The 278,339-nt window shown below is 39.3% G+C and overlaps 15 protein-coding genes and 1 non-coding gene across 22 annotated transcripts; 12 read left to right on the top strand and 4 right to left on the bottom strand.

The window, feature by feature from the left end:
* Positions 1-220: 220 nt before the first annotated feature.
* Positions 221-139,175, bottom strand: prkcaa (protein kinase C, alpha, a). Of its 7 annotated transcripts, none has more exons than XM_069168127.1 (19): positions 138,824-139,175; positions 136,875-136,906; positions 90,593-90,675; positions 64,406-64,517; positions 62,891-63,019; positions 51,651-51,807; positions 51,396-51,530; positions 50,560-50,653; positions 45,655-45,684; positions 43,550-43,693; positions 43,243-43,416; positions 40,820-40,911; positions 40,411-40,473; positions 39,917-40,055; positions 23,067-23,147; positions 20,187-20,294; positions 12,706-12,846; positions 9,134-9,154; positions 221-2,706 (listed from the first exon to the last, which is right to left on the bottom strand). In XM_069168127.1, the coding sequence occupies exons 1-19, from the start codon at positions 138,988-138,990 to the stop codon at positions 2,542-2,544; spliced, it is 2,067 nt and encodes a 688-aa protein (XP_069024228.1). In that variant the 5' UTR covers positions 138,991-139,175; the 3' UTR covers positions 221-2,541. The 7 variants fall into 7 exon arrangements, with proteins under 7 accessions (XP_069024228.1, XP_069024229.1, XP_069024235.1 ...); XM_069168128.1 differs by lacking the exon at positions 45,655-45,684 and adding an exon at positions 46,906-46,932; XM_069168134.1 differs by lacking the exon at positions 9,134-9,154 and adding an exon at positions 46,906-46,932.
* A 2,132-nt stretch (positions 139,176-141,307) lies between these two features.
* On the top strand, positions 141,308-145,176 carry LOC138209589 (beta-2-glycoprotein 1-like). Its single transcript, XM_069168273.1, has 8 exons — positions 141,308-141,424; positions 141,772-141,951; positions 142,614-142,710; positions 142,809-142,885; positions 143,609-143,794; positions 144,021-144,200; positions 144,437-144,634; positions 145,024-145,176. The coding sequence occupies exons 1-8, from the start codon at positions 141,355-141,357 to the stop codon at positions 145,128-145,130; spliced, it is 1,095 nt and encodes a 364-aa protein (XP_069024374.1). The 5' UTR covers positions 141,308-141,354; the 3' UTR covers positions 145,131-145,176.
* A 2,348-nt stretch (positions 145,177-147,524) lies between these two features.
* On the top strand, positions 147,525-153,001 carry LOC138209633 (beta-2-glycoprotein 1-like). Its single transcript, XM_069168331.1, has 8 exons — positions 147,525-147,637; positions 148,485-148,661; positions 149,129-149,225; positions 149,573-149,649; positions 149,951-150,139; positions 150,984-151,163; positions 151,347-151,544; positions 152,835-153,001. Exons 1-8 carry the CDS (start codon positions 147,574-147,576, stop codon positions 152,897-152,899), a joined length of 1,047 nt encoding a protein of 348 aa, XP_069024432.1. The 5' UTR covers positions 147,525-147,573; the 3' UTR covers positions 152,900-153,001.
* An 870-nt stretch (positions 153,002-153,871) lies between these two features.
* nol11 (nucleolar protein 11) lies at positions 153,872-164,582 on the top strand. Its single transcript, XM_069167936.1, has 18 exons — positions 153,872-154,196; positions 155,253-155,366; positions 155,838-155,894; positions 156,182-156,330; positions 156,428-156,485; positions 157,209-157,350; positions 158,261-158,467; positions 159,131-159,207; positions 159,642-159,765; positions 159,984-160,075; positions 160,566-160,631; positions 160,737-160,921; positions 161,693-161,818; positions 162,039-162,278; positions 162,525-162,603; positions 162,711-162,803; positions 163,588-163,695; positions 163,926-164,582. Exons 1-18 carry the CDS (start codon positions 154,050-154,052, stop codon positions 164,037-164,039), a joined length of 2,178 nt encoding a protein of 725 aa, XP_069024037.1. The 5' UTR covers positions 153,872-154,049; the 3' UTR covers positions 164,040-164,582.
* Positions 164,583-166,003: 1,421 nt separating this feature from the next.
* Positions 166,004-176,177, top strand: LOC138208765 (WD40 repeat-containing protein SMU1-like). The gene is made up of 12 exons (XM_069166869.1): positions 166,004-166,276; positions 167,327-167,537; positions 167,641-167,793; positions 167,877-167,993; positions 168,751-168,873; positions 169,356-169,475; positions 169,766-169,882; positions 170,109-170,236; positions 172,209-172,335; positions 172,486-172,647; positions 173,903-174,055; positions 174,342-176,177. Exons 1-12 carry the CDS (start codon positions 166,251-166,253, stop codon positions 174,438-174,440), a joined length of 1,536 nt encoding a protein of 511 aa, XP_069022970.1. The 5' UTR covers positions 166,004-166,250; the 3' UTR covers positions 174,441-176,177.
* A 412-nt stretch (positions 176,178-176,589) lies between these two features.
* Positions 176,590-183,982, bottom strand: dnaja1 (DnaJ heat shock protein family (Hsp40) member A1). The gene is made up of 9 exons (XM_069166870.1): positions 183,895-183,982; positions 181,745-181,896; positions 181,464-181,650; positions 180,654-180,758; positions 180,147-180,374; positions 179,938-180,052; positions 179,433-179,548; positions 178,301-178,401; positions 176,590-178,014 (listed from the first exon to the last, which is right to left on the bottom strand). Exons 2-9 carry the CDS (start codon positions 181,874-181,876, stop codon positions 177,781-177,783), a joined length of 1,218 nt encoding a protein of 405 aa, XP_069022971.1. The 5' UTR covers positions 181,877-181,896; positions 183,895-183,982; the 3' UTR covers positions 176,590-177,780.
* Positions 183,983-184,100: 118 nt separating this feature from the next.
* Positions 184,101-187,547, top strand: aptx (aprataxin). Its single transcript, XM_069168211.1, has 7 exons — positions 184,101-184,284; positions 185,072-185,118; positions 185,301-185,564; positions 185,699-185,758; positions 185,890-186,116; positions 186,807-186,910; positions 187,035-187,547. Exons 1-7 carry the CDS (start codon positions 184,155-184,157, stop codon positions 187,187-187,189), a joined length of 987 nt encoding a protein of 328 aa, XP_069024312.1. The 5' UTR covers positions 184,101-184,154; the 3' UTR covers positions 187,190-187,547.
* A 624-nt stretch (positions 187,548-188,171) lies between these two features.
* On the bottom strand, positions 188,172-188,245 carry trnai-aau (transfer RNA isoleucine (anticodon AAU)). The gene has a single exon. It is a non-coding gene; the product is annotated as a tRNA-Ile (tRNA).
* A 164-nt stretch (positions 188,246-188,409) lies between these two features.
* On the bottom strand, positions 188,410-190,974 carry scpp1 (secretory calcium-binding phosphoprotein 1). Its single transcript, XM_069166739.1, has 8 exons — positions 190,921-190,974; positions 190,396-190,443; positions 189,989-190,042; positions 189,849-189,875; positions 189,696-189,737; positions 189,538-189,579; positions 189,393-189,452; positions 188,410-189,265 (listed from the first exon to the last, which is right to left on the bottom strand). Exons 1-8 carry the CDS (start codon positions 190,972-190,974, stop codon positions 188,807-188,809), a joined length of 786 nt encoding a protein of 261 aa, XP_069022840.1. The 3' UTR covers positions 188,410-188,806.
* Positions 190,975-194,729: 3,755 nt separating this feature from the next.
* sparcl1 (SPARC-like 1) lies at positions 194,730-202,696 on the top strand. The gene is made up of 11 exons (XM_069168120.1): positions 194,730-194,812; positions 195,824-195,879; positions 196,030-196,095; positions 196,191-197,294; positions 198,513-198,621; positions 199,259-199,380; positions 199,474-199,594; positions 199,699-199,835; positions 200,091-200,239; positions 200,806-200,954; positions 202,000-202,696. The coding sequence occupies exons 2-11, from the start codon at positions 195,826-195,828 to the stop codon at positions 202,026-202,028; spliced, it is 2,040 nt and encodes a 679-aa protein (XP_069024221.1). The 5' UTR covers positions 194,730-194,812; positions 195,824-195,825; the 3' UTR covers positions 202,029-202,696.
* A 3,511-nt stretch (positions 202,697-206,207) lies between these two features.
* On the top strand, positions 206,208-207,608 carry scpp9 (secretory calcium-binding phosphoprotein 9). The gene is made up of 6 exons (XM_069166705.1): positions 206,208-206,258; positions 206,345-206,503; positions 206,676-206,750; positions 206,867-206,926; positions 207,225-207,275; positions 207,417-207,608. The coding sequence occupies exons 2-6, from the start codon at positions 206,354-206,356 to the stop codon at positions 207,492-207,494; spliced, it is 414 nt and encodes a 137-aa protein (XP_069022806.1). The 5' UTR covers positions 206,208-206,258; positions 206,345-206,353; the 3' UTR covers positions 207,495-207,608.
* A 2,427-nt stretch (positions 207,609-210,035) lies between these two features.
* On the top strand, positions 210,036-212,385 carry odam (odontogenic, ameloblast associated). The gene is made up of 9 exons (XM_069166889.1): positions 210,036-210,095; positions 210,200-210,235; positions 210,334-210,381; positions 210,539-210,784; positions 210,910-210,966; positions 211,043-211,165; positions 211,956-211,988; positions 212,134-212,196; positions 212,350-212,385. Exons 1-9 carry the CDS (start codon positions 210,036-210,038, stop codon positions 212,383-212,385), a joined length of 702 nt encoding a protein of 233 aa, XP_069022990.1.
* A 36,272-nt stretch (positions 212,386-248,657) lies between these two features.
* Positions 248,658-251,068, top strand: scpp7 (secretory calcium-binding phosphoprotein 7). The gene is made up of 9 exons (XM_069167654.1): positions 248,658-248,708; positions 248,817-248,881; positions 249,229-249,273; positions 249,528-249,575; positions 249,693-249,722; positions 249,919-249,978; positions 250,067-250,198; positions 250,519-250,594; positions 250,759-251,068. Exons 2-8 carry the CDS (start codon positions 248,828-248,830, stop codon positions 250,558-250,560), a joined length of 411 nt encoding a protein of 136 aa, XP_069023755.1. The 5' UTR covers positions 248,658-248,708; positions 248,817-248,827; the 3' UTR covers positions 250,561-250,594; positions 250,759-251,068.
* Positions 251,069-251,951: 883 nt separating this feature from the next.
* Positions 251,952-254,096, top strand: scpp5 (secretory calcium-binding phosphoprotein 5). The gene is made up of 11 exons (XM_069167842.1): positions 251,952-251,999; positions 252,123-252,183; positions 252,287-252,340; positions 252,476-252,541; positions 252,683-252,733; positions 252,852-252,920; positions 253,076-253,105; positions 253,189-253,233; positions 253,330-253,380; positions 253,508-253,591; positions 253,748-254,096. The coding sequence occupies exons 2-11, from the start codon at positions 252,130-252,132 to the stop codon at positions 253,763-253,765; spliced, it is 522 nt and encodes a 173-aa protein (XP_069023943.1). The 5' UTR covers positions 251,952-251,999; positions 252,123-252,129; the 3' UTR covers positions 253,766-254,096.
* A 4,655-nt stretch (positions 254,097-258,751) lies between these two features.
* On the top strand, positions 258,752-261,550 carry enam (enamelin). Its single transcript, XM_069167718.1, has 8 exons — positions 258,752-258,801; positions 258,987-259,051; positions 259,178-259,201; positions 259,379-259,441; positions 259,554-259,595; positions 259,720-259,743; positions 259,825-259,908; positions 260,572-261,550. Exons 2-8 carry the CDS (start codon positions 258,998-259,000, stop codon positions 261,022-261,024), a joined length of 744 nt encoding a protein of 247 aa, XP_069023819.1. The 5' UTR covers positions 258,752-258,801; positions 258,987-258,997; the 3' UTR covers positions 261,025-261,550.
* Positions 261,551-263,187: 1,637 nt separating this feature from the next.
* Positions 263,188-266,915, top strand: cnga1a (cyclic nucleotide gated channel subunit alpha 1a). The gene is made up of 8 exons (XM_069166741.1): positions 263,188-263,282; positions 263,412-263,474; positions 263,618-263,647; positions 263,749-263,985; positions 264,084-264,188; positions 264,508-264,614; positions 265,257-265,867; positions 265,980-266,915. Exons 1-8 carry the CDS (start codon positions 263,188-263,190, stop codon positions 266,913-266,915), a joined length of 2,184 nt encoding a protein of 727 aa, XP_069022842.1.
* The last annotated feature ends 11,424 nt before the right edge of the window (positions 266,916-278,339 follow it).

Below are 278,339 nucleotides of genomic sequence, written 5' to 3' on the forward strand. Positions count from 1 at the left end.
TATTTTTTAAAGACATTAAACAAGCAAAAAGGATGCAAAGAATGATTTAAATAATAATGATTATGTTGACTTCAAATGAAAGAGAGGTTTGATCTCAGGACAACCGAGTTGTGTCAGAAAAGATGCTCCTTTTGATACACAAAGGAAACTGACAAACGTTAGCTCTTTAGGGGATGATACTGCAGGCAGTAAAACATTGCCTGGTTAATATGCAATAATGTCAACTGATACAAATTCTTTTATTTTTTAACAAAATGTCTGCAGTTTCTGTTAAGACATTTATGACTAACAGGAAGCTTTGTAGCCATGGGTGTGGCAGGGGACAAAAAAAAACACGACTAACAATGACTTGTGTTAAAACACGACAAACTGTAAACTGTTGACGTTTGATTTCACCCTGTTCGAATGCCAACAGCTCATTAAGTGGCCGTTAAAAGTTGTCATCGCTCCTATATTTCTGCTCGAGGCCGGGAAAACTGTGCCTACATTGCAACGTCTTGTGGTCGTAGTGATTCTGACAGGCGCAAAGGAGGAAGTTGGTTGATTCCACCTGGCGCCGGTCTGTCACACTGCACGTCGGACGCTTTTTTTGTTTCATCCTCTGCAATGTAGGCTATGTTATTCTATTTTTGTTGTTGTTGTTGTTGTTGTGTGTATTGTTATGTACTATGTTGTGCTGTGGCCTACAGACAAAGTTATTATAGTTTACTGTGTTTTAGTTGTTAAAAAAAGCATTCATTCTTCTTTGTAATTGTTTTGCACACAGTGCCAGTTAGCACGTGGAGAACGCATTTCTTTTCTCACTTCAAAGACGAGGGGTGGAGGTTGATCTCGTGATGCGATACATCGTTGGGCGTTTACGCAGGGTTTCTAATCGCGAAAATTGCTTCTCTGCGATATTCCCGTGTCTTGACTTGCTGCCCGGCTGATCGACTCTTATGTAAATTGATGCGGCTTCTGTCCAGTTTGCTTAAAAAAATAGACTAGAAGCATTTTAAAAAAAAATTTTTTTTTACCAATGCGAGGCAGAGAGACACTACTGGGATGCTGCCGACACGCACTGCAACACATCTGGTGGAAACACGAGCGTTGTCTGGAACAGTAGCGATTAGCTCTGTTGCCTGTCTGAGCTAAAACACACGACAGTACGTTTTGGTGAGATCCAGGCTTTAGTAAAAAAAAAAAAAAAAAAAAAAAAAAAAAAAAAGTAAGAAGGTTGGCGTTGGCAGGACGTCGGGGTCGGTTGGATACCTTCACCCAGGAGACAGCTGTTCGTGTCTTGTATGAAAACAGCAGTCAAGGTTAACTTATTTTTAGCTTTCGTACCCAAGTGAACGTACAGGATGTATTTAAGTTGCGTAACATACGTAAAGTTATTTACGTGACACATTGGGTAAATAACACTTATTTTAAGCCAAACCCTAATATTTTCCTGAAGCTGCCGTGTTACGTTTACTTCGTGTTTATTATTATCAAGAAGATGAAGGTCCGGAACACCTGTCGCTGTAACTCCGTCATGTGTCTTTTGTTAAGTCCTGCTGAGCCGACTCGGGAGCTGGTGATCTTGTTCCCCCTACGGAACATGATGACAACTGATGACGGCGGTTTGATGTGCTGATAACATTCAAAAAAAGCTGTTGATTTCTAGGTAGATTCAAGAATGTTCTGCGACTGCCCTTATACTAAACTGATTTACTGTGTCCACATAGTGTCCACAACATTATTGACAAGGTACGTATACGATCTGCAGCTTACTAAGGGCAAGAAAACAGGTGTGTGAATTATTATTTTCAGAACCAGATCAAATAGTTTTGACAAATTGGAGCTAAAGATGTCATCCCTATGTGTCTCACATATTTAGCTGCATATTCTTTATTACATAACTGTTTATTCTTTAGTTGACTTGCTCCGCACAAGTGGAAGTTGAGACCGACTAAAATCAATTTGTCCTAAAATTTCATCACACACCATCACCATGAAATCAAAGTGTAAGAAAACTGTAAACATGATACAGGAAACATTGAACCACAAGGTGCTGTTTCAACGCCTGCACCACCTGTCCTTATTTGGCTATAGCGTCCACACTGCTTCACATGACTGTTTCTTAAGCCATCTCACAATATCGTTAGTGATGATTATCCATTTAGATAGAAGTTGTCACCCACCAATTAAATCTGTAGACAATAATTTGTAGATTTCTAAGCATATTAATGCATTATCTAAATTGTATATTGTACTGGCATAGAAGAATAAAGCCTGACACCATTCTGTTTTAGCACCTCCAGGTTGGGGCGCCGATCCTCGACTACAATGCATTCAACTGAAGGAAATTATTTATTGTGGTGACCAAGAATCAATCTAATCAATTTAATCTCTAATGTATACTGGACAGAGCAAAAATCCATGCCCCAGAAGTAACACCAATACATTTGGATCTATTGTCAAGTTGTAGTCAGATGTCAGGTTGGCAGTTGGTTTAAGTGGGTGGCAGTGAGCAGGGTGTTTTTTTTTTTTTTTTTACTGAGGGTTTTCCCATCCTTCTCATATGGTGTTGGGGGGCGCTGGGTTTACAAACTGCGGGTTGATGAAGGAGAACCCTGCAAACTCGGCCTGGTCGATGTTGGCAATGACCAGCTCATCTGGCGGTGTGAGCATGGGCTGGGTACGTGTGAAGAACTTGTCAAAGTTCTCTGCTCCTTTGCCACACTGTAGAAAAGTCAGACAGAGAAGGGAGGGAAAAGAATTTCAGACATTATGTACAAATTACTTGAAAAGTGCAAGCAGGCCAACAAATACAGGACGGACAAGAAAATCTGGAGTTTAGGCGGGAGTGCGCACATGGCAATTCTGTGGAGGCGACGGCGAGGAAATTCTGAGAAGGCTGTTGCGTTCAGCAGAATTTGTCTTTTGAATTCTTGGAAATGTTCCACAAATTAGCCCAAAGCACATAACACGCATCACCATAGTCATCATCAAACATCATTAGTCACTATCGTTGTCATATTACTAAGTAAAATCACACTACGCGAGCAACTTGACAATGTGCATGGAATGTACAAGAAGCAACATTTGTGATTTCGCTCACTTCAACCTGTTGATGAATTAAAATGCATATTCATCGCGCCTCCGGCTTACATAAAGATGGACAATATCTCGCACCTGATCCCCCACTTTTCCCTCTGCTATGTGCAGTCGGGATGATAACAACATCAGATTACATGCTCCACATATCATTCACCTGAATCGCAACGCACCCTTCTGAATACTGAACTAACATTGGCACAGCTGTGGAACAGCAATGCAGCTTCAAATAAACAAGGTTGAGAAGTGATTCTATGAGAGGAAATGGTGTCAAGCATGTTTCCACTGACCCTATAACCTATTGTGATGCCGAGTCTTTATGTTGGGCAAATAAGATGTGTACATATTTGACTTTCAAAGATAATTATCTCAGAGAAGACGACAATGATGCCTTGAATAAGAGCAGCAGCAGCGGCGAGTTGCAACAAGGTCACACAAGGGTTAATTAGCGTGTTCATACGTAAGAGGAAACATCAAAAGTGTTTTCATGTTTCTGGAGTGAGAGGATACTCAAATTAAATCAAAGACATGGAAACGGATCATGTCACATGGTGTATGCATTAGGGCTTCAGAGAATTACTCGGGAGAGGAAGGCGTGCGTGTTTGACGATACGAGTGCGCATCCCTTTTATTGCTGCCTGAAAAAAAACCCACACATGACATGTACAAATACAGGTGTCCCTTCTTTGATGTTCTTGTCTCTTTTAAATTAATCTTCTGTTTTCAATGAAAAACTAACAAGAAGAAATGAGAGAGGGTGAATGAGGAAGAGAGAAGGCTACATATCAAATTCTTCTCATTAGCTAGTCCACCTACTCACTGGGCTCTCCTACATACATTCACGTCAAACACAATCAGACACACAAATACACACATGAATATACGCTAGAATCCAGCACACGACTCTTCTGCAGCTGGCTGTGAGTACTGTATAACTGACTGTGAAGCAAAGGTCCACGGGGCTTGAATAAAAAGAAAGGATGACAGCAACCAACGCACTTTTAGCATTGTTGCAATACAAATAAAAATAAATAAAAATTGGTGCCTTAATTTCAAAGGGTTGTAGTGACTGCCGAGGCAATCGAAGTCTCTGGTATATTTAACACACAGCACAGATTACATCGCTGGACGCGTGCTCTCGAAATAAAAGTTTTTCCTTCCCTCTCTCTGAGGTTTTTCTCTTTTAAGCTTACGTAGGAATTGTTGGGTTCCTGTGTATAATGTTAGAAAGGTTTGTCGTAAGGACTTTGCTGTGTTAAGTGCCCCTAAAATAATGTGTGTTGTGATTTGGCGCGATATAAATACAATTGAATTGTTTTTAATTGCATACTCTTCTTTAGTCAAAGGTACAAAAATGCATTTTTTTGGGGGGGTCAAATTAAGTTATATTACCACACAGGAGGTGCCTTGCTACGCTCATGTTTCTGTCCGTGGTATTTTTTTGTTGTACCTGACAGTATTGTCTTCAGATAGGACTGATGGCAGAATATTGAAGCCTGACAAACCTTTTCTGGACAGGACGGATTCATCCCTGACGTTTTCTGAAGTGCCACTGATGAGCAAAGCTCTCTTGGCATCCACTGAGTTCTGCTTCACCCGTCACATTTACTGGACTGTTCTGAAGAAACAGCCCAGCGGACAGTAATCTCCACCATTACAGCATCTGCCCGCTTTCTGGATGATAAGTGCTGTGACTGAACACCAGCAATTGCACATGACCACTCGATCTGTCTGACTGACTCGCATAAATTCGGAACTCGTGTCCCCGGTGGGATTGACAAGAGATCAACGACGACTGATACCAGAAACATTAATACGAAACGTCCACTGGTCTATTGCAAAAGAAAAAAAAAAAGAGACGATTTGTTTTTGAGAGGATGTTCAAAAACAGGAGCCTTTAAAAAATACAACAGCCCTTGGTCGCAAATTACACATCTTCTCTTCTTTGTTTCCAGTCCTTTCCAATTGGCTTTAATTATTAGTATCTGGGCTGTTTGAGGCCACAACCAACAGTGACCGGCCTTTGAAACGCTTGACTAACTCATGACTAACTGGCCTCATCCACTGTTGTCCTACATTCCATTCACAGACAAGACATTTTTGTCTACCAAAGTGTGTGTATTTATATCAACATGAGTGTCAGTGTGTGTATCAGCAATTGTGTGCGTGCATGTGTGTGTGTGTGTGTGTGTGTGTGTGTGAGGCTTTAGACTGTGACTGCTGGCAATGACAGGTGACGTTGGCTCCAAGCCACCATCCTGTTAGAGTGAATAGAAGGCAGGACACACACTTCAGGATGGGAAGCAATTGTGGCTGTACGTGTGTGTTTGTGTGTGTGGCCCCTGAAAGTACACTCTTTCCCGCAGAGCAGACACTTGAAGGGTAATCGCCAGAATCCTTCAACTGCTGTGTCTCTCTGTCCACCCGTCCTCCTCCATCCAACGCCGACCATCAGTCGCTCGATTAAAGTGACACATTTAACTCTGACCTCCACCGACAATCTCCAGCACTAAGGTGTCCCTTTCTAACCACAAAACAGTTGCTCCTTGTGACAGGAGGCCACTGCTCCTAAGTCATACTCCTAGCAGTATGTAGCATATAATACATAATTGGACACACACTTTATTTATTCAGGTACATTTTTTTTTTGGTTACAAAAAGGATGCGAGACTACTACATTTGTATGTTGCAGTCATCAGTAAGTAAATGCTGAACGTTTCAGCTCTTGGTGACATATCGTTACATACAAATAAATTCACTTTTTCCACTGCCAGTACAGGCTTGACTTTCAATTGGGCAATGGATGGTAACTGATACCTTTTTTTGGTATTAATGCAAGCTTAGTTGATACTTAAAGGTGAGGTGAAAAGACTGCAGACCACAGATTTGTCAAGGAAAAAAAACGTGTCATCATTTGGTGACAACCTAGCCTGGCCTACTCAAACCCAAATTCACCACGTGAATATATGGGTCTGGCCATGCTCTACAGGGAATCGTTCCTAGTCGTTCCATCCTAGGGGTAGACCCCGGGTAATTTAAACCAGCCGGCCTGCGCCAAAACTGTCCAACCCTCCGTTGACGCTGCAGCTACCTAAGGCCTGTGTCCATCAAAGCATTTATCCCTGAGCACAGCGTATTTGTAAAAAAAAATGTTGTCATGTAGCGGCGCGTTTATTCAAACGCCAGCAGCGTGACAAGACACTGATTGTTTATTCTGTGCTGAACGTTCGCCGTTGTTTTTCCATCACCAAGAGTTGAAAAGTGTTTGACTTTTGAGTCAAGGTCTGCTCACTTTTTACCCACTCGTCCAATCACAATGAGGGAGGGTCGGGAAAAACACACTTAACCACTGACACTAAAAACTGAAGCTTTGAGTAATAGTCTGTCAGAGCCAGGCGTGCCCAAACCCACCATGAAGAGCTAGCCAAGCTACTGTAGTGGCGGTAAGTTTTTTTTCTAATGCCCTGGACTAAGGCAACACGCAGAACTGCACCGTGTTTAATTGAGGAGGTGTATGGTTGCCAATGAAAGGATTTGGCAAGTGTGTGTTTTTGAAGATGATCTCACAGCAGTTTAATGCAATACTGCATTGAGGTGGGACGATCGAAGCGGCTTTAAGGACTGTGAATAGACTAGAAATTATTTTATAAGAGCTGCTCTCATAAGATTAAAGAATCTCAAAAGATTAGCTCAACAAGAACAAAAGGGGAAAATTAGGTTATGACCAGGGTCTTATGAAAATCTGCTTTACTGCCTTTGTGACGTTTTTAGTGGAATAAACTCGCCCTTTTGGAAAAGCAAAGGGCCGGTCTTACATCTCCTGTTTCTCATTGTGGGATTCAGCCACGTCTTATTGGGTGAAACCAAAGCTATTATGCTGTTGATACATCCTCCCATACACGGTGACATAATGTCCTACATGGATTTTTGACCTACTTTCGCTCATCTTTAATCTCTCTCCCTCTCTCACTGCACATACAGACATGCACGCCTCTGCACTCAAGCATATTAAAAGAAGACTCAGCTACTTAGGATGATAAATGAGTGCCTGCCTCCATTAAGAGTTGTGCCAAAACACTCTCTCTCTCTTTCTGTCTGTTTCTTTGTCTTTTTCTCTGCCTCCCTCTCCCTGAAGCCACTGCCATGGGAAGCTCTTCGTTCTCATCTTCTAGCGAACATTATGCTTTCTTTGGTGAATTATTAGCTTGTCGACATGAGTGAATATGTTACAGAAGAGCATCAATCATATGAACTTGAGATTTTATTTCCTACGGTGGGGACTGTGGAAGTAAGGTTTTATGTATTTCTGGTCTCTGAGAAGCTATCTTATAGACAAATTTACCCACGAATCCATAATGTGACTAAATCACAAAGCGCAGCTGAACGGCATTATTGGTGCAGAAAGACCTTATTTGACCATCACTGCTTTGGGGATGCTCCAAAGAATTCAACTTGTAAAAAAATTATGGTTCGGAACATTTCTGGTCCGGTTATAATAATGAAAGAGTTCATACAGGGAAATAATTTAGAAATAGATTTTTTTTTAAAATTTGTATATTCCACTCATGACTATTAAAACAGCTAAAGAAATACAATGTTTAAACAGTGTGCAATTTCAGATTAGGCTTTAATTACTGACCAACCCCAAAATAACTGACTCTGCATCCATTGAGAAATAAACTACAGATTATATGGAAAAAGTGATTGTTTTTCTTGACCCCAAAATGAATAGATAAAAAAAAAGAGCTTATGAGACATAAAGGGCGATTATGTGCCATAACTGATTTGAAACAGTGTTTGCCTCTCATTTTCTTAGAGCTACAGTGACTCACAGCTAACCCCATATTATCATCATTTCCTGTGTGTGTGTGTGTGTGTGTGTGTGTGTGTGTGTCTGTGTGTGTCTGTGTGTGTCCATGTATCACGAGCCGTGCGCATCCCTCTCTTGGACACTGTTCCCAGACTTCTGTGCAGTGACTAAGTCCTCCCACTCTTTCTTGCCCTTCCTCCCTCCCTTCATTCACTATCAATCAGCCACTCGCTCTTTAACCTACTTTTTCCATCCCGCTACCCTTCGGGACATAAAGACTGCCGGCCATCCACAAGTGAGCGTAAAACATGTGGACATCAAGTGTCTTGTGCTCTCGGCGAATTAGCCTCATTTCAAACCAAATACCAACAGTGTTAGCTGAACGTTGCTTGGCATTTAATGAGGCATTTGTTGTGTTACCTGCTGTAGACAGCTGCACAGTAACAGCATCAAGCATAAATGTGGATCAACACTAACTGAACCTGCCCTGACACTCATTCTACCGCACAGACCGCGTCCTCCAAGCTGTCTGAAGCCCCGGTCCAATAGATACAGATGGTTTGAATCTCTCAGCAGAATGCAGCCGGTGTATTGATTGCAATTCCACTGCTGTCACAGGCGGATGAAGTTAGATTGAGCGGCGAGAGATGCACAAGGAGAAAGGAAAGAGGAGTGGATTAGAGAGGCAGGGATAGATCTGCTGAAGGCTGAGGGGGAGGTGTATATTGGTCACCATTTGGTGGTAATGGGACTCAGAAACAACACTGTATTACATGGCATAGTCAGATGGACATGATGGAGTAGGTTTATCGTGATAACGGGGAGTTCAGCAGTGTTTTGTTTCTCTCTTTCCATCTCTCTCATCTTTGCAAGCTTATCTGCATCCACAACTCGAATCATGCAAGCATGCATAGTGCAAAGGACGTGCACATTTGCATGCATACACCTCGCTGCAACTCCAGCGTGGACATGTTTACAACTTTTTCTCTCAAGTATCGATTACCCCCCCTACACAGCAACAAACTGACTGCAGCAAATAGACACGGAGACGAGGCGTGAGTGCAAGGAAATCTTCCTCCTCTGCTTTTCTCAATCTCTCTTAACCTTCACTTTCTTTAACCCCCCCCCTACACACATACATTAACTCACACATACACACACAAAGCGCACACACAGCATTTCCAGGACACCCTGCACATCCACTCAGCAGGAGGCTACATAGACACAGAGACCAGGATTCACCTTGTCAGAGGAACTGGAGCCCTTGAGGGTTGAAACAGGAGAAAACTACAATATTTAAAATGAATATGAGAGGGTCACATGTGCACACACATCCGCAACACTGACTGACCTGCTTCATCCCTGTTGTTTGTCTTTTCTTAAAGAAATGCAGTCTATATAAACTCTGCACGAGACTTTCCGTGTGTGTACATGAATTAGAATCACAAAAAGGCGTAAGGAGAAATTATGTGTGCTCTGCATGATCATGTGTAAACTCAAGGGATTTCAAAACTATTCCTCACTGTGCCTCAAAATGCGTTGTATGTGGGATACGCAGTCATAACTATGCATGAAGATCAGAGGCTTTGAAAGTACTTATTGCCTATATTACACCATGCCATATGCAGCCTTCATCTTCAGCTGTATTTCGATTATTCAAAAAAGCATCATGTTGAGGCTGTATTATATTTTACATCTTGGATCTCTGGACATCAGCGTGACATCAGTCGATGTTTACTATCATAGTTGTATTAATTGTGCGAAGCTACTGTTCATTTTTTACTGAGAGCACCATAAATATCAACCGAGTCTGATTTTATGGTCATTGTGGAGGGACGTACATTGCTGAAATTAATCACAGAAAATTCTTTAAAAAAAAAAAAAGACTTTTACCTCACTGAGTATAGTAAACCACTGTCCACTCCAGTGGTATGACTTTCTTATGCCCTTGCGTCTTACATTGTTAACATATATTTGTGGCACTGTCAGCCATCCTAAAATGAAATGTTACAAAGGACTGCAGTCATATTACATCAGCTATCGCCTTATACTTGAATATTTCCCGTATAATGCAGTCAGAATCAATTATAATGAGATCTACAGAATAAAAATTCAGATTTATTAATAGCGCGATGGAGCACCAACAACACATCTATTACACTTGCACTTGTGTGTTGTTGATGTGTGAAGCTTACACATGAAACTGTGGAGAGATTTTACACTGCAGCCTCATTTAAACCAATGAGAACAATGTGTGACATCTTGGTAAAATAAAAAAAAGTTTTCCCACTTGCATAGTGTAACTGTGAAGATGGTTTTGATTGAATCTGCGAGGCCTCAGAGACATAATTTGTCCCAGTGACTGCTTTAAAATGCACTTCCAGAATATTCAAACCGTAACGGTAAGACAAATCATTTTTGCTCTTTTGTCTCTGAAGGAGTGAGTCAGATTGGAGTAAGTCAATTTTCGTATTAATAGAGATGTGTTTTTAAAAAGGCCTGGCGGCATTTTGTTGTAGTTCAGTGAGTTAAAGTGTGCGTGCCAAGTACTTACAACATTAGTGTCTGACATATGCTGTCTTAACGTTGTTGCAAGAGCTCTCCAAAGTTTTCCCACTATGATCCCTGTCAACTCCAACAGTGCACTAAAGCTCCACTAGCAGCCACTGCACACTGCCTGTGGGGGTCACAGATGACAAGTTCCTCGAAAACTAAATTCTCTACCAAAGAGAGTTTCAGTTTTCAGGTATATAGGACCAGTTTTTATTTTAGCCTATCAGAGTGAAAACATACTGGTTGGTCCTCGCTTTCTCACACCCCTTCAAAGGGCTGTTTAATGGGCTTGGTTTTAGGGTTAGGGCTAGAATTAGGTTTAGTTTGGGTTCAAGTAAGGATTGGAGTTAGACAGTTAGTTGTGATGGTTAAGGTTAGGGTAAGGGGCTGGGAGAAAGGAGAGTGTCATATAGTTTGAAGTAAAATTACTTTCGCTGCAATAAACTGCCTAAATTAAAACTTCAAATTTCATATTATTATACAATATGAATAAATCCATCTCATGTGACAGCTTTTTCATGTTCTGGTCACATTACCATTTTTATGGAATGTTTTTCAACATTAACAAGCTGGATTTCCTTGAGGGAGTTTGAAGTGCATTAAAAGAGAGTGGAATCTAATAAAGCTCTCATTGGGAAGTGACGATAAGAATTATCTGTGTGTGTGTTTGTGGGTTTGGCGTCCATGGAAACATCTGAGCAGTTCGGATTCATCAATGAGCTTTTTTTTCCCCGCTTTGAGGGTCAAACCAAGGGCTTCAGCTCAGGTAAATTCTGTGTAAATTGAATTTGAAGCACATTATTGAAATTCCAAAAGTTTTGTGTTTCACTTTGTCTGCGTTGTGACATTATGCACCGGGAAATTACTTCATAAATGTATTGGAAAATGCATACTTTACGAATTTGTGTAGCAATTAACTTAATAATAAATTGCTCAAATGCATTTCTGTGTTTGAGTATAGTAACCATAAGAAGTTATAATGGGTAACTTTTCCTTTTTATGTGTGTACGCTGACAAATCTGACTTAAGGCGGAGGTACAAGTTGGTAAAGAAACAGCCAGGAACACATAGTCCCCGAGGGAGCAGAGAACACGGCAGAGGGGGATAAAATGTCTTGCCATAACAGATTTGTGTTGTTAGGATGAGCACATCTGTTCTTTTTAGATGTATGCAGTCCAGAAGGTTGTGTCTGTTTACTTGTCTTGTTGATGTGTATTGTCTTTGTTTTTATTATAAGATATTGCTCTGAGGGATGGTCATATTTGGCAATTTTTCATCAGTCATTACCATCGTTACTGGGATGTAGAACTAGAGTACTAGTAAACAAGCTGCATCCCCAACCACTAAACAGTATTTAACATTGTGTTGAATTTGAGAGAAAACATATTTAATTTATGGCACAAAGTGAGGCAATTAAAAGGCCAAAAAAACCAAGATGGTACTGCTCCTCTGCTACAAGCTTTCGGAAATTTAAAAACCTGGTTTATAGGTAAGTGAGTGAAAAGCCCAAAACAACAAAACATCTCAGTGAAGCCAGAGGAAGAATAAATGCATTTGGATGAATGGTAATGATGCAAAATAAAAGAGGTTCTAAATTGTTTTCAATTAAGGTGCATGGTGGAAGCTGCAGTTGTCTCTGCTGTGTGCTGAGAGTGGTGATGCACTTTAGGTATTTCAGTTCCTTTGACATTACTGGACTGCTAATAGCCGGATTTCTGTCCAATGGAAAAACATATTTTAATGTAATTTTCATGCAAATACTTGGAATTAAGTGCGTAAAAGACCACTAGCAAACCAAAAACCTCTCCAGTGGAGGAGGAGGTTCAGTGGATGTTTAGGTCACATGTTTTATGCATGTCATGATTTATTTGTCTGTTTCCATTGCACTTTGTCATATCTTGTTTTGAACCATACACCAACTTTTACACATTTGCTCAATGGAAAATGCACTTGGTGATACTCCTGTTACTGCCCCTCAGGTTTGCATGGAAAGTCACCAAAATACTGAATAGACACAGGTGAGGTAAAAACATGAATCCAACTGTGCAAAATGCACCTTTAGTGTCTCTTTTCAGCAGTTTGCACCAAGCACCAAAGCCCAAAGTATTAAAATTCCCTCTGTCACAGGAACAGACAAGTGTCAAGGGCCTTATTTTAATGAGGTAATGAAGCTGCCAACCATATTAACCGTGGTTCAGTAATTATACCAGGTACCACATATAGTTAGACTGTGTTCAAGTAAAAATTTAACCGTGACTTACCACTTTAGGCTTAAAGGGTGGTTGTATCTCCCTGTTCTGGAGGCGATCCCAGTCGATGCGTCTGAAGAAGGCGTGTTCTCTGATGTCCCTCTCTCCCTCCGGGCTGCAGCCCAGACGCTTAGATGGGTGTTTGGTCATCAACTGCTCATGGTAAAAAAAATACAGAGGTAGCATGGAGTTAGAACTAAGAGTCAGTAGATAACAACATTTGTTTTAATTCACAGCTTATACACAGATCTAATACTATCTAGTTTTTATAGCAACAGTGTCGATTTTAGTAAGGCCTAAAAATAGATTAATAGGCTTTAAAAGTTAAAAAAAAAAAAAAAAAAAAAAAAAAAAAAATTTCTTCAGCTTCAAAAGTAAACTGGAAATAGTTTTTTAATTGAACAGGGTACAGAATACAGTGTCTATTTAACTTTGCAGAACACGGAAAGCTATGAACATTCGTGTTTCATCTCTCTTTTAAATTGATCAGTGTTAATGCGTGAGGAAAACTCCCACTTTGTTTTTCTCTCACTTCTGTTTTTTCACTGCTGTGTTTTGTAATCTGATACCGCCTCTTTTCTAGGTCAGCAAATGACAGCAAAACAGATGGGTCTAAAAAAGAGTGATATAATTGTTGTTGTTGTTTTTTTCTTTCCCTCTGCTTATTGTGCCTTGAGAGAACTGCTGCCACATCCAATTGCACCACAAACAACACGAGGACAGTTTGCACTTTGTTAAAAAGCAAAACAAGATTCAAGTAACCACAGGAAACGCAGCTATCAACATAAATCTGTCCTCGTTAAATTCTGCAGGAGGAAATCGGTATGAGTTAAATGTTGAAATAATGTGTCAAAAGTTTAAGGCATCTTTGTTGAGCTTTCAGTTGGAGAACCTATACTCTTTTTAAATGCATAAACTGAACACATAGTAGCTCGGAAGACGAAAGAAGCAGGCCTGTCCAAAAATTTTGAATGCATTAAAGCAATGCCTACTCATAATGCAACATTATCGCTGACTGTCCGCTTGTTCATTTCAGTATGTATAACAAATGTTTCCAGTTTTACATAAATGTTTTGCATTAACTCTCCTACCTCGGTGCAGTGATTTGTCATTACTGAATTGCTAAAGAAGAGAAAGTGCTTCTTTGGAGATGGATGGAGAGCCAGTTGGATTTCAGTATTGACAGTCCAAGGACAAAATGACATATCATGTACTGTTTGACTGAGCTGGTTCAAATGCTGGTTGGCTTCCTGGCTCTGGTATTTTGTGCAATGTGTGCTCTCCAAGTGTTACACCCAAGGCGAGAGAGCATGAGAGATAGCACTACCTCCAGTTAAGTCCCTAATCGGCGATGCACGCCTTCACGTGAAGCTCAGTCACCTTGACAGTTTTCCAAGAGTGTATGACATGTTTAGCAATAATGCCTTTAGTGTTTTGTGCTTCTATATACCTGATATGAAAGTATCTTACCAAAGTCTTTGACCAAAGAAAGAAAAACACAGTTTCTCAATAATCTCAACATCTGGCATCATGGACTCCCATTCAACTTGTCTCATCAAATATTAAGTCAATACATTTTTTCCACCAGTCATTTTGGAGTTGTTAGCAAAAGTCACTCCTTCTTATTAGTCTTCTGACGGTCAATCTGAAAATAATCCCACCATAAATTAGAAAGTAGGCCTCTAAAAGCTTTGTTTTTGGGGCGTGTCTGTTTGATTGACAGGCCTGTGGTGCAGTCAGGCTTCCACTATTGCGGGTCGGGACGTTGTATCGTCGGATTTCCAATCAGATCGAGTCAGATCCACCGTTCGCTCCTCCCTAGCTTGTCCAAATATGGCAACTTCTGTCCCCAAAACGCTCCAAACTAGCAAGATAGCGATGGCCAAAGGCCAAACTGAAGGCTTCATAACGGCCGTTCACAAACGAATGGATGATCTAACTGTTGGTTGCCGCTTGCTCAGAACATCTAAATTCATGGTGGACAACCCCGCCAATGTCAAAGGAAGATGAACTGGTTGCGCACCTGTGTTTTGGACAGTGACGGTCCGCCCTTGGAAACGCAAATTTCCCTCAAAACATCTTGCGCATTGCTTTCTGACGCATTTTAAGGGTCTTCTTTGCTTTGATGTTCAGAGTTTCACCAAAAAAAAATGTATGTGCGCCCTCTGGTCATGTCCAAAGAAAAATCCAAAAGCCCAACTGGACCACTGTTCACAAAAGAATGTGTAATTCACTTTTTGATCCACCTTCATATGATGCAGTTTCCTGGCTTTGGTTGGAAATCGTGTCAAAAAAGTCCCAGATTTATTTGTTGTTCAACCTATTGAAGACAAATGTAATTGAAGAAATAAAACATAATTAATGCTAAAAAGGCTAACCTTTGTCAGTATCAAACTTCAATTTGCCAAATTTTTGCAAGCTGGTTTCTTTGCTGCGTCGACATACAGGCTGTAGGCTCTGCTACATCTGAATTAGCAGCTATTGACGAGGAAGGAAAATTCATTTTCAGCTTTCAGTCTGTTCACAGGACTGTCAGTGACAGCGAGAAAGCTCCTTGCTGCAAACACAGAGCTGTCACCATTATCATGACACACATCACACCTTAAAATGTCCTTGAAACTGACTGACTGCTGCCCTGCCAGCGTCAAGCACTTACACTTGCTTTGAAACTGGAAGACTTACAATTTTTTTGCATAGGTGTGAAGTATAATCGGCAGAAAAATCTAGTGCAGAAAGTTATAGAAAACATTGGATCATTCTGCTTGTCAACTGCTGACAGTCAAACTTCTATCCTGACCTGTCTGCTGACGGTTTAATCGCACGTGTTCTGAAAGTCTACGTATCTTTGAGGCCACCCTGCTGTTCCTGCTGAGAGCAGAACAGAAGGTTTATATCAATATGTAAAAACAGACTTAGCCCTTAACACGGTTCATGTTTATAGCTTCAGAAAGAAGTGGAACTGCAACAGATATACAAACAACTGATACACACCAAAACGTATTTGTCCTTTTCATGGTAGCTCTTGTCCTCTGCTATCATTTTTTTCTAGTATCAGCTTTCTGTCCATGTGTTCGTCTATCCAGCGTCACCTCTTCTGCTCCCTACACGTTTTACTCTTATTCATCTCCTCTTACTACACCATCTTTGTCTCTGATAACGACTCTTTTCTCTTTTTTTTTTTTTTCCTCCTCTCTATAGCTTTTTTTTTTTTTGTGTGGGTCAGACTGCTGGCGAGCGCTATGTACCCATTAAGAGAAAGGCCGCAGCCACGGCAAACACGGGTTGGAACAGCGAGTTAGGCCACACACACACACACACACACACACACACACACACACACACACACACACAGACAGACAGACAGACACACACACACACAGACAGACACACACACAGACAGACACACACACAGACAGACAGACAGACATAGCAAAGAAAAATAAAGAAGAAAGGAGCAGCAACTTGAGTTGGGGAAGGGACAGGGAGACAAAGCGCATTAGCGCACAGTACATTGACGTTGCACAGCCTCTGGACAGAAATAAAACTGCCACTTTCACTGCTAAATTCTTTGGTAAACAGAAAAGTACACAACTGTGTGCTTTTTCAGTTTTTTGTAAATCTGGTTTAGATACATGCACATACAAGTTTATGTACAATATGTGTATATGTTATGTCCTTGGTTACCAACAGTCTTGTTTCCAATGGATGAAGAAAAAAAAGCACTGTTGCCAGGATCTGAATGTGAGGTTTCTGTTGCTCTTGAGAAATGTGCACAGTGTTTTTCACATCTCTTTCTGACCAGACAGTCCTGAGTTGAAACTTATGACATCAGTGATTATGACTCCATGAACAGCTGTCAGAAGTAATCCGTATCTACATCAGCTCCACTTAACATCAGGATGAACAGTATTGACATGCCAATATTTCTTTCTGCCTTCTGAGGAGAACATACAAAGTGCCAAATGAATGTCATATAAGCATAAATTAAAGAGCAAATAAGTGTGTGGGCAAATCCTACACATGATCAGCCTTGTTTTTGACACAAAGCTCTTTCATTTCCTTTAAAGCATTCTATTATTAACATAAAATGAGACACAGAGGATTTGCCTGCTTGACTTACACTAATTTTAACATATTAATTTTGTTCACAAATACTGATAATACTGTTGTTTGTTTTTTAAAAGAAAAAACAAACAACAATAGATAACACCCAACTTTCAAGGCGGTCCTATCACATGCTTCTGACAGCCCAATACTTATACCCTCTCTAAGATTCTGCACTTTTAATGTAATCCAGATATTTGGCTAGTTTTGCTTTGGCCATTGTTAACCCTTGCAATCATATTTTCAAAGGAAGCAGTCTCTGTCATGAGCCATTCTGTCTGAAAAACTCTGGCTCATGTGGGCTCTTTCAGTTTTGCAGAAAACGCCTGGCTGCTACAATAAAACATGTTACAGTCAGTCCAAGTTCTGTTCCAGTAATGCCTGGGGGGGGGGGGGGGGGGGACAAGAGATTTATCCCCTAGTGAACACATTTGGGTGGATTCTGGTAAAGCCAGTTAGAGCCATCCTTCCATGTTTTCCAGCACCACCCTCCAGAAAGGCAGAACCATGGGACAGTCACAGCGGGCAAGGAGAAATGTGCCAACTTCCTTCTTACGTTTTCAGCATTTACATTCCGTTACTTAAAATAAATCCATGTCGACTTTTGCTTCGTCACAAACTTGAACCCCAGTTTCCCGTGTGAAAGTCCTGTGTTTGTTCAAACCTCCTCCCTACTCAGACTTTATCAGTGTTTCTACTGCGTTACATGACCTCCTTCTTTGACCTGGTCATGGTGCTGACGCCAGAGGGCACCTTGTGCGTATCTCTGTGACGACAAGGGCTTCGACAAAATGGCAGTATTTGATTTTCTGTGGAAATCCGGTAGCCATATACCAATGGTCCGTTACTAGTCACGATTAGCACATTACACAAGATCAGTTTAATGTAATAAAAAAGAAAATCACCAACAAGGCCAATACCGGACTACCATAACGAATTCCAAACATTTGCATCTTAAATTTGGCCATTTAAATAAGGCAACTACTGTCACCAAGTCTACAGAAATGTTTGCCAGTGACATTATTTTGAGATATGAACATAAACTGCGCAAAAATCAGACTACAGATGGAGAGATGAGAAGTAGCAGGTGTAAAAAAAATAAATCTTTATCCAAAACTGTCTCAGGATTATATAAATTCTGGGAGAACCATATATGTGGAAAACCTTTGTAGGGAAAGTGGTTTGAATTAAGATGAAACGTTAGTATTCATGGCTGGTTTAACTAATAAGAGAACTGTAGAGAACAATATATACCTTTTAGTGTTGCAGTATGAGAGCCTTTCCTGCATGAAAATTAGGATTGTTTGTAAATGGAAAACATAGTCACTCTTTTTCAAAATTTATGAGGCAAAAAGGACCAGTGAATAATTTACATGACAGATGAATTTGCTTGAGAAGGACTTCCTTTTGACCGTCACCTTTTTTTCCTATAGTCATACATATGGGAAAATATTGACATATGTTTCTAAAGTGCAGTTTTCTTCTGTTTGGAATAACAATTTAACTCTAGTGTGAGTGCTGTGGATACAGTATATTGACTATCTTCTGTCATGTGCTCTGGGGGTCATTTGATAGAATAAATTACACATTTGCTTTTACCCAAAGAACATACGAAGATAATATTTACTTTACATACAGCTTTTAAGTTCCAAAGTTTCCTACTTCTATTGAATTAAATATTTGTAATTATAAGGCCTGGGACACACTGGCTGTGTGACGTGCGGAATGTCTTGATCTGTATTTTGGTGCCCACGTCAACAGGTTAGAGCAGCCACACAGCCTGTGAGACACGCGTGTCATGTATCGATTCAGCGGCGCATCATCTAGATCAGAGGTCTTCAACAGGGGGTCCGCGACCCCTAGGGGGTCCGCGGAGGTACTGTGCAATTTTTGGTTGATTAGACAATTTTTCATTTTTCCCCCCACAAATTTAAATGTCGTTAAATACACATGAATCCAACATATTATAGCGAATGGATAAATGGAGGCAGAAGATGTTATCTTTCAGTCAGAAATGCACACATTCAGCGACACAGGAGTTCTCTCAAGCTGGGCACCGGTTCACTCACAGCGTGAGACTAGCCTGGATCTGTCCCTCCAAGCCTCCTGCACTCCTCCAGTTTAATATAAAACACAATTTTATACAATATATATAGTAGGGGGGTCCCTGCTCCATCTCTCTATCAGTTTGGGGGTCCTTGGCCTGAAAAACATTGAAGACCCCTGATTTAGACAATATATGAGACACCTATTTTTCATGCGTGACGCAAGCGTTACCAACAAATACCAGACAGGCAAAAGATCTGTGATCACATAGCTGTATAATCATAGCAAAAACAAAGTGTAGGCTTTAATTATATCATAGCAATAATTTAACAGAAGGGCAGCATTTTTCCAGTGCGCTCTCTCACTGTATCTCTTATCTATACAGTATGTGCCTGTGTCTTGCTCTGAACAAGGGAAACCAAAAATCACGAGCCAGGTTTTGGTTACAGCTCTTGACTTGTTGGACCTAAAACATTTCATTTGATTTCAGATGGCTATGATCAAAGAGAAACTCAATGTAGAAAGATAGGTTAGTGCCACAGCAGACACGCTGCCAGAGTGGACACAAACATGCGAGCGAGCCGCAGCGGTTCAGGCAGTGTGTCCTCAGCCTAAAGCAGCTGAAATGTTTTCAACATATGGAGCTATAAGCTTTGAAAAAAATTGGCTCCAATTCATTGATTGTAAACCTTTAAAGCAGCTGCTATGACAGTCATACTTGTGAGGAGTGTATTGGGTGGCCTAATAGGTTTCCCTCCAGAGATTAAATAATGTATGAGTCAAAAACAAAGGGACTGAGGGGGAAGAGGAAAGGGGACTTCAAGATGAGTTCCCAGACAGTATTTAAAGAAGACCACACTTCATTCTTCCTGCAAATTGAGCTCAACTTCTCAAGTGTTACGTCTAAGACCGGAAAGTTAAGGAAAGGTTTACGATGGTCTGTGATGCAGCCTGTCAGTTCTTTTCTCCCTAAAGTTTGAACCAGCTTGAAGAGCTTGCAGCCCTCTAACATAAGGTTGAATTATTTTGGTTTCAGTGAAGGGTGTGAAAGATACAGAGCTTAAATGCTGATTTACAGGATTTTCAACCCAGGTGGGAAAAGCTTCAGAGAGGAAAGAGTTACAGTTAAACAGGACAGTAGACTAAAGGTTTCATGTTGGATGGATTAAGTGAATTTCTTTGTATTTGTTTAAAGAACAAAAGTAAAATAAATAAAACAAAAAATATGAAACTGCCCACATTAAGAGCAGGTGTAATATTAACTATTTATGAAAACCTGTCTTTATATTCATGGCTTTTGGTTTATTTATGGTTTTCATTGACAAAAGAGAACAACCACTCACCCCTTTGCAGATGGAGACAGCTTCTTTGGACAGGGACTTGGGGTAGGACACATTGTGCTCCATGATGGACTGGAACAACTCATCTTCATCCTCACCATCAAATGGAGGCTGTTGGGTGAAAGTACACAATATTTAGCGTGTTGATGTTTCATCAATTATCACATAGCAAATAAAATACGTCGTTGCTGTTCTTTTTACTGCAAAAAGTACAGTATCACCACTTTGCACCCACAGGATCCAAGCAGCGGTACATTTGCAGCAAAGCGTGTAATACACCCATTAGTCCACTAGAGGATACTGAGTTCCATTTTGCCTCATATAGGCGTAAAAAGTTCTCATATATAACCAGGCTCAAAGAAGGAGTTCAAGTGATGAAGAACAAAGAGTGAAATGCAGAGTTCTTTTAAGTTGTGTACATAATGTAACATATTTAATTTATGTAACGTACTTTGAGTAACTTACATGATATATGTAACATCGATAAGGTAAAACTACCTGTTCTAACCCAAACAATGATCATTTTCTTAGGCTGAAGAAATAAGCTTTATAAACTATTTACACTTATGAACAAAGATAAAGAGAGCAGAAAAAACAGGAATCAAGTTTGACGAAATCAGCCGAAAAGAAGCCAGAAACACAAACTGAGAACAACATGAAACAGGAGTTAAAACGACAGTGGAAAGGACTATCACAGGAAGACCTTGCTGGGCAAATGAAGTGTGGATGACCCAGCTTTTTGTGCCTCCTAGCTGGGTCGTTATCATCAGTAACCATAATGTGGGTGTTTTGACAGTCCATAAAATGAATTATTCGTCATTTCCACTCCACTGGCCCCTTCGACTAGTGGTAGCCTGCCTGCATGCCTGCTTCATTCCCTCTTTGCCTGATTTCACACAAGGCAGGGAGTAACAGAAGGAGGGAACGTCTGAATAGGTAAAACCTTTGTTAATTGTTTAACAACTGACTTGCTCTCTGAGTTTATTTGTGAATGAAAACCATACCCAACCTCCAGTTTTGCTTTGAAGGAGAGAGAGCTGGGATTTGCATGAACTTTTGTATGTGTAAAGAGGGTTCACTGCAAAAATATCTTAATAAGTCATAAATGTCTTAAGCCATTTCATACTGAGTCTAAATGTTTTATTAACACCTGCCAACCCTTCAATGGGATGAGAAATGACATGTTTAAATAATTCTCTTGAACAATATACTGTATATAAACAGAAAATTAAGTTTATTCTATCTTGTAAGAATCTCATTGCATAGGTGGAATATGGCCTTAATCAAAAATATAGAAAAGTCTCCTTCAAGTGTCATCCAAGGCACACTTTGAGGTTTGTGTTCATTTTAAAATTCATTTATTATGTATTTTAAATAGCCAATGCATTGTGACCTACATTAGTCTTCAACACGGCAAATACAGGTGTATTAATCCACACAAACCATACTGCGTGCCCTGGATCGTTTTCAAGTATGCTTGCATTTGACATTTTTACTTGAGGTCATATTCCACCCATGCAATGAGCCCTTCACATAGATGGAATTAGTCAAGACACCTGATGTTCCCAGAGAGCAGGTGACCACAACAAAGACAGAAGCAGCAGTGCTTCTACTGCTTTGTCCTCCCAAACAGAAAATCAAGCTTCCCCAACAAGTCAGTGGTAACAAAAAGAAAAAGAATTAGGTGGCTGTTCAATGCCTAAAAAAATATATAAGATTTTGCTTAGTTTGAGCATAAATGAAAGCAGTAAAAACTATGGAAACTGGGAAAGAAAAAGACTTGGGCAGTTAGTAACTATAGATGCAACACATGTACAGCTTGGTGATCCTTCTCAGGAAGCTGCATGTCGTTTTTCTATTGACTTGGTGTGCAGTTCCAAAAGAGACACCTCTGTACCAGCCAACAGATTATTGATATGTTCACTTGAGCAGCTAAGAATATTGTCTACAATATTGATTTATGTCCTCTGGCAGCACACCATGCTGTATCCAGGAATAAACAAAGAAACGGTGAAAAAGCAGGTTTTAAAGTAGTAAAACAAAAAAGTGAGTAGTTGTTGAATGCGCGAATATGAGCATTTTACTGTGCTCAATTTCTGCACCAATGCAACACAAAACATTGTCTTGAACCAACCTCTCTGGTTAGAGAGCATCATGATGTCTGACAGGAATACCAAGCTTGGGATGTGTTGCAGCCACAGTGGTTGGCATTCAAAGGGAGTTTTCTGTATTCTTGATGCCTTTAAGTGCAACTTTGAGTGCAAACATCTATAGTGCCTACACCACTCCATAACTGGCAAATCAACACTGACATTCTGAAACCTGCATACAACTTTAACAGCCCTGTAAAATTGTAATGCTCAATTAAAACTGAAAACGCTCAAACCCGCACAGTAATGTTAAATCTCTTCAGAAGACAATACATCGACTCATAAATCCTAACCATAACTAATACTTGCCTAATCCGGACCTGAACCTAAACCAACTCTTCACCTGAAAATGTAATGATTTGTGTTGTCGACATTTTATGTCCCCACAAAATGAGTAATACAAGTACACACACAATTAAACTAATGTTAAAATGGAGAGGGTGAAGGGTTAAATCAACTTAGCTACGTCCTGTGAAAGGAGGGCAGAAAGGTTATGCATGTATATGTGTCAATATTCTTCCATTATTAGAGCTGGTGGGAAGTTCGTTACGAAGCACCAGCTGAGTACATTTGGGCAGAACCTTCCTCCATGGTGGAAAAATGTAGGTGTGAACAAGCTGTTAGCAAACATGTTTGTGTAACGTTGTCAGCATAACCTGTAGCAGTCAGTTACATAAGAAGTATCACTTTGTGTCTGAGTGTGTTTGTTTGTGTTTGTTTGTTTACCACTGACCTGTCCTGCCAGCATTTCATAGAGCAGAACTCCATATGCCCACCAGTCTACAGAGCATCCATATGGCTGATATGCAATGATCTGTGGAGGAAGAAAGAGAAAAACACAAGTTCAGCTTAGTTAAACTCATACAACTGATTTTAACTATTCAACTTTGTCCCTGTTTTCTTGTACTTTGTATTTTCTTCTCTGTCCTCCCTTCCCATGTACGTTTCTGCGGGTATCTCTGGCTATGGAGCTACATTATTCCTTATCTGTGGTTATATAGTTTAATATTTCAAGTATTGAAGTTTGTTCCTGCCTTCATATTGTTAGAATATTTGGGTTTCAAGGCAACACAGGAAAAACTGCTGGCTGACAATAAGTAGATAATATAAGCAACGACAAACTGACTCAAAGAAAAAACGTTTGCCATCCAAGTGCTCTTGATCACAGCGTGCTGTACATATGATCCCTTTGGACCTGTATGGATCATTAAATATGCAGCTAGTCAAAGATTCTCTGAATATTTCAGTACATGATTCATCCATCACAAGTTCAACCCTTTATCCTATATTCTGTTACCTCAGTCGCCACTGAAAGTAAATACAGGAGCATAAGATCACAAAGATACATTAAATTATTCAATAAAAAGTGTATACCATGGCTGCTATATCATAGCCTTCACCTTGAACAGGTCTCCAACAAGCGTAAATTATACAAACAAAATGTACATGCCATAATATTGCGGCAGCTATAAAATGTCAAGTGACTCAATGCATTATCTCAATTTGTACACAATTCGTGCTTTTAAAAATATTCTTGGTGAGATGCTGACTGGTAAATGAACAGCCCACTGTAGTTTAAAACGGTGCAGACACATGCACATGAAGTTTGACAGCAGCCTTGAAAACCCTGTCTCATGCACTAAAACCGTACGGACAAGAGGCTGTTTCTTCTCTCACAGTGATTACATTAAGACGAGGTATAAAGTATAAAGCGAGGGTGTGACCACAGCTGGGACCGGGCGTAGAAGCTGGATGATCCCTGATTCACCTACATTTGAAATCACCTGCAACAATCTCATTTATATTTGCCATGGTTGAACAAAGAAGATAGAAAGCTCCACATTTCTGACAGGAAGGGAGCATTTGGTGTGTGGGAAGAGAGTAGATAACAAATTAGAGAAAAGAGTCACCGTATATCATTTAACAAGACACGAGCTCAGAGCTCGAAAAACAGTTCTCTAAGAATGATGTGACCGTGGCTGAAGCCGAAAAAACACAGTTCACACATTTTCCAAACAAAAATGAGTTCAAGATGAGTTCAAGGCAAAACTCGTACATTTCTTGAGATTTACAAGTTTAAAAAAAATGTTGTGCAATGCTGTAAAAACTGACAACATTAACTCTTTCCTGAGATGGACATTCTTATCTGTTGAATGAAATAGTTGTTTCATTTTGAAAGGCTCTTAAAAAGTATTATTAATCCACAGTAGCTTGTAATGTTTTGGACGTATGCATTAATCAAATCAAATATCCTGTTTTTCTAATAACCTTTTGTGTCCGCTGATTAAGTTTAGTTACCACGGCCAAAATAAAAGTCCTAATATCTAAAGTCTAATCAGGAATGTGTATTACAGGGTGAGTCAACATTGTAAAAAAAAAAAAAAAATCATAAATGACTCATAACACTGTCTTCCATTTTCATGATTTGGGGGGGCAAATGTTATAACAGTATTATGTTTTATATCCAAATACAGAAAGAAATAAAACAAATAAAAAAAGGACATTGGAAGCATAAAAAGGCCCAAAAAAACTTGGATGGAAACCTCGCTCAACTGTGACATTTCCTCTGCTGACAGAAAATCTTCCTTTGGGCTACACTGTGTCGTTGTTGATTTTCTTTGAACAGACTGGTCACAGATGAGGTTTGAGTCGAAGATCAATTTATCAGAATTCTTTATTGGACATGAATCATGGGAAGAAATGCACAGTTTTCTGGACTGCAGACTTTCTTCAACTGTGTGAGAGAAACGTAAAGCCTTTATACCCTCCCGTTACATAGAAGTGGGGGTGGGACATACAGTACATGGGTGTCAGCTATATGTCCATACATGGATGTTAGCCAGTTTATACATAGGTCCGAAACTGGAGGTCAGCTATATGTTCTTCCAGGGAGAAGTGCAGAGCACAGGCAAGTCCAGAAATGGAGATGGTCAGAATATAGGCATGCAGGACGTAGGTCCCTATATAGATACGAGCAGACTACACTGGGTTAACCGGATACATCTGTTCAACCAGAGTGCGTCCGGTCACACAGAGTTCATCTGTGACTAACAGTGTGCGTGTAGTCTCACAACAAAGTGGAAATATATACTAATAAGTTGTGTTGAGACTGCTCTTAAGCTGCTCTAATATTACGTACAATGTTATCAATCCTAACATTTATATACAGGAGATATGGAATATCTCCACAACTGACATTGGCCAAGGTTGATGCTTTCACCTGTTCTGTTCACACCACTTTAAAGACTGAAATGTTTACACTTTACAGAAACTTGCACAAAGATAGTGAGCTTATTTTGCGATATAACGGCAGTTGACGCAACCTTGTGCGTACACAGCCCTTCCTCACCCAAAACAAGTTAATACGCCCGATATTTCAGTTTATTGCATATCGTTTTAACATTTCTTTAACCCTTAACAAATATAATAATGTCTTATTTAGATTTTATAATTGTAGTCACTTCTGTATGTTCTGTATGCTAACATCTATGTTTTAATGTGGTATTATTTTAACTTTTAGTATTTTTTTTTCCGCTCGCCGTATGTTCTGGTCTATGTAGTCTGTAATTAGAAAGTGCATTGGGACCATGTTGCTTGGTGATTCTGCACCTTAAATTGATTGGCTGGTATTAATTGATTTATTGATTGCAGTCTTGAGTGGTCATCGTAATTATGACAAGGAACTATGATGTAGGTGGTTAGATGAATCAAACATAGCACTGTTTGTGTCCCATGAGAAACAAGAAGTCAACAATGTTGTTGATGATGTGTTAAGTCGCACGCACGCACGCACATCAGACATACAGGACGATGAGGTGACCAACAAACACAAACAACCTCAGGTGTGTAACATCAGCACTGTCATACACTGCTTTAAGTCCTTTTCTGAGTAATGTCTGACCTCCGCTGCACACATGCAGCCCCGGGACACAAACAAGAATGGACAGTGCACTGTATATTAGAAAAGAAAAACTCACAAGGAGATGACCAGCGTACGCATGCGCGCATGCGAAATATGAATAAAAAGCAATTTGCCCAGGTGTGTGGAAGCAGATATACCTTGTACTACAACCTTCACTGCGTCACACATGACCTCTGCCCTTCCCATAAGAGTCAGACCACAAACACACACAGGTGGACAAACACAGCTCCAGCTCTGAATTGTAATTATGCTGTCCCGAGGGAGGATGGGAGCCAGCTGGACGTGCACTATAGCCACTTGTTTACCCTCATACAAACGACAAGCATGTATACAAGCTTGCATGTACGTATACTGTGTATTTGAAAGCCGCTATAACTATGACATTTACATGAGCATCCATTTAAAATAATGGAATGTTATTTTCCCTGTTTTTTTATTAAAAGAAAAACAAATAGTACATTTAAAGGGCAGTCATGTTACTATATTTTTTCCCCCATTATTTGCCTCTATCCTTGACTCTGGTGGACATGCTTCCTGAACTCAAATGGTCAGCTACATGTAAACAACATACAAACCTTGCTTAACCTTTCACACGGTCACCTAATGCCTAAAACCCCCTCTTGCAAATGCCCCAGTTGTCACAGCTCAACAGAGCACAAAGATGAGGGCTGTTTTACTCACCCTGCTCGGCTGCTGCCTGTCTGAGGATAATGTCCTGGGACAGAGGTTGACTGCTATCACATATACTCAAGATGAGCTGCCCGCTGAAGCAGATAGCTTCCCTCTGCTCGGAGAGATGATAGCTGTTTTGGATGAGCAAAGAAATGAGCTGCGACACACCAAAGAGCAACTGGTGCGACTTCAGAAAGTGCAGGGTACGTGGGGAAAGTGACCGCAGTGTAGATGAAGGCTGCAGCATCTTCTGCATCATCTTCTATTTTGTTTTCTTGGACCACATCGTAAATACATAGTGTTATCATTCACTTTTTTTTTGCCAACATCCATACTGAATTTGTTTGATTTTGTAATTCACTGTACAGGTCAGACATCTGTGCAGACAGTCGTGGACAGCCTGGAAGAACTATGGGGACAGGTGGATGCACTAAAGAAAGGCTACACAGGTACATCTGGAGAGAATGAAATTAACAGCATCATCATATTTACTACATCCTATTATAAATACAAACAACTATTGTTAAATCACCGAACTTTTAGGGAAATATCTGTCACTACCTGTATGTTTGACAATGGCATTATTTTTCCAAAGGCCATGAGGCCAGACTGAGAGTCATTGAGATGCAGGAGGAGGAGGAGCAGAGGAAGCAGGTGCAGCAAGTCGTGCGGCAGTACACGGGTAACATCCACTTACCCACAAAATGGGAACGGTAATCTGGGAACACTTGATACCAGAGAAGCAGAACATTTCAAAAGTATAGCCAACTAACTCCCTGCTGTTTGTCTTTCACAATGGCTACCACCTGTGCAAATATATTTGACTTTCTTTCTTTTTTTTTTTTTCTTCTTCATTTTATTACTCTAATCATCTTTATTCCATCCTCACTGAGCAAAGCTGGAGGTCAGAGTGAATGCCAGTGATTTGGAGGGCCAAAGCAAACGGGTGGAGCAACTTCAGAGGGAAAGTAAAGGTAAAACAGCAAACAAGTCAATTATTAATGGGCCAGTAAATTAAATTTCCCTCTCACCTCATCTCATGATTCATATTAGACAGAATGGTTGAAGTCATGCAGTATTTATTCACCTTTTTTTTTTTTTACAAATAGAGTTGAATGCCAGACTGAAAGAGCTAGGAAATACTTTTTGGGGATACTGATATGGAAGTGAAGGCACTGCGGCTGCTGATAAAGGTAAATTAATTGCAGTCATCCTGCATTTATCAGTTTATGTGCAAAATATTTTTAATTAAATGTGGAATGCATATTTGGATTTTGCTTCTTAAAAAGGTATTAGAGAGGGCTCATCTTTGTTATTAAATATTTCATGTTTGATTCCTCCATGTAATGACAAGATTTGGAGGACAGAATGAAAGCTACTGATACTCGGGCAGAGATGCAGAAAATTCAGTTCACAGAGTTCCAGACTGAAATGCAAGGTAACACAACTTCAATATGGCTAGATAAGAAAATATATCATATTGAGAAAATAATACTTGACTTTCATCATTTTAACTGTCAGAGTTCAAATCCAGACTGAACTCCAGTGAGAGTTTAGATGGGGAACTAAACTCCCGATGGAGGTGGAGGCACTGAAGACACTCGATCAAGGTAAAGAGTGAAAGAAAAATAAATCAAAGGTTCTATCCTAGTTTTCATACTGTTTTGCCTTTTTTAACCCCTTGATCCAACAAAAAGGCAGGGAAATATTTCCTACTTTCAATAAAACAACCAATCGTTCTTAAACAAAATCTGCAACCTGTATTTATAATTCTGCATTTTATTATTCTACATTTTATTTGTACATGTATTTTTTTGTTTTCTTGTTTGTTTATTTTATAATTCTTATTTTTCTCTCATCCTCACTGAGCAGAGCTGGAGGCCAAACTAAACGGCAGTGATTTGGAGGGCCAGAACACTAAGAACATTCAGAAAAACTACAGAAGGAAACAATAAAAGACATCAATTATTAATGCTAGATTAAAACGATTTCCTCTGCTGATCTGATTTCGCTTCACTGATTCATATTTGACTGAATGTAAAATTAGGTACATTCATTTGCTCATTTCTACAGAGATGAACTGAACTGAAAGAGCTGACAGAACTTGGAAATAAGTTTGGAGATGTGGACTCAGACATGAGGGCACTGCAGACTGCTGATCGAGGTCAAATAATGTCATTTTGACCACCGTTGTTTGATCATAAAAACAGATGTGGTTCTGTGGGAGTTATCTGTACAGCTGATGATTTCATGTTTTATTTTTCAATGTAATAACCAGAACTGGAGGCCAGACTGAATGCAACTGATGTCCTGGCAGAGATACAAGGAGCCCAGGTGACACAGTTGCAGATAGAAATTAAGGGTACATTAACACATCTAGAGATGATTGTATTAGTCCAATTACAATACAAATGGGTCACAAGCCCTAGTAAATACAAAATAAAAAATCAAGACCTAGTTGTTGAGATATTTCATTCTCATCGTCATTTTAACTGTCAGAGTTTGAGTCTAGACTGTAGTCCAGTTCCAGTCTACAGAAGGAGCTGGCTGACCGGCTAGGAAACACGAAGGCCAAAGTTGAAGCACTGAAGACTGATGATGAAGGTAAACAGAGATCAACACGAGGTGGATGTTTTTCTTTAACAGCTATATGGAGTATAAGATAATCATATGTAGACTGTTTGCAAGGTTACTCGCTTTGCCACCAATGGAAATTCTTATGAATTTTGCATGAACTTTTCATGATTAATTACACCCTTTACTGGTTTGTTCGCGCTGTTTGTTTGTGATGGGAGGAAAATACCTGTTTTACTCCCGTTCAACTGAACTACCATGTAATTATTTGGAGAGAGATCGCATAATACGTCCTGACTTCCCATCAAAATGAACACAATTTAAAAAATTTCAACATCTGGACAAAGTTTTATCGAGTACCATCTTATCTGACTGAACTCTACTCATCTAAATTTCATTTATTTTTCATCCAAAGGGTTGAGTTCCAGGAAACTTGGAAACTGAAGATGAGCCTTGAAGATACACTAAGACAAGTGCAGGCACTCGATACAGTCAATCAAGGTAAAGAGAATGAAGCAGAGGCTGAGATGCAGTCACTTAAAACAGCTGATCGAGGCAAGCATATCAAATTTATTCTTATTTCTCTTTCCTGTGTACCCATCAATATGTGGCTTTACATCATTGTATTACTCTGTAACCTTTACATATAAAACTGCTTTTTGTTTTGAGTGTGTGACTGAATATTCTGCACTACACTGTCACTTAGTTTATTTGCTTTCATTTATAAAGTCCTGTCTGTTGCCACGCAGCTGACTACAGAGGAATCTTATCCTGCTTAATGTATTTTCATGATAGAGTTGGAGTCTAAACTGGAGGCAAATCAAGCTGCACAAGAGGAGTTAAAAAATGAGGTTGACCAAACCAGCAGTGGAAGAAGTGAAGATAACAATGAGTAAAAGTACCAAAAGAGAGGGCGGAATGCTTAGTTTTTGTTGTGGCTCTATTTTCTCTTCTAAGACGAGATAAAAACTGAATTTAAACATAAAATGTATATAGTTTTATTTTCCTTCGACAGATAACGTGACCTTCTCAGCTGCTTTGGAAGAGAACCAAGTGCACATCGGACCATTTAACAAAGAGACTACTCTTGTGTATAAGAAACTCATTACTGACATTGGTGATAGCTATGATCCCACAACAGGTAATATATAACACTGACATATTTTTCTCATAACTTCTCCTTTATAGGTGGGTTCAATGTCACCTACGTACATTAAGACTTCCTACTTTACTTATTTAATCTGTGAAATTACAGGGCACCTTGATTTTTCTCATTTCTTCCTTTTGTTCTGTAAAAATGAAAAAACACTGCGGACTTTTTGTAAATGTCTTTCTTTTTACTTGTTGGTGGTTTAATTACATGTTATAGCCAATAATACTGTTATATCCTTTTCATTTAGCCAGTCCTATAAAACTACCTTCATGACTTTTGAAATATTCAACACTGTAGGACTGAACTAATACTTCAGAGGGGAGACCAGGTTGATGTGGGCTTGGAAGCCCGGTCCTGGGTCTTGGCCGACAGCGATCTCAACCTCTGCTCTTTTACTGGTATCCTGCTGCACAGCGACATGCCCAAAACCACTCTATCACTTTACTAGTGCAATTTGAATTTGAAAGACTTGCAGTCATCTACTCAAACACAGCAAAGAAAAATATAATTTGTTTCAGGACTGTTTGTTTGCATTCGGAGCAGTTATGTCCATTTTAGCCAATATCTGAAATTCCTACATTACTTCACAGTTCACATGCAATTCATAATCCACAAGGTATCATTTCATATTTAAGATCAGCCCACATATTTTAATAAAAGCTTGTTATAGTGTTTTAATGCTAACACTTAATTTAATTGCTGTCATGCATCAGCGCTTTACTGGAACTCTAAAAAAACCTGAAAGTCACAACTGTGCAGATTTCATAATCTAATGTTTTATTCCCTCAGTGACTGTGTATAAACTCCAGCTATCATATCAACATAAAAAAAGAATAATAATGAATAAAAAAAAGAATAAAAGAATAATAATGAAGATGGAACTCAAAGCAACAGCACGATGTTGAAGTGATGAACACTTACATGAGAAGATGTGTTTAGGCTCCACATCTTCATCATGAAAGGGAACACGTTGCCTTGAGAAGGTGAGACGGGCTAAACTTTAATCCGAGCTTTCTTCAAGAGCTTCAGAAAGCAGGAAGGTGCAGAGGGGGAAAAGACTCTTCCTTTCTTGTATTTAATTAGCTCGATGGTCAAAGACTCCATGGTGAGGGAAACCTACTGAATGAAATCCCTCAGCTTGCCGTTCAAATCCTTCCTCCCGCAGGAATCATGCCGACCTTCAGGCTAACCTGATAACTGACACCACATTCAGCTCTCTGAAGATTTGTTTTCACTTAAGATGTGCTCTAACACTGCTGAAATATTTTAGTGTGTATGTGAAGGGATGAGGCCTTATCCCTTGTAAGATAAAAAACAGCATTAGTGTGAAAACCAAAAAATGTATTTATGATGGATCACTCTCAATTAAAAAAAAACAAAAAAACTAGATCGCAAACAACAGAATATGTTAAAAACGACTTTAAGCGGTTTAGACTTGCCCCATCTTTAATGAAGAGTCAGTTTGTTTACTGCGCTACTGATTTACTGAGTGGAAAACAGTTTTACTAAAATGGGGTGAACTAGTTTAATGCTAGACAGCATGTCATTGAGGACACACTGTGACGTGGCACATTGGTTGCACTGTGTCTCTGAGATTTGACTTCACAGTCTCTCGTGCAAAATTGTGTGCAATAAGGAATTTATGCATGGAAAGCATGTAGACACATCAGGTCAATGTAGCAAGGAGATCTGCAGCCTCATGTCAGCTTGTGTCATGGGAATGAAAACAGAGATTAGCAGAGACAGGGAGAGGGAGGAGGGCAGGAAGTGAGGAAGAGTCAGATGGAATTAAAAAACAATACAATAGGGGACATTTTGTTTTCTAACGGAGACACTAAAACATTGTAAAATTATTACCATGAATTTAAATATATTGTTTCAAATTGTAGCACCAAAAGAGGCCAACCACCTACAAATGCATCTCTGTAAGGATGACATATAGTGAACAGCAGTGGTTCTCAACTGGTCCAGCCTCAGGAGTCACAATTTTCATTAAGTCCTGACCCAAATTTTTGAGTCACTCAAATTTATTTCACAGAGAAATAATTCAGTAATACACCATGCCTTTCATACACTGTTAAAAACAAATGAACCAAAAACTGCAACTAGGGCAAAAAAACAACAACCAATGACATCTAACAAACCAATGTAACAAAATAGACTCACCTTGAAAAAATATCACTTAAGCCTTTTAAATAAGTACAAACTGGTAATGTTCATCAAGTTTCAAGAATCCAAATTCAACTCTATATAATAATAAATCAAAAGGCAGACTTATCTTGATTGAAATTATTTTTTTTGTACGTAAATAAAACAGCAGACTTATCTAATCCTAATTGCTCTTCTTGTCTCTCTTGTCTTAGCCTTTTGTTATTCGGAGTAGGTGAGACAGAAAGAGACTCCTTTGACCAAAATTAAAATATTTCCTCAGATTCCTGAAATTTCAAAATAAATCATATTTTACTGTTTTTGTGTTGTTATAGACATACTGTTCTGTCAGCAGTCACTACTTTGTGTGTAGAAAGTACAGAACGACAGAAGAGGGCAGAGGAGCTGGATTGAGAGTCAAAAAGAAAGAGGGAAAAAAAGCAAAAAGCAGAGGACAATTAGAGTTCAGCAAAAAGAGACCGTGTGGATCAGTTTCAGGCCATCCTGCAGAACGCTGCACTAATGTGGCGCTCCTGTGACTCGTTACCCTTGCCAACCATCGCCTGTCTGCAACAACACCAGCGGACACACACAGTTTCAGGCATGGTGACCTTCGTACTCTGAACCACCACGTTAACTTAAGACATTCGTTTTCCAGTCATTTATTAAGAACACAGATGTTTGTTTACTTTGCTGTTTGATATATTAACCTTCTGCCAGGTTGCCAGTGATGGAAATAGTCAAGCGTGACTTGAGCCTGACATTCTTGGCTCTCATCCTGTTTTATTTTTTACTTGATGGTATGAAAGCCTCTGGCCAGTAGAGCTGATTCACTGAAGTATATGCAAGTCTGTGTGTCTGTCTGTGTGTGTGTGTGTGTGTGTGTGTGTGTGTGTGTGTGTGTGTGTGTGTGTGTGTGTGTGTGTGTGTGTGTGTGTGTGTGTGTGCGCGTGCAAGCGAAAGAGATTTGGTTGTATGTGATTAGTGCTTAGATTTGTTTAGTGTTTATATTTTGAATTTGTTAGCGTATGTATGTGTGTGTATGTGTGTTTATTTATGTACATGTGCTTGTGGCATGAACAGTCTGCATTTTTGTGTGTATTTTGTGTGTTTGTGTGCGTGCATGTGCATGGGCATTGCCGCAGATATCTCTCTACCAGTAGGCCTAATGCTACATGACAGTTCTGGATCAGACTGCTAGCTATTCAAGGCTACTCTCCTCACTGCAGACGCACGCACGCACGCACGCACACACACACACACACACACACATACAAGTACCGACCTATACTCCTATAACCCTTCTTCTCCATACGGAAGCGGTGGTGGTTGAGCATTACAACACACAACACCATGTTTCTGACCAACACTGTTACAGGGTATTCCATAAAGATTTGCTGTGCTGTTGCCATTGGATCCCTCTGAGGGGAGTGTGTGCCATGGAGCAGATCGGCGTGCATCAGGCCACGCTTTACTGGTCTGTTTTTGAAAGCATTTCTCAGTACTGCATGTGCCGGCTCTGGTTGGTTTAATTCACTTATGATGTTAATGAGCAGCCTTGGGGTTTACGTGAGCATCCTACAAGGCAAGATGCACTGCGCCTTTTTTTACATATGATCGAGAAGAATTGTCCTACTGAATTTAGTACTGCACTTCAAAATTACTGGCAGGTACCTGTGAGCAACAGATTATAATAAGTATGGTTATAATCAATATGATGCAGCTGCACATCCCCACTCACCTAAATCCTTTTGAATTCCCCATGGTTCCCATGGTCTGGTTTGCATGAGAGGCTAATACATTGAATTTACATTTATTTGAAAGAGCCAGTGTGTGCCCAATGTCAGTTTCAACATGTCCTCAAACCAACACCCACAATATAGGTATATTTCCACTGACCAACAAAACAACATAGCTATATGAGCCTTTTCAGTGCCCTCTATAGAACCAACACGTCATGATACCTAAACAAGAGAAAAGCTCATTTGCCAAAACGACATACAGTATAAGACCATTAGAGAGTACCGGCGGCAGGTTACAAGACCTACGTTGTCATGGTAATAATAATAAACACATGGTTAATGATGTAAAACAGTCCAGTTTGGTTAAGCATCAAAAGTTTAGGTCTCAGTAAATATCATGATTTGGGTTTAAAAAAGTATCTTCGCTTAAATGTAGGTTACATTACATACGAAAGTTAAAAAAAATAACTCTATGTTGACTGTTTGCTTGTTGACTGTATGTTTTCATACCGGACACAAACAGGTGACATTCCTGTGTTTGATCTGTCCAACCACCCATAACATGGTCCCTTGTGGAGTTTATCACTCTTTATACTCTTCATAATTACTATGATCACTCGAGGTTGCCTGTGTAAACACTGGTCATTTAAATCGTCTTAAACAATCAACCAGTTTTGTTTTAACCCGAGTTTTGCAATTCAGTGCAGTGCACTGTTTTTCTGTTTTTCAGTTTTGAATTGAATGAAATTGTTTTGGTCAAGAAAAATGGACAACTGTCTTTCCTAGATACACCCACACTGATCTAAATACAACAAACTAAAGGTGGAGTAAATTATAGATAAATACTATATATTTTTATATAGGTCAGTAACCTGTATAATATATAAGGTCAATTTACCTCAGCACATTATGTATAATCAATGACACTTTACTATATTTCATTTACATGCATCATGAATCTATTGCCAGTAGCATATGAATACACTGTGAGCTTGTGATGTAGGCCTCATTAATAATAACCCTAAAGGAAAGATGCATTGTAGTACCATGCACATGTCATATAATGTATAAACTAATTGCACCAGAGAAAATAGAGGAGGAGGAGAGGAGAGCAGAGGAGAGGAGAGGAGCAAAAGCATTTCTATAATTACTGATGTTTTTGTTTGGATGTTTGCATATTCATGCTCTCTGCATTTGCCTCCTTTGCTGTCTACTTCTCACTTTCTCTTTTTCACCTTCTTCTTCCCCCCTGACTTTCTCTCACTTCTCAACCACTGATGAAGTGATTTTGTGAGAGTACTAATTGCTCTCATCTGAAAACACTGGTTTGGGTGCTCAGTAATTGGCCAAGAGTTTAAAATTGGAACTGCCATTGCGGGCAGATGACAACCCAATGATGAGTCAGGACTGCTATTCTTAGTCCTCCAACTTTTTGTGGCATAAAATAAAACAGTCACAGTAATTATTCAGCCTAAAAACTTTAACTTCACACATTTGTGCAACTTAAACTATACTCTCCATTAGAAACAGTATAAACATATATTAGTAAATTACCTTTCAAATGTATGTCCCTGTGCTATTAAGTAGTTACATTTTTGTTCAAAAAGAAAATGAGCATATAACAAACAAAATGGAGGTCTTAGACACAAGACTCTTGTGCACATGTGAGGCTTGGGTCATTAGTTCTACTTGCCGATCCAGAATGATCACACATTTAATACACTGCAGAGGGACACTATACCATCCTGACACTACAAACATCCCTGTTTCAACCCACAGAGGAGTGAACGGGGACCCTCGTGCCTTCTAATGCCACGCTGCAGTGGGGACTAACTAGAGCAAAGAGGAACACAGTCCGTGTCTGACAGCTCAATATCCTCAGATGCTCTCCTGAAATGTCACAAAGAGCCATCATGATGCCATTCTACCTCATCTCAAACCGTGCTGTGTTTGACTCTTTCATTGTGTGGCCAGACTTTACCTCACAGTCATTCCCTTACATTTCCTTTGCTGTTTTCTCCGCTCTCTTTCTCCCTTGCTATCTCTTTCCCTCCATGTCAAAGTCACTGAGGTGTAAATTCACATTAGTGTGAGCATTCCCGCCAGACAGCAGCTACCAATGACTGGCTATGTAGGTCAGAGTAAACACAGCCAAAAACCCTGTGTGCATGAGCATGTATGTGTGCGTCTTGTGTGTGGCGGCGAGCAGTGGGGGCACTACTGCGGTGTCACACGTGTGTTATCGACCAGGGACCTACTGCAACACAGAAATGCACTTCCTCACTGAGAGAGCTGTGGGCATGTGAGCAGGTGTGTGTGTGTGTGTGTGTGTGTGTGTGTGTGTGTGTGTGTGTGTGTGTGTGTGTGTGTGTGTGTGTGTGTGTGTGTGTGTGTGTGTGTGCGTGTGTGTGTGAGGAAGACAAGTGTAAAAATATTTCTGCTCTCACTGCTACCTCACACGTCTGAAAAAAAAACCCTATGATTTTCTGACCTTAGTTTTTTTTTAAAATACAAACAAATTTCAGACACACAACATGATATTTAAACAAATTTAGAAACTAATTAACAGCACTATCAATAAAAGAAAGTGGTCATCAAACACCCAGGTGACAATTCTGACCCCTCACAATCGATGAAAGAGTAAAAACTACAATTTACATGGCAGCAGGAACAGTATTTTGTCTTCATTGTAAACCAGGAAAGGTTTCTATTGTTTAAAAAAAACAAAAAAAACAACAAAAAAAAAACGTTTTATAGAGCCGCCTAAAGAGAACTGAGGAGGGAAGTGTCAGTGACGGGACACGAAAAACTTCCAGTAGGGGAAATAGTTGAACTTGTTTGAAAAAGTCAGGTGGAAATTATTGGAAAGATTTCAAGATACAATTCTTTGATTGTGCTGCAAGACCAAAACATATGGATATAAGTAGCTGGAATAAATTGATTTGCACTGATTGCCTGCAGGGAACAGTTTCAACATTTTTTTATTTTCTCCAGGATATTTCGTATTACATTAAACACTGCTGTGTTCAAATAGAAGTTTGGACTACCAAATACTATCTGAAAAAACCTGCCTAGCTCTGTTTCCCAGCTGACTTTTGAAGATGTAAGAGTGGACATTGTTTCTGTACAAGCTTATTATATCGAGTAGAAATTATACTTATATGACAAAAGGTGATTTAATATAAACTCGAGGTCACTTAAAGGTATAGTGGGAAATTGATAACGCTTTTTATGCATAAAACAAAGCAAGTTGGAAACCTATTTTACAGCTTTAATAAAACTTGTGGTAGCTGAGTTTCAGAGATGGACAGATGGATGGCAAAAGCTTTGTAAAATCTTGTTGAAAAGCTTGTGAAGGAGATGACTAGCATCTCTACTTTATGACTTCGGGTTGAATCGACCTGTCAAACCCATACCAGTGTACAATGGATGCTGAGCGTGCCGACATCACAAATCAGCAGACATAGTTTGGAAAAGTTGACAGAATATCTAATAGTTTCTGCTATTTGTATCTATTTAAGAGTCTCCTTAAAGCCGGCTCAACAAAAGCAGCTACTTTAAGAATGTTGAGAAAACTGAAGGTGACTGAATTAATATGGAAAATAGGAGTCAAACCTGTAATGCAAAATTCAGATAATAAGTTTCAAAGTAGTTGATTCATCTGTCACAAACAATTTTAGGAACCTTTCCCCTCAATTATCTATGAAAATGTCACCACTGTGAGCCCTGTTTAAGGTCAGCCTCTACTTAGCTGGAGTGGTTTTGAATGGGCGCACGTGTACGGTTGGGTTTGTGTGTCCTAACGAAAGCCATACAGAAACATACAGATCTGTCACACTGACTATGATAGTCGTGTGTGTGTGTGTGTGTGTGTGTGTGTGTGTGTGTGTGTGTGTGTGTGTGTGTGTGTGTGTGTGTGTGTGTGACATAGCATGAATGGCATTACATAAAAGTTGTGTTTTGGCTCGCTGTGCTATGGAAACAGTAGCTGCTCCAACTGCCTGCTGTGTCATCCCTGGCTGCCACATTAGCATCAGTCTGATGCTGAACCATCACAGCATGTTGTCCTTGCGTCCGTGGGGCGGAATTAACCTCCCGGTTTATCAGAGAGGGTTTTTAAGAGAGAATCAATAACTCAGCCCACCATTAAATAGAGACCAACTAGCAGATAACAGCCAGAGAGTTGGAAACACTAAATACACATGAACTTCTACAATCTGCTGCATCTGTGATTTCCTGGTACGACATTGGCTCAAATTAAGAGACTAATAGATTAAAGCTACAAAAGTTGCATTGAATTGTAGATAATTATGATTTTGTTTGTTAGCCAAACATGCTGGCTTTCACTCAGCGTTAATTGATTTGCATAACGTCTTGTTAAACCACTCACAAAAATTAGGAATGAAAACAAGCTCAACAAAATCATGATAGGATTAAATTAAGGTTTTTTTGTGGTTTTTTTACGTTTGTGGTATTAATTATACAGTATTTTTACAATATATTTTATACACAGGTGAAATAAAGTTGCTTGTCATTGATTAAATTGTTTTCATTTTTTAAGAGAAACGATGTGTTACCATGTTGACATTGTACCGAAAAAGGTCAGCCTGTTTCATTTCGGTATTAGTAGTAAACACATATCATATTGGAAATTATACTGAAATAATTAGACTGCACTGACACTGGACCCAGTCTACCTGATAAACAGCTGATCAGTCAGAGAACTGTCAGAAACAAGTAGCGCTGGAATCGTTAAGAAAAGCAGTGTGTTGGTCTGATATGATTTAGTTCTGCATGATGAACCTTTCGAGCTATATATACACACAGACACATATTCAAAAGGAAAGAAATGCACAGAGGTCTTGTTACAATTTTATAAGAATATTACTGATAAAAAATGAACCAAACCTCGAGGTATCGCAGTACAATTACCACAATTATGATCACAAACTGTAAGGTCAGATTTCCAGGTCAAATAGATTTGTCTCGAATGAAGCAATTATCCCAGAGACAAAAACAATATGTTCTTGCTTCTGAGATAACCCTTTGGGATGCACGGAGACCCCAGCTTGTATGTTTGGATTAAGTTTGGACATGCAAGGGGACACACTGGGTGCCTGTCTGACTGGGACGCTTACGTCACTAGAAAGTGCTTGCGTACGTGTGTGTGTGTGTGTGTGTGTGTGTGTGTGTGTGTGTGTGTGTGTGTGTGTGTGTGTGTGTGTGTGCATGTCTGTCCTGGGGCAGTGACCTTAATATGGAGCACAAGGGTGACACAGGCTTAGACCAGACGGGGACAGAAATGACCTCATGCATCAAAACATGTCCGCGTGCACACACGCACTCACACAGACATGTTCAGCCTGACTTACCTCCGGAGCAATGTAGTCTGGAGTGCCGCAGAAGGTTCGCGTGGTTACTCCTTCTGACATGTTTTCTTTACACATGCCAAAGTCAGCGATCTTAATGTGTCCCTCACAGTCCAGCATCACGTTGTCCAACTTCAGATCCCTGAGGAAGCCGAAGGACATCAAAGATGTAAGATGCTGACCTTTCTTTCAGGACTTCAAAGGCTGCCTCATCTGTGGAGGCTCTTATCTGCCTAATTTTAATACTATTTATTCCAAACAAACTCTGTGTTGCTGCTGAAAAATGTTGTCACACAAGAGCCAACAAAACACAAGGCTTTTGAAAAACTCATAACGGAAGTGCTTTCATGATAGCATCACTCACTGCGGCTTGGTATCGCCAACTAAACATGTATTATATAATAGTTTTTGAGTATGATTTTAAAAGCAGCCGCTGAATTCAATATGTCTATTGAGTACCCAGTTTGTTTTTGCTGTGTAAACTTGTCAATACTTGCCTGTAAATGACTCCTTTACTGTGCAGGAAGAAGAGACCAACAGCGATCTCTGCTGCATAAAACCTGCAACAACACGCACACATTTACAGGTTTACAACACAAGAAAACTTCACCTTCACAGGCAGAATGTAAAAGAAAATAGTAACAGAGTAACAGAAAATAAAACACGTTCCATCACAGAAATGTAACTTGTTACCAAACAGACGTTTTACTGTCGTAGCTAGTGCTTCACTGTTAATAGACATCGTTTGCAAGCTGTAATCGTGCTGTAATAACTTAGCATGCATGAGACTGAGATCATACCAAGTGTGTAAATTGAATTAACATTAACATGCAATGTAATTTTGACTGTAAAAATAGATGTAATATACATCAGAATAATGCGAGCAGATAAACAGCTTTATCTTACACTGCCTGAGGTTCCTTGAACTTGCCCACTTGTTGGATATGGTACATGAGGTCTCCCCCTTTCACGTACTCCATGACAAAGTACAGACGGTCCTGTGGTCATACAGAAAGATGAAAAAAAAGAGAGTTCAGGGACAGGTGAGACGATACGAAAATGTTCTTTTTTTTGGGGGGGGGGGGGGGGGGGGGGGTTTGAACAAGGTTCAATAAAAACTGTGAAATTACACAACAGTTCTACATTTGCATTCACACACAAAGCTCTAAACAGAGAGACAGTTCTGTGTTAAAGCCTCTCCGAACCTTGCTGTCTAGTTGTTTCATCTTTTCTGCAACTTTTTCTTTAATGACAAGGTGACCTAAAAAGCCCACAACAAAGCGCTGCACGGAAAAAGAAAACACTCAAGGCAGACATCTGTCAAGGAATATTCTCTTTGTTTTACAGTGCTGGTCCATCACTGCCCATGACAAGTTTGGCTTGACCCCGGTCTGCATGTGTTTGACGTTCCCTTACTAACAAAACTAAAGGCAGCTACCCCACATAGCAACAGACTCACACCGTCAGCAAAGCACAACCTTCCGCCAGGTCTGACAAAGTGTCGCTGTCCACTGTGAAGCTGATTTCATTCTGGATTTATGTGACCTCTGACCCACAATGTAAAGTGCCTAAAGAAAAATGCACACTATATCTTCTCTGATATTACACTTCTCCTTGTCGGAGGGGTCGGAAAAAAACGGAGAATAATCTCTCAAACATCTTGAAAAACTGAGTCAGACTATCTATTTGACCTTCCCAAACTTCAGCGTTGGTGATGACTGACATTATTTGAAGAAAAACAGTTAAAACAGATAAAGCAATACGCACTTGTCTATGTGCCGAGCATTATTATGTATGATTTAAAAAGGCAATTATGAAACAGTAACTGCTCATTATACAGAAAGCAAATCAGAACTCTGTGACCTGAAAAACCACACTAATAACATTCTGACACGAAAAACAATATGCAAACATACACTCTTAGTTTAGGAGGGTTAATTGAAAAATTATATGAATGCTGACAACTAAGATTATTAGATTTGCTACCATCCACATAAACACAAAAATACCAGTGTACAGGTAAATCTGAGAAGGTTCATCACTCAGAAAAGCCTGCACATACAATGTGAAAATACTCGAGGTTAACTATGTTTTTTGTATTTGTTTTTGTATGTGGGAGAATAAATATGACTGTGTGTGTACTCATGAGTATGCTATGAGTGATGCCAAGCCGTGTCTCTTCCCGTTTTCTTTGCCTGCCTGCGCTCCGGCTCTAATCAGCTGCTCTAGCTTGGCTCGGCCTCTCCGAGATATATCTGACTGGTGGTAAACATTTGTTTACAATTCAGCTCTAACCACTGGCTGGGGAAATTTACCAAGAGATATTCTGATTAGGAAAACTACTGATTTCTTTTCCATTTACATGAAAATATAGTTGTGGAGTCCTGAAGATTCATGTAGTTGCCATTTTGTACATCCATGTTGGGTCTTGGCCTCTGTCAAAGTTTTTCAGTTGAATTACAAACCCTTACAAAACAACATTTTATTTCATCAGACCATGACATTTACTCGCTAAAAGTAACACATTTTTTGTTATGACATCATCATATTTTCCCGAAACATGCTGTTCATATCCTTTTGTCCCTTTATGTCCGTATTCAAACCCCTGAATGGTTGTTAACTTAAATTAATCATCCTATTAAATTATCCGAATTATCCTTCTTACATTTGTATCAAAGCCCCTAAAGGTTGTCACTGCTACCACTACTACAATTACCAGTATGACTACTGCTACAGTGAATCTATTACTACCAACACTGCTACTTCACCTTTTGTTAAAGGAGCACTTCATCATTTTTACACATGCTTCAGTTTAATTTATGAGTACCGAGGACTCAGCCTGTAAAAACACTTGCATGAGTTCTGCGACTCTGGAACTGCTTCAAAATTATTTAAACGTAGAATCCAAGGTTTTAGGAGCTTGAACAAATCTAAATAAGAATATCTCAGTGTTTAGTCATCCGATTTCTGAATAAACTGTTTCTCACAAGTCCCCCAAATTTATGTAAGTAAAATACTAAATCACCAGACCTACTGCCACTGAGCAAGGGTAAAAAGTAAAAGTAAAAAGTGTCTGTATGTCTCTTGTGTGGTCTGACTCACAACACGTACCCACACGCATGTACGGACACAAAGCTTTGTACATGCACACACAAACACACAATGCCTTTGTCTTTTTTGTTAACTGAACTTGTCATACATGCCCTCTACTGCCCTCTACAACACTTTATGACTAAGCTGTTTGGCTAAAAGTGCCTTCCAGAATTAATTTGACTTGACCTGACCTGGAGTGACTTGTCCCCATGTACGTCCAGAAGCATTTTACCTACCACAGTCTGGAAGCACGAGTGGAGATGTGTGAGGAAGGGCGGCTTGTCCTGCTGGGCCAGGACTCTCTTCTCCACCATGGTACATTCAACGTCATCATCCTGGATCACCACGTCCTTCTTCAGGATCTTAATTGCGTACAGCTCTTCAGTGGTCTTCATCTCCGCTAACATGACCTTCGGAGGTACAGAAAAGGACAGAAGAGTTGGAAAAGATAATTTCAATGTAAGATTTACTGTTTTTTGAAGTACCTTTAGAGATCGCCGTCTGTTACCAGAGACTCTAAGAGCTGTATCACCAGCGCCTCACCTTGCCGAAGCTGCCTTTTCCCAGCACAGCGAGGAAGGAGAAGTCGACCAGTTTGACCTGGTCCAGGCTGCAGGACGGCAGCTGGTCGGACTGGCTGTCGTCCGTCTCAGTGATCACCTTCTTCCCTGGGCCTAGCTTGGCTTTCTGCACTCAGGGTACAAAAGAGGAAGTGTCTAAGAGAACAACATCTAAAAACACAAACACGTAACATAACGCTGCAGTGTGCAGACCAGACAAGGTACCTAGTTAGTTCTTGAATTCCTAAAATGTGTTTTAATTTATAAGACCAACGCCCGACTTTGAAGAACTTCTTCATGGTGAATTCCTTCCTCTTGTAGAGATGACAAAACATCCACACATCCAATTCTTCAGTTCACTTTTTTAGATTTCTATTTTTAATTGATAAAATGACATGACATCTTTCAGTGACTTTCTCGTGCATGTGCTCACTTACTCACAGCCACAATACACTGACTGATAACCATTGTTTGATACCATATTAACAATGGGGTGAAATGAGACTGCGGGACCATTGTGAGGCTGATGTAACACAAAAATGGCTCCATACAGATACAGTTCAATTAAGTGCACTGCGCTGTGATACACTGATGTGTCTTTGCAGTTGTTTTCTTATTACATTAATGTCTAGCAAATAGCTGAGGTTATTCAGCTGAAGCTAAATTAAATAACATATTAATTCTGAACCAAATAAATTAAAATGTCACGACTCTGTTCTTGTTGGCTTAAAACAGGAAAGCTGAGAATGCAGCAACAAAATCTTTTTTGCTTTTCATGCTAAAGATTTAGGTCAAACCAAAAAATAGACACATCGGCTACTTAAACATCTGCCAATAAAAACACTTAGAGAAAATGGTTGCATTGCATGTTACATGACTATTCATATTTCATGTTACATGTTGATAGATTTATAAACATCATAATTCCTTGAGGACATTTTAAAAAACAAATATACATAAATTACTTATGTATGTTTGCTGGACACTTTTATCTGTGTCCACCAAAATATGTTAAGTCTTGTAAAAGATCTAACATATTTAGATGCACCTGCAGGCCAGGTGCTACATTAGTTTTAAGTATTACATAACTGTAATCCCTTCTTACACCCTACTAGGTTGAGTCTAAAAGTTCTTATTCACACCAGACCTTCCAACTGCATTGATCATTTTTCACTCGGAGAGACCTACATGGCTGTTGGAGTAACAAAAGGAAAGGATGCCACACTGGGGCTTCACCATGTGCATGCATGTCTACTGAAGACAAGTGTTTCTATTGTCAACCTGTAACAATACATTTACATTCTCTTCTGTGCATCTCCTTCATGCCATGACATGCTCAATCTCCCGGCAGGACAAAATGCTTCAAGAAGCTTACAAGAAAACGACAGTGCACTACGCTGAAAATCACACACTTGTTCGGCAGTATGAAGGTTGAACAACGATCCAATACAGCATAACGTTCCACACCTTCTGTCTCTGCACAAAAACACACCCCACACTTCCATATCCAGGTTTCACTCTCAGCCAAGGCAATACAACCATGCTCTGCCCTGACATCACAGGTAGAATCTACATCTATATGCTACACAAAGAAGGTTGTTTGGCTTCTCTGGGCTCACCGCTCCTTCACCAGAAGTTACGGTAAGCATTCAGTTAAGTGGCTTTTATCCAACATGTTCTATGAGTAAAATCTGTGAATAGGAAGAGGGATTTCAGACCCTTTCGATATCAAAATAAAAATAAATTTCTCAGGAAAGAAGAAAACAAGAAAAACTGGAGTTATCCAACACCAAACTAATATGATAAAATCCCTGCATGTTTCACCCTCAAGAATCACTTTAACATTAATTTTACATTCAATCCGGATTATTAAAATTAAGACATTTAATTTGTGATGAACAACACCGAGCAGCTTTAGTTTTGTTAATGGCAACTTCCATAGTCTCCTCTTAAACTGGGAGAGCAGCAGAGAAACACAAAGCAGAGCAGACCGCACCAGATCACAGCACACCTGTAAGCTTTAGCCAAAGAAACGAGGCTGGCCAGGCCAAGCGAGTAGCAGCCTTACTTCCTTCCTCTCAGACGCACCTGATCAGAGTCTTCCACAACTGCTTGGTCCTGAAACCACAGGGAGAAGGGAGCCAAAAGGGCTGACTCACTTAGTACACTTGTGTGGAAGTGTAAGCCACAACAGCTAGTTGATAGTTGAGGGGCAATGAAAGTGCAGCTCACACACACAGACAAACATAAATAATATGAATAAAGATGCAGTAAGCTTATTGTAACACTAAATATCGTGAGCCTCAGCCTTTGGACCAGTGCACTCAAAAAAGAAAAAAATAGATTTTAGTCTGCAAGTATGAATAGTTTACGTTTACAGTGGTGAAATCACAATGATTTATTCTTTTGTCCAACATCAGTATGACAAAAACATAACAAGAAAACACACATAAAGATAACACAACTAACTGATGTCTATTGCTTTCCTGATCAGGCAAAAACCCCAAATGGGATTTCATGAATCATGTATAAAAAAAACAATAAGTTGGATTTCACCTTAAAAATAAAAATACGTGAAGTAAAAAGATATTCTGCAAATGCCACTGAGTCATTAACGTTAAATTATGGTATAGAAACGAGCGTTTCAAGTATGAAGAAGAAGCACACGGACACACAGCAGGAACATTGCTCATAATTCTGACAAAGTATTTCAGTTCAATGCTGACATCCAGTGGTCACAATTGGTTTTGCTTCTCTATGTAACACTTCTATAAGTTGCAATGGTATGGTTACAGGTAGAAGAAGTACAAACTGACATATATCTTCAGCAACTTCTGAGATGAGAGACATAAATATAGCCACAAACCTCCACGTTACACCTGTATTGGCAATGATGTAAGCAAACAACATGAAGACAGGCAGCGTCATCCACAAAGACAGATACAGAAGACAGAGACTCACATGCAGACAAATGTACAGCTATGAACTGTAAGCGGTACAGTGTCAGGATTTACTAACAATCCTCTGACCAACTCGGAGGAACTGGAAGCCAGGGGAAAACACAAGAGGACCAGCAACTAAGTATCCATTCGGCTTCTCTTTTTTTTTTTTTTTTAATTTCATTTAAGATCATATATAAATTGTTAGTAAACTGGATCAATTTGTAGTAGTTTGAAACCACATACAAATGATCAGACATGATGAGGAGTGAAGGAAGATCTCACCACAACAAAACAAGAGGAGAGGAGAGGAGAGGAGAGGAGAGGAGAGGAGAGGAGAGGAGAGGAGAGGAGAGGAGAGGAGAGGAGAGGAGAGGAGAGGAGAGGAGAGGATGGCTACCTTTAGATTACAGTTAATTTGGCAGTCCTGAGAGCAGGGGCAAGACGTGGAGAAAGGAAAGAGAGAAACTCTTGCATTAAATATGACCATGTGACACAGGATGAAGATGCATTTTTACAGTATTAGTCTCACCAAGCACACAGGAGGGAGCAGGAAGCTAAGGGGGGAAAAGGGAGAGAACCACAGAGGGGTTGATGAGGAGGAAAAAGAAGAACACAGAGAGAAAAGTTCTCCTTAGTCCAAAGACACAGATACAGTCAAGTAGACAATACAAGAGTCCTGGAGAAGCGAAAATGAAGACGCTGCCTTTGTTTAAGGTACATCAAACAGTATCGGCATGGTTGTTACCGAGTAACCGATTCGTCAGTCCGCTGACGTTGCTGCTGAGACACTTAAAGAACAAACTTGAAAACTTTTCATAATAACCTATGTTTTGCAGTGTGCATTTTCAGAGTTAGTACAAGCTTGTGTGTGAAGTCAGGACAAAGTACCAGTTTTTGAACCACAACAAACACAAGATTTTTTTACCACAATACATCATGTATCCCATTTTCCATATGCGCTTTCAGTGTTCACATGGACCTGATGACAGGAGATTGGACTACTTGAAGCCTTTTCTGACCTCCTAAAATTACTTTGTGTACTTTCATTGCTGAAAAAAAACTGTTCTAAAATTACCAAACGAACTGCTACCCTGACAGGTACTACCTCTTCAACAGGAAGACAAATGGCATTTCTTTAAGGATATACCAGAAACAATGTAAACCTTCTGCATTCCATTCATACTTTTAATAAAGCCTCTGTGAGTGGTGCCAGATTTTGAAGGATCCAGACAAAGGCGAGACACCGCAGGCAAAAGTACAGTTTTTTTCAAGCACCAGTCAATTTGGAGATTTCGAGCTTTTATTCATAACAGGTCTTCTTTCAAACCAGTGTAATAAAAACACATGTTTAGATGTATATTTTATTACATTTTGTGCATTTGTGTCAGGAGTTTTCTCTTAAAACATACATAAAATGTTAAATAAATTAGGCTATGGGTGATATGTTAACATACAGCTGGATGGTATTTTAACTGTTTTTATCACAACACTTTCTATCATTATATACATTTTATATATTTGTTTCAGTCTCTTTCTAACAGCCTTCCTATCCATTCTCCCTGCTTCATTATTATTCACACCTCTCCTCGATGTGTAGCAAATATGTCACAGAAAATAACTTTAAAAACTCTTCTTGATAGACCTGTGCTTCCACTGAGGCTGAACAATATGACGAAAACAGGAGTTCCACAAGGGTCCGTTCTTGGTCCACTTCTCTTTAGTTTGTATATAAATGACTTACCACAGTCATGTCTTGGAGCAGGTTTTCAGATGTATGCTGATGACACAGTTATATACTGTATGTATCTGGTAGAACTCCTCTGTCAGTTTTCACATAGCTGTCATGTCATTTACAGTCCATAGCAGCATGGTTTGAAAACTCATGTCTCACACTGAATATTAAGAAAACTGTGTCAGTGTGCTTTTCTTCCAAAGCTCGGTCCTCAAGATAAGCTAATGACTTGAATTTAGAAATTAATGGACACTGCATTGAACAGGTCTCTGAGGTCAAATATCTCGGCCTCATATTAGATTCCAACTTAAAGTTTGTGAATCACATTAAAATGGTAAGCAAGATTGCAAAAGCAAACTTATACATTTAGACTGTCTACCATGTCACGCTGAAAATTGTTTCATGCACTCTATGATTTTTCACATTTAAGTTACTGTGTAACCTCTTGGTCACAAGCAACATCTACAGTAACCAAACCTCTTAAGATGATATACAATCGAGCTATCGAAATCTTGGACAGGAAACCGATAAGATTACAGCATTGCCATATTCTTAAGAAATTAAATTAGTTAAATTTTGATAATTTTATCCAATTTTCTAACCTTAAACTCATCTATAAATATATAAATAATCAGGCTCCCCAGGTTGTCAGTGACCTTGTGGCTCCACTCAGAGCTTCAAGGTCTGTAATGCGTGGAGCATCCAGAGGGAATTGCAAGGGCCCTTTACATAAATCTTCGTTTGGACAAACATTTTTCTCCTTCCGGGGGATTAGCATGTGGAATTCTCTGCCAACTGAACTCAAACCGGATCCTGATTCAGGCCATTTTAAACTCAAACTGAAACAGTTTTTTTTTAAGAGGGAGCAGTAATGTAATCATGAATGATCTGGTGCTCCTTTTATGGTGCGTTTTCATTTAAATTTTCCATATAATGTGTTTTGATTGTATATACCTATTGTTGAGTGTATGATTTGGATTGTCTCCTGTGAATGTGTTTAAAGTTGTTCATTTTCTGTATTTTAAAGTCTAGGGACGGGCATTGCAAATTAGCCTGGGCTATAAATGCTGTGGTGTGTCGCATTGTTTATGCAACATACTTGTCCCTACACAAATAAACATTAAATAAATAAAATGACAATCAGAGGACCACAGGGAGAGCTGCTTCACTCTGAGCAGGCCCGACACACTGAGGCAGCAAACTGGATGAAGGAAAAACAAGCATGCAATTGTGTCTCATCAGTTACCACCATTGAAAATAGTTTTGTACAAAGTCTCGTATGAACATGTGTAATGATGATCATCATTAAACTTAATTTCCATTTGAATGTAAAAATTTCGAAATATTGTTTTAGGAGGAAATGTCACATTAATGGGATGAGAAGAGCTGATCAAGTCATTATTAAAAAAATAATTAATTTGTACCTTTTACAAAGGCAAAAAGTATCATATTGGTGTGGTTAAAATGTCACAAATTAGCTAACTAAATTTCAATATTTACTGTGAAAGCTTGGCCTATAATAAACTGACAGAGTGCTTCTAAGATACAGTTTATTACAACGACATTTCACAACAAGAAGTGGCCTTATGGAAAAAATGAAATGTTCCAGGCAGTAAATTCTTATCTAAGTTAATGCTACATCAGGCCTTTGATATAATAGCCAAGTCTTTGTCAAAAGAAAAGGTCTTTGTAGCTTAAAAAAAACAGCTGCTGGTGCTGGAAGTGTGTATCAAAAGTGTGTTGAGGAAGGGCTGCTCAACTCCAGGCAGGAATTTCTGACCCAAAATGGTCAACAAACACAACAAACAGCTTCTCTGTAGAAGTGAATGCTCGGAGTGAAAAGATATGACAAGCAGGGTAAGTGTTTGAAAGCTGCAGCTGTCACATAGTTGTCTTTAATTTAACAGCTCTGCAGTTCAAGAGATCATGTGACAATTCGATAATTCTGCTGGACACACATGTTTTAATGCTCAGGGTTGCTGGATCAGCCAAGTAAGTGCTCATACACACCTATTAATAGTAGACAGCGTGGAAAGTTGTCTGGATTTATTTTAAATGAGATAAATAAGGGTGGACTAACTTTGGTGAGTTACTATTTACATGTTCCCGAACAGAAAAGACACAGAGAACCATTTGTAGACCAAAAAAACCAAACATTTACAGTTAGGTATAAGAAAAGTATCAAAGCCAATAAACTGTAGACATCCAGACATATCATTTATATATCAACACAGACTAAAGACAAGTCATTAAGTAAAATATTCAGACAGACAAAATGACCAGACTGCACAGTGGTGATTATTTTAGTGCAATCCTTACCTCAAATTTCTGCCTGAGCTCCTCATTACCATCATCCTCTTCTGAGATGGGAACACTGTAGTACTCGCCCTCTTCCTGGCACAATAACTTATACCTGAGGGAGGGAGAAAAAGGATAGTCACGTAAAAAAAAAAGAAGCTACCTTTGTGTTTACCTTCCCTACTTCTATGCTACTACTTGACCTACTTGGCCTGGATATAGCTGATGATAAAGCAACGGTCTCTCTGCCTCCGGTGCACTTGGCAGCACCCTGACTGTTGGCACATTTCATGCCACACATGTCAAAGCAGACAAACAAGTCTGTCAGTTTAATACATGAAAAATTCTGGGACGACCCTACAGTAAAGTCCCCAAACATAGCGCTGTGTTTACTACAGAGGGAGCAGTGTTTGTTAGAAGCTGCGGTGTAAACTGTGATGTGAAGTGTACACTTGATACAAAGACGCAACAGGAGACAGCTTTATAAACTGTAGATCCTGAGCTGGTGACATTTTTGCGTCAACTGCTTTCTGTTGGCGCCTCAGCTGCAAGTATTTATGACAGCAATTTACACACAGTGGCAATGAGTAATATCTTAGTACTTGAAATTCAGGTCTCACTGTGGTGACTCTAAGCTATTATTTCAGCTATTAAAACATCTGTTATTATCAAACAATTATTCAAAATGATGCAAATGCCAGCAGCAAAGAAATATGTTTTGTGTGGGATAAAAAGGTACATGTGTTTTATTTACTGAGCTCCTGAGCTTCAAACTGAAAAACTCCCTCTGTTGACACCCCAGTTTGTTCACATAAAAGTTAACAACAATGATTGACTCTTAAGGAGGTCAGCATTACCAGCCACAGGCGGGAGACTTTATGAGCTCTGACACGCCGAAGGAAAGGGCTCCCATGAAGTCATTCCTGGTGGTCCGATCCCAGTCCCACACTTCTATCGACAGCCTGCGGTCTTTATCCGTCTGTCTCAGCTTGCTGCACAGACAAAAATCATCTGCATTAGCTCATTAGTTCACAGTGTAGTTTTTAATACGGGTACTTCTGACATTGAAATTATATTTCATTATATTCCTCTTGCCATGGTATAGTACTCACAAATTAAACGTCTCGTTCCACCTGGGGTTGAGGTTGGCGCGGACGGTTTTGGTCTTCTGCTTGGTCTCATTTTTGGGGTCTGGTATGAGCTTGAGCTTGACATAAGGATCAGACAGGCCATTGGGATCCATGGGGATGAGGTTTTTCCCTTCAATCACTGAAAAAGATGAATGTGTTTATAGAGACTAAAGTTTTTACATTTACAAACACAATGTTTACAAGGATTCTGGAAAAGAAATGCTGTAATTTTCACAACCGAGTGTCCTTCTATCTACAGAGAGATATTATTTCACATTCAGCTGGGTTTCAGCATTATGATATGCTTTGGGAAGGAAAAAAAACACACGCTTTCCTTCAATCGACAGGTGAACATCAAGAGAATACAGTGTTGGTGTTCAGGATCAGAAACAGTCTATGGAATATTTATCATTCTGAGCCATAAAGAGAGCAAATGCTAAAAGTGTTACGAGAACAGTGATTCAAAATTGCCAACTATGTCATGCTTAAGTAGGCGCACGCTCTCATCTTGCCCTCCTGAATTTAGCTATTCAGTAAACAAGGACACACAAGGGACATTAGCATACCATTAGCCCTGAGCATTGGAGCAGTGCCAGACCTGAGCAACGGCACAGCACACACACACACACATACATACACCCTTCCCTGCACACAGTCAGATGCACACACGGATACACAGTATGCTTATCGACACACAATGCACCCAGCCTCCCCGCAGGGACGGGGAGAATGCCTGCTTGCTTGGTTAAACCTCGAACCCTGGGAGCTGCAGAAGCCTCTCCATGTGACTCCGTCAGTCAGACCACAACAGAGGCCTGAGTGGTGACGACTCCAGCTGACCTTTAACCGGGAGATGAAGGTACTAAGCCGGTATGCACAATGCAAGACATAGCTACTAAACCTCAAGTCTTAACTGTGGATGTGATACAGTAACGAGCGGATTAAGAGGAATAAATGGACAAAATCAATGAGGGATTGTCACTGCAGTTGAGTTAATAAAGCAAAGTTTGATGCTAGAGGCAGATTGAATATATACTGGGACACTCCTAATGACAAGAGGCAAAAAATACTGTATGATTGGGATGACACAAGAGAAGGGAACTTTTTAAAAAGCAATTCATGAGTTTTTTTAAAAATTTTTATCATTACTTGAACTACTGGTAAAAACTTCCGTGTCAAAGTAGCTTTATTTTATTGTCTACATGCGGTTGCACCAATAGGATGGCATGGCTATTTGATAAACCCAGAGCAAATAGCTCCTCATTGTTTGCTTTTATTCTCAGCACCTGTGGTGGAGGATTTGGGTGTTGAGCGATGACAGCGAGGTGTGAAGTCAGATGAGTGATGGAGTGAGCTGCTGTTGAGGACAAGCACACACATACAGTATATATTTATATGGAGAGAGAAGGGGAGAGACATACAGGCAGCACACGTGGTAAGACAGTCAGACGATTACAGAAGCAACTCGAGGTGTGGGAAGATATCGAGCGATCTTGTACTGGCAGCCCTGCGCTTTCTCAGAAGTCCAGTGGAAATGTGTTGAGCCAGTCTCTTCAAATAACTACTGTTCACTGTATTTGCACTTGAGTGCACTTGTGTGCATTCTAATATGGATGCAGAAAAATAGACTTTTTTTTGCTGATTTCTCAGAAAGAGATACATATTTTACCTTGCTTTCCTGCGCTTCATTCCCATGTCTTTTAATTTCATCAAATTAGGTGAGATGGAATAGAAATGAATACATGTGAATTCAATAGAGACTCTGTTTCCCCTTCTTGATGAAATAGCAGATGCTTGTGTGGTGTAGCTGAGTCTTCATATAATCCATTGTATAACAGAAGAAATATTTTTAGAGTCATCTCTGAATGGACTTTGGAATTTACAGTCAGAAGATGCCTATAGAAGAGAAGGAAGAAAGTGGTATCATACCACCACATGCTGGATTTCTGTTTAATAATTCAATTACGTTTTTAAGTCTTGCAGGAATCTACCTGTTATATACAGTATATTACAGTATATTTTATGCTGTAAAGGTCATACTTTGAATATTTCAAATGCTGGCCGGGTGTATGCAAAGTCCCTGCACCCAAATGACATTTATAAAGCATATGAAACAGACATTGTTCTGTGGCTGTTGAATACATGTCAATGTTAATATGGTTTGGATAATATTATTTCAATAATATAATTTTAGTTGTCCAGTAATAATGACTACTTGTTTGTCAAAAGAAGACAAACTAATTATATTTATACAGTTTATGGGCAGAGATCAAACTGCACAAAAATCCAGTGCTGAGAGGATTTTAGTAAAAGATAATGAGAAGTTAAAATCCTGAAATTAACCATGCAGGCGATGTGCAGGTGTGTGAGTGACTTTCAAGTTTGCTCTGACCATCACATCATGGGTTTACTGACTACAGACCATTGATTGAATTATTGCCTATAAACAAAGTAAGCTGCTCTTCCAGTCATGGCCAGTAGGGGGTATTCTAGACTGTATAATTCAGCTGGGCTGGCACAGAGCTTTCCCTTCCAAATAACTTTAGGGCATAAATGAAAACGTGTGTCTGTGTGTTCATGTATTCCTAACTTCTTACTGCTGTAATGCAGAGAGTAAATCTGACAGTCAAAGTTATCTGTGCTGCTAAAAAAACTCGATTAAAGGTTTATTGAAATAATCAATAAAATAATATATTTGAATATGTTTGAGCACAGTTCTGAACATACATCTGTAAATTACCTTTACTGACCTTTTTGAACTTATTATTGCTAATCACCATACACAAGTTAGTCTGCTGACTGCATCTTACATTTAAATCTGCTCTCAGTGACATTTGTGCATCACTGAATTTCAGTTCTACTCCTCGTCTGAGTCACGTGTTTCTTGCTCAGATACATATCTGGCTTTCATGTTGATTTCCTTGGCAATACTGCTGCAAAAGCTGAACTGCTGCACACCATTTAGCATTTAGAAAGCTTGTTATGATGCAAACTGATACTAGACCAGGAAGCTGCAGCAGCGAAGTGTTCCTCTGGCACAATAAGCCTCTCTGGTCTAGATTGTGTCTTTTGCAGGATGTAGCACAGATTATAAACTCACAAAATGAAACAAAAACAAAACTAAAAAAGGAGAAACAAAACAGAAGACGAAAGAAACAAATAAGCGGATGCATATGTTAAAATGGTGAGGAGAGGGTGGATGCAGGACAGTGACAACACACTGGGAATACCAATGACATGACTTCTGGGAGTTTGGTAGCAGAAAGCCTGAAACAACAAAGTTCAGCTGTTCTCTGAGATCCACTGAGACAGTGAAGGAAAGGAGTGTGAAGCCTTTATGTGTTCATATGATATAAACAAGCTGAAAAAGATGGCTCTGAGATACACAGCTTTCAGTGAAATACGGTTTTAATTACTCGTATGTCTCCCTACAGTGTAATTTATCCACAACTTTAATTAAATCTGTTCATGATTGCAACATGTGTAACAGAAACATGAATTTCCAAAGCCTTAAGTCGATTTGCGGTAATGACTAAATATCCAAATATGTAAGTAGAATGCAAACAGAGATAAAACGGTATCAGAAATCCATTTTCAGGTATTTACTTTCATCTTTAGGATGTGTGTCGCTGCACAAGATCATTTACAGGTGAGTCCATGTGTGTGTGGATATGTCAACATCCTTTATGTTATGCTGTGCGGTGCCATTCTTTCAAGTCTTTATCTAGCATGTGAAAACATGTACACAGACTCCACAAAGCTGACACCAGATGACCCGACTCAAGAATGACACCAGCCATGTTTGCTCTTCACCTCCCTGCGTAAACACAGCCTGCACACGTCAAGCTCAGGAGTGTCTCTATCTACACTCTGTGCTCCTTTCACAGCCCACTATTTATGAAGTGCTCTGTAAAACGTTATGTTGACCAGCAGCACTATTTCCTTTATGATGTAATATGACATTACATGACCAGCCTACAGTATCTTCAGTATTTCCCATGTAGGCTACACGTATTTTGATTTCTATGTGCTAGCTGATCACTAGCTGACCAAGGACAGCATATCAGCTAATTGAATCTATTTCTCAAAAAACGGAAGCATAATAAGCGCTGAAAGAACAGCGGGATGATTAACGTCACATGTATCATGTCGTTTTAAACGATAGTATACCTCTCATACTATTCAGATGGCGTATATCAATAGTACAAGCACACTTTCAAAGAGCTCACCACAGAACCTTCAGACAGGAGACACTGCTGTCCCAGTGGCCACCTCCCTGCAGTGGAAATATTCTGGCACCAGTTACACAACAAGTGCTTTCAGCTGCTCCAATTTAATTCTGATTCATGGGGAAAATGTAATAGCAGGATTTTTAAGTAAAGTTTCCCCTGGCAAAAGAAAACAGTTGGCTTCGCTGCAAAATGACACAGACACTACAAAGACATGGAAATCACAGGAAGAAAAGGCTGCAGAATGGAAGTCTTCAGATAATTGGGCACGGATCATCATTTGGCAACCCACAGGCTGCATCCAAACCCTAGACGGAGCATTGAGCCAACCCCACCTCTGCCTCCCAGTGAGTCTTCCTTGGATTCAGAGAGTAACAGTAGGCAGGATACAGTTTTTGTTTTTCAAACAGGCCATAGACAAGCTTCTATATGAAAGTTTTGAATATAGTGTTTTGTACAAGATTGAGGCGATAAAGGGAGAGGCAAGATGACTTAGTGAAAACAACTGAAGATATATTTTGCATGCGACCTATGACCTTTTTCACAAAGATGGAAGCAGTGGTTGAAGAACACTCTGCTACCGTATCCTCTCCTTCACAGCACCCAAATTAACCATGAATGTTTCAGGGTTTTTTGCCAGTGTAGCGGTGCTGCTTATACCTCTTTCTGACCTCTGTCTACATTTGGCCAGTAACTTCAGTAATAAGAAAGGTACAAAAGCAGCATTAAAATAGAGAAAACAGAAGGCGAGGCATCTGCAGCTCCATCAGCTAGAAGATGTTAACAGTGTTTAGGGTGAATTTTGCCTTTTACTGTAAAGTGTCACTACACCTACGTAAGGTTCAAAAGTAAATTCTTGCTTCCCTGATCCACCCACATCTACATCCACTCTGAGCACCAATCTGACCTATACACACCTACAATGTACCTACATTTAAAACGCTTCGACTCCCACAGCAGCATCAGTGCAACAAATAGAGGAACATTTGGACATTGAGGGAAAAGGACGAATCTAATGAACAGGTTAAAGCAAAGAGAACTTGAAATTATGCTTTTTTGCAGAACTGGGTGAGGGAACGAGGAAACAAGACGGAAATGTAATTATTACCACTGTCTTTCCCAAACTCCCAAAGGAGCTGCCGGCAGCGAGGGATACGTGCACATATCCTAATCTACTCACACACAGTTACGAGAATAAGCAAAAATGAGAAACTATTGGGATATTTGCACAGAATCAATGAACAATAGCGCTGCTGAAACAAACAGGAGGCTGGCTTCCTTAGCACCAACACACAGAGGAGAGCTGTGTGCAGAAATAAGAGGCAGAGAAAAAGGTTAGCGTCTGTCCTCCACCACAGAAACAGACTCGTTTTGTCTTCCTCAGCTCCTCCCCGTTTCCAATTCACTTTCAAATGACAAAACACACATTCTCACAACTCATGTTGTGCACAACTGCACAAATATCTCTCGCTGTTTTGGAGTGACTCATTATTTAATTTGTCTATTTCAGTGTGAATTACCCAAAATTCTGTGTGTCTGTCTATGTTGGTTTGGTTGTTGTGGAGAGTTAATGTGTGGGTTCATGTCATGGGTTTAAAGAACAGCTGCTTCCCATGGCATCCATGTGACTTCCTGTTAAACATTTTGGCTCCGGCCAGTTGTTGAATTGCAAAAGAAACTGCAGCCGCTCTCCACTCAAAGCTGAGTGTATGAGAACTGTGGGTTTGGTTGAGTGACTCTCATCATTTTGCTCTCACTTACGAAATCAAGCTTCTTCCTCTGAAGCCTCCTGGCCACATGTTACATTACTTATTTCACACGTTCCAAGCCTATCATCATATACGATATGCGAGAGAATTTTTAGCTGAGCTGCTGATTTTGAGGGCAAATGTTTATGAAAATGTGACACATATTTTGTGCTCATGACACATGAAAAAAAGTACATTTTGTTACCAGTAAAGCAGGCAGAGCTTTTTTTTTTTTTCTTTTTAAACCTCCTGTTGTCCTTGGGTCAAAATGACCTGCAGCTGTGTTCAACCAAGTTCTATTTTATTTTCCTATTTTTTGGGATCATTGGTGACAAGGAGGCTGTGAGGGTTTCTTTAAAGAATGATGACCAATGATCCCAAAAAATATAAAAATATAGAAATAAAATAGAACTTGGTTGAACACAGCTGCGGGTCATTTTGACCCGAGGACAACAGGAGGGTTAACATTTGCTTGTGGGATGGTCTACGCCTTGAACCCTATCTTTCATACTGATAAAAGGGAGAGGTCCAAATATAAGATAATAAGGCAGTTTATTTTTTTAAATATACAGATACAAAAAAACATCAGTCTGAACACAGAATGCAAGGAAACAGAAACACCAACCATGGAAAACTGAAGAAGGACGAAGACTTACTAAAGAACAGAAACAATGAGCTGACAAGAGAAGGGAACACAGGGACAAATTACAAGGGGAGAGGAGGACCATGGGGGACAAATGAAAGATGAACTAATCAGAGTGAAGTAATTCCTCACAAACGCAGAAAACACAACAGCGAGAAGTAAAGTAATGGATTCGAGAAGTGTAACTGAAACTTCCAGATTTCAAAAGGAAACACTTGGGGTAAAAGAAACTTGGGAAACACAAGAAGAAAGATATGGTTCAATAAACAGGGACCGTAATACTTGTGTTTTTGATCAAATGTGCTCTAATAAAACTCATTTGATTGAAGGAATTTGAGGAGAGACAGTGTGTACATAAAGAATCATCAGCCAATAACAACCCTGGGGAATACAAACACGCTGACCACTTTCCAGGGACCAGATCATGTCAGAATGGTATTTTCCTTTTTGAAACCTTATTTGAACCTTCTTCATTTGAATCGGGAAAAGAGAGAAAAATCTTCACTTGAAGCCAAATATAATCATGAGAATCATAACTGGACAAGTTATATGTAGATATACTCATTACTTGTTTCACATTGAAAATAAGTTTGGAGGTATTTATTGACCATCTGCAGCTACCTTAGCCTCGGTATGCTCTTTGTCAACACAGTAGATACGCAGTCAGTGCAAAAACATCCTCATAAAAATATCACGTGTTTGTTGAATGATACATCTGAAATTAAGTCAAGTTTACCCCCACCCCCCCAGCCTCCCAGCCATCCACAACACTTCTTCCTAAACACTTCCTTCTCCATGTGACACAATTCTGTTTGTCAGGCTGTCTCCAAGGCATCTCCATCAGCTAATGTAATCTGCCATGCAATCTGCCTTGAGTGGGCTGCAGGCTGGTGCAGCAGTTCTACACACCCACACACTCACACACATGCGCGTGATAGCACGCATGTGGAGTCTACATCAGGACTTGGCTACCACCAAGGCCCAAGAGTCTGCAGGCGATAATGGTGGTCTCACTTGCCTGATGTACACACATACACATTCATGTGTACTTAGGCATGTGCAAGTGGAAAAATATTCACATATTTTCACACATAGTGTACATACAGTATGTGTGAAAATGTGGGTAAACCCAAACCTTGGATTATCATGAGCTGATAGTTGTGTTGATAGTTTAGCAGTGCATGTTTCAGCAATAACAAAAGAAATAGTGGACTGGATTGATTCTGGAGGAGATTCAGCCAAAAACTCCAGCAGGATATTATTACAGTAGGTGTTGAATTTAGAGACCAGATGAGGCTGAATGTTAAAAAGAGAGGAAGACAGGAAGAAGCATGACAAATCTTTGTTTTTGACATGAGTCTGTTTTACAGTCTTCAGTAAGAATGTAGACTACACCTGAATAAACAAGATTTACCCTGTGTTGATCATGTAAGTGTTAATATGTTCTATAGCATTCATTTGCATCGGAATGACAAATAATAGTGCTGCAATCCCAACCTCTTACCCCAGGAAGGATGAATACATCCAAGAGATAACGAGGGAGTTTAATCTGCTGTATTCAATATTTCACTGTAGATATCGGTAATATACACAGTATTTACTGCAACTAAGTGGGTTTGTGTGATGCAGACATCTAATGAACTGGCTAATAAAACCAAACCTTGTAAAAGGAAAGAGCCATACATTTGCATTGTATTGGATGATATTAGTCATTATCAATCATAATCAGTTATTTATGTACCAACAAGGGTCCATATTTTTCATCTTATATTTTTAGCTGCAGCAGAAGGCAGGTGTGATTACAGTGAAAGCAACATTAGAATGGGCTATATCCATGTGCAAAAATTACAATTAATCACAAGTACAGAGAGCAAACTTGTGCTCACAGACTGCTTCAGTGCTCAGATAATGAGCACGACACAACCGTGAAAGTCCCTTCGCTCATCACTCGCATAAATATTTCCTGACATTTGTGTTGGGTATTATATTGCACCATTTCCCTGCCCACATTCACCCCGTTACTTCTAGTGATCATTTTATGAGTGAGTAAGTCAGTGAGGTTCAGTGCCAGGGTCTTGCGATGTACTGACCCCTGTTAGTCAGCTAATTGAATGATTATGTGTGCCTGCTGGCAGCTCCCTGCCATCACTATTGTTCTAGCAGATGTGCTAATGCACTGTCATTACAGGCGGGGGATTTACAGCATGTCTCGAAATACAAAGCAAAAGGGGCTCCTACACAAAAATACACTGCTGTATTGCATTAGTTCTTCATAATAAACTCATGCGACATAAGAATACAGATAGTTTGGCCAATATTTCACCCTTTTCAAGTCCATCTATAGTATGAGCTACAGATCATTATTTACTTTGCAGCTTTATGTACTCTGTACAGAATACTGTACAAACTGTTTATTTCAGTTCATACATTAGTGGATTATCATCGCAGTTGAAGCTGGTAAAACTTGTCTCTATTTATAAGAGTCTTGTCCAGTGATACAGATCCAAAACTGAAGAATCTGCATTCACAGCAGTATCAAACAAACAGTGTTCCACTTATGTAACACTTTTAGCTGAGGACTCACAAATACATCTGACAAATTATGCATGAAATTATCCCATCCTAACCACAGCAGCTAGGCCAGTCATTATTTGCTCTGAAAAGATTATTCAACACTGTCTGCAGTCAACTATTTTAAACTGAAATAACTTGTGGTCTATAAACTAAAACACTTAAGCCTTCACCTTGCTGAATGCATTGTTTGTGTTTGGAAATCTGATAAGGCATGCAAAAGATTAATATAAACATAAAAAATTGAATACAAAACAATAATGACCAGCAAAAATAATGTAAAACCTGTGTCATTAGGCCAGAAACTTTGTAACTTTTCTTCAACGGTTCAACTGTAAACCGACATTTCTCATACTGATACAACTTGTCATACAGAGACTGACAAGAGAGTAAATTGTGTCGCAGAGACACCAAATGTTATCATATATAACATGATCATACATATTAGATCTGGCGTGCAAATATTATACAACCTGATTCTTTATTTTGATGTTCACACAATGTATTATTTTTGAGTCTGTGGAATATTACATCATCATTAGATTACACTAAACCTGCAGAGCAGAACTTTTGTTGACTCCTTCTGGCAGAGAGAAATTACATCAAAATGTGGCTACATAACCTATGCAAAATATGATACAAATACCAACCAAAGTGTCAAAGAGCAGTAGCACGACATCCTTCAAATACTCCCTTCTTTCAGCGCTCTTCAACAACACCACTGACCAATGCCTATCTGTGTTTGTGCTCCCTGTCAATCACTCACTTTTCAGCTTAATCCTTCCTCTCCACATGGAGGTACTTTTTTTTCAGCAGCATTAACTTCTGAAACTTTTCTTGGATGCTTATTAGGTTTGTCCACCAAACACTTGGCTACTGCTGCAGCCTCCTCCTCTCTAGTGCTCCGGTTGCATCTGTTGCTCCCCCCTACAGCTCTGGCATAATAACTACTGCTGGGTGACTTTAAATACATCACTACCAGTGTGCCAGCAGAGGAATGTCTCATCAGACAGCAGATTTAAAAACTCTGTATAGTGTGAAATACAGAGAGATTTATCTGGTAGTGATAGGCTTAATCGGTATTGCGTGAACTTATTTGGCAAGGCCTTGAGTGTTACAGACTTCCTTTATATGTAAAAGTCCCGCACCCCAGTTTGAAATGCATGCAGTTATTAACATCTCACTACACCCTTTAATGAGCTTGGAAGGTGTTTCTTTGACATCAGAGGCATCAGTAATTAAAATGGCAGGAACAGCCAGTGATGTGATCATGCAGAAAAGCCTTTTAATGAATAAGAGTGAGGCAAATGGTTGGAAAGCCATGACCCTTCTCACAGGCAGAGCGCTCAGATCCTGTCTTTTTACAATTCTGATGAGACATAAATTAATAAATGAGGACGTCAATTTGTTTTCGCAGAGACGATTCAGTTAGATCAGGAATTCCAGCCAACACAGAGCAAGTCGTGACTGTTTAAAAAGAGTAACAACACAGGGCCCACGCAGCAGACCACACACCACTGCAGGACCACATTTGGTTTGGGTTTACCTTCCAAATGTATCATAACTGTGAACTGTTGCTTAAAGGCGGAATGTTTATTAGGAGGAGCTCTATCGATCTGTGCACAGAAAGGGAATAGCCTTCGCAGCATACTGATATCTGATAGTCACAAGGCCGGCAATGCAGTTGGAAGCCAGATTCACTGCATGTCAAGCAGGTGGAATTAAGGCAAAGTTAATGGTGAAGGAGGTTGAGTTAAGGTTAATGGCAGAAAGGGGTAGACGGTGAATGTGTGTGTGGAATTAGACGATTAGGGATTGTCGACAAAAAGGGGGAAGGGCTGAAATTGATCCAGGTTTCCAATTGAAACAGAACAATAGCATCTTCAACCGTCTACACCCTCACCCCAGTGTACGTGGAGTAACGCACACACTCACACACGGCATACATTTAAACCTCAGTCAGTTCTCATACATCATATTAGCATTTTAAACCCATTCATTTCAGAGATGAGGGAGAATTATGAGGCCTACCTGCGACCTGCAGCTTTTCTCCGCTGACCTCACACTTGAGGTAAAGACGCCCCCTCCGTTCAGTGTGATCAGTTCCACACATGCTGGGCACGTTCATAACACACTGATTATGAACGTTCATATCGCAGGCTGATGGGTAAGAGAGAGGAGATAAAAGATATTCAGGAAGAGGACTTTATACAATCTATATGCATTTGATCCAAATCAAACAAACCTGAATGAGGGCTCTCTCGGAAATGACTAGACATTTTGACACCGTTTTAAATTTCCTGGGTATGATGCATTGATTTATTTGTTTATTTTAAAAGATTTTGATTATTTTTGACGACATTTTTACATATTCTTAAATGTAAAATAGTAATGAAGCAGCATCCTTTAAAAGCCATGTGTGCATGCATCCATCTACTAATGGCTTAATGTTCCGATGCAATAAGCTGCTTTGAAATGCCTTCTAGATTTACAGTACTATTCCTTTCATCTATCTCTACTGACATATTTCAATCTAATTTCATGTATCATACATATTTGGCACAATATTAAAGGATTGCTTTGTTCTGAAAGCTGTGCGAGAGATGAGATAACAAAGTTGTGACCCAGATTCATGCCTGTGATGTCATGCATACAGGGCATGCGTGTCAGCCGGCTGAGTCTTCCTGTAACGGATTGGGAACTGTTACCGATGGTTACACTGTCAAGTCACCGGGTCGGTAGGTGAAACACAATGAAAAATGCCTTTGCTGCTACCAAACTCTCCTTGGGAAGAATTTATTTATTCTGTGCCATCCTGGAACAGTCCTGTGACTCACTCGGGCTTAAAATATACTACAGTGCAATCTCATTGTGGTGCGATTAGAGGTGCCGCAATTGATCTGCCAAAATAATTTGCCGCTTCACATCTCTATTAATGTACACCCTGGAGCAATCATTGGGCATAACCGGTGGTCTGCAGTTGGTAGCAGATAATGTATTTAGGAGCTCATTAAGGCATTCTGACTTTAATCCACTAACACAAGATTAAAAGGGAAGAAGAGGGAGGGAGGGATATTACTAAAGACTTAGAGATGCTTTGATAGCAGTCCTGCTATGGAGGTGCAGGGAACATAGCTGCAGACTAATAACAGACAATGTGAGATTTTAATGAGTGAACGTCAAGGAGGACGGGAAAAATATGCCTGTGATATTCAGGGAAGACAAATAACAGGCTTCTTATCAGGACAGTGATGCTGATAAAGTGGCTCTAAAACAGGACATAATCAGTATGCCACTAACACCCTGATTTTTCAGTGCATGCCACACATGTATCATTAACCTCCTCCTTAACTCTTTAAACATCAAGTTTAACCTCTTGTGATTTATAATTAAAACAGCTGCTTTAACAACCACTTACTCTCTAAAACATTGTTTTGCAGATAACATTTTTGAAGATAATTCAAACCAAAAAATGAGAAATTCTTGGGTATAACTACATCCATTCCCCCCAGGGGGGAGGTTCAGAGATTCAACTGAGGAACTCACAGTCACACTTCATGCCCTGGTGGATGAGGCCGTAGAGCAGAGAGCCACAGTGATCGCAGAAGGTGGGGCTCCCATAGGTGTGGATCTTAAACTTATGCTTTGTTCTGGGATCCTGCAGGAAACAAAAGACAAAAACAACAATGTACAACTGTCAGCCAAAAGAACAAATCTTTTTATGAGACTTTACCACTGGATATAGAGTGTGTCGGATTCATCAGAGTGTTGATACAAAACTAGAAAAGCCAACTGCAATGACTCTGTAATTAAATGACAATAATTACTATGAATTGCTGTCTAAAGACTAATGTTGACCACTATGAAATATAGTTTAAAAAATGTTTTTGACAAAATTCAGGTAGTTTTCATGAATCCTGATTTTTTTTTTTAATTCTCTCTGTTCTTGCTTTTCTCTGTTTTCCAGGGGGTTGTAATGTTTATATATATACATATAGAGCTACACAGGCAAGTTTCAATCTCCAAAGAATTACACGCACGGACGCACACGTTAGTGAAGGAAAGATAGAAGTTGAAATCAGCCTGGTACATCAGGCCTCACCCAGGAGACAATTCGTAACTGATGGCCAGCTGACTGCAATCACTAGTTATTTTCTGGTTCAACTTGAAGTAGCAGCCAATCAGCCTGTAAGAACCTTTCATTAAAACTATTGTTCTGAGGTCATCCTTCCATTTTCCTTGACCATATCAGCGAGTGAGAATTTAGCTGTTTGTAGTAGATGGGCTGATATTAAATTCAAGAGCACCAAAGCAACAAATTCAGTTCAGCTCACTCTTGCAATGACATGATTCATTTCCAATAGCATAGCCATTAAAACAGGCACAATATATGGAGGGATTATTACACATCTGAAGACCTACACACCAATAAAAAAGTATTGTGGGGTAAAAAAAAAAAAAAAAACTACACCATTGATATTATCAGTTATTACTGTCAACAATGGTAAAGAACCTGATTCGTGATTTCCATAACACCATAACAAATGTTGTGTGTGCATATTGTGTAAACAGTCATCAAAGCCATTAATGCTTTTCATTCATCATTAGCCTCCTATTAACACTGCTCATTGCTCCAGGCTTTCTACATAAATATTGTGTTGGTCAAAGTGTGAAAAACATTAGGGTGTAATGGAGAGCATGAGACTGCACCAGGGTGGGTAAGACTAGTCATAAAGGGGAATTTTGTTGCAAGAGGCTGAATTACATCTTTGTAAAGATAATACACTCTTTGTTGGCATCTACCACGTTGGACTATTTCCCTACATGTAGGACATACAGTTACATAAGGTCCCCTATTCTGTTAATTAAATGCGCATAGCAGCATAATCTCAGATATTTCAATAACAGGTATAATTCATGAAACCATTCAGCTGTTGTAATATAATGCATTAATCAAACTCAACACTGTCAGTGGAATCTGAGGAAATAACATGAGGAAATTAGAAATGCACAAGTTTACCATTCTCAAACTAGAAGCTCTTGTGTACTCAAGTACTGTATCTCTTTATATTTAGGTGGTCCGAATTCTGCTTAATGTTTTTTTTTACTTTCAGCTTTGTGTCTAAGTTACAGTAAGTCTTTGGGAGGACCAAAGGAATTTGAAAAGCTCATACATTAATGACAGCAAACCAAAAGACAACCACTGGAGCAGCCAAACAAGGATTTTGTCTGAAGTCTAAATCAGATAGGAATATTCCAGCGTGTAAATTACTGCAAGTTATAGGTGATATCCCAAATAAACTGAAGAGTGAGTTGTCTATTATGAATCACTCGCTGAAATGCCTTCCAAAACTATGAGATTTGTTATTGAAGAGAACAATATTTTTTTTATCACCCACAACCCACCAGAGTATTGATCCTGATCTAATGGTGCACAAGTGAGCATTTGACAGACTGGAACTTGGTCTGGCAAAGCGGCAGAATGTACAAGAGTTAATCATGTGACAGAGTCGCAGACAAGCCATACAATTACATCAAGCTATCTCCAATCAATTCTCCTATCTCCACCATAATAACCTTCTTGACCCTCACCAGTCTGGTTTCAAGGCAGGCCAATCAACAGAGACGGCCCTCCTTGCTGTCTCTGAGCAGCTTCACACTGCTAGAGCAGCCTCTCTCTTCTCTGTCCTGATCCTTCTTGACCTTTCTGCTGCATTTAACAGTGAACCACCAGATCCTTCTTTCCTCCCTTCAGGACCTCAGTGTCTGAGGGCTCTGCTCTCTCCCTGTTCTCATCCCACCTCAACGACCTCACCTACCGGGTAACTTGGAGAGGACCTGTGTCTGAACCTTGTCCTCTCACTACTGGTGTCCCTCAAGGCTCCGTCCTGGGTCCCCTCCTCTTCTCTCTGTACACCAACTCTCTCGACTCTGTCATTCACTTGCATGGCTTTTCCTGCCACAGCTATGCTGATGACACCCAACTGATCCTCTCTTTTCCCCGATCTGAAACACAGGTAGCCGCACGAATCTCTGCCTGTCTGACTGACATCTCTCAGTGGATGTCCTCACACCACCTGAAAATCAACCTCGACAAGACCGAACTGCTCTTCCTTCCAGGGAAAGACTCTCCCACCCTCGACCTGACTACTACCTTGGACACAAAAGCCCAGTATTTGCATGGGCAGGTTCCTTGTAACACCCATATTTATTTTTATCACATTCTCATCCACACTCACTGGACCAGCATCCATCAGAAATGAAGATGATTTGGAGATGATTTGGATAATCAAATAAGGAAATACCTAAAAATAAAGAGTAAGATACAGGCAGATTCAGATTGTAGGAAGATAAAGTAGAGTTGCCCCTTGTCCGATATGTAACACAGCTGACAGAAAGCTTAAAGTGATTAAAAAAAAAGAAAAAAAAAATCCCCCTGTTGCAGTGATAACCCTGTATGTAGTGGTGTAATGGACTGAGCAGAACCAAAAGTGTGCCTGTAACTGAGGGTAATATGAGCTACTTGAAAAAAAAAATATATGAGCCGAGTCCACATCACAAGACACCCTATGTCTGCAAAGCATTTACTAATCAAATAAATACAGTATGAACCTAAACAAATGGCAGACAGCTCAAACCCTTCCTTGGGTAAATATCTATAAATGCTAAGCAAAGTGTGAAGTTTTTGTTTTTATTATTTAACCTGTTGAACAAGCAGAACCAGGTACTTCCCTGTTTTATATGTTTGTGCACTGAGCAGTAAATTAAAAGAGAAGATCCCAGTGCAAACATAAAGCATGATGCATCTGGCATGCATATGGCAGACATATATCTACTATTATAAAGTGCAGGGTAGATAATACGGCACGGATCAGTTTGAATGTCCCTGCAGCACTTGCATACAATTTTATGCAGGCCTGGACAATCATTCATTTCACACACTCTGTGCTGGAAGTGAAAACTGGAAGACTGCCACCTTTCCAAGCACACATTCAAAGTGTTCTCCTGCCCATTTTCAAATTGACCTGTACGGTACATTTCAGAGTTAAAATCCCTTTATGCAGATTTGCATTGAGAACATTATACAAGCGAGAGTTTTTCTTATTTTTTTCATTTTCGCTGCATCTATTTGAAAGAACACTTGTCAATGTATTCCCTGGGAACAGGAAAAACTCCCCCTTCACATGGAAGAAAGAGACTTGCGTCAGTGTTGAGAATATCTTTCCTGTTTTTTGTGCATCTTGAAAAACACAGTGTCAAATTTGAAATGCATGAAAAGAGCTTGACCCAGGAGGAATAAATCATCAGTAAAAGGAGCAGCATGTCATAGAGTATCTCGGTGAGCGCTGACAGAACCACGTAGTGAGGCGCCACACTGATCAATGTCATTTCAGTCAGTTTGACACTGGCCTCTGGACCATTTAAACAGAGACTCATTCAGCAGTATGTCAGTCTGCCGAGGCTTTACACCTTTGCTGAACAAAGAGAAATGTTTCCTGTGTGGACCTCGCAGCTGCCCAACCCTGTAAGCGTTAAGTTGGTACTGATCTCAGGAATGAGGTGTTGTAATTACAGGTTAGCTGCCATTGACATATTTTAATATTTAATTTGAATTGTATTAAATTCAGATTTACAGGAAAGGAAACTTTTAAGGGTGAATTCACTTAAGTTTGTTCTTTTGACATTTATCGGACACTGAAACATTGAAACCTCATCAACAAAAAAATGATGCACGTACAAGACAATAAGGTATGAAGAATCATAACTGACTTGAATACAATTTTTATTGTAAAACAAAACATGCTAGTACTTGTACAGCATGCACATCCACCTTAACTTTACTTTGAATTTAAAAAAAAAAGAAAAGGCAGTTATGATGGCCAAAACATACTCACTGTTTCAATTTATTGTTTCAACAATTGTTTCCCTGCAATTACACAAAAACATGAACTACACAGTGAACAAGCCCAGCAGTACGACTTTTAGCTAAGGACACACAAGAAGGAAAAAAAAAAAGAAAGGTCGACAGACATGAGTGGAGAGATAGAAAGAGGCTGCGCCAGCAGCATTTACTCACATCCACCCACACAGCTGATCCTGAAGGATAATCCCCACCACCACCCCTCCCCATGCTTTGTTTCCTCATCTACAGCATGAATGAGTGATGGAAACTAAGCAACACATTCAGCTGCAGCTGCAGATGAATTATGTATTTTTGTATTAACTGTCACATCAGCTTTTGATGGGGGAAACATGGCCTAAATGTTCCCACATAATGGACACAATGATGAAAGGTCACCAGTATCACAGAGATGATTGACACGTGTGCGCCTGCCAGAATCTAAGAAGTGCTCGACCACAGATACAGGTCAAGAACTAGGAAACGGCTAAATGTTAGTATATGTGTAAGAGTGGGCGCTGATGTCACAGCGTGTGCACTTAATGTTATTAACTGACTGAATTTTTTTTTTTTTTTTTATTGCATTACTTCTATTAAAAACCATCATATTTTCAGAGCCTGTGGCCATTCAGTAAAACTGAACTTTGAGCAAATGCTTATGTCCACATGCCACCACGCTCTCATGCAGATGTTCCCTCGGTTAGTCTAGCCTGGTAGCATGCTATCATTTTCTGTTTAGTATTAAAAACAAAGTGCAGCTAAGTCTGAGAGCATTGTCATTACCGCTGTAATGTGCAGAAAATGAAACCTGTAAATGAGTGTATCTGGCTACACATCGCTGGGCACACAAGGCTGTCCATTAACACATCCTCTCAGTGAGCTGTGAGAAGGAAGGGTTTACCCCTGTGGCTTCTGTCCCCTATTACAGTCTAATTGGGTCTTAATGGGAAATTCAAGACAGACTGGGTGGCGCTGCCTTGCCAGAACAGCAGGAGAAGAAGAGTGTAACACTGAAGGCAATGATCAACTCGATCACTACAATCAACACAGGAAGGCCATAATGGCAAATCAAAGCCGGGGGGTTACATGTTGACTGGATGTTGTCGTAATGAGGATGCCCTTTGGTAATATAGGGGCCAAAAGGATTTACCACAAGTCACATGCACAGACATGTTGTACGTATATATATATGTATATATATACATGTATATATATACATGTATATATACATGTATATATATACATATATATATACATATATATACAGTATATACAGTATATGTATATATATATCTATATATATATATATATAGATATATATATATAGATATATATATAAGAGAGAGAGAGAGAGAGAGAGAGAGAGAGAGAGAGAGAGAGAGAGAGAGAGGCTGATGTATGTTAAGCTGATGTATGATTTCCAGTTCAGCAAACAATTAAGGGACATGTCTGCATAGTTTGTAGTGACGTGTGATGCAGCTATTGCGAAAAACAAATATAAACGTAATGAGATTAACAGAAAACATCTCAATAATACAGCATTGTATTAATGTAGACAGTACAAAAACAAAGAGGAACAGACACTTTCAAGCCATTCGTTATCAGCAAGAGTTTGACAACAACGTCATCAGTCTCATTCATTGTTTAAGGAGAAGGGGCTTGAATTTCATGGGCACACTCAGTAGATACATTTTTATCCAATTACTCCAAATTGACAAAGACAGGACCAACAAAAGCTATCAACCGAGAGGCAGAGTTACCAACACAATGAATGAAAAATACTTCATTGGAAGAAAATACTCTGGGGTGTGCAGCCATTTTTTTGTTTTTTTGTTTGCGATATGTGTTATCTGTCAAAATGATCTCTGAGTTATCCTGGCCTGTAATAATCACAGGCAGAGCTCCATATGAAGGCACAGATTTAAAAAAAAAAAAAAAAAAAAAAAGACAAAGGGCAGAGGGCTGATCAAAAGACTCAAGGCAAGTGATAAAAACAGAAGCCCGGGGGGTCAGCGCAGTGATGTCGGCTAATTAGCCAGGCTCTCCAATCCTGCTTAATTAGCAGGCAGCGTGCCAACCGGCTGCTGGTAATGACCAGCTCGGCAGGGTGAAGCTGAGCAGGGGCTTCCCAGTGGAAAGGGGTGGAGTGGGGGGTGGGTGGATAAAGGCAAAGGTGAATGAAGCTAAAGACGAGGGTCATCCTCCTTCCTGCTTACACACTGTCTGAGTCACAATGAAATAAATAATGAAAAAATTTGCCTTTTTCACTAATAGAATAAACATGAATTTAGATATAAAATATTACTGCTTTACAACCTGGTGTGACTCTATGACTTTATAATGAAAGGGTAATAGAAGGGAGAGAAATAGTGATTTGGAGCTGCAGAAAGAGAGTGCAGACCGGAGTTCTTTTGTAAAATAACCCTTCAATCAGAGCTTCTTACGCTATCAACGTGGCCGACTGTTGTTAAAATATTGATAAGTCCAACATCAAACTCCTCTCTGCCGCTTTCTTCAGTTGATCTCTCCGCTCTATGCATCATATAGTTACAGTGTGGTAAACAGAAACTCAAGGTGATCTCAGACTGCAGAGCAAAATATCGAGGCCATGCTAATAACAAACAGAAATGAAAAGAATATCAGAGAAAATTCAGTGCAGTAAAACAAATTGTGTTGTTGAGCCGTTTACCTCCAGCTCACACGGACAATTTGTTTTTACTGCATTGAAGTTTCCTTGTTTACCTACAAGGTGTGCACCACAATTTGTATATGTTATGTATATATGTAAGCGGCAGGACAAAGAAAACAAAGCCACAGCACAAGAAACAAGGCAACTCTAAGAACCCAAGTTACTCAGAAAAAAGAACATGTTTTTTCTGCACTGTAACCTGCTGTAAAAACTGAACATACATGAAGCAGGTAAGTCAACCAATATTTTTGCCCTTCCCCTGACCTCAGTTTGGAAGTATTTGTTACTTTTATTAACAGAAGTAGTATTAAATTACCATGCTTCATTTCAATATCTTATTGAATTTTACAAATACCCAACTGTTGGTGTAAAACAGCTTATTTAACCGATTCATAGGCTACTAGATGTTTGTTTCAGCTTGCACTTAGGTATCTAAAATGCCCATTAGAAACCCAGTTAAGCATGTAATGGCCAAGATTTACACTTTCTTTGGGCAGGAAAAGTCAATCAGTATTCAGCTTTCAAAAATCAGGGTTCTTTTCTGCCAGTTACTTGAGTGCATGTCACCACACTGAGTAAAAGACTGTGACAGCTTCCCAGTCAATTCTCACTTCCAATGCAGCACACACTAACAAGTCAGGACTGCTCTTTCCTCAACATTCAAAAGTTTGAGGCAGTCAAAAAAGAAAAAGAACAGCCACTCATAAACCAAGCAACACTGATGGTTCTATTTTTTTTTAATTTAGTAGCACTGAAATCTCTGGAATGAGGGTAGCGATCATCAAAGAGTCTGAGCAGCTAATGCAGTCCAACTGTATCCCACAGAGTCAAAAGAGATCCTCCTGGGATGATATTTGCAGCCACAGAGAGAGGAGGAGAGCATGGAATGAGCCACACTGATCATAGCTTCATCTCTTTCCTATTTTTCATTCACTTTTCTCTTTACCCATGTGTTCCCGAAGGACAGTGAAGTAAGATTTTACAATGATGTTTCAAGGTGAAAAATTTGTTATATTAATCAGCAGCAGATGATTATTGACCACTCTAAATTCGCTCTCACCTCTTGCTGTTCACTAATCTAACCTCACACTTTCCTCTCTCTTTTTTAGCCCTTATCCCTCACTGGGGGGTGAGGTAACATTTAAATTTGAGGTGCAAGGGTGCTCTTCCCTTTTTCAGTTCTTGAGTCATCCTCTCTTGTGGTGAACCTGTGTTTCCGTCAAATGAGTAACTGTGCAACGTTATAGTTCAGAAACCCAGGGACTAAATATGGCTTTGGGTAGGTATTAATGGAGTTTTTGAGTGTTAATACTAAAACTATCTACAGCAGGGGTCTCCAACCTTTTCTCCTCAGGGGGCTCCTTTGACAAAATGAAAGTGTCTGAGACCTACTCATGTTGAGTAACATTTGCCCAAACCAGCTGAATAAGCTGCTTTTATGTGATCGATAACAAATTGATACTCAACACACACATTTTGTATCACAACATCTTAAATTCAACAACATGTTTGTGTTTTTTTTCTGAATGCTTTTAATTTAGAAAGTCGCAGCATTCAGCTGACCAGCGGTGTAACTTTGATCTCTTACTCACTCAGTGACAGACACTCGCTTTATAGTTCTAGCCCCCTGTTGCGGTCCAGCCAAAAATACTGTATTTATGTTGTTTACCTAATTTATGAGCACCTTTCTTTTTTTCCAGCTCAGTGTGTCGGTCTCTGCTGCATTTTGCAAGTGCATTGCCGGTTGCTCTAGTAGTTTTTGTCCTCTGATCTCTGTGTGTTTCATGTAGAGAGGAGCTTAACTCTGCCTGTCCCCTGTCCGCGACAGTAACATGGTGCAGAGCAGACAAAGGTGAAGGACAGCGAAGACAGATTGTCCACTCGTTAATCAGTCGCGTTGATAGGTCGTTCTCTCGGACAGGTTAAAAAATGGAAATGGTTCACCAAATATACTTGGGTGGCCATCAATATACCTGGGTCTATGTAGCCATAGGAACCCCTGCATCTTGTTGGAACCTTCTGCGATTCACTCAGAACAGGGCAATCAGCTACTGGTAGCTCGTGAGCGATGCATTAGAGACCACTGGTCTACAGCCTACAATTAAATACGTGCTGATTATACTTACATATATGTATTTACATTATGGAAGCAATAGGTTTTGAACTGAGCTATTTTGGGTAATTCGTGAGTCCTGTCAAATTTCACTAATGGCACTCTGCGCAAGCTCCTGTAACCATTGTCATTGTCAAAGCCCATCCACAAGGCCTGAAGGACACAATTAATGGGTTGAATCAGGCAGCGCAGTCTATGTCACTGTGTCACCTAATTCTGTCACTGTTATAACACTGTAGCTCTTCAATTTTTAATTATATTTAACACCATGTTAATCACCTCTCCTCTTATGAAACCCTATTGTATTTGCAAAACTGTGTCATGCAGTCATTACACTCATTTCATCACCACACTTTGCTAATGCATTGTTTCTAGTCAATATCCCTGTCCTGGCCTGCACATATAGAAGTACAAGTCGGTGGTCACGAAGGTGAGGAGAGGTTTTGAAGAGCACAAAATAGAGATGTCATTTATCCAGACATGAGGTGTTAAGGTTGGGCAGGGTTACTATTTTTAGCAGATAAATCACCACCCTGATTCCTCTTGGCCTTTCACTAAGCTGCTGAGTGCTGAGAGGGAGGGCAGGTTGCCGCCACAGCTCACAGGGGGTTTTCCTTGCCATGTGCTATGTGCTTACACATCTGTCTGCTAGTGAAGCTAGAAATTATAGCTGGCTTTTTTAACCAGCGTACGGGCTCGAGTTGCCTGTCTGACAGGTTATAAATGAATGATTCCTTTAGCAGTGCTGTTCTAGTAGTATTGGTCTTTGATGCTGTTGTTCCAACAATTTTTATTGACAAGCCTGACAATATGTAAAGTGATCTGTCACACCCTTCACTCATTCAGGAGCATGTTTATTTAACATTTAAAGTATGCCTGACAGCCTGCTGCAAAAATATGTTTCATTAAATTACAGAGATATTATCCCCTCAAGCAGAATATTCGTTTTTTTCTCTTACAGTGTTTTGATCCAACGCCTATTTTGGATGTCTTCTGTTCATTTAACAGCAAATATCTCTGAGTCTCAGTGAGAAAAAAAAACAACAACTGAGGTGTCTCGTGGCGTACCTCAGAGATCTACCCTGGGATGAGCTCAAATATATAATGCACATTTTTATACAGAATTTTAAGACAACTTTTCAAGGATACAAAAATCATCCACAGCGTCAAGTCTTATGGAGACACAAGCATCAAATATCCATTTTCCTCACTTACTGCCATTAAGAGTCATAGAAGTCTGTACCTGCACACATTTGGCAGTTTTTATTGTTTATTATTAAGTATTAATATTAAAAACAAGTCAACTCAGCACAAACACTTAATACTTAAGTGCAAATTTATTATCTGAAAAAATATACTGCATCTGAAACACTTAATTGTCAAACAATTTTTATTCTACTTCAATTTAATCAGATTCATTCCACTTTAATTAATAATAGTTATCCGTGTACAAGTTGAAGTAACTGTCACCAAAGTAAAATCAGATTTAACCAGAAAAAAAATAGGAGTAAAGCTGAGAACTTTTTACAAAAATGGATTTTAGTTAATTCTTTGGTAGTAGTTACGTGCACTAAATCCTGAATGTCCAGTCACATCTTGCAGCCGAGGTTTTTTTCTTCAAATTACAATTCAAGAAAAATCAGCCACTAAACTATGAATGATTTGACAAGTTAAAAGACAGTTGCTGTAAAAAGTGTTTTGAAAAATGTAAGAAATCTCATTTTTTATAGAAAAACACCAGAGACAGACTGCTTGCAGTTCACAGGTGTGAGGCCTGAGAGCACGTTGAACGAACTCTCTTCCATACCTTTTCACAGCAGGAGGAAACTAAGGTCCCACTCGATGCACCCCCCCCCCCCCCCCCCCCCCACACACACACACACACACACACACACACACATACACACGAATGCTGCAGCGATGTGTTAGTAACTCTGGTTACGTTTAAAGATTAGAAGGGTGATGTGGAGCTCAGGAATTGAAAGTGAGTAAAGAGGCACTACACAGGAATTAACTTTTCATGAACTGTATTAATAACTACAGTACAGATGGTTAAACAACAAATGACAAAATTCCCCCCATTGTCAATCATCTCTGTTGTACAACAAAATAGTTATTTACGCTCAATTTCAGTACTGAATTAATTTAAAAACTCTTATCTTTGAAGTTAATGGTCTTCACAACCAGAAATGACTTTGATGTACGGTTTAAGACAACATTCATTCAAATCCAATATCTTTTCCCACAAAGCACACAGTCATTTCAGCAGTGAATCGCTGAAGTTCCGTGAGGAGAACTCCACAAGTGAATAAAACTAACAAAATAAAAAATTATACAGCTAAGTTTTCTTTAAATCTCTCCTCTTCAGAAATATATGGCTTCATCAAAGAAGAGCGGCTTAACCCTTTCTACGCCAGCTATTGATTTTAAGCATGGGCTACATGGTCATTTGCAGATGCTGGCTCATTAGTACAGCTATGCACACCTTCTTTGTGTGACATCCACAAGGTCAGGGGAGGAAAAGGGACGCTGTCACAGCTGTTACATCGGCTGGAAGATGATTCCACTGTTCACTACCTCCTTATCGATGCCAACCATTTCTCCTGCGTGGTAACAGGTAGAAAAAAAGGAAAAAGAAATATAAGAGGAAGACCTGATGGTTCATTTGGTCATGTTGCAAACGTCAAAAGCCAGAATAAATTGGTTTATCAGACACAGGCCATCTGTCAGGTACTTAATAATTAAAAGAACTTCACAAGATATGTTCCAAAAAGTTATCTAATAACCAAAGTCTTGGCAGAGTCTTTTTTTCACTGTAATGAGCCAGCTGAAAGGGGCAGCAGCTTGGCTGTTCAACTCTGCTTTCTGTGGACTTTGCTCTGTGGTTTGCATCGCAGAAAACTCAATAAAAGTTATCTTTTGTCTGCGACCAATTTAGGGTGTGCAGTTGTGTGTGAGTTTCTTTGTGATTTTGGAGGTTTAATTATGGAGTGCAGAAATAATAAAGTTGGCTTCTTTACACTTTAGCAGTGCACAACATCAGTAGTTCAGCAAACATACGGTGATGGCTATTGTGAAAGAAACTTTGTGTGCAAAGTCAGGTGCTACTAAAACAGGGATCTCTAACCTAATATGGAAATTGTGTGGAAGATGCACACCACATATTTCTGGAAACAAGAGTCACCCTCAGGTTCGGCTGAAAATAAGTTTCTTTCGGGGAATAATTACGATGTAGACAAGGACAGAAATGCTTGAAAGACCTATTTGTAACTGTATTTTAGGGGCAGACATCCAAGTAAATATTTGCTACATATCTGACACATACCTGATATTAAACAGTTATTAGCACTAACAGTTTTATAAAGAAGCAGTGAGTCAGATTTAGAGGCAACTAGGGGTGAAGATACAGGTTGCAACCAACTGAACATCTCTCCTCTCGCTCTTCCCTTCGAAGCATGCAATTTGCAAATAACGTGAAAGGCCCTCTCTAGAACCCGTGTTTGGTTTTTCCATTCTAGACTTGTAAAAAAACGTGGCGGTGGAACATGGCAGGCTGTATGGTGGAGGACCCGCTCCCCATGTAGATATGAGGGTCTCAATCTAAGGTTACAATAATCCAAAGATTTTTAGTTTTAGGTGAGTTTACCCTAATGAAAACTTAATCAGGTAAATATTCTGCAAACAGATCCCCCTAAATCCTAAACACTGAACCTTTAATGATGTAATCAAAAATCAAAGGAGAATCAGTAATCAACAATAAGAATAATGATGATGATGATGATGATGATGATGAATGGTTAGTTAGTGAGTCAGTGTTTCTTCCAATGTTCCTGCTGTCAACATGGGATAAACAAAGCCATGGCTTGAATGGATTATCATCCCCCAAGGAATACTAAACTTAATTCAATAAACTCTAATTAAAACCAACGCTATACAGTTGGATCACTAATGAGGTCAGTGTAAGATGGAAAATGTACCTTGTGTATGTCCAACACTGAATTGCCTCAAATAATTTCAGCAGCTCCCTCGCTTCCACACTGCACAATAGACTGCAAATGCATTGGCTGCACTGCAAAAGATGACATTACAGTAAATATTTGTTTTTTTGTTTTCATGCAATTCATGTACCTGTAGATATTTTCCTGCAATACGTAACATACAAAACTACAGAGAACTCCAAGTCTCTTGAGATGCAGAGGGAGAAGGAGAGAGGCAGCTTGACCTATCTGTAACTTGTATCGTTCTATTTCTGGCGTCGAGCTTCAGACCTACTGCTGGTTCAGGTTTAAGCTTTAACTCATACATGTGAGGTCAAGTTTAGACTTCAGGCCCTCTCTGGCTTCTATTCTGGTTTCGTGTGCGCTTACATGGAGGACAATTATGGCATGCCTGCCTGCTTGACAGGTTCTTAAATAAACCATGCCTTCTGCCTTTATGCCACCACATCAATTTGGCCTCAATGCAGTGATGGTGTCAGGCACATCCCATATATGTTGTTTACTCCACAGTTCTAATTTGTCATATAAACTAACTTAATGTTTAAAAATGATGGAGTATCAATCTCACAATGGTGTGAAGTTCCTGAAAATTGATTTTCATGGCACAGTGAGATTACGCAAAATCATAGAAGATAGGACATAACTGCAAAACCACATGGTATTTTTGGGGAAATATAAATGCAATTGGACATCAATAGACCAAAACATTCAATATCAGTGGAAGCTATAGTTCTAAATATTGATATGAAAGACTTGTGGTGATGTCGGTTTTGTAGTACGCTGGCGGGCAATGGTGAGGATAAACTCCCGTCCGGCAGGAGCTGTAACACTGAGTTGATTTGGGGTCAAGAGCAGTTCCAACTCTCCCATACACTGGTCATTAGTAATGTACTTGGCATGATTGGAGCAAGACTGGATACCAGATACTTGCTGTAAACAAACCTCAGAGGGACTGATGGAATGCATTTGGGTGCGTTTGAGGTCAAAGAGACAGGAATTGGCTGTTTCCCAACAAATTGAACAAATGGGGAACATTCAGCCTGGAGAAGCCCAGTGCGTCCTGAGTGCCTAAAATACACAGTCACTAATATAGAGTGTGGAGATTTGTTGATTAAGTGTTGTATTTTGTGTTTACTCAAGTCAGTTTAATACCTTTTTTATTTGACTTGGGTGCTGTTACTTTCATTTGTACATTACAGGTATACAATAGGTGCAGTGAAAGAAGTCTTCCAGTTAAGAAAACATCAGAGAAGAGAGAACAATCCTGCACCGTGCAGTGTTCGGTTCTTCAAATTATAATTAAACTGTCAAACAAGTCATTGTGTGTCAGTCCCAGTACAATATCCTCTGAATTGTGTTGTGTGCAGTAATCAAACTGATACTCAACTGCAAACATATCCACTGAAGTGCAAGCTCAGAGCAGTGCTTCTGGCTCCTCAGTGGTTGATATTGTCTGAATGTCCTGAGGGCAAAATGGCAACTCTACAAACATTGGCATTGATTCTAAGGAAGCTAGAACTCAAAAATGATACTGACGCAAAGCCAGAAGGTGCTTTTTAAAAAGTCTCTCAGTCACAGACCCAGATTATGGTAACCATACACAGTGCATCCATTTTTTTTGAATGCAAGAGTTAACACAGTTCAATTTTATTGCATATTTATTCAACGTGTCCCTCCAACTCGTTAACTTTTTCATGTCTATTTAGGAAAAGCATAGTAGGGATCCTCTGGGTCACACTTTGCTATCACTGTGTAAAATATGCCCTGAGACACATGAGAGAGGCAGCATTGGGCAGAGATTTAGCAATTCAGGTTTTACATTGTAGTGGAGACTGCTGAGGTTTTAAATGTATTCTTCACTTTGCTGCAAGCCTTGGACAGTGTATTATCCCCCATGAAAAAGATTCATCCACAACAATATACAAAAGCTTGAATGTTACGATGAGCGCAAAGGATCAGACAAGATCTCTTTCATCTTTTCAACAAGGCCTGCAGTTAAACAAGTCTACGGTCTAAGCCAGCCCCTCCAGATAAAGGCTAACACATGGAAATCTCTAAAGTCCAAAAGGTGCAAACAAAAAGTGGATGATGAAAATTTTATTTCAGACACTGGTCAACCCCTTTGACATAACTTTTAGAACTGGCCGTCTTGCGGGGGATAACAAGGCACAGTACACTGTACATGTTTAAATTCCAAGCATTGGTTTGTATGTGGGTGAGAGGAGTTGCGAAGGCTAATTGTATGTCCTTCATGAATAAATGCAATCTTGTGCCTCCTGAATAAGACCCTAAGTCTGGAATAACATTTTGAATTTAAATGATTCTGGCTACTATATTTGAGCTACACTCGGCATCTGAACCAAAAAATTAAATGACTTTAAGAAAAAATGACTTTCTATATCTTCACGTTAGAGGATACCTAAAAATGATTTGCTTTAAAAAATAAAATTTGCCTTAGAATACAGAGAATCTCCTTCTTTAGTCAGAAATAATGAACTCAATTGGTGAACAGTCTTCTAGTATTAAAATCTGAACATACTTTATTCTGCATAGTAAAGATTAAACAGCCAAGAGAAGTACCAAACACATTTTTGAGTGGAGTTTAACCACCCTTCAAACACTCTCTTCCCCCTTATGTTTGCTTTGTAAAAACTGTCTATTTATTTGTTTGACTTATCCCAAACAGTAGCTACATGTTAGATGAAATAGCAGCCTCTTCAATTCACCACTCAGATAAACATACATGAATAAAGTGCCTTCAGAAGCCTTACACAAGTTGCTTTTAATCAGTGAGTCTGTATGTATGAGTGAAAAAAAGTGTAGGTGTGGAGTGTGGGAAATAGAATTTGTATTCACTGTCAACCATGGATCTTTGAAATAGTTCTGCGAAAACTGCTTTGGTGTTAAAAGGTTAAGCCGATTTTATCATAGAAGAATTTCTGAGAAATTCCGTTGAGACCATGAAGGTTCAAGCTGCAACAGCCAATTTATACATCTACAATAGGAAATGTTTCACCAGGAAGTGATGCAGCAGTTACCAGTGCACCCACCCTTCTACTAACTTCCATTATTACCAGTACACACACACACACACACACTGGACTGCATAGCACTTACATCCTTTCTGCATCGCCTCCTCCAAGTAAAGACCCGATCAAACCTCTTTTTAGACAGGCACGTCACAAACCATTAGCAAGAGAGACCCGAGATCTGATTATTAGGATCCCAGAGAGTATTAATATATTAGCAGGGAGCCCACGGGACTCTCAACCATCACATCAACCATCAGTCAACACTGATAATATTGGAATCCATGACATCTTTCTGAGAAAAAGTGACAAACGATCATCATTCAATTTTCATATCCATTTACTATAACCTGTCCCGGTTCATTTCACACACTTCATGGGTTGATAACAAAATGTATAAAAAAATTTAAAAAAAAAAAAACTTTTCAATAAGTGATCATAAAAGAAATATACATCAAACTTCAGTTTCATCTTAACCTTTTAAGACAGAGGAAAGAGGTTTGGCGTGGTTCTCCCTTTAGAGTCAGAGTCGGTGTGAGCATATTCTAGATGATGCCATCTGATCTCATTGACATCATGGCTGCACAGAGCGAATGATTTGGCAAGCATGTCCATCAACATCTTCACTTTGTATTTACACTCCTGCCACATACAGTGTGTTCTCAGAGTGCCACTTTTTGGCTGGACTGCAACAGCAGGGCCCGATTAACACACTGTTACTACTGAATGAGTGAGTGTGTGTGTGTGTGTGTGTGTGTGTGTGTGTGTGTGTGTGTGTGTGTGTGTGTGTGTGTGTGTGTGTGTGTGTAAAGTTACACCGTAATTAGTGCTGTGTGGCTGTCAGATAAGGTCACGTTATTGGTCGACCAAATACTGTGACTTCCTCTGTATGTTTCAAATTAAAAGCTGTTACTTCAAATTAAAAGCCCTCTGGCATTTCACAGACTGTCTAGCCGTATAGGTTTAGATCTATTCTTGTTGTTACAGTGACATAAATCTCTTTATTTATGATACCTATTCACTTCATTTTTTTGTTTACTGGTTTTAATGAACATTAGGACAAAATATACAGTTAAATCCAAAATGTTAATCACAAACGCTGAGAAATACATGATTTAGTGAATTCCGTTAAATTGTTTAGAAAACCTTGCAATGATTTAACACAACAAAATAAATCATACTGTGACAGTAGTGTGTACAAAAAGTACACAATTGCTCATCCAGTGACAGACTTGGTAAATTATTGTAATCTGATGTCACAGATTAACATGTGGAAAAGATCATTCAAGGCACTCAAAAAGGCAAATTACAGTGAGTAGTTTTGATGACTGCAATTGACACCAAAACATGGCATTGTCTCAAGACACGTCATACTATATTAGAAATGTCAGCTAAATGTCAGTTTAAACTCACTTCTCTGGCTTCACACTGAATTTACCTAATTCCAGCTGTGACTGTGTGTCAAAGTTGTACTGCCTCTGGACTCGGAGGCTTTACTATAACTTGCTCAAGACATATAAAAAAAAAATATTGCATGTGCTGGTATATGTAAAAGAAACATGTTCAGTTTTTCTTTTAGACTTGTTTTATGGAGATCAAACTGTAATATATTTGCCCCCCCCCCCTGTCTGCCCCTTTGAATTTTCAATCAAAGCTAAAATAAATCGTTGTTCATGCTGAATAAGATTCAAGCCATTCACTGCATGCACTAATGGGAATATAAGAGGCTTATACCATTTGAGCATTTAGCAAACATCGCTAACAATAATGTTACTTCCATCACACAAATCAGTCTTAGCAGCAGTATCCAGTATCTAGGGAAGCTTTGGCAGAACAGCAGAACAGCAACGCACACACACACACACACACACACACACACACACACACACACACACACACACACACACACACACACACAGACAGTCACATTTGTCACATTACAACAGCTTTTTTTTTATTAAATCTGAAATAGAAGAACTGCACGAAAGCATCATGCTGTGCCAAATAAGCAGGAACCCAACTTTTACAGTGTCTCTATGCAGTGTTTGTGATGCATAATTCTCTAGAGAGAGACCATTCTAGACCTATTAAGGTCCACAGTCTGATTCTGTCAACACTTCCCAGACAGAATAACAACCACTGATATTACTATTGTTTATTGTCATTTGTCTCGGAGCATGGGAACTCAAAGCAACATGCCTGTGTATTCAGTAACAAAATTAACTAGCGATGTGTCGTAAGGACTTATGTGGTAATATTTACACATAATCGAGTGTGGATGAAGTAGATTTTGATAAGGCCTCTGTAAGCCCACATATCTGTTCATATTAGACTGCACCCCCTCACGAGACTCAAGTCCTTCAGGGTCTGAGATGACAAAACTTTATGAGCCTCTGTCTTATCAGATAAATAGTACACTGCAAGGCATAAGCAACAAACATCTAGCTATGATAGATGGTGGTTGTGAACGTACATCAACTACTTTATAAAAAAAAATGTTATCACCAAAAGCAGTTAAATCTCAGCATGAGAAAATTAACATTCTGGGAAAATTATTTCTCATGAATTAGCAATCTTTATCATGTCCATTTTCCTGACAATTTACTATAGCCTTAAGACATTTTTGTTAATAAAACAATAAACCCTGGGCAAAATCAGCCTCAAACAGATAAAGCCCATCTTTATCTTCAAGCAGATGGGGATGCAGCAGTGCATTAAATGAAACAGATCTTAAAATCAAATCCTGCAGTGGCCTCGGCATTTATGTATTGCTTCATGTTGTTCTGCCTGCCTTTTTTGCTGGAAATTATATCTCCTTTCCATTTCCCTCTCCCTCCACTTCTTTTCTTTCCTAAAATCTGCCTGAATTGTTTCTAACCCGAGTTCTCTGGAGAATAGATTGGCTCCAACACATTTCTACCTCCAGTTCTATTCTTTTCCATCAAGCTAGCCAAACCAGAGTTACCGTTGTTCTATTTAAGTATGAAAAGCTACATTATGTGAGCATTGTTCATTAATAGAGCATGGGGGTTTTGGCATGCTAACCGACCTAACAGTCAGTCACAGTATTTCAGCAGCCCTATGCATGTGTAACCCACACGGGGTTAACAGAAGACTCAATATGCTATGGACCAGTGTCTAGATTCATTTGTAAGGAGATAACAGACACAATAATCAACTGGAGCCGTAGGGTTACGTTCAAACTGCAATGTGTAATCAACTTTAACAAACAATAAAACATTCAACTATTTACACTCACATTCTAGGTTTCAACATATGCAACACTTAGTGCATTCAAAGTAACAATAACTGCTTAGCAGCTCGAAAACACAACATTTATGAACTTGTTATCAATATCACAGGTGATGAAAGGAAATGGTCTCTTTAGTGCAAAAAGTTCAGAGTTCTTTGGATCCAAACATTTAAGATGATTCTGTGTTGAGGTCGTAACAGTTTTTTAGTCCGATAGGTCCAGTCAAGTCAGTTTAGTTCAAAAGAGAGCTCTTTGGTTCAACACAAAAAAAATAGTCGAAGAGAGGTAGGGCTTTGACTCGAGCCGCGCTCGTCTGTTAATGCCTTCTTCACTTCTCTGCGCTCAGACTGCTACCTGGAGGGGTGGGACATAACCTCCTCCTCCAATCAGAAACCTGCACTGCCTGATGTAGCCAATGAGAACTACGTCTGAACGAAGTGGCTGATTGACACTGTGTTTAGCAAATAGACAACAACAAAGGAAACGTACTATAACCCGCGCAGTTTTACTACTGGGTTACACATCAGACATACATTTAAATTCTTATTTGTTTCTTTGCTGTATTTTTGTTCCAAATGTTTGTTGTGTAAGAATCACTTCAGAAAACCCTCCTATATTGTTCATATTTCCATGTTGGAACACTTTAAATAATGATTAGAAATAGTGAATGTCTTAACTAGGGCTGCCCCTGAAAGTCGGTAAATCGAGTCATCTGTCAGTCGACTGAGATTCTTCAAGTCGACATGACACTGGACAACCACCTCCCTTCAGATAAAAGATATCAGACATCAGAAGCGACTATCAGTGTGAAGCAGCCGCATCACGCTGAGGATAAGGTTCGGACTGGTGGACCAGGACTGGCCGTCATTGGACAGGGACCCCACCAGCCTCCCAACATCAAGTCCGTCAGTCCCTTAAGCAGGCTGCCGGGATCGTGTCACAGGCAGTTTGAGACATATGGGTTATACGCTAGGGAGTGAAGCGTAGATCAGGGAGTGTTTTGGCTCCTGCTGGCAGCAGCCTCCACCAGGGGAGGTCTGTGGGCGTGGATGGGAGTGACAAGAGGCAGACTTGCACTTCAGAAGACCTGCAAGGCTGCTCGGTTGCCTTGGGTTTTTAGGACCATTTTTCGTTGGTTTTCATTTTAGCATACACAACATCACCAAATCTAGCGTGAAGCAATTTGTTTAATCTGGTGAAACTTCGGAATAAACCACCATACATCGAGTGGAGATGAACTTGCCTCGTGCTTTCTCCAACACTCAGCCAATCCTCACGCTGCCTCTCTCGTTTCGTCCCAAGTCTCCCAGTAAATTTTAATGACACTGCAGCCTTACATTTTTTATGCTTTTTTTGTTCTCTTTTCTAACTGCTCATCTGGAGACTGAACTGCAGGTTTCAGATGAAAAACTTCACACACTGTAAGAAGGAAATAACATCACAGAAGCATTTGTAAACACATCCTGGAGGATGGGCTCATCTATGACAATGAACACAGCTTGGTGAAAGAGGCCAAACTTCATTAGACACACTATCTGAGTAGAATACATTCTGCTATCCCTTGTGGAAGGACCTGAGTTGCTTTTATGTGTCTCCTCACATAACCAGCCAAAGAAATAATCCCATCTGGCTCTTATCACTGTGTGATTTTATGTGCACATCTTATGTGCTTGAGTCGACAATAATCTCATTCTACTACAACAGTATAAGATGACGGGGCTGACAGGACATGTCAGAACTCACACCAAAATAAATTCAGTGCGCTAAGTGCAAATATGCAGCATCAAGTTTCTTTGTGACTACATTTCCTTGGAAGCAGTGTTTGTTTGCCAAGGCTGCCACAGCGGCGTGTGCTAAAAGCATATGCTGGGATTCAGTTCAGTGAGGAGTGGGAAGCTGACTTGTGTGCACACTGACACAGAGGCCATTACATCACACAGTCTATCATGTTTAGACAGGCAAACAGAAGAAACAGAAAAAATAAAGTGGTTATTCATGTAGTTACGTTGATAGTTCAGCAACAGGAAGGTCTCATCCTTATCGCAAGTCTCTACTTCAGTTTGAAGCTTTTCTTTCTTCCTTTGAAAGGTTTCTAAAACAAGAACAATGGCTTTCTACAAGGTTGTCTTCTCAAGGTTTAAACATTCATTTTGTACACATTCTAACTCATATTTGATTTGAAATTACTTTCACTTTGCTCGATAGTTAAACAACAAATTAATGAAGCTTGTCAGTTTCCACTTTAGTTGATTAGCAGATGAGGTTGAGGGCCTTGCTCAAGGGCACTACAGAAGCATTGACAAGGAAGGACAAGAGTTGCTTTTTCACTTTCACAAAGATTCTCAAGACGTTGAAGTCTGAAGCTACCTTCTCTAACCTTTAGGCCACTACTGCCCAGCTCTCAGAAGAGGGGTTTAATCTCCACTGTTCTCACCGCTTTGCACCAGTAACTGGCTGAATGGTGAAATGGCAGCCAGAACAGACATGTCTAACAGAGATGGCCAGGACCCTCGCTCCAAGGAAATGGACTAAAAATACAGATGAAAGGCTCCATTGCCTGTGACAACCCAAGATGCCTGTGGCACAGATGATGTAATTTAGCTCTGCTCCAGCTTAATCTTGTTTTCAATTCCCAAGCAGAATCCTTGTAATGAGACAGTGCGTGTCGCAACCCTTGTACCCAGAACACCTATTTCTCACAGACCTGCTGGAGTCTGCCAAAGCCATCTCCTGTGTGATTTGCCCTTTTTAATATTGGATCACTCCTGCCTGCAGCATTACTCATTACATTTTCAAATTAGGTTACTCTCAGATTAACTTCAGGCTTGGTCGCACCTCATGACTACATTGAGTGAGTGATTGTAAATTTGTGTTTTTGATACCACTACGGTGGTTCATATTGTGGAAAACACTGTAATGGCAAGTTACGAGGAGTAGTAGCTAATAATGAAATATTATTTCTTTGTGTTTCATTGACCAAAACAATAACACATTACCAGTTCTGGTGGAACACATAAATGTATTGTTGGAATTGATAACTGTTCAAACCTCCTTTGGCTACAATAACTTTAACTACAGGTCTGTGGATCAGACCTGCACAAGTGCCAGAAGGAATTTTGAACCTTTCTTCCTCACAGAAATGCTTCAGCTCAGCCTTATTGTGGTGATGTCTGGTGTGAAACAAACCTCTTAAGGTCATTCCACAGCATCTCTACTGGGGTAAGGTCTGGGTTCTGACTGGGCCACACAAAAAACAGACTTTCTTTGTTTGAAGCCATATCGTAACAGACTGATTTAAATGTTTATGTCATTGCCCCGCTGCATCAGCCAACACCTACTGAGTTTTAACTATTGGACAACACCTCTAAAATTATCCTGGAGGACACCATGATACATTTGGGAATTCCTTTTTCTTTTGGCGATGGCAAACTGTCCATTCAGGCCCAGAGGCAGCAAAGCAACCCCAAATCATGATGCTACCGCCACTGTACTTTATCTTTGGCATGATGTATTCATATTTGCATGCAGCATCCTTGACATGTAGTTCGTCTAAATAGATTGTGTGTTCATAATTGTAACTCAGATGAGGATCTGACCATATTTTAAAGCAAACGTTTAAATTGCGACTGTACATTACCTTTCAAATCTGTGTTTCAGCTCTGCCTGGCTGCTGTCACCGTCAAGTCAGTTCTGTCTGTTTACAATCAAACAAGACAGAAAGGGCACTGTGCTGCTGCTTAACTCCGTTGTTCTGTCACAGCTATCTGTGTACTGAACAGCCCTGAGGGGCTCAATATGATTGTGATTGTTTGTGCGTGCGTGTGTGTGGGTTGTGTGCGAGTTGCGTTTGTGTGTGTGTGTGTGTGTGTGTGTGTGTGTGTGTGTGTGTGTGTGTGTGTGTGTGTGTGTGTGTGTGTGTGTGTGTGTGTGTGTGTAAAATGAGGGGAATTCAGTCCAAAAAGACTTGCAGTTTGCCCCAGGTCATAATGTCCTGCACTGGTTAAGTGGACATCAATGATGCAGCAGTCACACACCCACACAAACGCAGGCACATTAGACTTCTCAGTTTCATCTGCTGAGCCCCTGTAGTGAAACCAAGAGCTCCTGCATTATTGACGGTGTTGTCCTGTAAAGCACCGAACTTACTCGAGCTGCTGGTAACATTACACCCAGCAGTCAAACAAAAACATTTTGTTAAACTAAGTGTTTTGATTCAACTTACTGATACTAGCATGGGTAAGTGATACTAATACCTACTAATTGTATACAACTGGAAGTAATTGTGTTGTGGTCTGACCAGCAAACCTTTGACCCAACAGACATCTGCTCCAATCCTTGTAAAACTGGTAGATGGATTGAGTTTTCTAAAAGACAGCGACATTGTCTGTGCGGTGGTAAATTACTTGAATGGCGACACAGAGCAATTGTCCCATGTCGATTATTTTTTTTCCTCTTCAGCCTCCCATGACCCTAAAACAACAGGAAGAGGAAGAATGCTTTCATGGTTATCTTGCCCCATCAAACCAAGGCTAACCGCTCGCAATGATTTTACTGCTGAAATGATCGAGTAGCTCTTGTTGGAGTTATTGTGAATGCTTTGTTACTTCCAGTAGGGGAGTTATAAAACACAGAAGTGAGTCATAAAAATGCCGGTAGCCTAGAAACCGCAGATCTTCAGGATATTTGCTGGCCAAGGGAGTTATTGCCTGGACTGCACACCCGGGAGGCAGCAAGCAATGTAATATGTGTGGTTGCCCATGGCAACAGTAGTGCTACTGTAAGTGCACAGGAAGGTATATTAAAAGGAAGTATACTCAGGCATTTTGGTATGGACATGTGTTCACATAAATTGCATAATTATAGTCATAAAACCCGGCTGAGAGCCTGCATTAACAAAAGGCTCAATAATTTAGTATATATATATATATATATGTATAATTTTGTCAAGTCTCTTTTTGCTGGTTGGGATTTCTATGTATTACTTCCCTTTATCTTAGGCATCAATGTGTGTTTCACATTGTATTTACAGGTGACAATGTCAAGTAGCTTTGAAGGAAAGCCTAACCAAGGTCAAGCAAAACAGCTCAAGTTCACTGGAGGTGAGTTGATAGAGTTCTACAAACCTGAATTAGTATCATAATCATAATTATTGCAATGTGGATACTGTGCAAAGCATGCATCAGCCCAATCTTTAACAGGTGGACAGACTTGTCAGATTCCTATTCGATTAACAGTTTAAGATGAAAATGAATTAATGTGTGCTCATGGGTGGTGCAATACAAAATTAACTGAGGTCACAAAAACACACCGATGTCAAAGGTCATTATAAGCTAGCTGTCCTGCTAATGATGGGTCTGAAGTTCCTTTACTACTCTTGAATAAAACATCCCCCCAGCTCAGACTATTTTATTCTGTTACGGCTTTCGTGTCATAGGTGGAGTGCTCTATTTACAGAGTCTGGATTGATGGTCTTGAATAACACACTGACATATCTCCAGTTACAGAGGCCAGGGCATGCTGCTAGAACACCGAGAGGCTACCAATGCCCAGCAGGTATGTAAATGAAGTTTCACACTCAGCTGACAAGCAGTGGTTGATGGCACAGTCGGTGCTAGAAGCCGATGATGAGACGAACGGGAGACCTCATTCGACGTGTAATACAAGATCAAATCATTTTGATAGTCTAATTAAAGATTGAAACATTATGACCATTAAATAGCAAATAATGTCATTAAAAAAAGGCAGCATTTTAAGTATGCTGAGTAGATCTGCACTACTTTTCTATCTGGAGACTAGTTTCTCTTTTCAGTCACGATCCATTAAGACAGTTGCAGGCGACCAGCTGCTAGCACTGCGAGCATCGCTTGGCCTTGCCAAGACAGATGTAGGTGTGTTGTTTATAGCCCCCACTCCTACATTTCCCATCTGTCTCCGGGCCAAATGAGGTCATCGTTAATGGCAGAGGTATTGCCTGCCAGTCGGCTTCCCTCTGAAGTCAGCGATGCTGCATGAACTGAAATTATACGCGTTATACTGTAAGCTCTGAAAACCCCTCTGAGAATAAAGGTCACTGTCAGTTTGTTAGGAAGTCACAGACTGCTTTTTTTTTTAAGATGTTTTGTTTGCAGGAAAAATACTGACTTTGATTGCGGGAAGCATTATTACGTTTTTCAAGAGGGGTTGGGGACAGTGACTCACTGAGTGGAATACTTCAATCATTTTTATTAAAAGTGACGCCCAGTGACTCGACTGGAACACTGGCAATGAATGAATTGAATTAGCCACCTGCTGCCACTGTGATTCAAGCACGAGCCTACTGAATTTAACATTTGAATAGCCTTCTTTGGATATTTTCTTACAGAATAAAAGGGTAAAGCTCTTATCTTCACATCTGAACAGACACAAAAAGCTTGTACTAAATATATTTTTTACTAAATTGATGTATGTTGTTGTGCTGAGTTTATCACATTAAACCATCTATACATTGATTATGCTAATACTGAAGTAATCGCCACTTTGGAGCGCCTGGTGCCTGAAAGGGATGCTTTTCAGAAGTAGAGAAAGTTTCTGTTTTCCTCTCACCATCTACAGACTGCTGCTTCATATTGTGGCAGCGGTAACAAAAAGCAGGTCTGGTTGGTGCAGCTGCAGACGGGTGCCACGATGTATACACTTCAGTCTAATGACAAGAAAAAGGCAAATCACCACCGACAAACATGTCACAGGCAACAGCTGGGCTTGGGTTACTTACATCTGTGTCGGGCCCCTTATCTGCCCCCGGGCAGCAGAACGTGACTAATTCATGGCACCTCTTGTGGACCACAAAACAGCAAACTGCAGGGGAAGAAAATAGGACGAGAAGACGAGTGGAAAGAGAAAGAGAGATGTGGGGAGAGAGATTCAGAGAGAGAGAAATACATAGACAGATGTTGAAAGACAGACAACAAAGAGAAGAAAAAGAGTGACATGGTTAGAATACAGTGTATTATTGTTGAGTGATATGTAGACAGACAGTTCACTGACTGAATTAGAGATCTGAGGGATTTTTTTTTTTTTTTTAAGTCTGATGTCTGGGCAAGGCTCCTCATCATGTGTCCAGATGGCCAGTCCTGCTGACTGCTCTTATTGCAGAGTACAGTGCCACCTCCTCACTGACATGACAGGAGCTGAGGCAGACACCCCGCAGACACACACACACACACACACACACACACACACACACACACACACACCTATATATGCACATAAAGCACACTCAAATGAAGACAAACAAGTTCACAGACTGACACAATTGCTGTGTATATATCCACATTGTACACATCTTGGCCTACACACTGAATACATCTGCCCAAACACTGTCAGATCCCACTGTGTCATTCTCTTGGTCCAAGTGCCAGGTCACTGAGCACATCGTAGTATGCAGTCGAGTAAGCAGCCAAGACACACCAAGACGAGACAGGGAGTGTGTGTGTGTGTGTGTGTGTGTGTGTGTGTGTGTGTGTGTCTGTGTGTGTGTGTGTGGGCGGGGGAGGGGGGGGGCTAACAGTGAGAGCCTGCCAGCATGAATAGAAAATGTAGATTGGTTCTTTGCATGTTCAGGCTGACACTTGTTCACAACAAATGTGTTTAAATAAATGTGATTTCTGCTCCTCTCTCCTTTTGATATGGCAGAGCGCCCCTCCCTTTCCTCCAAGGACTTAATGTTTTCAAGGCCGGGTACTTGCGGCAGGAGATGAAAGCATCTGCATTGGTGGTTTTCATAGTCTTCACTTAGCACTGAGTATCCCTGAGCAGACTCCATTAGTGATTTGTGCTGATGCATTCCCAAGGAACCTCGCTTGATTTTCGGTTTCAGTTACAGTTTCGTTCACTACAGTTTCAGCTGAGGAGCAAAAACTAACGTGCATCGTCTCTGACTGTTATTCTTATACATCCATCTACAAGTCATCTCTCATCTGTTTTACTGTATACCTTTTAAACAACTCCACCCAAAAGCAAATAACTGAGTACTTAAGATGAGCTGCGATGGCGTCCACAGATGAAGAAACAAAGAAAAGAACATTCACAAAGAAATTCAGACTTTCTCAACAGAAAATCCAAGAAGAAAGCAGTAACATAACCATCCAGTCTGACTGATTGACAGGTGAGATCAAAAACAAAGTGGGAATGACCAGTGAAGGTGCCATCCAAATCAAACACCATCTGAGATAAGTCCGGCATGAGTCAAAGCCTGTGCATCTATCCACGATCTCCTATCACAGAGCTGCCTCCCCTAAAATTTGTATTGTGCACAAGTCATGATACTCAGGAAAAAAAAAATCATGAATTTTTTTTGTGGCACCTGAAAAATGGCCACATTTATGTTACTATTATTTGGTGCACTATTTCTCTTATTTGTTGCGCACATTCTGTCTGCACACCTCAGTAATTTGGCTTGTGTGTTTGCAGCCACATTGCATCATCAAGAAGACTACATTGTTGGCATTGTGGAAAATCCCTCTCCATAAAGCCTGCCATCACATTTTCAAATGGCATTTCTTCAGTATACATTTGTTTGTAATGTGGGTGGCAAACACGTGGGTTAAACAGGGCCACAGAGAGTGCTTGGGTCAATACCAGCTGCTAAATGATGATGAATGATGAAACGCCCTCGCAGAAATTTCAAATTGTACATAATAATCACGACGAACGGAAAACAACGCGCACTTCCTCCACTTCAAGTAGCTAACTGGAGCTGACGACGCCGCAGCCTCTCTTTTCTGTCCTCCCCTGAAATCTCTGTGTCAGTGTCAGCCACGCGGTTGCGCGTTTATCGGTTTCGGGTTTGTATTGTAAATGCAGTCATACTAATACCAAACAATAATACAAAACAAAATCCTAACACAAAAACTCAAACAAAAATAAGAGTCAATAACAAAAAATAAAGGCCGTCTTCTTGAAAACTTTATCCCCCAAAATCCCATGCTATAAACTGCCCAAAATTGAATGCTATAGTATGACTTTTTTTGTAAATAATTTGGACAACGTAGTATGACTTTTCTTTTCATATTTGACATGCTATAGTATGCTATGCTATTCATATTTCGGAAAACATGCTGTAGTATGATTGGTGCAGTTAGCTAGATGGTTAGAGCAGTTGCCTCAGTAACTGGTTTCGATCCCCACTTGAGGCATGAATGTCAGTTCAGAAAAAAGTCATATTCCAAAAAGTGCTAAAAAAATTCATACTGTATGTCATCCGAAATGTAAAAAAAAAAAAAAAAAGTCATACAGTCGTCCAAAAAGTGACCCAAAATTAATTTTTGTATATAGTATAGCCAGGGCGATGCAGCTAAGTTTGATGTTTCGTTGTGACATAAGTTGATGTTTAAGGTCAAACGATGCTCCAAACCTCACGAAACGTGCGTCAGGCATCAACTTTCATGAGTTTTTGAAGATGTTAAAGCCGGCAAAAAAAAGAAAAAAGAATAAGGAACGAGATCGAGAAAAAAATTAAAACTGCAACGGGGAATATGCGGACCCTCGCTTGCTGCACGTCGGGGAGCCGGCGGCACCGACCCGCTGGATCCCCGACGTGCAGCGCGCGAGGGTCCGCATAAACATTTATACTTTTTTTCAATATTCAGCTTTTTTTTAACATGGGAGTCAATGAAATGATTGGTCATTTTTCAGCCTGTTGCTACTTCTACACCGTTTGTGCTACTGAAACCGTTCAAATATCAAAATGTTCAGCTCTTTAAGCACAATTAAGCTATTATTCAACTTTTGTTCTGCTAATTTTACTTTTGTGTACCAGGTTGGAATTAATTTCAGGAGTTTTTCTCTGTAATATGACAAATCACCCACACAATTTAACTCTACCAGCATAATTTATACATCAAATTGTAGGGATTTTGGTTAGCTTTCACCCAGTATGTGAATTATTACAATCGGACTTGAGGTTTTTGAACCATCAGTCTCCACGTGGTAGAAACTCTGCCCAACTCCCCATTGACTGCAATGTTAGAGGTATGAGCATAAGCAGATGTCTCCTTTTTTTTTTTTTCTAACTTGCTCCCTTGTCCTTATCTTTTGGATTTAAAAAAATAAAAAAAAACACATTTCTGCGTTCAGCTCCTTCAGGTGATTCTTAAAATCTAAAAACGGCACTTGTTTGGCACAAGTCAAACCCATTATCTGTGAATGGGAGAGGCTTCTCCCCCAAGTGTGAAGCTGTTTCCATGGTGACTGCCTGTGTGTCTCTTTACACAGCTGGAAACTGATTAAAACTGCTTTGATCTGACATTTGTGTATATACCTGTTTAACTGACACAGAGACACAGTCATGTTCAGATTACGTCAGTGGTTCAGATTAGTTTTTGTCAGTAAACAAACATTTTAGCTGTTTGTTATCAACAATTCCTTCAGCGTTTAACTACCAAGGTTGGATTCTACATAGGGGTTTTATCTGCCTTTTTGCACAGCTTCAGCAACTTCCTTCAGCTTTCAACTTCCTCCAGCTTTCAGCTTCCTCCAGTTTTCAATTTCCTTCAGCTTTCAATTTCCTCCAGCTTTCAACTTTCTTCAGCTTTCAACTTTCTTCAGCTTTCAACTCACAAGGTTCTACTGTTCACTTATATTGCCATTTTGCATTTTTGAGCAACATCCTTTAGCTTTTAGCTCCAAAGTTTGTATTCTGCATTTATGAATTTTGTTCTGCCATATTCAATATTGTTTCATATAAGTGGTTTGGCTTTCAAATTTGGAGGTTCTGCATTTCAACTGTTATTTAAGCCATGTTCAGCATTACTTCAGAAATTATCTTTCAATTTCATAGTTTTGCACCTCTTCTGAATTTCCTCAGACGTTTCAGCAATTTCAGTTCAGCTTCAGAAACTCATTTCAGCTTCAGCATTCACTGCATTTTCTACTGCAAATGCATTTACCAGTTTTGACTATATCTGTATTAAAAGCAAGAAAAGCTATTCCGATATTTTTGTCACACTGCACTAAACAGTAAAAACAGTTATGTTGCAAACATGTCGATATTCACTGGTACTTTAATGATGGTAAATCAATACAGCCCCTGCACACAGACATATCACACCACCATAACTCTGCCACTTCTTCCCCTTCATGCCTCCTAGGAGTTATCAGTCAGTGCAGTCAATAACTGACATGAACCATGACCCATAACTCACAGCACTGCCAACCCACAAGCCAGACATGTCATAGATTTCAGTGATTCAGTACCTCCATAATTCATCCAACAGTAAACAAGTGATAGGAGTGAGTTTCACATTTTCAAGAGCAAAGGGCCTCCGGATGCAACAGTGAGCACTGTAATCCTCTGCTCTTCTGCTGATGAAGCTAGACTTCCTGTATGGAGTGCTGTACCTGTACTTTTCTTTTAGCAGTCTATGCTCATCAGCAGCAAACAATGTTCATTACAACCACCCAGTTTTTTGTTATTTTTTAACAAGAAGAAAGAGACACACTGCTACTCAGTGCGTTTAATGCATTACCTCATCAACAGTAGGGAATTTCTCCTTTAAAATTCCTACTTGGCGCCTCAAACAAGCTTTAAAGCTGTACAAATTGGATACAAGATAGAACACAATGTTGTAGTTTGATCTTATCACCAAAAAGCACCGAAGCAGTTGTTTACCATCCTGATTCGACTACACAGAAAATATAAAACATATGTGGTGAACAGACTCAGCAGATTGCCCCATCTGATCAAGATCAGCCATGAACTTAAATCTGCTCTATTGGCAGTGATGCTTCAAGGGCTGTTTCGATTTTGTTTCTCCTCTTCCTGCATCTTTGCACAAACCTTCTCCTCAAGGGAGGGCAATTATTTTCTGTGACATCCCAATTCTTTCCCACAGAGAGTTATGGAATTGGCTGTGCTTGTTAAGCCAATTGAAAGAGATAGATGAAAATGTGAGCTACAGAAGTGGAGTGAGACAGAAAAGGAGGTAGCAGAGACCGTGCGAAGATGAACGAGGTCAGAATACAGTATCTTCACGGCTCTCATTAGAGCTCAGCTGTTTGTGATCGGTTCTCCCAGTGGTCTTGTGCTAAGGCAACACTTAGAGGTTAACACATACATCATGTCTGACTATCGTCAAGAAAGGACTCCATTAGGAGGCAATAACCCAAGCTTGCTGGATAGTAACTCGTAGCAACTGCATTACTATGAGAGGATAATGTAGATTACATTTTAACAGCAGTGAGTGTTGGTTAATCTTTTCATCGAGCAAAGCTAGTAAAAACACTAGAATAAGAAAGACTCTCACACTAGGTACATCAGGGTCAGGGTGTTCCGTTTCTATTATTACTATCATTACCACCCCACTGTTGTATGCTTCTCCAGGAGAAATTGCAATTTACATCGATATCCATCCAGACTCATAATATATGCAGTGGACACCTTGAACAAATCCTTGTATGTTTTCATATGCTTAGCTAATAAACCTGGTCGACAGTAGACATTGTTTTGATTATGGATGTTGCTGCAAAGATGCTTCAAATTATAAAGCACGGATGCTTCAGACACATTTTCAACTCAACAACAGAGTCGATACAATCGCCACAGTTTTAGGTGCCATAAATCTTGGGTGTTTACCAAAGATCAGTGTCACCAATTTAGTACCAGACCAAATGTGAAACATTGAGGTGTCACAGCAAAGTTACCTTTCGGACAAAATGTCATCACTTCATTACATCTTGTCATAATTGGCTCAAAAGTTCATAAATTATGGCCTCAAGCCTTTCTTGTGACGTCACACTGACTTTCAAACTTTGTCTACCAAAATCTGGTCACTTCATTCTTAAATTCAAGTGAACATTTGAACCAAATTTGAAAAAAAATTCCTTCAGAGCGTTCTTGAAATATTCCGTTCACAATAATGGGACAGACTTTAGGTCGCAATGACCTTTGACCACCACAATCTGAACAGTTCGTCGTCGTGACCAAGTAAACGATTGTGCCAAATTGGAAAAATGTCCCTTGCGGTGTTCTTAAGATTTTGAATTCATGAGAATGGGACGGATGAACGAACAACCCAACAACCCTTTGTGCCAGTGACAGCCTTGACCCGAGACATTATGTTAAATTTGCTATTGAGAGCTACTGAATTAAAACAGGGTCTTTGCAGAATAACAATTTAATATAAAGCAACTTAAGCTCACAAAGTCATGTGAAATAGGGTTGTGTTAGCTAAGACTATTTTTTCAGGGATGTGAGCTTATAGCTGTATGATTACAGCTTGGCCATCTTTGAACAAAGACAACAGCACAGTTGAGGTTTTTTAGTCCTGTTGGTTATGTGAACTGGAGATATTCTTTACCTCTGATTAAACCATTTCCTTATTCTCTGGACAGATTTAATTATACAGCAATGTAACAAGGGTTTCAAATCACTTATTGCCTTCCAGCACAGCACAATCACTTTTTCCCCCCAAAGAAAACATAGCTCAAACCAACTCCTACTCACACTATGGAAAATCAATTTCTTCCAATCTTTTTTAGGTTGCAAGTTCAGAGGAGCAATTTCCTAAAGATTTTTTTTATTATTATTATGAAGACAGGCAGGAAATGAGAAAAAGACAATGATTAAATCCACCGCTTCATAGAGATGTAAATTTAATTCCAAGGTAGCTCGCTAAAACAAAAAAGAGCCGTAGCTTTTAGCTCTAAAGACACCTTGCAGCCCATTGGTGGCCTTAACACAGGCTTCTCTTCCCACTCTGAGAAGCTTTCATTATTTCTCTGGGCTCTTTTCTCCAGTTTAATACGTGACTCCACTTTCACCACTGTCACCAAACAATAACTCCGTTGCCAGGAAAGGTTGAACAAGAAAAATAATTAAACAGGATGAATGCAGACCTGATGGATGGAAATTGGAAATTGATTGGATTAAGATTTGATTTGATGTGTGATACAATTAAACATTCCTATCTTGTATTCTGTTGTCTGGCTGAAACGGGATTGAATGAGGAACAGGCCCCTATACATGCCCCTATTCTGTCAATGTCCATTTTAAAAACTGAATTTAAAACCACTGTAGTCCCAAGAATAAGAAGCAGTCTCAAAGGGAAGGACAGTGTTGGGTATTATGTAAAGGAAGGTAAGGAAGTACAGCTGAACTTGAAGTGCATTGAACTTGAAATGCCTCCCTTGAAATTCTAAATGTCTCTGAATGCACAATACGTCGAACCTTGAAGCAGATGGGCTACAGCAGCAGTGTACCCATCTTCTGATGGCTATTTCCAGCAGGATAATGCGCCATATCACAAAGCTGAAATCATCTCAAACTGGTTTCTTGAACATGACAATGAGTTCACTAGACTCCAATGACAGTCACCAGGGAATATGGACCAAAAATCTCTGAGGAATGTTTCCAGCACCTGGTTGAATCTATGCCACGAAGAATTAAGGCAGTTCTGAAGGCAAAAGGGGGTCCAACCCGATACTAGCAAGGTGTACTTAATAAAGTGGCAGGTGAATGTATATCTACATAACAATTCATGTGTTTCTCAAATGATAGTAATTGGAAAAGCTTAATTAGCACCAGAAAACATTCAAAATCTAGGGAAAGTGGACTCTTTTCCAAAGAAAGAGAAACTAAACACCCAAAGCTGCTGCACTCAAACTGTGCAAAGAAAATATTCATAATTAATGATTGATCCTGTCTTTATTAACATACCAAGTCACATGGTTTACAGTTGCCATTATCTGCAAACTGATGATGTAATCTTTCTTTTGAGTAGATACTGTAAAGTAGGCAGTTAAAACATACAGGAGAGAAAGTGAAATCAGTAGTATTTAAAGAATCCATCTTAACTAGAAAGAAACTTGTAGCAAATCCAAACATGCAGTGATTCATAAGTGCGTCTGTTCTGCAAAATGAGCCTTAAACAACCTTCAGAAATCCCACTGTTAATCTGTGGACATATTCTTCAGTATGAACATTCATTAATGACTCAGTCAGACAGTTGTGGGAAATTTCTGGCAGAGTTGAATGTGTTTGTGAGGTCCAAGTGGCTCAAATCCCTTTCTATTAGGTGCATTTATTCAAGCACAAACCATGTCCGTTTGTATTATTTTCGGTATTTAGAGGCATTTCACTACACTTGACATAAATGTACAAAGTGCATCACGACCCACCGTGTTCACGGGCCATGATTTAGTTAACTTAATCATTTTTCCAAATGTGAAGTACATCTAACCAATGGTAATATTTCATTACTTTGGTGATATGTTTAAGGTGTAAATACGCCCAAACTTAGAAAGGTGCCTTTTGTTTGCAGCTGTTCATCCATCCACTTCCACTGTCTTAACTGGAAACAGTGCATCCATGCAACCTCGTTATGATTTACAATCAGCATTCATAGGCTATAGCATTGTAATGATTAATCATTGATCATTAATGTGGCATTCATCATTAATGGTGATGTGTGTGTGTGTGTGTGTGTGTGTGTGTGTGTGTGTGTGTGTGTGTGTGTGTGTGTGTGTGTGTGTGTGTGTGTGTGTGTGTGTGTGTGTGTGTGTGTGTGTGTGTGTGTGTGTGTGTGTGTGTGTGTGTGTGTGTGTGTGTGTGTGAAATACACTTCTGATGATGCCGCCCTGGTACCTGGCCCTTAATAAATGCCTGACTGACTCCTTTGAGGTAAAGAAAGTCTTTTCACACATGGCTGACTTGTTTTGAGGAGCGACGGTGCTCTGGGCTTTAATATAAATCATTGAATAGCTGCTAATGGCTTCGCCGAGAGGCAAGTCACCAGATAAGGAATATCTCCTTGAAAAACACAAGAACAACAAACATTGTGTTGTTACATAAAAGTCTCAGTGTAACAGATGTGGTTGCTGCTTTCATTCCCTCCAAGATGCAATTACAGCTTGAAGTAAAGTTTGGCAAAGGTTCAGAATGCGCATGACTTCACTGACCTCTGAAATGAAGAGTGAACAATTGAGCCTGAGGACTAAAACTTTAGCACAGAAAATATGTTTGTACACCCAAAGGAGCACCATATGCAGATGAATCTTCAGGGTTGCTGCCTCTATAGTTCTTCAGCACTGTTTTACAAACACATCAAGTTCCTTTTTCTCACTATGACCACTGCCTATGAAAACCGTTGTATAATGTCTCACGTTGCTCTGGGCAAGCCGTCTAAAGTCTGAGAAAATGATTGTAGCTTGGGGAAAGCCTGCATTTAAAACCAGGCATGTATAGTTGGGGGTATTTACAAGGTACAATAGATAAATTCACTGCTCTTGGATTTGGAGCTTGACCCGTACGAGGCGCCAAAAGTCTCTGAGCAGCACAGATCTGCTCCGTAGCGTGAACAGGTTCAAGGCAGCACTTGACAGGGCACAGGCCAACTGAGTGAGAACACTGTTCTACCTTAAGGACAGCTCTGCAAGCCGGAGAGAAATGTAGTCCGTGTGGACGAGGCTGTTCTCTTTTTCAATGATTCAACACTTCCAGTCAAGCACATCAATGGATTAGCCTGGCCTGGTTTAGTGCCAGCACTTACAGTCCAAGTCTGCTCAACCACTCCAGCCTGTGTGGCTATGGACACAGTGTACAGTTTACATCCCGAGGACACCATGCAATGCCACAACTCAGTCGCTTGGAGCCACAATAGAATAGATTAAAAGTAATCCCCGGCTACAAAAAGCTACCATGGTGGAACATCTAAAGGGAGTATCTTTTTACGTAATAAAATGACTTGTTAGGCAAAATACAAACTCCAAAGAACATATAATCTGAGAACTGCAGTCATGATGTACTAGCAATTAGCATAGTGGACCATTTAGTTATGCAAGTTAAAGCAGCTTCTCTCCAAATAAGAGCTGTTTGTTGATCTAAGGTGGATGTGATCAGTACGTTTCGCAGAGAAATCAACTCAAATAGAGGAGTTGTATGTTGTACTTCCACCAGAAATACAGGTAGGGTCAGCAAACTTGTTTTACTTTTTTATTTTTTTAAGTCCTAAAATGTTGCCAGTGTCTTCTCTAATTCAAAATGGGGCTGGGACGAAGAGTCACGCTGGTCGGAAGCTGCAGCATATCCAACATTTCATATCCAGCTTTGCATTCTCAACCTGTCACGACACTTCACCTGCCGTTACTGGCCGTTAAGTTGGAGAAAGATTGGTCTGTCAAAGAAACTACTAAACTCTACCTCACTCTTCATCCTGATCCTGAGCACGACACAGTACCACACAAACAATGGTGATACGGGCCTCTCTGGAGTGACCTCACACACATGCACACACACTTTCTTTTCACTGTTTGTGCAACAAGACTGGTCAGTCAATGCCAGTTTGGAAAAGCAATGCCTTCATTTTTACCCTTATTGTCATCATGCAGAGCCTTACATGTATAGAAGAAGTTCAAATGACTGATATACTGCTCACCCGAACTAAAGGCCCAAAGCAGATGAAAGAATGGCCTTTTAAACAAGAGCTGCTGCAGTTTTTCTCCACAGGAGGATCTTATACCAGCCTCTCCCAGCAGGCACCGAGGGCGGAGTCCTGCTTCCTGTTCCAAGTCCTGTGCTCGCACGAGGGGAGACACATCTGGCTTTTATTTGGACAGCTTTTCCACAGCAGACACATGACCAAGAAGACAGATTATTTTTTTGTTTTGTCCAAAGTCATTGATCATTTGATCTTCAAGCCTCCTGCACTATTCATTCTCAACTACCTACCGCTGCAAGATAAGGATGATGTCATGCTTTAATATCTTGGATACTAACAGTGTCTAATTTGGCTCAATTTAAAAATGTACACACTCCACACGGATCTCAGAAAAACATCTCATCATAATGTCCTTGGTGTTTATGTGCTTGGTAGAAATTATTTGGAGAGATTTAGAACCCATAATTCACTTCTTACACTGAACATGTGTTTACAGATACATATACAGTATATTCAAGCTTGCATTGTGACCATAATTTGTCATCTAATCAATTTTTATCCAGTTGTTGTGCCTTGGACCTCACATATAAGCTGGTTGTGGGTACCTGAGGAAACTGGCTTATATGCCCAGAAACTCTAAACAGAAATTGAAGCAAGTTTAAATGACAAAGAAGAAAAAAGCCATATACAGATGGGTGTACGGTGAAGGCATGAATTCAAATTTGTTACATAGCTTCAACAGCATTATGTTTTTAATTAGATAAAAAATGTGTCAGTTGTTGGTCCTTATTAATTAATCAAAGAATATTTACTGTCAGAATACTACAGAGTACTTACTGCGGTCTGTCTATAATGACTGAAGTCACAAGCAACTTTGGCTGAGATTTGAAGTAATTGATAGGGTACAGACTTAATGGGATTTTGAAAAGACAGAGCTAATCCATAGCAGAGTATGTAAATTCCACACAGGACAAGGAAAACACACCCAAGGGAGGCAACAGCTGACTGCTCTGTTTGCAGTAGAACATTGTGTTTATGAGGCAAAAAACATTTCTGTCTGCAGAGTGAAAACAAACAATAGTTTTGCAACAGTTTAGCAGCCTTAACATGATTTGTTTTGGAAGAGCTAAAACTAACTGTAAAGATTATTAATCATCCATATGTGGCTGAAAGACAAGCTCAGACTGCATCATGCCAGACCCTTTGTGAGAAAGCTCCTATTGTTGTGTACTTCAGAATGCTTCTTAACACTTCAGAAAATAGTATTTACTCTTAATGTTAAGAAGAGTGGGAAAGACTTTCTGAACAAGGACAGGAGCAAACACTTTGTCACAAAGGCTGAGATTCATTCATTAGAATTAAACTAACTTGAAAACTTTTAAACTTTTCAGCCAACTATTAGACTCTTTCAAGAGTTTTACAACATCTATTTGCGCCCTGGGCATGACAGTAGATTATATCAGAGGGAGAACAGCACTATTTCCAACCATTTGCTTTACAGTCTGAGCTCTCAAACCGAGAGGAAGCTTTTGTCAAGACTCTAGAAATGTCAATTTGGCTTTTCAGCCTGACTGCAAGGAACAAAAATACATTCTGTGAGGACACAGTCATTGTATGTTTTTTTTTTCAGCCATCAACTGCTAAATGTGAACATTTTCCTCGTCTTGATGATAAAGGGATACATTTTTATCCCCATCAATAATTCACTGCCGTGCACTGACATTTAAACCCTTCCATAATGGACGACACCTTAACAGAGTGACACAGAGGGACATCTTTGTATCTAGAAGACACATTTTTGTGGAGCAGAGAAAGACAGTTTTAAGGCTGAACTAAATATCACTATGAGATTATTTGTTTCTAAAACACTCAAGGGGGATCAATACCACATTTTTAATGGTGTTTGATTTTGACCTGGTTCATTTTGAGGGCTATTGATTAAAATGTTTTTCTAATTTTTTTTGTGTGCATAATAGTTATCAATATATGGTCTATTTCTGATCATTGCATTTCAGTAGATTCCTGGAACCTTCTGTCTCATTTATATGTAATATACACTATGTATATACAGTATTTATGTCCTTTACCTGTATAATCAATATATTACCCTGCACTCCATTTTTCAAATCCCTTAGAAAAGTGCTCTAGCTTTGAGTGCTGGGTAAAAATGATGGAATTGTTGGCTTTTATTTTTATTTTGTTCTTCGCAGTCTGCTGCCATTCAGAATCATACTCCAATGTGATGTCATGTTCACTTTTAGCACCGACTTACTATTAACAGAGTGCAGGGGGGTGAGAGAGATACAAGAAACAGGACCTCTTATTTATCTGCCGATGTAATTAGTCAGCTCCTGTCTGTTTTGTGTGATTATGGCCCAAGAGCAGCTTCAGTGGGAGAGGTGCAGCAAGAACAGGCAAACACCACATTACTTTTGGATAAATGACAAGGATGAACACAAAAGGAGATAGTGAGGGAATAGAAACAAAGAAATGGAGAAATGGTTTTGATGCTTTCTTTAGTTTTGTTCAATGGTTGATCTAAAAAGCACAAAACACATATAAAATGGTTCATCCTCCAGACAGACAGTCTGGAAATTGGACCTGCAAACCTGCAATTGTGGAGGTCAGACAATAAGAAGTCAGGGGCAGACAATACAGAGCACCTCATCAACTCTCACAGCTCCCCAATTACATGTGACAGGAAGAGGTTCAAATTAAGGGGAACGTTCTTTTAAAAACAGCCACGCAAGAAAGGCTGGAAGTGCTAATTGATCTTTTGTGCAGAGGAGCAAAATCTATGGGATTCAAAGAAGGAAATGCAATGGGAATGACTGAGCTGTGGCCTTTCTTTCTTCTGAAAGTAACAATGGGGCGGCACACTTCACAAAAGCAGGACAAAAAGCAATGTGAGGATCTGATTCATACTGTAGGTACGTACGTCTCTATGTGTCTACGAGACCGATTACAAAATATAGTAAATTGTAATGTCGGGAAAAATGTGGAGTATTATGGTGCGATAAAAATTCAGTGAAGAAAATAGGATAATTTAAAAGAAAATGCGTTACTTCTGTTGTTACCAGTACATTAAACTGTCACAGCTATAGCATTACATCTTTTTATGTTTCACAGCACAGCAGGACTATTAAAGAACAACAACACCAGCAAAGAGGCCCCCTGACTGCCTCTGGGCCTCCGAGCAGCATGCGGGCAGTAACTGCTGCGACTTTTGATTTGAACACCTGAATAATGGATGCACTTCTGAAAAATATGTACATTTCTCACAACCTGGTGGGGCATCCTCAAAGAAACTCTCACCCCACTATTGATTTAATGGCACACCTTTGAGAGCCCGAGATGGGAAGTGAGCACCGAACTGTCTGCCCCCCATCTCCTCTCCATCTTCGCAGGCAGCTCTGCTGATGCTTCCACACAGTAGATCTTTCCCAGTTGAGTTACAGCTCCAGATGGAGCCAAATACATCGATATCTGATAATGTCCCTACAGTTCCTGGTATTGCTGGATGATATCAATTATACACAATGACAGAACAGGCTAATAGATGGAAAACACTGACACCATTTCACAGAAAAAGTGTTGTTTTATTGGCAGCATTGTGGGATTTCATTACTTCCAACAGCCCCAGAATGCCTGAAAACACTTCATTTCTCTGAGCTGAGGCCAAGATGCAAAACAACTCGCAGGCGTGAAAGCGTAGTTTATAGGTTTGCACGTGACGATTACAAATTTAACAGGCCCACTATTTAAAATAGAAAGTAGAAGTACATGTAACAGGCGCTTTAATAAAAGGGAATACTCATCACGTGAATTACTCTCCATAGCAGTTGCCATGAGGAGGTTGCAGACTGTAAGAGGAATGTGCGTGCAGGCGCAGTCTGCCTGTATGCACACGATTAGTATGAGTTCGAGGCATTCCCACCCGTGAGAATGGTGAGCCAGACAACAGCACAGACCAACACTTAACTGCTCGACACAGCAGTCTAGACCATTTCACTAAACAAGCACTAGCATCAGGGGCGGCCGTGGCTCAGATGGTAGAGCGGCTTGTCCACTAATTGTAGAGTTGGTCAGTTCAATCCCTGCTTCTTTCTATCCACATGCCAAAGTATGGCTCAGATAAAACACTAAACGCCATGTTGCTACCAACGGCACCTTGCAAGGCAGCTCTGATGAGTGTGAATGGCTGAATGAGGGGCAAAAATTGTAAAGCCGTTTGTAAACCTTGTCATAAAAAGGTAAAAAGATGTTATATGAATGCAGTCCATAGTATTAGTCATAGGAAGAGTTTAAATTTTACTCTAGGGATCTTCATATTACCGCAGTTGTGGATTTCTTTTCGTGATTTGTAATCTTAATGCGTGTTATTACGGAACCAAGTCATAACCGAAGCAGACTGTAAAAACTCACAACATAACAGCACGCACGCGCACACGCGCACACACACACACACACACACACACACACACACACACACACACACACACAAAGATCCTGAAAAATGGACACTCTGACAGTAAGATCCCTCCAATGAGAAAACACACACTTTGTAACAATGGTTTAAACCTCTCCGTCTTCCCAGGAGGTCTAGCATTGCAGCAGCTATAAATAACCATAGGAGATTGCTGGCTGTGGTGGCAGATATCCAGGTTCATGTCACAACCTTCTGTAAACTGCAGTGGATGAGCATCATCTGCACAAATGAAACCAGTAAAATATTTTCCTTTTTTTTTAAGTCGCTAACAAGCTGTAATAAAAATATAAAAGTTCAGGTCCATGTGAGGTTAAAGAGGAACAGATTCATTTTGTTAAAAATTAATCCACAATATATCATGCCAGGTACAGAATGCGAGTTAATGAGTGTTCTAATTATAGGCTTCTGTCTCAGTAAAAATATCCCCTCGCAGCATTAAATCAAGGGTAACAAATCTTGAGACAAAGTCTTCTGAGCACGTCCCGTTGGCTTATGCAGACTAATTTACTGCTTCACTGCTGGTGTTGTAATTAGAACTAAATAAACAGGAAACATGTGGAGCCCCGGATGTAAATTGTCAAACATGACCTTGGGGACGTGGTAAGATCTGCATCGGTTGCAGAGACACTTAAATGTAGGATGTGGTAATATTTATTATGCAAGTTTTCCTACAAACAAACAAGAACTTGTCGTTGGTTTTGATAAGCAGCCGACATTTACTGCAGATTATGATGTGCACAATTACTGATAAGACACAAAGTCATAAAAACAAGATGCAAAATATGAATTTATAATGTGTAAATAATAGGTTTATTTAAAGCAGAAGAGACTGGATGGGTACTTTTAAATTGCAATGACAAGCTACAGTATTCAGGTGTCACTTAACATCACACTCAGGCAGCCAAACACACATACGCAGAGTGAGAGTGTGTATGTCTGTATGTCTGCAAGTGAAAGTGTCTGTGTGCCCTGACGGCACCAAAAGTCAGCACTATATGTGACAGCTTGCTGTGCAGGAAGCAAAGATAAGCCTAATTAATTAAATTCATTAAAATAACTGCATTACTTAATTCATATTTTCTACCAGTGGTTGGCACTTTGTGATTAACAGTCACACTTGATCATTGGCAGGGTGTTTTGACGAAACACAAAATCAAGTCAATCTAACACACCTGAGGCGACGAATCTTAACACATTTCCCCTTAAAAAAAAAAGACTCATTAAAAATATTTTTCTTATCTTGAGGCCTCAGAGCCAAATATCGAGAGCTGTAGGTAAACTTAAAAAACGGGGACACCGAAATCGAAATTACTTGGTCAGAATCATAAATCACGGCTTTCACAGTATCGACAATATGGGTTGTATTTTATAGTTCTTGGAACCTTAGCGTAGAGAAAGTGACTTGAAACTCTGGCCAAACTGAAGCTAACAGCAGCAATAGCACTTCAGCAACATTAAAAGGAATAGTACGATATATTTGGTAACACACTTAGGGCCTGATTCACTATATTGTACCCGTTTTGCGGGTAATTGCGAGAGTAATTGCGTCATTGACATCAGGTGTAAATCGCTGTATTTAAATGAGGTGTTTGTGTGTGTTAAAGTGATTCCAGCAATGGAAAACAGAGTTACTGCAAAAGGGAAAGGAAATCTGATCCCATTAAAATTAAGAAATATAAATATAACAAGAACAAAACGCTATATAGGAGATTATCAGCAAGAAAAGTCAATACTAAAAAAAAAAAAAAAAGGCTTAATAATAAAACGTCGGTAAATAAAACCAGAGGAACGGTGGATGAGATCCTCTAACAAACACCGATCAGCAGGTCCAGATCTTTCTGTGATGAGCAGGTGACTTTTCATTCAGTGCCTCGCGAGTGCTCGTGAACCTTATGAAGCTACCTGAGAATTCTGCGGGACACATTGAGGACCTGTGACAGCACACCTGAGTAACGGGACTGGGTGGGATATCCAAGCAGCGATACGCCGGAACGACCCAGAGGCAGGAAAACGCTGAGTCGTAAGAAGTTTTGACATTTCTGGTATTTCGTGGCTCCTCCATGTTATTGGCTGTCAATCATCATTCAGTTTATTCAGTAACTCAGAAATGTCATCGCCGGACAAACGATATGTCTGAATAAGTTTTTTTCCCCTGTCAGCTCAAACATTTTTTCCACGTGTGTAAAACCACGTCCTCTACGTATTATTTGTTTTCTCTGCGTCTCCTTCTCACCACAATAAGAGAACTCGTCTCTCCAGATTTGCACAGATGATTAATACGTTGCTTTCAGTCATACTACGCAATCACTTCTCTTGTTTCTACTTTCAGGTTTAGTAAACATCGTTGCGGGTGCTAAATGTATCTATTTGCATGTTCCCTCCCAGTATTTTGCACCTTCAAGCAAAAATGCCCAATATTACATTATACATTGAGGCAACATGCAAAATGGACAACGTGTGTTAAGTTGCACATTTGAAAGACGCAGTCCTCACTGCACGTCGTTGGTTAAATCTCATTTTTTTCGCGGGTAGGGTGGAGTTTTGCACACGATTTTACACACGCAAACGTTTAGTAAATCAGGCCCTTATTCCCTTTAAACCACTCTCACATCTGTATGCTCAATATTATGGTACAGCCAGCAGCCAGTTAAAGCTTATTCAAACACCGCATGGTATAATTCAACGCTATAATAAAAAGAAATAATAAAAAAAATAAATCCAGAGATGTACCTGACACCAAAAGCGAGAAGAGTCGAGCAGGTTACCTTGTGTTAATGTGTTATTTATTGTGGTATGTTAAAGTAAAGGTTGCGTACCCAAATGCACAACACGGTAGGCAGGCAGCTTCAGCAAATACAAGTTACAGCAACAACAAATCAGGGCAGGGCAAACAATCAACAGTGGACAGGAAGTGAAACAAGACAGAAACCAGAGGTTAGTAATTTCAAAATAAAACAGAAAACACAAAAATAAAGACTACAGGACAGAAACAAAGTCCAAACGATGACAAACCGGACATTAATAGTGGAAAGAAAGAAACACCAAACAACACCTTCAAACCTCATTAATTACTACATTATATCTTGCCTGTTAAATTTGTAGAAAAGGTCCATTTATAAAACTATCACATTACAGACTAAATAGATGCCCACAGCATTTCTCTTCGCAACTACATGTTGCATCTTTTTATTATACCAATATTCGATGAAACCACAACATAAGCTCTCACTAATAACACATGATCTATCATGAGCAACATTTCCACAGTCATCTGCAATGTAACTGTCAGTAATGAGATATGAACTTACAAGGTTCATTGACATTTTCAGGCTTGAAAGTCAAAAAGGCAGAGAAATGTCAACAGGTGGTGACACTAGACAAGCTTCCTGGATTGTAAATCAACCGAGAAATTCGAGGTTGTGAGCGGATTATCATAAAGTCTGCCAAACTGACAAAGTGTCAGAAGAAACCTTCATCCTCGTTTATTATGAGCCACTTTGAACTGGCATACAAGAATTAAAAAGAAATAAAGTAGCAAGTAATGGATGGATGGATTAAAGAAGCAGAGATGATGGAACCCTGACTTGGAACAGACAGGGCAGAGTGGGTGCAGGTTAAGTACGGATGAAAAGAAAAGGCTGGCTGGGATGAAAGGAGAATCATGGAGTATATGGGAAGTGAGACAAAGAAGCATATGAAGGGGGGGGGGATGTGAGAAAATCTGACATGACTGATGAGAATCAACATTAAATTTTAATGTCCCCTGCTAAATTGGGTAATGAAAAGAGCCAAGGAAGGAGGAGGTGAAGAAAAATGTAAAACTTGCCATCACAACTTAATTAAAGTAGCCTGTTTTAGCTTATTGTTCATTACTTCACACGGTACTTCCTCTGTTTTTTTCGGCTCCCTAAGCTGCGGTCAGCTGGCCAGAACAACTGCTTATTATGGTTCCTACTGCCGGCAGTCAGACAGGACATTACTCTCCACTGCCTTCCACTGAGTGGGTCTGTGTGGGTGGGTGTGTGTGAATGTGAGGGGAGGTGTACACCAAGAAGCTGGAAATGCTTCAAGATACCACTACAGTATTACTGCCACTTAGGTAACAGAGTTGTTTTTTTTTCTTTTTTAGCCTTTTATTTTCTCTGTTGTTTATTTTTATTTTTTTAATGCTCTCTGTCTTGTTTTCACATTCCCCACCTCCCTTCTCCCACTGACAGTCGGTTTATCTATCTCCAGCAAATCGCCATACTTGTTAACACGAGGACTGAGCAACGCCTGTTGCAAGGGCTTCATACTTCACTGTCACAGCAGCATTCAACAAATGCCACGGCAGCAAGAGCGCTAACAGTTACTCTGTGGTTTTGAGAAAATGCATTAAGCCACAGAGGCTACCTCACAGCGCGCTGCTGAAATCAACCACATCCTTTGTCAACTGTGCAAACAAAAGGCAGAATAAGGAAGGCAGGTATATTGATGCAAATAACCAGGCGATATGACTGGTGCCTATAATGCAAACAAACATGGAATAATGTTTGCTTTACTAGTCCTTCAATACAAGGTGAAAGGTTGGGGTTTTTTTGTAACTAAATACAGTACTTAAAAATAATAAATAAAAATATAGCCTTTAACATCAATCTACAATTTACTCCAACAGCTCTAAGACAGCTCAGTATATACTGTAGTATTATCTATTTAGCACACAGAAATACATCTAACTGACAGGATTCTAGTAGAATCCAATTTTATGCAGATCACTGTTTTTAGGAGGCAGATGGGAAGAAAAGAAAAATGTTGACTTCGAATTTTTTGTCCCCAACAGATTGCATTAAGGTCTGCCAACATGGGCACATTTGAGACATGTCAGTGACGAGCAGATGATGGATGAGCCGAGAATGTATTCGTGTGTGTGTGTGTGTGTGTGTGTGCGTGTGCGTGTGCGTGTGTGTGTGTGTGTGTGTGTGCGTGCGTGCGAGCGCGTGTGCGTGTGTGTGCGTGCGTGTGTGTATGTCCGCATCGTCCCTCTGTCAGCTTGTTCGAATGTTAACCGAGGCTGCTGAAACACACAGTTGCGTCCATCGATATCGAATCCATAACTTCCTGTTATAGAAAATAACAACCACTAATGGGAGAGAGAGCAGGAAGAAGGAAATTGGTGTAGAGGAAGCGGTGACTGATTACATGTCCGGAAATGGGCGTGTTGTAGTTCATTTTCATAAGAGCCAGCTGCCAAAACACTATAATGCCTGGGAAAGTGGTTGACATTAAAGGCTGATTAGTCGCACGATACAGTAGTCTTATATCAAACTGGACAGTCAATGATGTGAAATACAAATGATAGTCACTGAGCCTGGTTTCAAATGTGCTAGTTTTGAAAATGACCAAGTTTTTGCATACATTTGCATTGGACTGCACACAAATAAGATTTAAATAACATGTATTTCCTCCCTCAGACACTAAATATAAAACAGTCAAGAGAGTCAACAGAAGTGTGAACTATGTGACAAGTCAAACTGAGGGAGTGGAGGTAAAAGACCTTCAATGACACTTGCGTCAGAAATTCCTATTGCAGAAGTCGATGAAATCTGACTTCTAAACTTGAACCAGGAAACAAGCCGGTGCAAGTCAGAACAATGGACTGTCTACAAAAATGGACGCAGTCTCTGGGACCGACACGAGGCTGCGAAACAGAAGTTCACAAAGCAATCGGCGGCATCGCAGTGGGTTTCCACTTGCTTCAACTACGGGTTTAAACTAAAATTCAACAAAGGTTTATCTAGAACTAATAAATTGGCTAACTAATAAGGGTACCAATTCACGTGCTGACTGTTGTTTCAAATCCCAGATGACTCATTTAACATATCTATCGTCAAGGCTGTTATTCCTGAAGCTACATGAAATATCTTAGCTTCTTTTATTGTCCTGGGGAAGAAAAAAAAATGAATTCATTGTCATTATCAACAAAGCTACGCAGACACATTTGCACACACTCGGTTTGGACAGATTCTCATGCACACCACAATAGCAGGAGCCATTCATAGAGTGTGTGAGGTGGTTGAGGGGCTCATTCATGCTGATTCGTGTCACAGAGGCACCACCATACATTGTTTTTTCTAAAAACATGACGTAAGCTATTGAGCAGTCTGAGTCACAATGGCCACTTCTAGTCACGAGTTCACACCCCGTGCACACTATAATCGAAGCACGGGCTTTTTCCTCTTTGGCTTTCTCACACACAGACCCAAACACACGCGCGCGCACACGCACGCACACACACACACACACACACACACACACACACACCGCTGTCGAGCGACGGCTGACACAAAGGGAAGCGTGCGGTGGCTGGTGCTAAATGCTGTGACAGAGAGGGCAAGCAGGGAGGAGGAAGATGAGGGTGATGAAGCTAAAATTAGCACTCTAAGAAAGTGACAGATGACCTCACGCCGGTTGTCACCTCGTCTCGCCACAGAAATTAGGTCGTCTGGCAGACCCCTCTGTCCTCTCCTCTCTCACGCTTTTCTTTTCCCCCTTTTTGCAGTTTTTCTCGTCCCGGTGCCTCAGCACCTGCTCAACCGTCCAAAATGTCCTCCCCTCTTGACTTTAAACTGGCCGACGGTTTTGGCTCAAAGAGTGCAACTGTCCACCCGCCATGCTCACTGAAGTGGGAATCCGAACGGAAAATATCAATAAATAGCGAGAATAACTTTCAGTTTAAATGATTCGGCACTAGAAACTCGTTTAAAAAAAAAAAGGTACAAAACTTTCAAAAACAAACACGAATTATCCACAGAATGTGGGAAAAAAATAGCAGCGTTGGCGTTATGTCAAAGACGTCTATGTGTTGTTTTGCAGAGATATCAACTGCAGGTGGCATGCCAACCAGCTAGCCCCGGCCTGTCCCGTCTCATAATACCAGTCTGCACCTCAAGAGGTGATAGTGAGTCACTTTGATATCCAGTAGGGCCTTAGTCCAGCATGAGAAGAAGAAGTGGCATATTCTAACCTCTTGTTATGATGAATGAAATAATGCAACAATGGCTGAATCTCTTGGCAAAATAGAAGCTAATGTCAGTTAATATTGGCGTTGTTTATTGGCCGTTTTCTTGCTTCTACGATCTTCCGGAAAACGAACACGAGCGAGTTGTAATGTAAACTAGAGGCTTCAGTGGTTGCCATGTTTTTAGTCGACCCTCTGCTGGATCCAGAAACAAACTTTGAACTCATCCGTTATAAAACAAAAACAACACTATCTGACGCCAGGGCAATAACGTGTCAAATTTGACCTAATCTCTGAGAGACAGACTGAATGCTTCAAAGATTCACTATCGCCTCTCAATGTTCAAAGTGGTACTAAAAGATTATTTCTTTACAATGCAATAAGGAAGTACATTACTCAACAAACTAGTTCTGTCACTTACTGTACATTGACCTTTTCCTGCCACCGACCCCCCTCACTCCCCCACCCTCACGCCCACCCATCTACACTACACATCGTTATCACCCCACCGCCTCCCCGAGCAAAGTTCATTTCCGAAGGGAGGGGCGCCATAAAAGTCTTACAATGCAGCAGGTATTTGCTAGGGCCAAGATGCCTGGAGAAAAGCCAAAGCTGTGGCAGGATAATGTTATTGCCTTTTTCTGCTCCCATTTCACTGCTCCTTCCTGTATTATGTGCTACTCATCCGTGTCCCTCGAGGCAAAAAAAAAAAAAAAAAAAAAGGGTTCATGCTCTATGTTAGGGTGCAGGACAAAGAGAGTGTAAGCGTAAGAATGCATGCACAGGCAGCAGGTGAACAAAAGAGAGACAGCGGGTTATAGGTTTGTGATTGTGACTTCAGGAGTCATTAGTTGCAGAAGTAGCGGAGATGGGGGGGGGGGGGTGTTCAATGTTTACATGAAGCCTAATCGCAGACAGGGAGACTAAGTGAAGCTGACAGAGTGGATGGATGTGCAGAGGACAGGGAGGAGGGGGTAGAGGGGGGTGCTTAGGAGGGACTGGTGCCCATCTACCGCTTTAGGTTGTTTCAGCAGCCATGAAGAACGATGTGAAAAGTCCATGAGGCAGCATTTTACATGCGCACATGCAGTCCAGCTTTTGATTTTACTTCACTTTCCCTAAGGTACCGATTTACTGCAAACTAAACTCCATCAACTGAACCTCTTTTTTTTTTTTTTCCCCATTCCTTGCTTAAACTGCAATCCATCGCAGTAGCAATTGCAAAGGCAATTTTCCATGTTCAGCCAGAATTTATCTGCCTCCAAATGTGTTGTGCTGATTGCTTAAGAAAGCCTGAGCTTTAGTAGAATTAGTGCCGCGGCTTAAGACAGTGCCTCGAGCGCTTGATCAGCAGCCGATGAAGTGTTTGACAAATATGTTTTATGATAGCAATTGCTTTGTAACGAGCTCAGGGGCAGACAGTGCACAAAATAAGCACAGAAGACACGCTGGATGAATTACAGATTGAGAGGGGTGCTCAGGCTGGGTAAGATTTAACAGATTTATGTGGCATGAAGATTTGGCATCTTCATTGTTATTTTTTGGTAGTATCTCTATCTGTAAGTCTGTCTGTAACTTGCACCCATTATTAGTCTTTTGGATTTATCAGTATCTTTGTATGCTACTGCCTTAAGACAATCTTGCCAAGGACAAGAACTAGTCAGCCTCTATCATCGTAGCATGAATGGAGTGTGCTTGGCATGTCGACCAGCCACACCTCAAAGCAAAATATGATTGTCCTCGGGCAATTCAACCCGTCATTAAACTTTACACAAAATAATAAGAGACAGAAAGAGTTTGAATATATATTTCACTTTACTGGCAGTAACTGATTTATAGCTTCCAACTCTGTAAGTAATGCTGCCAGTGTTTGTCAAATTTAAGACACTCCATTGCTTCCTCTTGCAGCGATCGTGTTGCTACTAATAGCATTTTTCCTGTCCCCTCCCACTGGCAGGCGCCCATGCATTTGTTTGGTGCAACATGCAGGAAGAAGGATAACAGCGTTTGATATCTAACAGCCAAGTTTTCTGATATTGAATGAAAAATAACAAAAGCAACACTATTTTAGTTTTCATTTCCTCATCAATGTGGGAGAAAGTGTGATGAAAAACATTTGTGGAAACAGAATTGTGTAATATGATCCTCACATTTTCAAACAATAACTACGATGTCGATGTAATGCCAACAGAAAGCACCTTGTGGGAAAAGGATTGCTCGCCAAATGAAAAGTTCCTCTGATATGCCGAAAGGGAAAGTTCAGGGTAATTAAATCTCATCTTTTATTGTATTACATTATAGGAATACAGTGTTTTTACTATATAATCAACATACTAGCATAAATTAAAGCAGCGGTAGAGATGGACCCACTAAAGCCCCAGTCTGTTGACCTGCAGTCTGGTACATTAATTCTCATTCAGCTTTGTCAACAATATGAAAAGACATGGCTGCAGATACGATATCTTTTAGTGAAAAGCTGAAGCTTAACTCAGGTTAAGAGGTCAATCCTTTGACTATAGTTAAGCTTGTGATACCTCAAACAAAGCTCCTGGCTTAAATGAAAAGGCACTTCAAAAGAGCGTCAAGCCCCACATGGATAAAGAGGAAGAGGTAAAAGGAAAAGGAGATAGGAAAAATTAAAAAAAATATATCGACAACAAGCCATTCCGTAAAATGCTACTCTTTGTGATGGAGAAATGCAATTAATTTGAAAGAGAAGCTTTAGGTGAGATCATATACACTATGGTTTGGATTGAGAATTGCAGAGAGCTGATTAAATTCAAGCAGCAAAAAAAACAAAAGGTGAAAGCTGAGTATACAAATGTTTGGACTGAGTATTCGTACCTATTGTCTCGGTGCTGAAACAGCAAGTACATGCAAAGACATGACTAACTGAACAGGGTAAATGATAATGTTAAGCCAAAAGTTAGAGGAAAAAGTGATACAAGGTGTAAATGAAGTACATATTATATGAAAGTCCAATCAACTACAGCCAAATGTGGTCAATTTTCAATCTGTATTAGTTAGTTCTCTTCCATGTCTTCACTTTTTCACCTCAAATGATCTTTTCTCATCAGGAGATCAACATAAAAAAAAACATTTGAATTGCCTTAATGAAGAATGCATTAATGCTGAAGGAAGATCTGGGATTTTGTTTTTAAACCAATGGCCCCCAAAAATTTTGATTATGATGGTATTAGGACCCAGCTCTGACCAAAATAAAGCAGCAGAGGTCAGGAACTTTACAAAAAAGAAGTGCTGGAAACTAGTTATATTATCTGACAGGTAACTGAGGCATAAATAAAACCGAATATAAACAAATCAATATAAAGAGATATCTACTTGCAAAACAGTCCTGATCCTTACAGTCTGCTGATTCTTTGATCAGTTTAACGTTGCTTCAATTCACACTCGAGTCCCACAACAGAGCAGAAAAGCTTAAAGATGTCATTTGACCTGTGCCGTGTACTCATGATTGCAAAAACATCGAGAACAGAGGGGGAAAGTCAGGTGTGGATGATTTCCAAGAAATACAACTTGGAATGTTTTGTTTGGCTTGAAAATATGTTCATCCAAAATCGCAGCTAAAGGCAAGACAGAGAAGGAATTCAATTCCAGATATCGTCCTGCACGGTATATTTAGAGAGGCAGTCCTCCTTCACCTCAGAGATTTAGGTAACTGAATACGGGGGAAAAAAAACATCTTATGGAGGCTCACGTGGAAATTATTGGGTTTCTCGTAAAGGTCAAAGCTTTGTCAGATAGCTTAGTATGTGAAACACGAGAAGATTTTTATGACCCCCGTTTGAGTATGTGTCATCTCAGATTACACCCTCAGTCTCAGTCCAAACGGTGTTATCTAACAGAATGCTTGAGCATAAGTAATATGGACTCAAACAAATCTGAGACATAAAGTGGAAAATAAAAATAAGCAAGAGCGAAATGTCAAGATGGAAAGTGGAGTAAAGCATTCATGAAACATTGCGGATGAAAATATTTACAGCGTTCACCAGTTATGTTGTTCCACTCAACCAAGGCTCAGACGTGTCATCCTGACATGACCTCTCGCTCCAACAAGAACTTTGCTGAGGTCGCAACAACAATATTGTGCTTCATCATCTTTAATCCTCCATAGTGGGGATTAAACACAGGGATTATACACTCATACAGACAGTAAACAACAGAGACGTCAAGAAGCTGTGTGCTTAGCAAAAAGACACAAGGCTGTCCACTTTGTGCAGGAACCGTTGAGTGGAGCTCACTCGCACACACATGAACACACACGTCCGCTGTTTTCTAAGCACAGTTATGACAGGAACACCTCTCATGGCTGAATGAACAGCACTAACACTCATTCCTAAAGGCCAAATGCTGACTCACAATGTGGATAACAACAAGTGCTTTCATCTCACTTTATGGAGTCCATTTGCTTTTAAGTGAACCCACAAACAGAAACAAATGCCATGTGCTTCAGGGTCATCCAATGTCCACATGATGTGGAACAGCAACCCATTTACTCCACAACTGACTTGAACAAAAGTAAAAGTGATTGAATTACAGTATTACTGCAAAGTCAATGGTGCAACTTTAATGTTTTATATTCAATTCAAATCAATTATGCTTACAAGAGAGAAAAAGAAAGCGGAAATAATCCACGTCACATACGCAGGATGGATCATTTTCCTCAATAAATAAATGAACCAATTTATTTTGGTCTCATTTGTTTACCTGGGTTCTCTTTGTCTACTTTTAGGAACTTATGTGAAAATCTGATGATGTTTTAGATCATATTTATGCAGAAAGGTAGAGGGTTCACAAACTTTCAAGCACCATTGTATCGCTGAATAGTCACTTAAGGGTAGTAGCAGTTGTTCAATAATAGAGTAAACTGATGTAGGTCGGGCCACGAGTTTGCTTTTAAGATCATAAAGAGAGCCTAATTACATATTTAATGGATTATTTGATCAACTGATATTAATGAAAAATGCTCCATAGTTCAACAGAAACTTTTCTTAACATTATTGGTATAAAAGCCGCTTTGCCTTGAGCAGGATCAATCTAAGTGGATAGCTTGGTAGCTTGCAGCAGTGATGCGCTCTCAGTAAAAGAGGCTACTGTGTAATTTAGTTCTCAGGGTGTGCAAAGTCAGTATGACCATCAGGCCGTTGTAAAAGACCTCAATGATCTGACCTGTTGTCTTATCAAACAAGATTTAAAAACTTTGCTTGGCGCAGGTCCATCATCATCATTATCATCAGTTTTTTCCAAACATCCGAAAGGCTTTAAAGGATGGCAGCTGACAGCCAATGTCCTCTTTGTCAGTCACGTAACAAATCCCAGCCTATTGTGCATTCATAACATTCCAGGTACTGCATGGCATTAACATGAGTTAAAGTTGTAGGATTTGTTGAACCCTCTCACTCCTTTGAAGTACAAGGACAGGAAATTATTAATTTTTTTTTTTTTTTTCCCCGTTCAGCTCTAAAAACCTTTTCTCCACTTTCCCTGAAGTCGGGATAGCATTAGAGATGAGCTGATGTTGATACGGATTTTACAAACGGGTCGGGTTTTGGGGGGGGGAGTTGGTTTGGATAAAGCATTGTTTTTCTAAGTTTACAACATTACATTGGCTTAAAGTCAATTAAGTATTATTTTATCTTTGTGCAAGTGGATTATAAAACACTTTGCAATCTGTAGCAGGATTACCGGGCGTTTAGATGATCTGTTTGAGGAACAGTGGGGACTTTTTAAAAAAGGCTTTTAAAATGCTTTTGTACTGAGAGTTGGAAAGATTTAACTATTTATTCAAAGTCAAAGGCTGCTGGATTTATACAGAACATTTCTGTTCATGATCTGTTAGAAAGCAACGGACAACAGTAAAACAATACAGTATACAATTTAGTATAGTAATATTCTCATGCTGTTTCATGTAATAATTCTAATATTAATGAATCAATTCTTTGATCAGTTTTTCGAGTTTCAGATCAGATCAAAAGCAAAGTTATCAAGCAGCATTAATAATAAATGCACAGTTCAATTATTCACGTGTGTTATAAGTACAGTCCGACTGATATATTGGCTGATTTTATATATATCGCCTTTCTGAATATGAATGCCAATGTTCACCAATATGAAAACTTTTTCTACAGATCATAATGCAGAAAAACATACTTGGGGTAAAATAAAAATTGTTCAATTTGGGTTTTTGTTTTGTTTTTTATAGTTGTTTATTGTTACTAAATCTCAAATGAAATGTATTGTTTCAATGCATTGATGTCACTGAACAATAAACTATAAAATATCCTGTCTTCACTACAGATCTTTGTCACAAGTGTCCAAGTGTGAGGGGTTAATGAAAAAAGAAATGTGTGTTTATATATAATGTATATAGTATAATAAAGAATATTGACTGATATATCGATAACTGTATTTTTTTTACTCCTTAATATCTGTATTGATCCCAAAAATCTAGTGTCAGTCAGGCTGTGATGTTAATCATTTACTGTATCATTCTGTAATATCCATATTCTCCAAATTGTGAAATATTGAATCACAGTGATAGTGTCTGCGTTTTAGCTGCTTGAGAGTCTCACCTTCATGTTAAACTGTACCATGCTGTTGCTCCCATTTAAACTCTGAACTGGAATTCAAATGGGAGTTTATAGAGGATGTCAACAATATTTGTATTGATCGCTCTCTGGATGAATTGAAAAGCGGATCAATCTCAGTGCTTGTGGTAATGATGTGGCTTCTGTAGTTCAGCCACTCTGCAGTTCACAGTAAAGCGTACGTTGCAGTGGGTAAATACCGCTCAACAATCCTGTGACGAAACGTTTATGTCCTCACAGAGAGAGGCTAACTTGCCGTAACAGGCCGACCAGATTTGAGTAGAGCCACCAGATTGTGAGGGCTTAGTGGAGGCTCAGATACATTACTCATTAAAAGAACTGAAAATAAATGCATTATTGTTTGATTCTGACATTCAAATTTGCTGTAATTTCACATGACAAGGGTGCATTTACGTCATAAACCATTTCCTGCAGACACGAGATCCAGTACATTACATTTAATAGGAGACAATGGGTGCAAAGTGCTCCTCTCCTTCCAGATACTGATAATAAAGAGGTTATCACAGACAATGGTGAGCACAAGAAGACAATGCTGGGTACTGAGTTTCGATACTGTTAAGGTACCAACTAAACTGCTTCTGTACAATCTACTGTCGAAAAATCCTCCTCATTGTGTTCCAAATTTTGATACCTAACATACCTCTTGCTACGTTTACGAAGCAATAAATCTCATCAGTGTCAGTGAGCCACAACCAAATCACGCCGTCTCAACTTAGGTAAGTAAATATCGCGTTAGAATGACTTATTTCTCTCTTTTCTAACCAATTTTTGTCCACACCTGCATGAACTGTGTGCACTGCAGTAACTGGAGGCTTCTCTGAGTGCCACAAGTAAGCTAGCATCTACCAACAGCATGGAGCAGCGTATCAGGAAGATTGGAAAATTGTGGCATCTCGTAAGAATTTGCATGCGAGGTGTTTAAGGGACAGGTTTTAATTGTAGCAACAAAAATAACCTTGGTTACACTCGCCTTGCCTAGATACATTAGAACTAATGATTGGTATCGTAATGTAAATTTTAATTTTCTTTTTTCAAAAAATATATTCTTTTCATATTTCGATCAAAAAATGTAGGGGTTCAGGAACCATATAAAAGTCAGAAAATATTTTGCACAACACCCAGCTCAACAAGAAGATGCCATCACCTGAGGTCCAACAAACAGACACAAAGTACCACAAATATTGTCTTTACTTTTTTTCTTCGGGCTGTGTGAACTGATTGATTTTATGTGCAATGTGTCAGGAGGAGCATGTGAGTCTTGACAATAGCTGAAGGCCATGAAAAGTACTGACAATCGGCCTCTTTCAAAACAACAGTGTCTTGCTGTACAATGCAATGCAATTGTACTCCATCAAAAATCCTGTTTTGACATTCTTGACATTTTCACTGTTGAAAAACATCTGAAATGTAACCAAAGGGATCTTTGTGTAACCAGGGTCTCACCAGAGTGCCGGCCTGCATAATCATCCCAAAGTGAGAGTCCCACATCTGTAACAGCAGCTCTGCCCTTTCCACTTGCCTTTCCTTTTGTTCTTCATACAAACCCTTTTAGAGCTCTTCCATTAGATAATGCTATTATCACAACAAAACTCATGGCAATTAAATGCAGATTATGCTGTAATTCAGAGCCTGGTACATTAGTCTGTGCTCCATCATGGAGCTATCTAATACACATCTAATGCATTCAGGCAGTAATATCCCTCTCTAATCCCTGGTAATGTTCAGTACTGCACCTCCCCATGGATTAAAAAAAAAAAAAAAAACTCTCAGTTTTAAAAGCATTCTGATCCGTAACCAAAGTGGCATTCACCTCTGGAAGGTACACCTTTTATCAAGTTGAATCCATGTCAGAGAAGCAGTGTTTTTCCAGTGTGCTTTATTCCCTCTGTAATAGTCTGAAAGGGTAACATCCAGGTCAGCCGCAGTTGAAACAGTTCATTCCTCCATGTGACTGATGTTTGCCATCAGTGTCAGAGGAAATTATTTCCTGTTCAATGCAACCGTTCACATCAATAAAATGAAAGTTAAGTTGATGTGAATAATTAAACTTCACAATTTATATTCACATATCGGCGGTGGCCTTTTACCTCCCACAACCCCCTCCTTCTGCTCAGAAAGAATGAACATCAACACATACACAGACATCAAGTGGAGCTAAGTCCCACAAGCATAGGGAAGGGAAAGCAGAAGTGAGTGTCAGTGGTCTGTGATTCAACACAAAAAAATGAAGGAACACAAAAAGCACATTATATGACTGTTTCTTAAAAAGACAATAAATATGTTTGTATTCATCTGAGCCTGCAGTATGTGTAATCGGAAAGAATAGACATTTTACGTCTTTTTTCAAAGATACTGTACAGACTAAAGGCAGAATTAATGAAGGGCCTGTTTGGATGATGTTGCTGTGGTGTGCCCTTAATGCTCCTGTGAATGTTTAATAGGTAAACATGCAACAAAAGCTGCAGCTACTTACATTTGAAAAAGTCAATAAGAACATTATTCCTTCAAGATTATACAATGTACAGCCTTCACCCACTCAGTTTGACTGAAGAACTTATACGACTGTGCAGTCAGACATTACCATACTTCAAACTATTTTGTAAAATAGCCCTCCAGTGTTAAAAAGGACGGTCAAAAGTTGTATTATTACAACTTCTGTAAGATATGCTACATTGTATAAGCCTGTCACGATTGCATAATTGTATGATCGTATTTATTTGAGCTGATCCTCATTATTTTGCATAATTATTAGCATTATTTTCATTGATCTGTATTAAAACACTCTGGATGAAACAGAAATGTTGTATTTCCAAGTTATTTCCAACCATTTGAGGTTTAACTGGCGCTCTTTTAATGATGTCATCTCACTGCACCCCCTTTTTCTGCTGTGGTTTAAGATAATTAGTTAGTTACTAATTTAATTAGTCAATCCCAGTGAGCATTAACATGTTTATTTTGACTAATGGTACCTGTCATTATCAGTAATTTCCATGTACATTTTAGTAAAAGACTTTAATTAAAGTTGTTATTTATGTCATATCTGCCCTGTACATTTTTTTATTTAGTAAAGCAAACAAAACTGTAATTTGTATTTATATGCTTCAATGTTCAATACCAATAAATGGCTCTTCTTCATAAATGGTATGTTTATTATTTAACTATGAAGAGGCGTTTACATTATTAAATGTATGACCATGAAACATCAACTGAAGTTTCATGATCATGACAGCCCGACTGTGTCGTTGACAGTTAAATTCTGATTAGGACAACTGACTTTGAGTTATCTGGAGCTTTTTATCATTGTATTTTGGATTGCTTTATGAGACAGTATTTATAAGGTAATGATGACTTTTTACTATTTTGTATGGATGTTGTCCCAGAGGTTTTCCAAATTAAATAAAAGCACAGATCTTCAGACTGATAGCTTCTGTTTTATCTGGTGGGCATTTTTTAAATTTCTGGAGATATTTAAAAAAAAAAAAAAAGGCATCCCAGCATACTTTACTGATACATTGAGTAGCATCTGCAACATAAAGACTGGACTGGACAACATCACAAAGGGTATAAAAGAACACATCACAACCATAATGACAATGGTTTCAGAGCCAGAGGAACTTAATCGTCCATTTAGCCGGAAACATTAGCCGAAGCTTTGTTATGATCTTCCCTCTCATGTTACCTCTGAAGCACAAAGCTATACGTATGAACTGCATAAACACAATGACACAGGGATAAACGTACAGACAGAGAAAGTGTCTGCCGGCTGTAAATAAAGGCTTAACAGTCAGTAGCTGTAAGAAAAAAAACAGCAAAGGATGTTCATCATGCAGCAGCACACAGGGTGAAGCCTTGCAAGGCACAGTAAAGGAAGGGAGGGAGGGGGAGAGAGAGAGAGAGAGAGAGAAAGAAAGAAAGAAAGAAAGAAAGAAAGAAAGAAAGAAAGAAAGAAAGAAAGAAAGAAAGAAAGGAAAGAAAGGAAAGAAAGAAAGAAAGAAAGAAAGAAAGAAAGAAAGAAAGAAAGAAAGAAAGAAAGAAAGAAAGAAAGAAAGAAAGAAAGAAAGGAAAGAAAGGAAAGAAAGGAAAGAAAGAAAGAAAGAAAGAAAGAAAGAAAGAAAGACCCTTCTCCTCCAGACAAATATCTTCTCTCTGATCTAAAAACACATCCCTAATTAGATTTCTGTGTGTCGCTGTATGACCTGAACTCACTTGAAACACAACATGTTTTCAGTTCAAATGAAACAGAAAGTTTCTGAAGTCCCAATGATAAGGCAATCAGTCTACTGGCCTAAGTGAAGCACAGAAACTAGTGTTTACATGAAGAGTCACATTTTGCTATATCCAAAGCATAACGGAATGAGCCTGTCTTTCTTGGTTAGCTCTCTGAGGGAAAGTAATCTGAACACTTACAGGCACTCAAATGTCCTGTAGAGTATTGTTTTTAAAGTCTATCCACATGTTTAATTAACCTGGGATTGTAGTTACATGATGATTCATGAATGACTGCCCTAACTTTAATTGTGTCTGCGTATTAAGTCCTATAATATGGCCCATATGTACAACAAAACACATTTGTTGCTGGGTGTTTGCTTCAATAATAAACTGGAATCAAGAATCATTACATGTTATTTTTCAAGAATTGTCCCCCTGTATATATATATAGATATATATATCTATATATATATCTATATATATATCGATAGATATATATATATACACAAGTATAAGATAACAAATCAAGCCATATGCTGTGTGAATGGATTAAGTTGACAACCATCACTCGCCACTTTCAGGCAGCAGATGTTCACCCACTGACCTAATGACTCTTTTAACTTAAACCCAAGTCTGCCTGTGTGTGCATGAGTTAGTGTGTGTCAGCTAGTCATTGCATTTGTGTCTGTAAGACTGGAGCAAACTAATACATGAGAATGGACAACATACTGCGCATTTGGTCGCAGAGGTTTAGCGACTCCAATGCGGCTGTAACTACTGGTGAGATAGAGACCAATGAAATCTATCATCAGGATTATTCAATGCTCCGTAATCCACGAGCGACTTCAATGCGACTGATTGAAGCAATCGGGCAATTTTGCTATGTTGTACAGTAATGTACAGTATGGATGAGGGTGGGGTTTTGGTAAATCTACAAAAGCAGAGAAATCTGTTTAATGAAGAGAAATTACTAATGTATTGGAGAATATATTCAAGTAAACATTTCTCATACACAAATTCCCCCAGGACGTGATAAAAGAAGCTGATGTTCAAAATCTGTTTGGGTAACACACTGATTAAGTCGGTATCCTCCTTATCAATTACAGTAATTCACTGCGACAGAGGCTTTGAAGACATGAGATTACTCTAGTTCTTTTAGAATTGAGATAAGTAACGAAAACACTGACAACAACAAGGTTTCTACAAACTGAGCTGAAAAATTGGAGTGCAACTCCGTGTCTTTGCTGCTGCCAAGATCCAATTTCAAAGACAAGAGAAGCAAGGGGGAAGAAGCTCGGAGTCATGTGGTCCAATTTTACTCCACCGCATTAAGTGGAAAAATATGGGAGGTTGTCACCCCTCCGGTATGCACAACACTTTGTCCATGCACAAACAATTCACCGCTGCACTTAAGAAAAAGCAGGAAATAGTTGTTTATGAATGTTTATGCGTTTCAACCACATGTAAAGACATTCCAACCCCCCATTCCCCATCACATTGCTGACTCAGTTTTCAGGACAGAGGGTACTCTTCATTTAGATTTACTTCATGACCTTTTGTCAAGCCTGCCTTTTAAATCTAATTGGATAAAGCTTTATTAGTTAAAGGTAAATTCTGCTTAACCTGCCGGTATAAGGCCAAAATGATATGAAATAACAGCACTGATCAATAAACTCGAAGACTGCCTAGTCCTAGATGTTGACCTCTGGGGGAACCCTAAAGATCACTAGCCATTTATGTAAAACAGTACACTGAAACTGAGGGTTTTATTTAATGCAGAGGCCACCATGAGGTCTATGTTAAATGGCAAGGCAAGCAAACCAGCCTAGGGGCGCTGCAGTGCGGCCTACTTTACATGCAGACAGATGTGATATTTTTGACTCTTCAACGTTACAGCATCGATTTAGAAGAGCTGGGAAGGATTGTTCCCTGCTGCTGCTCGCATACAGCCCAAAAGTTAATCCCAGTAAGCAGGAACACTTCCTACGAGCAAATGACAGAACAACAGGTGGTCTCATTCACAAAAAAAAACAGAAGGGCTGTCTGAGTGTTTCATTCAAGTAAAAGCAACTGTTAAGCTCCCATTAAGTACCTATGATACAACTCCACCTCTGAACCCATTATCATCAACCATCTGAAAGTAGATCTAACAATGAAACCATAGACGCGGCTTTAATCATCTAAATGGATGATTTTAAAAAGCATTACAGATGCCATCAGAGGTCAGTTTAATGGGTCAAACTAGCCTAACTACTATGAATTGGTGTATTCTGAATTGGTGTATTCTGAAAGGACACAGTGTATCTCAGTCTTTTCCTTATATGGTCTGTGGCACAGCACTATTGCTAAAGTATAAAGGTCACCGCATGAATGTCACATTGTATCTAACAATCACGACAAATAAAAACCACAAAAAAATCTTTGAGAATCACTTTTTCTACATGAATATCTACAAAGTGATGTACTTAAATTATACACGTGTAGTTGTGTTTAATTTACACTCAAAACATTTCCACAAGAAAGTTGAAGGCAACGACATGCTGCAGTGATGAAAATGTCTACAGCAAGAAAGCAAGACTTTCCCAACAAGAGACAGGAAGTCAAAGTTCTTAATGGTTGTGCATAATGATTTGTGGCTTTGTTACTTTATTTTTTTATGGTTAACAGGCAGCTATCAGTGCAGAAATATTGTCAGCCTCTTCTATCATGTGATTTCAAAGCAGTGAGTTAAAAAAAAATATGTCAATTCCATTATAATCCTGGGAACCCTGATGTTTTGCAGGCAATTGTGTCCCATGTTTTATCAATGTTTTGTTGCTGTCACAAGCTACATATTAACGATGCTGGAGCAAAACACTATAAATACTCTCCCATGATAAATATGACAAATTTGTGTTCAAGTATCGTAAAACAATCCAGCCACAATAAATATCCATTACAACCACATTTTAACAAGCCAAAGGGGGAATCAGCAAACAGCTAAGTCTCAGAGTTTGGCTCTTCATGCTGGATCTGCTTGCTCTCAACCTGAGTCCATTATGACCGACCTGCCACTCGCTTCCTCCTGCAGGAGCTCAAGGTCCCGGAGCAAACACAGAGCAGACGCCACAACACAAAGCTGCTGGCAGGACACTCTTTCACTCTACATGGGCATACTGTCCATGCAAATGTCTTCCCCATGCATCAGTGCAGACCAAAACACACTTAGGGCATGGAAAAGTGTGGCTTACTAAAGAGTTTCATACCACATTCAGCCAAATGAATTTGGGACCTGATTTTTTTTTGCTGCCTAAAACAAAAGCTAAATAATGTTAATGCTGTAATAAGAGAGGGGGCAAGCTACATGTTGCTGTTGCATTGTGGTTTGGAAGATTGGTGAAAAATGTACTTGTAAAGCGTGCCGGTAAAACACAAAGCAACTAGTGAGTTAACTCTGGTTTTGTTGAAGTCACTTTAGTTTTCTTTATTTTAATTGTAGGTATAATCGCTACAGACAGAACACTTAAAGGTAAGTATTGGAGACAAACTTTGTCCAATGTGCAACAATAAATAGTAATTATTGCACAAACTTATTCAGCCTACCTTTTAAAAAGACATTCTTATTTGTGAAAAAGCTATTTTATCAATGTTGTTTTTTTTGTTTACACTGTAGAGGCGAACAAAAGAGTACAAATTAAGATCAGATGTTCATCTACAAAGACACATTAAATCAGAGAACCAGAAAAAGAGATAGATAAATACATTGCTGTCGTAAAACAATCTGTAATGCATTTTGTTAAAAAAAATTACAGACACTGCAAATGAACAGTGAATTAAAATCCCGAACCAATCTAATCAAAAAGTATTCCGAGGTAGTATTAATCATATGCAGAGGGCAGTGACGTGCAGATTCAAATCCAGTATCTGAGCTAACGCGCATGATCAATAGTCCAAAGCAACTTTTCCAAATGTAAAAAAAAAAAATAAAAAAAAGCTCTGCCAGGTCTTTGTTATACTGTAGCTTTGTCTTCCAACTGACAATAAAATCGCACCACTCAGATTCCATGTGACATAAGCATGACAGCAGGATAGTGGACGTCATCCCACCTGTGATTGCTCAGTCGGTCCCCTTCCTGCACTCAAATCCCTTTATCAAACTGTGAAACAGATTTGAGCGACGTCACGACAGCATGCAATCAGGAACCGAACAGGGCTCTATTATCATGATGTGCAGGTGTCAGAGGACGTATTTCCCTCCACGCAGGAGCTGTCCTGTGCCAAGGCACTAGCAGATTTGCATCAATGTGTGGTCCAGGTCTCCATGGAAGCCCAGAAGGTAATCTAATCCAGATTCAGCAGCACAGAGAGACAAGCTCTGCACCGAGGCAGCGACAAACATTCAAACACCATCTCAAATATTGACATATTTGACTGAACATTAGTGTTCAGTCAAAAAGCAATATTTATAATAAATCCTCATTCCATCAGCACTGGGATTTACATACTCCAACAGAGTCTCTCTGGGCCGGCAAACATGAAAAACAACATCATTTTTCTCAAGCAAACATTGCCTTAGACGGTGCCAAACACATTTAAAAGGCATGTCACAGCATTTCCCCACAAATGCATAGTGGGAATCAAGGTGATAAATAATGCAGGCCGTCATGATGGAGCAGTCTAATTTGAATGCAGTTGGTCAGGATTGATTGCCGAGAAACAGGAAGAGAGGCAAAAGGCTTTCAGGGAGTTCCCAAATGCCAAAACAGTTCACTTCCAGTGCTGTTTCTGGTCAGAACCACACAGCTAGATAACAAACCAGCTCACCTTCCTGAGTTGCGATCAAAGCTTTATTCAACTGCTGCTTAAAAAGAAATGCATACATACACGTTTTGTTTTTGTTTTTTTGCATTTAGCTTTTCTAATAAATGTGGAGTTTTTAAGATGAAACAGCCTTCATTAGGTATTTATATCTTTTGAGCAAAAACAGACGATGGCTAAGACTGACTGAACAGTTCAAATCTACTACATGGACCACAGACTTCATTCAAGCTGCTCTGAAGGTCTAACACCTTATTAGGACTCTACTTACATGTTTATCAATTCATAATCTACTGTCATTGAGCTTCAATCCACACTCTACTTCCTTGGTGCTTGGGGTGATTTTTTTTTTTTCTAAGGAACCTTGGTATAGGACATGTCCTTTGGCCACCTAACATATTAGCTTTAATGTAATGCTGCCTGCTGCTTCTGTCTGTCTAACAGCTTGGTGTTGTCTCCAGCAAAGAACTGAATGACCGCTGTCGAGGCAGACCCGCATATGAGTAGCAACTAACAAGCTTCTCGAGAGCTGTTGTGGCTCTAAGTGTTTTCATTGCTGCTCATTTTCATCTGACAAACCCCCGGCTCACTCAGAGATCTCCAACTACTTGCAGCTTATTAACCATGCATTGATATCACGACCAGTGAGTTAGTATTATTGAGTCCCAAACACAGCAGCTAGTGACTGTGAGCTATGAGGGCTTCCGCAGTATAGTTGACTTACAACTTAACACTGTGCCTGAACGCATCCTGTGCAAATAGAGATGGAGTAACGGAGCTAGTGCTGTTCAACTCCCATTCATGTTTACAGAAAAGCTTGTTTTCAAGAGGACAATAAAGAAGCTGAAACAAAAACTGCCAGAATTGCCATAGCCTGCACACGCAGAATATCCTCAGTTAAATCACTAAGTTGATAACCATAGCAGAACATGTGTGTTCCCAGATAAAGGCCTTATGTAATCCAACAGTGGCTATCTAAAAAGACAGAACAACAGAACAAGTGTCCTCCTCTAAACAGAACCATCACAATGCAAAGCAGTGTATATCTTCAGGGGAGCACGGAGCAACTCTAAATATAGCTGGAGTTGAACTCTGCCCTCTTCTCTCCTCTTGTCGCATAAACATTCAGACACGCACGCGCGCCATGACGCTTCTTTCCTGCTCTACTCCATTCAAACAATCTCTAAATCTTGTATCTTCATGTCGATCGAACCCTGAAGCTAAAATGGTATCCAGGCTGCAGTTGGAACATCTTACCCCTGAGAGCACAGACCATGAAATGAATGAGAAGGACATCCTGCAGAAACCCAATAACCGATTGCTAATTTTCTTCGTTTACACAAGCAAGAGATAGAAGGATTGGATGTGCGAGTCTGGTTGTACTGTGTAGAAAGAAGGAAAGAAAGCTGCCCGATAGGTGCCAACCCATGGCCTGCCACCCAGGGGAGAGGCAGAGGCCACTAAACAGAGAAACAGGAAAACTGGTGAAAAGACAAGAGATGAAAAGAAAAGAAATGAAACAGAACATAGGTCGTTTATTTGCTACAGAAAATTCAGCAAATAGCATCAAAGCTGTTAGTAATGAATCTGTCTTCTGTTCTAAGTACACCGCTGCTTTAGAACAGAGGAGAAAAAAGAAGAGAGAATGACGGCACAAACAAAAGCACGGCCACTGAGGTGGCAGAGATAAAGCGACAGATGTTGCAGGGTGGTCTGTGGTTTAACGGTGTCTACTGAAGCTGTGGGTTTATGAGAATCCCAGGACCACAGGGGTTTTATGTCTCTGTCACAAACCATTTCTTCTCACAATCCATACTTTGAGATACCAAATGATGGAATTAAATTCATGCGAAAGGCTTTCACAGCTGGATTTGTGCATACAATTTAAAAATCGATGCTCTGTGGTACTTTGGATTGAGGTTTGAATCAATTTTCCATATTTGTATTGGTAAATAAATAAATAAACAAGATAGGGAATTTTTCCCAGAAAGCTGGAGAATAACTGTGGAGCCTACTAATTTTGACATTGAAATATATTTTAGCACGCACAGAATCTAAAGGGGCACTTACGAAAAATGTCCAGCTGGATGAATGCTTCAAAAGGTCTTTCATCAAGTGTTTTAAAGCCTTGCTAGTTTACTACTTGCTGCTTCGACACCACTAAATTCATATATTTGGATTATATTTGATTAAAAAAAAAACTAAGCTGTGGTAAATTAATCAAATTAAATTCATTTTTAGAGATGATTGGATGTTGTGCTGTCAAATGAAAACCCAATTGAAAAGAACTGTTTTACTATTATACTACAGACATGTGCTGTGTTCCACTGAAAAGGCATTACTCACTGGGGAATACATCAGTGTGGTATATTTCAGGCTACCAAAGGTGGAAATTGTAATAAACTCTTGTGTCTCATGAAAAAAATGTTGTCGATAAGCTATGTAACCCCCTGGAGAAGTAAAAGCATGAACTAATGTATCGTTTTATGCATGAGGCACAAACCTGCCACGCAACAGAAACATCTGGCTTAAACGTTGGCTGCCTGCTATTACTGTTTATATTTTTATAATCATGTTGGACAATTTGCCATCATTATCAAACACTTGAATCCTGCAATGTGTATTTTTTCTAAGCCGGTGTTTAGATAAGTTGTGTGAGCACAATCTGCCTTCTCTCTCTGGCTAACAGTGACACTTTATTCCCTTGGGCATTAAAACCAGGCTTTTAATGCAGCTTCAGGATGTAGCACTCAAATGGAGCAGAGAAATGTTGACTAAGGATAATGTGCTGTTTGAACATTTGAAAACAGTAAAGATAACACTAAGAATATTATGTTGACTGCTACTATAATTATTGTTGTTATTTTTGTTAATTTTGGATTGCTTACTTTTGAAAGGTATTGTAAAGCTGAGTGCAATTTTTGTTGTAAGAAACAAAAGAAGAATACGCGCACCAGCCAGCATGAAAAGAGACCACGGACACTCAGGGAGTTTAGCTTTCCATGGCCTGTTAACAAAGGCCTTATTGGGATGAAACTGTGGCGGAATACTGTCCAAACACTGAGCAGCACAAGGTTAACAAAGCCGTTGTGCATCAAAGGGATTGGTGGATCCAGTCAGTATTATGCTGCTCCAGTAGTTTTTAGATTAAACCGAGGTCTACGGCCGTTATGACGCAACAACTGGAAACAATCCTCAGTTGAGCGCGGCTAGACCCATATATTCACACAGTGAATCTGGGTCTGGTAACACCAGCTGTAAACAAGAGAAACTCTCCCTCGGTGTGAGCAGAGTACAACTCCATATCTGTAAATGACCAAGATGATCGGGCCATTGTTCTTGCTTCAGCTTCAATTCCTGGATATTTGATAGCACTGCCACATCTGCTCTTATCGCCACCATTGTTGGAAGTACATTTTGAAACAAACACTTGACTTCAGTTTCATCGCACTTAGCCACCCCCACTGGTGACCGATTGCTCCGCCCTGAACGAGTGGCTGAGCAAACCTTCATGCAAACAGGGTTTCAAGACTATAATCACAGCAAAGACTGAAGCTGTGAGCAGGTTAGAGTGATCAGACACTCTTAATTCTGTTATTTTGACTTCTCTTTACACTCTCAATACATAAAACAAGCCACATGTATGGCTGGACATCATATACTCTTGAGGGGTTGTGTTCCTCCACAACGACAATTTGCATTAGCTTCTATTCTTGTCAGAGAACATTGGAAAGCCTCAGGTGAAATCCAGCTGCACACAATCTGCCAATAAACCATTGAGGGCCTCATAGGTCATCCTGGTGAAATAATTAATGGAGCAAAAATCCATCGACTGCCTCGCCACTCTGGAAATGAATTATATTACAACCGGTGTATAGAGCAGAAAATGAAACTTCCGCAATCACTACATCCCAGGAACACCCTCTCGCCTGGAATAGCCAGAAGAATAAAGTCTTTTTAAGCCTTCTGGCTTTGATTTCATCTCTTTTATTCTATACTTCTCATATCTACTTGTACTTGTAGTCTTTGTTCAAATATTCATTTGAGAAGAAATTACCTCAGACACTTTTATTTTACAGTCAGTTCAAAGACGCAGCTTACGGGACCATTTTTAATTTGATTTTACTTTTACTGCCATTTTTCAAAAAAGCCAACAAGAGCGTCACTTTTTCTAGTGTAACTTTTCGGGGTCTAAGTAACAATGCCCTGATTTATATTTGTCAAAAGAGACAACAGCGGGCATTAGCAGTTAGATGGACTCCAAAAAAGTGTTACAATGACACCAACTGCACCCTCCAAGAAAAGTCCATTTGTGGCAGAGACCCTTAAACAAACAATCTGAGGCAAAGAAATGGATTTAAACGAACACTCCTCTCAGTAAATGTCCACACAGGTGCCCCTGAAGACGGTATTTGACCCCCGAACACTTAAGGGGGTTGCTCGGGGGCCGACAGAATTCTGTGGCTCCTTGTGAATATGTTTAGCTGGTTGAATGAGAAGTAGGTCACAAAATAGGATACACCTTCGCATTAAACCCTGGTTAATTAGAATTTCAAGAAATGAAAACCAAATGAGAAACCCTAACCCTAACCAAAGAGGCCAAGTCCCAAGGTTTCCAGAGGCCATGTGACCTTAACAAGATCTGAATGGTAAATCAGCTGAGTGACACAAGTACAAATTGCCTGGCTGTACTACAATGTCATCTAAATGGTGATTTGAGACACCCTGCTGCACACAGGCAGCAGGCCAGAAGCTCGAAATAAGACCCCACAGGAAAAGAAGCCAGGAGACGACAGATAGATCGTTCACAATGCAGATGCCATCTAGGAAAGGTGCTTACTGATAGGCTTGTTTGTTTCCACAACATTAACTTCGCTGTAGTATTTAATTTCAGGTGTCATGTTGAGTGGTTAAATTTTTTTGTTTCATCTGCGCCCACATGAGTTCATGTTCAACACAATAAACTGCGATCCACTGAATGTGTTACACGGTCGACATGGCGCACATATTCCTGTGCAGGATTATTACTATATTCTCTCATTTCTAAGGCTGCAACCAACATTTATTTTTCTCATCAGTTAATATACCAATTACATTCTGGACTATTTAATTATTTTCTCAATCAAAAGTCAAAAAATAGTGAAAACTGACTGTCATAACTTCCCAAAGGCCAAGTTGCAATATTCAGACTACTTGTTTTGTCCAAACAATAGTTCAAAACCCAAAGATATTATATTTTCTAACAGTAAATATTTATATCCGAGAAAATAAACCAGTCATCTAAACAACTAATATACTAAACAATTCAGCTCTAATCAACAATTTTAAAATGTATTAGTCAGTGTTTAGCTCTGAGACACCATGTAATACAAATATGACATCCCAGCTGGCCAAAACGTATTCATACTTTGTATGCTTTTAATCCTAAAATATTCTTTATAGAAACACAAACATAAACATATTAAATGAGCTTATATATATGACACGCAATTCTGACTCACCATTTCAAGCTCACAACCCGACACACTATACTTGATGATGTGATAAAGTGCAGCACTGCCTATTCTTAGAAAAGGGACATTTGCAAGGCTGAAAATTAAATGTCACTCTTGTTATAGAAATGCCACTCTCCGGTTTATCACTTTGTCAGTGACTGAGAGGTGCTGCTGTCTCTGCTGGAGGACTCGGCCCTCATTTTGTAGAAGTTCAAGTTTAATATTTGATGGCTAAGCAGATGTTATGAAGTGGGGACTTTTTGCTCATCTAATAGCTGCAGTGCAACCATTCTCCTTTGCCTTTATAAGGCAGGTTCAACAGGTCTAGGCATTCGTTTATGATTGGAAACACAAAGAGTGAGTGGTCAGTTTTTGAGAGACAGTCAGTGTTGAATGCAAAAAAGAAAAAGCTCCGGAGCAGCCATTTGCGTTTGTGTTAAGAGTCTCTGACGTCCTTGATTTCACTCAGTTTATCATTATGTCCTGTATTAAAAAGCCGTGACAGGAACAATGAGGCGAGAGGAAAATGACGACTTGCTGTGAGAGCAGAGGAGGGGGTTGGCAGACATACTGACGATAATGTCAGGTTATGCAAAAACATGTTAGGCTATCAACACTCCAACACCTTAGACTGACTCATTGCAGAGCCTGGTTTCACCCATGTAGGAGCAAATACTGCAGGCTTCATCTCACCTCTGTTAGAGGAGATCACATAGACGAGTGGGTGTTGGGGTTGTCGGCAGACATGTCCAAGGGGAGAAGATAGATTTAAGTGTACACGGGCTAATATGCATGTTCCTGTGTGCAAACATTTCCCAGACGTACGCACTTGCAGACACAGGACACTCTGAACCATCTACACTTCTCAGTATGATGAGTAATGATTCAGTAAAGACCTCTCCACGTCTCATCCTCCCTGACACTCTCAACAGAAGAGATTCTGAATCATTGAGATCAAACACCTTGTACGGCAAAGTGTTTATCTTTCAAGCAGATCTATTATGCGTTTTCAGATTTTCTGTCTTGTATGTGTGTGCAGTGCTGCCGGAGTGCACAAGAAATACGTTCTGCCACATTTTTGTGAGGAAATAACATATTCACAAGTCTCTTAAAGCGGTTGAAATTCATTGACATTTTTTCAATGCTTGGAGATCCAATCATCTCTAAAGCGTATGTCATACAATAAAGCCAATCAAAACAAATGGATGGGTCAAAGTCGTCATTACGATATTGAAAAGCTGTATCGATTGATTTACGATGTCAATTCAAAGCCTTAGAATAGCCATCTGCTGATAACGACTATAATATAATTATACATATTATTAGGATAGACCTATAATTTTTAATAATTGCACCAGAAAAAAAAAAATACTTTGGAACATGCAAGAATTACAAATGCAAAATGGCATTCATAAATGTATCGTGCGGACCTTTAGACCACGAGCATGGAGCAATATTTTAGTAAGTGTCTCTCCATTTGCATGTGCATAATGAGTCACATAACCACTCAGTATGTGAGGCAGTTCACATCTGGTTGTTAATTCATGTAAAGCTGGTGGCTGCGACACGCTAGAAATGCAGCACCAAAGCATGAAATGCATGATTGATCTTTTGCAGATATCTCTGGCCCTTGGAGCTGCATGTCTCTGGTCTGTGATTACTGGCCCCACCAACAGTTCATTGTCTCCCTGCTCTCCCCTCACACCCCAACCGGCTGAGGCAGATGGCTGCCTACCTCCGAGTCTGGTTCGGTCTGAGGTTTCTTCCTCTTAAAGGGGAGGTTTTTTTCCCCTCCAGACACTCATATTGGAATTGTGGAATTTAGGGGTTGTTGTGTCATGATTTGGCCTTTTATAAAAAAAATTTTTACAAAAAATGTAAAACAAATTGCATTGAATCAAATCAGCTCTGCAATATTTTGGGAAGGAAATGTGTTCGAGCTCAATAATTCACTGACAAACACTGAATGTAACTATACTTTTTTTGTTTACAAGAAAATTCCACAGAGCACTTTTCATTCAGAGCTTTAAGAATTGAACTGAGAAGATTGCTTTTTGGTCAATTTCTGTACAGAACTTAAAAATCCTATGTGGCACTTTTAAAATTCAATGTTGTATTTAAATGTTTCTGTATTTAAAGTGTCTATATCCAAATAAAACATCTGCTCTGCTACGTGGGCACGAGCAGCCAGACTTATACTTTGGCAAGCTCGAAAGGTTTCCATTTTAGACGATTATTATTATTATCCAGCACACTTCCATTGCTACCTTTTTACCTTTTTCAGCCAGTCTCATTTTTACTTTTTCAAAGCAAACACTACACTTGTTAAGATGCACTTCACTGATAATCAGCTGTTGAATACCACATTAAACTCTGAGAACCACTGTGATTATCCACATTTTAAATCTAAGTAAACATCATGCAACAAGCTCCAAGGCACTGAAGAAATCAAAACCATGAACTCATAATATTACGCCACATAAACAAACAGCAAATCCCTGTCTAGGTCTGAGCAGCCAAATACCTGCTTTACTCTAAAACATCAATTATTTTAGGGTATTTTCCTTCTTGTCAAATGATTTAAAGGCATTACAACCACAATATGAACATTTGGGCACTTTGAGCATGATCGATATGCAGTAAAGTCTGCGGTGGTCAGTCTGTTCATAAATCTATCATCTAGTTCTCGTCAGTTATCCATGATTCTTGTAATAAAAGCGCAGTAGGCAGACATAGGTCAAGAAAAGCTCAGAAAATCAGTTATGTCTTCGTGTCACGTCGGTTGTACAACTTAAATGTAGCTGTAATGGTTCAAGTGATAGATATTACAGCAGCACAGGAGATTGTATGTGCAGACTTATCACATAAAAAGTTTCATTTAAAACACGAGAAAAGGAAAATACTTTGCTTAACATACTCTACATGAAACACACACACACACACACACACACACACACACACACACACACACACAGGTTCAAGATGAATGAGGGAGTTTGGTTTTACCTTGGCACTGGAATCCTTGTTTTCCAAAACCCCTGTGGAAAAAAAAAACCAAGGCTGAATGTTTGTTCACTCAGTTTTATAAACACAATAAATCCATTCATTAATTTATATGTACATTCATTCCAGGGACAGGGTGTTACACATTATATGTCACGACTGAACACGAGCATTGTAGAGGTTTGAATGTCCGTGTCATGCTGGAGGCATTTATTATCTTCCCTGAAATGACAACGAGTAGAAAAGTGAGGTCTGTAGAGAGATATTTTTCTGAGTTTGATGTGGAGACACTTGACAAGATTTCTTTGGATGAACTGAAACGCCAAATGCAACTGCACTAATGCTCTTGTAGCTGAAGCAGAGGAAATCAGCGCAGCCAGGTTTCACCATCTTACCAGAGGAGCGACATTAGACCAAGAGCTGCAAATAAACACCCATAGTTTTGGAAAGAGGGGTGTGGCAAATCACACATAAGTGTAATGCTCAGGTGTCTGCAATAATCGTGTCCATAAAGTGTAGGATGTCAAAGGATTCATATGCATTTAATCACATTGTCAAGACAGAAATCCTCAGCATTAAAACCTGCATGATGAAAAAACTTTGTTCTTTGATTTATAAAGAGAAGCAACAAATGGTTTGCCACTGGCTCATGGTTCTTTGATTTAAGGAGTGGTGTTTGTTTGGCAGGGCATAGGTCATTATGTAAAACTGTCAAGCCACTAGCAATAAAAGGTCGCACGCCCACCTCCAGCAGCAGAGGTCTGTAAATGTAGGAGGAACGCTCAGGCTGTCTGTAAGTTCACTCCTCGCACATTTAAGACATTACTAAACTGTGAAGACTGAAACTAAAGTCTGAAGAGTTACATTTAACAATAAAAAAAAATAGAGACCTGCTGCATAGGCTCCTGCAGTAAGTCTAAATACAGCATTCAGAACCATATCGTTTGTCAGTTTTTTCCAAAAGCATTTCTCCCTATGAAATACTAATACAAAAAAAAAAAAAAAAAAAAAAAAAAAGCAACATACAAGCGACAATCTGTAGCTTTGCAACTCACTGCCTACTTCAAGTGTGTTTATAAAATGTGCATATGCTGAAATAGTTCTCTGTAGTGGAGGTGAAGTGCTTCTCTATATGGGCACACACTGCCAGTAAATTGCACAATTCTTCTATAGAAACCCCCCCCCCACTGTCCAGCTCTGTAGGAGGCTTTCAGCAATTCACACTGGAGCCGTTCTCCAGTTCAAACCAGTAGCTTAAATTGCAAAGGCTCAGTTCAACTATGTGAAAGGAAAAGGAACCAATTACTCATCCAAATAGTTCAACCAGGTCCAGTGTCAGCTGCTGCGTTCACCATGCAAAACTACAAGATGAATGGGCTTCAACAGCAGGAGCGGCTTAGTGCAGTAATGTGTTCATTTGAAATGTATGCACCGCTGAAGTGGCTCTCACAGAGGAGTCCTGGGATTTTCTGGGACCACTTAGTTCAACAATAATGAAAATTCAATTGTATTTATATAGCGTCACAACACAGGTTATTTCATGGCACTTAACACATCAAAAGACAGCTGTAATGTGACTGTTTCTCACTAGAATATGTCCTAATTAGACAGAATAAATGAATTCAACTCCACTCACTGCTCTAGCAGCCCACTTTATAGAATGCATCAGAAACAGTATGAAGAACAACATAACTCCTCCCATATAGGAGTGATTAAGCTGAATCGCGAAAAATTGGGATCCTGGAGTGAAGTTTGTTCAGGGGAGCACTGAGGATATCCTGTGCTGACGCTTTCCAGGTGGTAACGTGTTTCGGGAAGTGCAAAGGAGTGCACGATTAGGAGGGGAAAGTTACTCTGAAGTTGTGTTACATCATCGAGCGGAGTGCGCTCGAGTAAAGTTATCCAGTATGCAACAGGCGGCAGTCGAAGGGGTTTGGAGGCGGGAGACTCACCAGATGAAGTCGGTGCAGTGGCTGCAGAAGGTCGGCTGCTTGAAGAACCGGGCTATGAATTTGTGGTTCTTGATTTCGTGGACGTTTTTTTGCCTCAAAGCACCTTTGCGGGCAAACCTGTTCGCCACGTCCGCGGTGGACGACTCGTTCGAACTTACATCAGCCATGTCCCCCTACAAAAATAAAAACAAATCAATGCAACAGCTTTCGCGTGTCTTGTCTTCAGGCGTGTATCAGTCCGTTTTAGACGCGCAGCCCTCAGTGTGGAGCCAGCAGAGTGCGGAGCGGCGGTGTTGTCTGCAGACACTACACTAACTGTCTGAGGTCTTTCCCCGCCTGTCGATATCACTAGGCTGCTCCACTGACAGCTCCGCACCTTCTCAAGGTAGCCGTAGTAACCGGTGCTGCTTCCGCTTCCAGCCTTCAAAGTAAAAGTCTTTTTTTTGTTTGTTTTTTTAGCTCTTTGTGGAGAAGACACTTTAGAAAGAAATTTTAAATTTACTACTCACCGTTTCTTAGTTTCTTAATCCCACAGTGGGGAAATTTTGGTCGTCACAGCAGCATACAAACACAAAAAAAGGTGCACACAATAATAAAAAAAAAATTTTTTAAAAATCACAAATATGTATACATAAATAAGATTGATAAAAAAAAATATTTTAGAAAAAATAACAGCAATGAATAAATACACACACACTTTACATTCCTCAAATTATTCGTATTATATCATGAATACCAGGACCACGGAGCAACCAATATTCAATTATTTAGAGCTCCGAAATAACAGTCTAAAATGCTCTTCGCCCATCTTATTTTGAAGATCCTATTTCCGATTGTTGTCTGTGCAACTTGGCGCTTCCTCCTTTTCACTCCGGTTGATGTCACGCAAAAGGATCCGCTGTGGGAGGGAGGAGGCCCTTGGTCCCGCCTGAGGAATTCAGGATGGAAGCGTCACCGTGTGGATAAAAAGCGCATTACATGGTTTCATTTGCTCTGCGGAGTGGCTCACATCTACTGGTCTTGCTACAAGCTGTGTTCAACTTTTTGGGGCTTTTTTTTTTAACCATCAAAAAAAAAATTTATGATTATCAGGCAAGATAACTAAGAGTAGCTAACTGTCTTCGTGACAAGGTTTGTGCTTTGTTTATAGCATTAAATAACTACGACCTACACTATATCCTTAATAAACAGATACATATCTTATAATCTCCTAGAACGAAGCATTGTATGTGTCATGATTGGATATCAATGAGCTACCGTTTGCCTGATTGTCAGCTCTTTTTTCTGTGATGTTGTGAAAAACTACAGGGGACAATGTGCAGGACAATGAGATTACTTTACCAAAATAATAGGTCCTATCATTCAAGTTTCAGTGTTGGTGACTTTGTGTGAGCACTGCAAGTTCAGTCAAAGGACGGTGAGCTGATATTTTTCTATATGTGCCAGGGGTTATGATTTCCGAGCAGTAACAGACCTTGTGTTGTTGTTTTTTTTGTTTGTTTGTTTGTTTGTTTTTTTGTTGTTTTTTTGGTGGGGGGGGGGGGGGTTGCATCAGGTCAGAGACAAAAAGCAACTACATTCGAAGAAATGCTCCATTTATTCACGAGCAGATTCATTTCTTACTTGATTAGTAACATTGTTTGTTTGTTTTTTTCATTTCAGCTCTGTGTTTGTCTCTAATAATGTGCTTATTGTTCTTCAAATTGTTATTAAAGATCTGGTATAAAACGTCTCTATGACTCCTGTATGCTTGTGCTAGATCATTTCTTACCATTTCAAACATTTTCTGTGTGGATTCATAAACTATCTTGACTTGCTTGCTACTTTAACTTTTCCGAGTTGCCCCGTTCTCCTGTGGTTCACTGACCTGCAGAGCAGCTTCGCCATCGCAGTCCTTCTTCCAACAAAGTCAATTATTTACATGTGTAAACAAACCAGACCTTCTGTTCTCTAAAATCCTACGACACTGAGCTCAACATCCGACACTTAAAATTAAAAAATAAAAATAAAAATAGAGAGGTCTGTTAACCGTCAGACTGACTGGATGTATGATATTCAAACAATACTGCCCATCTGCAAAGTTGAATCCATCCATGAAGGACGCACGGTATTACTGGTAATCAACAAAATCGTTTGACCCAGTTAAGTTTCAATATTTACTGTACTATCTCCTTTTGTATACTGTTTCAACTGATACCTCCTAAACTTTTATTGACAAAAAAAAAACAACACTTTGTTAAATCAAACCAAGGCACATATGCAGCCAAATCCTTTGTTGTTTAGCATTATTGTTGTAATGTTGTTTACATGCTTCATTTGCACAAACAGCATTTTTATTTATTTTTTTTAATTTTTGTTTAAAGAACAACAGATGGCTTGAGGACAGTAAGTCTGACCTTTGTGCTCAATCAATACTGAAACTAGCATCTGATTGGAGCAGACTGTCACCGTTATATTACTCAGCAGTACATACAGTGGTTACATCGCCACCCAGACGCAGGGGACACTGAGGAGACTTCACCCTCAAGACGATGGCTCCAACTTTGACTTTGTTGCTTCTCAGTCAAGCAGTTTTATACACAACTGTAACATCTAAGACAGGTAAAATGAAGCAGGATAATTGCTTTACTTCTATTTTAGCGTGACGTGTATTTATTGTGCTTTCTGGTAATGTGCTACAGGTCTGTCTGTTTGACTTGCTGTCAGTCACTGTCCTTAATTTGTTTGAATTTTGCAGGGTTGATGATGTCGCACCAAAAATGCGCACAACTTTCACATTTCACAACACTCTAATTTCAACAATGGATTACGGAGTATTTTTTGTTGAATCATCACAACATCTAGTTTTTAATGTAATTGAAAATTTGGCAGCCAAATGTGCACATTATTGCTGTGAATACAGCACTTCATAGGTCTTTGGTCAAATGAAATATCTGGTCTTTAACCAGTCTGTGGCCGACCTCCTGTCACGGATGGGATTGACAGTTCGACCCTGAAACGAGAGTATGAGGTTGGAGAAAGGTTGACCCTCGCATGTGAGCAGGGCTACCTGCCCTCAACAGCGACACCTGGCGGGATAAGCTGCACGGCCACAGGACAATGGACACAGTCCAACCTGGCATGTTCCCGTGAGTGTTCACTGCACTGTATTTCAACCTTTTACTTTCAAAAGAACTACCTTTTTTGGTTCTGCTGACCTTTAAGAAGATCCCATAATGTTTCTCATTGCCCCACAGAAATCAATGCATTATGTTCAAAGGTTGACTTTTACTCCACAATGCCTGTCCTCCTAACCTGTCACATGTTGAAGTGCAAATTCTGTTTCATGAAATTTTACATCATTAATTTAAAAGAGACAGGCTGAAAATAATAGTTTTCAGTGGTTTTATCATAAGTTGTGGATATTAGTTTTCGAAAAAAAAAAAACACTTAGGGTTTGATCTTACAAAACATACCATCATTAAAAATTAGATGTTCTGGTGTTCTTGGAAGAGATTTAACTTTTTTTTTTTTAAATAAAAAATATGATAAATGTGAAGTGAACTGATAGCAGAAAGAATCTTAAATTAGTTTGTTAATGACATAAACCCAGCGCAAAACCACAACTATTGGTTTAGCTGCTCGAGTACAAGATCAAAAGACACTTTTAGCAAGAAAAGGATGTGTAAGCTACTATGTCCTGGTTTGAAAACGTGATTTCTGAGGCCCAGTCACATGATTACTTATGTTCTCTAGCCAACAAGAGAGGTAGAGCCAGTATTGTAGATAGTATAACATTTTTTTCTTTTAGCCAAGATGTGCCCGCTCCCCAAACCTCTGCAGCCATTTGCAATGGGAAGGACAGAAGCTCCATTCAAGAGTGTGCTTAACTTCACATGTGATGATGGGTAAAAGTCAATAATAGTCAAATTCAACTCCAAACAGATCATGTCAAGCTGTGTTTACAGTGATATATTTCAGAATAATGTTAACCTCTGCTCATCAGGTATGTCATGCAAGGAGCCAATGAAAGCAGCTGTTTACATGATGGCACCTGGAGCCAACCACCACCTCGCTGCAAAGGTACTATGAGAACATATATGCAGTGGAAATGATAACAGACTATATCGGTGTTCATTGAAGAGCAAACAAAATAGTCATTACACATGGTACACTGTAAAAAAAAAAAAAAATAGAATTAGACAGTTATGATAAAATTAGGAAGTGGAGTTTGCTTAAATGTGATTTGTTCAGAGCTAACAGCAAAGGAAGGCTTCAGAGCTGATCTGACTTTAGATCTGGTGTGATAATTTCTCTCAACACGTCCTCCAATACTAAGGGTCATTTGTTCCTACCCTCAAATTCAACCCACAGCACTGTTTCCTAAATCAGGGGTCCTGGTTAGGTTTAGGCACAAAAAACACTTGGTTCACTGTTGTATTGAATCATCCACCCAATATGCGTCCACCTCACAAGGAAAAGCTCAACTTTATAGAGGTTATCCGAGCTGCATTACTTCTCCAGGCTCACATTTGTGTGGCTACTACGACAAAAGGTTTCAAACTAAATTTCCATATTGTTGCCATAGTACTGGCACATAGATTTAATCCACTAATCCCCACATATAGAGGTCATCATTTCACATAAGGTCAAAGGTCATTTAATGACAAAACAATTGTCGTTATTTTCATATGAACACAGAGGGTCGCTTAACTTTAACGTGACTGTGGGTCATAAATATGGTCAATGCACTAAAGACCTCTGGAGTCTTTTTTTAAGAGGACAGTCTCGATTTTCTCTTTACAGCTGTGAACTGTCCCCTGCCCAAACCCCTGAGAGATGGTAGGATTGTCCACGATAAGCCAGTGAATGGAGACACCACCATGTATGGACAAGGTTGGACATACGAGTGTAATCCACCAAAAGCACCAAGTTATGAGAGAGGATCCTGCATGGCTGATGGAAGCGCAACTGAACCACCAGTGTGCCGAGGTAACATACAACATTAACAGGTCTCATGTTATCGACAGTGTACACTGTAAATAGGCCAAGAAAAGTAAAAAAAAAATTGCATCACCTTTTGCTGTATTCTTTCTTCACAGAACACATCCTGACAAAGACTATCATTATTTTGTTGCTCCATTGATATAGTTTGTAATGTTCCTTTTGACAGTTTCTTATTGTATCTCAATAAATCCTCTTCCCAATCTGATTCCAGATGTGAGCTGCTCCATCCCAGCAAGCATACCTAATGGCTTCATCACCTTTGCTGTGATAAGACAGCATGGCTATAAAGAAAAGGTTAACTACGCCTGCAATGAGCACTATGTTCTGGACGGCCAGGCTGAGATCCAATGCCAAAACACAGGACAGTGGTCGTCAAAGCCAGTCTGCAGGGGTGAGTCATGGGAAAATAAGACTTCCCTGCAGACGGAATTTCTATATTTCTGTTGCAAAAGATCCTGGGATTCAGTTTCAACAGTCAAATTGCAAACCAAAAGTATCCAGAAATGTGCTGATCGTTTCTCCAGTCCTCTGGCTTGGAATTAGCTTCAAACAATAAAAAAATGTATCTACGACCGGGTGGATTTGCAATGTCTGGTAAAATGCTTTAACTGCTGTTTTTCCACCCAGTTCCCTGCAGAGTTGGCATCAAAAGAGGCCGCATCTTCTACAATGCCAAGAAGCTCTGGATCGCAGACCTGAAGCCAAACAGAGTCCTCCATGGAGAACATGTTGCCTTCTATTGTCTGAACAGAGAGGAGAGGTGTGGATACCCTGTAGCCAGCACCTGTAATGATGGAAGCCTTCCCGTGCCAGAATGCTTTGAGGGTGAGTTCATGTCAGCTATAAATCTGTCAATCTGCAGTAGTCATAACAGATCAATTTACATCTACCAAAGATGAAAGAAACCTTTTAAACAGAGAAGATATTTATATTAAGTCAGGCATCTGAAGTATCCGCACAGCTGCAAAGCTTCTACAATACTTAAAATTGTGTCTATAGGAGACAAGTTTATTAGTATCATTGCACAATTTAATATAGAATGAACATAGGATTATTTACATTCATGAATGAATTTGAGCACAGCATACACCCAAGATCTGCATGCTTTCACTGGTGGTAATAGAGCAATTTCTTCCTGAAAAGATATTGCGTAACAAGTCTGTCTTCAGAAGTGTCCACGGAGTCAGATCTCCCTCTCTTTCCTTTTCTTTCAGAACCAAGCATGGTGGAGTACACCTTAAGGCGTAAACACCTTCCATCAGAAATCACAATGTGTGCCACTTCCCCTCCAGCAAGACCCACAACCTCTGCACGACCATGACTTCTCACAGAATGAATAAAGGGATGATGTGCTGAGGCAAAGGCAACCTTTGTTAATGATCCTTGTTTATTTTGTCATTTTAAGCTGATTAACTCATTAAGTAACAGTGGTAATTAATAATGAAATTGTGACAGTGTGTTTGTTTTACTCTGTAAATACATAAAGATTGATTAGCACACTTAAATAATGGTCAGGTGCCTGAGAGAGCTGAAGTGAACTAAAGAAGCTGTGAATCTCAGTTCATACTGAACATACATGGCCATACCCAGGGCACATATTAAAATCATATACAAAAATGATCCAGTTTTAATACTGAAATATGACACCATTGCTCATTTCAAACGTTTAAACTAAATAACATAGCAGATATTATATAGTAGAGAGTCAAATACAACAACAGTACAACTGACAGATGTCAAAGCCTGGCGCTAAAAATAGGTTACTTACACGAGAGAGGCTCACACACTTTGTAGGGTCAATCTGACATCCTTTCCTGGGAGATTTTACACCAATTCACACTCTAATTTAGTCTGAATATTGTGACCTCAACCTCTCTAATGCGATATATATAGGGTGAAGGTGCAGGGAGTCCTGGGTGCTGCCTTGTTGTCTGTTTGTGAACGATTTCAACAAAGAAGTGGGATGTTTCCAAATGGGAATATTTGCAATTTCCAGCTGCCTGAACATACAGTGAACATATTTGTTAGTGTAACCCACACGGGGTAAACAGAAGACTCAATATGCTATGGACCAGTGTCTAGATTCATTTGTAAGGAGATAACAGACACAATAATCAACTGGAGCCGTAGGGTTACGTTCAAACTGCAATGTGTAATCAACTTTAACAAACAATAAAACATTCAACTGTTTACACTCACATTCTAGGTTTCAACATATGCAACACTTAGTGCATTCAAAGTAACAATAACTGCTTAGCAGCTCGAAAACACAACATTTATGAACTTGTTATCAATATCACAGGTGATGAAAGAAAATTATCCCTTTAGTGCAAAAAGTTCAGAGTTCTTTGGATCCAAACATTTAAGATGATTCCGTGTTGAGGTCGTAACAGGTTTTTTTTTAGTCTGATAGGTCCAGTCAAGTCAGTTTAGTTCAAAAGAGAGCTCTTTGGTTCAACACAAAAATAGTCCGAGAGGTAGGGCTTTGATTGTCCTACCACAGCGGTGCACTCGGAGATCACAACAGGTGATCGTGGTCCAACTCTGCAGGGTTAAATGTGGCTCGCCATCTCCTTCGTCAAGGAGAATCCAAATCCAAAATCTACAGGGTTTTCCAGGTAACTCAAAAACCTAGCCTGTATAAAATCAAGGCTATTACTCTACGTAGGGGGTCTTCAATGTTTTTCAGGCCAAGGACCCCCAAACTGATAGAGCGATGGAGCAGAGACCCCCTACGATATATATTGTATAAAATTATGTTTTACATTAAACTGGGCCTAGTGCCATGTATAAACATACCTTGTTATTGTGCATTCAATACTAAGCTATTCAAATAATACACAGGTTCATATATTCATGTTTTTATTTTAAACAAGTAAATGTCGTTGTTTTTTTGTTTGTTTGTTTTTTACAACGGTATCTTCTTTTCAAATAATATTGCAGAGTGTGTCCTTGTGCCTGGGATCTTAGTCAGCTGGGGACTGAATAGGCTTTCGGCCAATCACGGTGAACCTGACAGAGCCAGCATGTAACATGCGCACTTCTGATTGGCACAGCAGCGATAGGGGCGGGTCCTCCTCTTTGCGTGCAGGAGGGTCGGAGGGACAAGTCCAGGCTAGTCTCACGCTGTGAGTGAACCGGTGCCCAGCTTGAGAGAGCTCCTGTGTGTCGCTGAATGTGTGCATTTCTGACTGAAAGATAACATCTTCTGCCTCCATCTATCCATTCGCTATAGAAATTGGTGGGAAAAAAATATTTAATAAATGTGAAAAATTGTCTAATCTACGAAAAATTTCACGATCCCCTGCAGTACCTCAGCGGACCCCCTAGGGGTCGCGGACGCCCTGTTGAAGACCTCTGCTCTAAGGCCTTACTGAAAATCACATCCAAATTCTCATTGTACTACAGCAATTAAAAGAACTAATCAATTTCATTGTACAGTATTTCTTATGTAATAACATTTCTCTTTTCATCATGAATTATAATTTTCTTTTTAAACATTTACTCTGAAATGAATGTGTTCTTTTCTGTCATTGCAGCAACAAGGTAAAGTCCACTGCTGGAACTTTCTCTCTTCCAGTAAAATGTCACAAGGATGACAATCTGTTATTGGAAAAAGTTTGTGAAAACAAAACAAAGATAGCCAGAGAACAGCTGGTCTTATCTGTTTACTTTTAGAGAAACACAAACAGCAGTGAAAGCGGTGGCAGAGAGTCAGTATTTGAACCAGAGGCCAGAGAAAAGGAACGTCTGGACAGGAAAGGATGGAACACATGCTGACTTTTTTTCTGCTCTTTTTTACCATTGTGACATCCAAACAGGATAATGGTATCATTACTGGCTTTTATTTATATTGCATGGCTTGAATTGCATATATGCATATCTATTTCTGTCACTGTTTTCACGGTTTTAGCATTCCCTTATCTTTGTTCTAAAGAAATTTAGGTTGTACTGGGCATGTTTAGCTTTGGAGAACGGTGATACGGGGCAATTATTCCATTTCATTTGATGTTTGAAATGATTCATTATTATATGTTGTTCCGCCAAAAGAAGTGGACAGAAATATTGTTTTCTTTACCCGAGTATTCTTCACATTAGAGAAAGATTTGGATTTAAATGTTGATTCAAGCTCTTGTTGTTTTGTGAAATGTTGGCAGACCTAAATGTTAAAGATGATCTTTCTGTAATTGGTAAATATTTAGGACTGTTACATCTTCCCGTATAAATCAGCCTTACTGTTTAAATGGTCAATAATGATGTGCTATAGAATTTACATTGTTTCAGCAAAAGTGGTCTGAATACACCTCTAAAGATAGAGCTACTTCTTCAGAAGAATTACTCTTTAGTAAATATTGCTCTGAATTAGCTGCATTTAAATATTTTTGAAGCAGTTGATGTTCATCTATTATCACAATTTTTTTTTAGGGAAAACAATCACATACAATGTACATTCCTTCAGTAGAAAGACTATGTGTTGCATTACATTCACAGTTTGGGTGACTGAATCGTTCCTGTGATAATAACTTACAAGTTCACTTTCTTGTAACGTCATAGTGACAGGGTTGGTATGTTGGAAATTAGTCCAATCTTATGTGATTGTATAATGTGAATCCAAAGCAACATTTCTTTGACAGTCTTCAAACAATTCCTAATAAATACTTTTGTTACTTTGCAGTTTGCTCTAGGCCCAACTTGGGTGGCAACGTTGTGGTGGCCGGGCTCCAGAGGTACTTTAACCCCGGTGACGAGTTAGTGCTGTCCTGTGAACAAGGATACACCCCTTCGTCAGGACCTCGCACGATTGTTTGCACTACCAGCGGACACTGGACAATAAATAGGTTCATGTGCAAACGTGGGTCTCCAATACTCTGGAGTTCAACTCGTGTATAATTTTCCAGAAACATTTTAAAAGAAATTTTAATCTTAACATATAGTTGTATCGTAACTTCATTATAATTGTAATAATTCCTAATATCGTCTATAGTTGTCACAATTTTCTAATATTATATAAACTTACATAGACTAACGTGAAGTAATAAAAAGCATGTCTATTATGTAGTACATTTTTGATGGAATATAAAAATGAGGACCAGCACGTGTTGCTTTTAATAATCTGTAGATTACTTTGTTAATGTGGTATATAGACAAAAATATTGTTTCAAAACGACAAACACTTGTGGAAAGAGTGAGAATTTGCACAGCTGGATCACAATTTGATGAATGACTTCACTACGAAGAGGGTAAACATGTCCTCTACTATTTGCATTATTCAAAACCTTCTATTTACACATGCTCTCTTTGTTATATTCTCTCCTGCAGCAAAGCAGTGTCCCTATCCTGAGCCCCTGTTTAATGGACAAATGTACTATGAGAATACAATGTACCAGAGTACCATCAACTACACATGTGACGAAGGGTAAATCTTATTGTGTGACACATTATGTCATAGCTTTGGACATACATGGCAACAAAAAGCTTAAAGAGAGTCTCTGATATGCTCAAAAAGTAGTTACCTTTGTTTCACCTTCATGTGACCAACACACCAGTGAAATATTTTGGGGTATAAATACAGAGGCACTAATGCGAAATATAATTCTCTGTAATAGAAGTAAAGAAGTGAGTTCAGAAGGTAACATTTGCTCTGATCAACGTTTGGCTTTAAATCCATTTAAGCTGACTTCAGCCAATGTGTTGTTGTTGTTGTTGTTTTTAATTAATTTGTATACTAAACATAAACTGATTGAACAATATGGCACTGCACAGGTATATATTGACTGGATCCAGCTCTGTTCTGTGCCAAGCCGATGGAACATGGAGCACACCTGCACCAGATTGCACACGTATGTCATCTACTATGTCCTTCCAGTAATTAAGGGAAATATTAAAAAGTATATATTTGGTTGGTGTCTAATACAATTTTCTGTGGTCTTTAGAAGAAGACACACAATTGAGAAAATGTATGTTAGATCACTCAAAACAAAAGTTATATCGATACTGACCAATCACTCAATTGGCTCAGCTGTAAATCTGAACAGCAATGCAAAATACCACATAAAATACACACCTACTTATAAATAATTGGACAAATTTACAGTATAATGCTGACACAGGAACTGTCATATTGTGTCTCTTCTGTCGTAGCTGTGAAGTGTGGTGTCGCTCCAGTCCCACAGTTTGGGATGATCATTTATGACCAGAGGGTCGGAGGGAACACCACTGATTACGGCATCGCAGGGACGTACAAATGCCTACCTCCATATGCACTAGTTGGCAGTGCAAGAGCAGAGTGCACCGCCAGTGGCACCTGGACCAAGACACCTGAATGTCGAGGTATGAAGGTCGAGTATTTATAGCAGCATTGCAATAACTGAGCAGTTGACACAGAGACACACACACACACAGACCAGATATAACAACCAAATATAATCACAGATTAATGCACATGTAAAAATGTCATACTGTATGGGATTTCACCCAAGACTTAATTTGTACTTTACAAATGTTTGCTTGTATGAGCTAGTATCAGTAAAACACTATATTTTCAGCCATTTTATACCAAATTAGAACATTGAAAATGAAGCCTTTGCTTACCAAAATATAGTGAAGGCGCTAGTTGTTAGACTTACTTGTTTTAACTTTTATATATGGTCTTACAAAATAAAATAAAAAAATTAAAATAAAGACTATTTAGAACACATCAAAACCACATGGTAAAGTGTCCCGAAGGGGGGAAAAAAACTCAACAATTTGTTTTTCAATTGTATAATTGTAGTGCACTTAATGATCACAAGTGTTCATAGTTTGACAATAATCATACTTTTTATCTTTGTGGCAACAGTATGAATGAGTGCATGTTTTTGTATCGGACAAACTGGTACTCCTATTTTGTCCTGTACTGAGACAAATCAAGACAAAAGAGTCTTCAAAACGGTCTCAGAGCGAATGTAAAGTATGTAATTTGGGCACTGAACTGTTAAAAAGTAAAATATTTTCCTCCAGTTAAAAGGCCACAATTATACAGGGCTTCACCATCTTCAGGGGAAATTCCTCAGTGCACTTGAACATATGATTTTACAAAATTTGTAAAACCATACGTAAACACGTAATGACAGACAACATAAAGTCTTGTTATGTCTTTAGTCTCTGATGAATGTTCTAAATGGTTCCTTCCCAGTGGTGACCTGCCCTCCACCGCAGAACATTAACAGAGGCTACATGTCAAGCAGCGACCAGAGAGACTACGACTACATGGAAACAATCAAATACGGCTGCAATGGAGACTACGTACTGGATGGAGGTCTGGAGATTGTTTGCCAGCAGGATGGGACATGGTCTGAGAAGCCATCCTGCAAGGGTAGGATTGCAGCTATTATTATACTCATTACAGATTTTGAACACAATATTTCCACTTCATTTAGAAGATCTTTTTGACAGGCGAATATAATGCAGCTCACCAATTTCCTGTGTAGTAACACCACAAAATACAGTGCAATGCCAAACCTCTAACTTGTTTTTTTCTTAATTTTGTAATTTACAGGTCCTTGCCATGTCAGCATACAGAGAGGGAGGATATTATACAAAGGAAGAAAAATTTGGATCGAAGACTTCCACCCTAACAGAGTCTTACACAAAGAAATAGTCTCAGTCTACTGCAAGAACAAGGCCAGGAATTGTGGTTATGCCGTATCAATCCAGTGCATCGATGGAAGACTCAAAATCCCTGACTGCTTTGAACGTAAGGCATATTTCACTAAACAAAAAAATGAAAAAAAAAAAATGACTCAAGCAGCACAATGGTCAGAATGCTAAACTATTGTCACTTCTCAGCCTCACAGCGTATAAGGCATCTGCAGAGCACGTTGCAGTGTCAGCTAGGTAAAGATTAAGTCAGTGGAAATAATTAGCAGCTCTTTTCAAACTCAAACGAAGCCTTAATAAATTAAAGGGAGTGTATTTCATAAACATTTTTTTGATTCACAAAATGATAGTAATTAATTTTCCAAAAGTCAAGCAGAGCTTCAGCTGACATGGGCTCGGCTCGATAAACCTACTTTGGAGGCCAAGATGAAGCATTGCTCCACCTTTGACCTCCTTTCATTGTGTACATTATGTTTATGTTTGTTTATAGCTACCGAATTTGGTTCAGTATCAATAATAATGGTCTTAGTAAGTCGGCTTTGACACTGAGACCCTGTACAGCTACTGGCCCTTAAAATGAGCTCATAAAGCAGCAGGACATACCTTAATGCATTCTCATGTAAGTAGATATTGTGCTTTAGCAGTGCAAATTCCCATATTGCCAGAAGAAATTATGGTAAAACACATATTTGATCCTTGGACATCAGAACGTGTTCCTAATACCTGAATTGTAATTAGGCTTAATCACAATAAAAACAAGAAAATTATAAGAAAGTTAAAAACAAGTTGCTACTAAGAATCAGTAACAACTTGTTTTTAACTTTCTTATAACAACCAAAAATAGACAAAGTGGTAGGATCGCCTGACACCTGGCTATTTTAGGATTTATACTATATACTATATGTTTGTTTTCCTATTTTCAGACTTTTCCAACTCGTAATACTTCAAGCAGTAAATCCCTATATAACAAGCAGTCAGTAGCACAGTGTGCAGACGGCAATGACACGTATACCCATTAGACTGTATACTTCAAAAAATGTAAATGTCACAACCAGTGAAATATTTACAACCCCCTACAGATAATCACTAAACTAAGACTTTAAAACTACTTGCCATTTTGTGCTGGTCAAAGCACTCCCCTCCCATCAGACCCACTTTCACTCAACCCTGCAACAAAGAACAAAGCAGGGCAGGATACTTATGGTGTCTGTTTTGTCAAGATGAACAACCAGCTGTTCCTTTTTTTTTTTTTTTCTGTTGCTTGATAGATGACAGATTATAGTTCAGAGTTATTCCCTGCACTCTTCCATTATAAAGCATTATGGAGTTATTGTAACTGTGCCCAGTCTAACTTGTTCTGTATATCTGTGTGTCTGTCTCTTTTCAGGGCCCGGCCATATTAACTATAGGTTAAATTCAGACTCGCTTCCATCAGAAATCGAACAGTGCTGAAACAGCAGCAGATCCAGCCTCTGATGAGTACTGAACCTATGCGACATGAAATAGCTGTCGGTGTGTCCTACTTTTTCAAATTAAAGAACATGGTTTGAACAAGGCTGCCTTTTTTGTACAACTTCAACACATATGTAAAACATACATACATTTCACAGATAGATAAATTGTGACCAATTTCAGCAGAGATCATTTTTGGCCTTCAGTAGATAGAGCAAGTCTAACCATTAAGAGCGGCCATATGCTCAGATCCAGCAGCAGCTCTTAGAGGTTTTTCCAACATCAAACAGACACAGAAGACTTCTGGATTGTAATTCGCATCCTGCTTTTTATAAGAAGAGCAGTCTTGTTGGTTCCTGCTCATACACAGGCTCCTGATATAAACAAGCAGATAAAAAGTAGAAAAGAAAACCCTTAAAGAAAATACCATCACAGTGATAGAGGAAGCTCAGGGGGAGAAAAAAAAGAAGTAATAACAGACATAATTAATGCCAGACAGTAAGAATGGGACATTAAAGGAAGAAATTATTATAATATACAGAAGTTAATAGCTGCCGAGTAATCATTGCACGATTAAAGTTCAATCAGATATGTGAGAGTGGTGTAATATCCTGGAAGATGTAGGCTACATGTTGAGTTAGAGCAAATATGATTGAAAGAGGGAGACATAAGGAACATTAAGACAGAGAGGAGTGGCGTTTAAAATCGATATTGAGCATGTGCAGGACTTCAGTGGAATTAGAGGGGAGTTGGTATATATTATAATAAAGGCAGGAATGTAAAACAGAGTGTGATATGTCCTTTCAGACCAGTTAATATTCAGATATTCTGCCGTGGCGATACACATTCCGAAACAGTAGGGGGCGGTATGTACCTTAGCTGGGTCTCTGCCGGATGTTTGTGTGTGTGTGTCGGGTATCAGCGTTCACCACAGGTTGATGTATAAATAGCAAAACCTCACCGAGATGGGCAATAGCAACATGTTTTAAGCCCAGCCTGGTTTAATACAAGTTACCTTGTTAGCTCCAGGTTACGTTCGTTGCTACGTTTTGGCTCGGCTGCAACAACAAGCAGGCAGTCTCGTGGTTCCGGTCGCCACTCGTTCGTTCTCGCGAGATACTGCGTTGTCCTACTTTCTTCTCGTCCAAGCATGGCAGCGCTGTATGAGGGATACACGTTGTGCGGGCTTGTTCCAGATCAAAATCTGCCGAGTTCAGGGATTCGGGGGATCGAAGAGGAGAGAGACATCGACCATGTCGTCGTCACCGACTCAACCAGATCTGTGACTCTGTACAAGGTAACAGTTAACGTGTGTTTGGTGAAGGTCCTCTCTGTAACCTGAGCCAGCTGATCAGGGCGACCAGTGGAACTCGTGTTAGTATCTTCGACTCTCGTCACTTTCAGTGTCAGAACCAGACAGCCCTCGTATATCTTCTAGCACCTTGACTATTTACCATAAAATTCGACAGTAAAGGCCACGTAGTGAGGAAAAAAAATATATATATATCACGCTGATCCACAAAGACCGGCAAATGTCCGCTAGCGTGTAGCACATCTGGCTAAACAGTGATTCTTAATGGGAAGGTTCAGCGTTTTAATTTTTCCAATCGATATATGAAACTATCCCCAATTCAGCCAGTAGCTCCTTCACGGTAACATGTCAGCTTTCAGAGTTTATTTTTGCTCGCCTATTTCCCCACCTTCTGCCATCTTCTAATAACTGGAGATAGCCATGTGTGTAAAATCAGATCGAAACGTGACTTTATTCAGTGGTTTCTGTGTGGAGGACAAGATTACACTGTTTATATTGCTTCTGCATGTGTTAAATCTCATTTAATGCGGAGACACTTTCATCTGATAGAGATTGAAAAAAATATCTTATCAGAGGAACCAGATTCATTTTGAGGCCACAGTTTACAGTGGTGAACGTAGTGGCTTTAGTCTTGTGTTTTGCACCAGTGTAAGAAATTTTACAAAATTATGTGTGCACTTTTTAAAAAAAAAAAAAAACAGTGATTGGTGCAAAAAAAAAATCTGCTGCTGTTAATGCTGCAGGTTTGCCTGGTTTCTGCCTGATATCAGAGATTTGTACATAAGTAGTGTGAATAGCGGTGCTGTTTGTGTGTGTTAGAGATGGATATCAAATTAAATTAATTAAACTAAAATGAAAGTTTAATGTAGGATTAAAAAAAAATTATAATACATTTTAACCCTTCAATCAGTTTTAGGGTCATTTTGAGATATCTCGGGGCGTTTTTGCTCTCGCTCTTAATTCCCGATGCTGTTTAGCTAAAGGGAAATTGTGTGATCCGCACTCTCTTTAAATTCTTCCATCCTGTCATGGCTGTGACAGGTGTCGGACCAGAAGCCGCTGGGCAGCTGGACGGTGAAACAAGGACAAACTCTGACCTGTGCAGCAGTCTTCAACTGCCGGACCAATGAATATGTGGCCGTTACAGACAAGAAGGTAACCCTCCACAGCCTCTTCTTCTGGTATTGGAGAGACGGTGATTAATACATGCAGGTTCTGGTGCTTGTGTCGGTTGCTGCAGCACCATTTGAATGGAGCCTCACTTAACCAAAAATGAACCAATCAGCTTTCACTTAAAGTTTATAAATGTACACTGGGGTGTTTTTTTGTTGTTGTTTTTTTTGCCTTTTCCATTGAGCATAGTTGCTTTCTCATTAAACACGTGCTATCTGTGTACGCTGCTTTCCTTTGCATGACTTTGTTCTCGTATCCAGACTACCCACCAGGTCTGCCTGACGACAGTGTTTATTGCTGCACTGTTACGGCACGCAATGTTAGCACTTTTTAAAGTTTGAACATCATAATTTTACAGCATAAACAAATCTATATCTTCCTTTAGAGATTAATTTAGTGATCTATCAAACTTTTTGGAACAATCTGTCACATTGTAATGTTCTTGTTTTCAAGGTGATCAGAATTTGGAAGGAAGAGGACATACTATTAGACAAGGCCTTCAAAGCAACTGTAAGTCTGAACGAAGTTATTCAGCTCTTTTCTGTGGGGACAGTTACACCAACCATGCCGGAGATACTTGAAAAGATGTTTTGTCTCTCTCTTCACTGCTGAAATGATTCATTGTAGTCACATGGATGCATTATATGTCATTATGACTTAGCATAGTAGATTGTGGCGCTCCTTTCTGTCAGTATGTCCCAGAGAAACCATTTTGAAATGTCATTTTAAGCGCCTCCATTGATGGAAACACCAAAACACATTCTCTCCTTAGCATCTGACATGATTTTTCTCTGCAGGTGGCATCAGATGTGTGGTCGGTACACTGCGTCAGAGGAGCGGAGCCTGTGGTCTTGTTTCAGAGAGGAGCTGTGAGACTGCTAGACTCTCTGCTTTCTGCTCCCCAGCAGCCCATAGAGGAATCCCTAGCTCTAGAAGAGTCCATCAGGTCAGTATCATGCTGCAAACAATCAAATAACACAGTTGCATTTGCTGTGCTGCCGCAGTCTGTTGAATTTTGCCACATGTTTTATTTTCGCCTCTAGGTGGAGCACCAACATTGTGGCAGAGACACAGCAGTTTGTCGTCTTCACAACTGAACAGGTAACATATTTTAACTGTTTGGCTTTTTTACTTAACACCTCAAGACCCGACAGGTTTCAAATAAATTCGGTTTTCAGTCTTTGTTGCTCTTGTATCACAATACTAAGGTGTAATTGCAGTTAAAGTCCTTCTTTTTTCTACGAACATTTGCATTTACTCGAGATCAGGGGTGTCAAACTCACTTTAGTTAAGGGGCCACATACTGCCCACTTTCATCTCAAGTGGGCCAGACCAGTAAAATCATAGCATAATAACGCATACATAACGACAATATTTCTCTATGTTTAAATCATTGGTGAAGGTTTTTGGATGATAAACCCTATTTTAAAGGTCTTTCTACAATAAACTAGAAACATAAAGAGCAAAAACTCAGACATCAGCCCACTGTTTATCTGCCTGGGCTCTCCTCTGCAGATTTAACGGGTCACAAAGCGAGCAGCAGCTTCTCCCTCCGGAGCAGACGTCGCATTTACGCTGTTTCTGAAGCAATTACTGGATCGATTAAAAAAAAAAAACAATTACAAAACGTTTGTACTCATAACCCTCCATATTCTCATACAAATGCAATGTATGTCTTTCTGTAATTTTCACACTTAACAAAGTCATCCGGCGGGCCGAGCCGGACCCCATGGCGGGCAGGATCCGGCCCGCGGGCCGTATGTTTGACACCCCTGCTCTAGATATTAGTTATTCTAAGTGATGGTTTTCAATTTCTTCCCACAGAAAGGAGATCATTTCCTCTACCTGCAGAGACTGAACCCGAACTCTCTCCAGAGGTACCGGCTGGAGAGAGAGGAACCCGGTCTGTCTCCGCTCAGCTTCTCTGCCTCCTACAGGGAGAAACACATCTGCCTGCTTTATCTGTGTAAGCTGGAATTTCTTGTGAAAATAGTTTCAGTGTCAGTGTTTGACAGCAAAGTTAGTTTGTTTTGTGGACGGTAGATGACATCGATGAAAAACAACATTAAATAGTTCTGATATTGAAAGCCAACTAATCAATCAGATTACTTTGTATTTACGGTTGGAGGTTTGCAGTAATGGGAGACACGTGTTAAAAGCAGTTATGGTTCCCGCACTGCTTAAATTAGACACACTGGCACAACTAATGGTGCTCAGCCATGAGAAATTAATGATCCTGGTTTGGAATGTATTATCTGCATATTTGATGAGTTTGTTCATTACCATATAAAGTATTGTAGTAATAATTCAATCATCCCTTGAGTAATTTAAGTGCCACTTAGAGTTCTGTAAGTAGTCGACTCCTATTGACAAAATTGCTGAATAGAGTAGGGAACTTTCTGACTGTGGCACCTTTTTTTTTTGGAAGGTTAATTATTTAAAATAAACAACCCAAACAATGAATGCCCGTTACCCTCAACAAGAGCCCCATGCCATCTAACTTAGTGTCCGCTTGTTCAGCCAAAACTGTTCTTTTGGGAAAAAGCCCGAATTTTATTTTGAAATCTGACGATTTCCCTGCTGCTGAGCTTTTATTTTGAAGGGCATACATGACGACCAAAGCCAATATCTTTTGTTCAGGTTTTTCCACAGTACATGAAGGCATCGTGTATTTCTTTTGTAAAAACAATTTGAGTGGCTCAAAAATTTTGGTCGAGATTTAATGACGAAGGAAAATTGTGGGCACGAGGCCAGCTAATTTGACACCCGCTGATCAAACATGACACAAGATGTAATGTAAGTGAGATAAGCAGAATTAGTTCCCTGTAATGTTCTCTCCTGCAATAATCTTTTTTTGCTGCCTCATGATTTTTCAGACCCTAACGGTCATGTATACCAGAGCGTGGTGTCCGTGCGGGGTCTGGGATCTGAAGAAGGGGGCCAGGCACTCCCGCTGCCCCGGACCCTGCTGCTGGGTCTTCCTGTTGGCGAGGGCCTGCTGGAGGCAGCATCAGCCATGGTCCTGGATGAGGCCCACGTAGCTGTTGTGGGGGTTCCACACCCCTCTGCTGGAGCTGGTAAAGGTAAATATCAGTTACACCGCCTCAAACACCGACCAAACGTGCTCGACTCGGACGTCTGGCTGGATTTCACTTCTCTAAAAAGTACCGTCTCATGCGTGACGGATGTTATTCAAGACAGTCTGGTGTACACAACAAAGCTTTTGGGTTGCTAGTGAGTCGGCACGCACACAGGAGCTCTCAGCATCCCAACGGTTTCCGTATGTAAAGTTTACACCAGAATACTGATGAAATGTACTTTATCTTACCTTCCTGTCTTTTCTGTCTTAATGTGCACATTGTGAACACAATAATTTAAAGAAACGATGCAGAAAAAACAAATTCCTGCTTGGTCAGTCATAACAAACAGGGGCAGGCAGGTTATAGTGCTCTTTGAGTCAGATGTTTGACAGACTGACCTAAATTCTTTTTTTCCATATACTGCATTTAATGTTATAAAAAAAAAAAAAAAAAAAAAACTTTTTTTTTTTTTTTTTTCTGAAACTAAAATGAATTTATAGCTTAATGTTGTTTAGAAATGAAAACCAAGCTGACATTGTTCAAGTCTTCCACTGCCTAATTTTAAGATGTGAGCCTTGTTTTCAGAATAAGAACATGAGAATAATGACTTGAAGATGTGTATCTGATCTCAGTATCTGATGTGAGTGTCTGTCTCTGCTGTTTCAGACTTTCTCTGCATCTGGAACACCAATTTTCAGACGCTTCAAGCTGGAAAAGAGATGGCGGGTAAAATCTACGGACAGGTGGGAGTGCGTTATGAACTCAATTTAAATAAACCACCGAGCTGATGGTTCTGTATGAAAATGTTTCTAATTTATTATTAGCAGTTGAAAAAAAAAAATAATGCTAATAAACTTTAGCCGTGCTAGCAGCCGGCCCCCAGAGCTCACCAATGTGTACTTGAGCTGTTGTTGCTGTCTTAAGAAGTTGTTATTATCGCTGCAGGCCAAGGTTCCCTGTCCTTCCAGCTGCTGGGTGCTGATGGAGGACTGTATGACTTTGGTAGAACATCGTGTCTGCTCTCCACTGTGATGGGGCTCACTGTCCCTCCTCACAACTTTATAGCAGTTTACAAGCCTATGAGTACACTCATTTGTCGGTCTGTATTGAACTATGTTTACCGAACGTGTACCGTTAATACCGTTTTTGTTTTCATTTTATTTTCTCTCTGGTATAGATGTGGAATTATTCCAACAAGGTATTTATTCCACACGGGAAAACCCTCTCTGTTATTCCATTTGAGTGCCCCAAATCTTCCCTTGCCACGGCTCTGGGAAAACTAAGACAGGCCAAGACTGAAGGTGAGCTAAAACAATTGTCATACTCCCAACTGTTGTAATGACTTTTGTGTTACAGCAAAAAAAAAAAAAAAAAATTCTTTGATTCCCGCATACACTGATTTAGGATAAGTAATTAATAGTGAAATAAGATACTGTATATCAGTGAAGGGGCTTCAGAATAACAATACATATTTGAATTGCATTAACTCAGTACACTGTTGTTTGTCTCCCTGCCACAGAGTCAAAGGCTCCAGCTTGTGTACCATCTTGGAATACCATCCTGCATGGAGAGAAAGCTCAGCCCTCCAGAACAGTGGAGACCAGGAAGACAGTATGTCGGAGAACTGTTTTTAATTTATGCTTCCCTTCAAAATAAGGCAGTTTATACAGCTAGTGTGGCCATATGTTTTGCTGCATGAAACAGTGTGTAAGACATTATTCACTGTACTAACTGCTATTACATCTGTATGTAACTGTGAACTAACTGGTGCAGTAGTCACAAAATGTAAAAAAAAAAAATGATGCAGTATGGCCAGCGGGGACATTTCTGTTGTTATTGTATTTGTAGTTTATCTATATTGGTAAATCATTTAAGTCTAACCTTTGAAAGTAAATATGCACCTACACTTGAGCCATAATAGCTGCTGTTGCTTTTGAAATATAATGAAACCTTTGCAAATCAACAGTTTGTTGCTTTTAGACAGCTTTTAAAGTTTCACTCAGATGAATGCAGCACTGCCTAAAGAGTAAGGGCTCAGTAATTGATCTGTCAGCAGTGTTTTCTGGTAGATCCTTAATTGGATTATTCTTCTTCCACACAGAGAACCACCCGTAGGACCCAATCAACACCTAGTTTAACAACGGACGAAGTGCTGGAGCTCATTAAGGTAAAATGTGATTTATTTATTTGGTCTGTACCAAAATACTAAATCTGACAAAAACGTATAACAAACAGTTCTGAAATAACAAAGTCTTGTGTTTTCCCGGTGCAGACAGCACCATTAGAAGAGGTGCAGAGAGAGGTGGATGGGTTCATCTCCAGGACAGACCTCCAGGACCTGCAGACCTCCGTGGGACAGCTGGCATCAACCCTGGTGTCCCGGAGCCTCGCTGAGCCAGCCTTCTACTCCCCGAGCACCCTGGCACAGCTGGTGCACACTCAGTGCCTCTGCCACAGGTCAGTAAAGGCATGGCAATGGCATAGGGAGGGAGAGAGATGGGTCCCAAACTTTGATACTTTACTGGCAACGATGAGAGCTGATTTAATACCACCTCCTATTCAGAAAAAACAGCCTGTAATTGAATATAAAATTTCATCACCGAGGCCACATCCACACAATATGTTTCACTGCACAATTTATAACTTTTGGTTTTATTTTTGGAAAATCTCACACTCGAATGACTTATTTTACTCTTTTGGACCACATACCTGACTAAAGTCTGTAATCTCTGTACAAGGCTGTCTGGCTAATATCTAAGGACAGCATGAGACGTTAAGGAAAACTCGGTAAATCACAGTGTCAAACGATAACTTGCCTTTGTTACTACAATAAACATCACTGAATTGTAGTAACAAAAAAAAAAAACCTTGATTACACTCTCCCCATATAAACTGCATGAAAACAAAATCTTTTTCTTATCGTAAAACGTATCGTTCAGGAACCGGTATCGAATTCAAGCCATCGGCACCGGTATCAACATTTTTTTTTTTTTTTTTTAGAATACCCAGGCCTAGATGGGGATGGTTTCTTTCTTTTGATTTGAATGTGGCCTCTCATTTAATTGGTCTTCAGTCTGAAAAATGTATATCTGTCTTTTTATAGCCTTACAGATACTGAAACCTGCCGTTGAATTAATATATGTCATAGTCGAGGTTTGTATTGAAATGCAAAAAACACAAGTGTTGTTTCTGTTGAATGTAAATGTTTACCATCATCCCTTTCCACAGTGTGTGTCCTGACCTTTTGCTCCTGGCTCTTGAGAAGAAAGATTACTTTCTTTGTCAGCTCTGCTTGCAGTTCTTCCCTGACATCCCAGAAGCTGTGACCTGCGCCAGCCTCAAGGCCTTCATCAGGTAAACGGTTGTTTTTAAGTGGACATTAATTAGTTTCTCTGAACTGAGGGTCAGTAATACATTATTCAAAATGCAACACAGTGGCTTGAAATAGTTGATTTTCATTTTTACCATGATGTTGTGCATACAGATATGATTTAGTGGTTTAATAATCTGACTATTATCCTGACACAATGCTCTGTATATTGAAAAAATAACTGTATACTCACATTATTTTCAGTATTCCAGACGTCGAGGCAGAAAAGGTGAGCCTGGAGCCCGACAGCGTCTCTTTCATGGAAACCTTCATCTCTAAAGAACACGGCCAGGTTGACCTGCAGAACGGTTTCAGCCCCATTTCCTGCGAGGAGGACACCTCCAACGCCACCGCGGGCCGTCAGACCAGAGAAGAAAAGAAGCAGAAGGCCTCAGCTTCAGCAGAACAGATTTGTCCAGTGGGATTACATAAGGCTGTTCTACTGTATCCTCCTCATGCACAGTCACAGTGACTCAAACACACCTCGTCATTGTCACATTTTGTTGTTCATTAGGATTCAGCTACTTAGATTCAACTGAAACTTTGTCTCCCTGTCAGATAATATTATACCTTGTTTCTCTAGTGTGCCTATCAATGACACGCTTGAGGGGAGAGTTAAACAGCACGAATGTACACTGTTTGAAGTTGGAAAGATAAATATGAAAATATGACTTAACTGAAGCTGCACAGAAATGAGGTCCTGCAGACGGCATACAGCGACACATTCCTCCTCCCACACCTAAAAGATCTCTCCTCTCCGCAAGTTGTTGTGAGTAACCGCCAGTTTTCACTCGTACCTAAAATCAAACGGGCAACACCGAGTTCATGTTCCACAACAGCTGTCACATTTTTTCACTTTCTGTCTCGTCCAATCAGCTTTTCCTCCAGTACCTGCAGTTCCTCTACCTAAAATATTCCCAAGATGCTCTCCCACAGATGCACGGCTTTAGATCACCAAATCTGGCTCAGGTTTGTATTAATGTTTAACTTGGTCGCCTGTGTGACCACACTTGATATGTCAGTGCAGCATCTGTGTGTCGCACCAGGAGGCATTAACGCCGTGTTTCCACGGCTCGTTACCGGCTCAGCTCCACCCTGCTCAATTTACCAAAGTGGGGTTTTTTTTGTAGGTAAAACAAAATTGCGTCCGCCATGGTAGCTAGGCCCTTGGTAAGTGGCGGGTTTGTTTGGGATGCTGATGCCATTTAGAAATTTTCAGTGGTTTTGCATCAAATTGGAACCTCGACAAATGGTACCTATCTAAACTTCAGGCCAATGGAAAACCAAATAAGGCGAGTCGAGCTGAGCCTGACCACGTGGTGGAAAGAAGGGGCCCAAGGCCGGAGGCAAAACAATATTTTGTCCACTTTGAGGACAGAGTCTTAATTGTATTGATGGTATGATGGAGGTCAGACATTTTAACTTGTGTGCGTGCAGTCTGAATGGAGTTCAGTCACAGGGCACACAAGCTGTCGAGTCACGAAATGGATCAAAAGAAATGCATTCAGTGGAGACGCAGAATTTTTGTGCCATGTGTGATCCTGTGTGATCGTGTTTGCCATCAGCATAGTCTCATCTTAATAAAAAATAAAACGCATTTAGATATACAGCAATACAGTAATAATACAAATATTTTGTCAGTTTATGACAAAAATAGCTGTAAAATATGGTGGGAATGGAACAAATCAGGCGATCCAGTTTTTGTAAAGCATTGAACTTCTAACTTCTGTGTTTCTTTGTGTTTCATTGATAGATCATGGATTGGGTGTGTTTGCTGTTGGACGCCCATTTTACAGTGCTAGCGATGACCCCAGAGGCCAAAGGCTTGCTGCTGAACCTCCACACCTTTGTGAAGTCTCAGGTAACAAACTTTTTCCACTGTTTACCCGGCTACATGTTGGTTTAGTACTACCCATTTTGTTGTCTTTTTTTTAATTTTATTTTTTTTATTGAAGTTGTGAGGAGATTTGGTTCCTAATGGCTGGATATTAATCTAGACTGAGCTTTGTGACAACATAATGCACAATACTGCATTTTTTTTTAAACACATTTTTTTTTTTTACATATAAATATGCCCCTCTGTGTCCTCAGGTGAAACTGGTTTCTGAGCTTGGAAAGATCGAGGGAAGCCTGCAAGAGCTCAATAAGATGAAGGTGAAGAAGGACGTTGGACAATACTCCATTGAAGTCATCGAGCTGTTTTAGAATGTGTACAGAATACTTTTATTAAATCATTGAGTATGTTTCCTTCCAACTTTTCACCTGATGTGGTTTCAAGATTATATTTTGTCCCAAAATAACAAGAGGTGCTTGCTATCGTAAGAGTTTACTAGGAAAAGAATTCCTGATGTAACTTAAGCATTGAAAAAGTTGCATATGTCTCTGAATTGTGTTTTAAATTTGTAAAAGCTGATGTAATTTTGACCATTCATAGTGTTTGCATGTTTAGTTTACAGTCTGCTCATATACCAAAATGCTTTACAATGGTTTTATAAAATGCATCAAAAGCCACCTCGTACAACAGTAATAGTACTAATGTGACTCAGCCATTGAAACTTTAACTGTGAGTGATGGACTTTATTTTATGCATCCTAACACATCTGAATACTTGGGAATGTGTCAGTTGTGACTTTGCATTGGGGTTTCCAAAGGGAAGCCTTTTATGTTGACTATAAATATATCTTAATGAAAAGACAGTTGATCACAGGTGACTTTATTTTTATTAAAAGATTCTGTCAGATACCAGGACACTGAATCGATTTTTCTTTTTTGCAAGTACACTATTACGGCTGATGGTGACTAATCCATATTACTTTTATTTTTTTTGTCAGGGCCTTCTACAAAACACACTTGAGCTGGCCTAGTTCAGAAGGCAGGGATTTTGTTAACATGTCGTTGGGCCTGTCACTGAGCTGAGGAGGAACACAAGCAAACTTCCTTGATTTTTTTTTATTTCTAACATTTACCTAAAAAAAAAAAATACACGCTTTAGATAATTATGCCACTGAAATCTACAGTTGGTGAATATTTCTGTTGTTTCCCCTCCATAAATCAAGTAGAGCCATCACACCTCTGCTATGGATACACGTGTAGAATAATGCACTCAAGAGCAAATGGATTTTATTTCTTAGTAGTGGTCATAGGAAGAAATGATAATTTCATTAACAATTAATTGTTTTATTTGTCCTTCATTATTCAGCGAATATGCACAAAAGTGAGCCTACTGTTAGATACAACACCTTTGAGAAGTGCTCCAGGATGAGTGATTTTGATTCAGATATTAACAAAAATGTTGTAGCTGTCGATGAAACCCTTTCTTTGTTTATGGACAATGGTGCTGCTGCAGTGGTCTATGAACAGCTGTGAGCATCTGCTGCATCCTGTAGTTAGTGCTAACAGTAAGTCTTGTCCACATTTGACTTTTTATGAATAATATTGTCAGGTTTGGTGATTTATGTAATTCGTTTAGCTCTGTCTTGCCATGTGTGCATTCTGTTAAAATTGTAAAATTTCAATTCATGGAGCCTTGCAATTAAACATACTATTATCTTACAGTGAGGGCTTTGTCTTTAGTTGTCTCTGATCTATTAACTGGTGGCTCATCTATTTTATTGTACGTGATTTGGTATCGACGCTGGTCTGACAGTCAGGCCCCTGAAGGTGCTCTGCAGAATTAACGACGCATAATAGTGCTAATAATGAGTCTTATTAATGATTAACGAGGCTTGCTTACCAACAGATTCGTTTTGCAGGTGTGGGTCTGCCCGCAGAAGCAGGCCGATTAACGTCTGAGTGAAGTGGCAGTGCCGCAGCTGATTAACACTCACAACCCACTGAAGCGTGAAACCCGCAATGTGTAATTAGAGGAGACGGCAGACATTACTGTTAATCACGATGTGTACAGGGACTTATAACAGAGCACTCAGTGTAAAGATGCTCATCAGGCACAGACGCACCCGGCTCTGCATCTGCATATTGATGAGCAGGACAGAGGTGATTTTCCGTTAGAGGACAGAGGGCGACGTTTTGGCACCGGAACAATGGTTCCTACAGGGGAGAACGCTCTGAGCCACGAGGTTCCGTCTGTGGTGCTGATGCTGCTGCTGCGGCTGGACTGCATCGGCGGGATGTCGGAGCGCAGCTGCGTCTCCCGCACACAACGTGCTCGGGAACATCTTTCTTCCATCTATTGGGTTGCGTCAGGGAGGAGGCGCAGCTCCAAGACTTTGTGTGGCAGCGGCAATCACAGGGTTTGGGACTGCTGCCCGTCGCAATAAATGCGAGACACAAGAGAAGCACGTGTAGTGGGTGGTCCTCAGCAAACGGCTTTCACGTGGCTCTAGCGAGCCCCGAGCTTAGCCGCCACCGCGTCAGTCCGGTGCGGCAGCAGCAGCAGCAGCAGCAGACAACATCAGCATGGCGATGGAGATGGAGCCCAGCGAGTAAGTGCGCTCTGGTTTCATTTGTTTGTATGTAAATGAAAACTTTTAAGTGGTACTTTGGTTAAGAAAGCGGACGAGTAATACCACCTGTTCGACTATGCAAAAAGAAAACATTATGGTTTTCTCAGATAGAAGTGCGTGGATGTATTACGCACTACGCGTCAAGTTGGACTAATGCATCTCCAGATTATGATAGCACAATTATAACTTTGCTGCGATGTTTTCGCCTTCCTGCACGTTTCATTTAGAGAAATGAACTATATAAATGAACGTAAATTCAGCCTTTACATCTGTCTTTTGAAATTACGCTGTTATTCATTGTCTGTGTACATTTTGTGCACCCATGTGGCGTTTATGTTGTGGAACCTCCCATTCAATCACAGGTACGCTTTCATCATAAATAGCTTATGTTTATTGTGTTCAAATGGACAGTTTCTCAGGCGAGGCTGTCCAAATGATTGCATTTCATTTAGTGTTGTTGATTATGCTGAGCAAGAAGTAGCTGTTTCATCAACATGTGTCTGTTGATGAATTTAGCTCTGGGCCCCTGGCACAGATGTGGGTGTGCTTTTTTAAAAAAAAAATTTTTTAATGGTTAGTTATTTTGCCCTCCTGTGGGTAAACGAGGGGATGTACTGCAATAGAAGATCATATATTGGTAGGTTTTTATGGCGGGAGGTTAAACGGCAGTAAATGTCTTACAAAAACATGCTTAGAGCATCAACGGGTGATGTTAATCTTTCAGCGGGTGCTGCTGTCTCTGCATGTGAAAGATCCTAAAACTTAGTGTCCTGCAGGACGATGCTGATAGAGTGACAGCACAGGGGAGGATAGGACACGACAGAATTATGTCCGGTAGATGGCTCTGATATGGGAGTTCAAACAAAGCCAAAGTCAAAGGACGGAAGTCCACATGAGGCAGGATCACTGCAGAGTCACATATAAGCCTTTCTTCTTTTTGTGGCCACATGTGTGACAGCATCCAGACAAAAGTGTTTCTTTGTTTTCAGTCTTGTTTTGTGGCTAACAGTTCCCCCCTCATCTCGGTAGCGTTATCCGCCTGATAATGCAGTACCTGAAGGAGAACAACCTTTACCGAACACTGACCACCTTACAGGAGGAAACCACCGTCTCACTCAACACAGTGGAGAGCATCGACAGCTTTTTAGCAGATATAAACAGAGGCCACTGGGACTCTGTCCTGCTGGCCATCGAGTCCCTCAAGTTGCCCGACAACACACTTATTGACCTTTATGAGCAGGTGAGTCATCTGTTGTTCACCGAATGCATTTCTTGGCTTTTTTTTTTTTTTTTTTTTTTTTTTTTAATGAGCAGCCTCTGATCATCATTGATCTCCACACCAGGTTGTAATGGAGCTCATTGAAATGAGGGAGGTGGGTGCCGCTCGCTCACTCCTCAGACAAACCGACCCGATGATCATGCTGAAGCAGACCCAGCCAGAGAGGTACACCCATTTGGAGAACCTGCTTACATGCTCCTACTTTGACCCTCGGGAGGTAAGGACACTAAAGTTTGTACACTCAAACAAAGTTAATGACAGAGTCCTTCACCAGATAGCGTCCTTACGTTCTTACTGCAGGCGTACCCCAAAGGCAGCAGCAAGGAAAAGCGGCGCAGAGCTATAGCTGAGGCTCTAGCGAGGGAAGTCAGCGTGGTGCCCCCGTCTCGCCTCATGGGGCTCCTGGAGCAAGTTAGCGTGAGTATACGGATCGATACTCTTCTCAATACTCACTCTAATTACATCGCAAGGGAAGCCACTTAGTCCATGCACATAGCACTCTTTGATTGTGACTCAAAGTTACCAAACCGTTTCCATCACTTCTCTCTTTTTCTCTCCTGCTGCTGTCATGTATATAAAACCTTAATTAGTGCCTCTTAAAGACCCTGAAAACACATTTTATAGTCAGCTTCTTTTTAACACAAAGCTTAAGTGGCCAAAATGTTTCCTTGAATTGCTTAAAAACTACGTCCTGCTGTCCTTTTTTTTTGGTTTTGGTATTTAAACAGAGTGGTTACACAAGTGCTGCCACTAAAACTTTTTTAAGGAACTGCAATATTTCCAGTGACCACCATTCTGTTGTCAGTCAAAGCCTTTCTAATCAAGCGTGATATACAAACAAAAATATTGGGAAAATAATTGAGCTGCAAGTCAGAGTTTGGCAAGAAAAAACTTTTACATTTACATTATTAAGTATATTTTAAAGGATTTTATATGTTCTTTATTTTGTGAACGCCACAATTTAAAAAAATGTTTGCCGCCAAAAGTTGTTAATTTTCAATTGCATTTCTTTAGTAAACAGCAACACTACAACGAAAAGTCCATTCAGAAGATACGTTTTGATATAAAAATTGGCACCGCTTTGTATTTTTGTATTTTGGTTTGATTTTGTCGCTGACTCAGGAGCCACGCCCACCTTATGTTTTATCTTGATTGTTTTCCGTCCGCGCTCCAGTCCATGAGACTACAGCAATATCCGGATCATCTCTCCCCTGACATGACCATCGACACTGAAGGCAACAAGGAGAGATACATGGAGAAAGAGAGCTTTCCAACGCAGCTGTACCGCCACATTAAGGTACACAACACGGGCCCTGGCCCTGATATACAATGACATTATGTTTGCATTTTGTAGTTGTAAAGAAGACCTTGTTTTCTGGATGAGTTGACATTCTTTTTGTTTCCTTGGTCAGTGACTCAACACACACACACACACACACACACACACACACACACACACACACACACACACACACACAAACTAATTGCTATCTTTCACCTGAGGGCACTTACTCTCGTCTCTGGCTGTGCCCTCATCTCTCACATCCACATGGAGCTGTCTGAGTTACTCATCCTTGGTTTTGCTCTGTCCAAGGTGATAAGTGACAACGGTCCGCCCACACAGTAGAAGTCCACTGGAGAACTTTGCCTCCCTGAGGTCGCCTGATATTAATTTGTGTTTTGAATTTCTCCTTAACTGAATTGCAAGGCTGCAAATCAAACAGGAAAGCATGCTGTGTGGAAGTGTTAGTAATTTCTATGCGTGTTTTGAATCTGCAGTTTGGACGTCGGTCACATGTGGAATGTGCTCGTTTCTCACCTGATGGAAAGTATTTAGTCACGGGATCAGTGGACGGGTTTATTGAAGTCTGGAACTTCCACACTGGAAAAATTAGTAAGGTAAATACTTTTATATTATGATGCTAAATCTAAGATTTATTTTTACATCTTCTATACCGTTCAAACTTTTTGTTGTGCATTCATGTTGTTTGTATTTATTTGCCAGGTCTCTTTTCAAAATACGATTTTAATCTTAATAAGACTATTTCTGGTTAAATAACTGAAAAAATACGTTATACTGCAAATACATATACATAGATAGTAGATATAAACAGGTCTCTAATTATTGCTTTTATTTGGTTTATTTCATTTATTTCCCTGTTTTGTGTGTGTTTGCATGAATGAATCAGGATTTAAAGTATCAGGCCCAAGACAGCTTCATGATGATGGATGAAGCTGTGCTCTGTATGTGCTTCAGTCAGGACACAGATCTACTGGCCACTGGAGCTCAGAACGGCAAAATAAAGGTTGGATCGGTTGATATTCTTTTGAGTATTTGTGTAATAGGAACACCCAATAACGGTGTCCTCATTTAATGTTGTGACAAAGTAACACTATGGAGATGAAAAGATTATATGTCAAAATATAAAACAAATTGTATCCACATAGTTAATAACGTTTTTTTTTCTTCTCTTCCAAAACGTACGTGTGTGTGTGTGTGTGTGTGTGTGTGTGTGTGTGTTGTTCGTGAAGGTGTGGAAGATCCAGAGTGGCTTGTGCCTGCGCAGGTTTGAGCATGCGCACAACAAAGGTGTGACTTGTCTGACCTTCTCCAAGGACAGCAACCAGGTCCTCAGTGCCTCCTTTGACCAGACCATCAGGTGGGATACGAGGTCGTCATGGTTTCTGCGCGTGTACGAGTGTTTTTGTTGTGGATTTAGACATTGGTATTCATAGTAATGACATAAGTCATAGCTCAGATTTACACTAAATATAAACATATTTGTGCACTTTATGTGGAGGATTTACAGTGCTTCCCAAGTGGTTCAAATTACATTTAAGTGGACAGTAGACATTGGAAAAAAATGAAAGTGAAATATAAAATTATCTGTGATAAACAAGTGAATTAAAAGAGATAAATACGTGATACAGACAATGAAATTTACATTTTTAAAAATGAATTCTACCATTTAATTAAAAATATATATACATGAAGATAGAACAAAAACAAATGGCAGGAGATTTGTTCAATTTCGGGAGCCTTGTTGTGGCAGAAGTTGGCTTATTTACTGTGGGAGGAAAGTGAGAGATCTGACTGACCTCAGACATGATTCATAAAAAGTTTTGAAAGTGCAAATACTGTATGGGCATCAGTTCAGATGAAGTAAGGCAGCGAGCTCTTTTTTCATCCCACTGTGGATTAGCACAATGTGGAAAGGAAGATGGAAAACAAACTGGCAAAAAAAAAATTGCATATAAAAAAAAAAGAAGGATATACAGTATATTGTTGCATTTCTATATTTGACAGCTTATTTCTCTTTTTAGCCATTGAATGGTTTCTCAAAACATCACATTTTAATTGATATTTAAACTGATTGAGCATCTTTTTGTAGGTAATCACATTCTTTTGATATAGTCTGTTTCCAGAGGGTTTACGGAAGAGAAAAATGTAAATAAGTGCCCCACAAAATGTCGGACACTATACATACATATATATACATATTTTTAAAAACATGCTCAACCAAAATTATAAGATGTCAATAAATGGTAAAGGTAGTCATGCAAACACTGACTATTGTCACAAAATGCAAACTTATTGAGTTATAACTAGTGTGAAAATAATGTAATGTAATTCCATTTGTTCAATTCATTTTATCAGTAATCCTTTCAGGACATATTTAGATGTTTTTATTAAAATCTTGTGATAAATTCGGTGAATTTAGTTTGAGGCTGTCCGAAAAAGAGAGTCTCAACTATTTGTTAGGGGTTCTTAAGTATTTTTGATAATGTTTTGTCAGTAGAAATGCAAAATAAATAAATGTACAACAACTGCTTATAAATACAAAAACTGAAAATTTGACTGGGTTCAGCCAGTATTAGTAAACAGATTTAGAATTTTTCTATTTATTAACTTATCAGTCCATATGTCAATATTTTTCTTTTATTTGTTGTAAATTTGTAGTTACTAGAAATTGAACGAGAAAGCTCAAGTTCATACAAATAACACATGCCAGCAGTTTATGCCTGACATCACGTTCGTTCACATACATCGTGTGCCTGAATGTATATACGCAGTGCCTGCAGAGTGTACAAGGATGTCTGTTTTTCCACTTCCTCACACACACACACACACACACACACACACACACACACACACACACACACACACACACACACACACACACACTGAATCCCCTTCACATTTGAGGAGCTGAGTGTTATTTCGGACTCCTCGGGGTGTGGGCTGAGTGTCTTCGCTGTGTTTGAAGCGCATGTGCTGTGTGGGTGTAGCTGAGATACCATGTGTTCAGGCCCAAAGCTGCAACGTGTTCCTCCGCTCGCAGTCCCACAGGCTGGGAGAACTGTTTACAAACGGTAAATCATCCTCTCGGAGACGAAGGGAATCTGTGCATTAGGCGCTTTGTCATGGTTTTAGCTAATCTGCACCCAGTCACTCACCAGGAGCTAAAAATAACACGTCGGCAGAACAGCAGCACATTTTTGCCTGCTCTCAAGAAAAAAAAAACCTCCTCCTAGAGTTAAAGTCAGGGTTGCAATGGTTTGTTTTAATTTTTTATTATTTAGTCTCAGTATCTTTTATGACACCTAATTACTCAATAATGTCATTTTCAGGATCCATGAACTGAAGTCAGGAAGGACACTGAAGGAGTTAAATGGCCATTCGTCTTTTGTAAATGATGCATCTTTCACTCGAGATGGATTTCACATCATCAGTGCCTCATCTGACGGCAGTGTGAAGGTACAATTAGCGCTAACCATGTGGAGCCACATTAAATGATGACAGTAATCGACATTTGTGCAGCATCAGCATTATTATATGGCAGAGAAAGAGTTGTAATATTATGAAATTTGGATTCATTCCTTTTGTGTTTTTTTTTTTTCTTCTTAGATTTGGAGCACAACATCTTGTGAATGCATCCACACTTTCAAATCTCTGTCGAGGACATCTGATGTGCCCGTCAACAGTGTGATTCCTCTGCCCCAGAACCCACAGCACTTTGTGGTGTGCAACCACTCCAATACCGTGGTTGTCATGAACATGCACGGTCAGGTGAGAACTCTCATCCCAAGTCTTTAAATCTGATGGGCAACATTCCGCCGTACTCGTTGGTAAACAAATTCGGGCGACTTTAGAGATTACTTTCACATTTTCATTATCATTGGTTGCATTGTTCACAGAATGTCGGAAAATTGTGAAAAATATCGTTTATAATTTTCCACAGCTCAAGGTCATATATTCAAATGAATTGTTTTTATTTGACCAACGGTAGAAAAACCAAAGGTATTCAGTTTATAATCACGAATCAACACAGAAACCATCCAATCCTTCATTCTGAGAGGTAGAAAACAGCTGTTTGGGTTGTTTTTTTTTCCTAGAAGAATTATGAAATAATAAATAAATGTTTAATAACAATTTGACTGCAGCTTTAATTGAAACATTTGAATATTCCTTTCCTGCTAATACTTAGATAAGAAGATAGCAAATATTCTCACATCTGTATGTCCAAACTGTCCAGTCTATAACATTCAAGCCGTTGCAAAAAAAACAACAAACGAGAGGTCCTACAGTGCTGATTATGTGTGTGGTGAGACATGCCTGTGCCAGCTGGATGAATTCAGGCTCTATTGACAGAGCACGTGCATCAGGGACGTACGCTGGCCGCGCCGGCTTCCTTCCAGCTTCAGCCCTATGCTGACCCGAGTGGGGATCAAATAATGAAATTGTGTGGCTCTCATTGACTTTTCAAATATTATTGGACCTAATAGATCAAATTCTGACAAGCGAAACGTTCAAAACAATTTCGCCACCGTTTTAGAGCTGCGACAGCAGCGGGACCGTAGGCTGTGGTGGAGTTTTTGACATGATGACAGGGTTTTGTAATTTGTCTTACTGGCAGAAGGCGGAGACAAAAGATCTGCACTGCAAGTTGACTAAGATTCTACAGCTTGCAGCTGGTAAATTGAGCTTAACGTAAAGTCTGGAAACAGGGAGCAACAGCCTGCCTGTCTCTGTCGAATGGTGACAAAAGATGCCTAAAGATACCTTTAAACTTTACCAGCGAGGATGATATTTCTTACTTGTTTAAGCTATACACAAAATCAAAGTGTAAAACCAAAAATGTTAAATCTTTATGTTATGCCGTGCTACATGGCTGCTAAACTCAACTTCGTAGTGAACATACAGTAAGGAGAGTGGTATCAATCTTCTCATCTTAACTTTTGTCCCTGAAAGTTATTTAATGTGAATCATTTACCTGCACCAATATACTTGCAGAAGCGTAATGCCCTCTCCTCTTTCTCCTCAGGCTGTAAAGACCTTCAGCTCAGATGCAAAGGAAGGAACTGACTTTGTGTGTTGCACCCTGTCGCCCCGCGGGGAGCTGATCTACTGCGTGGGGGAGAACTTAGTGCTGTACTGCTTCAACTATACGACAGGGAGGCTGGAGAAAACGCTGACTGTAAGCTCCGCTGCTGACGTTCACCGATCATTAAAGTCCGTGAGAGGAGGCTGCATATTAAATTTATTACAAACTAGGGAGAAACGCTTTTTTTTTAATGTAGTTATTTTTCATCCCACTTTATACTCGGACTGTGTTGCTGCTGCTCATCAGCAACTCTACAGGTGTGTGTCTGTGTGTGTGTGTGTGTGTGTGTGTGGGAGGTGGGGGGGGGGGCTAACGAGGAAGCAGGGAGGCTGATGGGTAATGGGAGAATGTGTGCTGACGTGTTCTTCTGCACCCACAGATTCACGAGAAAGACGTAATTGGCATCGCTCACCACCCACATGAGAATCTGATCGCCACGTACAGCGAGGACGGCCTGCTCAGACTATGGAAACCCTGAACTGTCTCCTCTCCTGCGTCGTAATGTGGAAGACTTAAGACAGCCGCTCACCCGATTGTAAGGCAGTTCATTTCATTCTGTTTCACTGTGAAATAAACAAAAGAAAAGTTGACCAAAAAAAAAAACCCCATCAACAAATTACAAGCGACCCCACTGAGAGGTCCATTAAGTAGCTGTTCCTGAGCTCTTGAGCACGTCACACCGTCTTTATGAGCAGATTGGCTCTAAAAGCTTAAACTCAAACCGATTCCATGACAACAGCGACAACTCCGCCTGCAGATGAAGTGTATGTCACGTGACCAAACGCTCCCGTTTCCGAGGTCGTTGAACTTTGAACGTCAAAACATTGATTGGTATTTTTGAATTGAATCATTGTAATTTTCGCCAGTGATTTCAAGGTTGATAGCCACTGCCAGCATCTCTAAGGTCGGATGGTGTATCAGAACGATTTTGCTACAAATGTAAAAAAATATTTATTTTAATCTTTAAACAATGATTTAAAAGGATGAGGCTGTCAATATTCTATATTTTCTTATCGTCAATGTCACAGCCAACTATATTTTTTGAGTTCCTCACCATGTTTTCTTTTTTGTCCTCGTTTATAAACTTGAATCGGGACTAAAAGAATATTTTTAATCAACTTACCAGGCATTATTTATGAATGAAATTAGTTGTATGTATTGACTAATTTGTAAAGTCTTTGCTTTATTAACTTTTGAAGCTCTGTCTAAGTCCTCTGTACTTTACACACTCTTCCTCATGGATGATCCAACTTCACCGGTGCAGTTTGAATCCCCGTTTTCAACTCTTCTGTCTTTGCTAGACATGAAAATGCATGATGGTGAACTGTCGTGAAAAAAAATATTTATAATAGAAACCGCCTCTTGTTTGGGCATAAACAAACAATATCAGGTATATGAATTGTCAACTTTGGTTTATAATAATGTTTTTGTATTTTGTATTCGATGATCATGATTCAAATGTGATTTGTTTTGTTCTGTGTGTTCCCTGCATGCTACCTCACTGCACTGTCTAAACGTGGCTCGACAATACATCTAGCACCTCTTTAAAATATGCATGATGCCTAATGGTAAACCTTAATGGAGCTCCCGTTCTGAATCCTGTGTGTGTGTGTGTGTGTGTAATAAATGCGTCTGATACGGTCACATTATTGTTATTTTGTAGCACTGACTGCAGTTGGTGTTCCTGGACGTACAGTACGACTGCAAGAAACAGCTACTTATTTATTATTTATATTATTATAGTATTTATTTTCTGTACTAACTGGTACTCTCGTCTGTCCTTGCACTGTCAACGCATAAATAATGTTTAGTTGTTGCACTCTATTTTTGGTATTTCCATTATGGTGTGTATATATATATATATACATATATATATATCACTGCCAGACATGAAAAATGACTATCAGTAAACTTTGAAAACTGCCAGTGTTTGTGACGGGGTTTTTTTTTTTTTTTTTTTTTTTTATAAATAACTTACTTATGCATCAGATTTGTTCCCTAAATTAAAGTGTTTTTGGGTATTGCAACAATATCTAAAAAAAAAAAATGTAGTTTAGAAAACCCGAGGTATTCCCCAAATGGTACTATTAGTTGATGACTAATAGTTGAGTCATGATGTCACGACACAAACTGGAGTTTTTTTTTTTTTTAATTTTTTTATTCAGTGTCACAAGTTAATGACAACCATTGCCAATAAAGTGTCAGGAAATAGTTATGTCTTGGTCATGTCTTCAAATTGTTATGATGATACAAACATATCTGATGTACCATCGCAGTCGACCAAAAACCCCGCAAATATTTCTGTTTGAAGGCTCGAGTCAAGTTTCACTCACCGACCTTAACGGTTGATCAGTAATTAAAAACCTCTGACGATTGATTGATCACCGATGAGGTGGCCAAAGAAAGATACGTTTTGCCAATTTCAGAACCGTAGCCGTAAATCTTCATTTAAAATGTCATTTAACTGTAAACTGCAGACTGCTGCGGTAGTTTTGCAGTGTCAGCCTGAAACAACCAGGACTATCCGCCATTTGAAGGAACATCTCTACTCGTATGTTTTATACTGTATGAATTAGTGGTTGTAAAAATGAGTATCAGTCAGGCATTGAAAAACCACAAGTTAGGAAGACCCTCAAACGACATTTAATTAGAAAACATGAGCACAAACGAGTAGATCCTTGGTCCTAAAACGCATCAAGTTAAATTAAGACCTTGACGATACTTATTTGAGTTGAACTTTGCACTGCACTCCCACAACATTATGACGACTCGTAGATTTCCATCTGTTTTCAAGAAGAAATGTTAATGTATTGAAGGAACCCCTCTTCTGGGAGCATAATTGTTTTATGATATCCAAGGCAATAATCATCACTGAGGTTAATGCGTTTCTCTTTTCTGTACTTTTTTCCATTAAGAATTTTGCAACAAAAAAAAAAGACACGTGGTGACCACACACACACACACACACACACACACACACACACACACACACACACACACACACACACACACACACACACACACACACACACACACACCCCGATACATTTGACACGACATGTGTGGCATCACCACAGAAAACTGACTGCAGCTCAGAGGAATTAAAAACTGTTGGAATAATCTACAATTTAGTGGCTTGAGCCGAAATGCTTCCCTGCCGGAATCATAATGACTCCTTCCTCCTAACTCACATCTTCAAGATTGTTTATGACTGTCTTTAAAAAAAAAAAAGTCAAACAGCATTAACTGTTTTAACTCAAGTTTCAATGAACCACCTTCCACCGCCTTCTGAACATTCGGTCCTCGAACACACAACAGATTGAACAAGTCATCAACAAGCGATTCACAACCACTGACTTAGTAACACTATAAAAAAAAAAAGAGGTTATTTTCATGTTAATATTGGCATCTGATTTAGTGTAACTGCATAAAAAGCAGGCAGTCCTTGCTTAGACAAACCAGTGTGTCTTTCCTCTGAAACCTCTGCAATACCTCCCCTCATCTTTAATCACAGTGTGATTGAAAAGAAAAAAAAAAAAAATGAAATAAATAAAATAAAGTCCAAGAGATGACAGGGACTCCCCTTTCAGCTGGATCCAAGTTCATGTGCTGGAACTATAAAACGATAAATCAGGAGTACACTGGGACACAGTTTTATGATTCAGCTTGAAAGAAAATATAACTAAAGCAACTCCATTATTTCAAGAAAACTATCAAAATAAAAAGTGCATGAAAAATTCCAAAAAAAAAAAAAAAAAGGTGCTTTGCATTAGAGATGAGGATTTGGGCTCCTGGAACAGACAGAGGCAGGCTGCTATTTATGACGTCTGGCACTGAACACCACCTGTGTTGGCGTAGTCATCTTCATCCATGCAGTAGTAGTGATGTTTGTATCTTTTCCTGTTCTCATAATCACAGTCCTCCAGGTCGGTGTAGATGTAGAGGTCGTCGTCCATCCTGTCGGGCTGCTCGGCATCCATCTTTTCTGGCAGGTAGCGCTCCAGGTCCTTCAGCTTGTCCTTGGGGAGGAAATTGGCTTGCGGGAACACCACCTAATGGAAACAAACCACAAATGAGTTAATTACACCAGCCGCGCACATGGCAGCGTAGCACGGACCTTTTGCTGGTATATTACGGTATCCACTCACAGGCCACTTTATTAGGTACACTTGTTCAACTGCTTGTTAAAGCAAATATCTAACTAGCCAATCACGTGGCAGAAACTCAAACGCATTTCAGCATGTAGGTGTAGCTTTTTGTGTGGGAAATAAAAAAAAGATAACAGCCAAGTAAAAGTGTAAAAAGATTTTAAAAACGGTATATTAATGAAGTTCCTACCGAAAAGTGAATAATAAGAGGTCCTTTCTCAAATGGTCTGCGGTACGTCGGCATCCCTTCATTCATGACACACTTGGTGTCTCCAGGCTTGATCAATTCCCCTGTGATTAAAGAAAAAAAAAAATAACACGGGCAACCTAAGTCGTGAAAACCAGACGTACTCATCGCTGGATCTTTGTCGGGATATTCAACGTCATTGCGGTGTTTGAGGCATTTGAGGCAACGCACACAGGAGCATGGGCAATCGTTTATTCTCCGTTCATTTTCATTTGAAAGAAATCAACTCAGTAAGAATGAGTTTGTGGTTTAATGGTTTTACAAGGGTTGGGAACCAGAACTTAGTTCAAATTTAGAACCAAAATCCAAAATGCCAAATACTGATTGTCCATTAAAAAAAAAAAAAGAAGAAGAAGAAAAACATCCTTCAGTTTAGCCATATCTAGAGGACTGAATGATGTACATAGAGCTGTCTGCCAGGGCCTGCCGACATGACTTTAATTAAAAAAAAATATATATATTTTAACAATCCGGCAAAGCGGAAGTAGGAAGCTAATTACCTTCAAGTCAGTTTACACATAAATTCGGACCGAATATTAAATGCAGCGCAGCGTCGATCTGAAAGACCGCTTGCGTTGCCGTCTCTCGAGTCATCAGCCAGCACGAGTAGCACCTCGCTGACACCTTCAGCAGAGCCAGAAACAGCTCGCCACCGCAAGGTGTCGAATGCTGCCGCCTCAGTGTAAAATAAATCGCGGCCACTGCGAGCTGCTCCAGGTTCAGGTTCAGTAGGTGCAGTTTAACATTCACTCTCGTGTTTTCCTTGTTGGAGTGGATTTATTTCTGATTACAAATCAATTGTGTTATTTTTTTTTTGTCTATTGGTAATGAATCCCCAATACCGAAGCCAAGAACACAATCATTTGTATCTATTATCAGTACCTTTTTTTTTTCCAAACATAAAAATGAATAAAAAAAAAAGAAGAAATTCATTCAAACAAAATAATTTCAACTGTTCTAGAAAAAAAAGGCATCGCGCACACTGTGTCCTGCCAATGTGAAAACAGACCCCACTCTAGAATGTGTCTAATGTCTCGTACGGACATCTACCCACAAGGCAGTTGTGAAAGATTACCTGGATGTGACGTGATGAGGAGAGTCCTGTTGTCCAGTGTCTGAACCGGCTTCTTGAAACCGCACAAAGCCTCAACCAGCTGTAACTCCATGGACATGATGAGGTCCTCTCCTTTCCTGATGACGACCGGGAGAACAAGTTGAATGAAAAGGACGGGTAATTTAACTGGGTGGACTTTATTTTTTTTTTTTAAATCAAGGTGTGCTCGTACTACTAAATATACATTTGATAAAAAATAAAAAATAAAAAAAAATGTTTCTGTTGTAATTATGATCAAATTCAAAAGGTGCAAAAGGGAAATTGGACTTTAAGTAATAATTTCAATTTTTACACACATCCACTGACTAAAATTGCTGCCTGTACTTGGGTTCATCTCCCACTTTTACATTCAGTAACGATCGATAAATCCCGTAAATGTTCTTCTATTAATGGGAGTTGGGCTTAAAAAAAAAAAAAAAAAAAAAAAAAAACTGCTGACGCAAATGATAACAGAACGGTTTATTACCTGGTGAAAACTGAATGTTCTCGCTGGTCCAGGACAATGATCATATCACCTGGTTCAAGTCCCGGCTCCTGGTCTCCCTCCCCATGGAAAACTATCTTCTGACCATCTCTCATTCCTGTTACAATCAAATCCAACAAGTCATGCATGCACCGCATGTGTTTTTTTTCTCGAGTCAGATGGGTATCCGGTGGCCCTCCTTTTTCTCTCACCTTTGTCAATGTGAACCTCCACGACCTTCTTCAGCCGCAGGATCTTCCGGCCTCCGCATCCTTTGCAGCGGTCCTTGTGGTTGATCCTCTGTCCTTGTCCCTGGCAGCTGTGGCACACCGTGGACACTTGCTGCACCATGCCCGGTACTAATTGGTGCATGCGGACCTGCATTCCTGTGCCGTGGCACAACATGCACATCTGCGCAGCTCCTTTGCGACTCCCACGACCTGACGATCAAAACAAACTGTCAAAACTCCTGGATAACAAAGTTAAGGGGGCTTGATTGGGTTTGATTTATTTACAAGCCACAAACAGAGGCGAACTGGATTTCTTTAACCAGACGGATGTGCTTTGTTGTCGGGGGGAAAAAAAAAAAAAATAGCCCTTTTCAGGCTTGTTTGGGTCTGCCTGTGCTGAATGCCCGTTTGGATTACGCAACAAGTCCAGTAGCAGACACCGATAAACATATGTAACTGTATCGGAAAAAAAACAAAAAAAAAACCTACCTTCACATCTGTCACAAATGGTGTTCTTCTGGACAGCAAGTTTTCTTGTTGCTCCATTATAAAGATCGTCCAGAGTCACTGTGATCTGGTGAACAATATTCTTACCTGCAGTGGAACAAAACGTTCGGTTGTCAGAGACATCACAGATTTGAGCCATATGGGAGTAAGAATAAGAAATGGCTTGAGCCGTATCCATTTTTTCACACGAGTATACATTTTCAGATTCATACCGCGGTGTGTGACACATTATGGCATTTCTAAAATAGTGATGATAATCATTTAAAAAGTAGAAGTCATTGTCACTCAGTCCCGATTACCTGGACACGCCTTGCTGCGATTATGTGCTCTGAACTATATTATGTTGTTGCACCGTCGGTAAATTTAAAGACTGTAACTACAGCAAAGTAGTCAGACGGCAGTTAATTCGTTTTGTGGACATTTTGGCTGAACTTGAGAAAAAAAGGCCAATCGAAATAAAAAAAAATAAAATAAAAACGGCTGAATAATGTAGTCTAATTAAACTCTTAGCTTCAAAGAACAAACCAGGCAGAAAGACATAGATCATTCTACCATTTAGAGCAAGTAAACCCAGCGGACCTAATCAACCAGGTATTTTTTCTACCAGAGACTAGAATAGTGTTTTAATTGCTCCTCTGATTCTTACAGCAAGCTGAATATTCTGGTTTTTTTGTTGTTGCTGTTGCTCAGACAAAACAAGAGATTTGATTATGCCACGCTGTGCTTAAAGACACTTTTATCAACTCTACACATTATTTCAGCTCACTGATTATTTCCCTAACATTTGCGTACCTTTTCGCTCTCTTTGCATACGACTTCCTCCACCAAAAAACAAGTCAAAGATATCCATGGGTGATGCGAAACTCCCACCGCTGCCACCAGTCCCTCCTTCCTTGATAGCTTTTTCACCTCCACGGTCATATATCTCTCTCTTCTGGGCATCTGACAACACCTCATATGCTTGTGATATCTGCTTGAACTTTTGAAAAATAAAAAACAACAACAACACATGGCTCAAATGACATTTGTCGCAAAGCTGTTAATCTTTATGACAGTAACAAAAAGGTACTTACCTTCTCTCCTTCTGTAGGATTTTTGTCAGGATGATATTTTAGAGCTAGTTTGCGGTAGGCTTTTTTCAGTTCATCAGGAGTGGCTGTAGGTTTCACACCCAAAGTGTCATAAAAGCCTGTTTCCTTCACCATGTTTACCTTCAACAGAAATCCTTGGGAAAGTAAAAGCGAGACAAATATAATCAGTATTTAAATGTAAAGTTCCAAGTAGCTCCTGAACGCCTCTAAAACATACCAGAGAAGAACTTGCCGGCCAATCTTTGGTTTTGAATTTAGAGTAACCAGATGTAAGAATGTGGATGAAATTGAATGTGGTGATAAAAAAAAAAACAATTCTGTGACGTCTCTGTTACAAGGAAAAAAAGAGAGTTTTTTAATGAAGCCGAACCAAAATGCATCATCATGTGGCTGAACTGAGAGAGAGGCCTTTATGCTGTTGCTCATGGAAAAGTTAGGCACAGGGTCTTGATTCAATTTAGAGTCGGATTTCAACATTTTGGGCTTCCCCTTAATTATTATTAGAAAATAGGAGCAGAAGTTTTTTGTATCTATTCTGTCTGTGAATAAAACATTATTACCTTTTTTTTTTTTCAATACAATGCAGCTCAATACAACAACACGGCTTTAAAAAAAAGTTGAATCCAAGATGTCTTAAACTCTGTTTTGAAAAGAATGACTGTCATACTTCTAAAAAGTAGGATCTATTACGAGACTATTATATCTATCTACCTGCCTATCTATTACACTAAATGGCTTTATGACCCCGTGTGATAGTCCTGAACAGATTTGTGACATCACAATGTTTCTGTACCTGTCAGCGTTAAGATTGTGCCAGTCACTGTTCATCGCCATCAACATGGCAACGCACAAGGCGGCTTTAAGGTGTATAAACGTATGTGTGGATTTACACTCTACGGCCGGTTTATTAGTTACATATATCTAAAAACTAATGCGCTATAGTGAGTTTACTTTACTGATCCCCCCAAAAGACAAAAGACAGAAACAATAGAACTTAAATAAATGTAACCTTAAAAAAAACAACACGTTACGATGTTCAGCTTTTGCTGAATTTAATGTGGAGAATTGAAAAATACAACTTAAGCTCCTTTTCAAGGCTGAACCATCAGCTTCGGCCACCGAATAACTTGTGTTGTAGCGTTACCTAACATCTACTCTACCAGCTGTGATGTAACGGGACGAGATGTGCTTCTCCTCGTTACACAACACGACGCGATCCAAACGCAACACAAACTGCAGCTTTCGAAATCACGACAAAATGTGCGCCGGGGCCTTTCTTAAAGGACTCGGTGAGCTCAAACCTGCCAACACCGCGTCTGATCTGGGGAATCGAAAGCTAACTTCAGCTGGTGACCTTTCGCTTTCACTTTTTTTTTTTTTTTTTTAAAGGCTAAAATAAAGGGAAACGTATTTTACAGCTCTGACACGTTTTATTCTGCAGTTGTTTTTTTTGTTTTTTTTTACACCACCTAATTCTGTATGTTCTCAAACCCATTTTCCAAATGAGTAAAACCTCTCGTATTTATTTGAATGCACCACATTGAACCTGATCCAGATGTCAGATCAAACCTGGACTAGATTATCGACTGAGGATTCTGGAGAACATGATTTATGATTTATGAATTTTTAATATGAGCTCATTCGTCCGATACGATTTTTTTTTTAAATATATATATATATATAAAGTGAACAATATTAACTTGTTCTGAGAGTGAAGATTTCTTTCACATTTATTTTGAGTCAGAAGTTAAAACAAAACAACGACTTATTGACCATCCGAAAAAAAAAAAATACATGTGTTGAAAACGTGTCGAAAGACCTCTTGAGGGTTTTCTCCGGTTATAAACCTTTTTAATAACCCGATGGTTACCTCCGTCACGCTAACGTGTAATAACCATGTATTTAAATAAGATGCTACAACGTGAGGGCTACAAACAGGGCTAACCGGGGCCCTACGTAGGTTTATTTTTTTTTTTTTTTAGCTACTTAGCCCGGGTAAAGCTAAAACGCTAGCTCGGTTGTTTTATCAACGCTGAACGACAAAATCCACCTGTGACACCGATGTAAACAAAATACATACAGACGGCGGCTATTTTCTAAACGCGTAACGGTACAATGTTGAGATCGCTTACAAGTTGGAGAGAGAGAGAAGACTTGTAGTCTCGGCTATTCTTCCAGAATCTTCCAACCTGCTTCCAACCCGCCTCTAGCATGGGAGGAAAAAAAAAAAAAAGAAAAACAACCCCGGTCGCACCACGTGACGTCACTATTCCTGCGACGAGCCCCAGTCAACCAAAAAAAAAAAAAAAAAAACAAAGCGTGGAAGGAAATGTAAAGCTCGTCGGAAAAAAAAAAAAAAAAAAAAAAAAAAAAAGCTTCATACGATGATAAAATGCCGGTTTGCTGGCTTATCAGCGAGGATGGTAACCACGATCCCGTCAAGCTGCCTCATTTACACACCGTTGTGCTGGGCCGAGGCCCGGAAACAACTATCAAAGACAAGAAATGCTCTCGTCAGCAAGGTAGCGAAACTGCATTTCCAGCTCAATGCACTTGCAAGTAGCTCAACTTGTAAAAGCGAGCTTCAAACATTTCAGGAATTAAGTTAAGGGAAGGAACAATTTAGTATTGGATTATAATTACTTTAGCATGCTCAGACGATGTTTCAAGCTGATAATTGCTTTACGTTCTTCATTTTTGCTTGTTTGAGTTGGTTTTAATTCAGTTAAAAATATTCAGGTACATTTCGGTTGCATTGGTAAAAGACATGCTGTGTTGTTAGAAAGACAAAAATTGTCTAAAAACAGTATTGTTTATCATACAAACGGATTAGGATTGTGTTAGAAAGTATTTACTGACTGTAAAATATAGGAGAAAATAGCTATATATATATACACACACACACACACACACACACACACACACATATATATATATATTAATATATCTTCCCTTATCTTCATGTCTTATGATCAATAGATGTGCTGCTTTTACTATTAGTTAGCGGAAAACGAAGATACATTATACATAAACTGTACAAATGTCTCTATTCTTCAACAAAGTGCAGCGTAATTTTCAATTAAACGAACAAATGTAAAGATTAAAAAGTTATCTTGTACATTTTATTTTAGTAGTATTTTAAGGGGATTATAACAGAAGAGAAAAATGACACGGTTGTTGTTTCTTTAACCTCTGTTCTGAAGCTTTCTTATGGGTGTTTGTAGTTTTGATTGGAAGGAAATAAGAATGCAAGACTCTCAAGCGTTCAAAATAAACTAACACGGGCGAATGTCATCCCTTTCCAACCAGTTCAACTGAGAGCAGAATGCAACAAAGGTTATGTCAAAGTTAAACAGGTAAGACACGTAAAAAAAAAACACGTTGATTTTGTGAGTATGAAATGCAATTTTGAACCGAGTTAAATGTCACGGCGATTTATTTTCAGACACATGTTCATTTTTTCTTTCTGAAATGACTATTAAAAGGTCTTCAGCTGGTCATCCAACACTGTCTCTCTTCTCCCATCTGTATTCCAAAGCTGGGCTTGAATCCCTCCTCCGTAGAATCGGTGGTGGTGGGTAAAGGCAATGAGGTCAAAATGAAGCCTGGACAGCAGCTTCGTATTGTCAACCAGCTCTACCCCTACACTGTGCAGTTCAAAGAGGATCCAACTGGCAACCACAGCGGCACCAAAAGACCACGAGAGCTGACTTCAGAGGACAGAGAGAGCCAGAGAGAGACTCTGAGTATGAAAGCAGCCAAACACACACAAGTCAGCCCCGGAGAAGCCACAAAAGCAAGCGTAAGAAAAAAAACAAATACACAAATAGGCAGGTCACACCTTTAAAATGTTGTTTTTATCATGTTTGCCTTTAATGGATCATCTGCTGTGAGTATGTTATACAGGATAAACGTGATACCTAAAATCTGTTGCAGGAAAGTGCTGGACATTGGAGCCAAGGTCTGAAGGCTTCAATGCAAGATCCCAAGATGCAGGTAGCTAGTCTCTCAAAACAGATTCACAGTCTGTGTGACGCTTACCGATCTGTTCGACAGCTTCTTTTATTTGCACTGCTTTGAATTCTCACAAAGTCTGTCTTTAAATAGCACCGGTTCAATTTTTCTAGGTATACAAGGATGATAAAGTGGTAGTAATTATAGACAAATACCCCAAAGCTCGCCACCACTGGCTCGTCCTCCCATGGCAGTCGATTCCCAGTCTGAAGGCTCTGCGTGAGGAGCACTATGATCTGGTGAAACACATGCATCAAGTTGGCGACCGAATGGTCCAGAAGTGCCCAGATTCTGGCTCGCTACGCTTCCGCTCAGGCTACCACGCTATCCCGAGTATGAGGTAAGTAATAACTGTTTAACACCACTCTGGTGTTTTTTTTTTTTTTTTCTCCCCTCATTCAATATAGTTTCCATTGAATAGGATTATTTTATGTCTAAATCTATTCTGTATTTCCGAATTGTTGATTCCTCATATATAACCCGTTGTGTTGTCTTTGTGTATGAAATATACTAAACAAATTAACATGCAGTAAATTGAAGGTAAGTCTTGTATGCAGAGGCATTAGAGGGAAATTTAGAAAATGCATTCATTTTTACCCGGAGCTCATTCCAGCTTTATCCTTGTTTCTTTAATGCCTGTGACACTAAACTTTTACACTTTACTGCCACCTAGTAGTAAGAGCAAGGAACTCAATAGAAAGGAGGAGGAAATGGAGTGATTGGAGAATGTTTCCCATGAATACTTTCCTTCCTTGATTGTAAGTTTTTATTGCTGGCAGAAAGTAAATACACAACACGGGTACAATAGTAGTCTGACTAGGTGGCCCTCGTTGGTGGTATTTACATGGATTCACAACCAATATGTAAAAAAAAGTCTTTAAAAAATGCATAAAGAATTTTTAGCAAATGGATTGGTATGGTGCTACATGATAAAAAAAAAAAAAACCAATACATATTCACCTTAGAAGAAAGTTCAACTTTTTTCTGATATTAAAAAGAACATTCTTGTTTTGTTTACACTCTTTTCCAGTCACGTTCACCTCCATGTGATCAGCCAGGACTTTGACTCTCCTTGTTTGAAGAACAAAAAGCACTGGAACTCATTTACAACTGACTATTTCATTGAGTCTCGTGGTAGGAGCACAAGTCATTTATTTATTTATATAAATATCAGTTAAAAGCTCAAATACACTGTGACTATTACATCATATTTTCCTCTTCATGGGCACGATGCACACTGTGTTTTTCTTTCCTGCAGATGTCATTCAGATGCTTGAAACAGATGGTAAGGTGACTGTAAAAGAAGGAACCGGTGAGATGTTGAAACTACCTCTGCGCTGCCACGAGTGTCGCAAAGAGCTTCCCACTATACCGGCTCTGAAGGAGCACCTGAAGTCTCACTTTCCCAGATAACAGTCTTGACTTCAAACACAATCTGATGCTCCAGTTCAGTTCGTTCATCTTAGGAGTCATAGCACGGTGAACATTATTGTTGCTTGTTAATTATGATTTGTATTTTTGTACAATATTAAGTTTGATTAGTATTATAATTATTGGACTTGGGCATAATTTATGTTTATGGCTTTAGTTGGTTTTTTTTTAACTTGTCCATTCTCAGTGGAAGGTCAAAGGTAAAGGTGATTTCATTTATGTTGGATGTCATCTGTTTTATTTACAATGTCAGGGCAGCCAAATCCTTCAGTTTTCATTTATTGTTCCTAAATTTCCAAACATTTAAGTATGTTGAAATAAAAATTTTCTAAGACCTAAATACTGTTGTTTTTTTTAAACATTTATAATGAAAGGTTAACAAGGGTTTGTGTAAATGTTGTAGTGTATTCATTTTGATCCATTTCAGTGCAGATTTGCAGAAGAGAAAAGGAAGTTATGAAGATATTGCATTGTAAATGTGGTAATTCATTTTTTTGTCTTCTGTATTTTCTGTATGTCACAGAAATTAAGCAGACAATAATAAGAGTAGCTGCATTAATTTGTTTCAAATGAAGCTGCAGTACCACTTTAATGTCACTTTTGACACAGCTGAATATGTTTGAACATAGTCAGATACCATCAGTGTTAAGAAAAATAAGGCTCTGATATTCCTACTAACTTTACAAGAACTAGGAACAATAGTCTATATCAGACTCTGTTGGTGTTCATAGCAGCAGCGCTTAATGGACATTTTCCTTCATCATTTGGATGACAGTATATGCAGTGCTACGTATGGGTCTGAGTGTGTGTTATGCCTTTAATAGCTGCGTTAAGCTTTGTCGCCATCTAGTGCACAGTTTAATGTATTGAAGGACACAATAAAGCTCCGTATTTGGAGTTTGCATGTACTGTTTCTCACTACCGTTTGGTTTAGTGCGTTGTGAAAATGTGAAAAAACTAGATGTGGCCCGTACGGGGATCGAACCCGCGACCTTGGCGTTATTAGCACCACGCTCTAACCAACTGAGCTAACCGGCCCGTGTCCCCTAGAGAACAAACATTAGAATTTAACTGGAAAATTGTGAAACATGCCTTTTTATTGTTTCATGGAAGAAATTCTCAACCCTCCTCAACCTTACCGCTTTGTTTTTTTAAATCTTAGTCTGAAAAATATATGTATAAATAACTCTGATTATGGCCTATATAGATGAATACACAGTACAATATTCCCTTTATAATGTATTTGAGGAAGTTGCATCAATTTCCCATTGGAAAGTAGTATTTCAACACAGTACAAGAAAAGTAGCTACTTAAGCAAATGTACTTATGCTATGTCTAATTATGTCAAAACATGTGAGCCCCAAATACCACGGCTATATTATTGGTTTATTATTATATATAAATAAAGAAAATGCTTTGGGTACCAGAATAATTTTCACACGCAAAAATGTAGGGATCAGCAGCAGGAAGCATAATTGTAAAATCAACATTCAGAAGCGATGGGCTAAAGCAAGTCTGTCACCCTGAAGTCTTCAGGCTGGTCATTTTCAGAGTGCTGTATAGTTCATACAATATATAAAGCCGCACAAGTGCACGTCATCATCTTCTTAGATTTAACTCCCTCTCATCCTCATCTGGCACCATCAGATTGTCCACTGAGAAATGGCCATCATCTCCTATATTCTGGAAGAAGTACTCTTCACTTTCACAGCTCTCCGTCCCATTCACACAGTCTGCGGCTTTGACTTCCAGCTCAGCGCTGTCACTGGCGTTACTGTCTTCTGAGCTCTTGCTGGCATCGCTGCTGTCGCTGTTCTCAAGGCTTTCACTGCTGGTGCTCTCGCTGCTTTCACTGGTGTCAGCCGTAATCTCACTGGTGTCAGCGCTGTCGCTGGTGGAGTCGCTGCTGTCTGTGGGGTTCTGCAGGTTTGTGTTGCTCTGAGCGGTGTCGGTGCTGGTGGAGGTCTGTTTGTCAGTCAGCTCATTGCTGGCCTCCGCGCTGCTGTTGTCCTCTGCGCTCAGGGCTTTCACTGCACTTGCAAACACTCTCACCCAACTCTGAAGCAGAGAATAAACGGGAGGATAGCGTTACCCAACTTTAACCTCAACTGAAGCAGGCCACAGTTTAAAAATCATGTGAGAGGGTAAAAAAAAGAAAGAAAGAAAAAAAAAAGGTTTATCCCACCTTTCGTAGATTCTCCTCGCTGCCCATGCTGTCATCTTTGGTTTCAGCCATAAAGTCCATCTGTGGAAAGATAGTGAACCATATGAGCAAAGAGGATATTATAATAAAAGACTATACATTAGTAAAATACTTGAATTCATTTTACCCCATCATCTTCATCTGATTGACTGTTGCTCTCCTCTGAAGTCTGTTTGTCAAAAAGAAACATTAAAGATTGTTATAAAACCAGCAACAGTATACTTTATGTTGAAAATTGATGACTTTGAAATATATACAATGAAAGTGATTGCTGAAACAACCCACCTTGTCCTCTGATGTGGACTCTAATGATTCAGACTCTGAACTCTGCAAAGAAAAGAGACACATTTACATCACATGATCAGGTTACTTAGATCTGTTTGATCACACATTTTTTCTTGTGTCTTGCAGACATTTAAGACTAAAAAAATAACTCACTTGATTTGAGGTGGTTTCCTCAGAGCTCTGCAACACAAAGCAGAATAAAGATCCATTTAGGTAAAAATCAACAATCAAAAGTGATGCAAAAAGTGAGAAAATAATCATTTACCCATCAGTAGAATAAATGTATGCATTACCTGCATCTCTGAGGTCTCATTTTCAGACGATTGGGAAACAGACACGCTTTCAGTCTGGGAAAGAAAAAACAAAGTAAGCACACATTACAATAGATTTAATTACACCCTGTGACTGCAGCATCAACAATCATCACATTCATTTAAGATCCATTCATGTCAACCATCGCTTTGCTGCATAAATGGGTGCAGACATACGGTGTAATTAACAATAGTCTCTGACATGGGAATTGTCTTGAGGTCTGGAGAAACTTCCAACTACTGTTAAGTTTTCAGTTGATTGTGTCAGTGGAATGCAGCTACAGTTCTGTCAGATGAATTACAGTGTAGTCAGGTTCCTATGATGTACTCTGAAGACTCGTGTGTGTGATGCAGTTTGGAGAGAGGACCGTATTTCCGGTGACACTTACTGAGTTTGAGTCCAGCTCACTTGATACCGAAACGACATCGTGTAGAATCTGTCACGGAGGAAACAGAGAGCGTGCTCATTACAAGGAAAACACTGCAATTCTTTTGATTTCAAGGCATGCCTGCAGCCAGGATGTGCATAAAATTAATCTAGATTAATTTAGTGGGCATTTCACAATGAGAGTTAGTAGTTTACGGACATGAACAAGAAGTAACACCACAGAAAGATGATATTTATACTTATTACACTATTTTTAAGGTGGACACGTCCTCGGTGTTATAATTATCATTAAATAAATGAAAATGCATATATCATGTCAACACAGAGCCACCCAAAGCCCCTTAGGTGAGAGGCTGTTGAGTCTGTTTCACCTTTATTAATACAATAAAAGTTGACATCATGTTATATAAATCTTTTCAAGTTTAGCAACGTTGTCTAATGTTGCATTAAACTGCATTTTATTGCATTAATTCTTAGATCTAATAGCCTGTAGTAAGAGATTTCTTAGTAAGAGTTTCATACTTACTGGGTTGGCAAACACTGCTCCAATCAGGCAAAATGTGATAATCATGACCTTCATTCTGCAACAGAAATATGTGAAAATATGATATAATATAATATATAACATATAATATGATTTGTTTGGTGGTTTTGCAAATATAAATACTTACTAACAATTAAAATCCGTTCGCGTAAAGAGCAAAGATAAAGTGTTTCTGAACAAATTAATGTTGCTTATACATTTGAACCGTTATGTTAAGAAAATGTTAACACAAAGATAAAACCATGTTTAACCAACAACAATGAAAGCTCAGAGAAATCAGACAAAAGATATGCTGCACTCAAAAGAATGAGTTATGAACAAAAGCAAAAAAAAGCAAAAATGCATGTTAGAACAATCAATGCACGATCAATTACCTTTTAGTCAGCTGGATTCAGAGATGGTGAAAGAGATGGTGTCAGTGGTCCTTGTATGGCGTGTAAAGCAGCAAACGGGAGAATCCAGTGCCTAATCTGAGCCACGTATGGAGACTGGCAGTTGAGGCGGTAAAAGCCCGATGTGTGGATATGCTGTAGGACACTCCAAGGACTACTGTATATAAGTAACCTCACTTAAGATGACTGCATCACTTCCTTCCGGATGTCTCTCTCCCTTGTTGACACACGAAGGTGTGTTTGTTCCGGACAGCGTGCTCAAAACACACAGGCACAGTGATGTTTCTACATGCACACAAACACACACACACACACACACACACACACACACACACACACACGCACGCACACGTGCACACACACGCGCACACACACAGCTGTTTCATTTAGTCACCAGATTTTCTCCACCCCCTCTCAAGTCTTTAGTGAAATATAATTTAGTATACTAAACCATAGGGTTTGTGGCCTGTTGAAAAAACAAACTCACCCACACAGAGAGGAAAAGAGAACCAGACAGCGTTATGATTGTTTCCGGTGAAATGGGTGTTTTTTTCTTTACTTTACCGTTTAAGTTAAAAAAAATTTCCAGTGATTAATTAGCAGAAAGGTTAGCGGTAGTGCTAAGTCTACAGAATACTTTTGATTTATTATAATCTTGCATTGAGAAAAGTATTCATTCTGATATCTTCCTATATATATTGTTTTCGGTGAAATGGGTGGTTTTTTTCTTTACTGTTTAATTACATTTCTTTCTAATGATTAATTAGCAGAAAGGTTAGAGGTAGTGCTGAGTCTACACAATACTTTTTATTTATTCTAATCTTACATTTAGAAAATTATTCATTCTGATATCTTCCTATGGGTTAAACATGTGGCAACTCCACATAACTTGAGTTAAACACACACACAAACACACACACACACACACACGCACACACACACGCACGCACGCACGCACGCACGCACACACACACACACACACATGCAATTTCTTGTAAAAAAAAACTGTGTAACCTTTTGCCTTCAGTGTTACATGATGTTAATGGTAGGAGGGAAGTTTTCTTGAAAATAGAGCATGTACAGTAGAAAGTTCAAATAAAGACTTCAATGTTTCCTCCCTGACGCTCATAATTGTTTCCTGGATGCCCTTATATGGCCAGGCCCAAAATAAGATTAGAGAATTCCTTGTTTAACCTCACTTTGGATTTTAACTGTGCAAAAGAAACCTGTAATTAGACTGGATGTTCACCAGTCTGCCAAAACCACAGGGGAGGAGTGAAGAGAACATGATTGATGCTTGTTGTGGCACACAGACAGTCAACAACGTCTGCACATTCACCCGAAGAGGACTTACGTTTTGATGATGTATTGACCCTTTCAGTCAGGCATCTCATACATCTGTGTTTTTGATATTTCTAACGCATCTGGACACTTGTCAGACTGGTAAGAGAGTCATGGTACTCAAATATGACCCTTGAGGGCCACAAGTCTTTGTGCAGTAGGTGTACTCAGGGTGCTGCCTCACCTCCCGGCAGATGGTGGAAGACCTGCATATCCACACCTAAAGAAATTATAATCAAAAAGATTCCAGTAAGTGGTGAACAGTGACTAACTAACTTTCAGCCCAGATAGAAATTCAGATTAAGAGGTCAAAGGACAAGACCGCAAACAGGAGCAACAGCAGGAAAAAAGTGATGCTAAAGTGACCTTCAGATTTGTTCATGAGGCCGTCAGTAAAAGCAAAAATGTGTTGATAAGAATTTTCAACAACTGACATTAGCACCAACAACAGACACGATGATAGAGAAGTACCCTGGCAACATCTTTGTCAGTAAGAGAGCAGGAAACTAACGTTTATCAAGCTAGAGGAGAGGAGGAAGTTAATGCTAATAGCAGCAAGTGCAATGAACAGAGGATGGAAATATCACTATCAAACTAAGGCAAGTTTATTTGTAGAACAAATTTCATTTGCAAATGAAATTCAAGGGGTTTACACAAGGCTTGACATTACGTTTAATCCTCAGAGACATGGGACAGCATTACTATCTTTCAGCAGCTGTAGCAGCTCAGTTTTAATGCAAGGTTGTCGAGTTTCACCTCACATTATTCTTCAGGATCCCAGCTTCCAAATGTTGTTGACCACTTCTATGTGGCACATACTATTGCCTTGCTGTCTCCCCCTAAAGATCCTCTAGCTGCCACTCAAAAAGACAGAAATTAGTCTCTAATGGTTAAAGGCATAAAATTCTGACAAATAAACAACAACAACAAAAAAAATAGAACGGAATAAAGTATGAATGGGAGGCCACTGTGCAGTAGGCTTAAATGTAAATCAGCCTATCATTAACTTTTACTTTGATGATCTTGCTTTGCTAATGAATACTAAAGAGGTTACTATCACCTAGACATTTTGTAAATCTGGCCAGTGGCCAGCTGCTGTTGTAGTTGTCTATATTTTTCTAATGTTTTCTTATATAATTATTTTCTTTTTTCATGTGCAAACGTTGTTTGGTCATCAAAGTATGTAACGTATTTTTAAGGTTCGTAATCATGCCAGAAAAAAATGCACAAACAATGTGCATTTTAGAGCATATATCATTTATACAGATATTGTCTCATACAAGTATTTGATGATCAGTCGAGACTATTTAGAAACTACTGTTTTAAAGATTAAGAGTAGTCGAAACCGCTGAATGGCGGCTATTTGCCCATCCTCATCCCATCATGTCGAAATACAGTATAAACCGCTGTTATAGCTTTCGGTGGTGGCTTCAGGATTAGACTTGTGATGGAGTGACATCTAGTGGTTGAAACTGACAAAAACATTGTGGTCACATTTGTATTGGCTTTATATTGTATTAAACAGCCTAATACAAGTCAAAAAACAGAAATTAAATCCAACACAAGACCTAGATAGGCAAGTATGTAATTAGACAGATATGCGACCCATGACTTTATCCTCAACGATACAGCTTTATTTATTCAAACCTGTCAACAGATGCTGTTTTTTTTTTAGTTTTAATTTTTTATCTCTGCACAGCGCTTTTTATGTTTTGGGGAAACTGAGATTGTAGATTTTTTTTGGTAGATCATCCAACCAAACTTCAATGTGAGATCTCTTTGTCTGCCTCCCTCCCAAAGTTAGCATTGGCATCCTAGACCCCGAAAAAACTTTGTGTGTGTGTGTGTGTGTGTGTGTGTGTGTGTGTGTGTGTGTGTGTGTGTGTGTGTGTGTGTGTGTGTGTGTGTGTGTGTGTGTGTGTGTGTGTGTGTGTGTGTGTGTGTGTGTGTGTGTGTGTGTGTGTGTGTGTGTGTGTGTGTGTGTGTGCGCGCGTGCGTGCGTGCGTGCGTATAGCATGCCAGTTTGTGTGGACAATGTGTGTGCTCTCTTGAATACAAAAGGACATCTTCACAGGTTCAACACAGGCGCGTTCTGGTGTTTTATGCGGGATTCTCACTTTTTTTGCAACCGCCAGCCTCAGGTAAAATCCTATTTAATGAGACTTTAACACTATTTTGCAATGCAGTTTATTAATGATTATGAGAGGAGGGTGTGACATCTTATTTTTTAACTAGTTTTCAGTGAAACTGTTGTGTGGCATACAGAGAGTGACTGCTGCCTTGATTATACTGAAGTATGCTTTACTTTGAGTATTTTTTGACAGTGGTGCCTTTTTCGATTATTTTTGTATATATTAAGAGGTAGTGATTATTGATGCGTTGTTTATAGTGTGATTTACTTATATATTACACATAGAGTAGACAAATTTAAATGTTGCTCACCCATACCTGTACATAGTCTAATCTGTATATGTACTATTTTTTTACAATACATTTTCATATTTTTATTGAATTGCATGATATATACAGAGTATCTTCTTATCATATTTTATATGATAAAATGTACATTTCCTTTGTAACATTGCCTCTTAATCATTGATATCAAAGAATATTCAGTGATTTATTCTTTTTGATTCATTTCCATACATGCAGTCCTGCTGCCTGCACCAATTTCAAGGTTTACTGTGCTAAACCGCAGAGCCTTGATCCCGCTGGACAGTCCCAGTAATCTGTTTTGTTTCCGTCCACAGAGACAAAAAGTTTGTGGACTTAGTCAACTTTTTCCAGTCTGGTAGCCACTGGTGTTTACTCAAGCTCTGAATGTGACTTTTGAGAGCGAGGCGCATCTCAGAGGCCTGTAACCATGACAACAGCAGAGGCCAGTCCCGCAGCTCCGCCTGTCATGAATGTGTTGGCAGCATACAGATGCATTCATGTGTTTCAACTTTGAAAAATGTGCCAAGTTCACATCTTCGGAGCGACCAATTAGAAGTCAGGATATAATGCATAGAGTGTTTGTGACTTGCTTTTTAGATCTCAGTTTAAAACGTTTCTCAGATTTTCCACTTTGCAGTGACTTACAATAATATAAGTTACATACATTTTTTGAACAGTTATATCCAATGTTTAAACCATTCATTTGAATTTTACAGGTATGAGGGCCTGCTTAGTATTCCTTTACTTACTGGCAGCGACATTTGCTCTGTCTGTAAGTAGCAAAGTCCTTCTCTTTTTTTCCTAGTTGACAACTAGAATTTCTTCCAAACAAAAGTCTGGAGGGAATAAAGATGTAATATGATTTTTTGTTTTGCTGTTTACTATACAGAGGAACATTCATAATTATTCCTGTTATGTTTAGGTAAAAAGTAAACCTCATGGAAAGCATCATGGATCACATAAGTCTTTACACACAGCCAAAGAAAAGGTAAAGTGGAGTTAACCATTTTAAAGTTTGTTATTTAAAACATTTGATATTTTCATACTATTTAATGGATTTTTTTCCCCTCTCTCATGGTTCAGGATGTTATCACAGATGAGGACAACAAGCCACAGATCTTACCCACTTTAGTCACATTTGAGGCCAGCAATCAGGAGCAGGAAGACGAGGAACTGAGCACCGAGGACAATGCTAACGCTGGCAAGGAGGATGGAGAGGTGGCGGAAAAGAGAGAGAAAAGCACAGCAGTCCTGCTGAGTGAGGAGGAATTGGTCGACCTCCTTAAGAAAGAGACAGAAGAAGAGGAGGAAGCAGAAGAAAGAGAGCTGGAGGAAGAAGAAGTGGAGGCTGAAAAAGGCATAGTGGAGTCAAGCAAGGCTTTGGAGACCACTGAGATTGAGGAAGCTGAGGGGAAGGAAAGCAAGTTGGATGAACCCTTAGAAACCAGGGAAGAAGTAGTTGATGAAGAGGAAGTGGAGGAGGAAGATGTGAAAGATGGAGTAGAGGAGGAGGTGGAGAAGATATCTCAAGAGGAACAGAGGGAAGAGTCTGTCAGCAAAATGGCTGTTAGAGATGAGCAATTGGGACTGCTGGATGAAACAGACGGCAGCACAGAATCAGAGATTCCTGTCGATCTTGACTACGCTGCTGACAGTGGCGCAATGCAACCTCTACAGGTTTTACCAGCTGAAGTCAAACCAATCACTGATGACACCCAGTCTACTCCAAAACCAGATGTTCCAGATGTAAAAGAGACGGGAACTAGTGAGAAAGATCTTCCCAGAACTGCTGACGACTATGAACAAGAAATGCAAAACACTGAGGCAGCGGACAGTCAGGAAGAGTCCGATTACGACACTTCATCGGCTATATCTAGAGATGTAAGTGTCGATAAGAAAGAACCTGAACCAAATGTGGACCCTCAAGAACCAAAGAGCAGCGTAGAGCTTGAATCGGGGTCACGACTGTCAGGAAAGGAGGAAGAGAAGAGTAAGAATGAAAGTGGAAGTCACACCAAGGGAAAGACAAGGAAGCAAAAGAAAAACCAGAGGGCGAGGAAACACTCTCCACAGAGAGAGGAAACACAACCTGGACAAGAGCAGAGCCAACAGGATCCTCAGGAGTCACAGGACAGCAGCATTGACAATGCAGTCCACAACGCAAAGAGGAGAAGGGCAGGAAAATGGGTAATGCATACACAATCTGTCCATTAACTCTCTTTAAAGTGGCTAATCAGTATTTGTGTATCAACGACTCACATGACAAACCCACCGAGAGTTACCCTGCCCGTCCAGCTTCAAACAGCAGACACACAGAGTTAGCAACTAGCTGGTGAGCATTGCGGATCATGAAAAAGACCAGTGTGTAAGATTTTGTGGCATCTGGCAGCGAGGTTGCAGATTGCAACCAAGTGAACACCCCTCATCTCAAACTCCTCTGAGACTGTTTTCCACTGGAAATCAACCTCATAGGTCTTTCTTTGCTGGCAGCTAATTACAACCCACAGTTGTATTTTAAAGTTAAGCGACCTGTAGCGGTCATTTAAATAATGACAATTTGGTATCATGTCATCAAATGACCTTGGACCTTCCGTGAAATGACCTTAACATGTCAACATTACATTATGTGGTGGTTGCACGTGATGTGTTACAATTGCCAGTACGACGGGACCAGTGCCAATGGAAGGTCAATTAAGGTCCTTTGTCGTGATGGCCACACGAACGGATAAGTGACGCAGTTCAGAAGACGTGTGTGATGTGAGTTTTGATTTGTTGTGCGGAGGATGGTTGGGTTGATGATTTAATACAATAGTTGACTTGGGGGAGGAAGACTGCTGTTTGCTTCCTGTTTCCAACCACAAGACGGGAGAGTCTTTAAAACTGCAGCTACTGTTGCCATGATGACGAAAGTTGCATAAGTTTATAGGAGTAGTAACTTAAATGCAACGCACGTGTCAAATGATCACCTAACCCTAACAAAGTGTTTTTTGTGCCTATACTAAGTACATTTACTCTCAGTTTCAGCTGATTAAACACTAATGAAAGCATAATTATGAATATGTTTAATTTTTGCCAATAGATCTGCCTAAATCCAACAAACTGAACTGCTGACTGGCAAATAAAGGCTGTTGGAGACCACAATTTAGACTAATATTATTGCTGTTGTTATTCTATATCTGCTGGTTGTGTAAATAGGCAACTGCTATCCAGTCAGAAAAAGGTGATACTATATTAATGTTAAGTTTAGTGGCAAAAAAAAAAATCTGTTACCCCAGTTTTCATCAACTTAACATTTCCCTTTGCTTGTCTGCTGCAATCAGATATACTGATAAGTAATTGGATCATTTCTATATTTTCCATATGTCATGAAGTTTTCTTTTAAATCTTTCTTTTTTACTTTTCCAGGGTCCTTTAGTTGGTATGAATCCAGTGCAGATAAGAGCTACAGTGGATCTGTACCCCAGGGCCAGGCCCTCTTTTGATGGAAGCATACATCTCCCAGAAACCCCTGCAGGTTGGTGTTTATTGTTGATTGTTTATTGTCAAAAGTATCCCATTTGGCCTCCTGTGGTTGGTATTTTTAGATCTCATTTGATAATGGTTAACAGTTATTAAAGAAAAAAATAGAACAGGATTTTAAAATAAAATAATAATAATAATAATAAAAAAGACTCAAATACATCTTTAGTTTAAAACAAGACTGAAATTGGTAAAATAATCAAAAATTTGGTCTAAATGTATCTTTCAGATAATTAGTTTTTGGTTTTGGAGGATGGAGTGTCTTCCATTGTGTCTGTTCAGCGGCTGTAGCGGCATTCACCAATGACTCATTCACTATCCCAACAGTCTCACAGGGGAATCTGCTGACTGGATCATTTTGCTCCAACTTCCGCATGAATAGTGCCACTCTGCCTCACAGTCACTACCAAAACAGAGCTCTGCAGGCTTAAGGAGTGAATAAGAGCGATCAAGTTGAATTTCATCACTGTGCCAACTCTAATGACAGAGGAATGTGGGGTGGTTACAGCACATTGGTTTCCACTGAGATAAAACAAAACCAGTCAGGAAAAGACTGTCTGTCATTTATATCAGGGTTTTAAAATATCAGATGAATTATAGGTCGGAGATAATTGCAGTGTGTTTTCTTCTAGATCCATGTGACAATTTCCGTTGCAAACGTGGAAAAACATGTAAACTTGATGCAGACAATAAGCCTGCTTGTGTGTGTCAAGAACCATCAGAATGTCCTCCCAGTGTCAGTGAATTTGATAATGTAAGTATGTACAATCAGATGATGACTAAAGTTAAGAAAGGAAAGTTAAGCTTAGGTTTGAATTAATGTTTAAACATCATTGTTTCCATTCAGGTTTGTGGGACAGACAATACAACATATAATACGTCATGCGAACTCTTTTCTACAAAATGCAACCTGGAAGGAACTAAGAGAGGACACAGACTTCATCTGGACTACACTGGGCCATGCAAACGTGAGATAACCACTGTAAAGCAACAGCAATTTTGGTGTGATGCATGAAAAAAAAAATCCTTTTTGACTCAAACTTTTCTTCTTCTGTGTCCTGCTCCATCTCAGTGATACCTCAATGTGCGGACACTGAGCTGGTCCAGTTCCCTCTACGAATGAGGGACTGGCTGAAAAATGTGCTGCTGCAGCTCTACGAGCATGACTCCATGTCCCCCGGCTTCCTCACTCCTAAACAACGTTTTAGAGTAAGACACACTCCTCAAATGATTATTAAAAATAGATTGAAACAGACTAATTGAGGCATCTGTGCACCAGTGTTAGCATGGCTTTGGTAAATATTAAAAACTTTATTTGCTGCAGGTTGAAGTAAATATACTGTATTATCATCAACAATTTGTTGTTTGTAATCAGTCAGTTTCCACTAGTGAAAAGGAACAGTTATTTTAAATGTAAATTGTTAGATCAAAACCAATCAAACTGTGGTCTTCTATATTCTTTAGGTGAAGAAAATCTTTGAGAGCGAGAGGCGCCTTCATGCTGGTGATCACTCTGTTGAGCTGCTTGCGCAGGACTTTGAGAAGAACTATAACATGTACATCTACCCAGTACACTGGCAGTTTGCTCAACTGGACCAGCACCCTTCTGACAGGTACATTTTCAATAATCTCTGAGATCATAAATATTAAATTTGGCCAACCATTATCTTGTAATCCCTTGCATCCTAAAATTCTTACAGGATGCTTGCTCTATAAACCGAATGGGTTTTAGAAGCCAATAACTCCAAGGTCACTGCAATATTCCACCTACAGTGTTTTGAAACACCATTCTGATGATTTGATTTCCGCAGTTAAATCGGTCAATAGCCTTCAATTAGATAACCAAAGCTCCTATTATAAACTGGAGCTTTACACTGTATATTTGTTCACTTCCATGTTGCATGGACAGGAGTGATGACAGATATAGATCATGGTGATGCACAGGATAGAATAACCCAACCACCTGTGACACACATACATATATTATTTTAAAAACAATATAAATCTAGTCATGATAATACCTGTGTCATATCTGAGTTAAACAACCAGAGGGGCTTATCCAATACTAAAATCCAATACCGGCCCAGTATATTAGGAAACCTCGTACTCAGTCATGATGCAGGCTTCACTGTATGGGGTCATAATAATTTAAAACCCAATCTCTGTTCATTCTCTTCAGGCTCTTATCCCACTCAGAGCTGGCCCCGCTCAGGGTCCCTCTGGTGCCGATGGAGCACTGCACCTCTCGTTTCTTTCAGGAGTGCGACGCTGACAAAGACAAACAGGTGTCCTTTAAAGAGTGGACCTCCTGTTTTGGTATAAAAACTGGTAAGAGCTGCAGCATGTGTTTTAATAAAACACACACAAGCCCAACAAAATCATAGAGCTATTTAAGAGCTCCAACCTAAATTTATTTTTTATATATTTTTAAGATTTTAAAAACAACACTGTATACGAGGGGCATTTAACAAAGTCAAAGACTGCTCCTGTGGCATAGAAACAGAGTGGAGCATCGCGACATGCACGAAGCAGAGGGAAGCTATATCCCTCATGAGTAGCAATTCCAAGTTTGGTCGCTTGATCAACATCAGCACCTGAGTTACACACATTTTTGTGAGCCGTGGCATGTGCACCTCTGCGATGTAACTATAGACCTGACACTAGAGCAGTTAGCGCACAGCAAAGTCACATTTTTTGGGAACACAAAGAAGTCACGGAGTCAAATCTGAGAATGAGAGAAGAGGTGGTGGGGAAGGACGAAGTTGTTTTAGTGAGCATGAAACTTGTGGCGTTTAATGCATAGTGAGCAGGTTGCGGGTGCATTGTCATGTCACCCAAGTTCCACTGTACCCCTTTTCAGGTTGTGTATGTCTGGTTGTTAAATCTCACAACATCAGACTAGAATTTGGTGTTGACAGTCTGACCCTGGGGGGCAACTTCATGCTGCACAACCTTGTGACTGAAAAGAAAACCCACTTGGATGACGTCCTGACCTGATGCACCGTCTTACAAAATTTGACACTTCTGTTGATGTCCATGGAGAAATCGCTGATGCGCCAGCAGTCACAAAAAAATGTGTTACTCAGGTGCTGATTTTAATTGAGCAACGAAACTTGGAATACTTACTTGTGAAGGTTCCCTCTGCTCTGTAGATGTCACGGCGCTACACAGCGTTCACTCGAAACAGGAGCAGTCTCAGATGTTTTTGATCGCAACTCCTATGTCGCTGTGAAATTTGTTTGGAATCTGATGATTTCACAAGCAGTTGTCATTATTAGCTTAATATTCATCCTTATAACCAAGGAAAGTGGGAAAATGACTGTTTTTCACCATTTGATGTACCTTACATTCCATTTAACTTTTTTCTCCACAGAGGATATGGATGTCAACCTGCTTTTCTGAGCATTTTGAACCTCATCTACTACACAAAGCTGGTAGAAGCTGATCCAACGATGCAGCGAGAAACAAAAGCTTCTGTAAACAATTTATCTCCTGATATATTGTCAGGTCAAAACGTCACAAAACAATCTGACAAGTATAATTGAAAGAAACTGTTTTTACCACCTGCTCTAATGGACAAGTGTTGGTAATCCTTGCTGTTATTTTCTGTCAGGCAAAGCTTGGAAATTTAAATCGTTGATCTGTAATTCAGACTAGGCTGTTAGAATTGTTTTTTAGAGTATAAAAGAGAGTTATTTTTAGCCAGTTTTATTCAGTCTTTTTTTCAAATGCATTCCAAACTGGGGGGAAGTTTACAACAGCTTATTAATAGAGAAGGCGTGGTAAAGTATACAGTGTCAGGCTTTAAAAAGAACTGTGGTTTGTATGTTAGAGTGATTTAGTGCAGAATTACTTTTTAAATTATAACGGTTTAATAGCTCATTTCTCCCTGGTGTTATACTAGTACATGTAAATCTGTGTCTCTTATTTTAGCAGCAATTGCTGTAAATGTTTGTCTTCTGATCTTATGTTTGCTCTAATTAAAGTTTTATGGACAGTAAAGCACTTCACAATAACATGACATAGAATATTTCAGTGAACACTGTTGTTAATGATGAATAAAGTCCTGAAATAAAGTCATTGCATCATTTTGGTGGGACCCCAAAAGGCCGTGGGAAACATCAGTTAATGCTCTAATGTCACCTTTTATTAATCGACCTATTTCTGTGTGCCTTCGTGACATGAATATACCCTATGTCCTCTGCAACAGTGGGTTTTGGGAATTCAGGTCACTGGTTTTGGTTTGCCACATAATCCTGAATAATGGCCATATGTAAGGCAACAAAACAAAAAATAGCCTGCAGCTTAGTCATGATGATTACAGTAACTTGTTGTTTTGAGATTCTGATTGGACCTTCGTGGGGAATCATTCAATCTGACGCTCTCTATATAAGTACAGAAAGAAGCAGCTGTTCACCTGTCGACTGTCTGCTCTCACTGAGATCCAACATGTTCTGCATACTGTGGATTATCTTTCAGACCCTGGCAGTTGTGGTGGAGGGTGGTGTGTCTTCAGGGAGTGCTGAGGCACTTGTCAATGTGGGTGTGAATAACAATGGGGGAGCAGCGGCTGGCATCAGTGCCAACGCTGGCGCTCAGAATGGGCTTTCACTGAATGGTGAACCCATTGTGGCCCACTTAGTCCAACTCGATGGATCATTCTTTATCCAGCCACTTGGGAACCCTGTAGGTAAGGCTCCCCTGCAGCAACTTATTCCCATCGCAGCTCTCCAGCAAGGTGGGTCATTTCTGGTGGGGCAGCCAGGTGGAGCCAACGTGATTCTACAGCAGCAGGTGGCTGCTCGGCATGCCAGGGGTGGGCCTGTCTCGCTGTTTGCAGTGCTGCCACAGAGAAATGCCGGAGGAGACCCTCAGCGTGTCGTACTGACTCCGGGCCAGGTGCAGCTGATCACTTTGGCCGGGCTGAATAACCAACAACAATTTGGCGGTGCTGCTGGTGGCGGTGGGAAACCAAGTGGCAGAGTGAGGTTTCAGCGTTCAGTTGCAGCTCGTCTCAGGAGGACACAGAGTCTGGGGATGAAGGTTATGGCTACTGAAGAAGAGGAAGAATGCTCTGGGATGGAGATGGAGGAGAAGCAAGTGAAATGAGACGATTCATTCCTACATCCAGATTACAGACCCTCTCGCATGATAAACTCCTAAAGTGTTATCATACATTGTCATCATAACTGATGACCAATAAATGATGGAAGTTTGCACTGTTGAGTCCTTGTTGGTTGTTTTATTTCAACACATACATCATCTCGCCCAAAATAAGTCAATCAAAGTGTGCTTAAACAAAACAGTAAATAAAATCAGCATCATGGGTGCGACTCCTCTTATGGCATTTATTTCTGTGTAAGAGACTGCTAAAAATATACACAAACTTCTATTTACAGGACACTGCTTGTAGCTACTTGCAACATGATGATTTGGGTCTCTAAATGTGAAAAACATCCGTAACCTATCATTGCTGAATTCATAGAAGAACCCATTCCTGTTGAATAAAGCAACATGTGTCACGATATGTGGTGAGAGTGGACAACATGTGACATAATGAATACAATAAAAACTAAACTTTTCATGAATCAGACAAACATGTATATTAAGAAATGGCTTTTTTTCACAACATAAAACTGAAAATAAAGGAAGACCATCTTTCTTAATTGGACCTACATGACTGTGTGTAATTAAAGGAAAGCGCCAGACCAGACTCCCACAGAGGGTGTTTACCTGGTCTGCTGTCGGCTGCCCAGTCAGCAGCAGAAAAAACATTCCCAGACAGCCTCAGTATGTGACAAAATAACCACACAGGGAATGAATGTAATGGCTCCAAACAATGTGATGGTTGAGAAAATGTGCTGATGAAACATGACATACTGGATCTATTCCTGTCTATTGGTAACATGAAGTTTTTACAAATAAAAAGATGCTCTGCGTTTCATCAGGACTGAGTATGATAGTGCTCATTGCATATATTTTATGACTGCATGGCTGAGTGGAAATCAGCTTGAGGCAAATATAAAATAATCACAAATTATAGTTAGGCCTCCAGTCATGCCTGAAGCAAGTATTCTAATTTTGCATTCTAATATATCTGCAGGCAACATGAAATTTGTATTTCTAGACATGAATCAAATCATAATAAGTCATTTATATTCAACTGTTTTCCTAAAGTCACACCATTGTCTAAAACACAGTTTGCTGCTCGCTGTAAATAAGTAAAATGTTTGATTTGAATTTAAACAGTTAAACACTTATGCGTTCCTATAGCTATCTTTCAGAGAACATTTATTGAAATAATGCATTCCCGAGCCCCTCAACCCAACCTTAACCATCACAGCTAACCTAAACTTTTTTGTAAACTCAACCCTAAAACCGTTCCTCAAACAGTCCTTCGAAGGTAACAAAGTGAGGACTAGCCAAAGTTCCCTCACCTTATCAAAAAGTCCTCACTTTGTCAAAAAGTCCTCATTTTGTTAAAATGTCCTCACTCCGGTGGTCTTAAACTAATGGTCCTCACAAAGATAGTTGAACAAGTACACACACACACACACACACACACACACACACACACACACACACACACACACACACACACACACACACACAGTTTTCTTTGAGGACATTTATTGACAAAATGCATTCCCTAGCACCTTACCCTAACATTAACCATCAGATCTAATCTCAAACCTAACCCGAACCTAAACCTAATTCTAATCTTCACCCGAAAACCAAGTATTGTCCCTCAAACAGCCCTCTGAAGGTGTGAGGACCAGCCATAATGTCCTCATTTTGTCAAAAAGTCCTGCACTCTATCAAAATGGCCTCACTTCACTGGTCTAAAACTAAAACTGGTCCTCACAACGGAAATTGCACAAGTAAACACAAACACATTTTTCATGGTCAAAAGCACTTGATGGTGATGTCAGTTGTTTGTCTCCCGTCACCACAACCCACAGCGTGTAAACGCTTCATACTGGTTTTAAGTCAGTAGCATCCCAGAAACCCATAAATCCATCCGAAGACACTGAATCATTATGGTTTTTTTGTTATTTTTCTGTGGTCACTCAGCTGGTTTGAGAACAATGTCAGATGGCTTAACACGGTAAGGTGTCATTTAAACAGGCAGCTGATGAGTTACATTTCTTTAAATCATGTATTGTAGAAAAAGAAGATGTCATATTGTCAAGTTTCTATGACATACAGGTGACAAAAATAGTGTGTGAACAGGTTGGTGTTCTCCTCTGTAATTGGCTGGTAATAATCTCTGGGAATGATAAGAGGTGTTCTACATGCAGTAGGTTCCTGTTATCCTTCTGGGCACATAGAAATAGAAGGTCTGTAAAGTAGCTCTCTTTTTACAGGTTTCAAGCTATAAAATGAAGTTCCTTCTTCTCACAGCATTTGCAGCAACCATCTGCCATGTGAGTACAATCTGTGTCTGTCTGTCTGTCTGTCTCTCTCCCTCCCTCCCTCCCTCTCTCCCTCCCTCTCTCTCTCTCTCTCTCTCTCTCTCTCTCTCTCTCTCTCTATCTATCTATCTATCTATCTATCTATCTATCTATCTATCTATCTATCTATCTATCTAACATCTTGTCTTTCTATTTCTTGCAGGTCAATGCAGACAAGGTAATGTACAGACTATGAATTTATTCATGTTTAGCACAATATTCTGAATCCTAGTCCATAACAAACACTTTTCCATATCCATGCAGAGACTAAGGATGCTGGCAGCTCTGAATGGAGGACTGATACCGGGTATGAACGGAGGACTGATAAGCGGAGCAAACCCTGGGTTGATGGCTGGAGGTTTCATCCCACCTGTTGTTGCAGGTGGTGGAGCAGATTTTATTGGGCAGCCTCAGTTTGCTCAGGTCAGCCCAAATGGTTGTCATTCGATCAGTCTATGGAAAATGCATGACATGTCATTAAATTAACTACATAATACTATAGTAACAACATAACACGTTGAGGTCACTGAACTTTTATATGAATAATTTTACAGTAATGCCGACCCACAATAATGATGATTGATATTTTCCCTAGTTTGTTCCTGCAGTTCCGGCTTTTGCTGTGCCAACCCCCATCCCCAATGTGTACCGAGTCCCTGCTGTTAATGCGGTTAGTTTGTCACATACCGAGGTGGTGTTAATGACACAAATCTCATGTTGCAGTGTTTCAGGCTTTAGAGCACCACAAATAATGATTCGATTTCTCTCTTTCTTGTTTACTGCCAGCTTCCTTTCATGGGAGTTACCCAAATGGCTCAAATTAATCCTAATCAGGGACCTTTGATGGTAATCACTTACTCACCTGTTTTACAACATCAATTTATTACTGATCATCAATTAAAAAAAATTCCCCTTGGGGATTAATAAAGTATCTATCTATCTATCTATCTATCTATCTATCTATCTATCTATCTATCTATCTATCTATCTATCTATCTATCTATCTATCTATCTATCTATCTATCTATCTATCTATCTATCTATCTATCTATCTATCTATCTATCTATCTATCTATCTATTTTATAATGATACTTCATGTGAATGAAAATTACACTAGTTAAATGTTGCTCTGTGACTCTCCAGCGTCAAATTATGAAATCAGAAAGCACCTTGAAGGCGACTGTGGACACTCAGGTGAGACTGTGTACATTACAAGCAAAGAAACAGATGTGTGAACAGGAATTCAAAAATCATCAACACTGTCTTTTTATGTGTATTGTTTTTTAGACTGTCCTGCTTATTCATTCATTCACTGTTCCCTCATCATTTAATCAGATTCCAGCTCCTGCTGCATCAACAGCAGCGACAACAACAGGCACCTATGATGAAGACAATCATCAGGAAGATAATTGAGTTGGGACACTGTAACATTAACTTTTGATGAAATATAAAACAAATTTATAATTCTTTTTATACTTCTGTAATTTTGTCTTCACGTTCCAGTTGTTTTACTTGTTTTGAGAGGCAAAAATACCCTGAAACCAATTAATCAGTTTACATGTTTGTTTTCTAATAAATGTATTCTACTTTGAGTCAAAGTTTGTTGTGTATGAATTCACACCAACATATGTTATGACCAGAAACCTTTTGTCAATTAACTGCAAGCTGAATATACTTCATACTGGATCTCTGCTGCCATCTAAAGGAAAAATAGCAGAAAAGCCTTTTGGGAATAAGCCTATTTCTTGTGAAACTCCAGCTCATGATACAGAGATAAGGCAAGGCAAAGCAAGTTTATCTGTATAGCACATTTCAGCAACAAGGTAATTCAAAGTGCTTCACATAAAACCATTAAAAGCATCAAAACACAAGGCAAAAGAAAAAGGAAATTTAAAAACAATTAAGAACAGTGATTAAAACAATAAGAACAGTCATTAGAACATAAAACAAACATCCTTGAATCTGGTTCAATTAAAGGCAGCAGCAAACAGAGTGCAAGTCTTTAATCTTGATTTAGGTTCTCGCCAGATCTGGATGACTGTTCAAAACAAAACCAGAAGTAAGAGGAGTTTCAGATTTGACTCACTGCAGCTGTTCATGTAACTTAAAGCACATAACTTACCCAGATGTGAGCTGGTGCAGCATGAAACACTTGTCAGATTCAGTTTTGGCAGTTTTCACAGAACACAGTTTGGCTTGTAAGAATAAGAAAAACACAGCTGTGCATCATTAGTGTGTAACTAGCGATAGTTCAGTTCCTTTTTGCTGCTTCAGTTCCAGGGTCCCAGTATTGTGCATTACTGTCACACTGTTGTGGCCACTTGAAAAGAACACAACCATTGTTAATATTATCAGTAACTTCTGTGCTTTTATTGCTATGACATGTCAAAATGTTTGCTATGAAAAGGATCTACCTGGACACAAGTTGAAGCTTAATTGTCATTTCAACCAAAACAAAAAACTATTGAGTATAAAATTAAATTTTTTTTTAAACTGCAAGCAGTGATATGCGGGCCCTCACACAGCGGGTCGGGACCCCCGGCTGCCCGAGGTGCAGCACATATCCCCGCTTGCAGTTTTAATTTATTTCTCGTTTCCTGTTGCCAACAGGGGGCGCTATGACTATGATCGAATATTACCATACAGGTGTCTTCAGGGCAGTACTGTTATCAAAGGTGTAATGTTTGAGGAAGATCGGAATATGTACATAAAAGTTACAGCAACTTGTAGTTTCATGGCGAGATGCTCAAAATGGCCGCCACGCCACGGGCACACCGATTGACAAAATCAAATCTGTAGGAAGAGTTTGTTAAAATACAACACGTGCGAAAAGTCAAAAAAGGCGACTAAATTCAAAATGGCGGACTTCCTGTTTAGTTGAGGTCATGCTGCCAAGAGACTTTTTTGTACATCTCGGTGTTATAAACATATCCACACATTTTGGTGCATGTAGGTGAAACCAGGTGCCAGGGCTGCAGTTTAGGGGGCACTGGTGAGCCGTTTGGCCACGCCCACTCGCAAAACACATATTAGATGTATCGTCTCATGTATGTCGATGTATGTGCCACGTTTCGTGAGGTTGATGTTTGGGCTTTCGCACCATTCGGTGCTCGGGCCCGCATAAAAAAAAAAAATGTCTGTGTGCATCAAAACACACACACCGTAATGAAACATTACATTTTTTACATATGATGCACAAGCAGTGCAAGTTTTCCATACAGTTTCTGTGTATAACTGTTAAAATGTTTTCAGTTTTTTTGGTTTTATCCTAAGCATAACATTTCGAACACAGTCAACCATTAGTACCAATGAATTGTCAAATAGAAATGCAACATCAGCCTGAGCATGATGACAGATGTCTGATTATAAGCTCCCAATTCTTGTTTTTCTTGTTTTTCTCATGACATGCCACAATTCCTGTTGGTTTTAGTGTCCATAATTACACCCTGAAGTGCTGCACTTAACATATAAAGAGAAAATCAAAGAAGTGCATTATGTGAACTGGACACCTAAAGTGAAGAATGTTGGTCTGTCGAAGCAAAACAGTGACAATTTAATGATTTTGAAATCTTTTGAAAATTGACTTATTGATTTAGAGAAAACCTTAAAACCTTGACACAGACCATGTCATGGTATTTAGAGACATGACTTACACTTAATGACATACTCACCTGTGCTGTGTTGTAAGTGTCTGAGTCTGATGCCATGAGAAATGTCTGTCACACTGACCACATATTGTCTGGATGGGTTGGTGGTAGAGAATTTAAAAGGGACGTGGACAAGGTGAGGAGACACACTCAGGAAGGGAAAGCAGAACCAGAGTAACGGTAAGAACAGTTTGTGGCACTCATCATTTCATTATTTCCTGGTAAAATGTATGGTAGAGTCTTATGAAGTTTAACAAAATAATATGAATTCACTGAAGTTATGCCTGTTTTTGCACTGCAGGACAACATGAAGCCGCAAACTGCCGTTTTGTTCATCTGTCTATTTAGGACAAGCTTTGCTCTGCCAGTGAGTTACGTCTGTATGCTGCTGCATCATATGAACACTTTGACATCTTGAAAAAGAAATTAAGTGTTGCTTTTTTTTTTTTTTAAATGTTTCTTTTCTTTTAGTTGCAGATTGGAATCATTGCAAGCAATAGCAATGAGGTAAACGTCTGTTAAAGCATTTATCTGTGGATGTCAGGTCACGTTTTCTGTCACTTAGGAAATAAAAATGGTCTAATTCCACCATTTTCTATGTTCAGATCCTGAGACTGAATGGATTAACTCTTGCAGCTCTTGGACAAGCACAGGTATAGACTGTACCTTCCAACGCTGTGCTGCTATTCTTTTAGCTAACCAACACAAAGTTTCAAGAGTTACTGTGTGCTTTCCTCAGTCTAATTAAAACACTTCAATGTTCTCTTTGGAAAATAACATGTAAACTCACACATGACTGCTATCCTCCAGGCCTCTTCAATACTACCACAGTTTGTGCTGCAGCAGCAGCCCGAGGTGTTGCTCACCCCACAGATGGTGAACTTGAACCCGCAAATGGCAGGACCTTTTGGCCCCCAGGTGCCCCAGCTGTTGTTCCCCAACCAAGGCAACCACCTGACACCCATGTTTGTCCCCAACGGCCAGCAAGAGCAGCTCGGACCTCCACAGGACCCCAATGCTGCTAATGTCCATCAGCAGGCCGGAAACCCAGTGCAGGTACAAACAAGCAGCCTTGTAACACAACAATAGTGTGGTTTAATTACTTTATGTTGTCATTGTGCTGCTGCAGTGCTCCTCACAGTCATATGAATGAATTAATAATTGTTTTAAATCTCCTCTAGATGTTTCCACAGTTTCAGTATCCATCTTATGGATTCCCTCAGTTTCACAGGCAGCAGGTTTGAATTTAAACTTATTGGACGGTTCTTGGACTCTTTATTAAGAGCTGATCTAAATGGATTATGTTATCCACAGGGCTTCCATTACTTTGTACCACCTTATGGGTACCCCCAGCAGAGGAACACTGTGATGCTGCAGCCCAACAATGCCCAGCAGAACCTGGAGAGAACCACACAGAGACCACAGCTTCCTCTGCAGGTCAGACACAGAAAATAACCTGAAGCACAGAAAAGAACCAGATCTCAGTTTCTCTGTGCTTATTGATAAAAAACAAACTGAAGGCAGTCAGTTTCTCTTCAGAAGCTGCATTCTTTAAGAGCAATTTTTAAGAACATTTTGTTAAATGAAAATGTGTTTTCTAGAGACCAGCACACTTAATTTTTGGACAAACTCGGCAAAATATACTTCACACAAATATTCACAGTATATTAAAAGTAACATGAATAGCAACTGCATTGCTTTGAATTAAGTTTTGGATCTTCTACAGGCAATACTTTCTTAATGACAGGACTGAATGCTAATAACAGAGCTGTAGATGATGAGTCATGACTGTGATGCAACTGTCTGCAATACTGACCACACCGCCAACCTGTCTTAGCAGCAGACTGCTGAAATCATGGCATTAAAGTCCTATCTGAGTGCTGAAATATACCTCATACATCTCATACAGGTTTTATTTATCACTACTGATGTACGGTAAGTTTTTATGTTCAGGAAGGTGTCAATTCATTTTATTTATTGATAGTTTTTTTTTTGCAGATAATGCTTAGATTTGGTTGACAATGTAGTATGTGTGGTTTATTTTCCCAAACATGTGATATTATTCTATATTAATATGTTTATTATTGATATTTATATTTTGTTGTATTTTATTTCTTCTTATCTGGTAATGTAGTGGGCTTTGTGTTTTTTGGGAAAAAAAATATTAAGTATGCATTCACTTTCTGACTTTTGCCATTGAATTTTCATGCATGTTGTCTAATTTCAGCAGGCCTCCAAGCCCAAACTGCAGACAGAAAAAGTGAGTGCTCTCATTATCTGTCTTTTATTTCTCCTAATTTAAACAATAAACTGAGTAAGAATTGTGCATCATTTTGGTTTCAGTGTTTTTGTAACTTTGTTTATCTTACGGTGTGCTGTGACAGACATGGCCACTGGGGACACAGAAAGAGGCTACCACAATCCCTCCTAATCCTCGCGGCGACACATCTGGTCCTGGGATTGATGAGGTATATTTTATACAGGGGCACTCAACTTTTAAAACCTTTTACATATTCATGCACATGCACACACACAGAGCCTTGTGTTACATGATTGCTGTCATTTATTTTGCAGCATTTGAGTCTTGATGGTCAAACAGCTGTTTTTTTTTTCCTCTGCAGGGTAATGCCAACTTCCCCTTCCTGTTTGAGCCTTAGATGTCACCAGGGAACAAACAACGAGGTGAACAGGGAAACTTCGTGTGTTTGCCCACAGCCTGACTGAGACCTACTGGAAATTGCTTTTTGCTTTGATAACATGTTCAATAAAGAACTTTGCCAAAATAAAAATGAAAATTTGCATTCTATTGTGGTACACAAATATTGGCTTTACAGGAAAATTATGAATTACATGAATTTCTTTGAACCATAATTTCCTTAAATTATCAGAAATATGTTCTCCCCTGCCCTCATACTGAGGGTTCATGGAGTCATACTACAAGTTCATAAGAGGCTGTAGTTTACAAAGTACATTTAATGAATACTTTATGAAAAAAAACTTGAATCAAGTAACTAAATCATATTATTTACCTCCATCAACAGTATGTGGGTGACATTCCGGGGAATGAAAGCCACACTTAGCATGCAGAGTAAATGCAACTGTGGACCTGAGTGGCTACTGACGTCTATTCTATTACCTATAGTGTCTACACCCAGAAAAATCAACATTATAAATGACCAGTTTGAAACATATCAAAAGTGGTTCTACGGTTTTTCAGGATCGCCTATAGGAATATATATACTGAATATTTGTATCATCAAAAGCAAGACTCACTTAAGCAGCGACTTGAGCAGCAGTGAGAATCTCCACACAGATATTTAAATTGATGACTGAACATTAATCGAAGACAGCGAGTTACTTAAGCCATGGCATTTACTGCAAGACTCACCTGCAGTGTGCAAATGTCTACAGCCCACCAGGCATTCAAACTTATATTAGACATCTGACATTGAGACACACCACGCATTTCTCAAAACAACACATCTTAGTCAATCTCAATTATGCGCAAAACAGCAGTTACTTCACACAATCGATTTTTATCCCTTTTCTTGTCAACAATACGTGATGACAGACATGACAACAATTTGACTAGAAGTAACAAAATAAAACTTGGACATTGAAACTGTGAAACTTCTTGACATGATGTGAATATACTTCTTATTTGAGTGTCTTAATCCTGTAAAAAAAATGTTTCCTAAAACAAGAGAAGGCAGGCAGAAACATAAGCTTCATTGGGTGTTGCCTGAAACTTACCTGAGCCACTAAGTCACTTTGAGATTTGAAATCGTAAGACCAGCTATTTCTACGTGTGACATCTGTTACCAATCTACCAATACTGAAGGGTATTGTAATATGTTTTCTGGGTATACTACAATTAATATTAATATCTAAATGTCTGACAAATCCATCGGACCGTAGGATTATGATTATTTATGAGACACAGTATTTAATGAGTGCAACATATTCATCTCATCCTGTCCAGGTGTGGTTTTTAAATCATCAGCCACAACCTTAGAATGTGGTGCTGGAAGATTTCTTAATAATTGCAATTTCACAACAATGAGGCTCCTCTAACTGTATATAAGAGGAACTGGACATTCAGAGCAACACTACAACAACCTCCTGGATCATCTACAGGTATTCTGCTAAATCTGTGAAGACTTGACGGTAATTATATCAAACCTTGGTTTTTAGTATTTTCTGTGAACTTTTAACATGCTTGGACCAACTTGTTAATGTGAGCAAGACTTTGTTATTTCTTTTGTTTCAACAGGTGTGATCACTGAAACCATGCTGAAGGTATTGCTTGTGCTTGGATGCCTCCTGAGCCTCACTCTGGCTCAGCCGGTAAGTCATTATCATTATCAGAGATCACATGCAGCAGTTTCACATCAAAATGAGTAGTAGCTACATTGTTCCACAGCAGGAAATGTTTCAGTTTTACAATAACGGCTCAAAAACTGTGAGATGGCTATATCTGAGAAGGAAGTCAGGTGGTGGAGTATGAAAAGTGTTCATGTAGGGAGGGGATGAGAGGTGTTCAGATGGACCAAACATGGGGCTTTCACCCAAGAGACAACTGTTTGGGTCCGTGAGAAAGACAAATTCAGCATGTGTTTATTTGAAGTAACATGAGTATATAAATTTAAAAAACAAATTTAACTTTGGTAGCGTAAATGAACTTTTTACCTATGTAACATTACCTATGTAAGTAACTTATTGTAATCCAAAACGTGATCTTTTACTGAACCTAACCACGTGAAAGAAAAGGCCAAGAAAAATGCAGCTGCATCTCATAATTTTAAAAGCGTTGTTATAAAACTAATTGTGCTGAGCACCAACGCAGCTAATACACATTTTTTTTTTAGATGCATTATAATCATTATTCTTATAAAGTATAACGTGGGCGATATCAAACTTGCAACTTGTGGATTTCTACAGATGGACATGGCGCACAAACGACTTGCCCGCTCGAACTCTGGCTCAAACTCAAACTCAAACTCAAATGAGGTGACTGTCTTCTCACTACCAATTAAACCATACATGAATGCCAATTACTTTCTGAGAGAATCCTGTGCTGTTTGTTTGACGACATGTTTCTGATTTTCTCAAAGGCTACGTCCAATGCGGTGTCTGCACAACAGTTCCTGCAGCTTTTACTTGCCCTCCTCCAAGCTGCAGCTACAACTACTACAGCTGCACCTACCACTACAACAGCTGCACCCACAAATGTCACTGCTACTCAATAGCCTAAATCTGAAATTCAACCAGAAACCAAAAATGAATAAAAATCAGCATTGAATAGATTTTTGGACATCTGTCCTGTGTCAGTTTGTTGCATTTCACTGAGAATCTACGACTGTTGGAGTTTTTTTTTTTTTTTTTAAATTGAATCATGTTGTTTAAACCAGAGCATTTCCACACTCATTACTCTAGTTCAGTTCAACATGTGAATCAAAACTCACTATTTGCATTAGATATTCTGAGTAATTTAGATAATTCTTATTTTGTCCTCGCCTTGAGTGTTCCTCTCTAGACAGATAGCTAACAGTGTGAAGTCCTCCAAAAAACACGAGGCGTATCCTTTATTGAATTTAATAAAGATCACTCACTTAACTCAATCACTTCATGTAAAACTACAACAAAGAACTAAAAGCAAAAATAATCAATATAGAACAATACTTATACTCACATTACCAAGTAGCTAAGTAATGAAACACTAAGTCACATGGCAAGGCACCAAGTAATAGCTAACAACTATACTAATCACCAATTAAGCCAGTTTTAAACAAAACTTCAAGCAAACCAAATACACAGCAAATAAATTATGCCTATGACGTGAAAAGAGTCACTAAAACAAATACTCACGGACAAATAGTGTCCAAGACCACAACGTGGAAGATAAATTGTAGCAGAGGAAGCAGGACCATGTGCTTTCTATGCTGCCTTGTGGACTCTATGGGGAAATCCCAAGGTCTAAAGCTACTGCCAATGTATGACCAGGAGGGGGCACTGGTGGACTCAAAAATGTGATTTTCCAATGAACATGTACTCAAACAAAGGGCAGAACACTCCCCGCCTGGTACAATACAGTTGTACCACTAAAACATGATACATAAAATACAAACATCAAACAAGTAAGAGAGTACATTTCTATTGTCCCTGAGACAAAAGGACGATCATCTCTGATATCAGTCTCAGAAACACTCTCAGTCCCTTTTGCCTTGCGAATCCTTTTGTCATTACTGAGGAATGTCTTGATAACGAGTCCCACAGGCCAGTTTATTTCTGTGAGCTTGGTTAGCCTTGAGCAAAACAACATCTCCAAGTTTGATGTTGGGCTTGTCCTCTGTCCATTTTCTTTAACTCTGAAGAGTAGCAAGGTATTCCCCTCTCCATCTCTTCCAAAAAGTGTCTGCAAGACACTGAACCTCTTTCCATTGCTTTGTGTGGAGCTCTGCTGGGCCAAAGTTGCCAGAAGGTGCCGATAAATCATTTGCTTTCTGAATCAAGATAATGGCTAGTGTGAGAACAGCTGGGATGTCCGGGTCTGAAGACAACGGCACCAGTGGTCTCGCATTCTTTATTGCCATCACCTCTGCCATTAAGGTTCTCAATAGTTCATGTGTGAGTCGAGTGTGCGCAGACTGGAGAAGCAATGCATCCAGGATCCGCCTCGCGACACCGATGAGCCTTTCCCATGAACCACCCATATGTGAGGAATGTGTGGGATTAAATTGCCATGTGCAGGTTTTTTCCTGAAGGTTGCTGTTCAGTGTAGCATCACTGGGATCAATACTCGACTCCGTATGGGCACCAATAAAATTAGTACCACTGTCTAAGCGGAGAAGTTTAGCAAGTCCATGAATGGAGAAAAATCTTCTCAGTGCATTGATGAAGCTAGATGTGGATATTGACTCCACGGGCTCGATGTTCAAGAGCGCTTGTTGACATGCATGTGAAAAGCACTGCTCAGCATTTGCTGTCTGAAGTTCCTCCTCTTGTGCAACGTGTCATCACTGTCCACGGACCGAAGACATCAAAACCGACATTGGTGAATGGTGGCATTGGTGAGAACCTGTCGGTTGGCAAATCTGCCATTTTTTTTAATTTGTAGTGTTCCTCGGAGTCTTTGAACTGTTGGCAGTGGCCAAAACGTCTCTTCGAGTGTATGGCCTTTCCTCTTTGGAAACATGGAATGTGACACTGTCTGTTTCCAGTCTCCACATGACTCTCAAGCAGCATTGTAGGGGGAGATCATCCACTCTGAGGTCCAAATCTTTCAGCTCTTTAGTCTGATTATCAGCTGGGAAGGCTTCCATAACCTTGTGGCTGTTAGATGCTATCTTATGTAATGCCAAATTGGATTCTGCTGGCATCTTTTGGATTCTTGTCAAGAGGTCAATAGCTTCTTCAGGGGTGTGCGTAGATGCAAGTCCATTATTGACATAAGAATGTCTCACTGCTTGGCATTAAAGCCGTGTTCTCCCTCGCCCTCAGATGCAGCACGCCTCATGCAATAAATAGCCACAGCTAGTGAGGGGCTATTTCCAAACACGTGAACTTTCATTCTGAAGTCCCTCACATTTTTGATGAGGTCATTGTCTTTGTACCACAAGAATCTGAGGTAATATCTGTGCTCTTCTTGTACCACAAAACATTCAAACATTTGCTGCACATCAGCTGTGAATGCAACAGACTATTTTCTGAAACGAAGCAGAACCAACAAAAGGGTGTTGTTTAAATCAGGGCCACTAAGAAGCATTTTGTTCAGCGACACTCTGTCATATTCAGCACTTGAATCCAACACCACTCTCAAATGATCAGGTTTTTGGGGGTGGTACACCCCAAATAATGGTAAGTACCAGTGTTCTTTATGTTTCTCCAGTGGAGGTACAGGATCATTGTCAAACCTTTTCTGCATGAAGTCAATGTACTGCCTCTTCATGTCGGGTTTTCTGTCCAATGTTTTCCCGAGAGTAAAACAGCGCTTCATTACTTGGTGTCTGTTACTTGGAAGGCACTGTCTGGGGGAGCGGAATGGTAAAGGTGCTAACCAGCTGTTTCCTTCATCTTGATAAACTTCTGTATCCATTATGTCAAGAAAAGCTGGATCATCTATTGAAAGTGGTGGCTTATCATCATCCTCATTCTTCTCGAAAACTATAGATCCCAGTCTGTCTATGCGCCACACACAGTGTTCTTCATTGGCATGTAGAACTGGAAAAGAGCTGAGATGAGATGACTTGTGGTGGAGATTTTCCTTCACCAGGATTTTGTTTGAACATGGGCTGAGGAATGATGACCTAAGCGCAGAAGATTGGGAGCATCTGGATCCAGGGCAGAACACTTTTATTACCTCAGAATCTATACTCATCTTGGGTCTACTTAAAGGTGGGAACTCTGCATCTCTCCTTGGCCTCAGCTGAAAAACAGAGAAAAAAAATAGCATTACACATGACCAGTTTGAAACATAAATCAAAACTTGTCCTGTGTTCATTTCTGGGTGACTCTAAAGAATATATACGGCAGGCTATAGCTTTACGATCAAAAGTAAGATCCACTTGAGCAGCTACTGCTGCTAAAAGTAAGGCTGCGATCCACAGGACCTTCATTTCTTCTAAATAATCTCAACAATATTTAATTTTGAATCTGAAAATGAATCAAAGACAGCGAGTCACTTCCTCTATTGCATTTACTGCAACACTCACCTGCACTGTGCAAATATGTTTACAGCCCATTATGCATTGATGCTTACATCAGACATCTGACATTATCACACCACACATTCATCAAAACAACAAATCTTAGTCATGGTTAATTATGTGCAAAACAGAAGTTACACAAACGATTTTTATCCCTTTTCTTGTCAACAATATGTGATGACAGACATGACAACAATTTGACTGACAGTCACAAAACAAAACTTGGACTTTAATACTGTGTGAATGTACTTCTTATTTGAGTGTCTTAATCCTGAATAAAAAACAATTTCCTTAAACAAGAGAAGGCAAGCAGAAACATAAGCTTCATTGGGTGTTGCCTGAAACTTACCTGAGCCACTAAGTCACTTTGAGATTTGTCATCGTAAGACCAGCTATTTCTACGTGTGACATCTGTTACCAATCTACCAATACTGAAGGGTATTGTAATATGTTTTCTGGGTATACTATAATTAATATTAATATCTAAATGTCTGACAAATCCATCGGACCGTAGGATTATGATTATTTATGAGACACAGTATTTAATGAGTGCAACATATTCATCTCATCCTGTCCAGGTGTGGTTTTTAATCATCAGCCACAACCTTAGAATGTGGTGCTGGAAGATTTCTTAATAATTGCAATTTCACAACAATGAGGCTCCTCTAACTGTATATAAGAGGAACTGGACATTCAGAGCAACACTACAACAACCTCCTGGATCATCTACAGGTATTCTGCTAAATTTGTGAAGACTTGACGGTAATTATACGAAACCTTGGTTTTTAGTATTTTCTGTGAACTTTTAACATGCTTGGACCAACTTGTTAATTTGAGCAAGACTTTGTTATTTCTTTTGTTTCAACAGGTGTGATCACTGAAACCATGCTGAAGGTATTGCTTGTGCTTGGATGCCTCCTGAGCCTCACTCTGGCTCAGCCGGTAAGTCATTATCATTATCAGAGATCACATGCAGCAGTTTCACATCAAAATGAGTAGTAGCTACATTGTTCCACAGCAGGAAATGTTTCAGTTTTACAATAACGGCTCAAAAACTGTGAGATGGCTATATCTGAGAAGGAAGTCAGGTGGTGGAGTATGAAAAGTGTTCATGTAGGGAGGGGATGAGAGGTGTTCGGATGGACCAAACATGGGGCTTTGACCCAAGAGACAACTGTTTGGGTCCGTGAGAAAGACAAATTCAGCATGTGTTTATTTGAAGTAACATGAGTATGTAAATTTAAAAAACAAATTTAACTTTGGTAGCGTAAATAAACTTTTTACCTATGTAACATTACTTATGTAAGTAACTTATTGTAATCCAAAACGTGATCTTTTACTGAACCTAACCACGTGAAAGAAAAGGCCAAGAAAAATGCAGCTGCATCTCATAATTTTAAAAGCGTTGTTATAAAACTAATTGTGCTGAGCACCAACGCAGCTAATACACATTTTTTTTTAGATGCATTATAATCATTATTCTTATAAAGTATAACGTGGGCGATATCAAACTTGCAACTTGTGGATTTCTACAGATGGACATGGCGCACAAACGACTTGCCCGCTCGGACTCTGGCTCAAACTCAAACTCAAACTCAAACTCAAATGAGGTGACTGTCTTCTCACTACCAATTAAACCACACATGAATGCCAATTACTTTCTGAGAGAATCCTGTGCTGTTTGTTTGACGACATGTTTCTGATTTTCTCAAAGGCTACGTCCAATGCGGTGTCTGCACAACAGTTCCTGCAGCTTTTACTTGCCCTCCTCCAAGCTGCAGCTACAACTACTACAGCTGCACCTACCACTACAACAGCTGCACCCACAAATGTCACTGGTGCTCAATAGCCTAAATCTGAAATTCAACCAGAAACCAAAAATGAATAAAAATCAGCATTGAATAGATTTTTGGACATCTGTCCTGTGTCAGTTTGTTGCATTTCACTGAGAATCCACGACTGTTGAGTTTAAAAATAAAATTGAATCATGTTGTTTAAACCAGAGCATTTCCACACTCATTACTCTAGTTCAGTTCAACATGTGAATCAAAACTCACTCATTCATATAGTATCTGCTAAACAAACAGTATAGATGAAAAATACGTGGATTACGTTTTTCTTTTCTCCTTAAAATCAGGTTCAACATATCGATCAGATATTCAGACTAATTTTGAGTAAGTTTAGAACAAACTATAATGTTGTTATACAGTAAGCAACTATGACAACATTTTAAAGTCGTTATTAATTAACAGAATTGATTAGCAAATATTCTTTCTTTTCAGGCATATATTTTTTGCAATGGTGTTTATTACCTGACCTGCATTTTCCTGCAGTAAGAGAGACAAGCTCTTACACATTAGGTACATAAAGAAAGAAGGAATCAATGTCTACAACTTAAAACAGCCCACCTGAATCACATCCATTTTCAACACCTTACTGTTTCACAACACCTCAGAGCCATGATCTCTCCCTTTTGTGAAGGTTGTGGTCAAATTGAATCACCACATACATTTCACACCATTAATAGAAATAGAAAAACACATTGACTGCTTAGATGACTGAGGGATAGAAATGTACGTAAAAAGTGTACTTGCAGGAAAAGATGCATCAGATTTAGCTATGACTAAAAATCAAAAATATTGCCCACATTACTTTTTTGTTTGTTTCTTTAAATAATGAGTAAAAAATAGCAGCTGATCTTGACTCACATTTTGTATGAAGCCTTAAAACAACTCCCTGTCCCTGTGGACTAGCTCAAACAAATCATAACAACGATCCTAAGATTCATCTATGTCTCTTATTTTAAGTGTGGAATGCATTTTAATGAGTCATATTATCTACTTGAGGTTGATGCTAGATAACTGTGTCTAAAGGTCTTTGAGGTCTGCCAAACACTTAAAACAGTAATTTCCACCACAGAATGTTTGTTTTTGCTGACACCAGTCATCTCCACAACTGCAAATGAGATAGTCAACAAGCTGGTTGGGTAAATCTGACTTAAATAATAAAGCATTGTGTGAATAAATGGATGACTTCTGTGTCCTTTTGTTTTGGACTTTAACAATTTTATTTCATCTATACAGACTTTGACAGTGAAAATGCCATTTACACTAGAGCCAGCGGTTTTGAGACCATGGAAGGAGTTGAGAAACAAAAGGTTAATTTCAATCAGCAAGGCAAGGGAAATGTATTGTATATTTTAAACCATGAGCAATTCAAAAAGCTTTACATAATTCACAATTCATAAAAAAGAACAGCATGAAAACAATAAATTACAAATTAAACAAAAGTAAACAAACAATACAGATTAAAAGAGAAAATTAATAAAAAAAAATATCATTGTCAATGGCACTGAATTTTTAATAATGCAGGGGATTGGTCAGCCATTCAATGGTGCAAAAAAAAGTGCATAACTGGCATTCCTGCCAATGATGTTGTATCAATACATGATGATTTTCTGGTATGGTAACTGATAAACAAAAACTGTAAACAATAATTCAGCTGTAAGAAATACATGTTATAGCCTATATATGCAGCACAACATGATAGTTGGACATGAAATAAGTACCAGAATATTCGTTCAAGAAATAAGCATAGTCCATGGAAATCATTATATTTTGCAACATATTTGAACAAGTGGGGATGCACAAGGTGCTGCACCCCCAAGCAGATGGTAGAGGACCTGCATGTGCACAACAATAAGTTAAAAAAAGGTAATAACATTTTATTTCTGTTGGCTATGGTCATATTCTGATGAGACGTACATTTCAGTAAGTGGTTGAAAATTAAATCTTAAATTTCAAACTCTCACTCCGGCAGGAAATGACGTCAGAGGTCAGGCAGCGGAAGGTTTAAGGTGAACAACCTGTCAACAACACGGGCGCAGCAGAGGAAGAAAATGGCGTCGCGGAAGTAACTTTTCGATTTAAAAAAAAATAAAATAAAATGTATAAAGCCTTCACAAAACTCAGAGTTAACAACTGATAGGAGGACCAGCTACAAAAACGACAGCAGACAAGTGCTTCGGCGAACTTTTTGTCAATAAAAGATCCGGCAACTACAGTTTTATCACGCTGGAAGAAAGGAGTACACTGGCGGCGAACAGCAGCTAAGTGCAACGAGGAGACGATGAAGACATTGCTCACAAGGCAAGGTACGATTATGTGTATTGCACGTGTCACGCACACTACTGTAATTGAATGTGCTTTAACGCATACAAGAAGATAAAGGGACATTTGCAGTCATCCACCTGTGGCGGTGTCTCCGCCCCCCGGCCTACGTGGCTGTCTTTCGAGGGCCGTAGCTGCTCGGTTTTAAAGGTAGCGTGAAGCCACTGTTATCCTGTGAAACTAGCAGCGTCCTCTGGTACCAACCACATCTGGACAGCTTGCTGTGAAGGAGGCTAAATAACGTGACACACAGTGCTGAGCTGCTTCTTTAATACATCTTTAGGTTTTAAACCTACAGATGTTCTTTACCACTACAGTGTGTCACATACCTTGGACCTACTGTCTCCCCCCCTAAAGAGCCTCTGTCCACCTCTAAAAAAAGACACAAACGCGTTTATGGTGGTTCTCTAAGGGCTATAAGCACAATAATACAGCAAATCAAATAGAACAATAAGATATTAAGTATGATCTGATGATCTTGCTTTGTCTGTGAACACCTGTAAGTATGTCAGTGGTTGGTGCTCTTATCTTTCAAGATATTTTGTAAATCTGGCTTTAGCCAGTGCCTAGCTGTTGTATAATGTTTGTGTTTACATTGTGTATGCTGGCTATCAGATTATCCCCCACTTTGCTCGTTAATAACAGTGTTGGTGGTTGCTGTTTTATTGTCATTTATCGTGGAAATCTGGCTTTAGTATGAGCCAGTGCCCAGCTGCTGTCGTATGGGGTGTGTGTATATTATATTTTGTTTATGCTTTCTGACATTATTCCTTTCATTGATAAATTCTGGATGGTCATCAAAATATAAAACTTTTTTTGAAAGTGCCATAATCATGTTCCTGTAACCTTGCTCATCTCGTGTATATTTTACAGCGTATAATTTGCACAGATCAACTCAGATATAGGATCATCCCGACTTAAACTCCGATTTAAAACCTGTTCCTATGGCTCTATGGCTGTGCTTCAGTCTCCCACACTGTTCTTTAGCTATCAACCCAACTAAGCCTTGAAGGTGTTGATGCAATATCTGTTTGCAAATCGTGCAACTGTTCATACTCCTAAAGCAGGGAAATGAGGCAAACAGAAAACGCTTAATTCATGCTTACTGTTTTTATTAGTTATTTCATGTTCATCTTTTTTGAGCAACTGAAACTTGAATGACTAATTAAGAGTAGTTAAAGAAATTATTAAGGATATACATTTTATTTTTTATTTTTTATCTTTTAGTTTGAACAAACAGTGTTACATTCTCACAGGCATGCCGACATTACAAGCACAGTTGAAGGACTTCTGTTTCGTTCTCTTTCTATAAATAATCCCAGAAATATATTCACTAATGTATACGGTCTATTCTGCATTTTGAGTTTACACCTTCACTGCTGTCAATGTTGGTGCCGTTTGCTATATAACTCAGTGTACAATTAAATCATCTCACGGGGTAACCATTATAAGTAAGAAGCATATTAGGATGTCCTGTGTGCGATTATCCAACTACTGCAAGTATCCTGTAGTCAGACTGTGAAAAAGAAATCCCTCCGTAATAAAACACTTGACGTGACAGGAAAATATGTCGAACTTTAGTGAAAAGATCAGACTGTTACAAACGGTAAAAAAAAAAAAAAAAAAAAAAAAAGAAAGAAAAGAGAAAGAAATCCTGACAGCTGTAACCAATACTCAGCATCAACCCGGGGGACAGATGCTGTGGATCAATAATTTAACTGCAGCTGATAAACTGTGACTCTGTGTGACGATATGCCAAAATCCTGAAAATATTTTTCCATTAATTTTGAGAGTGTACAATTGCAACAAAATAAGTGGTATACGTAGTTTTATATTTCAGCATTAAAGTTTGGCTTGCTTTGAATCTTAACTGTTGTAATCAAAACCGTTCCACAATACTGACATCGCTCCCCTTTTTGGGAAGTGACTCCTCCACCGTGGAGATGCTTTCAGCCATGTGTGTCGTAATGAATGTCGGACTGGAAAGCAGCGTAACTGTATGACATCAGTGTGTCAATGGTGTCAGTATTGTTTTCTTCATGCTATGTAGTGATCACAGTCATACAATATTACTTATATGGTTTTAAAATCAAATATCTTCCCCCTTTTTTTTTTACCCTAGAATTGTAACTGTTGTTTTAACACCAGAGAAAGGTTGATGCCCCGATAACATTAGATTAAAACTGCAACTCTGTACATGTTATTTCTTTCTCCCATTTTAAAAAAAGAGAATTTACAAGATACTCAGACTATGTTCAACCCTCATCTATTAAAGACAACGAAGATATTAGGTACATTTTAAATGTTCTTTATTGTTTCCATTTGGATTACATGAGTAGGTTATTCATCCAAAACATAATCACATCATTGGTGCTCTATTTGCTGGTTGACCTAAAAGCTGCCGGAGCAGTGCTAAAATCCGGATAAGGGTGAGGGCGACGTTGGACTCCTCACTGGACTCGTCACTGCTATTTGACTCTGAGCTCGAGCGCCTCCCAATCACATTGTTGAGTCTAGCCTTCAGAAGTAAGAAAAAACATTAGAATGAGTTATCACAAAAAGCAAACAGTGAGACTTCCAGATTGTGTCCTTGTTGTAAATTGAGTGACAGAAAGTACAGAAAGGTTGAGGTTTACCAAAGAGCTGGAAACCAGCATCATGACCACAACAAGAGCAACAATTTTTACACCAAAGGCCTGCATCTAAAGAAGAAGAAAAATCAAATTAAATTGAATTCATCAATGAAAATTACTGTGGGAGCTAAATTCAACAATCATAGCTTGCGTTTCAAGAGGCAGTATTTTTCCTTACCTTTCTGAATGTTAAGTTTCAGTTGTTGTATCAAACACTGCTGTGATATTTGCCGTCAGTGCAGAATCAATATATAGTGTTTTTCAGCCAATCACAGCTGTCTTGAGAGCACCACATATGTTTTGCAATGTAACAATGTCATTACATGCCACACATACATACAAGTTTCCCAACATGTATTTGTAACCCACATGCCATCACCTAAAGTAATTAAAAGTGTTCAGTTTGTTTGCTGAACTGCCTGCAAGACGTCATCCATACATCCTCCATAGAGTGAGCCTAGTATTACCAAACCTATTCACTGGGTCTGGCCATGATCCATTGGGATTATTTCCTGTCCATGCATCCTTATGGGCGTGGACCTCTGGTTAGTTCTAAGACTCAACCTGGTCACTCTGGGAAGAGCACTCGCCAGGTGTGAAAAACTCCACTACAATTTCAATGAATGAATCCAATTTTCCAAACTCATTAAAATCCATTTTAATTTAAATTTCTGGTAAATTAATGTAATATTTGCATCACAACTCAGAGCATCAAAGACCTGATTGAATACGTTAAAGCCAAATTGTCCAAAACATGCTGACGTCATTGAAATCATCAGTACAATGATGATAAAGACTAATTATGAAAACTGTGGGGCTTAAATGTTTACTACATTCATTTGTTTCAGTACTTGTTTGAGTGTGGTTTGTTATGTTTTAACAGGTAAATGTTATACTTTCGTCATTGTCATTTGAATGTGTCAACTACAACGCTGCATGTTTAATTACTATCAATAATATTACATTGGTATTACAATGGAAAGGCTGAGAGGATATTCACTAAAAACTTAATATTTCCACATATTTGATGAGTGAGCACCAGTTTGTTTTTTTAATTATATAAAAGTATTACATAGGTCATATGTAGGCCGCAATAGTGCTTGCAAATAAGTGAATCAGTGTGCCTACAAAAATAAATGACTAATTTGCAAAATGTACTGTACTTTACTGGATATACTCTGAAATATAATAGCAAGCACAACACCCAGATTCAATTTGTGTTGGAATAATGCCAGAGGAAATTTTGTAAAACCACACTTTAATGCTCTGAGGTTTGATGCAAGTATTTTGTTAATTTAACTGAAGTTTGAATTAAAAACATTTTGATGAGTTCAGAAAATTGGATCAATCCATTAGAAGATCAGTGAGTGTTTTTTACCCCTGGATGAGGAAAGTGGTGGTAGCAGGGAGCTGTGAGTGCTCGGCCCAGGGTGACTAGCATGATCAGCAACCTAGCTTCTAATGTATGCTTCCTCACCACTGTCGGCCGATTCAGGTATATAACAAACAACAAATCTCATCTTCAGTCTAAAAGGGAAGTGCGGTAAAAATGGACCCCAAGTAAAGAATTAAGCCTCCAGTCATTAAATCGTCCGTCAAAGATGTTTTGATTTTCTCTTTGTTCTGGAAGTGTGAAATGTGTTGAAATTGTGTATTTGGACGTGTGGATGAGGGATGTCGAACAAATTGACATTTGACGATGTCTATTAAACCATTGTGATGGACGATCAATGTAAATTGAGGTACAAAGAATACAGAAAGGTTGATTTTTCCCAAAGAGCTGGAAACCAGCATCATGACCACAACAAGAGCAACAATTTTCACTCCAAAGGCCTGCACCTAAGAAGAAGAAAATAAAAGAACGTTTAAATGACTTCACGTCAGAGGTAAATCTCTCTGTAGTTCACACAGGACATGAATTTTATAATTCTGTTGTCTGGTAAGAAATTCCTGCACTGTCTGGATGAATACATACTCGACATGCTTGATGGGAAAAGCATGGAACCCATAGACTTTAGTTGGATGAGCTGCCGAACTTACTGAGTGAAAGTATAAATGATTGATGGGAGAGGTAAGAAGAAAAAACAAAGTTCTGATCCACAAATCTGTTTTCAGTTAGTGTTTAATCTTTTACAGGGAGTTGAATTCCATAAGATTTTGATGTTTTCCATTGTGTCAAATCTTCATCTTAAAAGTAACTAAAGTTGTCAAATAATGCAGTGGAGTAAAATGTACAATATTTGCCTTTGAGTTGAGTAAAAGTATAAAGTAGCATCAAATGGAAATCTCAAGTAAGAAAGTTTCTCAAAATTCACCTCAAGTAAAGTACTTGAGTAAAACTACTTTGATTTTTACGGTCACAGCCTGGATAGGTTTAGGCACCAAACCCTCTTGGTAATTGTTACCCAGATCTTTTGAGTAATGTTACAGACATTTTGTTACTTCAAAATGTTATGTATCAGAGTGTTTCAAAGCATTAATGTGTTCATATAAAACAAATTCATCTGAAACATTTCAAATCCAACAAAACCTGTTACTTGGGGCATTTTTGTTTTTTTGTGCTCATGGTATTGAACTTCTAGATAGAAGCTAAGAGTCAGACACATTAATGTGTTGTTATATTTGTTATTCATTTATAACTATATATAAATATGATACATTTTAGATTTGTGTATATCCATTTCCTGCAGTGAAACTAACGTTTTTGTCCATGTTTGGTCCTTGATGTGGTGAAAGACAACTTCATCAGTTGCTTGGTGTCAGTATTGTTTTCTTCATACTATGTAGTGATCACAGTCATACAATATTACTTATATGGTTTTAAAATCAAATATCTTCCCCCTTTTTTTTTTTTACCCTAGAATTGTAACTGTTGTTTTAACACCAGAGAAAGGTTGATGCCCCGATAACGTTAGATTAAAACTGCAACTCTGTACATGTTATTTATTTCTCCCATTTTTTATGAAGAGAATTTACAAGATACTCAGACTATGTTCGACCCTCATCTATTAAAGACAACGAAGATATTAGGTACATTTTAAATGTTCTTTATTGTTTCCATTTGGATTACATCAGTGGGTTATTCATCCAAAACATGATCACATCATGGCGCTCTATGTTCTGCTTGATTATTGACCTGAAAGCTGCCGGAGCAGTGCTAAAATCTGGTTAAGGGTGAGGGCAGCGGTGGACTCCTCACTGGATTCCTCACTGGATTCCTCACTGGACTCCTCACTGGACTCCTCACTGGAATTATCACTGGACTCGTCACTGGACTCGTCACTGGACTTATCCCTGGACTCCTCACTGCTACTTGACTCTGAGCTCGAGCGCTTCTCAATCACATGGTTGGGTTTAGCCTTCAGAAGTAAGAAAAAACATCAGAGTGAGTTACCACAAAAAGCAAACAGTGAGACTTCCAGATTGTGTCCTCGTTGTAAATTGAGTGACAGAAAGTACAGAAAGGTTGAGGATTACCAAAGAGCTGGAAACCAGCATCATGACCATAAGAGCAACAATTTTCACTCCAAAGGACTGCATCTAAAGAAGAAGAAAAATCAAATTAAAATGAATTCATCAATGAAAATTACTGTGACAGCTAAATTCAACAATCATAGTTTGCATTTCTAGAGGCAGTATTTTTCCTTACCTTTCTGAATGTTAAGTTTCAGTTGTTGTATCAAACGCTGCTGTGATATTTGCCGTCAGTGCAGAATCAATATATAGTGTTTTTCAGCCAATCACAGCTGTCTTGAGAGCACCACATATGTTTTGCAATGTAACAATGTCATTACATGCCACACATACGTACAAGTTTCCCAACATTTATTTGTAACCCACATACCATCACCTAAAGTAATTAAACGTTTTCAGTTTGTTTGCTGAACTGCCTGCAAGACGTCATCTATACATCCTCCATAGAGCGAGCCTGGTATTACCAAACCTATTCACTGGGTCTGGCCATGATCCATTGGGATTATTTCCTGTCCATGCATCCTTATGGGCGTGGACTACTCCGCTCCTCCGTTCCCTTCACTGGTTACCGGTAGCCGCCCGCATCCATTTCACGACATTGGTATTTGCGTACCGCGCTGTGAACAGATCAGGTCCAGTGTACATCCAGGACATGGTCCAACCTTACATCCCAGCCCGCTCCCTCCACTCTGCTTCTACCAATCGGCTTGTTGCTCCATCGCTGCGAGCTAAACACTCGACTAAATCACGACTGTTTGCTGTCCTGGCTCATAAATGGTGGAATGAGCTCCCCACCAACATCGGGACAGCGGAAACTCTGTACATCTTCCACCGCAAAATAAAAACACACCTCTTCCGACTTTACCTTGAACAGTAGAACTTTAGTAGCACTTAAAATGACACTTACTGATAGCACTTTGTAGTTTGGCTTTCTTGAAGAAATTGTATTTTCTTGATTCCTGTTGTTCTGGGTTTTCTACCCTCATGGTTGAAATGCACTTATTGTAAGTCGCTTGGGATAAAAGCATCAGTTAAATGAAATGTTATGTAATGTAATGTGGACCTCTGGTTAGTTCTAAGACTCAACCTGGTTACTCTCAGAAGAGCACTCGCCAGGGGTGAAAAACTCCACTACCATTTGAATGAATGAATCCAATTTTATAAACTCATTAAAAACCAATTTAATTTAAATGTCTGAGAAATTAACATAATATTTGTATCGCAACTCAGAGCATCAAAGACCTGATTGAATACATTAAATCCAAATTGTCCAAAACATGTTCAAGTCATTGAAATCATCAATACAATAATGATAAAGACTAATTATGAAAACTGGGGGGCTTAAATGTTTACTACATTCATTTGTTTCTGTACTTGTTTGAGTGTGGTTTGTTATTTTTTAACAGGTAAATGTTATACCTTCGTCGTTGTCATTTGAATGTGTCAACTACAACGTTGCATGTTTAATAACTATCAATAATATTACATTGGTATTATAATGGAAAGGCTGAGAGGATATTCACTAAAAACTTAAAATTTCAACATATTTGAGAAGTGAGCACCAGTTTGTTTTTGTAATTATATAAAAGTATTACATAGGTCATATGTAGGCCGCAATAGTGCTTGCAAATAAGTGAATCAGTGTGCCTACAAAAATAAATGACTAATTTACAAAATGTACTGTACTTTACTGGATATACTCTGAAATATAATAGCAAGCACAACACCCAGATTCAATTTGTGTTGGAATAATGCCAGGGGAAATTTTGTAAAACCACACTTTAATGCTCTGAGGTTTGATGCAAGTATTTTGTTAATTTAACTGAAGTTTGAATTAAAAACATTTTGATGAATTCAGAAAATTGGATCAATCCATTAGAAGATCAGTGAGTGTTTTTTACCCATGGATGAGGAAAGTAGTGGTAGTGGGGAGCTGCGAGTGCTCGGCCCAGGGTGACTAGCATGATCAGCAACAGAGCTTCTAATGTATGCCTCATCGCCACTGTCGGCCGATTCAGGTAAATAACAAACAACAAATCTCATCTTCAGTCTAAAAGGGAAGTGCGGTAAAAATTGACCCCAAGTAAAGAATTAAGCCTCCAGTCATTGAATCGTCCGTCAAAGATGTTTTGATTTTCTCTTTGTTCTGGAAGTGTGAAATGTGTTGAAATTGTGTATTTGGACGTATGGATGAGGGATGTCGAACAAACTGACATTTGACGATGTCTATTAAACCATTGTGATGGACGATCAATGTAAATTGAGGTACAATGAATACAGAAAGGTTGATTTTTCCCAAAGAGCTGGAAACCAGCATCATGACCACAACAAGAGCAACAATTTTCACTCCAAAGGCCTGCATCTAAAGAAGAAGAAAATAAAAGAACGTTTAAATGACTTCACGTCAGAGGTAAATCTCTCTGTAGTTCACACAGGACATGAATTTTATAATTCTGTTGTCTGGTAAGAAATTCCTGCACTGTCTGGATGAATACATACTCGACATGCTTGATGGGAAAAGCATGGAACCCATAGACTTTAGTTGGATGAGCTGCCGAACTTACTGAGTGAAAGTATAAATGATTGATGGGAGAGGTAAGAAGAAAAAACAAAGTTCTGATCCACAAATCTGTTTTCAGTTAGTGTTTAATCTTTTACAGGGAGTTGAATTCCATAAGATTTTGATGTTTTCCATTGTGTCAAATCTTCATCTTAAAAGTAACTAAAGTTGTCAAATAATGCAGTGGAGTAAAATGTAAAATATTTCCCTTTGAGTTGAGTAAAAGTATAAAGTAGCATCAAATGGAAATCTCAAGTAAGAAAGTTTCTCAAAATTCACCTCAAGTAAAGTACTTGAGTAAAACTACTTTGATTTTTACGGTCACAGCTTGGATAGTTTTACTTAAGTCCATTTTTACCGCACTTCCCTTTCAGACTGAAGATGAGATTTGTTGTTTGTTATTTGCCTGAATCGGCCGACAGTGTTGAGGAAGTATACATTAGAAGCTAGGTTGCTGATCATGCTAGTCACCCTGGGCCGAGCACTCACAGCTCCCTGCTACCACCACTTTCCTCATCCAGGGGTAAAAAACACTCACTGATCTTCTAATGGATTGATCCAATTTTATGAACTCATCAAAATGTTTTTAATTCAAACTTCAGTTCAATTAACAAAATACTTGCATCAAACCTCAGAGCATTAAAGTGTGGTTTTACAAAATTTCCCCTGGCTTTATTCCAACACAAATTGAATCTGGGTGTTGTGCTTGCTATTATAGTTCAGAGTATATCCAGTAAAGTACAGTACATTTTGCAAATTAGTCATTTATTTTTGTAGGCACACTGATTCACTTATTTGCAAGCACTATTGCGGCCTACATATGACCGATGTAATACTTTTATATAATTACAAAAACAAACTAGTGCTCACTCATCAAATATGTGGAAATTTTAAGTTTTTAGTGAATATCCTCTCAGCCTTTCCATTATAATACCAATGTGATATTATTGATAGTTATTAAACATGCAGCGTTGTCATTGACACATTCAAATGACAACGACGAAGGTATAACATTTACCTGTTAAAAAATAACAAACCACACTCAAACAAGTACTGAAACAAATGAATGTAATAAACATTTAAGCCCTAACCAACAAACCCCCAGTTTTCATAATTAGTCTTTATCATCATTGTATTGATGATTTCAATGACTTGAACATGTTTTGGACAATTTGGCTTTAATGTATTCAATCAGGTCTTTGATGCTCTGAGTTGTGATGCAAATATTATGTTAATTTCTCAGACATTTAAATTAAATTGGTTTTTAATGAGTTTATAAAATTGGATTCATTCATTCAAATGGTAGTGGAGTTTTTCACCCCTGGCGAGTGCTCTTCCGAGAGTGACCAGGTTGAGTCTTAGAATTAACCAGAGGTCCACATTACGTTACATTACATTTCATTTCACTGATGCTTTTATCTCAAGCGACTTACAATAAGTGCATTTCAACCATGAGGGTAGAAAACCCAGAACAACAGGAATCAAGAAAATACAATTTCTTCAAGAAAGCCAAACTACAAAGTGCTATCAGTAAGTGTCATTTTAAGTGCTACTAAAGTTCTACTGTTCAAGGTAAAGTCGGAAGAGGTGTGTTTTTCGTTTGCGGCGGAAGATGTACAGAGTTTCCGCTGTCCTGATGTCGGTGGGGAGCTCATTCCACCATTTAGGAGCAAGGACAGCAAACAGCCGTGATTTAGTCGAGTGTTTAGCTCGCAGCGATGGAGAAACAAGCTGATTGGTAGAAGCAGAGTGGAGGGAGCGGGCTGGGATGTAAGGTTGGACCATGTCCTGGATGTACACTGGACCTGATCTGTTCGCAGCGCGGTACGCAAATACCAATGTCTTGAAATGGATGCGGGCGGCTACCGGTAACCAGTGAAGGGAGCGGAGGAGCGGAGTAGTCCACGCCCATAAGGATGTATGGACAGGAAATAATCCCAATGGATCATGGCCAGACCCAGTGAATAGGTTTGGTAATACCAGGCTCGCTCTATGGAGGATGTATAGATGACATCTTGCAGGCAGTTCAGCAAACAAACTGAAAACTTTTAATTACTTTAGGTGATGGTATGTGGGTTACAAATAAATGTTGGGAAACTTGTACGTATGTGTGGCATGTAATGACATTGTTACATTGCAAAACATATGAGGTGCTCTCAAGACAGCTGTGATTGGCTGAAAAACACTATATATTGATTCTGCACTGACGGCAAATATCACAGCAGTGTTTGATACAACAACTGAAACTTAACATTCAGAAAGGTAAGGAAAAATACTGCCTCTTGAAACGCAAGCTATGATTGTTGAATTTAGCTCCCACAGTAATTTTTATTGATGAATTCATTTTAATTTGATTTTTCTTCTTTAGATGCAGTCCTTTGGAGTGAAAATTGTTGCTCTTATGGTCATGATGCTGGTTTCCAGCTCTTTGGTAAACCTCAACCTTTCTGTACTTTCTGTCACTCAATTTACAACGAGGACACAATCTGGAAGTCTCACTGTTTGCTTTTTGTGGTAACTCACTCTGATGTTTTTTCTTACTTCTGAAGGCTAAACCCAACCATGTGATTGAGAAGCGCTCGAGCTCAGAGTCAAGTAGCAGTGAGGAGTCCAGGGATAAGTCCAGTGACGAGTCCAGTGACGAGTCCAGTGATAATTCCAGTGAGGAGTCCAGTGAGGAGTCCAGTGAGGCGTCCAGTGAGGAATCCAGTGAGGAGTCCACCGCTGCCCTCACCCTTAACCAGATTTTAGCCCTGCTCCGGCAGCTTTCAGGTCAATAATCAAGCAGAACATAGAGCACCATAATGTGATCATGTTTTGGATGAATAACCCACTGATGTAATCCAAATGGAAACAATAAAGAACATTTAAAATGTACCTGATATCTTCCTTGTCTTTAATAGATGAGGGTCGAACATAGTCTGAGTATCTTGTAGATTCTCTTCATAAAAAATGGGAGAAATAAATAACATGTACAGAGTTGCAGTTTTAATCTAATGTTATCGGGGCATCAACCTTTCTCTGGTGTTAAAACAACAGTTACAATTCTAGGGTAAAAAATGGAGAAGATATTTGATTTTAAAACCATATAAGTAACATTGTATGACTGTGATCACTACATAGTATGAAGAAAACAATACTGACACCAAGCAACTGATGAAGTTGTCTTTCACCACATCAAGGACCAAACATGGACAAAAACGTTAGTTTCACTGCAGGAAATGGATATACACAAATCTAAAATGTATCATATTTATATATAGTTATAAATGAATAACAAATATAACAACACATTAATGTGTCTGACTCTTAGCTGCTATCTAGAAGTTCAATACAATGAGCACAAAAAACAAAAATGCCCCAAGTAACAGGTTTTGTTGGATTTGAAATGTTTCAGATGAATTTGTTTTATATGAACACATTAATGCTTTGAAACACTCTGATACATAACATTTTGAAGTAACAAAATGTCTGTAACATTACTCAAAAGATCTGGGTAACAATTACCAAGAGGGTTTGGTGCCTAAACCTATCCAGGCTGTGACCGTAAAAATCAAAGTAGTTTTACTCAAGTACTTTACTTGAGGTGAATTTTGAGAAACTTTCTTACTTGAGATTTCCATTTGATGCTACTTTATACTTTTACTCAACTCAAAGGCAAATATTGTACATTTTACTCCACTGCATTATTTGACAACTTTAGTTACTTTTCAGTTAAAGATTTGACACAATGGAAAACATCAAAATCGTATGGAATTCAACTCCCTGTAAAAGATTAAACACTAACTGAAAACAGATTTGTGGATCAGAACTTTGTTTTTTCTTCTTACCTCTCCCATTAATCATTTATACTTTCACTCAGTAAGTTCGGCACCTCATCCAACTAAAGTCTATGGGTTCCATGCTTTGCCCATCAAGTATGTCGAGTATGTATTCATCCAGACAGTGCAGGAATTTCTTACCAGACAACAGAATTATAAAATTCATGTCCTGTGTGAACTACAGAGAGATTTACCTCTGACGTGAAGTCATTTCAACGTTCTTATTTCTTCTTCTTCTTTAGATGCAGGCCTTTGGAGTGAAAATTGTTGCTCTTGTTGTGGTCATGATGGTGGTTTCCAGCTCTTTGGTAAAAATCAAGCTTTCTGTTTTTATGGTAAACCTACTTTGATTTTTACGGTCACAGCCTGGATAGGTTTAGGCACCAAACCCTCTTGGTAATTGTTACCCAGATCTTTTGAGTAATGTTACAGACATTTTGTTACTTCAAAATGTTATGTATCTGAGTGTTTCAAAGCATTAACGTGTTCATATAAAACAAATTCATCTAAAACATTTCAAATCCAACAAAACCTGTTACTTGGGGCATTTTTGTTTTTATGTGCTCATGGTATTGAACTTCTAGATAGAAGCTAAGAGTCAGACACATTAATGTGTTGTTATATTTGTTATTCATTTATAACTATATATAAATATGATACATTTTAGATTTGTGTATATCCATTTCCTGCAGTGAAACTAACGTTTTTGTCCATGTTTGGTCCTTGATGTGGTGAAAGACAACTTCATCAGTTGCTTGGTGTCAGTATTGTTTTCTTCATACTATGTAGTGATCACAGTCATACAATATTACTTATATGGTTTTAAAATCAAATATCTTCCCCCTTTTTTTTTACCCTAGAATTGTAACTGTTGTTTTAACACCAGAGAAAGGTTGATGCCCCGATAACATTAGATTAAAACTGCAACTCTGTACATGTTATTTATTTCTCCCATTTTTTAAAAAGACAATTTACAAGATACTCAGACTATGTTCGACCCTCATCTATTAAAGACAACGAAGATATTAGGTACATTTTAAATGTTCTTTATTGATTCCATTTGGATTACATCAGTGGGTTATTCATCCAAAACATGATCACATCATGGTGCTCTATGTTCCGGTTGACTATTGACCTAAAAGCTGCAGGAGCAGCGCTAAAATCTGGTTAAGGGTGAGGGCGGCGGCGGTGGTGGCGGCAGTGGTGGCGGCGGTGGTGGTGGTCTCGTCACTGTCAGCTGACTGTGAGCTCGAGCGCTTCTCAATCACATGATTGGGTTTAGCCTTCAGAAGTAAGAAAAAACATTAGAGTGAGTTATCACAAAAAGCAAACAGTGAGACTTACACATTGTGTCCTTGTTGTAAATTGAGTGACAGAAAGTACAGAAAGGTTGAGGTTTACCAAAGAGCTGGAAACCAGCATCATGACCACAACAAGAGCAACAATTTTCACTCCAAAGGACTGCATCTAAAGAAGAAGAAAAATCAAATTAAAATGAATTCATCAATGAAAATTACTGTGGCAGCTAAATTCAACAATCATAGCTTGTGTTTCTAGAGGCAGTATTTTTCCTTACCTTTCTGAATGTTAAGTTTCAGTTGTTGTATCAAACACTGCTGTGATATTTGCCGTCAGTGCAGAATCAATATATAGTGTTTTTTCAGCCAATCACAGCTGTCTTGAGAGCACCTCATATGTTTTGCAATGTAACAATGTCATTACATGCCACACACACATTCAAGTTTCACAACATTTATTTGTAACCCACATGCCATCACCTAAAGTAATTCAAAGTTTTCAGTTTGTTTGCTGAACTGCCTGCAAGACTTCATCTAGAAATCCTCCATAAAGCGAGCCTGGTATTACCAAACCTATTCACTGGGTCTGGCCATGATCCATTGGGATTATTTCCTGTCCATGCATCCTTATGGGCGTGGACCTCTGGTTAGTTCTAAGACTCAACCTGGTCACTCTGGGAAGAGCACTCGCCAGGTGTGAAAAACTCCACTACAATTTCAATGAATGAATCCAATTTTAAAAACTCATTAAAAAACAATTTAATTTAAAAGTCTTAGAAATCAACATAATATTTGCATCACAACTCAGAGCATCAAAGACCTGATTGAATACGTTAAAGCCAAATTGTCCAAAACATGTTCACGTCATTGAAATCATCAATACAATGATGATAAAGACTAATTATGAAAACTGTGGGGCTTAAATGTTTACTACATTCATTTGTTTCAGTACTTGTTTGAGTGTAGTTTGTTATTTTTTAACAGGTAAATGTTAAACTTTCTTCATTGTCATTTGAATGTGTCAACTACAACGCTGCATGTTTAATAACTATCAATAATATTACATTGGTATTATAATGGAAAGGCTGAGAGGATATTCACTAAAAACTTAATATTTCCACATATTTGATGAGTGAGCACTAGTTTGTTTTTGTAATTATATAAAAGTATTACATAGGTCATATGTAGGCCGCAATAGTGCTTGCAAATAAGTGAATCAGTGTGGCTACAAAAATAAATGACTAATTTGCAAAATGTACTGTACTTTACTGGATATACTCTGAACTATAATAGCAAGCACAACACCCAGATTCAATTTGTGTTGGAATAAAGCCAGAGGAAATTTTGTAAAACCACACTTTAATGCTCTGAGGTTTGATGCAAGTATTTTGTTAATTGAACTGAAGTTTAAATTAAAAACATTTTGATGAGTTCAGAAAATTGGATCAATCCATTAGAAGATCAGTGAGTGTTTTTTACCCCTGGATGAGGAAAGTGGTGGTAGCAGGGAGCTGTGAGTGCTCGGCCCAGGGTGACGAGCATGATCAGCAACCTAGCTTCTAATGTATACTTCCTCAACACTGTCGGCCGATTCAGGTAGAAACAAAAAAAAAAATTGGGTTTTCTGAAGTTTGCTTGTTTATCATGTATTCTCACACTCTTACTGCACTGTGATTGTGTGTGTGTGTGTGTGTGTGTGTGTGTGTGTGGGAATGAGTTCCACCCATCATGAAACAGAGCAGAGGAGAGGACAGAGAGGAAATAGCTCAACCGTCAATCACAGAAAAGCATAGTACAGATTCTCACAGTGAGCTAAAATGTTTCTTTCAGGGGGACCAGGGGATCTCGTTAGGGAAGAAATCCAGAAACACTCGAGAATATTTGCGGTGGTAGCATTTTGGTACAGAAAATACAATGTAATTGGTGAAAGACAGCTCCAACAGCTTTTAAAATTAACCAAAGGTCTATAGGTCCGCTCCCATAAGGATTCATGGACAGGAAATAATTAATCCCAATGGATCATGGCCAGACCCAGTGAATATGTTTGGTAATACCAGGCTTGCTCTATGGAGGATTTCCAGATGAAGTCTTGCAGGCAGTTCAGCAAACAAACTGACATTTAAGCCCCACAGTTTTCATAATTAGTCTTTATCATCATTGTATTGATGCTTTCAATGACGTGAACATGTTTTGGACAATTTGGCTTTAACGTATTCAATCAGGTCTTTGATGCTCTGAGTTGTGATGCAAATATTATGTTGAGTTCTAAGACTTTTAAATTAAATTGTTTTTTAATGAGCTTTTAAAATTGGATTCATTCATTTAAATTGTAGTGGAGTTTTTCACACCTGGCGAGTGCTCTTCCCAGAGTGACCAGGTTGAGTCTTAGAACTAACCAGAGGTCCACGCCCATAAGGATGCATGGACAGGAAATAATCCCAATGGATCATGGCCAGACCCAGTGAATAGGTTTGGTAATACCAGGCTCGCTTTATGGAGGATTTCTAGATGAAGTCTTGCAGGCAGTTCAGCAAACAAACTGAACACTTTGAATTACTTTAGGTGATGGCATGTGGGTTACAAATAAATGTTGTGAAACTTGAATGTGTGTGTGGCATGTAATGACATTGTTACATTGCAAAACATATGAGGTGCTCTCAAGACAGCTGCGATTGGCTGAAAAACACTATATATTGATTCTGCACTGACGGCAAATATCACAGCAGTGTTTGATACAACAACTGAAACTTAACATTCAGAAAGGTAAGGAAAAATACTGCCTCTAGAAACACAAGCTATGATTGTTGAATTTAGCTGCCACAGTAATTTTCATTGATGAATTCATTTTAATTTGATTTTTCTTCTTCTTTAGATGCAGTCCTTTGGAGTGAAAATTGTTGCTCTTGTTGTGGTCATGATGCTGGTTTCCAGCTCTTTGGTAAACCTCAACCTTTCTGTACTTTCTGTCACTCAATTTACAACAAGGACACAATGTGTAAGTCTCACTGTTTGCTTTTTGTGATAACTCACTCTAATGTTTTTTCTTACTTCTGAAGGCTAAACCCAATCATGTGATTGAGAAGCGCTCGAGCTCACAGTCAGCTGACAGTGACGAGACCACCACCACCGCCGCCACCACTGCCGCCACCACCGCCGCCGCCCTCACCCTTAACCAGATTTTAGCGCTGCTCCAGCAGCTTTTAGGTCAATAGTCAACCAGAACATACAGCACCATGATGTGATCATGTTTTGGATGAATAACCCACTGATGTAATCCAAATGGAAACAATAAAGAACATTTAAAATGTACCTAATATCTTCGTTGTCTTTAATAGATGAGGGTCGAACATAGTCTGAGTATCTTGTAAATTGTCTTTTTAAAAAATGGGAGAAATAAATAACATGTACAGAGTTGCAGTTGTAATCTAATGTTATCGGGGCATCAACCTTTCTCTGGTGTTAAAACAACAGTTACAATTCTAGGGTAAAAAAAAAAGGGGGAAGATATTTGATTTTAAAACCATATAAGTAATATTGTATGACTGTGATCACTACATAGTATGAAGAAAACAATACTGACACCAAGCAACTGATGAAGTTGTCTTTCACCACATCAAGGACCAAACATGGACAAAAATGTTAGTTTCACTGCAGGAAATGGATATACACAAATCTAAAATGTATCATATTTATATATAGTTATAAATGAGTAACAAATATAACAACACATTAATGTGTCTGACTCTTAGCTTCTATCTAGAAGTTCAATACAATGAGCACAAAAAACAAAAATGCCCCAAGTAACAGGTTTTGTTGGATTTGAAATGTTTCAGATGAATTTGTTTTATATGAACACATTAATGCTTTGAAACACTCGGATACATAACATTTTGAAGTAACAAAATGTCTGTAACATTACTCAAAAGATCTGGGTAACAATTACCAAGAGGGTTTGGTGCCTAAACCTATCCAGGCTGTGACCGTAAAAATCAAAATAGTTTTACTCAAGTACTTTACTTGAGGTGAATTTTGAGAAACTTTCTTTCTTGAGATTTCCATTTGATGCTACTTTTTACTTTCACTCAACTCAAAGGGAAATATTGTATATTTTACTCCACTGCATTATTTGACAACTTTAGTTACTTTTAAGATGAAGATTTGACACAATGGAAAACATCAAAATCTTATGGAATTCAACTCCCTGTAAAAGATTAAACACTAACTGAAAACAGATTTGTGGATCAGAACTTTGTTTTTTCTTCTTACCTCTCCCATTAATCATCAGACAAACCCTCAGACGTGTCTGCTATATCTGTGTACACAACTCTATATAAAGTAGTTCAAACAGACTCAACCTGCAGCACCTAAAACAAAAACGGCTACAACAGCTCCTCTGTAGCCTTGTTAGCGTCTTCCTGAACGTCCTAGTAGGTTTATCTGGCCCCTGGGACTGTGATGCAGACACTGTGTGGCTCCTGCATAACTATATGTGTGTCATAAAACCTGTTATTCACTATTTGATCTCTTTATGAGCTGCTCGTCACAGTTGTGCTGGTGAGATCTTATTGAGGATTTTGTTCTCGTGGAATATTAAAAGACATATTTCAGGGAGGATCTTTTTCCACCATTCAGCTTGTTGTATGCTGGTCTTTGAAAATGTATTGTCACCTGGTAGCCTCATCAGAACAGATAGAAGAGATTCAAATTTGCAAAAAGTCAGGTCTCATATTTTTGCAACACTTAGAAAAAAGAAAAGCCTGTTGATAGAGCCGATGCTGGTTTGGATTATGAACCAGTGTATTGTGAAGCATGAAGCCTTTCGATCCCATCAAATTCTTCAGCACTGAATGACAGCTTTTAAAAGTCCCTAATTCTTCAACTTATCACTGCTTTTTTTATTGTGATATCATGATGTCATCCATCTGCGTATGATTTAGAGATAAATGTTTTAAAGATTGTGAGAGGGGAAAAACTAAATCTCTGGAAGGCACATTAAACAAGGCATCAAATTTAATGACCGCTATAGAGGAAATAAAAGCAGTCCACCTTGTGTAAACCAGATGATTACAGTGTGTGGAAAGAATTGAGCAAGTATTGTTTTGGAGGTGGAAATAAAGCTCTCGGCAACGCATATTACTGTTTCGCAATCATCGAGGCCTTCTACAGCAAATCAATCTTTCCTGACAGCAAATATTTAAAATGTTTGGCTCCGTATAACGTTAACGTTTCACATTGTGTTCCGCTTTTTACTCACAATTCAGGTGCCTTCAAATACTAGAACCTGTAAACAAAGAGAAGTAAAATGTACGGTTGTATGCGTGTGTGTGATCATCAGCTCAACAAATTGGGCTGTGAGGAAATACTTTAAGTCTGTGAGGATTATAAACAGTATGTGGACCTTTAATGTTACAAAAGCAGTCTAGTCCGGTAATGAAATTGCGTTCACGCCTATGACGGCTGCCTTGAGACAGACCACATCCGAGATGAAGTAACGCATTTAAAGTGCGACCGAGGCTGTTCAAAAGCTAATGAGAGTTTCCTGAAAGGACCAACGAGAAGGTCGAGTACATGAGCTTGGTATTTTGTTCCTTAAGCTTTTTACACTCTCGCGCTACTGTGGCCTGCAGGCAGCTCTAACTATCAGGGGATCTGTATTACAATTTGAAGCGCAAGATGAAGGTCTTCCTCCTGCTGATTTTCTGCTTGATCAATTCCCTCACAGCAGTAAGTACTCAATACACTTTGTTTTAGAAATGTGTATGACACTTTTCTGCTAACACTTGAAGCAAACTGGATTTTATTTTGTCTGTAAATTTGCAGAACTGTCATCGTTATCATGGCAGTGACAGTGATGAGGTAAGACTGAATTCTCATCACTATAGCAGTGAGTCTGACAGTGATGAGGTAAGAATGAAATCATTCCGTAATGATTTGTAAACCGCCTTAATAATGAAAAACAATACTGATTTCTAATATTTGTTGTGTTTATTTTTTGCCCCGCTGCAGAGAGGCAATCGTCACCAGTGGATTCTGCCCAATCCGTTTCCTTGGTGCAAACTCTTTCCAGGTCTGTGTCCGAAACCAACAACAACAGCGAGCCCAACCACAACCACAACCACCGCCCAGACCACAGTCATACCTACCACCGAGCCCCGAGGAGACAGCGGCTGAACCGCACTGATCCGAGAGGAAAAGCTGCCTGATCAAATTTTCCCAAAACATAAAGAGCACTCGGTGACAAGGAAATGTACACTGTGTGTTTGTGTGTGTGTGTGTGTGTGTGTGTGTGTGTGTGTGTGTTTGTGTGTGTGTGTTGCTTTTTTATAGAGTGCGTTGATTCTATTTTCTAATGTTGCAGCCATGGGGGAATATTTTCACAATTCAGTATTTGTTCAGTGTCCTGTCCGCATTCTCATCCACTGCATGTGTTGTTGAATCCGCTTATTTTGATCAGCGTAATGTTTTGTTGAACTGTTTCACGTGAAATGAAGCCACAGTTACTTTAAAACTGAAGTGATTTAAGATGATTTGAAACACGTAAAACTTGAGACTTAGTCAAGGACGTAATGACGAGTTTTGTCGGAGGTCGGTTTGCAGACACCAAAGGGTGGGTGCAGAAGACACACCACTGTAATATCCACCGACACATCACCATCCCTGGATCAACACGGCTTCAGAAAGGGATGAGTGTTGAGCTGATAATAACCGACTCTGTACTTCAGTTGTGAAGTCTGGCGCAGTATTTTCTTTTTTACTCACTCACCCTGACTCCCCCCTCTAGGCCGATAACTTCATTCGTTGCGCCGCTCTGTTGATCCTTTTTCTTCATGTACAACTTAATCACTTTAAGCATATTGGCTATGATTTGTGTTTTTTCCTAAAACCGCACGGTTTGCGCAGATACTCATGAATGTAATCTTGTTTCCAAGTTGCTCTGCAGATGTGTATTTAACTTGCAAACTTTGTTAATAAGTAATAAATAAAGCAGTCAAACAGATAAAGTCCGTGTGGAAGTCAATTCTTTTGAATATGCGCCGAAGGAGGTTTTCAATGTGTTTTGTAATCTGTATCAAACCCCCAAAACAATCAAGGTTTGAGGGGTGGGGATGGATTCCACCAATAGATCTGAATTTGAAAATAGTTTCTCAGGAAGGTACAACCTCTGTGGTAAGATGTGTTCATCATTCTTCATCGTGGTATGTGTCTGTGTGCGGTTACATTTGTTGTCTGTTCGGAGACATTTAAAGACAAATATACATAACAGAAATGTCAGGTGCTGCAGCAAACATAATAAATCAAAAATAATTGTCTATTACATAATACTATATGGATGTTCTTTCCCAGTTACAAAATAATAGTATGTCTTCTGTGTGCCAAACCAAATGTCTTTTCACTGATCAGTTTTGATGATGAGCTATTGTCTCTCTGCTCCAACCTGTTTGCTGTTTTATTATTGGTGTTTGTAAAAAGAATTAAAAAAATAAAAAATAAAAAAATCAGTCGTTCTTGCTCCAGCTTGTGAAATCAGACATCAATCTTGGTGTAAGCAATTATTTTCTTATGGTAAGCTGCTATTATTTTTGGCTACACATGCTTGATCATGAATTTGTGACTGTACAGACTGCAACATAGGCTATGTGGCAGGAATATCCAATTTCCTGTTTTTTTTCTGACAATTACTTTTACATTTGTCCTATCGTAAAATTATTTCAAAACATTTCTGTATATAAAAAAACAATTATATTGCCTATTTTTTAAAATTTAAATACTATACTTTACAACACTATACTATATTTACATTCTGTACTATTTAATATTGATTCAATTTCCAAATTCCAAAGACATTCGGTGTTAAGTTAAAATCCATCCCAGGATGTGCTCTTTAATAAGTTACGAGTAAAAAAAAAAAAAGAAAAAAGCTTATGAATCACCTGAATTTTTTATGTTCACAGTGCGCTAGTGCTGCAGCAACCATCAATAAGTAAAATTTACATAAAGATATTTTATGCAGACATTTGCCTCCAGCTTTAGTTGGCCTCCTGGTGCACTTGTTCCTTACAGACTGGGTCCAGCTGAAGAGACCTGTTCAACATATACAGTATATAGCACAGTCTTTTAATGATGACAACATTATCAGGTGTTTCAATGTGTTTCATTCAGTGTTTGTTTCTTCCATGAATTTATATAATTCCAATTTATGTTTTATTATAGCTGCAGTGATATTGTGCCTACCTAGTTTTCTAAAAGAAAACATTTTTTGCACACTACACATTTGGTTTGACCATAATTACCACAGTGAGACGTTAACACATCAGCCGCACCCACAGGTGCCCTCAGTACCAGGAGAACCATTAGTCCGGAGTCGTTGTGTGTCTGTTTCTTCATTTCTGTAGACATTACAGCATTATAATTGGGGGAAAATGTGCTGTTTATGCTACTCGGTAGATTTTCTTTGGTTTCCACCTCATTGCTTCATTTACAGCGGATGATTAGGTTGAATTTGTCTGGGTTATTTCTGCCATGTGATTGGTTGTTTCACTCTGTGGCAAATGCATAAGTCAATCCTCCCGTCCCATGGAGTTTCAGTGAATTTACTCCCGAGTTCTCTGCGGGGACATTACGTGAAAGCTTTTATCGATTCTGTGGGAACCGATTTAAAACCATATTGATTTTGTTTTGTTTTTGGAAATGATTGTCACAATCCTCTTGTCATGTTCCACCATCATGGTGTCGGCAGTGCCAGTAAGTAGCCTCATATTCATTGTATTTTAAAAAGAAATGTTTAGAATTATTACATCATATTTTTTTAACATGTATTAATCTATTTAAGGTAAGTTACATGTTTGACTGACATTCTGTTAAATTTACTCTGATAATTTGGGTTTTCATTTTATTTTTCAGGTCACCCCAAATACCCCTCCTTCCTTGCTATCACAAGGAGGAGCCACTCAAACTCCAAGAGCTCAGGCTGATGAAGTCACAAACCAGACACCGGAAGCTCAGACGGCAGCCCCACTTTCTCCCAATGTGGACCAACCACAGGCTGAGATTTCCCAGCAGCCCAATCCCCAGACCAACCCCCAGACCAACCCCCAGACCAACCCCCAGACCAACCCCCAGCTCAGTACTTCACTGCAGCAGTACACCTGGTCTCCACAAGGAGGCAGTCCACTGATCATCCCCTTGCAGCCGAGCCATTATGGATCTCAGCCTCTTAACCAGCTGACACTGTCACAGCAGCCTCTGGTAGGATTTGAAGAGAAAAAAATATGATGCAAACAAAATATCACTTTGCTTTTAAGCTGTTTTCCATGTTAAGGCAATAATTACATAAATCCCACAGATGTTCTTCAGTGATTCTCAATGAAACAAATTTTAAGTCTATTTTGTTGCTTTTTTTTTTTTTTTTTTTTCTTTTAGATGTTTTCACCTTATGGATACTTCCCTCTGTTCTCATCACCCTACAGGAATCAGCTGGTAAGATATTATCGGGAAACACACCCTCTGGCCTGGAAATAGATCATACACACACACACACACACACACACACACACACACACACACACACACACACACACACACACACACACACACACACACACACACACACACACGGCACATACTGTATTAAGTTTCACTCTGGACTGTAAATACAAAAAGGTTTTCCAACCGCGGCTCTTGAAACATTTCCCCTTGGGCATGTCAAACATTTTTCAAAAGTGCAGTGCAGGGATTTTTTTCCCTCACATGTGCTGTCAACATGTACATTATGGGAAAACTGAAACAGTGTGAAACTCTTTCATGCCAGACCTGGTTGTCTGACATTGGTATAAATTAAGTTGTTGATTTATAACCCTGAGGTGAACACACAGAGGCCTTTTTTTTTTTTTTTGCCTTTTTTGCCACGACTTGATTTTATGTGAAAAGTGCTATTGTAATTGTAATACTTCATATCTAACTTATTGAAATCTGATGTAGGGAGTTAAAATTGTATTTTTAATTTTGTGAAATTGTTGAGAAATTAAAGAGTAAATGTCTTTTATAAGTTATTTTTTTGGTCTCCCAGCCCTCCCCGTACGGATACCCAATGTTTCTTGAATCACCTCTGCCACAAACCCCATCATATCAACTCCCCAACAATCCAGTGGTACCTGCAGAAAATACTGCAGGAGCAGCTGCGTCTCCAGGAGCTGCAGCTCAGCCAGTGCAGCAACAGCAGGTCTCTGACTTTCATACAATAACAAAATGTGTCTTCTACCCCTTAAAATAGCAACAACTTTATTGAGAGTAAAAGTTTCATTGTAATCAGACTTTCTAATTCTCATCCACAGAATCCCCAGTTTGTATACATGCTTCAGCAACAAATGGTGAATACGCAGTACTCTTTGTCAACTTGGATCTAAACATTATTAATCTTCTTTTTAATTTCACAATTTTCTGTCTGAGGATTTTTCTTTTGACGTGTGCTGTCATTATTTACTAGAGCTCTCCACTTGGCAGTCTTAGCTCGGAGGAACTCCAGGTAACACAGCCAAGATTTTTATCTGCCTCTCAGCCTGTCCAAACAAACTATTTAGTGAACTCAGTGATCCCATCGACGATCCAGTTGTTCCCCCCCCTCCCTCGCCTCTAACAGTATCTTCCCTCTGCTGTTTGTTTCAGACAGCAGCTCAAATGAACCAGTTGGGTATGTACGTGCCTACTGTGCTTTCAAACCAGCCTGCGGGGGCTGCTCAGCCTCAGAGTCGGGCCGTCGGACTCACAAACCCAGAACAGCAAGGTGTCGCGCTCACCGCGGGCAGCTCAGCAGCTGGAGCCCCACAGGTACAGGGGCTGGCCTGCTCTGGATCACAGCAGAACGCTAACAGTGTGCCCACAGGCTTGGAGAGAGCAGCGCAGGATGTGGCCACTGTCCAGCCCAAACTCCAGCCCTCACCAGGAAATGTTGTCTGAGACTACAGCCACCAGCAGATGACTCATATTATAATAAGAGAAAACTTAACACTTGACTAATGGAAAATGTAAGCTAACGATTTGTCAATGGAGCTTCTCGAGGATATTACTAACTATTCATTTTTTTTAATGTCATTTATGACCATGGTTGTTTTTCTTTTAATAGATAATAGCTAATAAAATTTAAACCAAGACAGATTGATTTAATCTTTTCTAATCTTCTTTTTCCTTTGCTGTAGTTCAAAAACACTCTTTTTTCTTAAACCTCTATCATGAAGCTTTTGATCACTTGGGAGCACTACAAACAAACTGTAAGCACAACACTGACACCCAGCAGACATGGAGTCGCAGTCATTTGGATTCATATCTTTAAGTCTGGTATTTTTACTCTGCATTCGTCATTAGGAGAAACTGCATTCATGTTATCCACGGTCATTTGATTCATTGTTGTCTCATATTCATTCTGTACGACACATTTAAAACACAGCAGTTTGTTCTACAAACATTTAGCATATCAAGAAAACATACTGGATTGCCCTTTATTTGTCTTTGGATGTTGTGTTGTTGTGTTTCATAAACTTGGCGTGTTTCTCAAACATACTGTATGCTTGAACCTGCAGTGACCTCCCTTGTATGAAAATTACAATTATACTCAAAAGCCTTGAATGGCACTTACTGTGTTTTTCTGCCCAGTAACACTGTAATATAAGAGGAGTGTACCCAGTGGTTGTCTAATCACCATGCTGGGGCTTTTTCTTCCCACTTAATGTTGACCCAAGTGCAGCTCTTCAGTGACACCACACAGACTCTGATGCCCGGTGAGGTTTTGAGTACAGTACTTTGAAGCTGTCACCAATTTACAGTTCCACCAAAGACACTGAATCAGTCAATATTTACCCCCAAAAAATTTGAGTTTGCATAGAAAGGTGAAGGTAATAACAGCCCTCAACATATTGTTGATACAACTGTAATATCACATTTATAACTGATTCACCATCAGCTATAATACTGTATATTTCCTATTACAACAGTTGTACAAGAGGCCTCCTATTCACATACAACCTCATTGCCCTTTTGGAGTGTAAAAGATGTTGCAAGGGGACACTTAATAAAACAAATCACTGATGGAGCAAATGTGATTTATGCACATTTCAAGCCAAAGATGTATTATGGGATTTCTCCCAGAGACGCAGCTGCCAATTTTGCCATCATAAAATAAAAACTTTTTGGCTTGTCACCAAACGCTGTCAAGTGTTTGCTCGGCCTTTGTTCTGTCAGCAAATAAATAGGAGCAGATCTCTCAGCTAATCACTCTCCTCTTCAGCAATCCTTCAGTGCTCAACTCACGTGCTGTCAGGAAGGAAAAGGTAATGTAGACCACTCATATATTATATTTAAAAATTTAAAAAATTTAATGCTTTTAACGTGATGCAGTGAATACTAATGTAATAACTCAAAATTACTCTCTTTTACAGCTTAATTCAAAATGAAATTCATCCTGCTTGTTGCCTGCCTCCTTGGGATGGCTTTCTGCGCCCCCGTAAGGAAAAACCAACCATTTCTATATAGTTCTCCTATTTCTCTCCTATTTGTCTCTCATATATGCTCTTGCCACTAAATTTTTTTTCTTCATTTTGAAAACAATCTCAAATCAAGGCCCATAGCAGCTGTTCTTAAGCTTCTGATCATCATTGATTTCTATCAACAGTTGGGAGTTTTCTTGATGGTCTTGTAGATGTTTAAATTTTATTTTTTTCTTCTGATCATTTCTTTTCTCTGCCATTACTCAGCTGTTAACAACATTTACCAATGCCAATTTCCCGGGAATAATTAATTTCACACTGACCTGCATTCCGCTGAATCGGCATTATTGTCTCTTCTCTACAGTCGCAGATGTACATGGAGTTTGACATCCATCACGCTCCGGCTCAGGTACAGTAAGAGCAGCTCAGATCAGCTGGTTTATATCCTGACATATACACACAAAAACCACACTAAAAGACACATTTTCAAACATCAGCCAATAACCTCTGCACACAGGTTGGTGGTGGTGCACACCGCTGATGGTGATATCATAATAGCTGAGCTGCTTGGAGGCTCTGTTACTGTTACTATTTCTTTTTGCTGCTTTTTTCTCATTCTGTGCATTAATCTAAAGGTGAATATGATAAATAATGTATTTACAGGCAGCCCCGGCTATCCCTGCTGGAGTCCCAGCTGAAAATCTGGAAGTTGTAAGTAGCAAATATTATTTTTTCACAACATTTTTAAAGCACATATACTTCATCCAGAAGAGCACTCCTTCCTTTATTACTCTTTCATATGATCGTCTTGGCTGTTTTCATTTCCAGCTGCTCCCGGTTGATGCTGCTGGAGGACCTGTGAGTAAAATGCTATAAGCTTAATATTTTCTCAGCTACTGAGTGTGTAGTTTGCAGATTTATGCCAGCCTAAACTGCAATGTAAATGAAAGATCATTGGAACTGTGACGTATAGACCACACATATATATACTAAATTATCCCAGAGGTAGCCTACTGCAGTTTTAAATGCATGTGTGATGTGTCTTCATTGAAAGGTCCGCGGCTTCATCAAGCAGGAGATCCTGCAGCCAAATGGCAGAGACACCAAGGAGGTGGTAGGTGCCTGCACATTTTAATCTCTCTGACAGAAGTTGTTGTGAGATTTGATTGAACTAATGACCTCTTCACTCTCATCTGCTCCAGTACTACCCCTTTGGTTTTGACCTGCCAGCTCCCGCCGCACCTGCCGCCGCTGCTCCTGCTGCCCCTGCTGCCCCTGCTGCTCCTGCTGCCCCCGCTGCTCCTGCAGCTCCTGTCATTGCTGTTGTGGCTCCTGTAAGACTGACTACCAGTTTGCATTGTGCACTATTTATTGAACAAACAGTGAGACTAGGTCACTTTCTGATGTTGGCTGTATGAAGGGTTTTGTACAATACTAGTTTTAAATGACTGCAGCAGGTAGTAAATTAAAGTGTAATCAAATTGAAAGTGTCGATGAGGGCAACAGGTTCATTCCGATAAATGTGCATTGCGTCAGAGAAACAGTAATCCAGCTATTTCTGCTGAGGTGTTGAGAAACACTGACTCCTCAGCAGACATGCGAGAGAGACTGTACTCGCTCCTGATTGGCTCATCTGAAGCCTCTGTTATTTCAGGCTGCCAAACGTGGTGATGATGAAGAGGAGGAAGATGACTAAAAAATTTGAGTCAGCAGGATCTTCACACTTACAGGTACAGATACTCACAAACAAACTAATTCATACATTCACAAAGCACATAGAGTGCACCATATTACTGCAGAATTCAGACCAGATGGTTTAACAATATAATTCAGAAAAGTAAATAAGGATCTTGAATACAGTTAAGTTTTGAATTTGCTTCTGCCTTCATTTTAGGTGACCAGTGGTTGAAGACCAGCAGTCAACCCCGGTGGAAAATGAGCAGTGAACAATGCTGATTTCTAAATAATGAAAGATGGGAGAGATGATGCTAACCTTTTTCTTATTTCAAAAGAATAAAAAAAAAAAAGGTTATATTCCTTAAAAAAAAAATTTAAAAAATGGTGCCTTGCAGTGAAATCTAAATGTGTTTTATTCAGGTCTTCAATCACTGCATGTTGTTTACTCTTCGACTATATGCAATTACATGTTTCCTCAATCAAAGTTGCTATTTCTGTGCTTCATAATAAATACAAAGAACTTGTTCATTAAATCTCTTCTGGTTGTCTGTTTGAAATAACAATTTGTAATCAATATTACATGCTCAATCCATGAAACTCATTTTACAGTTTATTGTACATGTCTGTGATTAATTTCTCTGTTGATCAGTTTTTATTAATTCGCCACACCACAGTTACAACATAAAACATACAGGCAGACAATAATGTTCCAAGATTATAAAAGCTACAACATAAAGGGAGTTTAAAATTGCTTAAGTTTGTAGTTAATTTACAAAAACCTTTAAGATTTCTGATCTTATCATTTGTGTACACTTTCTGTATAGCTCAGTGTTGTCATCAGTTTCCCGTGTGGACTTTTCTTGGTGAAGTGGTTCTGCCTTTTTGTTTTCATGTTCTGGAAACACTGAAGATGGGACATTAAATACTAGAAAACTACAAAAAAATACATCACATAAATGAATATTAAATGGTAAAATGTTACGTTTGACACATGTCAAAATGTCCCTGGGCAACACACTGAACCCCAAGTTGCTTCCAATGGCAGGCGAGTACATTGCATGCCAGCTCTGTCTCCACTGGTGTGTGAATGTGTCTGGACGTGTGTGAATGGGAAGCAAATTGCTGCCAAGGTGAGAAGGCGTTGTATAAGTTCAGAGCACTTATCATTCAAATTTCAAAAACAGAGCGAAGATGTGCTCTGCTCTGGACAGTGTAATCAAGCAGAGCCTGCTATTATGCAGAAAGTGGATTTGACCACTGGTCATTTAGTAAAGCTGAAGACTAGACACCATTACTGCACCCACTCATTGAGTAATGTCACCGTCATTGGCTGTGATTGGCTCTTTGGTGAGCAGGCACTGTATAAAAGTCCAAGTAACTCTGTGGAAAACACAATCCAATCCACTGGCATCATCGATTTTCATCATTTTCTACTTCGGTGTTTTTTTTCCACAGACGGTGAGTTTCATAGAGCTTCCACATAAACTTATGCCTGCTTTTTCAAATTAGAAGAAAAAAACCTCCCGTGTGAATTTGATGTTTTTTTTTAACAATTTGTATTGATGACTTGTATATCTGTAGGACAAACATGAAACTGGCCATCCTCTGCCTCTGTTTGGTTGGCACAGCTTGTGCTGCACCAGTAAGTTTTAAATAATAGACACATTTTAATCTCATGCACCACGAACCCTTTTTTTCCCCAGGAAAATTTCAGTTGATCTAACTATTTGTGTTTCTGCCTTTAGTTTCAGTACTTGCCTCATTTCACAGGTTCCAGACAACAGGCACTACCATCACAGGTAATTATGCAAACATGCACTGTTTGACCTCTGTTCTTTATCTGCTGTTGGTTTCGCAATGATACAAACATGACACACTGCAGATATATTTCTGTATGGAATTGACCATCCACTGAAAATGTTACATTGATTCAGGTGAGAAATCCCTTCCCAGCTGGTTTCCCACACCCTGGAGTTCCTGGAGCTTATAGTGTGGAACTAGTGAGTGAGATTTATTTTATTTATTTTTTATTTTTTTTTACTCCATATGCAAATTTGAATCTCACTGAGTTTCGGTATTTATGAAATGTGGCAATAATTATTCTTAATATACACATGTACATTTGTGCTTTCTTTTTTAAGATTTATCCCCCCAGTTTTACTGGTGGTGCAGGTGGATCAAGCCCAGCACAGGCAAGAATACAACCATTTTTAAGGAGTTTTTACATTTAAAGAAAAATGTTGTAAAAACATCACTTAACTGCTTTTATTTTTAATTTTTAACTTTTCTTTTCCTTCTGTCTTTTGACAGTCCTTTCCCTCTTATGGATTCATCAAGTACTCCATTCCTCAGCCTCCGGGCAGACAGAGTGTGGAAGTTGTAGGTGTTTTTTTGTTTACCTTTTTTCAGACTATAGACACTAATGAGCCTGGAAACACTTAATTTACTACTGGAGTGTGTTAGTGCTACAAGAAATAACTTCTTCAAGCAAGATTTATTGATATTTCTGTGGTCTTGTGTTTTTACTCTTGCAGTTCTACCCCTATGACTTCGCTCGGCAAGCGGTAAACATTTGGAACTTTCAGATATGATTTAAGCAAAATATGAAATAATGAATGATAATAAGGGTATTTCCTTTTTCTTTTAGATAATTCCATTCCCTCCTATGACAAATGGCCCTGCAGTGCCAGAGGTGAGACATTATTTATTCTAAATATCCATTATATGTTATTGTTTTTATTTCTCTGTAAAAACATATTTTAATCACCACATTTATTATTTTTCACAGGCTCTGCCATTCGAATTTCCTCCTCAAAATTCTCCCCAGCAAATCTTCAACGTGAGAAAAAGAAAAAAGCGGCAGATATAATCTCAGAATGTTTTGAAGATTTTTATTTTATTGGTCCTGGATGTTTTCACCACTCTTTTCGTGATAAAGTTGTTGTACTTTTTTTTTCTTTTTTCAGACCCCATCATTTGATGCCAATGCTCTTCCATCCCAGGATCCCCTACAACCACTCCAGCAAGACCAGGCCGCACAGACAAGCCAGGTAACCACACATCACTTAAAAAATAAGAATGTTCTGCAAATTCATGTATTTTATGAAAACAATCAGTTACACAAATTTATAAATATAAAAATCAGTTTGAACATTGTGTGAATTTAACAATACTTGTTTGAAATTGCTTTTTTTTTTTCTTTACAGATACCAGCAAAGGTGTGAAGGGGTGAACTCTCCTTTCCTCCTTAACATTCAGACATCTGCAGTGGAAGAAATTATGTTATTATTTAATGTTAAAATTTAATGCAAGGATTATTACAAAATAACCCCTTTTTAATTAAGATATAAAAATATTAGTAAACTACATTATGACAGAGTCATCTGCATAAAATGAAACATATTTCTAAAGAACTGTTTGCTTCTCTTTATCTTCATAGATTAACAATAACCTGTTGTAGATTTCCAGGCAGATGTGATACTGCACTTTCACTGTGTACACAAATCTAAATGAATCAATTCTAAACTTTCCTCTAATGTTATTTTCTTTTAAGAAATAAAGTCTACATTTTGAAGCAATTCATTGTTTTTCTTAGTGTTTATTATAAGCATTGTGGAACCTGTTATTTTCAGATAAAAATAATACAAACGCACAGTAATTCCCTTTCTGATTTTCTGCTGTTTGTGGCTGTTTCTGTCAAATATATTACGTCCTAACTCTAACCCATGATATACCTCGTCATCTTTAACATTTTGTCAGTTTAGTGTACTTGCTAGGATATCATCTCTTACCATCATATCTTGTCCATAGGCATATAACACGTTCCAACTCGCAGTGTTTGGATGTAGGCACTGTATTTTCATTTCCCTTTCTTTGTTCTCAGAAACTCAAACTAATTAGATAAAAAAGTCAACTTCTACATTAAAAGGATAATTTGAATTTACCTCCTTAAATTAAATTATAGCTTATTGTGATGAAGACATTTTAAGGCATACTATATTAAGAAGAACATCATACATTTATGGGGGAGAGAGCACAAATGTGCGAACACTTTAACAGTCAACAGAAACAAATACCCGGATCTTGGATGTATTCATGATCAGAGTAAATAGAATTCCCCACTTGAAATCCTCTTCCTTTGAATGGATTTTTTTGAGGTGGCTAATTGTACATATGGTGTCAAATATGATGGCCTCTAATTTTCTTTCATTTGGCTGTCGGCACGCTTTTTAAGATTCAAACTCAACTTCAGGTAAACAAACTAAATGAAAGCCTGTATTTCATCATAACGGGATTTAAACAGTAGGCCTGTTCCTGGATATTACCGGCATCACAGTAAGACATACTAACTGATTAATTATTACTCTGTTTCCAAAAACGTTTGGAGGCTGTTTAATAAATACATATAACAAAAACATAATGCAGTGATTTTGTATATTTAATATTTAAGTGAAAATAGAACAAAGAGAACATATCACCTTGACATCGCCTTGATTTTCCAGCCCTCAGGTTCGCACTGCATTAAAGAATAGATACAATTCCGTAGTGGAAATCACTTGAGCTCAGGAACACTTCTGAAAACCATTGTCTGTGAAAACAGTTCATCGGTGTCAAAATTTTAAATGGCTTACTTTTTGGAAATCAAGGATGCCGCTTTCTCCGGGCCAAAGAGAAGAGGGACCACCCTGCTTGCTATCAGCGTACAGTTCAAAAGCCAGAATCCGTGACAGTATAAGAGTGCATTAGTGCACATTGCATGGGAAGCTTGGACATCTGGGAAGGCACATTAATGCTGAATGATATATAGAGGTTTAGAAGCAGAATATTCTGTTATCCAGACCATGTCTCTTTCAGGGAAGGCCTTGCTTATTTCAGAAAGACAATGCCAAACCACATTCTGTTCTGCACTCATTACAACACCATGACTCCATAGTAGAAGAGTTTAGGTGCGAAACAGGCCACCTGCAGTCCAGACCTGTCACCCATTAAAAGCCTTTGGCCATCATGAAAGGAAAAATAGGACAAATGAGAACCCAAACTGCTGAGCACCTGACATCTTATATCAGGCAAGAATGGGTCAACATTTCACTTCTGAAACTCCAGCAATGGGTCTTCTCAGTTCCCAAATGTTTACAGAGTGTTTGTTAGAAGGTAAACATGGTAAACATGACCCTGTCTAAGCTTCAACATTTGATATTTTGTCTTTGTTCTAGTTTCAATGAAATAAGTGTTTCTATTATTTTGAAATCATTGCCTTCTGTTTTTATTTACATTTTACAGCTGCGTAAAATCCCAACTTTTTTGGAAACAGGGTTTTAAATCCTGTCGATGAATAATGTATACAAAAATTAAAGCTGCAAACCATTAAGGGCCTATGGTTGACCCCTGTGAAACACTCTTCTTTCTTTGCCACACGGGGCAAAGAAAGAAGAGGCTCTGTAGGGAAAGAAGAACAACAATAATAACAGAAAACTGAAGTCCACAAACACCTTTGTAATTAAAGCCTCAAATAATTCAACATATGCAATACAGGCCCAGTAAGTGCACTTTAAGGCATATGCTAATGCACACCACAGAGTGAAAATTGTCACAGCGTTTGGGCAAGTTTCCCCCACAGTGATATGCAGCTGTCTTAGAATAATAAATACAATAAAGGGAAAGGGAAATATCTTCCTGATCTTTGCTCCCCTGGGGATAGAGCCTGTCACGACATGACTCAATACCTATCTCTTCAAAGACACTTTGAATTCACAGACACCGTCCTCTCACGCTATGACTGTCTCCTATTCACAGGTTTTCTATCTTGGAAGTCTAGATCACATAGATTCATACCCTCTATCAACAACAGTCGGGGATATGTTGAAAGCTGCTTTAAAAGCCTTAATTTGAACTGCTGCGACAACAGTACAATGGTCTTCTGTAATGGAATCACCCACTACTGTATATAGAAGGAGAGTCTGGAAATTTAGTATTTGACAGTACAATGATGACTGGAAGCAATATATGCATGTCTAGATGTTGAAAAGTAAAAGATTGCAACAATTTTGTTGGCTCGCAGAAGAAAAGATAAAAACTGCAAATCTGCAAAAGCAGAGAGTAGAAACTATAGACTCTGAAGTTAAAAAAAAAAGTTTTAAACTTGCTGTGCAACATATTGAAAGGGAGAGAAGATGGAACGTAATACCTTCAGTAAATAGTGTATTCTTTTGGACAATGTTCCCCCAAAACATATACTTTCTCAGCTTGCTTGTTCATTTCAATTTACTTGTTGAGGATAATAAATTTTGTTCATATTGTTTACAATCTGTAGTATATGGGGTTTGTTCGTCTTTTGGTTTGCTTTCTGTTGTAGGTCTTACTACTATTTATATTCCACTAAAACCAATGAAATGAAATAAAATTTAAATCATATTTTTCTTACAATTTCATCTTGTTCCAACTGTCCATTAAATACCACTGCTTGTTGAGAGGTAAACCTGCATATCCAGGCTTAACACCCCCCTCAAGGCGTTTCAGCCCTTACATGGTTATACCCTGTAATTAAGATACTTCACTTCGAGATCAAAGCTTAATATTTCCTTTTTAAGATTTGTGGAACCAAACTGAACCCCAAAACACACCTGCTTGAGAGTCACTTGATTGGAGAACTGATTTCTCAATGGTTACTTACATTTTTATACTGCTGTCCTGTAAAAAAGAAAACTGGCCTGTTGAGTTTGATAAACAGATTCTCATTCCACAGTTAAACATATTGTGAATACTTAAATTTTGAAAGCACAACTATAAAAATAAAGTTGGATTTATTTGTTCATTAAAAGTCAGCTCTGTGTTTGCTTTGCTGAAAGCACAGTTTAATTAAATTGGCAAAAGTCGGGTGTTCCAGTTGGAACAGACAATCATCACTTCATAATCTTGTTAACCTTCTAACTGACATTTTTTCAAAGCAGCAAACCAAAACATAAATCTCATCGTGTCCCATGATAGCAACTGTACAGATTTGAAGAATTAATGAAGTGATTCTTATCTTTTTGTGAAACTCATTACCTCCGCAGATTCAAGGCAAGGATGTCTATTATCCAGTTTTGCAGATTACATAGTAGCTCCTCCATTATCTGATTTGGAACCAGAAAAAAATAAACACAAAAAACCTACAGCGTTTAAAATCACTGTGATGTATAACCACCCCGCCTAAAGCAAACACAAGGATCAGTAGAAACTTAGACACCAGTAAAGACTCCCCCCCCCCCCTCCAGCAATGTGTGTCATACTACCACACACATCTACTGTGAATTTCAGTGTCTATGTAGAGGCATCAATCTTTAGGAAACGTGTGTGAAATGTTGCATTTCATTCAAAACGTTACTTACTTGGACTTACAAATTTATTATCAGCAAAATGTACTTTAAGTATCAAAATTAAAAAAAATACTTTTCTTTCCTACATACTGATGATGCATCTGTATGTAAGCAGCATTTTGCTGCTGTAGCTGATGAAGTTGGAAGTGGTTTTAATTACAGTTTGGTAGTGGAGTGTAGTCGTTCCCTATGTTTGGGACAGGCTCCCTCCAAAGGGTCATAAATCAATTTGGGGGGGTCAGGATGAGATTGATTGAAGAGGAAAGAAGAAGAAGAAAATTCATTCGCGTTTTCTTCGATTTGATCTTTTTCTGTATTTGACACAACTTTATTTTTTCGGGCCACAGTCATCAAATAAAACCATGTGGGAGGTTTAAAAATAAATTGTAAATTAGTTGTAAAGATAACCTCCCTTTAAAATGATCAGGTATAAATAAGCATTGAAAAGTACAGCACTTGAGTAAATGGGCTTTCCACCACTGTTCCAGGGACTTGAGGGGGAAAGTATTGCAGTATTTGTTGTCTGGTCTGGTGATCTTGCTGTTGCTATCATCAGTACCTGCAGTAATGTCACTCCAATCATTACATGCTTATGTTCATTTCATGTGGTCTAGTTTTTTTGCAAAGTTTGGTTTTAGGGCAAAAAAGGAGGGCCTGTGCGCTGAGCATACTTGCACGGCATGTAATTAACTGTAACAGGGGCCTCAACCCTACATACCTCCTTTTTTTCAGTTTTGACATGTAAGGAGTTATCTTCAAACACGTAACTCTGCAGTTACCACTGGATGTGATTGGCTATTACAGGATATTCCTGTATATAAATGGCATTCATGTGAGACATGAAGTAGATTGCTTTCCATCTCTGAGGAGACACAGCTTCACATTTTCTCTGCACCAGGAAAAAGGTGAGAAGGACTCTCATATGGAAAAGATAAACATTCTTTTTAAGACATAGCAGTTCCTCAGACATATTTTTATGTTATTTGACACGTAGTACTGCAGAAAATCTTAATTTTAATATTTGAAAACTTTTCCCCCTTCATTCAGCAATGGAAATCAGAAGAATAATCCTTTCTGTATTTTTCTGTAGAAACAGTCACAATGAAGCAGTTCGTGTTCTTGATGTGCCTGCTGGTCGCTACCTTGGCTGCCCCTGTAAGTCTTGCCTAATGTTTTGTATTTTTCAGTCTGCTCACTGATCCCTTTTTTAAATTTTTAAACACTTTTATTCTTAAGGACATTGCACTAACCTACAATGTTTGCTCACTTCCCTTTCTGTAGATTCCAGAGAGTGAAAGCGATGAGGTAAAGAGGACCGTTTTTTTGTAAACTTTCCATTAGGTTTTGAATCAGTCTGATGTGGCATGTCACGTCATGTTTTGTCATGTCATCAACTGTACAGTATGATAGCTGTCTGACAGAGAAGACATAATTAGCTTAATTGCAGTGCATGTCTGGAGATGTCTGGTTTTCATTTAGCAGGTTGCAGCACATGCTAATGAGGCCCTGAGGTGGATGGAGATGTACAGGCTGTACCAGCAACAGGTAGAGGGGGTTCTTTCATATTTCACCTAAATAACGGTATACTGTAAAAGTCATCAGCTCAGATAGTCAGGCATTAATCATCAGTCATATTAATAAATCTGTAATTTTTCAGGGATTAGTTGGAAACCCCTTCCTTCCTGCTGCTGATGCTCCTGTAAGTTTATTTTTGTTAGATTCTAACATTACTTTAGTTAAAAATTTTTACAAAAAGTAAAACTAACAAACATCGGCTACAATTACTGAAGTTTGCTAAATTCATGAATTGTTCCTTTGTTTAGGCAGATCCAGCTGGAGCTGCAGTGGCAAGTATACACACGGCATTTCAACATTTAGTCTGTCTAAACCCTACCTGCAGTTTGATTTAAATGTATTGTTTTATGCAGGTGGATGTTGCACCAGCCCCCCCAGCTGATGTCCCCAAGCCAGCTCCCGCCCCTGTAGGAGACGCCTCGGAGGAGGAGATAGAGGTTAGCTGGCATCTTCATTTCATACTGCGCTGAATATTGGTTGTTATTAGGTGTAATTGTTTGATGACAATTTCCTCCCTTTGTAGAGAGATATTTGCTCAAATATATATTTTTCAATCATAAAATAATTTGCCTGCATTAACGCAGTTGGCATGTTTGCTACGGCCAAAGTTGAAAAAGAAGCATACAGTAGGTTATGATTTAATGCATGACAAATAAACACACTGTATTTAGACTGAATTAGTCCATAAACACCTGGCACCTTTAACTGTGAACATTGGCAGAAAACTAGCAGTCGCATAATTATAAGCAGAAACAGTGGCACCTTTCCAGCATTAAATTTAATTTGGGAGCTGTGCCCACAAAAAGACCTGCATTGTTTATCTCCACTAAACAAACACAGGACGTATGTACATAGCACCTGATGATGCCAACAAATCTCCAATGTTTTGATCAACTGAATGTTTTTTCTCAGCCAACAAGAGTTTTTCACTGCAAATATGTTGCCTCATCATAGTAGGAAAAGCTCGAGTATAGCTAATAACTCTGATGGCTGTTTTGTTCCAGTGAGCCACCATGCACAGTATCAAAGCAGCTAAACAAGACATTATTCATTTTATTATTCACATGCCAATTCAAATCCTTTCAATGTCCTTGGCACAGGATGGGAATCCTGCAACCAAAGCTGTTGCACCTGCAGCAGGTGCTGCCCCCCTAAACTCCGACGAGGTAGAGGAGGTCGAGGAGGTCGAGGAGGCAGAAGCAGAAGCAGCTGAGCCTGGTCCAGATGTTGCTGAGGCAGCACCGGCAGAGCCTGCAGCAGACCCTGCAGCAGCTGTCGAGCCAGCTGTGGTTGACGTTCCTGTAGATGCTGTCCCAGTTGATGCTGCCTCTGTGGATGTGCCTCCTGTTGATGTGGTTCTTGTTGGCATTGTCCCTGAGGTGGCCGTTGATGTGGCCGCCCCTGCCGCAGTCGATGTCCCTGTTGCTGCTGATGTCCCTGTTGCTGCAGATGTCCCTGTTGCTGCAGATGCTGTTGCCACTGATGCTGCTGCAGCCCCACTGGCTGCTGAGCCTGACATGACAGGAGGGGCTGCAGATCCTACCCCACTGTAGTCATCTTCCTCTTATTACCTGCTCCACTACCAGCAGGTACAACAGAAGCTAGTTACAGCAATGGATGATGTGGTTGTAGTCCAAAAGGATACAAAGTCTGTGACATATTGAACAGAGACTGAAGAAAAAGTATGAAAAAAAGAAATGTAATACCCTATGTAAAGTGAAAATACCTCAGTGTGTTTCAGGTCCAGAATTGGACATATAAAACAGTTTGTGTGGTCTTTTATCTGTCTTTGATTAAAATACAATTTGAAATGCTGTACTTGAAAAGTCAGTTGTGATTGATTAGTCTTAAAATTCCAAACCTGGTACAGTTTTGTGGTTAAGATGAGTCTCTGTGTTTTGTTGTTTAGCTGGGATTTCCATTGTACGAAGACCTTGTGCCAAAAGATGATATATCATTATTATATATTTTGTGCACAAGATCTGTATCTTATGGTGTTTAAAAGATGAAATATATCTTCAGCAGCTCTGCGACATTTTCACAGCAAAGGTTTCACTAATAAAATAAATACTGGATCCATTCCATTCAAGTGTCCCAGTCAGTCATGACCACACACACACACAACAATATCATAGAATGTCATCATCATTTATAGTTACGCCCAAACTATTTAACGTAAAATTAAGTACATTTAACTCCTTTAAAGGCGCCTCAGTTCAAATACAAGCTGTGTACTTTGTTGTCCTAAAACTGCAAATGCTTTATCAGCCAACAGGGAGAGCTATAAGACTTCTCCAACCTCAGGGAGGAAGATCGGCTTCAGTTTCACTCTCATAATTAGTATTAATTTATCCACCTGATCTGGGATCTGTCCTACATGTCACTATCTAATAGGATCAGAGCAGGATATCGCTGAGAGTGCTGACTGAGCAGGAGAACTGTGTGTGTGTGTGTGTGTGTGTGTGTGTGTGTGTGTGTGTGTGTGTGTGTGTGTGCGCGCGCGCGCGAACAGATAAAACCCTCTGCTGTTCTGCAAATGGTCAGGAAAATTGTAGCCTGTCACGGATAAAAAAAAAAAAGAAAAGAAGTGTGTCATCAAAAAATGCTTTCCAGTGTTGGGGATCCTGTCTGACAGGTCAACTGAGGGTTGTCCAAACTTCACGTTAAAGCTTCTCATCTCCCACTGGAGTGGACAAATAAGGAGGATGAGTGACTTTGCCTCTCCTTCTCTCAGCCAGATCTAATCCACAAATCCTTGTCAGGGTCACTGAGACTGTATGACACAGTTAGTTAGACTCAATGCTTACAGGTGTCAGTTGCCAAGCTACGTTTTAATATTTGTTTAATTAGTATTTGATGATTGATGCAATAAATCTGCTGACACTGTGAGTGGATTAAAGGGAAATGGACTTCACATTACATTAAGGAGGGAAAAAGGTAAGTTTAGTGACACAAAACTGGATCACCAGTTCATCACGACACCTTATTTTTTGCAGCATTATCTGTTTGTGCAGCTAAAGGATTTATGTGGTAATTTCTCAGCTGATTTGTTTTATTTACCAACTGTGATCCTAAACTGCAAATGCAGCATTGCGTCATAGTTTAAAATGCCTTCACTTAACTTTTCACGATTTCTCATTCTTTTCGATACTGTACACATAACTAGACATGTCACACAGCCTATTTTGCATTTAAGATGTCAGGCCAGGGAAAATACTACAGAAGTTTTGATATGGATGAAAATATATGACCAAATGAGAGTGACAGGACCTTTATGAAATAATAACACACTAGGTTTTTTTTTTGTAGTTTTGTTCATCATTGTTGAATATAGATGTGAACGTATGATGTGATGCAATATGTTGACTATGTTTGAGAACACAACACATTTTGCTGTCATGCAACAAGTAATAGTTTTGTTTCTAACGATGCGTCAAAGCAGTTGGAGAAAAAGGGTTTGACAGGTTGCAACTGAGGATTATTTTTGGTCTATAAGTTTGTAAAAGCTGTCCATCACAAATTTCCCAGTGAAGTTTATGTTTTGTTTTGTCTGAAAAAAATTGTGAGGGTCTATTACACCTAGCTATCATGCAGGAGTGACAGACCAGTTTAGAATGTAAGAGTATCTAACCTCCATTCTAGTCTTAAGTGATCATCCTCCCACTAAATGTCCACTTATGATTGACTTTTTCAAGGTAGACTGCAGCTCTGCTGCTATGGCCACTTCTCCCACTCTTCAGTACCTCATTGTGCCACTTCCCACTGCACCAAGACTCTCCACGGAGAGTGAGGAGCACAGCGAGGACGACCTGTAAGCCAAACTTCAAATCCATGTTTCATGCTCATTCAAACAGAGGGGTAACAACACATTAATGAGAAATAGCAATTAAAGACTTGCGAGTTAATTAACTTTGTGTGTGACGTGCTGTGTTCGTTCCAGAAGTGCACCTCCATCAAGTCCTCGTCGTCTGGGCAATAGGAATAACAGCAATAACAATGAGGAGTAAGTACAATGTGAAACAGAGATAAGTGAAACCCTTGTAAAACACTTTTTCCTCTATGATGTATCTTTAATCAGCTCAGTCAGCCTGTTCAGCCTGTTAAAAGAGCAAATTAATCCTTTTCCAGAAATAAAAAAAATAAAAGGGAGACGAAAAAGAAGAAGGAGAGAAAGGAGTAATCATTTTATATTGTAACCTTTTAGTGAATGTTGCATAACTTGTACTTAAAGAATTTGTGAGGCTCAGTATTCTCTCAAGTATTAATGCACATTACAGACAGGAGGAGAACGAAAAGGAAAAGGAAGAAAAAGACGCAAATGGAAATGAAGAAGTAGAAGCAAATGAAAATGAAGAAGTAGAAGAAAATGAAAAGGAAGAAGAAGAAAAAGAAGCAAAAGAAGCAAAAGAAAAGGAAGAAAAAGAAGCAAAAGAAAAGGAAGAAAAAGAAGCAAAAGAGAAGGAAGAGAAGGAAAAACAGAAAGAAAAGGAAGAGAAGGAAAAGGCTAAAAATAAGTAAGTACATAATTTAGAAGAACTTTCTCAAAGACACGTTATAAAATACTGTTCACTTTCTGGTATTTAATTGATGCTTTTGTTTTGTCTTTTCATAGGCCCAAAGAATTATTTGTCATTAATCCTGCTGGGAATCTGTATTACAACTGGCTGTTCGTCATCACAATACCAGTCATGTATAATTGGACCATGATCATAGCCAGGTAACTTCTACAAATCATTTTTTTTTCAACACTGCAATTTTCACTGCAAATCAAATATTCATATGATTCCATTCAGCTACATCAAGTGCAGTTCATATCCTCATCCACATGCAGCTGTCATTTTTTGGTGTGCAGAGAAACAGCCTTGGTCTTTCCAAAGCCGAATGGCAAAGTCTTTCATTTAACTTGAAGTCAATGCAGTAATGAATGCGATAAGCTGTATTGGCTTCTGCTGTATCACAATAGGACGAAGTGTTAAAGATGTTCACCATGACTCATTAATTAAATGCACACACTGCATGTCCTCTCCTGCAAACAGGGCTTGCTTTGAGGAGCTGCAACATGACTTCCTACGTTACTGGGTGGTTTTGGACTACTCCTCAGACGTTTTCTACCTGGCTGATATGTTCGTCAGGACCAGAACAGGTGAAAAACTCACCCAAGCCTCCCAGTCTCCAGGAAGACACAGGACTGAAAAGATGGGAACTTTGGAGGATACAGACTTTATTTGAACAACCGCTACTGCTGAAGCCTCATAATAGCTTCTGCTAAATATGAAAGTGTAGTTTTGCAGTAAACAAAGACTGATGATTTTGTTTCCCATCACTTACCCTGAAATTATGTTTTAAAGGAATGTTTTGACAGGCAGTATTGACACGGGGAGCAACAACAGCCATCACAATGCTTTAATGTACATAATTTATACTAAGTAAAAACTTAAAACTGTGAAGTTAGTTTTTGATGTTGATGTTCCATTACTCTACAAACTGAGTCACAATGCATGTAATCTGTATTTTTTGGACACTGATCAACAACAAAAAAATGACAAGTGAGAAAAAAGTCAAAAGTGAAACACCAAACTGCGTGAAAGCTGGCACTGCTTTATGATGAGATACTTACAATGTCACTGTGGAAGCCAACTTTTCAACTGTATAAATTGCCTAATAATCTGAATCTGAGAGGTGATTCTACTGTTTGAAACCAAGGCGTGATAAAAACAAAGCTATTGTTCTATATTGTATCTAAATGCATATTGCCCCTATAAACATTGTAACCCTTTTAATGCAGGTTACCTTGAACAAGGATTGTTGGTGAAAGACAAGAAGCTGCTTCATGATCGCTACGTCGACAGCTTCCAGTTTCGTCTCGATTTTATCTCCATGCTTCCCACTGACATCTTCTATTTATTGCTTGGACTCGAATACCCGGAGATCCGGATAAACAAGCTGCTGAGAATCGGTCGCATGATGGAGTTCTTCACGAGGACAGAGACTAAAACCAACTACCCCAACCTCTTCCGCATTGGTAACCTGATCATGTACATCCTCATTATCATCCACTGGAATGCCTGCATGTACTTCTCTTTCTCCAAGTACATTGGTTTTGGTGCTGATGACTGGGTTTACCCGGCTCTGGATGATCCAGAGATCCCTGACTTTGGGAAGCCTGGGAGGAAGTATGCTTTCAGTCTCTACTGGTCTACACTGACTCTGACCACCATCGGGGAAACCCCACCACCAGCTTTGGACTCTGAATTTTTCTTCCATGTTATGGACTTCTTAGTTGGAGTCTTGATCTTTGCTACCATTGTGGGAAACATTGCCACCATGATTTCTAACATGAATGCTGCCCAAGCCCAGTTTCAGTCCCGCATTGACAACATCAAACAGTACATGCAGGTTAATGAACCTCCTTCCCTCCAATTAAAAATCTGGTTCAAGAGATACAGTACAGCATAATCACCTGGATTTTGATTATTCTTTTAATGTTCTTGCTTTTTTTAATTTCCAGATTCGAAAGGTGAGCAAGGATCTTGAGGACCGAGTCATCAAGTGGTTTGACTATCTGTGGAACAACGGCAAGGCACAGGATGAAAGAGAGGTGCTGAGGTACCTTCCAGACAAGCTGAAAGCGGAAATAGCCATCCAAGTCCACATGGCGACGCTGAAGAAAGTTCGTATTTTTGCAGACTGTGAGGCAGGCCTGCTGATCGAGCTGGTGCTCAAACTCCGGCCGCAGGTGTTCAGCCCCGGAGACTACATCTGCAAGAAAGGGGACATCGGCCGTGAGATGTATATTATCAAAGACGGAAAACTTGCAGTTGTTGCTGATGATGGTGTCACGCAGTTTGTTGTACTGGGAAGTGGCAGCTATTTTGGTGAGATTAGTATCCTTAATATTAAAGGCAGCAAAGCGGGTAACAGGCGAACAGCCAACATTCGTAGCATTGGATACTCCGACCTCTTCTGCCTATCCAAGGATGATCTAATGGAATCATTGACAGAGTATCCGGATGCCAAAGGCATGCTGGAAGATAAGGGGCGGGAGATCCTGCTGAAGGATGGTCTCATAGACCTGGACCCGGCAAACATCATGCCTGAGGCCAAAGAGCTGGAGGAGAAGGTCAACAAATTGTACAGCACATTGGAGCTGATGCAGAGTAAGCTTAAGAAGATTGTGGGAAATTACAAGAACACAGACAAAGCTCTGAGACATCGCATTGCAGATCTGGAGCGCCTAACAGGAGAGGAGGTCGAAGAGGAGGATGATGAGGAAGGGGAAGTGAAAAAGGAAGAGAAAGTGGAGGAAGGGGAGAAAAAAGAAGATGAAAAAATGGAAGAAGAAGAAGATGGAGAGACGAAGAAAGATGAGGGAAAAGGTGACGAGGAAAAGAAGGAAGAAGAAAAAACTGATGAAGCAAAAGATGAAGAAGGAAAGGGAGAGTGAAGATGAGGAAATTATAGAAGAGAAAAAATAAACCCATAGTTTCTGTAAAACAAGCTCTTTTCTATATAGCTACAGGACGTTCTTTATCACAAATATATATTTCTTACTGGACTTGCTTCTTAAATGACTCAGTAATAATTAAAAACAAAAGACAACAAATAAGAAACACTAGAGACGGACTGAAACACCCACACTAACTTGTCCTCAAAGGTGTTATCATTGTTCATATATATATAACATTTAAATAACGGACAAATGTTGCCAATGACAATATTGCTGTTCAATTCAAATAAAATATTTGGTTCAGGTGTCCTATTTACTGTGATTTTCATAACTATATATGCACAGACAATACTAGAAAACCCTCTGCTAGTCCAGGTACTGCAGTGTACACTGTTGTCCACATGGGGATAGTAAACAGCAGAGATTTAGAGGAAGTCGCATGGTGTACCTACCATAGCTTATCATGCAAGCTCTGGGACTAAAACACACTCACATAGATAAACCAATCACTAATAACAAGGATGTTAAAAGCAGGTAAAAGGTTTAGTGAAATGTAATTTTATAACATATTTCATGCAGTGACAATTCAAAGTGTTTCACAAATTGCATAAATTAAAAAAGTGAGACAATGTCATATTTTGGTGTTTTGGTTTGAACGCATAACTGAATTTTGAACAAGTTACAGCCTGGTCGTTTAAAAGACGTCTTTAGTAAATCTAAGAGAATACTATCACAATTGTGAAACCCAGTAATTTCCAACCACTTTGGCTTTTAAAATATCTGCCAAAGACCCATCATCATAGGTTATTATTTTCATAGTGAGGACATGGATTTTGAGTAGCTCAACCAATGAGAGAGATTTCTTTCTCCACTTATTGTTGATGGAAAGGATTTTAAGAAGCATTAAGAGAAAGGTGTACTTTGTTCAGCCGAAGTTTCTGGTAATCCTTTATATTTGTCTTGAGCACATGTCTACACTGGAACAAAACACTGACATTCATTCATACGATAAAAGACCGGTCGGGAGATAACATGGCTCTCTGCGGCCATGTCTGGAAAAATTGACATGTTAGAGATTACCATTAAAATGTGTGGACGTGCATCTGATTGTGTTTAAGTGTTTGTGGCACATTGCTTCGCATGACTAAACATGTTTGATTTTATTTTGCTCCGAGAGAACAAAAAAACCCTCTATTGCCATATCAAAAGCTTACAAAATATTCCTCACTTATCAGCACTTCATACGTAACTGGCACATATCACCTGAGCACAACACTTTTGCATCAAAGTGAGTCATCCTAGGGCACAAAAATTCAAGTCACACACTTCCTCTTGCCTCTCAATAACAGTGCGAAAGCTGCCAAGAATGCGTCTATTGTTCATCTTTTGTGTTGGTCTCTCAAGGTTGATGATTACGTTATTGTTGTTGTTATCTGTGATCAAGTCATTTTCAACTCCTTGTGACCGTTATATCCTGACTTTTATTCTTTTATTATGCTTTCATTCTGAAGCACCAGACTTATCTCAGGCCGGATTATAACTGGATTTTCTCTACTAGCAGAACATGCCAAAGACTTCTGACTGGCTATCAGAAACTGGCTAGATTCCGAACTAGCCCAATGCAAACTTGATTGAGGATAAAATAATTCAATCATGTTGCTCTTTCGACTTTCCAAATGTTAACAGACTGAATGGATACAATTTTCCTGTGGGTTTTGATGCTCAAAACTATTTATCCAATATTATGCAGTTGCAACAGTTGCAATGATGTAACAGTCAGTGGAGTCCTTTACTGTGTTCCAAATAAAATACTTCCCGTAGTACACCAATTGGAAATATTAGGACTCTTATTTTATAGTGCAGGGAATTTTGACAGGGTAGTGTGTTTTCAAATTGCGCACCGCCGTTCCGCACTGACCGGGAATAACGTCAACATGTGAAAACATCAACCGCCAAAATATCTGCAGGTTTAATTAGCTTACCCAGAAATTAACGTGTTTCCGTGCTCGTTTAACAAACTGAATAAACACACTGATTGCTTCTGTGTAATAGCAGTAGTGAAAAGGAAACTCCTCTTAACTCCTGAGCCACCTTATTTTGAAAATCCGGGCAGCTCATTTTTAAGTTTACTTTCAGTCGGACTTGACGAACAAACAAAATCTTTTTCTTTTTTTTTTAAGTTGCAAGGTCCTCGCACTTTTGGCTCCAATACTTCAATACCTTTCCATCGTGTAGAGATTATGTGTGCAACAGGTGGAACAACGCAACATACGTTATATAAATATTAATGACACAAAGGCTGTATTGTCACGAACTCTATTGTGATAGCCAATACAAATTTCTTGGCAGACTGGTTACAGCAGAGTGACGGACCGCATGTCATTCACCCAGGGGAAGCGGCTGCCTGTAAGGCTGATTTCTCAAAGAACATTAATTATTTCTCAGTGGGATTCAGAGCCTAAGGGGCTTCTCTGCCAGATTAGAGCAACCCTCAAAAGTAGAATAAAAGGCCTCTGTTTTACACTAGCTATAATTTAACACTTGTAGCTGAGCAGAGAAACTGTTTACTTTGTGTTTCTTGCTGCTCAACTCAGTCCATCCAAAATTGTTCCACTGTGCAAGGATTACATTTATTAAATGGATGGTCATATAACATTTGATAATTTGTAAATTTATGTATTTTATTGTATTGTTCATGTTTTTAATACATTTTTGGCATCAATGGAGGCCAGTGGCAAAGTAGACATTTGGATTTGCTGACTACAAGAGAAATACAGAATATCACTAGATTTGTCTTTTAGCTGCTCCATCATCAGAAGAACCGTCTCTCTGAAGTACAGTTTTGAAGAACATGTTGGGGCTACGATGACTAGTTGAATGACTGATTAGTAAAAATTACATAAATACTTGTTTGATAATCATTTACATTTCAAGATAATATGTCAGAAATTCAATGTTTTCATGCTCTCAAATTTGAAAATTGGCTGCTATTCATTGACTTTTATGACGTCACCAAACATTTAATCAGTTAATCCCAAAAAATAATGAGCAGATCAGTTGATAGAGAAAGTAACCATTCGATGACTCCTGTTATCTGCTGAAGCCAGAACGGCTTTCTTTAAGATGATGTAAGCATCGCTGTTCATCATTTCAGACACTGACAGCAGAACATGAGCATTTATTCAATACGATTTAAATGGACAGGATTGTACCTTATATATAATAAGGGACATTCATTGCCTTTTCATATCTGTCATGTTGCTGGTGTCTGCTTTAAACATGTTTTGGTGCACTTGGAGATTGTTTTCAATGAGTGTGTCACCCAATAAAACTAATAATCCAAATGTATCGTTTTTCAATTACAATAACACAGACAACATTTATATTTTGATGCATGTGAATTACATTTCTATAAAAAGCCATGTCAATAACCTGAGGAGGTGCCTCAATAGCAGAGCAAATTTGATGTTTTTGCTGCTGTAGTCATTTGAAAAATAATAGACTCATGGTTAATGTTGTCAAACTATTTAAACTGCAATTTAAAATATTTCATGTAAAAGAAAAAAATTAATTCTGTAACTAAGTGTGCGGAGGTAGAAATGAGAAAGGCTTTGTTTGTGTGTCTTTAGTCAAAAAGCTTTGTGTTCTCACCACAGGATTAAAGTAGTCATGATTTACAATCACTACAACGTAGGCGATAGAGTGAGGTGTCAAGGCACACTGTAATTGTCACAAGTTGTTTGTTTATTGAGATGTAAGCAAAAACTATTTTCAGAGCATGGGGATCAATTTGCCCCCAACATAGCAAAACCCAGCGTTGGGGCTGGTTTTGAAAGGTTCAGTAAGCCTCCATGTTGTAGAGCTCATGACAGTAAATCTTTACACCACTGAACTTCAGTTGTTCCCTGTAAAATAGATGCAGTTTTACTTTAAGACACTATGACCTCCAGAAGTAACCAATTATCTCTTCTTCTTTTTTTTTACGGATGCTGCCTAGTGAGATAATTGGTTGCGTGGATGACAACAAACATGTGGATGTCTTGCAAAAAAGGTAAATAGAAAATATTAATTTTTCCTCAGTTAATTTCACACTTATATGGTTTGGGTTTTCGGTAGTGATGTTACGAGATGTGCCGACGCTTCGAAGCGTGTGTCGAGTAACGGAGGGGGCGTTTCCTCGAAGCGCGTGTCGAGGCTTGCTTCATTTAGGGGAGGAGCCAAAAATGATGATGTCCGAAGCCTCGCTGCCCGGCTGTACCACGTGACTGCTTCGGGAAGTGGTTCAGATTTTGCCGGGAGGTTTGACAGCAATATCAACCTCTCAGGCTCCATTCAAAATGTGGGTTGTTGGTGGAGAGTTGCGGTCAGTTGAGAGTTTGGATAGTTTGGAGAAGTTAGAGAGAGAGAGATAGTTTGGAGATTTTGGAGAGTGAGGAGAGAAGGATAGGTGATAAGATGGAGCCAGCTAGGAAGAGGAGGATTTCCCCTGTGTGGGAACACTTTGATTTGATAACTCCTAATAAGGTAAGCTAAATCTAACTCTATTTCAGACACATTAGGTTTGCTTATCAAGAACTGTATTTTTCACAGTTTCTTATTTTATTCAAAGGTGAGGTGTTTATTGTGCTCCAAGGAGTTGGGGTACAATAACAACACCTCATCCATGCTGAGGCATTACCGTGCCTTGCATGAGAATAAGGAGGAAACTGGAGCTTCACCCAGCCAAGGTAAGTCATTACAATATTACAAATGCACCATCACAATTTTTCCCTGTTCACTTTTGTTTATTGTGCAAATAAAGACAGGTAACAGACACTGTATTTATTCTCTTTTAACCAGCCACCAGAAAACAAGAGCTGGATGAAGCCCTCGTCTCCATGATAGTGAAGGACACACAGCCCTTCAGTATTGTGGATGATGTTGGATTCAGGGCATTTGTGTCCAAACTGGATCCTAATTATGTTCTCCCTACAAGGCAGGTATGTATGGGTGCATGCATGAAACAAATGAGTACTTTATTGTGTCTCACAGTTCAGCACTATATATTTTTTCCTTTAGGCTCTGAAGGCCATGGTGGAGGCCAAGTATGAGTCAGCTAAGGAGAAGGCTGAGGCTAAAGTGGAAAAGGTGGCTGCTGTTCGCCTTACTTCTGACATGTGGACATCCACAAAACCAAAAACTGTTGAGAAACTGTTATTTCTGAATAAAAATGAATACAATGTCCCCTGTCCTGTACATCATTGTCCAAGTTACATAAGCATATTCAGTCCCCTCTTCCTAGTTCCACAAGCACTTTCACTGTCCTCTGCCTGCTTAAGCCCAGGCCATTTTCCTAAAGTGACAGAAAAACATGATTACACAACCTGCCATATCATATGATACTACCATTTTGGGAAAATTTACACACACAGAATACATTCAAAAAATATTTTATTATGCACATATGTGATAATTTATGTACAGAAATTATTTGGTCATACATTTTTGTAATTCATAGTCATTCCCAACAGCCATAACAGACACAAACATTCAATGCATCACATGTGGTTCAGATACAGCTGCCTGTGATTATACACTTGGCCAGTAGGTGGTTTCGTGTTCACATGAAGCTTCGAGAAATGAACCCTTTCTCGAACCAATTGGCTGAAGTGGTTCGATGCCTCATGAGGCTTCATCTCACCATCACTAGGTTTTCGGTTCGCCTCCTGTGTCATCAGTTTCTGTCTCTCCTGCAGGCCACACTCACCGCACCTGCACTCAGTTCCCCAATCAGTCCCAGCTGTAATCACTTGCTGATCATCCAGTCAGTATATAAACTACCATTCAGAGTGAGGCAGAAGAAAAGTGTCTGTTGACCAACTGTGGATCGCGAGAAGAGAGCAGAATTTTATGGCTGAGCAACAGCTGTACTGTGAATGTAGCCATCACGGGTGATAGTTCAGATGGTGAGAGTGACAATGTGGCATGGCAGGAAGTTTCCAGAAAGAGGAGAAACAGAAGTGGCAGTTCAGGCTGCTCTGGATTGGATTTTGGCGAGGAGAGCAAAAAAGTGAAGGCTACTAGATCAAGTGTGAGAAAGGAGGTTGAACCAACTGATTGGAAAGTTGTGGTTGTGTTTAAAAAGGAGCGGGCCCATTATCACCTGTTAAAATTGACAAAGGCAATAGAGAATGAAATGGGAAAGATTAAGTTTGCAAAATTTTTAAGCAACAGGTGGCTTTTGATCCTTGCTACAGACTAAAGGCAAAGAGAGAAGGTACTCAGAGCTGAAACTTTGAATGGAGAAAGGATCACTTGTCATATTCCAGGGAACGCTTCAAATCTGAGAGGTGGTATACAGGATGTGCCATTGTCATTGTCCATAGATAAGATAATACAGGAGGTGAAAGGAGGAAAGCTAGTGAAAGCTTTGAGATTACAAATAAATCAAAATGGTATGAAAACTGATAGCCTATCAGTGCTGCTTGAATTTGAAAAGGTCTTGTCTAAGAAAATGTTTGAGAGCAGTTTCTGGTGATGAATGGGGATCAGATAAACGGTCACTGCTGGATATATATATAGGGCCACTATAAGATCATGTATAGATTATGGGTGTATGGAGCAGCAGCTACGAGTACATTAGACATGCCAGTTCAGAGCTCTAAGACTCAGCATGGGTGCAATTAAATCCACCACAGAAGAAGTGGGACAACAACAAAGGAAGACATTACTATAACATTCAGAAATCCATAAATGTGAAGACATACAAAGGGAAGTACAGAAGAGAGGAGGTCATATCATCAAGGCTAAGATTCGGGCATACAGGATTTAACTCGACTCTGTATTTAATGGCAAAGATTGGCTCGGATAAGTGCATTATTTGTAATGTTGCTGAAGATGTGGAGCATGTTATCCTAAAGTGTCAAAGATACAATACAGACAGGAACATCTTGAAGCAGAAAATGTGCCATTTGGGGGTGGAGATGGAGTTTTGAGGCAATTCTTACAATAAATGAAGAGTGTTTCAGGGCACCAGTGCGATTTCTTAAAGAAACAGGATTAGACCATAGGATTTTTTTTTTGTTTTTGTATTATTATTATTATGATTATTATTTATTATTATTGTTATTATTATTATTATTATTATTAGCATCTTTTAAAACAGTAATACAACTTTAACCCTGAAACTGCACACTCCGGTACAGTAAGTGGCGGTATGCACCTATTCAAGTTGGTTGTAATCCGCCAATCAAATTAGAGAAGAACTCATTGCTCCTTGAATTGCAGGTTAGTTTCCTTGAATCATGCTGCAGATAATCATGCTTCTCCTTTTTATTCCTTCCTGTCCTTGATGTTTTGTTGCCTCCATTCATTTTTCTACTAAATCTTTAGTTGGCAAGTAAAGTTATTTTTTTTGCCTCATCCTCGTGTCTCTGTGTGGCACTTATGGTTCCTTCCTTGTGTTCAGAATTGATCAAAGAGTTTTCTTTGAGTATTACAGAATGTAAGGTTTTCTAGTATCTGTGACTGATTCTCATTTGTATCTGCTTTGACATACAGCATGCATTTTAAGGGAATTAAATCAATGACCTCGTGAGTGTAAGTGTAGTTCTTTGCTGTGATGCAAGTTATTTTCTGCACCTTGTGTCTTCCGGAAGTGATTGGGGAGATGATCCGAGATGTTGTTTCAGGGTTAAAAAAAAAAAAGGCCTAATGAGCTGTCTGAGCTTTGTGACCTTGAGGATAGCAGTTGAAGTTTATGAACCACCTTTCTGTATACGGTATGTGTCGGTGGCTCTCTCACTCTTTGATACACGGGTGGTTTCTGAACATTCATCATCAGTTAGATATAATCTATACTTTGACAGTTTGACAAGTAGTCATTTAGGAATACTTTGTTTAGAAGCAGGGCTGTCTCATTGTTGTATGCTTGATTATGCCAGTCCCTTTTGATTTGACTTGCCTAAACGGCAACCACCCATGCTTTCTTTCAGTATTGCACACTCCACTTGGATCTGGTATGTACTGGTCACTGGCCGTTTCCAGGTGCTTAATTTCCATGTTGCGACATTCATCTGTTGTTGGGTAAATTTCATCACAGCCAGTAAAAACGTGTGATTGTTGCATTGTCACAGAGCTGGAGGTGCCCTCTGTGACCTGGATGGACGTCAAGATCCTCCTTGTCATTTCGCTTGAGGAAACTGTACATGACACTTCAACTAATGAGAAGCCGGTGCCTGATGTGTTGCCAGTCGCCCATCCCCTCCTAGTCCTTTGTGAAGAGGATATTGTTTCAGAGGGCATCCCTAGCATATGCAGCTAACTTGACTGACTGGCCGAATACCTCCAACACTGACCCCCGAAACAACACGTATGATTTAGAAGCTCTCTCAATGTAACCAACAGCAACAAGAGTACCGTAGATTTGTTGTGACTATAACAATAAATGTGAATGCACAGTTGCAGTTTGGTTAAGTTTAGGCACCAAAACTACTTTGTTAGCTTCAGGAAAAGATTATGGTTTGGGTTTAAATGCTTACATTTATTATAAATTAAATACATTATGGCTAATGTTGACTTTTGGTTTCACACGAGAGACAGACGAAGGTCTCCTGGGTGAAAGTCCTGTGTTTGATCCCTCCAAATGCAGACTTTGTCACTCTATCTGCCGAAACCTGACTTCCTCCATTGCTCTTGTCATAATTCAAACAAAAACTTGAGGTTGTGATAACTGCAAGTACAAGTTGCTGTTTTTGGTGTGAGGATGGGATTGAGCACAGCACACAGACATACTTAATAGAAACCCTGAATATATTAGAAAACCCATTTTTTTCTCTTTAAATTATGATGCATGTTCTCATACATACAGCCTTTTTTAATGTGTCTATACCGTTACGATCATTGTCAAATGTGAGAGTGCTTTATTGTTGTCAATGTAGCAGTAAATATTGATGGTAAATTACATAGCAGTTGAGTTAGAGTTCCTCCTCAGTGGAGGTGTACATTTGGAGCAGTAAACTCCTCTCCATCTGCTTGTAGAATACCATATCAATGTTCATTTTTAGGTGAAGCTACAGCGACAAAATTGTCTTTATGATGACTTTGTGCCAGCAGTGCAATCATGCCCTGTGCTAACCTCCTATTGATTTGTGTGTGTGTCAGACAGTCTGTTGTTGGTCAATAATCACAGTCACTTTGCACACTAACTTCAGTATGTGAAGTCACAGAAATCTGTCGCACGCTATTCATTTTAGGAATGTAATTTTCAGCTCTTGAAGTCTGAGGTAAGGATTAATTAGGAAATAATTGAGCAACAATGCTCTTTAATTACTAACTAAATTACTGTCCTTGGTTCCATTTTGAATTGATCAAAGCTAATGGCGCCGAGCTCTGACACACCAGAGGCAGCTGGGAAAAGAGCTAACGAGAACACTGCAGCTGAAGCCATGTATCATCTGCCCTGGTATTTGCACAAGATGTACTCTGTAAAATATGTGCCAAAAGTGACATTTTATGCCAGAAAATGTAGTTACCAAATGACAATCAAGCCTCTTTCCCCATAAGACAATGAGCCCACACCGCCTCATTAAACAGCCACTCTTAAAATAATCAGAGAACAGACAGGGGTCAAGATTGGACTTTGCATGCATCACATACAAATGAAGTGATTTTTTTTTTTTTTTAACTTTTCATCTTTTGATTTTGTTCACTGTGTCCACTGACAGCTGTTACTGTAAACCATATGCTGCTTCAGTAATACACAATATACACATAAGGCCTCAAAGGTGTTACTGGGTCATGCATTTGAAGAGAGAGAATTAATTTTCCTTAAAAACAAATAGTTCATTTTAGGGGTATTCTATAACAAAGTCCCTGGTTTCATTTTGACTGGCAATCTTTGTTGCATGTAAATGGTCTGTACTTGTATCGCGCTTTATCACCTTTCGGTCTCAAAGCGCTTTTAACATGGTTTTCCCATTCACACACACACTGATGAGACAGATCACCATGCAAGGTGCTGCCATCAGGAGCACATTCACACACCGATGGTACACCATCGGTAGCAACTTAGGGTTCAGTGTCTTGCTCAAGGACACTTAGGCATGTGGACATGGACTGAACCACCAACCTTCCGATTAGTGTGCAACCCACTCTACCGTCTGAGCCACAGCCTCCCACAACGTCATCCTCCTCTTTCTGTAACTCTTCCTCCACTGCCAGAAAGTTAGTATTTTCTTTTTTTATCATACACATGAAATCCCTAATTACTGGTTGAGGTTTTCATCATTAGGTGAAAAAGAAATGTCGGTGTCTGAGCACCGTCAAGACAGAAAAACAGCAACAATTTAAATGTAAACATTTGTTTAAACTGCATCTGTCTGTCCCTCCAAATTGCAAACAATCTGAGTGACAAGCAATTATAGCAATGCTTTTTTTCCTTAAATGTATAATAAACATCCTAGAATATAATTTTGCAGTATTTCTCAGTCAAACTTAATGTTTTCATCAGAACATATCTGAAATGGAAAATATCAAAATACACTCAGCATGGCACCAATGACATGTCTATGGTTATACCGTATTATCCCAGTGTGTCTGCACATTCACTGAAGGGAGATAAAACATTTACGCACTATTAAGTTTGGGACCAAAAAGACCCCAAACCCCTCAACTTGTGTTCAGAGTCCCGTTTTCAAAAACTATCCAGACTTCAGTGCTTTTTAATAATGGTTGAAATGGTTGATATTGCACAGAACTAAAAACCCTTGATGGTTTCAATAGTGATCAAAGACTCGGCTAGAAGCCACAGTTAGCAGGTCCACGCCTTCTGCATGTCATTACTTGCAGAACGCATGATGTATTGCATACTGTAGCTGCTGATTTTTCAAAATATAAATATTGCTGATATTTCCCAGAAACAACACAAAATACACTAACCACACATGTATCAATATTCATACATATATATCCATGATTTTTTTGTATGAACATTCATATTCAGTAATATGAATGTTCATGCCGCACAGAGTGCTATCTTATTCAAGTTTTGTCATTATTTGCATATCCTAGGGGGGTAAAATCTCAAAATTATGACGAGTTTGAGTGCAACATTAGTCATTTTAATGACTCATGATTTCTTAATCATGGATAATTTAGGTTTTGCTCCTGCACCACAAAACCCTTTCATTTACTCACACACTTCTTTACTGTAAGAGGCATTGGAAATAAACATGTAAACAGTGAGAACAAGACACAATTAACATGAGATATGTAGGGTTTATGAGACCTATAGTTGCAGTCACTCCAGTGTAGTCCTTTGCAGTAAAGTGCCATTTTATGACCATCATATTTAGATGTATTGCATGTTCAAGTTATTTGATATTCATTCCAACACCTTTTTATTTTAGAGTGCTAATATGAAACTGAGTCAGATGTTATTGT

This window comes from Embiotoca jacksoni, unplaced genomic scaffold (assembly GCF_022577435.1).
Source record: "Embiotoca jacksoni isolate LCO1_2020_lvr unplaced genomic scaffold, fEmbJac1.0.p SCAF_4, whole genome shotgun sequence".
Lineage (NCBI taxonomy): Eukaryota > Metazoa > Chordata > Actinopteri > Embiotocidae > Embiotoca > Embiotoca jacksoni.

Bases quoted from the DNA above. Each gene is read 5' to 3' on its own strand.
- scpp7 (XM_069167654.1), top strand. From the start codon at position 248,828: ATGAAATTCATCCTGCTTGTTGCCTGCCTCCTTGGGATGGCTTTCTGC. The intron at 249,274-249,527 runs GTACAGTAAGAG...ATGTATTTACAG, and splicing joins TCCATCACGCTCCGGCTCAG to GCAGCCCCGGCTATCCCTGC. The intron at 249,576-249,692 runs GTAAGTAGCAAA...TTTCATTTCCAG, and splicing joins CAGCTGAAAATCTGGAAGTT to CTGCTCCCGGTTGATGCTGC.
- scpp9 (XM_069166705.1), top strand. From the start codon at position 206,354: ATGCTGGCAGCTCTGAATGGAGGACTGATACCGGGTATGAACGGAGGA. The intron at 206,504-206,675 runs GTCAGCCCAAAT...TATTTTCCCTAG, and splicing joins GGCAGCCTCAGTTTGCTCAG to TTTGTTCCTGCAGTTCCGGC. The intron at 207,276-207,416 runs GTGAGACTGTGT...TCATTTAATCAG, and splicing joins AGGCGACTGTGGACACTCAG to ATTCCAGCTCCTGCTGCATC.
- cnga1a (XM_069166741.1), top strand. From the start codon at position 263,188: ATGGCCACTTCTCCCACTCTTCAGTACCTCATTGTGCCACTTCCCACT. The intron at 263,283-263,411 runs GTAAGCCAAACT...TGTTCGTTCCAG, and splicing joins GAGCACAGCGAGGACGACCT to AAGTGCACCTCCATCAAGTC. The intron at 264,189-264,507 runs GTAACTTCTACA...TCCTGCAAACAG, and splicing joins TGGACCATGATCATAGCCAG to GGCTTGCTTTGAGGAGCTGC.
- scpp1 (XM_069166739.1), bottom strand. From the start codon at position 190,974: ATGAAGGTCATGATTATCACATTTTGCCTGATTGGAGCAGTGTTTGCC. The intron at 189,738-189,848 runs GTGAGTTATTTT...TTTTCTTTGCAG, and splicing joins AGGAAACCACCTCAAATCAA to AGTTCAGAGTCTGAATCATT. The intron at 189,453-189,537 runs GTAAAATGAATT...ATCTTTCCACAG, and splicing joins AATCAGATGAAGATGATGGG to ATGGACTTTATGGCTGAAAC.
- enam (XM_069167718.1), top strand. From the start codon at position 258,998: ATGAAGCAGTTCGTGTTCTTGATGTGCCTGCTGGTCGCTACCTTGGCT. The intron at 259,442-259,553 runs GTAGAGGGGGTT...GTAATTTTTCAG, and splicing joins ACAGGCTGTACCAGCAACAG to GGATTAGTTGGAAACCCCTT. The intron at 259,909-260,571 runs GTTAGCTGGCAT...TCCTTGGCACAG, and splicing joins CCTCGGAGGAGGAGATAGAG to GATGGGAATCCTGCAACCAA.
- nol11 (XM_069167936.1), top strand. From the start codon at position 154,050: ATGGCAGCGCTGTATGAGGGATACACGTTGTGCGGGCTTGTTCCAGAT. The intron at 159,208-159,641 runs GTGGGAGTGCGT...TCTCTGGTATAG, and splicing joins CGGGTAAAATCTACGGACAG to ATGTGGAATTATTCCAACAA. The intron at 159,766-159,983 runs GTGAGCTAAAAC...TCCCTGCCACAG, and splicing joins AAGACAGGCCAAGACTGAAG to AGTCAAAGGCTCCAGCTTGT.
- aptx (XM_069168211.1), top strand. From the start codon at position 184,155: ATGCCGGTTTGCTGGCTTATCAGCGAGGATGGTAACCACGATCCCGTC. The intron at 185,759-185,889 runs GTAGCTAGTCTC...CAATTTTTCTAG, and splicing joins TGCAAGATCCCAAGATGCAG to GTATACAAGGATGATAAAGT. The intron at 186,117-186,806 runs GTAAGTAATAAC...ACTCTTTTCCAG, and splicing joins CACGCTATCCCGAGTATGAG to TCACGTTCACCTCCATGTGA.
- prkcaa (XM_069168134.1), bottom strand. From the start codon at position 138,990: ATGGCTGATGTAAGTTCGAACGAGTCGTCCACCGCGGACGTGGCGAAC. The intron at 63,020-64,405 runs GTGAGTTCCTCA...CTTACCCATCAG, and splicing joins CCAGGGCATGAAGTGTGACT to CCTGCGATATGAACGTTCAT. The intron at 43,694-45,654 runs GTGCGTCTGAGA...CCCTGAGTGCAG, and splicing joins TTGTGGAAGACTCTGATCAG to AAAGCCAAGCTAGGCCCAGG.
- odam (XM_069166889.1), top strand. From the start codon at position 210,036: ATGAAGCCGCAAACTGCCGTTTTGTTCATCTGTCTATTTAGGACAAGC. The intron at 210,967-211,042 runs GTTTGAATTTAA...TGTTATCCACAG, and splicing joins CTCAGTTTCACAGGCAGCAG to GGCTTCCATTACTTTGTACC. The intron at 211,166-211,955 runs GTCAGACACAGA...GTCTAATTTCAG, and splicing joins GACCACAGCTTCCTCTGCAG to CAGGCCTCCAAGCCCAAACT.
- sparcl1 (XM_069168120.1), top strand. From the start codon at position 195,826: ATGAGGGCCTGCTTAGTATTCCTTTACTTACTGGCAGCGACATTTGCT. The intron at 195,880-196,029 runs GTAAGTAGCAAA...TGTTATGTTTAG, and splicing joins CAGCGACATTTGCTCTGTCT to GTAAAAAGTAAACCTCATGG. The intron at 199,595-199,698 runs GTGAGATAACCA...GCTCCATCTCAG, and splicing joins CTACACTGGGCCATGCAAAC to TGATACCTCAATGTGCGGAC.
- LOC138209589 (XM_069168273.1), top strand. From the start codon at position 141,355: ATGGCTCCAACTTTGACTTTGTTGCTTCTCAGTCAAGCAGTTTTATAC. The intron at 143,795-144,020 runs GTAACATACAAC...ATCTGATTCCAG, and splicing joins TGAACCACCAGTGTGCCGAG to ATGTGAGCTGCTCCATCCCA. The intron at 144,635-145,023 runs GTGAGTTCATGT...CTTTTCTTTCAG, and splicing joins CGTGCCAGAATGCTTTGAGG to AACCAAGCATGGTGGAGTAC.
- LOC138208765 (XM_069166869.1), top strand. From the start codon at position 166,251: ATGGCGATGGAGATGGAGCCCAGCGA. The intron at 167,538-167,640 runs GTGAGTCATCTG...TCTCCACACCAG, and splicing joins TTATTGACCTTTATGAGCAG to GTTGTAATGGAGCTCATTGA. The intron at 169,883-170,108 runs GTTGGATCGGTT...TTGTTCGTGAAG, and splicing joins CTCAGAACGGCAAAATAAAG to GTGTGGAAGATCCAGAGTGG.
- scpp5 (XM_069167842.1), top strand. From the start codon at position 252,130: ATGAAACTGGCCATCCTCTGCCTCTGTTTGGTTGGCACAGCTTGTGCT. The intron at 252,542-252,682 runs GTGAGTGAGATT...TTCTTTTTTAAG, and splicing joins GAGCTTATAGTGTGGAACTA to ATTTATCCCCCCAGTTTTAC. The intron at 253,381-253,507 runs GTGAGAAAAAGA...TTCTTTTTTCAG, and splicing joins CTCCCCAGCAAATCTTCAAC to ACCCCATCATTTGATGCCAA.
- LOC138209633 (XM_069168331.1), top strand. From the start codon at position 147,574: ATGGAACACATGCTGACTTTTTTTCTGCTCTTTTTTACCATTGTGACA. The intron at 147,638-148,484 runs GTATCATTACTG...GTTACTTTGCAG, and splicing joins GACATCCAAACAGGATAATG to TTTGCTCTAGGCCCAACTTG. The intron at 151,545-152,834 runs GTAAGGCATATT...GTCTCTTTTCAG, and splicing joins AATCCCTGACTGCTTTGAAC to GGCCCGGCCATATTAACTAT.
- dnaja1 (XM_069166870.1), bottom strand. From the start codon at position 181,876: ATGGTGAAGGAAACAGGCTTTTATGACACTTTGGGTGTGAAACCTACA. The intron at 181,651-181,744 runs GTAAGTACCTTT...ATTTTTCAAAAG, and splicing joins ATCCTACAGAAGGAGAGAAG to TTCAAGCAGATATCACAAGC. The intron at 180,375-180,653 runs GTAGGTTTTTTT...TTTGATCGTCAG, and splicing joins CATTTGTGACAGATGTGAAG to GTCGTGGGAGTCGCAAAGGA.